A 276,990-nucleotide genomic window follows, 5' to 3' on the forward strand; every position below is an offset into this window, starting at 1 on the left:
GCCTTTGCCCTTAGGGATCCCCTTTGTATTTCACTATGTGAAATTTTCCAGACTTTTCTCATTACATAAGAACATAAGAATGGCCGTACTGGGTCAGACCAAAGGTCCATCCAGCCTAGTATCCTGTCTACTGACAGTGGCCAATGCCAGGTGTCCCAGAGGGAGTGAATCTAACAGGCAATGATCAAGTGATCTCTCTCCTGCCATCCATCTCCACCCTCTGACAAACAGAGGATAGGGACACCATTCCTTACCCATCCTGGCTACATGAATGGGTTGGTGGAATGAATCCTTTCTTTTCTTCTTTCCCCCTCCAGGGTAGCTCTGGGTAGATATTTCAAGTCCCACCAGCTCAGGCTGCAGCTGGCTTCCCCATGCTCCCTACCATGGGAGCCAGGAAGTCTCCATCCCGTGGCATTGCTCCGTTGCGTGCTGGCAGGCACATGAAGCAGATTCTTCCGTCACCGTTAACGCTGACGATGAGATTTATTATCTCCGTTGCTCTCAGGCAAATTAGCCCAGGGAATTAATTTATGGTGTTTTGAAATGTTGTTTTATCAAGTGATTGCTTGCTTACACTCACTCCCTTTTACCTTTGGTCACCGGGATTGCGTGTTTAAATGTGTGCATTAAAGGGCGCAATTAAACCGGGCACAAGTGAATGCAGTCACACTCTGGCTTGTTTATTGCATGTGATCCTTGTACAGCAGGGAACTCCCCCCACCCAGCTCACTCCCTCTTCCGACGCCATATCTGAGGAGGGAGATAAATTCACAGTTAATAAAGATAAGGCTGGAAAACTCCCTTAATGGAGCCTACAAGTTGCAGTTAAGTTTCCAACATCAGTATGCAGCAGCATCCTGTGCTTACGTGAACCAGGAGAAACCATTGTCGGTCTGACCTAACCTGATGGGACCGTGCGGTGCACAGGATTAAAGCCTTCTGGATTCTGTGCAGTAACAGGCAACTGATGGAGCCCTTAAGCTTCCCACATACCTTATTGCATTTTCAACCTGCATGATTCGCCAGCATTTCTGCTGCACATGGTGCCTACCAGTGCGAGAGGAGAGGGGGAATTATAGGCATCATGGATGCATCACACTTCTCACCCCCATATTATTATAACCACACAAATGATGGTGTTGACGACGGTGGTGTGGTATTATTGCTGTTTTGATGATTATTAATAAATGATTTGTAGAGCCCAGTTTGCTAGTCTTAAATAAATGTATAGCAATATAAAGGAGTGTGTGTGCGTATGTGTGCATAAAATACAATGATCACCTAGATTCACTCAATATTGAAATGCAGCCACTTCTATGATGGAATGTGGCAGTAACTGTTACAGTTTAAGCAACTCTTCAGGAGAGTTGTAGGGCACTGTACGCAGTGGAGCAACATGAGCGCTTAGGAGGGGAGAGTGTAGTTCCTTGAATTGGGCTAGGGCATCATAAGAACGGCCATACTGTGTCAGACCAAAGGTCCATTTAGCCCAGTGTCCTGTCTTCCAACAGTGACCAATGCCAAGTGCCACAGAGGGAATGAACGGGACAGGTAATCAAGTGATCTATTCCCTGTCGCCCATTCCCAGCTTCTGGCAAACAGAGGTTAGGGGCACCAACCCTGCCCATCCTGGCTAATAGCCATTGCTGGACCTAGCTTCTGTGAAATTATCTAGTTCTTGTTTGAACCCTGTTATAGTCTTGGCCATCACAATATTATCTGACAAGGAGTTCCACAGGTTAACTGTGTTGTGTGAAAAAAATACTTTTTTGTTTGTTTTGTTTTAAACCTGCTGCCTATTAATTTAATTTGGTGATCCCGAGTTCTTGTGTAATGAGAAGGAGTAAATAACACTTCCTTATTTACTTTCTCCACACCAGTCATGATTTTATAGACCTCTATCATATCCCCCCTTAGTTGTCTCTTTTCCAAGCTGAAAAGTCCCAGTCTTATTAATCTCTCCTCATATGGCAGCCGTTCCATATCCCTCATAATTTTTGTTGCTCTTTTCTGAACCTTTTCCAATTCTAATATATATTTTTTTGAGATGGAGCGACCACATCTTCATGCAGCATTCAAGATGTGGGCATACGATGGATGTGTATAGAGGCAATCTGATATTTTCTGTCTTATTATCTATCCCCTTAATGATTCCCAACATTCTGTTTGCTTTTTTTACTGCTGCTGTTTTCAGAGAACTATCCACAGTGACTCCAAGATTTCTTTCTTGAATGATAACTAATTTAGACCCCATCATTTTATATGTATAGTTGGAATTATGCTTTCCAATGTGCATTACTTTGCATTTATCAACATTGAATTTCATCTGCCATTTTGCTGCCCAGTCTCCCAGTTTTGTGAGATCTTTTTATAGCTCTTCACAGTCTGCTTCAGAATTAACTATCTTGAGTAGTTTTGTATCATCTACAAATTTTGCCACCTCACTGTTTACCTCTTTTCCCAGATCATTTAGGAATATGTCTAATAGGACTGATCCCAGGACAGACCCCTGGGGATACAACTATTTACCTCTCTCCATTCTGAAACTGACAATTTATCTCTGCCCTTTGTTTCTTATCTTTTAACCAGTTACCAGTCCACGAGAAGACCTTCCCTCTTATCCCATGACAGCTTACTTTGCTTGAGAGCCTTTGGCGAAGGACCTTGTCAAAGGCTTTCTGAAAATCTAAGTATGTTATACATTAGAGTTAACATCCTTCTCTTGCAGATGTTTAATGTAAGTGTCCGATGTAGGATTTGACTCTCAACATTAAGAAAATGGAAACATGTTGAATATTGTCCCTCCCCCTTGCCATAGTTCATCCTCCACTGGCTGATCAAGACGTTGGGAGGACAATCTCACCATGGTGCTGGGGATACCATGCTGCAAAATGTACCACCTTTCTCACGTGCAAGAAGACAGATTTAGGTAACCAGCTACTTTGGGGCTTCCGATCAATTCACATATCCTTTGTATACAGGCCCTGAAGGGGCTCGTTTTCCCATTTTTCTTTCCATATGGCCCTTCTCCCCTTCCCCCATGAGGCCCCTTTCCTTCCGTTCCCACATGTAACTCTTTAGACATGGGGCATCAGAATCAGTATGTCCCTCGATTATGTCTTCATCATCATCTGTGGATGGATGGATACATTTAATATTTCTAACTGTCTTCCTTTTGAAGGGTTTTCTGTTCTACCTACTGCTGACAAAATTAAAGATTAAAAATTAAATCATGGGAGTAACCTCCTTCCACCAGGATAGATATATCAGAGAGAGTCACTGGTTTATTGGTACCAATTGGCCACATCACCTTCTTTTTTAGAGGTGGTTGAAGTGTTTTGTTCAAAACTTTTCATCATAAATGTTTAGACCAGCTCTATTATATTCATATCAATTATCTGTACCTATCTCTCTCTCTATGATTCAACCAGCACTGGAGCATTTTTTCATGGTATATGGCATTCAGACCAGGTTCACGGGCAATGGAATATCTCAGTCATTGGGCGGTTATCACACCCAGGTTACATCAGTGCAACTGAAAGCTCACACTGTAGCCATACCACACAGGTTTAACTTCATGCTCATAAAAACCACATCCACCAGGGACCTCATCAACACGAACACACTCAAGAGCGGCTAATGAGGATTTTAATTTAACTTTAAATGCCTCTGGTGCTGGGAAGGCCTTTACGGCACCAGGCAGGGAATTCTCCTAAGCTCTGGCGGCTTTCACCATAAATGTCACTGCACCATATTTATTATTTGTTTTAGCTGCATTTCTAATGACCGAAAAGCTCTTTTCTCAGATTACACTGATGCTGTGTGTTACTTACCAACGATTTGTTTTGTTTAGAGTACACTGCACCATGCAGGACTTGGCCAGGAATAATTTCCCTCATGGGATTAAAGGTGAAAGTGGGGAATTGACCGGAATCTTCAGAGACTCTAGGAGAGGGTGTGGCAGAGGCTGAGGAGTAAAGCATACTCTCTCACAGCTGATCCTTGGGAGGACCTTCCCCTGGGGCATTTGTTTGGTGCACCCGAGCCAGGCTTGTAAGATTAAGAAGGATGTGGCCTGCCAATGTTTTATAACTGCCCAAACGTACACAGGCGGCGATTACTTATTAATGCTGCTGTTCTATCGAGTGTCGCCTTTCACTCTAATTCCCCCACTCCTGAGTGAGTCATTATATGCTTCAGAGCTGACTTCAACCTTTCGCTTAGCTGGTGCTTGCCAGGCCCTGTCAATGGGAGATTTATAGTCCAGCAGTGGTATTTTCCAGCCTTCCTCCAAAGCTGGTCTCATTTATGACAGAGCCAGGGTGGACCTTTTGTAGTACCACAGCTACGGTTTTTACTCGGTGCTTGCTCTGCAGTCACTGATGCCCTGCCCCCCCTTATAATGTAATCCTGGTGCTGTCTTTTCGTTTGTTCTCCCCATTTCTCCATAGTCTGTTTGTACCATCTCCTCTGGTTTCCAGTTGCCCTGAAATTATCCAACTTCTTTTTCTTCACCTTTCCCCATCTTCAGTCACATCCTTGCCTACCCCCTTCTGTTCCCAAGTTTCTGTAACCCAGTTTATCCCATATGGAAAAATAATATATTTGTCATACATTGGGAGCTAGCAAAAAAATAAGCCCTACAAAGTCATCAGAGGGTTATAACTCAAAGCTCTAGTACCATATATATGAAATATGACTTCTTTGAAGCCGAGGGATAAAAACAAGATAACTTTAACAGCCTTTTCATCCAGATGTTTGGATGCTTATTTGAACCAAACCAAGCCTTCAGAGGTGAGCCCAGCAGCAATAATACGTGATGGGATGTGCAGTGAAGTCATATACTTTCATGTCTCAGGTGCATAATGAAGCAAGGGGTGGTGTGTGTGTGGGGGGCGTGGGGAATGGATCTCTGGGATAACAGTTCTTTGCCACATTTTTCCTGACTGGCATAGGTGTTGTAGCTTGAGCAACTGCTTATGAGTTGTTTTTACAGCTGGAACCTTCATTAGCCAATTGGATTCCTCTATTTATAATGTCCATCTGACATATGCATGCCGGCCTTTGTCATAGGCTTAGCCCTGTCTTCCCTTTGACTCAGGCTGCATATGTGAGCAAAATGGGGTGGCCATTCCTTCCCTGGCTTTTCCAAATGGAGCTTGCAGCACCTGCCTTCTTCAGGTGACAGGGCTAAATGAGGATATTTGTAAATGTAAAGAATATCCCCGATGCTGATCCCCTCAGACACTGGATAATAAGGGACATTGCTTGAAACCATTGCTTTCTTGTGTGATTGGTACCATTATTAAAAAGATTGTTCTGGTGAATGAGGAGTGGAGGAAGGAGGAGGGGCAGGGAGGTATAAAGAACATGGGGATTTCCATACAGTAATAGACAAATGGTCTGTCTAATCAAGTGTCCTCCTCCTAGCCGTGGCATGTGCTAAATGTTTCAGAGAAAGGTGTGGGTGGGGGTGGGGGAGAGAACCAGATGACACAGAACAATTGGCAAATTACGCAATATGATAGCATAAGGAAACCTTCCTGTCCCTAGCTGATTATTAATGTCCTGAAACATGATGATTGATAATTATCTTTGTTACCCTACAGTATAATTGCAAATGCAGTTACTCTATGTATATGTGTGTAATCCATTTTTTAATCTTGCTGAGCTATGTGTTTCATTAATATCCTGCAGTAGTGAATTCCATAGGTTAATATAACTGGATAGTGTATATATGCATTACTGATTTCTACTGGATGGAATCGAAACTGTTCATATGTATGTCATATGCCCTATATGGCCAGCAACTGGTGGTGAATCTCTGTCAGCTAGTACTTTTGGAGCATGAGGATTTGAATTCTATCTTCAGACTTTCCCTGAAGATGAAAATAGTCATGCAAGTACCCATGGAATGCAGTTAGTTTAGCTCAGGTAGTTGGGGGCAATGCCAGCTCTTTGTGCTGTAAGCACACATGCAATTGAGCAAGAAGAATTCATTCTCAGGGTCAGATTTTTAAAAGTCCCCAAGCACCCACAACTGGAGCTGGATGTTCAAATGTGCTCAACTCCCATTTAGGCACCTAAATAAACTGGCCATATTTTCAAGAGACATCAGGACCCAGGAGCTCCCACTGGGAATAATAGGGAATCCCTCACCCTTCCTTACTGAGAACAGTGTGTGCTGCTGGGTCTGGGGCCATTTTGAAAACCCAGTCCTAAGTGTGGTGCTGAGTCCTGAAAATTTGAGTGTTGGGGCCAGCTCCTCAGCTGACGTAAATCAGGATAGTTCCAGCCAAATCATTGGAACTATGCCAAACTAAGCATATGGCCCAAACCTTCTCATCTGGCTCAGGTTGGTCCTAATTGAGGCCTGGATTTTCAAAGGTAGTTAGGTGCCTAAAGAAGCAAATAGACTGCTAGTGAGATTTTCAAAAGTACCCGTCTGCATCTTTAGGTGTCTAACTACCTTTGCAAATCTGGCTCTGGGAGCCATTACTACCTGGGGGCTGTGCAGTGGCTGATGTGCAAAATGAACTGGAGGTCTCTGTTGGGTGGTCATATCACAAAACCCACTCTCACAATCTAGCAGTCTGAGTGGTGAGGCCAAGGATTTTGTGTCAGAAGAGTTGCCCTCTGAGCCTTAGAAGTTGTCATTCCAGGAAAGGTTTGAGGTAGGGCAGTGGAGTGTGGGGGAAAGCCTACACCTCTACAGCCAAGACACTCTGTCTGTTGGATGGGTGAAGAGAGGTCTTTATTCTCCAAGACTGTCAACCAGCAACTTTCCCCAGAATGTCAAAATGTGAAGAAATCCCCTCTTCCATCCCCCACCCCATGGAAATCCTCTTCATAACACAGATGTCTCCATACGTCAACCAGTTCAGAGACATCCAGTAGACTTGCAAGGGGTATCTCCCAATTCCTCGGCAATTAACACCTCAGGACCCAGCTAAAGCAGATGTTTTGCTCAGCGACTCATAAAACCTTGAATAAACTTTTACACGTTGACACTGAGAGCGAAGAGACAGCTATTCCTTATCCGCTTCTCTGCCACTCTGCAGCACACCCCAGCAATTATGGCCGAGCCTATCGTTATCAGGTGAGCAATAAGGAGGAACGTGAAGGGAGATAGGTGAGGGGATGGGCCCTGGCAGCACTGTGGCAACGAGCGAGTTATTGCAGGTTTGCTGGCGCCGTCAAGTCTGTATCGGCTTGTTTCAATGGCAGTGCTGGAGCAGAGGGAGGCAGGCACCAGGCTGCTACCGGGAAAGCGGCTGTGTGCTGAAGTCAGATGGCTCTCTCATCTGCACGCAGAGACGAGTAAACAACATACAATGTGCACATTGATTTCCAGCCCTCACTGTCGCCTGCCCTCATTTATGGTCAGGAGATGAACCTTCACCTTTTGTTTGTTTTTTCCCTTTTGCTGTCGCCGTGTGATTCCCGTCAAAAACCAAAACAAAGCAAGAGCCATTAAGTCAAGGGATTTTGCTGTCATCTCCTTAGTGTTTTTCTTCGTGCCCTCTCTAAGGCCTTCAATCTGTGGATCTCAGAGCGCTCTAGAAACATTGTCATGTGCAGGTTTACTCTGAAAAGTGAATATACAAAAGCAGCACCTTCCCGCTCACCAGATCCACTCCTAGTCAAAGACCTGCTGGCTCTAGGAAAAGAAATACACTTCTCTGGTTTTTAACTCCTTAGCCCTGCCCAACCAACATAGCTGAAAGAGTGAGCTGGATTCTCTTCCTCCTTCTGCACCGCCAGCAGAAAATGGTTATCTAAGTTCCAGTCAGGCATACCTGTGTAATGGAGGGCAGTAGGGGAGCAGAGGAGTCATGGAGGGCAGCAGCTGTCCTGCTGAACCTTTATTGTTGACGACGATAGGTGAGAAGGAAAGAACTGAGCTTGAGTTTCAGATCCTAGGCTGTTTTGGCACAGTTGGCTGTTAGGAAAAAAAAAAATCTCTTGATTTTGTGGCCTTACATTGGTAAAAATGGAACCTGACAAGGCCATGTTTTTTCAGTCACTTTTCACAATAGGGCTGCACTTTAGGCTTCTGAATCCCCTTTGAGGTAGATAGTGTTATCCCCTTTTCATGGAGAGAGAGAACACTGTTGTGTTGGGGAAGATGATCAGAGGCACACAGGGCCAATGGGAGCTGGGTGCCTAACTCCTAGTTGTATCTTTGAAAAGCCTCACCTTGATGCCCACTCCTCTCCTTTGAACCAGTACAGGACACTGCTCACCTCCTTAACCCTTACTATGGGTCTTGCCTTTTGTCTTATTCATCTTTGGGTGAAAGGGATCATGAAACGATAGATTTCATGATTCTAAGGAGAGGAAGGAATGAGAGCACCGCAGCAGAATAAGGCCAGTTGAATTAAAAAAGGCAGACTTTAACCAGGGTCAGCTCTAGGTTTTTTTCTGCCCCAAGCAAAAAACAAAAACAAAAAACAAACAAAAAAACTTTCCGATAGCACAACTGCTGAAGCAAAAAACCAAAAACAAACAAACAAAAAAAACGGGGGCGGAGTGCTGTCCCTGAAATTGTGCCACCCCAAGCACATGCTTGGTTTGCTGGTGCCCAGAGCCAGTCCTGACTTTAACACACTCAGAACTATTAGGTAAGGTCCTGTGGGATGAAAATCTAAGGGATAAAGTTGTTCAGGAAAGCTGGCAGTTTCTCAAGGAGACAATACTAGAGGAACAACTGCAAACTATCCCAATGTGAAGGAAAGATAAGAAGAAAAGTGAGAGGCCAATATGGCTCCATCAGGAGCTCTTTAATGACCCGACGATCAAAAAGGAATCCTGCAAAAAGTGGAAACACGGATGAATTGCTAAAAAGTGGTACAAGAGAACAGCACAAGCACAAAGAGACAACATCAGAAAGGACTGACGCACAAAATGAGATACACCTAGCAGGGATATATAAGGCAATAAGAAGAGGGTCTTTGAATACATTAGGATCAAGAGAAAGATGAAGGAAAGTGTAGGTCCTTTACTTAGTGGGGAAGGAGAGCTAAAAAGGAGATCAAGAAGGCTGATGTTTAATTCCTATTTTGCTTTGGTTTTCATCAAAAAGGCACAACATAACTAATATACACGACAAGGAATGCAAGTCAAAATAGGGAAAGAACAGGTTAAAGAAATTACTATAAGGGGAGGGGGGTGCACAACTGGTTGAAAGACCAAACTCAAAGAATCATTACCAGTGGTTTGCTATCAGACTGAGAGGTATATCTAGTGGGGCCCTCAGGTGTCAGTCCAGGGTTTGGTACTGTTCAATATTTTCATTAATGAGTTGGATAACGGAGTGGAGAGTATGCTTGTAAAATTTGCAGGTGACACCAAATTGGGAGGGGTTGCAAGCACTTTGGAGGACAGGATTAGAATTCAAAAACAGCCTTGAGAAATTAGAGAATTGGTCTGAAATCAACTAGTTTTCAATAAATTCAATAAAGGAAAGTGCAAAGTAAAGGAGAAATCAAGTGCACAACTTCAAAATGGGCAATAATCAGCTAGCTGGTAGTACTGCTGAAGAGGCTCTGGGGGTTAAAGTGGATCACAAATTGAATATGAGTCAACAATGTGCTGCAGTCATGAAAAAGTCTAAGATCAGACACAGGAGGCAATTGTCCTGTTCTATTCACAACTGGGGAGGCCTCAGTGGAGTACTTTGTCCTATTCTGGGTGCCACACTTTAGGAAAGATGTGGATAAATTGGAGAGAGTCCAGAAGAGATCGAGAAAAGGTTTAAAAAACTGACCTATGAGGAAGGGCTAAAAAACCTGAGCATGTTTAGTCCTGAGAAAAGAAGACTGCGGGGTGGCCTAATAGTCTTCAAATACGTTAAGGGCAGTTATAAAGAGGACGATGATCAATTGTTCTCCAGGGCCACTAAAGGTAGGACAAGAAGTAATGGGCTTAATCTTCAGCAAGGGAAATTTAAGACATTAGGAAAATCTTTCTAATTATAAGGGTAGTTAGGATTGGGAGCAGGCTTTCAAGGAGGCTGTGGAATCCCCCTCACTGGAAGTTTTTAAGAGCAGATTGGACAAACACCTGCCAGGGATGGGCAAGGTTTAAGTAGCTCTGGCTCAGCACAGGGGGCTGGACTTGATGACCTCTCAAGGTCCCTTCCAGCCCTACATTTCTGTGATTCTATGATTAAGTTTGAATAGTGTTGGCTCACGCAAGTGAAATTATGTTAGTCAAAGGGAGCTAAAGAAAGAAGCAGAAATCTCTTCAAGCCAATGAAGAACCACCTTCCACGCTAAGGAAGTGACAGGAACTAAGCCTTACGACTAAAACATATGAGCCTGACCCAAACCTCCGGACCCAAACCTCCCTGGGAAAGTTTGCATCTAGAGCTGAATTGTGGGGTGTGGATCCACCTCTGTTACCTAGAACATTTTTTCATTATCCTACTATTACCACTGTTCCTTTCAAACATGTAAATATGAAAGACTTAAGTTAAGAGTTAAGACTGGACTACCCCAAAATGAGAAGAAATGCTCATATAAGAGTTCATTGACCCTTCCTTTGTGTTAGTGAGTCTGACTTATTATAAGAAGCTTTTAACCCTGCTTTCCATTTCCTATGTAGATACTCTTTGTTTTCAGGCATTCTGAAGAGGGGTGACTGCAGAATTCTGACAATCTTCAGTCATTTGAAATAGTCCATTAGTTAATTGCTCAATGATGGTGACCTTTCTGGGGAAGTCCATGTGACAGCTGCATTAATGCCACCTTAATGCATTGTGATTAACTTTATATGCCATTTGCTCTTCATTATAACTCTGTTCGCCAAGGAGCAGCACCTTTGTAATTCACCTGGTTGTAAAGGGGATAGCTGACCCAGGAGTTGGAGACAGTTCTTATTGGGTTAGTGGAAATAGTTAGAGCCCCATGTTTTCCACAAATACAAAATAACACAAAATAAAACTAAAAACAACCTATAAAATGACATACAATTAAAAGTTGCTCTCCAGCAGCAGCTCCTGGGGCTCCTATCCTGTGGGGCTGGGACTCTCTGTCCCCTCTGAGCATTGAGACCTGTTGCCAGGGGCGGCTCTAGCAATTTGGCCGCCCCAAGCAGGGCGGCATGCTACAGGGGGCGCGCTGCCGGTCGCCGGTCCCGCGGCTCCGGGGGACCTCTTGCAGTCATGCCTGCGGGAGGCCCACGGGAGCCGCGGGACCAGCGGACCTCCTGCAGGCATGACTGCAGAGCGTCTGCTGGTCCTGCGGCTCCGGTGGAGCATCCGCAGCCATGCCTGCGGGAGGTCCGCTGGTCCCGCGGCTCCCATGGACCTCCCGCAGGCATGACTGCGGAAGGTCCGCCGGAGCCGCCTGCCGCCCTGCCGGCAAAAGGCCGCCCCAAGTGCGCGCTTGGCGCGCTGGGGTCTGGAGCCGGCCCTGCCTGTTGTACGTGGTGGCAGTGCCGCTCAGGTTTGGCTCGCCCACTCCCTCTATCAAGACCAGGAGTGGGGGTGGGCCACTGGGTCAAACCTGAATAATGCTATGACTGCATAAGCCAGGTTGCAACTACCAGAGCGGGGAGCTGGGCCCAGTTCCACGGGACAGGAGCCATCATTGTGGGGTGAGCGCAAGGTGGGGTCACTCTTCAACCCCCAACCAGAGCCTCTGCCCTCCCCCCACTCCGGGGCAGCACCAGACCTCCCACCAGGCCTCCCAAAAGAAAACAAAATAAAACGATTTTACCTAAAAATAAAAATAATTTCACTGCGCTCCAGTGAACACCCGAGTGACATAATCTGCAACAACGGTCAGCAGCACTTTCAGCCATGTCCCAGAAACCCTTTCAGTGTGCTGGAAAGGGGCAGTGTTGAAGGGGCCTTCATCCTAACAGGGGGTGGAAACCCCCCGGGCTTGACCTTGCACTGGCATGGAGTGTTATGCATAGAGGTGCAAGGTAAGAAGTGAGGAGACATGAAAGCACAAGACAGCCTGACCTTGCACTGGTGCGAACCTTGCTGCATGGTCATCAAAGCAGGAGGCGAGGGGGGTGCGTAGCTAAGCAACTAACCCCATTATGCACATCACACTTAACTGTATGTCTCCTCAGTCAAGCCTGTGCCCACCCTCTTTCTCATCCTGCATTTGAAAGCAAGGCAGTCGATGTGCACTTGGCATCCACTCAGTGCCGAGGAATACACCAAGGGTCTGATCCACTACTAATGGAAATCAGTGGAAACATTCCCACTAACTGCAGCGGGCTTTGGATCGGGCCCCTGGTTCTTGTGCATGAATCTAGCTTGCATTGAATCAGAACAACTTTGCACATTGTGGCTCTACGCCACACATCAGAGTTCCATTGTGCTAGGAGCTGTACACACACATAATAATAAAACCCAGTCCTTGTTGGCAGGGGAGCTGATACCTCTAACCCTCTTTGATTTCCCCTCTCTTGCTTAAGAAGCTGAATTTACCTTTGAGTAGCATCCAGAATATTTCTTCTTTTCTTGTCTCACTCACCCCCCGCTCCCTTTCTGGGCACCTCACTGAAGTTTATGGTCAGCTGATTTATCCATAGGCCAAAGATCAAAGCTGTGGAGCAAGACACCTCCAAAGGTCAGTGCCCTTCCCTCCTAGTCTAGTTAAAGACCCGAAGCAATGTTTTGGAGTCATGATTTAACCCACCAGTGAGCTCTGGGTGGGAGTTTTAAGCCTCATTTAGTCCCCAGCCCTTTGCTACTGATCTGAAGATAGCCAGAAGGGAGCTCTGGAGCCGACCTAGATACGGCTTGTTTGGGGAAGGTCTGGGCATGGCCCATAAACCTTTATGACAAAGCTTAGATGTTGTTAAGAGGTCTGTGGCTATCTTATCCTGGATCTTCAAGGATTCACCTTTTTTTTTTTTTTGCAAGGTGGGGGAGAGTGATAATTACAGGTAGCAGTATTGTTAGGAGCCTTGTAATCCTCAGCTTTATCTGGAGGATTTATGCTGGCTGTGGTCTTTGCCCTTTATCCCTGGAGGTTTTCCTTACAGGCAGTTGGACAAACACAGACGGGGATGATCCAAGTGATGGAATGATTGTTACTAGTCACTAGCATCTGACCAAGCCAGTCCTTTTTGCCACCTTCCTCATCACCTGTGTCAGCTGCAAGCACCTCACCCCTCCAAGTGACTAGAGAAAAAAGAAAGAAGTGAGGCATGAGCCAGAGCCCAGTGCAGTGAGGTCAATGGCAAGAATTCTATTTACTTCAGTGGCCTTTGGACTAGGCCTAGAGAGAGTGAATGGGAAGGAAGGCAGCTCACACTGGGCTTCCTTGAGGAAAGACAGTGTGATCAATTCTCCTCTCCTCCGACTCCCCCTCCCCCTCTTTGGGTCTCTCCCACCAGCATTGTTTCACCCCGCACCAGTCCAGTCTTGTTACAATCACATTCCATAAGCAACACTTATGGAGGGGTCCACCAGATCCAAAGCACTGATTGTTTATACCCTGAAAGTCAGATTTTTTAGTTAGCTGTTTTCTTCTCCAGGGCAAAGCCAGTTCCTGCTGCCATCCTAAAGCCCAGCCAGACGTTCCAATAGTGATTTTTTGGCTGCTTCAGTGACAAGGGCTATATTGTGATTGTTGGGTTTTCTTTCCATTTTTGCACAAGTCTTACATTGTCCGGGTCACTCAGGTGTTTGCATAATATGCAGTTTGCATTAATATTCATATATGTCCTATACTATTTCCTGGTAAGCCGCTGTGAAGTCTTGCTGCACATTAGCCACCCAGCAGCGACTGCATTTCAGTGCTGGTTGATGTGCAGTGGAATGACTGTGGCTTTACACGGGTGTAACCAAGAGCAAGGCTAGGCTCAGGGACCCTTGGTGTGATGCTGCTTCCTTCAATAGCAAAACTCCAGCTGATGGCATCAGCTCTGTTGAATGGGAAGGTGCCACTATTACATGGTCACTTTTCAGAGAACCACTCAAAACCTGGTCCTTCCTTCTGGCAAAATTCCCACTGACTTCACTGGGAATCTGTTCCATTTCTTCTATTGGTCCCTTCACTTTTCCCTTCACTCAGACATCTCTCCACCTGCTCAGAATTAGAAATAGCAGTTCTGATACTAGGATAGTTTGTATCTTTTAGATGTAGTAATGGCCTAATCCTGCAGTCTATTGAAGCCACTGTATCCTTATCTGAGTTTCAACAGGTATGGAGAGAGGAGTGGTGCTATAGGGGAATGTTCTAACACCTGGGGGTACATTTTCAAAAGAGCACCGCTGTTAGACTCCTAAATATAGGCTATATTTCTAAAGCACTCTGCCCCTTGTCGCTCTCTTTCTGACACTTCTGGTCAGATATTGCAAATATTCAGTACCCAACGGGATCTGAGCTCTTTTGAAAATCTGGCCCCGATTGTATGTGCTGAGCTCTTGATTGTCAGGCTCTAAGCTCCTTTGAAAATCTGGCCCTAGAGTCTAGCCTTTTGCTGCTGGTGACCTGGTTTCAAATCTTGCCTATGGTCACAACAAGTGAGAATGAGTTTTCTTGTACTGCCCTGCGGATGTTTATCCACATCGCACAAAAGAACTGCATGGCTCAGGGGGTTGGTAATGGGTTATGAAGCCTTTCATTCCAAGTGGTTTTGGGATTGGGCACAGTGCAGCATGGGTCTCCTGTTCTGCTGCCTTTGCCTCAGGCTCCTAACTCTCAGTCATTCGATTTTATAAGAACAGTAATACTTCTTATATCACTGGACAGCACATGCAAGGCAAAACGTAAACGTCTGACATTCATTGCGCAGAGAGTTCCTTTGACGAGGTGTGGAGCTTAACCTGACATGCTCAGGCTGTCCTAGTCCTGGGACAGGATGGAACCAAATTCTTTGTTTAACATCAGAGACAGGGTGAACCAGGCCTTGAATCTGGGAATGCTTGACTACAAAATACGGTCAAAGCCAACTAGCAACTCCTAATGATGGAGAGCATCAGGTTCTGAATGATGAGCCAGATTCTCAGCCAGTGTAAAGGGGCAGTAACTTCAGAGGAGCTTCACCAGTTTATCCCAGCTGAAGATCTGGTCAGGAATTTAGGGGAGATACTCCTGGATTCACCCTTCTGGAAAAGTCCTATACAACTTAATGGGGATAAAACCAATGAGACTCAATGGAAATGTAATGGGTAACTATAGACATTACTCTAAAAACCTATAGATATTCATAGAGAATTATTTCCTTTCTATTGGTTTTTATGAATCCTCCAATGAAATTTTATAGCAGGTATATAAATCTCTATAAGAGTCTATAGAATAGTTCATAAAAGGGTTATCATTTTCTATTACACCCTATAGGACTTTTCCGTTAGGGCAGGCTCAGTAGCGCTAATTTGAATGGGCTAGCGGGGCTGTGGTCAAGAGAGAATACAGGAGTTTTCCCCATTATTTTCCCTGTCTTTAGGTTACAACTGGTAATGCTGAGTCATTAATCAAGTCTTTGAAGGTGTCCTTCTGTGTACTGTACAGCTATCCTCCTGAAAGCTCAGTGTGAATTGGAGCCATCCGCTATATGTCCTGTCAGCTGTTGGTAAAGCATAGGTAAATGTCCAATCATTGTCTTCAAGTCACTGTACAGTGTATAATTTGTATTACAGCTGTAATTAGAAACCCCAGCTAAGATCAAGAACCCATTGTGCTAGGTGCGGTACACACACATAGCAAGAGACAGTCTCTGAAATGAAGAATTTACATTCTGAATAGATGAAGGAATTATTATGCCCATTTTGCAGATGGGGAGACTGAGGCACTGGCAGGTTAAGTGACTTGCCCAAGGTCACGCAGGGACTCGGTGGCAGAACTGTGAACTTAACCAACATCTCCAGGCCAGGGCCTTAACAACAAGGCCAGATTTCTCCTCTCACCAGCCTTCCTGTCTAGAGAAGTTACTGTTACTTCAGATGTCTTTTAGAGGCTCGGTGTGGGATCTGTCTCTCATTTGAGTCTTTCCTATAACATACTGCAGTGATTAGTGCTACTTTATAAGATGTCCAGTCCTGGAGCCATAAAACTGCACCTGTCTTGCCGGAAGGGCGTGACAGCTACATAGGAACTCACCAGAGTAGATTAAGAGGTAATGTGTAAACTGGGTGTAACAGACTCTAGGGGAACGTCAGCTGGTGTAATTTACGTGTTGTGGGGGCCAGAAGAGGATGAAAATGAAAGTAAGATAGGAGCTAATTTAACTTATGCTCTCTTGTCAGTTACCTTTCTTGCTATACCCTTTCTTGTGGCCATTCTGCATGGAAATTACACTATCTCAGACTCTGTAAGACTTAGCTACTTACTGACATGTGAGGTACACATCACTTTATTAAGGAATTCTTCCCGGAGGCATGAAATCTTCTGCAGGAGAGGTGGAATTTTAAGGACCCTGGACTGCAAACAATGCCCATTTGAATAATGGTAAGATAGAAATCATGTTAGAGTGAGCAAACCATCTGCTTGGGAGGTTCTTTATATGCTGTCTAAAGCTGGAAGATTTCCCAGCAGATTGTGACAGGCATAGTGACATTGAGTTGCATGCTCCTTTATAGTAATCATATACCAAAAATAAACCATGCCCAAGTCATTCAGTGTCTTGTTGATGATTTGGAAAAAGCCAGGATGACAACAGCTAGTGGTCAGGATTGTCAGAATCAAGCCTCATTATCACAGCTTGCAGTACTTGACCCAGAGACCTGGCCAGAAGGGGACATTCAATAGGGTGCCAAAGTCTGTTTGAATTAAGGCCTTGCATCAAGGATTTGCGCTTCCTAGAAAGACACTATTCTTGCTCTTAGAGATTATTGTTGTGGTTTCTTGTGGTAGTGACGACAATTTCCAAAACTGTAGGTAGACACGGTCTCTGCCCTGAAGGCCTTAGAGTGTAATAAAGGATTACACTGGAAAAGAGATCATAGCAGATCATCCTGATGGCTGAGAGTACAGTGTGGATGGTGAATGAAAACTCGTCCTATGAGCAGCAGCAAGAATGACTCTTGCTGTCCTCTGCAGACCAGAACTTTTATTGCCAGCTCCTCTCTTCTCCCACTTGTGAAATGGAAGCCTGGATGCCCTTTCATTCACAAGGATGCAGGTTAGCAGTGAAGCTAATTCTTTCTTCGGCTAGAACCCACTTCATCAGATGAAGTGGGTTCTAGCCCATGAAAGGTTATGCCCAAATAAATTTGTTAGTCTCTAAGGTGCCACAAGGACTCCTCGTTGTTTTTGCTAATACAGACTAACACGGCAACCACTCTGAAGCCTGCTTCTTTCTGTGTATGTGGAAAAAAGACTGTGAGATTTTGGCCATAATTTCAAGTTTTCAGCTCCCACACTTGGGATCAGATTTGCAAAAGTGCTGAGGTACCATTTAGACATCTGAAAGAGGGACAGTTTTTCAAAAGGGCACCCAGAAGCTCCCACTGGGACATTGATGGCTAGAGCTCAGCACACAAGGTGCTGAAAAATTGGGTTATTTTTTTTTCCTCGTGCCAAAATAGGAGCTGAACTCTTGATAATTCTGATGCTCTATGTCCAGCCTGAGTAAAAGTAAACAGTAGAAATGATAGAAAACGAGATTTAAATGAAGTGGGAAGTAAAATCCTAGCAGATGAGCCCTTGGATAACATTTTGAAAAGTGCTTAAGTGACTGAGGAGGCTAAGTCCCATTTTCAGTTGTGAATTAGACACTTAGGGCCAGATTTTCAAAAGTATTGACATGCCTAAAGATGCAGTGAGGCACTTAGTAGGATCTGTCCAGGTGCCTAACTCCCTTTAAAATCAATGGGAATTAGGCATCCAGGTGGTTTTGAAAATCCCACTAGGCACTGCTCTGCATCTTTTGGTGTCTAATACCTTTGAAAATCTGGCCCTAAGTGCTTAAGAAATTTTTGAAAATGGGAATTGGGCTCCTAAGTCACTTAAGCACCTTTGAAAATTGTAGCTCTGGCCTAGTGCTTTATATTGTAAACTCAATTGTGAATTATTTTCCAATGCTCCTATGTAAAAACATACACACATGGGCACATACACAGAGAAAGGAAACTATACAGATGTGAGCACATACACCCACACCCAGAGAAAGAAAACTAGACCTGTGCACACACCCACACACAGAGAAAGAAAAGTCTGCATGTGCACGCACACAGAGACAAAGAAAGCTATACACAGCATTTTTAGCCTTAATCAGGGGCTTGAAATTACAAGCACTAATTAGAAAAGACTTTGGGAGTCATGAACATTTGGGGAAAGAGGGGGCATAATTCTTACTGATTTCTATCCAAAGCAGGATTTCATTTAAGCCAAAAGAAGTTAGAAAAAAACTCAATTAAAAAAAAATTGGTGTGGCTATAAAATTTGTATAAAACCTACATAAAAAAGCATCCAAGCAAGTTACGGTCTTTGTCCTAAAAGCTATATGTAGAGGAGCGAAATCGTTTATCGGTACAGAGCATATATAAAATTCACGTTATTTTTAGCTAAACCCACAAATACATTCCTTTTTGTTTGTTTAGGGTTTTTTTAACATCAGAAAATATAAACGATCAACACGGCATGGGAAGCAATAAATTTGGACTAGTCATTAGTAACTGCGGTAACAAGAGGTACAGTATTCCCGTGGGAGCAGATATTTTTGTGTATGTGTCAAAGGTCTAAAAATAGGTCTCTAGAGTCAGTGACAGTATAAAAAAACATAATAAAAGGAGAAAAAATTTTGTTTGGTTTATTGTTTTGTTTTGATGTAAGTCTTAGAATCTGGAGTGAAAAAATGTCCCATGCACTGTACAAATTATAGGTCTGATCCAACTTAGTGAGATTCAAGGAAAGACTGGATAGTTATAAGAATAATGAGAATATAGTCAGATTATCTTATATTTTCTTACTGCAGGATTTCTTGCACCTTGAGCTGAAGCATCTGCTTCTAGCCACTTCTGAGCCAGGATACTGGGCTGGATGGATGAAGGTCTGATCTGTTAAGGTAATTTCCATGTTGCCTTGAAGTCTGAGTGGCAGGATTTCTATTGAATTTAGCAACAGATGTATCAAACCTAATTTGCATAAATTTCCCTTCCCATCCATGTAAATCAGAAGTAAGTGCATTGGAAAGAATGTGAGGACGCTGGGGTGGAACTGATGGGAATGAGAGGAGGATCAGACCCAGTGCTTCCAAGCTTCCCTGCACTGCAAAACTTATAGCAATGCTTTATCAATGTCCCATCTATGTTACACTGCCAGTTTGTCCCCCGAGAGTTAAAGGAGGGCTCAGTCTTATGGTGGAATAATGATGATAATTTAGGACTTTTCATCTGAAGATCTCAACGCACTTTACAAAAGTGTGTATAGTGTTATTTTTATCCTCACTTTAGGGATGAGGAAACTGAGGCACAGGTAAGCTAAGAATGTCTAGCAGCTGTGAAGATGAGGCTGAACATCACAGAGTGGCTGAGCTGGGACTGGAACCCAATTAGGTATCTAACCACTGGGCCCCATGAAATAAAGCACTCTGAAATAAAAGTCTCTTCTGTCTTTATGACTGGCTCCTGGTTTAGCTAGACTGGGTTGTCAAATACAGGCATTTCAAAGGAGGCTTCTAATAGGGCTGCTCAGATAACAAGAAGTCTGTCAAACAGAAAACTTTTGAGGGGTGGCAATTTGTTTTGCTCCATTGTGGAATGAAAATGAGACCTTCCAAAACATGTTGTGAACAAACATGAGCGAGCCCACCCCGACCAGCCAATAGCCCAGTGGTTTGGGCACTCATCTGGGATGCCCTAACCACCAGGCTATAGAGTCATCCTCTCTCTCTCTGTCCCTCCTGGTGGAGCAGCTCCACTTTGTTTCAGTAATTAAATATTCATTGAGAAAGAGGCCATGTCTACACTTCAAATGCTATAGCGGCACAACTGAGGAGCTTCAGTGTAGACACTCTCTACAGTCATGGGAGGGTTCTCCTGTAGCTGTAGTTAATCCACCTCCCCGAGAAACGATAGCGAAGTGGATGGAAAAATTCTTCCATCAGCCTAGCACTCTCTACACTGGGGGATAGTTGGCTTAACTATATTGCTCAGGGGTGTGGATATTTCATGCTCCTGAGTCATGTAGCCAGGTCAGCCTAACTTTTCAGTGCAGCCCAGCCCAGAGAGACTGACTCTATAACCTGCTGGGAAGGGCACTCACTTGAGGTGCAGGAGACCCCAATTCAAGTCCCTGCTCTGAATTAGGCAGAGTCAGAACTTGAACCTTGCAGCTGAGGAAGTGGGCTTTTTACCCACGAAAGCTTATGCCCAAATAAATCTGTTAGTCTTTAAGGTGCCACCGGACTCCTTGTTGTTAACTTGAACCTTGGTTTCCCACACTAACCTCTCAGGTGGCTCCCGCTCTGATTTTGACCAGAAATTCCACCTCGGACTTTTGCAGCCTTCCTGGTGAAAGTTTCATTGGAACCGATACGTTTCCCCCAAAAGGTTTGGTTCCAATGAGAAAACATTTTGTCCAACAGTTTCCTGTCTAGCTCCTCAACGGTGGCTGTGGTGGAGAATTGGGACAATGGCCTGATCCCCACCTCCTCCCTAAGAGGTCTTCCTGATACCGTGGGTAGACACTGGGGCTTTCTCTATGCCTTTCTTCCTAGCATTTTCCCTTAGTTCCAAACTCCAACTTCTTGTCGAAGCAGCACTCCATTCTGGGCAAGTGCTTCCTTCACTTACATGCTTCCAAAACCCACCTTTGATGATCATACTTCTCTGAGGTGAATTCTTTCTTCCTCTCTTCCATGGAGAGGCAGATGGAGAGAAACTGTGTTTACTTCTGTTGCCCAGTTAAGACTGTTTGCTTCTCAATGAAAGCTATATTGCCTCAGTCTCATTATTGCAGTGACAAGGGTTGACTGAAATCTCCCACCCTTGGTAGGGTGACCAGACAGCAAGTGTGAAAAATCAGGACAGGGGATGGGGGGTAATAGGAGTCTATATAAGAAAAAGATGCAAAAATTGGGACTGTCCCTATAAAATCAGGACATCTGGTCGCCCTAACCCTTGGAGACAGGGGCCTGAGGGAGCCATTCAGCACTGGTTTCAGTACTGTCCATCGAAATTTTAAAGCATTGGAGCAGCCTACACACCACAAGGAGGAGCCATTTCCCTCCTCATCTAGCAAGTTCCTGCCACATGTGCTAAGGGCTGAAGTCCCCAATGGTGTAAACTGGCAGAGCTCCATTGACTGTAATCACTAGTGTGCCATCCATTTGCACCAGCAGAGAATTTCTGATCACCTCAGACATAGCAGTTAGCTGGCAGATCAGGGAAAGGAAGAAACTAAGTGACTTCATCAAGGGCAGGTCCTGGTTGGGGATGTTTTGATTTAGCTTGGAGTTCTGGGAGGAGTTAATTCCTGTTCACACTTTGCTGTGGTGGCTTCTCCCAGCTGATGCTTGCAATTAATGTGCTTTAAGAGGAGCGAGATTGCATTAGGCCAGGTTTCTGCTAGGAGATGGAAAGAGAGCATTTGGGGAGGAAGAGGAGGACCAGCAAAGTAACTTGCAATGGTACAAATCGCACCCCTAGCTTGTGTGAATAATGTAAAGAGCTGAGGCTCCTTAGCCGAACAGTATCGAATGGAGTCTGCCCTTCCTCCAGTGCTAGCGTGTCTGAATAATGCACATGGTGACTCCCCTCAGTCAAACACACTCATCATAGAATCACAGAATATCAGGGCTGGAAGGGACCTCAGGAGGTATCTAGTCCAACCCCCTGCTCAAAGCAGGACCAAACCCAACTAAATCATCCCAGCCAGGGCTTTGTCAAGCCTGACCTTAAAAACCTCTAAGGAAGGAGATTCTACCACCTCCCTAGGTAACCCATTCCAGTGCTTCACCACCCTCCTAGTGAAAAAGTTTTTCCTAATGTCCAACCTAAACCTCCCACTCTGCAACTTGAGACCATTACTCCTTGTTCTGTCGTCTTCTACCACTGAGAACAGTCTAGATCCATCCTCTTTGGAACCCCCTTTCAGGTAGTTGAAAGCAGCTATCAAATCCCCCCTCATTCTTCTCTTCTGCAGGCTAAACAATCTCAGTTCCCTCAGCCTCTCCTCGTAAGTCATGTGCTCCAGCCCCCAATCATCCTGCAAACAGATTCCTTCCCTTCTCTTCCCTTTCTTTTTGTGCCAAATTAAGCTGTGCACGTGAATAAGGTGAGCAGCCTGAGTGCAATTAAAAAAAAAATCAGACCCCAATAAACTGTCCAGTAACTAAGAGAATGGGAAGAGGCTGAATTTGAGGAGCTAGGGAAAAGGCTTGGAGATTTGTCACGTGGTGGATGTTTGTGGGTACACACGTACACTATATTGTTTTTAAAACAATTCCAGCTGTCCCTCCTTCCTTTCATTCCAGTTTATCTCTTTCCCATCGCTGGACCATATTTGGACAAATATTAACCAGATCAAAGCTAATGGATAGTTATAATGGCTCCAGTTCAGCAAAGCACTTAAAGAGGATGCTTAATTTTAACTTTAATGGGACATGCTTTGACTTCTGCGAGATGTAAGCGTGTGCTTTGATGAATCAGGACCTATAAGGGGAAAGATGAGTGTAGGCCTCCAGGGAAACAGGCAAAAATAAAGCTCAGTAATATCCTTAGGAATGATGACCAACCACTTTGTTCCTTCAAAGTGTTGCTGTTGGACTAAACAGGATTTCTTGTCTTCCGTGGTTGCAGATGCACCTATCTATCAAGCAGTGATTTAGTATTCAGCGTCAGGGCAAGAAGCCGACTTTGTGGGAACTCCAGAGCACCAGACAAAGCACATGTGGAATGGCAGGGGAAGAGGAAGGAAGCCGCACAGGGACCACAGGCTGCCATGACAGGAAGCACAGTGATAGAGTAGTGGGCTGGAGGTTGTAATGTAGTTTGGTATTTTAGCTCTGTGCTGTGGAATGTTGCAATGGCACCCTGCAAGCTGGTGTTTCCAGTTGGAAGGCATGCAATGCATTGCATGCCTCACTGATAGGCTACACGGGTGGATGGCCTCAGGCTGAGAAAGAGAGAGCTCTAATTCAGTCTTGGTGGTGGATGGATTTTGCGTGGGAAGAACTTGGGTTGCTTAGCAAGCATCTAGGTGTCTGTCTGATGGGTCTTGCCCACATACTCAGGGTGTAACTGGTTGCCATATTTGGGGTTGAGAAGCAATTCCCCCCCAGGTCAGATCAGCAGAGACCCTGGGGGGGGGGGTTCACCTTCTGGCCTTAAAGTCTATGAGTCCATAAGTGTAAAAGGGTTGCCAAGTCTCAGATTGCACAAATCCTCCTGTGAAGCCTCCCCAGGATTTGACTTGGCCAGTTAACACGTTAAAATACAACTTGCCCTGTCTACGCCACACAGTTAAAATGTGCTAGTTAAAAGCAGAGTGGGCCAGAAAATGACCATTATGGTTTGTGACAACTTTCAAGGTATCAAAAGCCTTATGTAAGAACCATTATCATCATCACATGCAATTTCTATACAGCAAACCAGATTCTGCTCCCAGAAACCCTGGTGTAAATCTGGAGTACTTCCACTGCCGTCAGTTGTCCAGATATATACCCTTGTAAGTGAGACAAATTTGGCCCAATGTGATGAACAAAACGGGGAGAGGGGTTCATTTCCTTTCACCCTATTGACGCTGTTGTAAAGTCTCCAGAAATGGCACCTTCTGGCTCTGAATTAGGCAGCCTCGGTGACATGTCTCAGGCTGTCCAGACTGGTTTGCTTGTCCAGCGGAGGAGGAGAGCCGTACGCATTTAAAACTTCCTGGCTCCCTGGAGGAAAATGCCAAACTTGTCAGAGAAAACAAACAGGGGCTTGCCCAGCCTGTGTGTGTTCCGATTAACAAACCTAGGAGGTTATAAAACCCGGGACCCCTTTCTCTGAGAAACAGCATACATTAGGGAGCTGTTGACAGTTTCTATGTCTGACCCCTTGCACAAGACTGGAGACCTATCAGCAGCTCTGAGGAAGGCAGCCAGGGCCTTTTTGTTCCAGGAGGTCTCAGGGAAGTATTTCACACTCAGTAAATGCCAGATGCATCGTCATTTTAATCTGTAATGTGGGAGGCCAGAGGGAGAGAAAAGGAGGAGCCCATGATGCAGCTGAGTGTTTTATTAAAAAATCTAGCTCCTTTGGTGGGAGCATTGTAGTTTGGAAGCAGGCTACCTTAGGCTGTGATTTTTGTTAACTCTTGCAAGCTAAGCAGGGTCAGTCCTGGTAATCACTGCTTGGATGAGAGACCTCCATGGAAAATGCTGGTGCTACAGGAAACAATGGTCCTAAGGTCAATTAACTCTTTTCTGTGAGTTAGTAGAGAAACAATTGTCCAGTTGTCCCGTTGTAGGTTCTGCTACCTTTTCAAAGAGCTGCAAAGCCATGGTCCTGATCATTAGTGATCAGATATGGCACATTTTACAAGAGAAATGGTATTAACCCCAGTATCCTGGCCAAATTTCAGTGTGGGAAATTATATTCTTACTCCTTGTCTGCTCCTGATTGTTTGTTTCCTTTGGATTCAGTGTTCTCTAGGTCAGGTTGTAAATGCCAGTGTTGCTTTTTAAAAAAAATCATTCTGTTTCTCTGGTTGAAAACTTTTGAAATGCCAAGTTTTGTTAAAAATCTCATTGCACTTTTCATTTTCATTGGGGAGGAAATAGCTGAGGTTTGTTTTTTTGTGTGTTTTTTGCAAAAATGTTTGTTAAAAAAAGTACCATTTTTTGACCTGTTCTAATTGCCATGCAATTGGCTTAGTAGCTAAGCTTTGCTTTGTCAGTCAGAAAAGTAGCTATGACAGAGAAACAAATCAGGCGATTCCAACCAACGGGCTTTAATTTCCCTTCCGTTGCAGCCCGCACTGCATGCATAACTACAACTGAATCCAGATGGTGCTACTACTGGGTCTCTTAAAGACAGGGGCCTGTACATCTTCATCTTCTAAATCAATCAACTGTGCTTTTTATAAATATCAATTAAAATAACAAATATGTATTTCAGTGAACAATGTAAAATGGAGTCAGATGTCACCAGTACATGGTCCAACACGCCCTACATAGATAGAGCTCTGTAGTGGGCTAATCCAAAACTCCAAATCAGAACTCTACCAAACACGGGGGAAATTCAGATCTAAACTTTGTGGAACAGTCTCAGTTCCAGTTACAACCTTTCCGAAAGTCTCTCTCCTTCTTATGCTCTAGATCATTTGGACCAGATGGTTCTTTTGTCCCTGGTGCAGGATCTTTGGAGCAGGTGGCTTTTACTCTCGTTGATATGGTGCATATCATTTAGACCAGGTGTGGGGCCCTGGCAGACTTCCCAGCATACAAATTGATATACAGCAGAGGACATTTTAATTTGCTGGATGAGATCTCTGTGTCTCCCAAACACAAGGCTTGTTGTGAATCACAATGGGTCGCTCTTTTCGAGTGCCCAGCAAAATGCTGCCGGCAGTGTCTCAGAGTAACACTAATCCCATGTCTGATTGGTCACAGTTCCTTGTGTTACAGTCCAGCCCTGCAGCAGAGAAGGCTCAGTACTGTGGGAATGAAGGACCTCGTGCTGTAGGAACACAGTCAAGGCATTAGGAGGAGGAAAAGCTATCCTGTTCCCATCACATCCTGAAGGCCATGTGTCTGAATAACACCCATGCAGTTAAATACATTTGGTGGTGGAGGGGGGAGAGGAAAGGGAGGAAGGAATGGGATGTGATGGTCCTGAGGGATTCATTATTTGGCTTCATGGGTTCACGGTGTCCTAAATTTTCATTCAGGGTTATAAAAATTGAAAGAGTCAGCAGCATGCTGTGCTGGATACCACATTTGTCATCTTTCTCTCCGTGACTCAGGAGGGCACTAGGGGATTTTTTAGATACACTGTGGATTATAGAGGGCTTCTCAACTGTTTTTCTCAGCATCGTAAAGCAGAACATGGGGAGGACAGGGCAGGCAGAAGAATCCCTCTAAGGAAACCTCAGTGATGGTGCCGTATATTGTGATTCAACAGGATCATCCATGATGCTTCTAGTGGGATGAATCACTGGATCATAGAAGTTGGAGGAGGAAAAATGGGTCCTTAGCCACACCTTAGCCAACCTTGTCCATACCTTCAAGCCATATCAGGATTGTTCCTTGCAGTGTGTTGCTGAGTGCTTTATCCCCTCTGCTTTACAATGACTCAAGCGATGAAGCTTGTGTCTTTCAGTCCCATGAGGAGAGGAGGAAGTTCTCTCTCGCTGTTGCCAAGAGAACAGTGAGTATTCTAGTGGATGCTCTTGTGGAACTGGGGGTCATAATACTGAAGAGGAGTTAGTGGTAATAACTGATAGACAGTTTGGGGGTTTGCTAAAGTATGCGGAGTCCAGCACCACCAACTACAAATGAACTTGTTCTTCCAAGCCCATTGGTAAACACCACACAAAGGATCCAGAAATAAGCCAGAGGAAGAGAGAGAACCCCCGTACTTCTAAGAATCATATAAATGTAGGGCTGAGAGGGAACTCGAAAGGTCATTTAGTCCATTCCCCCGCTGCTGAGGCAGGACCTTGTATACCTAGCCCATCCCTGGCAGGCATTTGTTTAACCTGTTGTTAAAAAGCACCAGTTACGGGGATTCTACAGAACTGAAGAGAGCTGGAGGATTATTGTTATGGACAATTCTGTATCGGAAGAACAAACATTGCGGGAGAGACCATGTACTCAACATCTGATCCCAGGGCATTTCCATTCAAATTTCTTACTGAGGTAATAAGGCCACACTGAATGTATTTAAAAAATGTACAGAAGGACTGGGAAGATTGACAATTTGTGGTGTCTGCTGTTGAAAAAAACAGGTTGCCATTTGCAGTAGAAGAAATAACAGTTGGACAGACAGTACTCCTGGAGCTCAGTTGGGCATTGTAGGTATAGAAGAATGTAGCGTTAAGGAAAGGAATTAAGGATGTTTCTCAGAAGGACAATCTAAGCCTGTGACTTTTGAGGAAACAGAAGCAAGAGGAAGAGAAGCACATGCAAAGCTGATTAAGGAGCTTAAAAGCGGGATGCCTCTGAGAGTGAAAAGGTACCAAAAGGTGATGAAATCCAAATAATATTCTAATTTAAAAATTAATGCCACAAAAGAAAGGCATGTGTACCTGACTGTCCAACTCCCAAACTCAAAGCATGGCCAGTCCGGCAGCAACCTGGGTGAGCTTTACTGGTGAAAGATGGGTGAGCATTGTGGGTAGAAGGTGAGACCCTCATTCAGCAAAGCATGCAGTCATGTGCTTAACTTTAAGCACACGCTTAAGCACATCCCTATTCAGCAAGGCACTAGAGCACACGCTTAAAGTTAAGCATTTGTAAAGTTCTCTGCTGAATGGGGGCCTAACAAAGTAGTTTGCTGAATAGTGCTTAAATGTGGCAGCTGAGAGAGCTGTTTGGCTAGCAGAAATATAGGTATTCTGCAATGAATTTGCAGTGCATTTCCCAATGGAACTGGGACTATGGAAATGTTAGTAATAAAGTATCCAAGTGCCATCAAGTCTGTCTTCAGTCTTCGCCGTCTGTAAAGTTAGCGGATGTACTGCGTGATGATAACATTTTATATCCTTTAGCTGTGGTACTTTCTGCTCGCTGATGGCTTGTGAATAAGTGTTGCATCAGGAAGGAATAAAGGCAGGAAATCAATGAGATCTCGGGTTCCCTTTCCAGAAGTGCTGAGTGATTCCCAGACTGATTGGATTGACTGGTTGAATAAGGTGTTAACCTTGATCTTAATGCCTAAGTCCCCTTAGCCATTTGGGATGTCAGCCTGGCAACAAACCGTTTGCTCTAGCATGGGGGACTAGTCCAGTGCTTGCTTTCAACAAGGCAACAACATCTAAGAACAAAATGGGGGAGGCGTTGGTTTCCAAAAGAGATTTTGTTTTGAAGAGGAAGGGAAGAAGTGAATTAAAATTAAGGATCCACCACCTCCCACAGCCACTCCTAGTGGTCTAACCTTGGTTACTTCCTGAATTTTTATGAAATTCTCCCCATGTCCTCACGTGGACCAGGAGAGAATTGGGCATTGAAGTTTTAGTACATTTGTCAGTAGCATCTTCTGCAGCAGGGTGGAGTATGTGGCAGAACTCACATCCACCATCGTGGTGTTGTGGAAGACCCGGCTTTTCAGAGTTTCTCTGGGACTATCATTTCATATCGTGGCAAGGTTTATTTTAACTCTTTTAGCCCATTTGCAGCTGGGTGAAACATATATATATATATATATATTCAGGCAGTCTCATCACTTGCGATGCTGCTGACAGTAGCCATCCAGGCTTGCAACTATCAGTTTATGGGAGGTGGGAAAGAGAGGTGGCTCAGTAGATTAGTTGTTCACAACCAGAGACCTGGGTACAGTCCTGCCCTAGGTTATGGGCGAAATGAATTTGGTTTTCTCATCCTTATCCCTAAAGGATCTTTGTGCAGCAGAGATGGGAGAGATCAGGTATGATTTTGGTAAACCTCACCCACCAGATTTGATTTGATGTCAGTTCTCGGTCTCACAATATTCAGTTCCTCAACATTCCAGCTTGTTGGGAGGTTTTGAGTAAATGGTTCTGTGTTTTGGCATTTTCTAGTGCACATATAAAGCTGTCACACGATCCAGCATGACTGCCAATCTCTGCTGATGAAGGGCCCAATCCTGTAAAATCGCCGAGTGAAGTCATGGGAGTGCCACACAAAAGAGTGTTTGCACAATTAGGCCTTGAACGCCCATTAGTTGACTATCAGGGGAGATGGCAGGTCAGGACTGAGATTCATTGGTTGAACTGTTCAGGATAGCCAAGAGGGGAGTAGTTGGCCATGATGAAAATCAGAACTGGACAGTTTGGGATTCCAGGATTAGAGCATCAGGAACAGTGCAGGTCAGAGCTGAAGTGAACTGGAAGAAATGTACACAGAGCCTGCATAGAAACCGTAATCTCCTTTTTCCTTTCATGATCACACCTTTCATTAATTCATCCCTTGAATAAGAACAAAACTCCTAGAGGAATGTGAAACTGGACATAAGAACGGCCAGTGGCCAGTGCCTGATGCTTCACAGGGAATGAACTAGAGTGACCAGATGTCCCAATTTTATAGGGACAGTCCTGATTTTTGGGTCTTTTTCTTATATAGGCTCCTATTATCCCCCACCCTCTGTCCTGATTTTTCACATTTGCTGTCTGGTCACTCTAGAATGTGACAGGTTATCATCAAGTGATCCATCCCCTGTCGCCCATTCCCAGCTGCTGGCAAATAGACAACTGAAAAGACGACTGACAAGATCATTCCTTATTTAATGCAATTTCCATTCCTGCTTAGCTGGCAAACTAGGCACCACAGAGTTGCATCATCCTGTATGAAAACAGGGGGTCCCTTCTTCCCAGCCAATACAAATCCCTGCAGCAGGCATTTTATCAAGATAGCCCTGCAGGTGGCACAGCAAGCCCTGGTTTTTTTTTTTCCAAGTAATATTAGCTCACTCTCTCTCCTCTCTATAATTTCACCAGGCAAAAGCCAGTGTGATGAGAGCTCTTTCATATCAATATAGGCTAGTGCAATACCCTGGCTATCAAAACACAGTAGCTAGTCTCAGGCTGTCTCCAGTGTCTTACTTCAGCAGCAGTAGGTATTCAGACTGGTCCTGAGAAGAAAGGTTTCTTTTTTTTTGCTCAGAGGCTTGTCTGTGAGTGAGTGTGTGATATTCTGGACTCTTTTGTCACATTTCTAAGGGCTGCAGGTAAGGGTTTGATGGAGGCTGTCTCCAAGCTTCCTGGTTAGATTTCCAAAGTCTTCCCCTCCAGGAACATTCCTCATTCTGTTCACACATCCTATAGCTCTTTGTTGTTGCCAGACAACTCCTGTCATTTCAACGTTGTTTTACAGCCTGTTAGAGCTAAATGGACTTGATCTGGGGGCTTGAGGGTTGGGGAAAGAGCCTAGTGGTTTGACTACAGGAATGGCCATTAGGAATGCGAGGCTTGCATTTTAATTCTGACTCTGACACTGATTCTCTCTGTGGCCTTGGGCAAATTACTTAACCTTTTAATATCTGACTCAGTTTCTGCATCTGTAAAATAGAGATTACAATCATCATTGGACTAATCACTCACATAATTCACTGGCTTGTTCCAACTATCAATTAGATAATGTTTGTAAAGTGCTGTATAATAGCTGAGTACCTTCATTATTAGTATGGTACTGTTGTTATTGTTGTTGTTACAATTTTGAGGTCTTGTGTGAAATTAAATCAGGAATTAAGCTGTTTTTCTAATCAGATATAAAATTACTTATGGTCCTTGTGGTTAAACTGGGTTTACAGCTCCTGTGCACCACTAGAAAGTTGTAAAACATTCAGAGAATACCAGTTAATCCAGCCCACTATTTGTGTTAAACTGAACTCATGATCCAGTCCAATCTTGTACATTGATTTGTTATTTGTCAAGAGATCATAGAATCATAGTATCTCAGGGTTGGAAGGGACCTCAGGAGGTCATCTAGTCCTACCCCCTGCTCAAAGCAGGACCAATCCCCAACTAAATCATTCCTGCTAGGGTTTTGTCAAGCCTGACCTTAAAAACCTCCACTGCAACTTGAGACCTTACTCCTTGTTCTGTCATCTTCTACCACTGAGAACAGTCTAGATCCATCCTCTTTGGATGACTAGTTACAATGACTACTGTAGTTACAATTTTTCATTCAAAACTTATCTTTTAAAATGAAAAGTATATATTTGTCAAAATGGAAATTTCCATGGGAAATATTTGTTTTGGACATTTTTTTCAGGTTTCATTAAAAAAAATCCCCTCAAATTTGATTGGACGCTGAATCGCTTGCTTGCTCTCTCTTTTGGTAACTGGAAACAACAAAACAAAATAAAAAGGCCCCAAATCAGTAAAATTTCAGTGAAAATGAAACCGTTTTTATTTTCATCGTCATTTTTACAGGAATAAAAAATATTTCCTGACCAGCTCTAGTTTGGACAAACAATATTCAGATTTGTGGATTGTTTGCAAGCTGTTTGCTTTGAATATTCACAATTTGTTTTTGTGATTGGACATTTACATCACATCTTGTTTCTGCTTTCTGAATGGATGAAAGGAAGGTTTGAAACAGAAGAATAATGAATGTAGAATAACAAAGTTTTGTGAAGAATACTGAGTCTTCACAAATCTATCAGGAATTGTGATAATTTTCATGAACACCTGGGACAATCTGAATGCTTCTGAATAATGATAATGGGCCCAATTCACCACTGTTTTACTCCAGTTAAACTGTTGCAAAACTGGTGTAATGCTGTGGCAATTAAGTGTATCCTTGATTCTTCACTGCCTTGCACCTTGTGTAAATGCAGAGTTGAACTGATTTAACTAAAGGGGTGATTATAAACCAACTTAGTTAAACTGGTGCAAAAGGCAGTGTGAACACTCTTATTTTAGTTTACACCAGGTTTATCTCCATCTATCTTATGCCAATTAGGAACAGGTTTTAAGTTAAATTAACATAAACTACTCTCAAACTGAGATAAAAGTGTCCACATAGGGGTAAATTAAATCAGTTTTAATTAAGACTGTACACATTTGTGTGTAGACATCCCCTCTGTCCATGTGGAAAGTGGGGACAAAATGCTGCTCAATCAGAATTCGCCATTCTTTTAGGCTCTGATTGAGGAAGGCACATAAGCACATTCTGCCCTTGAAAGGTGTGATTAAGTCTCATGCTTAAGTCCTTTTCTGAATCGGGGCCTTATTCTAGAAAGAGCAGCATTTGACATCCATATTGGATCTATTCTGTACAGGTGTAAACAGAAGCAGAGGAGAATCCAGCACCCTGTTACTCCATGGAACATGAAGACCCCAACGCAGTGCTTTTGGTTGCAAAAGCGTCTGGGAATCTTTCTTTTACTTTTTACACCCATATTTAGCTCAAGAAAACCTGGTTAGAATAAAGTGCATTTTCTCCCCTCCCCCTCCCTATGGATTTTGGACAGGAGCAGAGATGGGGCAAAGCTTTGCAGGCCAAGCTACTGTTGCTCTAGCAACTAGTTTTCAAGAGCTAAAAGGTTGCTGTTGGTTTTGTGATGCCGTAGCTGCTAATTTTAAGAGCTCTGGCCCCCCTTTTCATGCCTCTGGAATGCTTTCGTTTGCTAGTTGATTTTTTCTCTCTCATTTTCTGCCTTCCCTTTTCATTTTCTCTTTCCTTTCTTCTTTGCTTTTTATGTTCGTTGTTTGCTTTGCTGGCTGTGTTAGTGGTTGCTGGTTGTTTCAGGCTCATTTGCGACCTGTCAGTCATGATGCAGTGAAAGGAGAGATGCCTTCCCCTTTGGTTCTGAGGAGGCAGTGTAGCCAGACTGGGGAAAGCAGAGAAAGTGAGGATGAAGAAGGAGATCTCCCTTTCCCCCCCAACAGCTGCTGACAAGAGGTGATAAGAGGTGGTGACAGAAGAGCAAATGGCCAGGGCGTCTCAGAGGAGCTGGATTGGTTTGGGTTCTTCAATGAATATGTTGCATCCAAGGAATGTTCCTGGCTGGGCTTAGTACGTCAGTGTCTGGGAGAGAGTCTGTTTCTCTCTGTTCTTTCTTCCTTTCTGATGTTTGCTCTGCAAGCTTCCAAACAGAGCAGGAGGAGAGCTGGAGCAAGCGTTACTGTGCTCTACGGCGCTACTATAAGACAGGACCCATTGGTCAGCAGGCTCCTTGTGAGTTTCCCTTTGGAGCCCTGATGCTTCATGCTGTAGCATCCTGAGAGGAGGGAGCAGCTATCCTCATAATGCATGTACCCGCTGCCCATTCTATTCATTTCCAGTCATATGGTGCATGGACATAACACAGTTAAGAGACGTTGCAACAGCTGAGTTTGAGCCCTGCCACCATACCCACACCTGAAGCTCCCAAGACTGCTGGGTGTGTTAAAATGTAGGTGCTGGCTCTGAAAAAAAATAAAGCTGCAACAGTTCCCTTTCCTCTGTGAACTCTGAGGTTCCTGTAAAGAGAGACAGTAACCCCCCAGGCGCAGAGCTACAGGGAGTGAATGTCTCCCAATAGGGAGGACTATCCTGGAGAGGGGGAATAATCCCTATCCTGAAACGCTTGCTCAGGGGGTAACTGACTCCCACCCAGGAACAGTTCTTTACAAACAGTGGCTCTGATTCTCTTCTCAGAGGGGTGTAAATCAGGAGCAGCGCCAGTGAAATCAATGGAATTAAGCTGCTGTAAAACGGGTGCAAGTGAGAGCGGAATCTAGCCCAACTTCTCTTAGACGGGGCATCTGCTGTTCTTCCCCCTTCTCCCTCTGTGGTTACAAGGTTTGTCGAATGAGGAGCCCTGGTGTCTCCCAAAGTGGAGAGCTGCTCTCAGAACTTGGTAGCAGGCAGCCTCCTCCCATGCTGGTTAAGAATCTACAGTGCTCAAGGGACAGGGGATCCAAAGGGAAACAGTCCCAGTATGAGCTTAGGAAAAGGCAATCCCCCCACTCTTCTCTCTGGCCATTAAAAGGTGTTCTCAGAGGATGATGCATTCTGCCCCTGCTGAACCTGGGAGAACATTCATAGAAACTCAGTGGTTGTCTCCTTTCCTTCCATAACTCAGCAAGAAGCTAAGGTGTATGGGAATGGGGAGAGTTTCCTGTTGGGTGTCATCAGGAGTCTTGGAAGGGCAGCTCTTCCAGTAGCAATTAGCTTGGAGTTATAGCAGGGCATATGCAGAGTTGTGCTCCCCTCCACCCGTCAATCACAAAGAAATCACTGTCCTCAGGAAAACAAATAAGGAAGTACTGACAGGACCTGAAAGAGGGAGCATGTGACTGGGACTCTGACCTGGCTTTCGCTCAGCCCAGGGATGCCTTGGTGTCATAGCACCCTTAGCAGGAGCTGAATCCTACCCAAGAAAAGTGTGAGCACTCTCCTCTTAGTCAATAGTAGTGCACAGGGGTGTGTGTGTGTGTACAGGAGCAATTCAAGGCAGCAGTGTCCTTCCATCACACTCACATGCCCATGCACAGGTCCTCCTCCCCCCTGAAATTGAATAATAAGGCACATGGAAGGCAAACTGGAATGAAAGGCGAAGAGTCACAAAATCAAAAGTGGCCCTCCTGAGCTTGACAGAGAGGAAATATTTGAGCAGGGTCCCAGGCTTGATTGGGAAAATCAGAGAACAGCCTTGTTTCCTTTCCCCAAGCCCTCTCTGGGCTCCCCCGGAGAGAAGTCTGCATGTAACACTATTGCAAGGACTAGGCCTGTGATTAAGTTCTGTTTTTCAAAGGTGATCCTAGCATGATTCAAACCAGGTGGCCCCTTGGTGCGTTGAGGGAGCCAGATGTGATTTGCAACTGGATTGCCATTTCCTAGCGCCCATCTGCAAACATTTGAGTGTCCACCCAGTCTGGGGATTGCAGCCATGACCCTTTCTCTTCCTTATCTCCCCCGTCTCCTGTCTACTTCCTCCGGTGACATTTGAGAGGGGAGAAGTCCCTTTAGACTTGTTTGTCACTGTTACAGCCATCCCCCGCCTTGGTTCCACACTCCCATTATCCACCAGATGTTAAGGGTTAGGAGCTGAAAGCGCTGGCTTTTACCTCTCCCCTTCCTTAATTTGGGGTTTTTTTTCTCCATGTCCCGGCGTGTGTGCGCTGACCCCAAAGTGCTCCCGAGTCAACCGGCTGTGTCTGAATCCACTTAAAGGTGAAGGGATAAAGCAATTTTTTTCAAGATGTGGCATAAACTGTTTAGATTTTGCTGTCTCCGAAGGCCTGTAATGAGAGGGTGGCCCCGTCCTGGAACAAGCCCTGTCTTGCCCTGATCTATAAAATTTGGAATAGGTTAATCTGTTTGCCATAGTGCTGGCCTGTCAGTCCTTTCTGCTGAATTAAGGCTCTAATGCATGGACAGTGTCAATAATTGCCTTGTAAGCCTTACTTAAAAAAAGAGTCACAATCAATTGCCCCAACATTAGGGCATCGTAATGCATCAGTCCCACATTAGAAAGTTGTAATCCATCAAGCTGACATCAGAAGGGATGATGGATCGTTGAGGCCAAGTTCAGGCCTGGTGTAATGTTGTAGGCGCCAGTGGGGGTTACATCAATTTACACCAGGTTGAGATTTGGCCCCAAAGGTCTCCTCCACACCCTCCCTCCCTCCCCCCGTCCTTTGACGTTTGTAATTGAATTCAATGATCCTTAAAGGGATAGGCTAGTGGTGCTGGTTTGGGTAGGCACAGAACAGACCAGGGACTGTAGTGTCCCCGACCTGTACAGCTCTGCTGTGCACCTTGTTCCTGATCGACACCCTCTCCTGTTCCAAGTCCTGGACTCCCTACGGCTCCTCAGTGCTGACTGATAAGCCACTCATCCCTATTCGAATCCTGCCCCCTCAACCTGACCCAAAAACACCGCTGACATTTGAATCCTGTCTGCTATGCCCACAACTCTGTAAATGCCCCTGAATCCTTGACCTGTGCTTCCCGCCTCCCTCTTCCCATCGCTTCAGCTATTCCAATCCTGGCCTCTCCATACCCACGGTCTGCAAATGCGCCCGAGTCCTGACATTCAGCCCATCCCCACACCCCAGTCTGGGCACTACACTTCACTGCTCTGCCAACATACCACAAGCCTGACTGGTAGCTTCCCTTGCTATTCCAGTCCATGGTCCCTCTACTGCTCTGTCAATGCATCTCAGTCCTTATCTGCAAGCCCCATATTATTCCTGTCTTGGGCCTTCCTTGAGCAAGACATCCAGTCTTGGTGATATTGAGTGGAACAGTAAATGGGGGACTAGGCGGCGATCACCAAACCCATTTTCACTCGTGACTGGAGTCGGGGTTCGAACTCAGGTCTGTACAGGCGAGAGGCTCATGAGGCATGTATTCGCGGGTCTATTTTTTAAAAACACATTCAGACATATCAGTTACATGAGCGCTCTGGAAAGTGCTGTTCCAACACAGACACCAGATGGCTAAAACCCCTTCGCTTTTATGCTGATAGCTGCAGTCATTTCCAAACACAGTTGTTGTGCTAATTAATGTTTTAGTCTTACAAGTTTTGAAACTTAAAAACAGCCTTCAGTCCATGTTCTGTAAAAAGCAGCAAATGGGCCGCAGTGAGTTACATGGAATAAATTCCATCACAGGGATTTGGTGGCTCAAGCTACACTCTGGCAATGTAGAAGGCAGGCAGTTAGGGTGCACAGCGTGCTGGATTTGGAAATCAGGAGTGCCGGTCCTGGCTCTGGGGTCAGTTCATCTCTTTGCTGAGGTTTCCACATCAAATAGAAATCCTGGGCCTGGTTTGCCATTGCTCTGCCCCTTCGTGGAGTTAGAATGGTAGCGTTTTACTCCCATTATGCACTGGGATAAACGGTGACACAAGGTGCAGGGAGAACCAACCCCAGTGATATTTACCCTTCCTTTCAAAGTGCTTTGGGGTCTCTATGGAAAGCACAAATTCTCATTATTAAAGTGAGACTTTCAGCCCCACCTTTGTCACAACTGTACATTTTATTAAAAAATCATTTTCTTTCTCCTTCATCCTTCCTTAGTTGGCATATTATGTGGGGTCTGGGACTAGAAGCTGGCTTGGGTATGAGATGACTACTGCGAACTGATGGAAAAGAGGAGAGAGATTTTTCTCTTTGTGTAGGAAGCCAGGATCGAGGGTGAAAAGGAGCAGGTAGGGGGGTGTCCATCAAGAGCTGGTTTATGTCATCCACCCCAGAGAGGCTGGTGTGAATCAGAGTCTTTGGCTATGTCTTCACTGCAGAGTTAACCCAGAGTGATCTAGGGTGACCAGATGTCCCGATTTTATAGGGATAGTCCTGATATTTGGGGCTTTGTCTTGTATAGGTGCCTATTACCCTCCACCCCCGTCCCGATTTTTCATACTTACTATCTGGTCACCCTAGGGTGATCAGCACTTGGGTTTGAGCAACCAGGTTTGCCTAGCCTGGGTCTGAGTGTCCCTGCTGCAAAACCCACCCCCCATTACTGTGTCCTCTCTGGTTCTGTGCTTGACAGTGTCTTTCTGGGGGCAGATCCCCTGCTTCTTTGTTCTGAGACACTCTAGGATTCTTTCCCTGCCAATTGTGGGAGAACTTATCTGTCCTTCTGGGGGAACTATGGAAAGGCCTTTGGAGAACTGTCAGGAGCACTTGAATGGTTCATCCTGCATCCTCACTGCAAAGTGGGCAAGTTCCAGCCCACGTTAAAATGGAATCTGGGCTCTAACCCACCCTCCCGGCTGGCTCAGCTGGCAAACCTGTAAAGCTCCTCCAACTTCCTATCAGAGATTTATCTGGGTGGATGGTCATTGTGGTGATGAGGTTAAGGCTAAAACGTGGGTCAGAATTTTTGCTAACTGTGCTGTATAGATGCACCCATGTTAATTCTGCCCCAACCTGAAATGGCAGACAGAGGCACATCCCTGGAAGGACTGTGTTGCTAATGTTGAGAGATAGCAGCACTTCCCTACCATGGTGATAGTAGCAGCTGTATTATTTGTCATTCGTTAAGTGCTGACAATGTGTTAGGTGCTTTACAATATACAAAATGAAGCCGATCAGAAGTGGAAAAGATGGATCACCCTGGGACATGCAGAGACAGGATTAGTTGGAGTTATAATTTTGTAACTGTGCACTTCAGTTTGCTTCTTGTGGGCACGGGGAAGAAAGAATTATGTAGGGGGAATGTGAAGGAAAGGTGAATTATGTAAAGTAGGGGGAACATGAAGGAAAGATGGTGGCTTGGTGAACAGGCATGGGGCAGAATTCTGTGTGTTGAGATAGGACGGAGAAGGCCCAGTGGTTGGATTGGGAAAATGAGACGAATATCTATCTATCTATCTATCTATCTATCTATCTATCTATCTATCTATCTATCTATCTATCTATCTATCTATCTATCCAAATTTTAGATGTACACCAGTATAAATAAAATGTATAACAAATCTAGGAATAAAATTCTAGTGTTCCTCATGCCTCCTCCAGCTCTCCGTATAGGACATAACCTTTGGCAGGTCCATAAGTGGGGCTGATAGGGAACATTGGAAGAGCCAGCTCTGACAGCTGCTGCTGCTCCACCAAAGTGAGAGAGAACTAGCCGATAAAACCAGCCAGCACTTGAAGCAAGTCCTTTTCTGTTACAATCGCAAGGCAAAGGCAAAATACGGTGTCTGGTTACTGCCGTGCATTATGCTTGTCCTTGCCTCTCTCTGTCTCTTGCAGTCTAGGCTTTTAATGTTTGTTGTGGTGCATTATAATCCCATTTTAAAATTTGCAGCGTTCCGCTGGAGGCCCGGGTTTAATGTTGTTTTCATCCGTTGTGCCAGGATTCCCTCTCTCCTGAGCAGATGGAGATGTAAGGGTAGTGAGGACCAGGGGACAAGAGCACTGTAATTAGGACGAACAGAACCCACAAACTAAATGGAAAGTGCATGGTCAGGTAGCATTAGGTCAGGATTGCTGGGATGGTGAGCACTGGTGTTTCCCCAGTCACTCCTGCAGACAAAGTCTGAAAAGAGCCTGGATTTACCAACAAGGTCCCCAGGTCTCAGCCACCACCTATATGCATAACACAGGCCACAGTATCTCACCAGTAATTCCTGCATCAAACCCAGTAACTGTGACCACAATAACTTTGGAGCATAATTTCAGAAAGGCAGTGAGCAACCTTCACTGTCCCACATGGCAATTCTCCGTTTATGAATTTCCCAGCCTTTCCATTGCATGTACTTTCTTATGTGATCACAACTGTTAGACCCATGCTCACCATTTCTCTTTTTGTGCCATTGCTGTCGTTTCATTTGCTGTGTTGATGAGGTTTCGTAAACATGCTCTTGGTGCTTATTTGGTAACATGAGGTTTTTGAAAGGAAGCAAAGTGAATAATGGCTTTCACCAAGCGAGGTGTCTAGTCGTGAGTTTAAGTGTGATTTCTGGGTTGAGATTTTCACAGCTGCCTAAAAGAATGAAAAATACCCATCCAAATGCCCCAGACCGATTGAAAATTCTGTCCTTGGTGTACACTGAAAGGTGGTCGGGATTAGCCGAACAACCAAGAACAGAGAATTTCCTGCTTCTCAATCATTTTCTTTAGTCTCATTATTTCCCCCTTTCCACCCACTTTGGTCAATTAAGTTCTATCACCAGGGAATTTGCCCCCACTTGTTCCCCCACTGCGGATGAAAAATCTGACACCAGCCCTTTGTATGGCTGGGTGATGATAATGTGTGTGTGGGGCGGGGGGGGGGGGGAGGGCGGGAACTGGGCCTGAATGGAATCAACTCCCACAGAAAATTTCTCAACACCCACTCGTCCTCCCTTCTGGCTGCATCTGTTAGGCTCAGGGAGTCAGTCCAGGCAGAAAGACTCTGGAGCAGGTTGCAAGAATAACAAGACTCACCCTGCTAATATCCCTGCAAGAAGCCCAAACCCTTCAAACTCACAAGAGTTGAGAAGAGAAGTTCTCAACCTGTTCCCTGAAGAGACTATGAAGCTCTCCAGACTCTGTAAAACAATCTTACAAGAGCCAACACTGTGATCTCCAGGGAAAAACAGAATCCTGGAAGATGAGAATCTCCTTAAAGTCCTGCTGAAATATAATACAAAAGCCCAGGATACCTACTCACACCAACCAACCAACCAACCAACCAACCAACCAACCAAATCTTTAAACAGCCTGAAATTCCTACAAAAACCAGTATTCTCTGGGGGTTAAGGTTTAGGTTTGTTCCCTGAACCATCTGCTTCTTCTTGTGCGTCTTTTACTTCTGATGGGAAAGATCACTTTCCTCTCTTGCCTGTATCTGCATGATACAGCTGTTTGGGAGATGGCTGCTGTCTGATTTACTGCTGAGTTTGGGGAAAGATTTGTTTCGGAAGGTCTCCCCGTTCAGTTGTAATTTAGTGGCATTTCTTGAATTCCCTGGAAAGTCGACTTCTGTACATTTCTCCCCTCTTCCCTTGAAAATAAATATGTGTCATCTTCAGACTAGATTCAAACCAACATATGGGCAAAAGTGAAAAGAGTGATTGGAAATTGGAAACGGCTATTTGCCATATATCAAGCAGGTATTTAGGATATATTGTCTTTCCTTATGGGATGTGAAGGGAGCTTCAGGCCGAGCTCACGTATGGAGCTCTCTCACAGGAAGGAATGGATTATTGGAGGGAAAAGCATTAGAAAAGGCCTCAGATGCTGCACAGATACATTTTGTCCTTTGGTGACTATATGATCTCAGTAAATTACATTTTCTTTCTTTCTTTCTTTCTTTCTTTCTTTCTTTCTTTCTTTCTTTCTTTCTTTCCCCCCTCCCCTTGGTTAGCAATACAAAATTTTTTGGTTTGTCTGAAAAATCATACACAGGGTCCAATTCTCATTTCCACCAAGGCCACTTTATGCTTCTTTGGCAGCGCACAGGGGTCTTAAAGTGAATCTAATTTACATATCTAATCACTTTAAGGCCCCTGTATACTGTCACATAGTACAAAGTGACCTTAGTGGACATTGGAATCAGGTCCTAATGACCAATAATTTCTCATTTAAAATATGAAGTTGTATTTTTTTATTTTAAAGATGTCTTTATTTCATAGCCAGGATTTCCTCTCTCTGCCACCATCCTCCCGCCTCCCTTCTTTTTCCATTTGTTTTTTGCTGCAAGAAAAGGTGGACTTTCAAATGCTGCCCTCAGTTATATCTGTGCAGCCTTCATTCACTTTGAAGGAAGGGGTTGGACCGGTGTAACCGAGGGCAGAATTCAGGCAGATAGGTATAGAACAGATCACAATCCTTCTATGTCTTTCACAGGAAAATGATGTTGGTTACCTGAAAACAAGGTCACTATTATGCTACCCCTGTTCACAGTGCCCGAAGGCTGGCAGTGTGCTTAAAGATGACCTGCAAAGGATTTCTAAAAAAAAATTTGAGTGATGCCCATTTTACTTCTTTATGGTGAATAAAAAAGGCCCCAAAGGTTGCTTTTTTCTTTTTTGCCTTTTGTTTTTTGTAAATTGTAAATGTTTTATGCTGCTTGTTTTTATGAAAGTAGAAATATTACAGATAGCAGGTATATCAAATTTGTCTTCCTTGGTTTTGCTCAAGACCTCACAGAGGTCTCAGGGACGTTCATTATGTGCTTTGACACCTTAACTGAAGGGACAATGGCATATTTAACACAGGTTATTTTTGTCTGAAATGTTCGTTAGGCATTGGAGTTACATGAGTGTTAATAAAAACAAGCAAAAATCGAAGAGCTTTAAATATCCTGACTACAAATGCCTGCCCAGCTCATCTGCTCGTCTTTCAGTCTTGTGATGTCACCATCATAGAGTATAGGGTCTCCCAGACTAGATAGTGCCAAAATTTCTAAGGTGAAAACCAAGCCAGATCTCTCAAAGAAGATTTTATTTCTTTTACTGGACACCTTTAAGCTGTGCGTTTTTATACTACTCTAGTCTATGTGAGTTCTGTATATAATGTGCTTCTCATCATACTGCCTGAGCATTTTCCATGAGTGCATTAAGTGACGTGGCACAAGTAAATCTAGCACAATTTAGGCTTGGCTACTCGTAAAGGGACTAGCCCCGGAAGCTGACCAACACTGAAGGTTCTCCCCACTCCTGAAAGTGCAGAAGCTAAAGAGGCCCGCAGGGTAAATCAGAGCCTTAAACTCTCTTACAGTACATGCCACTTCACAACATAGGCATATACTGGCCACTGCATGTATCTCTTTACGTTGGGGCCTCCTCAACCATGCTGTGTGTGAGCAGGGAGAGTCTCAGAACCCGGGCTTCAGTACAAGCCCAAACATCTACATTGCAATTATACGGCCCCGCAGCCTGAGCCCTAGGAACCTGAGTCAGCTGACTTGGGCCAGCCGTGGGCGTTTAATTGCAGTGTAGACGGACCCTGTGTGTATACGTCCACTCATGGGCTTTCGCTAGATTTGTTTTTCTTTTAACACACTGATCGAGAGGCTAAGGGGGGTTGGGAGGGGAAGACTTGCCTGCCAAATGTTCTTCCATGAGCACGTGGGGTGTGGTCATGCTGATGCAATCTGTAAGCCTTCCAACTTTCGAGACCCTCTGGAATGCGGAGGGAGCCCTTGTTTTAAAGTCACCATTGAACTGATCAGTTCCGTATGCTAAGGGGAATAGCAGCGCCTGATGCTGTTACTAATCCGTAAATCTGCTGCAGCTTTTAAACATAATATTTTCCTTTGTGGGCTTCCCCCCCATCCCCCAATGGGATGTGATTTTTATCCTAGTGGAAATAAAAGTAGATATAAACTCCTAAATTCCCCCTTGTATCCTTATCCTGGTCCCATGGCTGCTGGGAAAACAGAGCGCGTACTGTGTTTTTGAAATGCTTAGTGCCTCAGGATTTATGAGAATGTCAAAGATATTGGCTTTTTGTTTTCCCTTTAAAACATGCCACTCTCCCAAACACTTGGCTATTGACATCTATGTACTGTACACAGGGACGCTCTCCCTTGAAGGTTTTCTCATTCCCCCTTCTTTATCAGCTAAACCATAAAGGGGAGATTCTCCAAGAGCAGAGGAGCCAGCAAACGGCTGTGCACCGTTCCAAGTCTCACTTAGCTGCCAAGGCTTAGGCCTTGGGCTGGTCTTCTGCACCGAGGGAAAACTCACCCAAGATAACTGACATGAGAGCATCAGAGAGAATGGAAGATGGAAGGAGAAATTAAACACATAGGGAACTCAGTGTATGGCACAGATCTCTACTCTGGGCCAAGGCAGTTTTCCAAAGCAGGGGGAGGAGGGGGCAGGATATAGGCGCATCTAGGCACGGCATGTAGGGCCTCGCACAAAGTCTACGTGGCGCATGCCTGTGTTGGAGGGAGGATATGAGCTGCATCCGTTTCTCTCCCCTACTCAGCAGCATCTGGTGATTTCTGCTGTCTTGGAGGTTGGTTCCTGATTTGATCTTGAGGGTTCCATCCAATCAGATCCTTCGTTGTTTCCTAGTACAAAGTTGAGTAGAAGAGCTGTGCTTGCAGCCTCAGGATCGGGCCCCTACAGCCGTGATGTCATAATCCCATTTGAGATATTGCAACCATTTGCAATTGCAGCCCGTTGGGATGTTACAAATAGAGGATTTGCAATTATAGACAAAAGAGGTAAATAGTCTTAAAATTCCTAGTTTATCCAAGTTACAGCAATAAAAAGGTAAGAAAAGATCATTAAAATGCAAAAGGATGAGTGATCCCAGATCATGTGAGAATAAATTCCCTGGCATGCCCCAGATTAAGTTAATCAGTAACAAGGATTTGTAGAAGACACAAAGCATCCAGATTTGTGTGGCTACATTTTAATAGAGAGATGAAATCAATGATGTGAACAGTGTCCTGATCTGGGGGCCCCTTTAGAAAGGGAGAGCTTTGAAAATACTGTGGTGTGAGTTGTTAGGGAAAGCATTGATCTAGAGCTCTGTGGGAATGTTATTAATATCCTGGGATTATCTGGCCCTGTAGATAGGGTAAAATATGGCAATTGGAGGTGCAATAGCTGTTGTTTTAGGTTACTATAGGACATTGTTATTAGAGGGAGCTCTATCAGTAGGTTGCTTATGATGTGCAAGGAGAAGTCCTGATGTGGCGGCTTTTTGGTAAAGAGAGAATGTTATGAAATATTGTGTCCTAGCTGAGTTTTCTTTTTCCTCCAGAAATCTCATTGCATCTCTAGACAGCCTGCTGCTTGTAGACTTAGCTCATGCTCTCGAGGGCAGTAAATGCTAAACAGACCAACTGGTGATGCAGCCCTCTTCTCCCTGGAGTCCCTCCAGAGGAAATTTTCTATGAATGACTTTAGCAGAACTGCTTGAAGAGCCATGAAATACACAGCAATGAGATCACAAGGACTCTGTTTAATAGGATTTCTTTTTTTGGATCCCACGAGTAATGTCATGTCAATAATTCACCATTGCAGCTCCCCTTCCATTTCCTAGCAGCACTGAAGAACCCCAGACAATTTACCAGCGCAAGCCTCTGAAAACATGTCTGCACTTCCAGGGTCTGATCCAGAGTCCATTGACTTTGAAGCTTTGGATCAGGCTCTAGCTCATAGCATCTTGTGGATGAAGCTGTTCCTTTCCACACCTCTCAGTTAAAGAACAACAACAAGAAAAATTATAATAGAAGGGATGGATTGTGGAAGGGCACACTCAAGACAGTTTGTTATTATAATACATTAATTTTTATGTATTTATAAATATGCCCATTCCCACATCCTGGTTGTGTGTGCAGAATTTAAATAATAAACAGAGAAAATGGAACCAACGTCCAAAGTAAAGAAACTTCCAAAACCTACTCAATCTTCCTTCTAGAAACAAACAACCCGGGAGGAAAGGTGAGTTTGACAGCATGATCTGAAAGTCAGTAGGATGGAGCTCTGTTGGACTAACAAGGGAAGTGAATTCCAGAATCCAAACACTGAAAAAAACTTGTCTAGAGGATTGTTGTTTGAGCATCTCAGCTGACCTCAGATAGAAGAACTATCTGAGTTACTCATGACCTAAACCCCGAAGACCTGATCCCAAACCCATTGAAGTCAATTGGAGTCTTTCCATTGACTTCAGTGGGCATTGGATTAGACCTGCAGGTAGAAGACATGAGCTTTGAAACGTGAGCTTTGTAAATGTCTGCCCCTCAGGTAGTGCAAACCTGTTTAGATGTGATAGGTACCTCACCTCCAAATTTGAACCAAGCCATGTTGGAGATTTGGAAATGCTAGGCTAACTGTTCCTGTTACACAGTTCTCCTTATTCCACTTCTGAATAGGAAGCTGCAAGACACGGTGAGAAAGGTGGTTCTCGTGGTCTTTCCAGACTGACTAGAAGCAAAACTCATAAGAAAACTTGTTCCTCATCAGCCTTCCAGTTGACTGGCAGAGCTGGGGAGTGGGAATGAAGTCTGGATGAGCATCTGCACTTTTGGGTAGTTATCCAAACTGACTGTTTTGAGTTTCACCCATCACCACTTGCCACTCCCATGAATGGAATGATCATTAAGCATTTCACTGCCCTAAGCAACCACCCATGACAGCGGTTCTCAGACACAAGCATCTTGTGGCTCACTTCTTAGGACAAAGTCATATCATGGTATTCTCCCTTCTCAGCCTCCCAGTCCCCACTCCACCCCCATCTGTGCTGCAACTGGAGTGCTTGGTTCCATGGGAAAAGGGGACAGGATTAAGGAGACAAGATGAAACTGAAATTGTTTCAATGTGAGGGGTGGAATTACTGCATCACATCCATCTGATTTTGCATTTGTGCTGTTAAATATCTTTCCTGGAGTGACAGGAGCTATACATTTATTAACATCAAATTCCTTGCTTCCTCCAATGGTCTGATTTCAGTCTTTGCTGACTGGTTCCTCCTTCCTGTGTATTTCCTACCCTTCTGATTTTAGTGTCTCAACCAACCTTGGCTGAATTAGCACCAAAGCAATAACTGATAAAGAAAGATGTGAAGCAGTCAGGCAGGCTGCAGAGAGGGGCTTGGGTTTTCTGATTAAAAAATAAACATCTGGGAATGTTCAGAGAATCCAGGGTCAAGAAGCAAACCTTTCTGCTTGATAGATGCACCAATGGGAAAGAACCAGCTCCAGAGAGTATATAGTACCTTCATTTTGGGGTCCTTGAAACAACCACTGAGGGCCTGATACAGTTACATGTGGCTGCATTGTTCCATACTGTTTGAAGACCATATAATTTCCTTTATACCCCCTTGTTTGCAATAGCCACTGCATGCTCGATGCCCATGTTTTTAATTACATGAGAGTAAGTGTTTACAGTGCAAGAAGTTGCCTCCATAGGTATTAGATGGAGCAGGGGGAGAAGATGCAGAGAGAAACTTACTAATAAAATTAGTGGGAAGAGTGTGAGCAAATGTCTCATGTCTATGGGATTTCTTGGAAGCAACATACAACTGGTTGCCATGATGCACTCAAAGTTGCTGAGCAGTTTTTCAGTCTTTTGGGGAATGTCCAGACACTGTTTCCAGTTCTAAGACATTTGCTTGCTTCTAGTCCTGATGTTAAACTGTTCTGGGGACATTCTTTCACACTCAGGAGACACGTTCAGACTCTGGGATGGCTCACAGGTACTGGGTCAAATTCTTTGCTAGTGTCACTCCATTGACTTCAGTCCATAGATAATCTAGTCCTTTCTTCCCTGCTCAGGATTCTGGTTCTGACTGTACTTTGTTCAGACATATTCCCAAGACCCCATGTGCATGGGATGGTCTCGCAGGTAAATGCCTGGCATTCCGCTACCAACTCTGGGATGCATTTGTGAAAATCCCCTCACGAGCAGGACAGAGGTCCTGATTCCAAGATCTTTCAGGGGAATTCCTCTGTGTTCTAGACACAATTCTCAGTTGCAAGATTTCTCAGGAACACCCCTCGCAACAGGTACTAATAATTTATTCTAATACTGGGATGCCTCAGACACATCAGGATCATACCAAACAGCCCTAAATATACAAGAAAACACCAGGTTTTCTAGCGTATTACTCTTTTGTCTTACAGATACTTCCAACAATATTTTTCTCTCAAATAAAAAACAGTTGCCCTTTGGGTAAAATACCTTGTGACATGGATTGTCCTCTAGCCAGAGAACTATGTTCTCTTGCTGTTGATATGTTCATAATCCCCCCTTGCCTCCCTTACTGATATCTTTATCATATTCCTGCTGAAACATGTTTAAAAAAAAAAAAAGCAGTGAAAGCTCTAACACCTCATGTTCCTCTCCGATTTCCAAAGCACTGAGGCCTTTAGAATATGTTTCCAATATCCTCTCATCTCTCTCTGTTAGTGTTTTACTCAACTCCATGCTGTAGAGGTCCTGACCTCTGCAATCTCCAGGGGAAGGGGGCTGGGGGTGGGGTCAGGCCCTGTCAGAAAGCTGCAGGCCGCAGCCTCTGTAATAGGCCCTGTTTCCTCAGCTCCTCTAATACATTTAACCTAGTAGAGGCCATTGCCAGCCAGAGATTAGATTACCGATGTTGGCATGTTTGGCCTAACAAATGGCAAATGGATAGCGTGCCAGGCAACGGCTAATCACTGTTGACACAGATCTATAGTGAGGCCCTTTAGAAGAGGGGATAGTTCATTTCTGCTTTGGAGTTTTGCCTTGACGACTGAAAGGAGAGTTGAGAAGTCGAGAAAGCCACTGGTATACCTGTCTCTTTCCATCTGAGGACTCTCCAACCTGCGTGTCATTTTTTAAAGGTCTCAGCGGCCCTCTCTGAGGACAATCTAAATGTCCCTGCCTCCTTCGGGCAATGGGAGACAAGATTTTGAACCTTTCTCATAGCAAACCTGTTCCATTAGAAAACAACAACCCTCACCCAGTCAAAAATCAGTAACTTGGGACCTGTTGGTGGAAAAGGAAGTGAGAGAGTAAAGACTGCAGGTCTTCTGCAAAATGTGTCTCTAAATGCCTTATCCTGGGCATGGCTTTAAATGCATTTTTATGTCTATTTCTTCTTTTATAAGAATTAAAAAGCAGGAGATAATAGCTCAGCCTCTCCAGGTCTCTTTGCCTGAGATATGCAAACCTGCCTACAGGTCAAATTCCAATTCTCAGCCTTTGGTTCCACTACCAGGGGTCTCAGACCCTGGGCTCTATCCTGCTTCTGCATGCTGCTGAGCACTCTCCCCCTACAGAGGTCAATGAAAGGAGAGGTAATTCAGTACCATCCAGTCTAGTCCCAGCTTTGTGCTATTTTGATTTGGGGAAAATGTGCTGATACCTTGGCTTGGGCTGTCACTGCAACAGTGGAGATTCCCAAAATATTAATTCTGTCTTCATTTATTTTGGCATCTATTTTGATCTTACAATAATGGTAATATTCACAATCCCTTTACAAATGTTACTTAACTAATGATGGTTCACAGCACAAACGTTTCATCCATTTTAGTCATTCATTCCTGTGGGGATTCCATTTAATTCAATGCTATGGCACCAGGGATGAATTTTGGCCCTGTGTGACTGGCCCAATGACACACAATGAGTCAGTGTGGAACCCAGAAATCATGGTTCCCAGCCTTTTTGTACTAAATGCTTGGCCGCATTCCCTATAACTCAAACAGGATCTCCGCATCTTTGAGACAGAAGGGCAGGATGGGCCTAATGCACCATAATAAAGAAACTCCCATAGAAATGAAATATATTCTTTTTCTTGGGGGGAGCCTTATTTGCGAACCACAGTTATCTGCCGCCTTCTTCTTTGTCATCCCTGTAAGTCTCTAAGTTATAATGACAATTCATTCCTCCTTCTAAAGGGGGCTGGACATGTCTCTTTATCAGTGCCTTTCTGAACATCAGACAGGGAGACCCTCTCCACTCTTATGAGTTGCTGAGAGCACCAATAAAAGGGCTTTACTTACCACTGTAATCAGCACTTATCTTGAATGCAGGCTTGAAAGGAAGAGTGGTTTACTGGTTACAGTACAGGAGTGAGGTGATCTGGGTTAAATCCCAAAGTCTGCCACTGACTTGAGTGGCCTCAGCCAAGTCACTTCACTTGACTGTATGCTCAATTTCTCTATCTGTAAAATGGGGGTGATAAAACTCCCCTGTCTTACAGGTAATTATATAGATATTTGGAAATATTAGAAGGCTCAATTAAAGTTAGTCAAGCAATCTGAGTTGGGTGAGGAGATGTTAGTGAGAGTTGAAGGTTTGTGTGATAGTGAGGAATGGTTTGAATCCCTTAGTTATTAATTTCCAGAATGTTTAAAAATGTTTAAAGGTTTTGGAAACTGTATAGATTTTCTTGCAAAGAAATGTAATTGCTTGGAGTAGGGGAGGTGTCTGCTGTACTCTGCTGAAACATACTTTCCATCTGAAATCTTTCATTTGTTTTTTTGTTTGTGAATTTCCCTGCCTTTTAATGGGTGCCTAATGTTTGAATAGGTTTGGCACATAGAGTCTGCAGGAGGTGGGCTCTGATCCAACATCTCCTCATCACATCTTAAAGTTTTACACTGCTGCCTGTCACTGTAGTATCTGAACACCTTCCACGTGAAACCAGTCAAAATAGTGACATCCCTAGCACTAGCAGGGATCCCTGCAGGCTTTGGTAAGTCCACAGGAGGTTGCATGTGTCTGTGTGAGAGGGAGAGTTATGACTGGATGGGGCATGGGGGTAGTTTATGGTAGAGAGGAATGGAGGAGGAGATTAAGCAGTCTTGCTCTCCTTCCATGGCTCCCCTGTTCATTTGCAGTCCCCCTTCCATACATCCCGGTCCCCGCCATCTCCCTGCATGCTATTGCCCTAGTCCTCTGTTCACCCCAGTCCATGCCTCCAGGTGCCCTGTCACTGTTTCCCTTATCATGCCTCCCAGTATACTGCACATATTCCAGGTTCCTCCTGCTATGCCTTCCCATCCCTGTCCCTGAGCATTCACTTCTCTGCAGTCCCCTAGCTGGATGGAACATATGTGTCCATCTCATGTATGAGTTCCAGGATGGAGTTAAGATGGCATTGATTCTGGTGTCCCACCTGCACTGGTTGAGTGTAGGGCAGCAACGCTCACTGAGGGCATGTCTACACCGCCTCATAGTTCGGATTAAGGGGGTGTGAACAGAAGAGTACAACAAAGCATTGTGCTGTACCCCCCATGTGGATGCTGCAGTTGTGAACTCAAAGGTCCCACATTCACACTAATGTAGTCCTCTTCAATGTAGCCTACCTCTCATCTTTAATTTCTGGTTAATATTGTAGAGAAGGTTGCAGCAAGGCAACTCTTAGAGTACCTAGCTGTTTCAGATCTACTTGACTCCTTTTGGACCAGGATATTGCACAGACGACACTCGTTGCTTTAGTAGGAGTTCTCTGCATGGCGGTGGATGGTGTTCAGGTGCTCATATTGATAGTGTTAGATCTATCAACTGCCTTAGATACTACCAACTTTCCTGTGGATTGTGGGCAGGAGTGGATGGTGCTTCTCTTGAGTGACTCTGTTGTTTCCTCAATGCACAATCCCAGAGGGGAGTCTCGGACAATTGCTCATCCTGGAAGTTGGGTCCATTTTGTCACCCCTCCTGTTCAGTGTGAATACCTGGCCATTGAGAGGGTTAGTACAGCATTTGCGGTGTCCCAGTGATACTCAGTTCTCTATTTCTAGCTCATCTGGTGCTATCAAACACCTTTCTTAGTGGCTGAAATCAGGGCATGGGTGAAGGCTATCTGTCTGAGGTTACTCTGGCTAGTACTGAAATGATGATAGTACTGGTATATTGGGGGATGTAACAGGAAATAAGGAATATCATTGACTTTAATTGAGAGTGAGTATCCACCATGTGGTTCTAGAGTTCACAGTTTGTGGGTATTTTGTATCCCCAGCTGTTCTTAAGTTGACCTAAATGGACCGAGACGTGAGTACCTGAGAGAGATCTCATGAGAGATTCCTATGATATGCTGCCACAGCTGTGATCAGTGTGTCACTGATGTTAGATCCCCCTTGATAAAATGAAGGGAGCTCCTGGCAGGGTTCTCTCCATAAGGGCTGTAGGGCTCTAGAATATGCTCACACCCCTGGTCCAAAATAGCCTGGATTTGCCAACTTTCAGGGCAGACAGCAGAGTCTTTGAGGCGTCTTAAGGCAGACTGAAGTTACTGGCTGTTGTATCGAGATTCTCGAGACCTGCTGCTTTGGAGAAAGGGTCTGGTGATTAAAATTTGTAATTGGTTTTGAACCTTAAAATAATGGGTAGGGCGGTCACAGCTGGAGCATGGGTGCTTTTGACTGGTCTAACTGAAAAGAAAAGAAAAATAAATAAAATAAATAAAAAATATTGTAGCAATGACTGGGATGGAATTTTCTGATTTTGAGTTTTGGCAGGAGACTGCATTCAGTTGCAGAGCTTACTACTCTGCCCCATGTGTTTGTCACCTCAGGACGAGATTACGACAGTGCACTCTACATGGGACTACACCATAAATCCATCTGGAAACTGGAGATAGGGCAGAATCATAGAATCATAGAATCTCAGGGTTGGAAGGGACCTCGGGAGGTCATCTAGTCCAACCCCCTGCTCAAAGCAGGACCAAACCCAACTAAATCATCCCAGCCAGGGCTTTGTCAAGCCTGACCTTAAAAACCTCTAAGGAAGGAGATTCCACTACCTCCCTAGGTAACCCATTCCAGTTCTTCACCACCCTACTAGTGAAAAAGTTTTTCCTAATATCCAGCCTAAACCTCCCCCTCTGCAACTTGAGACCATTACTCCTTGTTCTGTCATCTTCTACCACTGAGAACAGTCTAGATCCATCCTCTTTGGAACCCCCTTTCAGGTAGTTGAAAGCAGCTATCAAATCCCCCCTCATTCTTCTCTTCTGCAGACTAAACAATCCCAGTTCCCTCAGCCTCTCCTCATAAGTCATGTGCTCCAGCCCCCTAATCATTTTTGTTGCCCTCCGCTGGACTCTCTCCAATTTATCCACATCCTTCTTGTAGTGTGGGGCCCAAAACTGGACACAGTACTCCAAATGAGGCCTCACCAGTGCTGAGTAGAGGGGAATGATCACATCCCTCGATCTGCTGGAAATGCCCCTACTTATACAACCCAAAATGCCATTAGCCTTCTTGGCAACAAGGACACGCTGTTGACTCATATTCAGCTTTTCGTCCACCGTAACCCCTAGGTCCTCTTCTGCAGAACTGCTGCCAGCCATTCGGTCCCTAGTCTGTAGCAGTGCATGGGATTCTTCCGTCCTAAGTGCAGGACTCTGCACTTGTCCTTGTTGAACCTCATCATATTTCTTTTGGCCCAATCCTCTAATTTGTCTAGGTCCCTCTGTATCCTAGTCCTACCCTCCAGCGTATCAACCACTCCTTCCAGTTTAGTGTCATCTGCAAACTTGCTAAGGGTGCAATCCACACCATCCTCCAGATCGTTAATAAAGATATTGAATAAAACCGGCCCCAGCACCGACCCTTGGGGCACTCCACTTGATACCGGCTGCCAACTAGACATGGAACCATTGATCACTACCCGTTGAGCCCGACCATCTAGCCAGTTTTCTATCCACCTTACCGTCCATTCATCCAGCCCATACTTCTTTAACTTGCTGGCAAGAATACTGTGGGAGACTGTATCAAAAGCTTTGCTAAAGTCAAGAAATAGTACATCCACTGCTTTCCCCTCATCCACAGAGCCGGTTATCTCGTCATAGAAGGCAATTAGGTTAGTCAGGCATGACTTGCCCTTGGTGAATCCATGCTGACTGTTCCTGATCACTTTCCCCTCCTTTAAGTGGTTCAGGATTGATTCCTTGAGGACCTGTTCCATGATTTTTCCAGGGACTGAGGTGAGACTGACTGGCCTGTAGTTCCCTGGATCTTCCTTCTTCCCTTTTTTAAAGATGGGCACTACATTAGCTTTTTTCCAGTCATCCGGGACCTCCCCCGATCGCCATGATTTTTCAAAGATAATGGCCAATGGCTCTGCAATCTCATCGGCCAACTCCTTTAGCACCCTCGGATGCAGCGCATCCGGCCCCATGGACTTGTGCTCGTCCAGCTTTCCTAAATAGTCCCGAACTACTTCTTTCTCCACAGAGAGCTGGTCACCTCCTCCCCATACCGTGCTGCAGAGTGCAGCTGTCTGGGAGCTGACCTTGTCTGTGAAGACAGAGGCAAAAAAAGCATTGAGTACACTAGCTTTCTCCACATCCTCTGTCACTAGGTTCCCTCCCTCATTCAGCAAGGGGCCCACACTTTCCTTGACTTTCTTCCTGTTGCTAACATACCTAAAGAAACCCTTCTTGTTACTCCTAACATCTCCGGCTAGCTGCAACTCCAAGTGTGATTTGGCCTTCCTGATTTCACACCTGCATGCCTGAACAATACTTTTATACTCCTCCCTGGTTATTTGTCCAATCTTCCACTTCTTGTAAGCTGTTCTTTTGTGTTTAAGATGAGCAAGGATTTCACTGTTAAGCCAAGCTGGTCGCCTGCCATATTTACTTTTCTTCCTACACATCGGGATGGTTTGTTCCTGCAACCTCAATAAGGTTTCTTTGAAATACAGCCAGCTTTCCTCGACTCCTTTCCCCGTCATGTTATTCTCCCAGGGGACCTTGCCCATCAGTTCCCTGAGGGAGTCGAAGTCTGCTTTTCTGAAGTCCAGGGTCTCTGTTCTACTGCTTTCCCTTTTTCCTTGTGTCAGGATCCTGAACTCGACCATCTCATGGTCACTGCCTCCCAGGTTCCCATCCACTACTGCTTCCTCTACTATTTCTTCCCTGTTTGTGAGCAGCACGTCAAGAAGAGCTTTTCCCCTAGTTGGTTCCTCCAGCACTTGCACCAGGAAATTGTCCCCCACCCTTTCCAGAAACTTCCTAGATTGTCTGTGCACTGCTGTATTGCTCTCCCAGCAGATATCGGGGTGATTAAAGTCACCCATGAGAACCAGGGCCTGTGATCTAGCAACTTCTGTTAGTTGCTGGAAGAAAGCCTCGTCCACCTCATCCCCCTGGTCCGGTGGTCTGTAGCAGACTCCCACCACGACATTACCCTTGTTGTTCATACTTCTAAATTTAATCCAGAGACACTCAGGTTTTTCTGCAGTTTCATATACTGGAGCTCTGAGCAGTCATACTGCTCTCTTACGTACAACGCAACTCCCCCACCTTTTCTGCCCTGCCTGTCCTTCCTGAACAGTTTATATCCATCCATGACAGTACTCCAATCATGTGAGTTATCCCACCAAGTCTCTGTTATTCCAATTACATCATAATTCCCTGACTGTGCCAGGACTTCTAGTTCTCCCTGCTTGTTCCCCAGGCTTCTTGCATTTGTGTATAGGCACTTAAGATAACTCGCTGATTGTCCCGCTTTCTCGGTCTGAGACAGGAGTCCTCCCCTCTTGCAGTCTCCTGCTTGTGCTTCCTCCCGGAATCCCACTTCCCCACTTACCTCGGGGCTTTGGTCTCCTTCCCCCGGTGAACCTAGTTTAAAGCCCTCCTCACTAGGTTAGCCAGCCTGCTTGCAAAGATGCTCTTCCCTCTCTTCGTGAGAATCAGTGCTTAATTTGTAATGAAAGAGGTGCCAGGGCTCAAGCAGTTTTTTAACTTTCGTAACTGATGGGGCAAGCCCAGAGGTGCCGGGGCTAGGAACTGCCAGGCCCAGAGGTGCCGGGGTTAGGAACTGCCAAGCCTAAACGTGTCGGGACTCAGCCCTGGCAAACCCTGGCACAAATTAAGCTTTGGGCAAAATGTGGTAGCTCACTCACCAAGTGGAGTTTCACACTGAGAACATGAGGCCACTGAATCAAGGATCGAAACTGGCTGCTTATTGGCTTCCGAGGAATTTAAGGTGTTGGTTTTGCCCTACAAAGCCCTAAGTGGCTTGGAGACTGCCTACTTGAAAGACCACCTCTCCCCCATGACACATGCCACTGCTGTGGGCAGAAGTGACACTCTGACTGCAGCCAAGTGGTTTAAAGGTGATGGGGTAGCTGGTTGGAGGTCTCCGTGAAGAGCCCTCAACTTTGGGCTTGCTCTCCTGCTTGGTCTGATCTAACTTAAATCTGTTGACCTTCAAGAGACATCACAGAGTCTATATGTCTTCCCAGAGTTTCAGGGCCGTCCAGAGGATTCAGGGGACCTGGGGTCTTCTGACCCTCTCATGGAAACCGCTGGGTCCTTCCACCACTTACAGCCTATACCAAGGATGAGTCTCCATTTTCAAGAGAAACCTGAAATCGAATCTTCCTACAGCTTGGTGATTTATTTTTTTTGCCAAAACCTTTTACAGCCGAAAAATGCCAACTCTGGTTGACCAAAACATTTCACGAATTCATGTCAAATTAACTTGATGGGTTTGGTTTGAAAAAATCAAAAAATGTTGAAACATTTCATTTCAATATTTTTTAAATGAAACATTTTGATTTTTCAATTCGAGACAAGTTTATTTTAGCTCAATTTTTTTTAAAGGTGAAAAACCTCTCAAACATGAAACAATGTTCTGTTTTCATTCAACCAGAAATTATTATTATTATTTATTATTATTTACTATTTTGGTTGGCCAAAATTTTTTTTAAAAATTCCTTTTGGGTCAATTCAAAACAAAATTTTATTTCTAATTTTTGGTTTGGCGAAGAAATTGAAAAATCAGTTATTCACGCAGCATTTCTGACTACATTCCCATCCTCATACTCTGTGCCCCAGGGGTGGCCAGACTGGGGTTTGCAAGCCACATGCAGCTCTTTTAGAGTTAAAAGTGCGGCTCGTGGAGACCCCTATGTCCTACCAGCAGGGAAGGGGGAGCGTCTGCCCTGTGGCAGGGTGGTAGGGCTAGGGGCTTCTGTCCAGTGGGGAGGGGGTCTAGGGGCTTCAGCCTGCAGAAGGCGCCTTTCAGGGCTCGGGGCTTCAGCAAGAGCGGGGCTGAAGCTCCTAGCCCTACCACCCTGCTGCAGGGCAGAAGCTCCGATGCACCCAGCTCTGAGATTTCTGAAGATTATCATAGGTGGCTCGGAGGGTTAGTAAGTTTTGCCACCCCTGTTATACGCTATACTTAATACATAATAACCAAACTCTGCTCTTAGTTGCACAGATGTCAATCTAGTGCCATCCCATTGACATCAATGGAGGTGCTCCAGATTTACAGCTGTGGCTCTGAGGGGAGAATCCCAGCTCGCCACCACTAAAATACAACAATGGAAGGTTACCTTATGCAAGCACTTAACTGTGTATATGCTTGTTCAGATTTAGTTTCTTTTGTTTGCATGTATCTGGGCTGTATACGCTACTCAGTTTGCATATTACATGCTTCTATATGATATGTGTATGGTACATGGGTTCCATGTTCCTTGTTTAATTTAAAATGCAAACAGCCCAAATAAACAAAAGGAAGGAAAATTGAAATTAAAATTTTGCCTGGGGATATGTTTAGCTGCTTCTGTTCTCTTCACAAATTAAGAGGAAAACAAGATGGAAGTGTTGGGGGTGGGGAGATGTGTGTGTGTGTGTGTGGTTGGGAAGAGAGAGATTGTTCACCTTGGCACATAGCTAATAAAAGTCTCACCAACCTCCATCTCAGATGCTGAAAGCTGCTTCTTGGTCGTGCGTGCAAAGCCTCCGAGATGGGAGGCAGAGGAGGACCTGGGGGGGAGTAGGAAGGGAGGAGAGTGTTGAATGGGGGTTGGGGGCTGGGTGGGGGGACAATGGAAAAAAAAAGTTATAGGGCAAAGCGAGAAAAGATGGGCCTAGTTTAATTAGGAGAGAGCGAGAGAGAGCTCAACCAACATACACCCCCCAACCACCCCCCGGAAAGAAAAAAAAACTTCATCACACCGATTTTTTCACGGTCTGGCAGTCAAGTGATAAAATTATCAGATGAGGGTCCCATTCTCCTCTCCCGCAGTCACTTTCGCCAAGTGCACCACGTCTGAAATAATGAAGCAGATTTGATTAAATTTTTGCTGGCTGAAGCAGCCACGCTAATTTGAAGATGGGCTTATTAGTTTAATGACCGATCCGAATAATCAGAATTCATTAGCATTAGTGCCACTATTGTCAGCTCAACATTAGCCCAGGGCTCCAGTACACAAAGATGCATAGTTATATCTTATATAGAGAGGCACTGTATTTGTACACACTAGAGAGAAAGAGAAGCAGAGAGGTATAGAAGAAACATTATACATATCATTTATATTTTATATCCTTATTGTGATCACTTTTTAAATATTTCTCCTCCATTAGAGATCCATTACAAGAAAAACAGTTAATGAGGTTATGAGAGAGAAACAGAAAAAGAGCGTCACAGTCTGAGTCTGGCTTTTATAATCTAGCCTTGCTAAACTAATTGGCAAAAGTTTGAGGCCAATGTTGCAAATAGAGGCAGTGTCGTTCCTCCTCTTATGAAGTCTTTGCCATTGACTTTTATGGGTGTTACTGTCTCCTGAGATGGGAGAATAGTGGTCAGGCCTAGGAGTGGAGGAAGCATGTTGTTGGCGGGGAAAAGAAGTTTGAAGGTTGCTGATTTGCCCTCACAAGCTACAGTTGGGAAAGGGGTGTCCATCAGTCAAAGAAAGACTCTCAGAAAGACTTCGGGCTTCATCTCATCTCACTTCTCAGGAGTCAGTGGAGCCAGTGTAAACTTGGTGTAAATGAGAAGAGATTCAGGCCCTTAAGCTGTGATTGAAGGTGCTGGATGGTGGTGGCAGCTCAGCTGTCAGCTCAAACTACTACTCAATTTAATGCAATACAGCTATATTAAGGCAATGTTAAGATTGCACAAGAGGCCAGAAATACAAAATTGAAGGTTCCAAGTACAACATTACCTCAGCTGGGTTGGACATTGTGTCTGTTTTATGAGAAACATTTCATCACATAAACAATAATCTATTAAGTGCCACATTTAACAGGAAAAACCGGAACAGACAATGGTATATAAAGAAATTGAAATGAACAGCAGAATTAGTGCTGGAATTGGTACTTTAATGTTGGCATTTCATTATGTTCTGTGGTTGTTTTTTTTTTTTTAAATTGTACACCTTTAACATTAGATTATCATAGTTTTTGCATTTAATATCCTTGGGGGTTTTTTGGGGGGGGGATTTTTAAATACATGTTAAATAATATACAAGCTTTGGGCATAATCCAGTCTCTTGGCTAGATAGCGTGAGATACATTCCATTGATTTTCCTAGTGTTTTTCCGTACATCACTTGTTCTAAAACTTGTGAGAGAACTGGATCTACTATTCTGTATTTTCTTTCTTGCGAAGCTTACCCAGGTTTCTACTTCTTTAAAACACCAGCCACTGAGAACTTGGCATTATAGTTGTGGATAGGTAACAGAGTCTATCTTTTGCATTCTACTGACAGTTGGAGAGGGAAGACTCACACAAGATCCAAAAACTGATCTGAGTAAAAGAGGAGCTCTCAGGAATTTGGGTCTTCATCCATTTAAGTGCTAATGAAACTTGTGCATTCCAAAGATCTAATGTTTCTTACTCAGTTTCTGCATAAGAGCTTCCAAGAAGTAATATCTCTAAGGACTAAGTGGATCTTCAAGGGGAAAGCTGTAAGCCCTGAACAAACTAAATTGGCTTAATTGCTGCTAGCAGGGCTGGCTTTAGGAAGTGCGGGGCCCGATTTGAATACCCAGCGGCGGTCCGGGTCTTCAGCAGCACTTCGGCAGCAGGTCCTTCACTTGCTCCAGGTCTTCCATGGCCCTGAAGGACCCACCGCCGAAGACCTGGAGCAAGTAAAGGACCCACTGCCGAAATGCCGCCGAAGACCCAGACCGCCGCCGGGTGAGTAAAAATTAAAAAGTTGGGCGCTCTTCTTTAGGGCGTGGGCCTGATTTTGGGGGAATTGGCCTAAAGCCAGCCCTGGCTGCTAGCTCTGTACTTAAAATATTATACAGTAGGGTCTGGGTCTGGTGAAACTGACTTGTTAAATGCTTGATGATAACACAGTCTTTTAAATGTAATGACAGGAACAGGCTGTCTTGCAATGGGGTGGAATAAACAGAACATTCAGTGAATGGACAGTGCATGTGTCTTAAGTTGCATCCAACAAACTCTTCACTGTGTTCCCAAGGCTGCTAGCTAGAAAACTATTCTAGGTACTAGTCATAATAAGCCAAATTCCTTCCTCATATGTAACTTCATTTGAATCAATGTACTGGGGAATCAAAGCTCCCACTTTGATTTCACTAATAAAGTCTTAATTTTTGTTTAAAGACACCAACACAGTGCTAAGGAGCTAGAGGTCCACACGGCCATTCTGAGCAGCTTCCAGACTGCCTTTTCTGTCTGATTTCAGCATGTGTCTCAGACAAACAAGTTTGCCCTTGTATTTGATGACATGCACTGCTAGCCAGTTGGAACGTAGCAGGCACCTATCTAGATGGACTCCATTTTAGCCCTTATGGATATACTCTGAGAAGTAACTATTAACCCACTTGCTGCTGGATCATAACTATTTTACTGTGGTGTAAAAAAAATCTAACAAGTGACATGTAAATGAGCAGGCCAAACATCCCATTTTGCTTCAGGTTTCCTGCATCTCAGTTCTACTGCCACAAGGGACTTTTGAAATGAAATAGGATTTGGAACATCTGCCTTTAAGATACAGTGGTAGAGATGAAGTTGTGTTGTTTCAGTGCTCATTAGACTTTCTGAAACCTTTCCGCTTCATTTGAAGATTGTTTGCTTTCATAGTGTAATCACAGCGTTCACTGGGATGGGGGAACTGGATGGATTATTCTATGGGTAATAGAATAAGCCACCTTTTTCCACCAGGGGACAGATTTTCAAAAGATCTCAGCTTCCACTTAGCTATTGAAAAAAGCATTCAGATTTTCAGTTATGCTCTTCATCTTGGGTGCTGACCTCTGGAATATCTGGCTCTTTGCTAGGGGCTTTGGCCCAGATCTATGAAAAGACTTAGGTGTTGTGATGCTGAGCATCATGGAGCTTAATTTTTAGGCACCTAAGAAAATCACAGGAACAACACAAAGACTGAGTGAGGCACCTAAGCCCCTCTACAATGAATGGGGAGAGAGAGAGGCACCTGGGGCTTGGTCTATGCTTAGAAGTTAGGTCAGCATAGCTATGGTGACCTAAATCCTAGTGTAGACGTTGCTAGGTCAATAGAATAATTCTTCTTGGAGAGGTGATGGAAAAACCCTTCTGTCATTGTAGGAAATGTCTACACTCTGGCACGACAGCGGCACAGCTGTAATCTACAGAGCCAGCACACTGGGTGCGGGGAGGATGCCCTAAGCTAGCCAATGAGAGATGTTGACCAGAGTGGTCTGCCCCTCGGTGGAGATAGGTGCCTAAATCCAAGTTCCAAGGAGGAACCTAGCTCCGCTTGCAATCCACGAAGCAGGGGAAGATAGGCAGCTGCATATCTAAGTCGCCTGCAGGGCCCAAAACAAAACAGCTATTTGGGGGGTGCGGGAAGCAGGAGAAAAATACCCTTATAACCTTTAGCCTAGTATACTCATCCAGGAGGTGTGAGATCCCGGTTCAGGTCTCCCCTCCTCATCAGGGAGTGGGAGAAGGGATTTGAACAGGGATCTGCCACCGCTCAGGTGAATGCCCTCGCCAGCAGGTTATGGGCTATTCTGAGTCGGAACTCCCTGCGTCTCAGCGACTGAAATTATTCTGCTTGAATTCAACAATTCAATATTAATACGTCCAGCTGAAAGAGTTAGAACAAATCTATAGCTCAGTGGTTGGGGCACTCTCCTGAAAGATGGCCAATCTCTGTTCCAATCCTTTTGCTCTCAGGAGGAGGGGAACCACTCAGCTAAAGCTTATAAGGGAGGTCCTTCTCCTCCTCCTGTCCCCCATCCTCCCTGGCTTTTTTGTGTGACCTCACCTGAGGGGCCCAAGTGGCCTCTGAAGCACCCCTACTGGATCAGGCCCCTGAACGCTACTTAGGTGACTGAACACCTATCTTTCCCAGGTTCTGATTTGCTCTGGGGTTCAGGTGGGAGGTAGGTGTCCAGACACTTATTGTGAGTCAGCAGTGCATGTCTCATGCAGGAGATGGGCATCCTACTATCTAAGTGAGGCTGAAGCACATAGGCCCAGAAAGAAATGCTTAGGTACTGAATGAGTTTAGGCACCCACAGAGTTAGGCAGCAGCTGAGCGGGAGTTTTGTAGATCACAATGGAGCCAAAAATGGGACTTAGGTGCCTAAAATTGGGATTTAGGCACCTAAATATCTTTGTGGATTTCACTCTTTTTCATGGGGTGGCTGGCCCTTTAGTAGGAGTCAGGGCCAGTCTATCCATCAGGGACTTTGTTAAGGATAATGAGCCCATCTTTTGCCAGCTGTAAGTAATGAAGTGCCTAGGTGGCTGATTGGCAGCTGACTGACTAATGAGCACCTGGGCTTGATAAAAGGCTACTAGGGCTGAGTTAGAAGAAGGTCTCCTAGAGAGAAGAGCCCCCAGGGATTCAAGGAGGGTGATTGCCCCCACCACTACCTGTTAACCTCTCCAGGCTGATGGGCGTGAGTAAAAAGGGGCTAGTTGGGGAAAAGATGATTGAGGGCTGCAGCTGCCCTGAAGCAGATGTCAGCTCCAGGGGGAAAGCTCTGAAGAGTGTGTGTTTGTTTTGCATGATAACCCAGCTCCAGAGGGTTGGGAACTCCTGAACATGGTGGAAAAAATGCTTGTTGGCATTAGCCTCAGGGTCAGAAAACTGGTTGGACTGGAGGGGCTTTTTGTACCCTGTAAAAAGAGTTGCAAGATGAAACCCCACAAAGGGGTGTCTTGTACTTAGAACCTGAGTCTGAGTAAATGATTGCAACTCCCAAGAGGGAGCTGAGGCCGGTGTACCTGTGGGGCCATGAGGTTGGGTGTGAGGGCCTTACTAGGCTTAAATAAGTATTGTGTTCTCTGAAAATCTGGCCCTGACTGTGGGTTTTGAGCACTTGAAAATCTGACTCTGGGCTCCTCTGATAATCTGACCCCAGGCTGCAAGTCTGAATCTAGCCCAGACTGGTAGCTGTATTGTTAGGTGTGTGCTTATGGTGAGACTCAACATTGGGAGTCAGGAGGTCTGGCTCTATTTCTGGCTCTGTTTTAGCCAAAGCCGTACCACAGTTTAAGGCACTTAAATACCTCCCCTACACCTTCCCCATCTGTAAAATGAGGAGAAGGAGGATGTTAGTGGAATCAGTGTCTACCCTGAAGTATCATAGTAGCTGCTGTCTGCATGTTATAGCTACATACAACTTCCCCCCAGACAGGTGGGACTAGAGTTTAGATCTTCTACTCCACCTCCATGACAGGGTCCTAGCAGCTGAGTTAAAGACTCTCCCAACTATTAGCCATATTGGGCCTCTGACATGTAAATGAGCAATTCTGATTCCAACCACTAGAGGGCACTGAAACATACAAATACCAGGCTGTTCCTTACAACCACATTCACAACCTGTCAGGTGTGCTATTGTGATGGCTGCTTGGTGGCTTATGGGAAATGAACAGAGGTTCTGACTCCAGTTCCTGGTGTGCAGGTGTTCACACCATGAAATAAAATACTACACCAACTGGCATCCTTGTCTGGCAGGCGGGAATACTGAATTATTGCTGCAGCCTTACAACTGGTGCCTCCAACTTGGGTTAAAGCATTATTGGTGAGGGACGGCATGGGGGAAGCTAGCACTCATTTATCTTGTGGATGTTACTGGGAAAGTGAAGGCCGTAAGCCAACACTTTACTATCCTCCAATTATATCTGAATCCATCCCTCTAGTTGTGGCTGTGGGCTCTGGAACAATGGACAATGCTGTGTGCCACATAATATGGGCACCTGGAAACATCTGAGAGGGCCTTTTGAGACTGGGGACAGGGGGAGAGTGCAAACCCAGGATGAGGTAACTTCATCTTCCATGGTAAGACAGGTACTTGTAACATGGTGCTTGAGTCACAGTCAGCAATGTAATGAACCCTCATTATGAAATGACAGCTCTGGGCTGAATGAATTCATTAGTCAAATACACATGTGTGCATGGACCAATTAACTAGTGCTAGGATGTTGGGTCTCTTGGAGAGAGTTAGGCCCAAATTACTAAAAGTGGCACCTAATTTGGTGTGCCTTAATTTTTGGGTGACCCAGTGAGCCTGGCTTTCAGAAGGGCTGCACCCCAAAAGCTCCACTGACTACACGTGGAATTACAGCTGTTCAGCACCTCTGAAAATCTAGCCCTGGGTGTCTCGTGTTGCCGCCCCATGACTGGAACAATTAAACTCAATGGTTGCCTTTGATCATTTTGGTCTCTGTGGCCATCTTCTCCTTTCCCGTTCCACACAAGAACCACAATGTGAGAAAACTGACTGTTAGGCCAATATCTGGTCTATGCTGGATGCTTCCAATAAAGGTGCAAGAATTCTCCATAGTGGACAACTTTTGCAATAAAGTGCCTGTGTAAATTTCCTCTCATCCCAAATCCTTAAACCAAGTGTATAGCACAGTAGAATAACAGGCCCTAGGATTCCTGTTTTCATATTTGCCACAGAACTTAGTATTAGTATAAGTATTAGTATTAGGAATGACCTTTTATGTGTTAAAATTTGACAGCATCCTCGAAATTCTCCGATTGTTCTTTTAATGAATTGTGGCCCTTTTGGCTTGCAGTAAGCAATGCTAAGTTTGATTCTGACTTTGCTGCCTGGGTATATATTTGTGCAGCTCTATAAAAAATGGGCCTTCTGCAGAGTTCAGCTTCCTGATGCTTGGAGAGCTGCAAGTCTAGATCTCAGGCCTGACCATGAAGAATCAATGGTCTCAAATAGCACTCCTCTGTGGCATTGGGAATCCTCTAATTTTCTGAACGTGCCCTATCGTCACCTGGCACTCTGCCAGGTCCTCAGTTACACTTTGTCGGCTCAGATGGTGTGAAAGCGACAGAGTGTCTGAGTTACAGTCAGTGTGGGGGTAATCTGAAGACATGGGTAGCGCAGGGAATCGTGGGTTATGAGAGAGAGAATAGCATATCATAATGAGGTAATATATAAAGATACATTGGCCAGGTCTACACAAGAAACTCTTGCTCATATAACAATGTTGGTTAGAAGTGTGAGGGTTTTTTTTAACACTGGCAAAAGGACTACTCTAAGCACAGTTTTGCTGGTATAGCTTATTTTGTTTGGGGAATTGGTATAAGCTATTCTGGCAAAAGCATGGGTGTTGCCAGAACAAGCTGCATCTCCACTAGGAGGGCTGGCTGCTGTAGCTATACTGGCAAACTCTCTCTAGTGTAGTGAAACTCTGCTGCAGAACTGAATGCTGAAGTTGGAGGACTGAGCAAGTGCTTTAGGATTTGACCCACTGTAGAGTTCTCTTTCAAAGACAAGCTGTCGCTCTTAGTGGAATTTTCATTATAATTGCGATTACAACTTGCACTCTGTACTGCAATGAAACCATAAGGGGCATTGCTTTAGTAGACTCTGAGTTCATGATCAGCCCGGGTCACAATCCATACAGAGTCTGTCTCTCTCACTCTTTGAATCGCTGCTGGCATGACCTAATGCTGGCGCTTGTTTGAGGGCTTGAGCCTGTGCCCATTGGCAAAACTCTTATTGATTTCACTGGAGTAGGATTGGGCCCAAATTTTCCTTGTCACCACTTATATTGCTCTGCTATTCCACTGGAGAAAGGTGTTGCAATGTCCTGAGCACCCATGTTCCTATCTGGCGAGAGCTCTGGACTTGTGTACGGCTAATAAACTGGATGTTCAGGAGGGGTATTGCTGATCCAGTGCAAAGGGTGCCACCTGCATGCTCAAGGAACGCTGGCATCTGGCCTACCTCTCTGCAACCTCAGGTTCTCAACCTGGTTCTAGTGCCATGTTGTAAGCACAGCTGGTGTGAGACTGCGATGGCCAAAAGGCAGAATGGGGCTCAGCTCATTTATCTTTAAAAAGTCACAAAATACAAGAGAGATTCCAGAAGACTGGCACTATATTTGTCTTTTTCCAATCTATAAAAAGGGGAATAAGGACAACCTGGGGAATTACAGACCAGTCAGCTTAACTTCTGTACCCGGAAAGATAATAGAGCAAATAATTAAGCAATCAGTTTGCAAACATCTAGAAGATAAGGTGATAAGTAACAGTCAGCATGGATTTGTCGAGAACAAACCATGTCAAACCAACCTGATAGCTTCCTTTGACAGGGTCACAAACCTTATGGATAGGGGGGAAGCGGTAGACATGATATACCTTGACTTTAGTAAAGCTTTTGATACTGTCTTGCATGACCTTCTCATAAAGAAACTAGGGAAATGCATCCTAAATGTAGCTACTATAAGGTGGGTGCAAAACTGGTTGGAAAACCATTCCCAGAGAGTAGTTATCAGTGGTTCACAATCATGCTGGAAGGGCATAATGAGTGGGGTCCCGCAGGGATCAGTTCTGGGTCTGGTTCTGTTCAATATTTTCATCAATGATTTAGATGATGGTATACAGCAGGGGTGGGCAAACTTTTTGGCCCAAGGGCCACATCGGGGAATAGAAATTGTATGACGGGCCATGAATGCTCACCCCAACCCCAATTTTGTATGGGACAGGGTGTGGGCTCTGGGGTGGGGCTGGGGATGAGGAGTTTGGGGTGTAGGAGGGTGCTCTGGGCTGGGACCGAGGGGTTTGGAGGGTGGGAGAAGGATCAGGGCTGGGGCAGGGGGTTGGGATGTGGGGAGAGGCTCAGGTGGTGCAGGCTCCAAGCAGCGCTTATCTCAAGTGGCTCCCGGAAGCAGTGGCATGTCCCTTCTCTGCCTCCTGTGCGAAGGCGCGGCAGCTCTGCACACTGCTCCATCTGCAGGCACCGCCCCTGCAGCTCCCATTGGAGCGCATAGGAGCCGGAGCAGGACCATGCCATGGTTTCTAGGAGCCGCATGGTGCGGCCCCCGACCCAGCACCCTGGCCGGAGTGGGGCCAAGTCGTGTGGTGCGGCTCATGGGCCGGCTTAAAACGGCTCATGGGCTGGATCCGGCCTGCGGGTATAGTTTGACCACCCCTGGTATACAGAGAACACTTATAAAGTTTACGGATGATGCCAAACTGGCAGGGTTTGCAAGTGCCTTGGAGGATAGGCTTAAAATTCAAAATGATCTGGAGATATGGTCTGAAGTAAATAGGATGAAATTCAATAGGGACAAATGCAAAGTACTCCATTTAAGAAGGAACAATCAGTTGCACACATACAAAATGAGAAATGACTGCCTAGGAGGGAGTACTGCAGAAAGGGATCTCCAGATCGTAGTGGATCAGAAGCAAAATGAGTCAACAGCATAACACTATTGAAGGGGGGAAAAAAAGAGCAAGCATCATTCAGGTATGTATTAGCAGAAGTATTGTAAGCAAGACACAAGAAGTAATTCTTCCACTCTACTCCGTGCTGATTAGGCCTCAACTGGAGTATTGTGTCCAGTTCTGGGCACCACATTTCAGGAAAAATGTGGGCAAATTGGAGAAAGTCCAGAGAAGAGCAACAAAAATGATTCAAGGTCTAGAAAACATGACCTATGAGGGAAGATTGGAAAAAAAATGGGTTTGTTTAGTCTGGAGAAGAGAAGACTCAGAGGGGACATGATCACAGGTTTCAAGTACATAAAAGGTTGTTGCAAAAAGGAGGGAGAAAAATAGTTCTCCTTAACCTCTGAGGATAGGACAAGAAGCAATGGGCTTAAATTGCAGCAAGGGAGGTTTGGGCTGGACATTAGGAAAAACTTCCTAACTGTCAGGGTGGTTAAGCACTGGAATAAATTGCCTAGGGAGGCTGTAGAATCTTCATCATGGGAGATTTTTAAGAACAGGTTAGACAAACACCTGTCAGGGATGGTCTAGATAATACTTACTCCTGCCTTGAGTGCAGGGGACTGGACTAGATGACCTTTCAAGGTCCCTTCCAGTTCTATTATTCTATGACCTTCAAGTGCCCAAGTCAGTCCACTCCCATCTTGCCTCGAGTGGCTGAAGGGAGATGCTGGGTGGCATATCCAGAGATGTCTGAAGAGACATATGCCATTATGATAAGCACAGTATTGAAAACTGGATGGCGAGATGGATCTGCATGGAGGGACAGATGGGTATCTGAAAACTGGAAGAGTCTAGAGATGTTGCAGTGGAGCATCCAGAAACTTAGGTGCTTGTGAAGAGGCCAGAACATCGAAGGTAGAAGTGAGTCATAACAGGATAGCTTCTAAAATGTGTGAACCCTGGACACTTGAAACCAGCTCTTCCAGAAATGTGTAAGGAGCATCATGAATGTGTACACAGGGTTTAGCAGCTGTTCTTGCTCCAAAAGAGGAAAAGCAAAGTTAAGTAGAATGTCTGAACATCAGTTCTGTTGACTTCATAAACCGCTGGGAGTGAGTCACCTGGAGATGACCAGAATTCCCTTTCCTTTTGCCAGCTCTAGTCTGGGCAAATCAGGAGTGTGTCAGCATGATGGTTAAAGGGTGAGTAGGTCTGCAACATCTAAAAGCTGGCATAGGAGAAACGTGCTGTAAGTTCCAAGGTAGCTGGCACACATCTGGGGCCAACAGGGTTTGTGTAAGCCAGCGAATAACAAAAGGGACAGTAAATTAGATACCACATGCTGGTAACTTAAAGATGAGGTTTTCACACATGATCCCTTGGGGGGCGAATGACTCCTTAGGTAGCTGATGCTGAGGCTGCAGGGACCATCAGATAAGAAAGAGTAAAAATAACCACAAATGGCCACCTACTCCATTCTCTTTCTATGTCCTCCAACACACATGGACTAAAATATTTCATTCCCAGGTGGTTGTGTGGGCTTGTACTTGGATGGCTGGGTGGAGCAGAGCTAGTGTCTGCCTACCCAAGCTGGTACACTTCTAGCTTCAGGGTAGACATAACCAGAAGTTCAGGATGGATGCTTAATACAACCCTAACTTTTATTATAATAATTGTTCAGATTAGTGTAGCCCTGAAGGCCCCATTGCACTAGGGGCTGCACATATATTAAACAAATAGAGCATATACCCCTATTTCAATACACAACATGGGGATGAGACAAATAGGAGAGGAAGGGGAAAATATTGAAGTAACAGTGGAACATGTGGGTGTTGCATAGTAAACAGTAGTCACTGGTTAAATCCAACCTAGGCATGGTCAGAATTCCCTAGAAGTGGCAACAGCTCAGCACCTGTGCTGTTTGTCCCAGGCGTTTCCTTAAACAACTGCTACAGCCAGTGTTTCTTGCCACTTGTGTTGTCAAATTGACATGCAGGGAATTGGCTGGGGAGCTCGGCGTGAGAGGGAAGAAATGCCAAACTTCTACACTTTCTATGGTTGAGTGTCATTCACTTTGTGTGGATCAAGGTTTTTCATATTATCCTGGCATTTGGGAGACCCAGGTTCAAGTCTTGCCACTAAATGAGGCAGAATAGGGGCTTGAACCTGGGTCTCCCACATCCCAGGGGAATACCCTAATGAAAGGTTGTGGTGGTTTCAATTAGGTGCCTCGTAAACAGTGTCTACATCATTGCCATTTATTGGTACCTTTATTGATGGCATCAGCAGAGGCAAAGAACTGAATTGACAATGCAGATTTAATTCCTTCCTTCCTTTCCCCAACAGGTGGCCTCTCTGGCTCAAGGTTGAGGGATGTTGATGTGGGGATCTTGCACGAGTGATGTTGTATTTCACTTGTTCTGTGGCACTAAATAGAATTTTTCAGATCCCAGGATTAATAGTCTGGCCCCTCAAGAGCTTTAGAGGCGGAGCTGCAAAGAAAGTTCATGGGATAAGTACTGAGAATCAGAGAAGAGTCCTTGTGAACTTTTCCTTGCCTATCACCTTTTGATTTAGTAGGAATGATTCACTGCTGCCAGTTGTGTGTGTGTGTTGTAGTGTACTACCACCGATGGATGGCTCGCTTAACAGAAGGAATATATGTCCACTAACTACTGTATGACACAACTGGCCAGTTTTCCTTGCACTTAAAACATAGGGTCCAATTAAAATACTTGGGTCCAAAATATACATAGCCTGGTTCTGATCTGATGTTGGTGTTCCACGTCAGACCCACAAGCTTGAAAATGCGTTTACTCTAGCCTCCACCTAGTGGCATATGTTTCATGCCAAAGGGTTTGCAATACACTGCATGGGAGATGGAACGGACACTCATTTGTCAGGGGCATGACTCTATCCCTGACTCCCCCCCTCATTAGTTGTAAAGCTACAGAGCACAAATGTTAATCTTCTAATGACTTGCTCACAGCATAGCTCAGCCCTCCACACCTCAAGGCGCTAGGGGGAATTGTAAAACAAGCTGCTCTTTACAGGTTGCTAGGGAGTGGCAGCAGTAAAGAGCTCTTTGGAATGGGATTTAAACTCTGCACCTAAGCAATGCTCTGAATGTAATGTCTCTGATTTATTAGTGTGGGTTTCTAACCCCTTCAGGGATGGCACATCAGGGTTTGTTTTTCTTTCCAAAGTGTGGGGGGGGGAACCCCATCATTCCCTCTCCTGTTTGCTTACTGGTAGCCAAAACAAAACTAATCACTGTGGGAGATTAGATGACGTGGCTCTTACCAGGAGCTGGCATTGCAAAGTGCAGAGTCTGGAGGCAGATTGAACTGCAGCAACATTGTTCTCTCCCTGACTTTCCCTAATCCAGGGTGCTCTCTGACTCCCTGGGGAGTTCTGTTCCTTATAACCAGTGATCAAATTGGGGTGAGTTTGTGGCTCTCAACTTACAGTGCATTGCCCAATACCAGATGGCCTTCTAATGGCTGACAGACCTGTCTGCTTGAAAGCATGGTTATGAACATCAGCTGAAATCATTGCTAGTTTCTACCAGTGGAGGATCTGGTGCCCCATGGGAAGGAAGGCTAAAGGAGAGAGTGAGGAAAAAGATGAACGCAGTGACTGAAATGCAAACAGAGCTGTGAGAACCACTGCAATTGGAGTTTGCATTGGCAGCAAAACTGTTTTTCATATGGATGTCAGATGTTCCCCAGAAGCAAAGCCATCTTTAGAGTGTCCATCTAGACAGGAAACTTTGAGTTGGTACAGCACCCAGCACTATTGGACAGAATAAATAACTTCATATCAAAGGTACCTTTATAAACAGCTTATACATTACTAATGGATGTTTTAACAAAGAATCACTTTTTACACTATTAAAGTCCAACAGGTTTAATAGGTTGCTTATAACTATCTAGGTCTGCTTTTGCGGAACTGCTCATTACCGTCTACAGCACACTACTCATCTGTTTACATGCTCACAGCTAGAGCTGGTTGAAATTTTTTTGACTGACTCTTCTTGGCTGAAAAATGTCAGCTTTGATGGGAAAGTTTGACACACAGGCCCACCCCAGACAGGGGCGGCTCTAGAAAATAGGCTGCCCCAGGCAGCGCGGTGTGCTGCGCCGCCCTTCCTCGGTCCCGCGGCGGGTCCCCTCTTCCCGCGGCTCCGGTTGAGCTCCCGCGGGACGAACGGACCTGCCGCAGGCATGACTGCGGGAGCTCCACCGGAACCGCGGGAACAGCGGACCTCCCGCGGGCACGGCTGCGGACGGTTCGCGGGTCCGGCGGCTCCGCTTGAGCTGCCGCAGTCATGCCTGCGGGAGGTCCAGCCGAGCTGCGGGACGAGCGCCCCCTCCGCAGTCATGCCTGCGGCAGGTCCGGTCGTCCGCGGCTCCGGTGGACCTCCCGCAGGCATGCCTGCGGCAGGTCCACCGGCCCAGCCTGCCGCCCCCTAGATTTGGCCGCCCTAGGCAACAGCTTGGTTTGCTGGTACCTAGAGCCGCCCCTGACCCCAGAGTAGCGAATAGTCTGGTGATTAGAGCAGTCACCTGGGTTGTAGGAGACCTCTGTTCAAGGCCCTGTCCCAGCTAAGAGGCTATAGTCTGTCTCTTGCTGTCTGGCCCAATGAATATTTAATTATGCAAAATAGAACAGCACCAACAGGAGAGACTGACTCTCTAGCCTGGCTGTGAGGGCACTTGTCTGTAACTTAGGAGATCCAGGTTCAAGTCAAGCCACAAAATTAGCCAGAACAGGGGCTCAAACCAACTTGCCACAATTCAGGGGAATACCCCAATCCCTGGCTATGCTGGGGTGAGTCCTTTGCTCTCATTTTTTTTTTAAATATATCAATTTACTTTGAAAGGTCTCACTTTCATTCTGCATTGGAACAAAACCAAACTTCAACACACATTTTTTTTGCAAAACAGAATTGTCTTCTAGCCAAGTGTATTCCTAACATCTAATAATCACTTCTGAACCCTTTATAAAACGTACACTTCATGTAAAAAGTGACTAATACTTTACGCAACACCTACAGGAAAATTCAGGCACTGAACCTGGTCTGAAAACTTGTAACAAACTGCTTTGCAGTAGTCTCTTGTTTAGAATTTTCCACCCTCCAGTTGGAGCGTGGAAGCAATACCACATGACCAAGCACACAGTACAAATACCACATAGAGAATAGCTGAAGTAAACACCACACAGGCTGAAAATGATTCATCCTCACTATTCAGTGAATCCATTGGCTGGAATCAGGCTCAGGGCAGAGTCTCTAACTGCTGCCTGTGTGTCAGTGGCTTTCAGTGATGCAAAATGCAGCGCTCTCCCTCCCCAGCAGCCCCGTTGTCCTTTCTGTGCAGCGAAGAGACTCCTGACAGTTACTGTGACTCTAGCACAAATTTTCCTTTCTTGGAAGTTCAGTTCACAGAAGCGCAGGAAAGATTGTGATGCTTATTGGCACATATTGGGCTGGCACTTTCCTGCAAGACTTCACGTTCTTGCTTTGGGACAAGCTAGCAATGTAAAGAGGCCTGGGAATATTTCCTAGTTAAAGTTAACCATGTATCTGAGACTCCCACCCCCGTGCAGACTATTAGGGTGAATCCTATGGCCCATGTTAACTTAGTGCAACTTTAAGCATATCATAGTGGTACCTTCTGGTGTAAAAATAATCCCCCTACCACCACAGTCTTTTCCCATTCTTGGTGAAATTTAGGGATAATACAGTTGCATATTTTATTCTAACTAGTACTTTATGGATCTCTTGTTGTGATGTTTTTCCTTCCCTAGACATCTCAATCTCTTTGTGGATCCAACCCTTAGTCTCTCTGTCTCCATTCCTCATCTGTAAAATGGGAGTAACAGAAGGGGGTTGGACTAGATGACCTCCTGAGGTCCCTTCCAACCCTGATATTCTATGCCCTACCTCACAGGAGTTCACATACTACATTAATAGGGCCTATATCAATACCTTGGATAGAGAGAGCTACCAGTCTGCAGTTGGGGGCATGTGTGTCTGAGAAGTGATGTGACATGTACCCCACCTTTGCACCTGGCTACCTGGGGTGAGTTTGGTCCTAAATAGCTGAATTACCACATTTGATCCACATGAACTGGTCAAACTCTAAGATCTTAATGGAAAAATCTATGAGGTCATCTTGTCCAGCCAACGTCAACTCTGGATTATAAGGATCAGAAGGCACAAAGATCTTAAATACATGGCTGTGTTTTGCCACCCGGATAAGCAATTCCTTCTGCTCTTGGGGCAGGAGGATTTATACGGAGCAGTCTCTAGGCAGCAAAATAAGAAAAGCATAGCAGGGATGAGCAAAGAAGTTCATATAAAACAAGGTGCAAACCTTTACCTAAGAATTAAACTGGCCCAAAAGTGCTTTCTGAGGTTGAACGACTCAGATTATTTTTTGTTGTTTTTCATCATAGGACTGAGCCCTTCTTAATCCTGGATAGGACTGAAATGAGAGTTCTAAAGCTCCCTGAGCTGTAGATATCCTAGCATCTCTAGCCCAGCTGTGCAGGCCACTGTGCAGTGAGTTCAGATAAGAATCTGGACTTTAGCCCTGATTTAGCAAAGCAATGAAGTATGTGCTTTAGTACCATTTTGAGATTTAAGCGTATGCTTAATATTAAGCATGTACCTAGTTGTTCTGCTGATCTGGAGTCTAAATCACTGAATCTTTACCCATTGCTAGAAGATAAATCCTTTCTAATGAACATTTGTATACCACACACCAGCTTTTTGGTGATTGTAGCATTTTGCCGCCTACAAGACTTTCCATTGACTTCAATGGGCTTGGATCAGGGCCTAAGAATGCAATGCAAAAACCAAAATTTACTTTGCATGTAAATTACATACAAATAAATGAAGCAACATCATAAATCAACCACAGTGGTTTTTCTTATAATATGATACCCCCCCCCCCCCCCAAAAAAAAAGTAGGCAGCTTTCCTTCTAATACTCTTGAGCCCTTGTTCTATAAGCCTTCTGTTTTCTCTGGCAAGTTCTCCTCTAGCTTTGCCCTCAGTACAAACACTGTTAATCTGTAGATGAAATTCTGATTCCGTTCCTGTTGAAATGTATCACTTAGTGCATGGTTTACTGGTGGGAAAGTCCCATTAACTATTGCTGAAATATGCCTTAAATGCTTGACTTTTTGTATTGTGGTCTAATAAACTCCACTCTCCCTCAAATAAACATATATGGGCTGATTCTCATGCACACTCAGGACTCTTTACGCCACAAGGTAAAGGGGATTTGAAGCGCACATAACTTGCATTCACTTTAAGTCCCCTTTGCCTTGCCACGATGTTGTAAAGGGGCGTTAGTGTGAACGAGAACAAGGGCTGCTTGGATAGCTTGCTGCCTGTTCTGTTTTCGGTATCATGCATTCTGACAAGAACTTAGTGTGAAAATACAAACCATGGCCAGACAAACCCTGGTGCCCATAAGAGAGGGATTTCTTTGCATGCCTTCAGGTGATGCCTTTCTCATGTGATGTAGTGAGCTTCATTTTCCTTCCCTTCCTTGGTCTGTCATGGATTCTCTTATTTTAAGTGGCTGAACCCATGGGATGGCAGTCTTGCCATAACACTATCTATCAAGAGCTTTGCCTAAAGAGAAATTCTGCAAAGGCTCTCACCATCTTCCTGACTGGAGACTCTGGCTGTGTCCATCACCTCCTTGGTTTCTGTTTTTTTTTCATCAGACATCTCATTGCCTCTCCTCTCTTGTTTCTCACTTTCTGAGGTAGGACACTAGATCCAAACTGGTCCCCACTGAATTCTGAGGATGTGGGTATAGAGTCCTACCTAGTTAAGGCCCATCCTCTGCAGTGAGCCCAAACTGGACCCCTGAACTGGGACACCTCCTTCGCATAAGACTAGAGAATGAACCATGAATCTTGCATCCAGGTTTGGCTATCTCCTATTATTTTATTTTTGTTGGATCACACTTCTTATATTAAGGGTAGACTTATTAACCCTTTTAAGCCATTTATAACAGATGCTATAAGAATATTGCAGACATGGTACTATGTATAATAATGAGACAGCTATAAGCACATTAATAGAAAATGTTATAGGTGTTTATAAACAACCAGTTTGACTCCATAAAAGTCAATGACAAGTGACTAACCATCTATTAGTCACTGATTACTCTTGGTAGTCCATCAATCCGATGATGACAAATCTGAGCAAATCATCGATTGTTGGTCTCATGGTGTGCCCTCTGATGGCTGTACAGATGGTGCATGGGAAGTTCGCGGTCAGTGGATTGTGCGCTGCTGGTGCTCTGTGACGTCGTTCGCGTGCCTCTTGTAGACTCTGGCAGCGGTCTGCCTCAAAGGCGATGCAGATATTTCTGACTGTTGCATGCCACTGTGTTCTGTCTCTGGCGGCGTCCCCAAGGTCCCTGGGTTTGATACTGCTATACTGCAGATTGGCTTTGATGGTGTCCTTGTAACATTTCCGTGGACACCTATATGCTGGATGCCCTGGGAGAGCTCACCATGGAGAAGCTGGCGGGGGATTCTGTTGGCCTCCATGCGGCTGACATGACCGGTCCAACGTAGCTGTGACTTCATGATCATCATTTCGATGCTTGTCATCTGGGCTCTCTTGAGGACCTCGAGACTGGGCACTTTGTCTTGCCAGCGGATCTTCATGATGTTGCGGAGGCAACGCATGTGGAATGCTTCGAGCTGCTTGATGTGATGCCTATATAGTGTCCATGTTTCGCACCCGTACAAAAGAGATGAAAGAACAGCAGCTCTGTACACAAGCAGTTTTGTTGACATCCGGATGTTATGGTGGTTTAAAACTTTGACACGCAGATATTCGTGCGTTGATCTCATTATCCAGTGATCCATCACTGGATATGACACTACCCAGGTATTAGTCACCGATTGATACTATATAAATCTACTTTAAGATTGTGTGACCTTACATTTTAGGTTTCTGCCTCCAAGTCCCACTCCTTATAATAGGACTACATTGGGTAACAACTCTCCTGCTTAGATGTGGCTGACTGACATATCTTCAGGGCTGGTAGTGAAAGGTGAACTGCAAAAGTCCTTGTCAGGTGTCCCTGATGATCTTGGCCTGTAATATCCAGATTGGGGGAGCCCCCAGTGTAAGAAAAGTAATTCCATTTTTGCAGAGGATTTAGAGATTTCAAAACTTGGGTTCATTCCGATTAAGTATGAAAACCAATTTTTTTTTCCCCAAAATTCTCTCCGAAAGGGAATGGAGAGCCATCTCCCGGGCAGTGTGTCTGGGCTGCTGTACGTCCTGGGATCCCTGACTCCCGGGCAGTCTTTGTGGCTGGCTGCCAAGGACCCGTCTGGGCAGCTCTCCATCAGGTCCCCACCTGGTTTCTATCAGAACTTTGTTGAAGTCTAACTGTCTCCGTGGAATGTTTTGATTTTGATGAATCAGCAAATTCTGATGGCCGGGGTTGGGGTGAGAGGAATATTTTATTGGAACTCTTACAACCCGTATGTTAAGTGTGGTACAAACACATGGGAAGATGGTCTGAATTAAGCATCCCAACACATCTGTGAAGGAGGCAATTATGGTTTCCAGAAATCTGTGATAGGTGCATTAGAAATACCTACACAGATACAGAACCCACTCCCATTTCCCAGATGGGTAAAACATGCATAGAGAGGTCAAATGACTTGCCAAAATGCAACTATAAAATTAAGGCATAAAAGCGATGAGAGAGAGATAGTGAGGAAAATGCCAGGAGGGAGAGGCAGCAGTAGCCATCCATCCAGTATAAGTAACTGCTGTGGTAGATGCCTTGAAAAATGATGTGCCGTCATACACAGTCCAGAGTGACATTATGGAGAGGCCTAGAGTTTCCCCCTTCTTTCTAATAAAAGCAGCAAGGTTTTTACCCTGGAAGGCAGAAAAAAGAGTGCAACACAACAGAGAAGAAATGCAAGGCCCATGGCCTTGAGGCTCAGGGAGGACGGCCGACATGTCTCTTGATCCTTGTGTTCCTCTGGCTCCGGGACTCTGAGCACAGACAGCCCATCTGATTTAATAAAGGCAGGAAGCAAACGGTGACAGAGCTGTGAGATACTGCAGATGGGGGGGGGGGGGTTTGAGGAAGGGTCAAACTCATTAGTCATATGATGTGATGTAGTGGGGGAGGAATAAAAATAGTGATAACGTTTGAAAAATTGTTAAAGCAGCTGACCCAGCCACTCTGCTGCAGTGCATTTTTTGTGGCGGGGAGGGGGGATAACTACCACCTCCCAGCCTCTTTCTCACTTGTGTTTCCTTTTCCCCCCAGTCCATTTCATTACTACACAATATAGGGGGACATGGCTGTATTTAATATCTTTACAATAGTGGAGCTTGAACTATGGTGTGCGGAATTGCTTCTGCCTCAGTGATGAAACAGCATCTGCCTGTTAAGCAGTGATCCTTTCAGCTAAGAGTAGCAGAAACTAGGGGTAAATATTTTCCAGGACACCTACAGGACATAGGCTCCTAAAGCACCTACGTGACTTGGAAAACTTTGCCTCAAGCCTCTCTGAGTTTCTAGAGGATGTTTTTGACCATTCCAGCTAATTGAAAAACTCTTACTCAGAGGCAGAAATCAGAAGCACAATCCCATGCATGTACACAGACCGTTACCTGGGTTACCCCTCAGATACACTGGTGAAAGATGCCAGCTCCATATGGCGGAGTCATGGCTTTATCCTTGGAACAAGTGAAACGCAGGTACCTACTGTGCAAGGTTCCCTTACCCAACATTGGCCTGAGTTCCAACACCAGGGTCAGACTGGTCTTTGCGATTTCTTTTATTCATTATTGCAGTAACAATAATGACCAGATCAGGGCCCCATTATGAAGGTGCTTTACATTCACATTAAGACAGTGGTTCTCAACCAGGGGTCTGGGGCCCCCTGGGGGGCTGTGAGCAGGCCCAGCATTAGACTTGCTGGAGCCCAGGGTAGAAAGCTGAAGCCCTACTGAATGGGGCTGAAGCCCAGGGCCCTGAGAACCACCACCTGGGGCTGAAGCCTGAGCAATGTACTTGGGGGGCAGGAGGGACCTGTGGCATGGGGCCCCTGGCAACTGGCCATCTTGCTACCCCCTAATGCTGGCCCTGGTTTTTATATGCAGAAAACTAGTTGTTGTGGCACAGGTGGCCCATGGAGTTTATATAGCGTGGGGGACGGGGAGGGGCTCAGAAAGAAAAAGGTTGAGAACCTGTCTTATGAGACAGTCTCTGACCTCCATAATACAGACTAGACGAGGCAAAGGTTATGATCCCCATTTCTTGGACCATTGAGGCACAGAAAGAGAGGAGGTGGAATGCTCAAAAGAAATCGGGCTTTAACTTCTAGAGACACCAAACTCATTGGGGAGGTTACCTACAGTGGAATGTTCAGAAGTCACACACAGGACGGTTGTTGCAGAGATAAGGGTTGAAAACAGCACACCTTGAGTCCCAGTCCTTGTGCCTTACCTGAGAAATCGTCCTTCACTTGTGACCAACTAATGAACATTGAGACAGTGCTTTATGTGATGCTATTTCTTCCCCCTGCAATTAAGAATCATGATTCACACTAAACTTTAATGTGTTCACTAAATATACATTTAAAATATTAGTTCTACTGTTAATTCAGTGATGAGGCTGATGAATAGCAAGACCTCCTCTGGAATACCGGGTACAATTCTGGTCACCCATGTTCAAGACAGATTAATTCAGACTGGAACGAGTGCAGAGAAGGGCTATTACAATGATCAAGGGAATGGAGAATCTATCTTATGAGAGGCGACTAAAAGAGCTTGGCTTGTTTAGCCTAGCAAAACAAAGCATGAGCTGAGGAATATGATTTGCTTTCTATAAATACATGGGGGATAAACAGCAGTGAGGCAAAGCTTTAGAACAAATGGTATAACTAGGCCATGGATTAACTTAGGCTGGAAGGTTTCTAGCCATCAGAGAAGGGAGATTCTGGAGCAGCCTTCCAACTGGAGTAGTGGGTGGCAAAGAACCTACCTAGTTTGATACGTTTTATGAATGGGACTATATGATGGTTGCCTGCAACAGCAGAGGAGGGACTTGATGACCCAGGAGGTCCCTTTGTCCTGTTCTCCTAATTCTGAGCGGTGAGTTAGGTTGCTAAGAGTAGTGACAGCAACCTATCTACTTACTCAATGCATTGCCTTGTCTGATCTAAAGTCAATAACTTTCATATGAAACTGTTAACAAGGGTTGGATGAACTAGATGGAAAAATGAGAACTGACTTGAACCCAAACTTTTAAGTGAGGTTTGAATTTTTTTTTCTTGCTGTGGAAGGAAGTTCTAAAATAGAGGCTGCCCTCAATGTTTCTGGGTCAGCCAAACACAAGACGTAGTAATTTTTAGATGTGGTAGTAAAAAAACTTATGGAAACTGTAACTGTGCCTCAGTGGGTCACAACTTACGATGCCAAATTCAGGACAAACTGCTAAGAAACAGGGCAAACACAACCCCAAACTGGTGGTTATTCTTTCATAAGCTATAACAAACCAGCAACCAAAGTCAACTCCTGTTTCACCGCACTGGCTAACAAGAAGTCGTAAAAGCAGTTTCCTTAGGCATTCCAGTTCTTTATATCACCACCAAAACACTGGATTCAGAGATGAGTGGTTCTTTACAACCAGGCTCATCAAATGAAGGGTTCTTCTGATCCCAAAGGACCAGCCACACACCCAGGTCAATATATAACCGATCTTACCCAAAAATCATGCTGATGCCCATCCTTTAGTATCTAAAATATAAAGGTTTATTCATAGAAAGAAAGGTGAGAATTAAAATTGGTTAAAGGAATCAAATACATACAGTAACTGCCGAGTTCTTGGTTCAGGCTTGTAGCAGTGATGGAAAACCACTGTCTTAAGTCTCTGGTTGCTTCCAAACCATTGGAAGGACCTCAGTCCATTGGTTAGAATGCTCCCATTAGTATAGTCCAAAGGCTGGAGCAGGACAGAGGCAAAATGGAGAGGTTCACATGTTCATGCCCAATTTCACTCAGTCATTGCAGGAAGCCATTACCTATATTCCAGACAGCACGTTTATAGGACAGTCCATTCAGTGTAGCTAGGCATCTCCCATGGTCCATTGTGAGTTGTGTCCTTTTGGATGGGCCACTCAATTTGAATAGTCCATCCAAGATGTGCTGGCTAATTACTTCAAGGGCGTTACCCCAGGAGCAAACATTTGAAATCCAGGTATAGAGTCAATATTCATCACTTCAAATACAAAAGTGATACGTGTGCACAGATAGCATAATCATAACCAGCAAATCATAACCTTCTCATAGACACCACACTTGACCACCTTTGTACAAGATTTGTTGCCAATATGTAACAATGGTTGCAACAATGATCTATATGGTCATATTTTAATCAGATAATGTCACCGAAACTTTCACAAGTACTCTCCTGTTTTGTTACCACACCCTTCCCCGAAAAAACACTCTTGGTTTGAAATTTCAACAGCTCTACAGGTGGTCAAAAAGGATAAAATTCACAAAGATTCATAATTTTTTTTTAAGATTTCATTATCTTTTAGAAAAAAATCAAATTGATTGCTTAATTATTTGCTCCATTATTTTCCCAGGCACTGAAGTTAACCTGACTGGTCTGTTATTTCCTGGGCTGTCCTTATTTCCCTTTTTATAGATTGGCACTATATTTGCCCTTTTCCAGTCCTTTGGAATCTCTCCTGTCTTGTATGACTTTTTGAAGATAATCACTAATGGCTCAGATATTGTCTCTGTCAGTTCTTTGTGTATTCTAGGATGTATTTCATAGAATATCAGGGTTAGAAGGGACCTCAGGAGGTCATCTAGTCCAACCCCCTGCTCAAAGCAGGACCAATCCCCAGAAAGATTTTTGCCCCAGATTCCTAAATGATCCCCTTCCAAGGATTGAACTCATGACTCTGGGTGTAGCAGGCCAATGCTCAAACCACTGAGCTGTCCCTCCCTCCTGTTGGGCCCTGGTGACTTGAAGACATCTAATTTTTTCTAAGTAATTTTTAACTTGTTCTTTCCCTATTTTAGCCTCTGATCCTACCGCATTTTCGCTGCAGCCACTATGTTAGACATCCAATTACTACTAACCTTTTTGGTGAAAACTGAAACTAAAAAGTCATTTAGCACTTCTGCCATTTCCACATTTTCTGTTGTTGTTCCTCCCACCTCACCGAGTAACAAGCCTATCCTTTCCGTGATCTTGTTCTTGCTTCTAATGTATTTATAGAGCATTTCCTTGTTATCCTTTGTTTCTAGCTAGTTTAATCTTGTCTTGTTCCTTGGCCTTTCTAATTTTGTCCCTACATACTTGTGTTATTTATGTTCATCCTCTGTAATTGGACCTAGCTTCCACTTTTTGTAGGGACTCTCCTTTTTTTTTTTTTTTTAAGTTTCAGATGATTGAAGATCTCCTGCTGGTTAAGCCAGGGCGGTCTCTTGCCATACTTCCTATCTTTCCTATGCAGTAGGATAGTTTGCTCTTGTGCCCTTAATAATGTCTCTGAAACACTACCAACTCTCTTGAACTGTTTTTCCGCTTAGACTTGCTTCCAAGTCCAATGGGATCTTACCTAGCAAACTCAGGGAGTTGGTCAAGACTGCCTTCTTGAAATCCATTATCTTATTGGGCTCTTTTCCCTCCTACCATTTCTTAGAATCATGAACTCTACCATTTCATGATCACTTTCACTTAAGCTGCCTTCTGCTTTCCAATTCTCAACCAGTTCTTCACTATTTGTCAAAATCAAATCTAGAAGAGCCTCTCCCGTCTTAGCTTTTTCCACCTTCTGAAATAAAAAATACATTCCAAGAACTTGTTGGATAATCTGTGCCCTGTTGTGTTATTTTTCCAACAGATGTCTCGGTAGTTGAAGTCCCCTATCACCAAGTCCTGTGCTTTGAATGGTGCTTTTTTAATAAATAAATAAATAAAATAAGTCTCATCTACTTCTTCCTGATTAGGTGGTCCGTAGTAGACCCCTACCATGACAACACCCTTGTTTTTTCCCCTCTCTTATCCCTACCCAGAGACTTTCAACAAGTCTGTTTATTTCCATCTCAACCTCAGTCCAACTGTATACACTTTTATATATAAGGCAACACCTCCTCCCTTTTTCCCCTGCCTGTCCTTCCTGAGCAAGCTGTATCTTTCTAGACCAGTATTCCAATCATGATGTGTATTATCCCACCATCTCTCTGTGGTGCCAACTAGTGTCATAGTTGCGTTTAATTAGCATCTCAAGTTCTTCCTGCTTATTTCCCATACTTCACACATTACTATACAGATATATAAGATACTGGATTTGATTCCCACCCCAGCCCATGTTCTCTATTGTCTCTCCCTTATCCCTGCTATAATGGCCCATGCTCCCACAAGATCCTGACCCTTCTCCCAGGTCTCCGTGTTTTTCACTTACCTGTGGGCTTTTGTCACTGACCCCATTGAACTTAGTTTAAAGCCCTCCTCACTAGGTTAGCCAGTCTGCATTCAAATATGCTCTTCCCCTTCCTCAATAGGTGGACCCCATCTCTGCTGAGCAGGCCTTCCCGGAACAGTATCCCATGCTCAAAGAAGCTGAAGCCCTCCTGTAATCACCATTCTTGCAGCAAGGGGGCTTCAAGTTCCTTGACCATGGAATGCTGTTCCAAGAAGGACTACTAAGCAGAGATGCATTTAGGTTCTATGATGTATATCAGTCTGTAACCTACTGCATCTACTCTATTTTTCTCCTTCTGGGAAGGACTTGAGCATATTCATTCTTCTAACTCTGCATTTATATTTTGTTAAGGCACATGGTGTCTACTCGGCACAGATACATATTAATTAAATTTATGTTTTTCTTGTATTAAATCTCTCACCATGATTGTATTTAGGTGGGGTTTCTCTCTCTCTCTCTCTCTCTCTCTCTCCAGTGTTCTGTTTGCTCTCTCTTTGCAAAGACACACAAACATGTTTCTCAGAAGGTCAACCTAACCTATAGGAAATTCCTTCTGCCTCTGAGCTGGCTCGTTCATCACCAGTCATAATCGTTCTGGAATGTGAACTCGTAGTCTGTTATCTGGCTACTGCTAGTGATGATGCCTGGAGATGACAGCTTGATTTTTAAAAGCTAGGTTGACCCTGAGGGGTGAGGAAAACTTGTTTTGACAGAGCAAACATGACACAGAAGCAGTGCATGTGCCAATATATGTAGAAACAAGGTGTTATTTTTGCAAGGTGGATTTTTTTTTTCCACTGGGGAAAACATTGCAGAGTGTGGAAAACATAATATTATCACACCTTCCTCTTGTCTGAAAAATGCAACTGTGCTCATCAAGGCAGAAAGGCCATAAGTCTCTGGTTTAACTGAGAAAATGGATGCCACAGGTTCATCCGGAAAAATACTTGGGCATCATCAAGGTTATTTGCTAACATGAGTTTAGTGGAATCTTTATAACCTGATTTTCCCTGGCTTATCTGTGGGAACAGCAACAGATAGTGGGTAGGTTGGTGTAATGTAAATCAGGAGACCTTTCTTCCACCATGTGACATTCAGCCATTCCTTTCACCTCTGTTCATCCTCTGATCTTATTTAGAGAAGTGTTTTGAGGCAAAGACCTCGCATTTATACAGTGCCTTGCACAATGGAGCCTCGATCATGGCAGCAGGGTCTTGGCAGTATTGTAATGGTAGCAGTGATTCATGATCTCCTCTCCTGACCCCATGAGATATTGTTCCAACATTCCTCAAAGATGTGGTGATAAAACTGACGACACCATTGAACATATCCAAATATTGTGGTACTAACATGATACAATGGAAATGTTACTACTTAATCATTATGCTCTGTGTGTTTCATAACATCCTGCATTCTTCGTCTGTGACAGTGATATGGCGGGCAGGGGGAATCTCACCTTCTTACAGTCTGCAAAGCAACTGGCACCCTTTTGCTATTGTAAATCAGTCATTGCCAGTATAGTACCATTGTACAGTAAGTGGGCAGGTGATGTACTCTTCTTGCCAGGGCAGGTTTTTGATCCTCTGGGTATCCTCAGTGAATCGTGAAGATAAAAACCAAACAACTTGGGCAGGATGGTCTAGTGAATAGGGTACTAGAGTGGGAGTCAGGAGACCCAGATGCTCTTCCTGGCTCTGCTATATAATATTAGGGAAAATCACTTTCTCTGTCCTTGATAAGGCCCATATTTTTAAAGGTATTTAAATGCTGCTGCGTTCAACATTGCAAAACCTGTCTCCCTTTCAAAAGGATTTGGATACGTAGGAGCCAAAATTCCATTTACTGTCAGCGCGATTTAATCTCTAAGTACCTAATCCCTTTTGAAAATGAGATTTAGGCTCCTAAATCAGTTAGCAGTGCCTGACTACCTTTAAAAATCTGGGCCTAAGCTCTTTAGGGTAGGGATGGTCTCTTACTATGTTTTTACAATGGGTCTCCAATCTTGGCTGGAGCCTTTCAGTGGGTATAATAAAGAATAACAGCATGAGCTATTTTAAACCTCACTTGGTCTACATTTAGATTGAGGTTCTGTACTAGTAATGTATGAACCTGGAAGGTTCAGCTAGTCACCCAAATGATGGAAGGGGACATTTTGAAGGAGGCCCCTCACACTACAGTGCTTTGCTGAAATACCCATGGTCCTTCAAATTTCTGTGGCTGTCTTCAGGCACTGTCTCTTTTTTTTATTTTTTATTTTTTTTGTTCCGTTTTTGTACAGTGCCTAGGACAATGGGGTCCTGGTCTGTGACTGCACCTCCAAATAATTTGTTTTTGTTGGCAAAGTAGAACCCTCTGGTAGTTGCAGGGTTTGACAGCAAGCTATGGCTGTGATATGTTAAGGTGGTCTACATTTTAATACTAATAACTTTCTCAATGTGGAGGCTGAAATGCTCGTGTTAACTATGACCTCACATGTGTGCCAAAGCTGACCTGCTGAAAGGATAGTTCTCTGGTTGATGGGAAAGTATGTTCATGGAGGAGATACGCTTCTGTGTAAGTCAGCAATGTCCTCCTTCCTTGCTATGCTGCTTGGGGTGGCAAAGATGGGATTTTGGGAATTTTAGTGCTGGCTATAGCAAGACAGTTTCTCGCTTGCTTTCTTGCCCTCATCAGGAAGCTTAGATGCCCACTACCCCAAAAGTCTTTGTTTTGCCAGAGAACAGTCTACAAGTCACTGAACTGGAAGGAGTGGTGTTTAAACAGAGAATGGTGCTATTGCTAACAGTGGAGGAGAGTGAGTCCTTCCTTAGAGATTTTTAAGGCCTGGCTTGAAAAAGCCCTGGCTGGGATGATTTAGTTGGTGTTGGTCCTGCTTTGAGCAGGGGATTGGACTAGATGACCTCCTGAGGTCTCTTCCAACCGTGATAGTCTATGATTCGAATGGCAGTAGTTCAGTGAAAATGGAGATGATCTCCAAGGCATGAGTGGCAGTACATATGTTTATAATCCCGATGCTCTGGTATAATTTGTAAAATATACAAGGCCCCAGTCATTGATCAATGAGCAAAGCCTTGCACAAGAAAGGAAGCAAAGAACAACAGACATGATGAAGACTGTTCTAGGAGAGATCATAATCTTGCCGGATCCATGTCTAGACATGTTCAAGAGACTTTCCGGGTTGAGCATGATCCCTCGTAAATGCCATTTATTTCCTACTACAAATACAAAGCCACTGGGTGTTACAGGGTGGCATTGTTCTAAAGCCAATGCTCAGAGCTTAACTCTGCTTCCATTGAAATCAAGGGGAGCTTTACTACTGAACTCAGCAAAAGAGACCAGCCTTGAGTGCCTTTAAATACCATTGGGTGGGATTTCATTTAGGACTCTTTCTGGTGACTTTCTGCCTGGACCCCTCAAAGTCCCCCAGTGGGCATGGGGCTCAGTGGACTAGGGGATATGTAATGGCATATGGATACAGTCTTTCTATGGCCCAGTTAAAACTTGCATTTAGTTCAAATGCAGCCCATGTTGGTAACAAATGAACGTTACTGAACACTGCAACTGGCAGAGGTTGTTCTGTGACCTGAGCTGATATTCCCAGTCCAGTCCCTACCAGGCTAAAATTCACAGCCCAAAAGCTGTCAGTGGCAACCTGGATGTTCTCAGTGGAGATGGAAACATGTAGAGAATGAGCTCCCCTCTGGCTCACTGAGCTGGTTCCTGCCCACCATTTAACGGCTGACGTTCATATCCCAGGATCTCTCTTCAGAACAAATGCAGCTGTGGTACAGCCTCCCCCACATTAACCCCTGGGTCATACAGCCACTCTCCACTTCAGAATTAGGCCTAACTGGAAGCAGGGCTTGGGGCGGCATCCCGCGGGAGGGCGGCTCCGGTGGACCTCCCGCAGACATGCCTGCGGAGGGTCCGCTGGTCCCGCGGCTTCGGTGGAGCATCCGCAGGCACGTCTGCAGGAGGTCCACCGGAGCCGCGGGACCGGTGACCATCAGAACACCCTCCGCGGCGCGGCGCCCTGCTTGGGGCGGCGCAAATCCTAGAGCCACCCCTGACTGGAAGACTTGGATTTCCAGGGGAGGGGTTAATACAGCACCTTGTATGAGCACTAAAAACCCTTCCAGGGACTAACCATGGTCACCTTGGTAGTTTTTAGCATTTGTCAACAGTTTTGACACTTGCACTGGTTTCTGATGTAGCACAGTCTCTCCCCAGTAAGTAGTCAGAAATAACTGTGCGTCTGTGGCTTTTGGACTGTATCTGCAGCAGATCAGTTGAGTATGACAAATATTACAGAAAGCCCTAATGTCCTCTGCAAAGAGGTGCCTTCACTGTCTATGCAGCTAGAGGGAAAGCCGTAGAAATAATCTGAATCAAGATACTTGTTTGGAAGGGAATATGTATAACCCTGTGATTACCTTAGTTGTACCCTGCACCAGATGGATGATGGAGATAATAGTGTAGTACCATTACCACCACTTTGGCATTACTCCCCTGAAGGCAATGCACCAAATCAACTGCTGGTTGAACTCCATTGACTTTAGTGAAGTTACACAAGCAGAAACTTGACCTTCTGGCATGAAGGATGAGGGGCAGCACCCACTGGCAAGAGTGGACAAATAAAATGCCTCTTAGGCCCACACAAATGATGTTCTGAAATCAGCTGGCAGGAAGTGAGCTATTATCAGCCCCACTGAGAGCCAGTTCATAGCTGTAAAATGGTAGAGTTGCCAAGTGACATCCTTTCATCTGTTGCCCTCAGTCTTTTGTCCAGACTTTTTGGCCAGAATTCCTTTGGCCTTGTTGGTGTTGCATTTGTGTATTTGATCATCTAGTCTGAGACAGCCAGTGATGTATCCTCAGTGACCCAGCAAGGAAAGGCAGAGGTCAAACTTGTGACATCTCTTGATCTATGTATGTTTGTGTAACCCACTAGGGTTCATTTCCATCAAAGACAGAAACAGCACTTGGTTGTTTCACTGCTTCTGTGATATTCAATAGGGATTGGACTAAGAAGCCTTTCCAGGAAGGCAGCTTTCTATGGTGCTCTAAATCTCTTCCTCTGTAAGGGCCAAATATGTCTACAAACCTGTGCATCTGCTAAATGACGGTGGACAATCACAATGGCAACCCCTGGAAAGCAATTCATGCCTGCCAGAGAATAAATCTCCAATGGCAGGATCTCCACAACTCACAACAGCAGTGAGGAGGAAGGAAAATAAATGAGTGTGTTTTGGGGGCATGCCAGAAAGATCACGTACAACGTAGACCTACATAATCACAAACTTGTGTAGCAGAGGATTAGTAGGATGTGCAGTTACTACTCCTCATACTTAGCAATAGCTGGGTGAAGCCATGTTGCAAAGGTACCCCAGACCTTGCTTCCAATTTGGGAGTAAAGATTCCGTCTACCAGCCTCCTCCCATGGCCCTATACGTGAACACTGAATGCTAACAAGATATTCAGCATGTCCTCATTTGCAATAACACAAATAGCCATATGCTACTATTGTACCAAGCCAATGCTGCCAGTTAAGCTGGAGAACTTGATACAATCCCACAATTCACTTCTAGTCATAGTCATTCCTTCACCTGGCCCTTTAAGGGAGAAGAAGATGGAGATTTTCTTTGACAAGCTAACACTCACAGGTTGTTGAAAATGTGGGTTATTTATTTTTCCCCTTTCCAGGTTTCAGCTGTCTGCACTCCTGATTTAGTCATACTCCTGCAGATGAGGTAATGGTCTCTGAAGTCAGCCCAGAAAATGTCCCCTGTACCAGAGGCTGGAGAAATCTCCTTTGCATACAGTAAATCACCATCCAGAGCGGGCTGAAGACAGCTAGGTGAGATTATTATTTGCATTGCAAAGTACCTAGCAGCTCCTACCAAGATCTGGGCCCTCGTTGTGCTAGCCACGGGACAAACATAAGCGGAGACATTCCTTGCTCCAGAGAGATTTCAATCTAACCAGACCAGGGAGGACAGGGATAGGGAAACGGGAGTGAAGTAACTCAGTCAAGGTCACCCAGCATGTCAGTGGTGGAGCTGAGGCTGGAAGCCAGGTTGTCTGACTCTGAGGCTAGAACAACACTGTCCCTCCGAGCTTTACAAAGTCCCATTTGGAAAGAACAACCAGCCTTTTTTTCCCTCTGGAGGAGACATTAATTCAGCTGTAACGTACAGGTGCGCACATGGACTATGGGTTTGATTGTACTACCTTAGTCTCAATTGCTAATGTGAAATTCCACTGGACAGTCTGGTGCAGTTTTGACCCCATTACTGATCATTGTTCAAGAGAGCAGGAGATGCCCATTTCAGGCACAGGGGGGCTGCAAATTAATCCTAGGAGGCGTTGAACAGGGCTATTTTATTAGCGCTTCCCTGGCTCTAAATGTGACTAGCTCATCTTTTATGAGCACTCAAAGTCACTCCAAAATGGCAGCTGTGAACAATAAACGCTCCTTTGGAGAAGAGCGATTTTTTTTTTTTTTTTTTGGTCTTCCCTGAGCCTGTGCGGCTCAGAAACCAGACTGAGACAGTCTGTGTAATTCAGCCATAGATGCTCTTCTGCAACTGGAATTAAGAATCCAGACAATGCGTTCAAGATTGATGGTTTCCACAGGAGTTTATGCTGCTGTTGCTTTCTGTGCTTCACCTGACTTCTTCTTATATCGTATTACGGGCTTTGTCAGAAGAGAAAATAAAGCCATTGTCTCCTGGAAAGCTCTGCAGATACAGCCAGCCCTGGATTAGAAGACATGCATGTTTAACTATTCCAGTGTGTTTGGCTGAAGGCACTTGGGGTTTGGTTGGGGGAGGGGAAGGGGGAGAGGGGGAGTTGTGGGCAAAGGGAAAGTTGCTGTTGGAATATGCTCACCGAAAGCAAGCCACCGTTCCCTCAGAGGGGAAGGGATGGGACGATCATGCAGAGTGCTAGGGTATTCCTCTACAAAGGTCCAGAACCACAGCGCCTACCTTGCAGACAGGGTTATGCCCAGACTGCATTGTATGTAGTCTCAGAGTTCAGTTTTAGGTTTTCTTCATTCTAGCATCTGCATTCAAACTCCATTTCAGATGAGCACCACAATCTATGCAGGGTGAATTTGTGCTGTGTACTGACAACCAACGTACAGTCCATGCAGCATCATGGGCTAACGTGATACATAGGTCTCTTGCTGGTCCTCTGCACAGAGAATAATTGCACTCTTGTGGTCCTGCTCCACACATGAAGTGCACCCAAAGTCCCAGTTAAATTCTGCTCCTCTAATGGCAAATTCTATTGCAAGTGCCCAGAGAAATCCAGTTCAGCATGTTTTTCTCCCACGAGACCTATCCAGAATGAATTCAGTGCAGTTGTATCTTCCTTCTAAATGTCTTTATAGTATTGACTGGACTCTGTTCTTTCCCCAGGAGAAATGAGGCACCACAGATAAAACAATTTTTCTGTGTGCTAATGAGGCACCAGTAAAGGACCCATCTAAGTCTGTAGCTTTATCCAGCTTCTATACAAGGCAATGTGGTCCAATGGGCGGAGCACAGGATGGGGAGTCCAAAACCTAGCTCTGTCATTGATCTGTTATGTGACCTTGGGCAAGCTGCATCCTCAAGTTCCTCTTTCACTCTTTGTCTATTTAGATTGTAAGCCATTGAGGGCATGGGCTTTCTCTTATTAGGCATACAGCGCCTTGCACAACAGTGGCCCTGAAACCAGATGCTGCCTCTAGGCAGTAGTTTAACTACATAGATCTATAGTCCCTATCTGCCTGCTGAACAGTGTCATTCTACAGGAATTCAATAATGTTTAGCTCTGGAAGAGTCAGAGGAAAGCTGCTCCCTACAGCACGTTCCCCTCACAGGTAAAAGCCATCTAAGTTCGTGTCTGTGCATTTCCCCTCAGTACTGACACACTTCTGAAGAGCTGGGTCAGGTACTAGCAGGGAATTACCTATGCAGCCTCAAAGAGCAGTGAAGAGATGCTGGGTGTCTATGTGAATGGACCAGTTGCTGGATCAGTGCTGAAATCCTGTGGCTCTCAGGACATCAGGGGCTTTGGAGTACCACAGTTTGTGCTGAGTTTATACGGGTAGAAGACCCTGGAGACAACCCATGAAATCTTCCCTTTGAGGCCCATGAAGGTCTGGTAGTTGAGGGCCAGATTTACCAAGAAGCAGCAAAGAATCCTGTGGCACCTTATAGACTAACAGATGTTTTGCAGCATGAGCTTTGTGACTGGATGCATTTCGCTTGCAATGCAAGTCTGCTTGCATCCCACCAAAAAACACTGCTGCAGCTATCAAAACTAAAAACTCTTGTTAGTCTATAAGCTGCTGCTAGCTGCTGCTTCTAGACACAGACCTACCCTTCTAACCTGATACCAGATTTACCAAGTGACTCTGGCACCTAAATCCCCATTGTAGGTAGCCTTGCAATCGACCAAACCCCCACTTGGCAACCGCCTAAACCTGTAGCTGCCTAAACTTTTTCTGAAAGTTCCCTACGTACCTCAGTTTCTGCCTCTGGGCATGGCCCCTGTGCCCTCAGTCTAAGGATACAAGTGCCCATCTCCCACCTAAGCAATCCTCAGACTGGGGTGTGGTGGCACAGGCTCCCAGTCTGATCAGGAAGGGGTTAAAGAGCTCCTCTGAGCACATCCAGCCCCAATTTGGTGCACCTGTAATGCCTGTTCCTCCTTATGAGGGAGGATCCAAGCCCACTGCAGGGTGGCACTCAGAGAGAGGCCAGAGCTACCGCTCCCTAGGCCCACAGAGTAGGGGCTGCTCACCCAGTAAGCTGCTCAAGAACCTCTGCTTCCTGGACCCTCTGGAGATATAGAGAGACCATCTTTGCTTTACATTAGAGCCCCCGGCACTCAGCCCTCACTCTATGGGCATGCCCTAGAGAAAGGTTCCTCTGCTTGCTTGTGGGACCTGATCCGGAAAGCATGCTCAGAGCGCCCTATCTCCATGCAAAATGGCAGGAGGCACCTGAAACACTGTTTCCTTTATGCAACTTTTCCCATGGCTTGACCTTCAGTGTATATATACACTTACAAATGCATTGCTCTAAGCAGAATTGAGGGAGATGGGAAGCATTAAACTACTACAAGAAAGGCTGCCCTTGCAGTATTTATGATCAGAGTGAAAGCAGAATGTATCAACAAGCTTAGGGTGGGAATCTCGCTTCTCATGAGGGTTCCTGCTCTTCATATACAAGAGGCTGGGATAGCTTGACTAGAACCTGACTATGGTCAAAATCCTTGAGTGATTATCTGAACTGAACATCTGATTCCTCTGAGGCTTGGACATCAGTGGAGAAATGCAGTCAAACAGAGAGAAATCAGATGTTCTTTTCACATCTGAACTTCAAATAGATCCTCCTTTTTTCTTAATTAAATCTTGCGTATGTGTCTGTGTGGGTTGCTTTTGTGTGTGTGCCTCTGTATCTATTAGCCATGGCTGAACTATTTACTGTGACTGAAACTCATGGCAAATACAGTCCACATTTTTGTTCACAAACCCATCCTGTTTTCTCTTAATGGGTCCATTGTTGAGGAAATAAGCAGTTTGTGACTGAATTTTGGCCAATGGGTTGCTCTAGCATCCGCCTGCCTTGGTAATCATGCAAATAGCTGGAAAGCCGATGTAAATCGTGGAGTGAAAAACTTGTTGGGAGTGTAACTTACACAGACAGACCCCCATACATGATACTTACTCACTTGCATCATTATAACCCTCCTGAAGCCAATGGAGTTAAATCACAATAAAATGGGTGTGAGATCAGAATCTGTCCCATAGGTTCAAATGATTTTAGATTCCTTAACTCCTGGGTGTATTGTGCAAACATCTCACACACAGGACACATGGTGCAGAGTCGGGGAAGGAGGTGGAGAGAGAAAACAGACAAGACTGACAGACCGATGGGGAGAGTCCAAAGACAGCCAGACAACAATTATAAATAGCATCCTTTTTGAGGTTTGTTTGATGTGTTGCCCAAGGCCAGGTGGAAAATCTTTCCGTTGCTGCCTCTTCTACTAATCGCTTTCCCCTCATTTTTCAATAAAGATTCCAAGTTTGGTCACTTCTTTGGCACATTTGTTTCCCATTAGGATACTTTGAGCTGTTTCAGTGTGTTATGCTAGATAATTGCTTTAATAACAAACTGAGGAAAAGCTTTTGAACATTTTAGGAAGTAATTTTTTCCCTCTATGAAAATCTAACAAACAATCACAGAGGCCTGGGGAATAGCAGGAGAACGGAATAATCGACTCTGGTTACTGATGGTCCATTGCAGTTGCATATAAGCCATATGCCAGAACTGTTCTTTAATTATAATACTACTCACATTTATATGGCACTTGTCATTTTCAAAGCCCTTTACAAATAGTGGCTAATTGGGCCTCGCAACCTCCTTGAGCGCTAGGGCTATGAGTATTATTGTTTCCATTTTACTGTTGGGAAGACTGAGGCAGAGTGTCGTTTTTTTTTTTCCCAAGGACCTAGGGGGAGTCAGTGGCAAAGCCAGGATTTGAATCAAACATTTCCTGGCTTCACTAGGCCTCACCCTTTTCCAGAGGTGCCGACCTTCTGAGTTCCCGGGGGGTTCTCAACCCTCACTCCTCCTCTTCCTGTTCCCACCCTCCCAGCACCTCCTGCACACGGCTGAACAGCTGATCATGGCAGGTGGGAGGTTCTGGGAGGGAGGGGGAAGAACTGATCCGTGGGGTTGCCTGTGGGTGCTCAGCACCCACTATTTTTTTTCTGTGGGTGCTCCAGCCCTGGAGCACCCATGGAGTCGGCGCCTATGCCCTTTTCTCTGTTGTGGGTGGGAGTGTCAGAAGCACTGGGTGTTGGCATAGCACTGCTCCCACTGAAGTCAGTGGGAGTTTTACCGGAATAAGGAGGGAGAAAGCTGTCAGGTCCATGCTGAGCGCTTTTGAAATACCTCCCTTATGTTGATGTACTATAAAGGTGCATTTAAGAAGGCAATGTGGCTGAGAGGAATTGGGCAATAAATAACGTCCTGAAGAAAGGGTTCAGGCTGACTTAAGGCATTTAGCTAAGAGACTGCCCTCCACTCCAAATCGAGCTTCTTAAGTGGAGCATTTGGACTGCAGCTCCTGCTCTTGCAGAAATAGCCCCAGGAGAATTCAGTGTAAGAAATGAATTTGGGGTTGTAATTGTCCCACCCCTTTGCCTTCTGGTAGGACTGCACTCAGCCCTAGCCGTAGGGCAGCAGAAGTTGTGCAACGGTACTGGGAAGAGAAATCAGCTTCATTGAGGCCCATCCCACTGCTCGGCTTTTGCTGTAGTACACAAGGCAGGTGCCTCTTTTTGCTGTGGCCAAAACCTAGCTGTTAGGTTTTCTTGTGGCCCACCCAGGAGTTGGCTTTCTCCGCAGGCCACGAGCAGTTTGACTTGTGCTGATCCTATGTTGCTGAGGCTCAAGCTGGCACTGATTTCTTCTCCCTCCCCCAGCGCAGCCACGGCAAAATAAGACGCTGGTTTGGGCTGCGTTAACAGTGCTTCAGTGTAGGCTGTAACACCATCCCAAGCTAACTCTGTTTGTTTGTTGTCTGGTGGGGGCTGAAGGGGCAGGAAAAGGAAGGAATTGAGCAGTGAACAGCTGTTGGGACAATGCAGTGCCATATCCTAGGAAGGTGATATGGCAAATCTGTGGTTAAAGGGATGCTGCAAGCTTTCAGCTGCTTTTCTTTCCTATGCTGTAAGTTCCTAATGACACAATCTCTGTCCAAGCGGCTGAGAATCCTTTGACAGCCCCAGCGAGTTAATGAACTAAGAGGGATGTGGGTTATCTATTCCCAGAGATTGGGGAGCATGAATTAAATGGTCTTTCGAAAGATGGGAAATAATCATTCTTCTGCTTCAAAGGCGCGTCGGATTGAATGATGTCGCCAGCACAAATCAGCAATCACAATCACTGATGAAGACCCATTAAACAGATTGGGCTGAATAATGCACAGGAAAGAATGTCGGGAACGTCTTTAAATTTGACTCTCGACCTTGCAATGTGTCTCTTTCTTTTTTCTTTTCTTTTCTTTCAACATGGAGCTTTCCTATCTAAGCACTTTAAAGATGGAGTTGCTGGGAGGTCATTCCTATACCATTCCTGGTGCAAACGTAGGTCAGGGAATGCTGGAGTAGCTAGGAGTTCCCTCCCTTTGGGTGTTCTTCCCACACCTCCCTCAATGGAGACTTGGGGTGGGAGAGACTGGGCTTGGAGTATCTGGCAGCTGCCCCACAGCAGGCACTCATACTAATCCATCCAGTGCCTCCTGCTGGGAAAGGCTGAGAATGGAGAAGCTGGGAGCTCCCCCCAAGGCAAGTACTCCTGCACTATTCCTTCCCCTAAGTGCAGGGGAGAGGCTCAGGTGATTCCTACCAAAAGAAAGACACATTCTTCTCCAACTTAGCTATTGCCAAAGTGACATAATGAAGTCAACCATTACTGCATGATCATTAGGGATGCTAAGCTCTGTTTGTATGTGGGGGACTCATTAGAACCACTTGGCTGTACAGTCAATTCAGTTGGAAGTTATGAAGTGTAACTATCTTTAATGTTACTGGAAGGAGGTAAATCTCATTAGTCTGGCTTTTATGCCGTGAGAGCTGTTACTTCAGCTGAGTTGCAGCAGGGGGAATTAACCCATTGTATAGCCCTCTCTTTCTGTCAGGAGGGCAGAGAGGAAAACTCCTATGGAGTAGCTGACCAGTTATTGCCAAAAGGGGCATTGGTGGGGAGGGAATTTGCTGCCAAGATTGGTCCATGTTTAGAAACGTAGGAATTACCAGAGTGGATCAGACCCATGGACCATCTAGTTGACTATCTAGGCTCCAGGACCAGCTCCAGGGTTTATGCCGCCCCAAGCGGCGGCGGCGGGGGCGGGGGGGAAGCCACAATCGCAATCAGCAGCAGCTCCACCACGCCGCTTTCTTCTTCGGCGGCAATTCGGCGGCAGGTCCTTCCCTCCGAGAGGGACCGAGGGACCTGCTGCCGAATTGCCGCCGAAGAGCCTGACGTGCCGCCCCAAGCACCTGCTTGCTGAGCTGGTGCCTGGAGCCGGCCCTGCTTGGCTCCTGCTAGGCTGATGCAGTATAATCTGCCCTCTGTGTTCAATCTCATCCAAATAGTTAGTTTGGTTTAAATCCTGAAGCACAATGTCTAAGATCCTTTCCAAGAGGCATGCCAGCACTGACTAGTCTCACAGAACAGATATGTGAAGGTGATGTGGCGAATGCCTTCCACAAGAACAATAGCCGAAAGCTAGACTTGGCCTCAGAGCCGTAGAATCTATAGGCCTAGAATTCTGCAGCTGGGGAGGGGGCTGTTAAGGATACACCAGCAAGAGGGTGAACAGAAGGAATAGCAGTCAGGGATAGATAAGACATAAGCATGCTAGCCCATGCCTGCAGCCCCAGCACCTGGAGTTGGAGGATGAGATCTTAGCTTTCATTTTTTTTAAATGAAGTTTTTCTAGCCTACGGATGCCAAGAAAAGCTTGGAAATGTGACTGGAGCGTAACCAACCCCTGCCTGAAATGATAGTGCTAAGTGGTGTGAACTGCTCCTTTCATTTTAACTGAAACCTGCTGCCTCCTCAAATTGGGGCAGGGTCATGGCTCAGGGGAAGGACATGGTGTGGAGGGGGAGCTGTGGGTTGTGCCCAGAGCCAACTTGCCTTAATCAAACCCCGTGAGGGGATCCAGACATCTGTCTGGTTGGATGGCATGTGCGTATAGGGAGAATACTGGCACTTTGACTATCTATGGCCTCTACAGGAGGGTCAATAGTGTAAAAGCCTGTAGGTGAGTAGTTCATCCAGTTGCAAGCTGGAGTTCAGTTCAGGCTAGTTACCCTTTGGTTTTTGCAGCTCATGAACGTACGTCTGACTGTAGCTTTGTGTCCATGGGAAGTTGCAGGCAGAGAATTTCTGGCCTGTTAGCTTAGATTTGTCTAAGAAACGAAATCCATAAAAGCCCCTCGTAGCTGCGTACAATCCTGTTGACGTTCTCACCTGGTGTCATCTCAGGAAGAGAAGCTGCAGAAAGAAAGGGCAGGAGTGTTGCACCCCTAGTGTCTGGGGCCAAAGAGGATTGGGAGAGCACACAAAGTGTTAGGGTGAATCTAATCCAGTGAGGGTTGATAGGCCCCAATCTGGCCTGTATTTTTAACTGCTCCAGAGTTAAATGGCATATGAGCTAAATCAGAGCTGCATGCTCCTTCAGTGGGGGGTAGATATGCCTTGACAGCCCCGGTGTTCTCTACCCAGACTCAGGTCTATTCTAGTTGAATAGGAGGGGATGGAACAAGTGGATTTTCTAGAGGGCTACCAGATTGGCTGTAGGTTTCTACAGTGCCAGCTATTGGCTTGAGTGGTAACACTGGCACATGGCTGAGCAGAGAGGGAGGAGGGCTGTGGAAAGGGGCGACTCAGCAGCTCCCCCCTCTGTAGCATGCATGGGATACAAGAACACTGTTTGGACCCAGGGCTGATGGGGAGTGGGGAGGGAGAAGGAAGGACAATTGTATTGGAGTACTGAGCTCAGTGGGGGCCCCCATAATGTGTGTAAATAAAGTGAAATGGGAGGAAGTGGGGCCACAGTGGACCCCACATTTCTACCCTCCATGGGTGTTGACATTCGGAAGCAGGGTTCTTCCTGATTTTCCCCTTGAAGGCCTGTAGATTTGTAAAGGCCAGTTAGGATGACAACAGACAAGTTGGAAGGGATAAGAAGCAACTGGGGTGCCTTGCAAGGACATCCATGTGTTGCCAGCCACCAGAAAGGACTGACTGAGGTCTTGGGGGAGTACAGCACCGTTGGATTAGGTTGATCCCTGGGTGTATCTGGTGGCAGAGGGCAGCCTTGGCTGGGGTTAATATGTACTTGTGAATAAAACGAGGATTAATAAATCTCAGCGCAGACTAGAGGGAGGAGGATCCCTGAGTAACAGGGGTGGGTAACTGACTTGGCACAAAGTTCCCTTCTGCTGACTCAATTGACTTAGCGGGACCAGGCACGATTGCCCTAATAAATTAAAGTATGAAAATTCTCATTTGTCATTTCACCACTTCCCTGTGCTGCTGTCCTGACATCTGGGAAAAACATTAGTGTTAGGACAGGGAGGGGAGGTGTGGGCAGACGGGAGGAGGGCGAAGGCTTGGGGAAAGGAGAGGAATGTGCAGGATTAAGGCATGGAGCTGCCCAATAGGATGGATGCAGCACAAGCTGCCTCTGGATGGGATACAGTTGCCTTAGGGTTTCTGGGGTTAAGCATGATTTTGCATTGAAAGGGGAGTCCATATGGGAATCAGTACTGACCAGTTTAGAGCCACTGGGCTCCCACAAAATATATGGTGATAAAGATATGGGGTGACTCCCCCACACTAGATCCCTAGTCTTTCCTCTTAATATTATAGTCTATTGATTATGTTCCTTGTCACCTGAGGTAACTTTAGAAAGCTGATAAGTATGTTATCAGATCATACACCTATGTAGATGAAGCTTGGGTGGATTAATGTGCACTCCACCCCTTTTGAGAACCTCTGTTTTCTCTCCTCCTTTGGGACAGCACCAGGACTGGTGGCCTTCCCAGAAACCACCCACCAGAATCTGAGCCCCAGCAAAATGAAGGTTTTCAGCTTTTAATAAGAGCAAAGGTCCGTGTCAGGAAAAGAGGTGGGGAGGTTGTGTTGGGGAGGGCGAGAGTTCAGAAGAATTATGGAGATTAGGATTAAACATTGTGACAACTGAATTATTATTTAGGTGCCACCAGAATAAATAAGGGCCCTACCCCTATTCTGCGGAGCAGTGTGTACAAATATAATAAGGACTTGGAGACAGTCCCTGTCCCCATGGCGAATAAGGAAAATACCTCTAAAAAGTAAGGTGAAAACAGCTGTGGCATAGTGCCATTGACCGGGTGGGTCTATTTTTCACTGCTTAACCCTAAAGAGGTGTGTCACGTTTTTGTCAGTTCATAAGGGAGCCATCCTTTCTTCCTCCTTGACTACCCCAGGTGAGGAAAGAGTTAGCCGGCGAGGGAGGCAGCATGTTTCAGTGAATTGGATAAAAGCCTGGGAGTTGGGGGACACCTGATTTCTGACTCTGCCACTGACTCACTCTGTGACCATGGACAAGTCACCTCTTGGTGCCTCGGCTTCCTCATCTGTAAAACACGACGCTCACCCGTATCTGTAAAGCACTCTGAGGTCCATGGATGAGAAGTCTCTGGAAGTGCTAAGTACTGAGACCCTGTGCCACCAAAGGGTTAATGAACCCAGCACTCTGAAGCTCAGAAAGAGGGGAACAGAGCGTTCCCGGCACCTAGAAGCCAGGGCTGGGCCAACAGCTCCTCATGGCTGATGGGTTATAGCGACACCAGCCTCATAGTGCTTCTAACAGACATGATGGGGAGAAGAAGGGACAGGGCATTTTTCTTTCTGACTCTTGGAACAATCACCAACATAAAGAAACGTAGCTATTCTTAGCTGCGTCTCGGGGCGATGCATAAGCTTTCCTGCTGAATTATGGAATATGATAGCTTTTATTAAATCCATTACAATTATAGCCTCTCTGCTAAGCAGGTTCTGGAATATGGAATAAGTAGGGTGCATAATTCCATATAAATATTTAAGATTTCGGTGCCTGATATGGTTTATAGGCTCTTAAGGGGAAGAGCTGTAGTTAGGACAGTTTCATTTCAACTCTTTCAAACTTTCTAATTCATTTCCCCCCCCTCCCCAGTGTGGCTTCGTCAGCAGCTTCTTACATGCACTGTTGGAAAACTTTTTGCTTTTATAAGTAATAATACTAGGGTTTGGGGGAGGAAACCACAGGAAAAAAACAACAGCCCCTACTTCAGTTCTGCCTGAGCATCTGCTTTCATTGGGGACAGATCCTCCCACCCTCACAGCCTGAATGCATAAGCCTGTGATCTCCTCTAGCAGCCGGAGTTTGTGCTGGGCCTGCTTAGCACTTGGATGGAGGTCAGACTTGCAGGCAGTTGATACGCAGGGAGATGGGATCAGATGTTCCCCTGTGGCGATACTTCTTACTGCCAGTTAAGAAAGGCCTTCCGAGTTCCGAAGGACCCGGCCACTCTGAGGTGGTGGGGAGGGATGGGAGCCCTCATCTGTTCTGGGATAAGTGCTGCCGGACGAATAACTGTTATGACCCAATGCAGCAGCATCCTGTGCCAGCCAATGCTAGGTGAAGAGACCTCACAAAGGTTAGAGGTTTGGATCGCAGGAGCCTGGCTGCTTATCAGGAGCTCAGTTCTGAGGTGTCTGAAGTTCACCCATCCGTCTGTGGCCATTGGACCAAGTCTGCTCCTCCCTATGGAGTTGAGCTTTCTCAGGAGCTCTCTCAAGCCCTAGACTGTTTTTTCTCTCTCTCGTTCAAATCTGTGCTGCCTGGTTTTTAAATCCTGAGGTACTTACCCATCCACCCCCAGTGCATTAGTGTTCTGTCCATCCCCCATTTCTCTTCCTCTCTCAGATCTAGTGACTCAGTGTTTCCCTCTCCCTGCTCCTGACCCGGTCCATCCCAGCTCACGCACAGGCCTCTGCACCGCTTCCCTCGCCCTCCCGCCTTCCCCTGCCAGCTGCTTGAGGCGCTCTCTTTGGCTTCTCACCCAACTCCTTTGGAGGTTTTCTTCTGAGTCTGACACCAGCCCCGCCCACCTTGGCAGCTGGGAGAAGACTTTCCAGGGATGGGGTGTAAAGTGGAGGGGGTGGGAAAGCTGGAGTCTGGCTAAAGGGCAGAGCATTCCTCACCCTGGTTTCTCATACCGCTGCCACTGCCAAAAGCTTCTCTGCAACTCCTGTTGCTTGGAATGACTCCTCTGTATAGCTAGCCTTTGCTTGCTCACCCACTTAAACCTTTTTCTTTCCTGCCCTGTGTCCCTCAAACAATAGCCGATGGAGCGAGAAATTGCCTGTTACCTATAAAAGCATTTGGGGTATATAGCTGCAGGAGAGATTTGGTTAAAGAGTTTGAGCTGATCAAAACTCAGGGTGTGTGTGTGTGTGTGTGTGTGTGTGTTGGGCCAGGGGGGACTGTGAAAATGGGTTGGGGGTGTGTGTGAGAGAGAGAGTAGGGGGAAATTCTCATTAACATTTCAAATGTTGACAATTTGAAAATGATACATTTGGAAAATTTGCATCCACCTATGAAAGTGATGCTTGCATTTTGTGATAGGCTATCGCCGCTCAAGGCAATGGTTCAGGAGAAATGGCTGGCTAGAAAAGCTTAGTGTGACTGCAGTCGCAGCCTGCTCAGCGGTGGGCACTACAGGGGCCAGTCTAAGCATGCTGGCTTTGGGGTTGTGCACACGATTACAGCCCAGACCTCTCACACCTGACAGCTGGGGAGCTCGAGCCATTGCAGGCACAGCAGATGCTGTAGAATAGTGAGTGCTGGCTGGGAGGGAGTCACTGCAGTTTGGCTGCAGTTTTTATTTTGTTTAAAATGTCCAGGGAATTTAGCACTGTGTTTCTTACAAAGGTTTAAATAGGGTAAAAATCAATGCCAAAATAACCTCCACTTTCTGGGTAGATATTGGGGGATGGGACCAAAAAAAAAAAAAGCAACAAAAGGGAAAAGTAAGAGTGTCAAAAGTGAAAGTTTAATGCTGTGGCTTATTTCATGAGGTGTGCACTAACAGCATGTGCACATGTATCTTCCACCACCCTGCCTTACTTTAACAGACAGCCTCACATTTACACTTCATTAACATAAACACATCTATCTTATGTCATGTATTGGATTGTCAAAACGAGTCAGTATTGTCATCTACTGAGTGGTCCAAAATTTGGGTGAAAATCTTTGAAAGCCGAGCAATAGCTCTTGGCCAAGCTGGGAGTCTTTCAGTAAAAACTGATCACGAAAGGTCTTAACAAGCTCCCAGCGACTCCATTCCCAGCCCCTCTCACTTGCTCTGAAGAAGCACCTCACTCCAGTCCCAAGCCTGGTTTACACTTGAAACTTAGACCAGCCTAAGTACGCCGTCCTGGGGTGTGAAAAATTGACATCCCTTAAAGACATAGTTATATTGGGGGTTAGGTCAGTTAGACACTGCAAGGTGGATGGAAGAATTCTTCCACTGACATAGCTCAGGAGTGGCCAAACTGAGCCTGAGAAGGAGCCAGAATTTACCAATTTACTCACTGGCAGTCCCGCCGATCAGCACCTCTCCCTCCCTCCCCGCACCTCCCAAGCAGCTGTTGGGGGGTGGGGGAAGACGACGAGGGCACCGCAGGCTGAGGGGAGAGGGTGGGAAGGGGTGGAGTGGGGGCCGGCCCATTGGAAAATTGGCACCTGTCGCTCCAGCCCCGGAGTCGGTGCCTATACAAGGAGCCGCATATTAACCTCTGAAGAGCCGCATGTGGCTCTGGAGCCCCAGGTTGGCCACCCCTGACCTAGCTACTACTCTCAAGGGGGTGGATTTCCTTCAGCAACAGGAAAAACCCTTCCGGGGCTGGTAGCAAGTATCTATGCTGCAGCTATAGTTCCTGTGGTGTAGACAGACCCCCGCCCAAACACATCAGGCAGCATATGCTGGCTGGCTAAGGGGCAGCTCCCAGCTAGTTCAGTCCTGCCCTTTCTTTGCAACTAGCTCTTCGGACTAGTGTAGACGCACCGTCGGTGCGAGAGGTCCCAGCCACTTCACTCCCGGCTTCGCCTGGTAGTGTTTGTTTCAAGAGAAGCACCAGTAATAATAATTAGTACCTAGTGCTCTTTTTCTAGCATAGAGGCCACTCTGCCTCCCTAGATTAATACCACTTGAGCTCTAAAGGTAGCTGCTACCCTCGTAGGATACACCACGAGGTTTCTTTGCAAAGCAGGAGGGGTGGACGTTTCTCCGTGTGACAGCAGTGAGAAAAGACGTTTCTGTATTCTCTTTCCTCCTCCCCACACCTGCCTCCTTCCCTCTCCCTTCCTCCTACGCACCCGTCAAGATGATGCTGTAGGTGTTGGCTGCAGATACTCTGCGGATGTGTATTAATGATGATTGATAGCTCTTAAAAGTGCAGTTTCAGCACCTAGCTGTCACCACACCTCAGACTTCTGAGGCGGAGGACACGTTCCAAGGTGTTTAAAGAGCTTCCCAAGCTGTGCTTTTCCAGGCCCTAACCTCTTGCCAGCAGCAGCTCCCAGCTGCACACTGCTGGCTGCGACCTGGCCAGTATTCGCCTCTGACGTGTAAATGAGCAGCGCAGTAGTTAGCTAGCGAAATGTGTAATTTTTTCCCATTGTGCAGAAGGCTCGGAGCTGACAAGACCGGAGCCTGCGTTCCAAAGTCTAAAGCAGTTGGCAGGTTTCTCAGTACCAGTTTTTCATGCCCCCAAGTGGGTCAGAGAGCAGAAAGGATGGTGGAGAGCAGGGGAGGGAGAGGAATATGTGGGTGGGAGGGGAAGGGGGGGCAGAAGTTAGGGGGGAGAGAAGGGCCATTTGCAAGCCACCAGTTTTGAATTTAACTCACATGGGCCTTGTGGTGGTGCTGAAGGGCCTGTTGTACTCATTTGATTGACTCTAGGCTTAATGCTGCTTGCCACTTACCAGCACTTGTCTTTGCTCATTAGCAGGGGGTTTGTGGGCAAATATTTAGATATTCAGAAGAGGAAAATGTTAATCTTTGCCGTGTTCACTGAATATTTAAATGAGATAGCAAGCATCACTGCTCTGGGTTTGACCTAGACTTTCAGAGCAGGGAGACAAATCAGTCCTGGGTTTATGGCCTCGCCCGCGCTCCAGATGGGAGATCTTTGGGTACGCAAGGGGCTTTGTATATCACTGGGTGAAATTATGCCCACTGCAGAGGGTCAGCACAAAGCCTAGGCCTTGCTAGCATCCCACATAAGGCCTGTTTTTGAGGACATAAGGGTGCATAAGCCTCATCCAGGCCTTCTACGTAAGGGTGAATTTCACCCCATTGTGGAGCAGGCTGTATCAAGGTGGTACATGTACAGGCCCTCTGCCTTGTAGCCCAGCATTAGAGGGCCTTATAATGAAAGTAGTGGGAGAAGAAGCTGGCAGTAATATTGATGCTCCAAGCCCTCGATACTTGGGTTTAGATAATGTGATGTGGGCTCTCTTTAAATGTAATGGAAAGAAAATAGGCATCTTGCAAATTAGAAGGTCAGTTCTCACTATTGGAGAAATGGATTAGCCCCACTGCATATTTTTTGATGAATGTAGTAGCATTTGTACTGAGACAGGATAGTGTCATCATGATATCTCTGAGGCTGGCAAAGCTGGTGTTTTCCCAACCAGCTCTTTGATAAGATTTGGGAATACAAAGGTGTCCCAGCCAATTGAGAGGCAGGATTTAGAACTGGAGCTGGCTGAAAAGTGACAAGATACTTCCCACAAATGTTACCTTTTGATAGTCTAGATGCTACTTAGTCCTGCCATGAGTGCAGGGGAGTGGACTAGATGACCTCTCGAGGTCCCTTCCAGTCCTATGATTCTATGATTACTTGGAACTTTTGGAGGGAATTTGCTTTATCTGTCTTAGTTGGAGCTGAGCAAATAATTGATTTTGAAAAACAGGGGGGGAAATTGAGTTGGACCAAAACCAAATGTTTTTGTGAATCAGGTGTGGAGAGGGGGTGGGGGTGGGAATCACTTTGGGTCAAATGAAACATTTCATTTTGACAAAATCAAAACGTTTTCATTTTGGCTTCAACCATTTCAAAACATTTTTGATTTTTTTTTTCAATTTAAAGGAAATTTGGAATTCTAAAGTAATTTCAAAATCAAAACTCAAAAAGCTTCATTTTCAAAAAAATCACCGTAAGACGTGGTTTTTTAAAAAAATCATTTTCTAAATGAACAATTCAGCAAAATTTACATGAATTCACGAAAAGTTTTGGTGTCACTCTGTTGGGGAGCTCCCAGCTATTCCAGCAAACTATCAGCTCTGAGAGACTGTGGCTGTCATAATGTGGAGCAACCTCAAAGCCAGTGTTCTTACGCTATTCCCTGTAGCCCGCACTGCTGAGAGAGTGGCGTGGAGAATCATTGACGGAGGCACATTGGCATGAGGCAGCTTGCATGGCCACTGGTGGTGCTATGTCTATTCTTTGGAATGAAATTCACCTTTGTGTAAAAGAGAAGGCCAGTCCAAAGACCTGTGCTCCACTTAAGTCTCACTTATGTACAATCTGGTCACTCAGTCCTTGTTCCTTCTGGATTTCCAGTGCCAGGTTTTGTGCAATGGCTAAGCTTTTCCATGTGCATGGTGGTTTGTTTGGTTTTTTTTTTTCCTTCCTGAAATGCCCTTTCTGCATCTGTTCCCACTGTCAGACTTTTGTTGTTGTTGTTTCTGACTAACCCTGGCATAGTGTTCAGAAAACTCTGGCTTGTAGCTCTCCGCAGATATAGGGCACTTGCTGCTCTAGGGAGAACTGCAGTAATGGGCGATAGCATCAAAGAGAGTCTCCTGCAGTCAGATTTGTCAGCTGAACTCATGTGCATCACACCCAACAGAGTGCAATTCCTGATGCCACCTCTTCCACTGATACTTCTGTCACGGTTCCTCCTCCTTCATTACCTTTGCCTGGAGGGTAGCCCGACGTGTGAATGGGAGAGGGATTAAATTTAAAAAAACCTTCAAGCCTAGGACATAACAAATCTCCACCCACTAGGGAAGATTCCTTCTTGAGGGGTGCAGCCCATCTCTGTGCTTTCTAGTAGCTGTTACACAGCCACTTCCCATTCCAGACTTTCTGGTCTTGAAATGAGGTCAAGTCAAAAGTATTTATATAATAAAATCTGAGGTTGATGCCAAGGCTGAACCATGGCTTGGCTGTGCCAGCAGGTGGAGCTGGGCCAGATCAATTTCCCACCTACTTCTCCTGGTTTTTCTCTAGCACTCCTGTCTCAGGGTGATGCTGGGCTGGTTGATCAGAATGCAGACTGCCTTGGGTCACAGTTGAATTCATTCATGCAATATGCTGGAGAGATTTCCAGCTATTGGTCACGAGTTCCATTCCAGTTCCAATTGTTAGAGGTGAAAGGTCATTATCTGATGGCTGTTTGGCGGGCCGTATGAAACAAATTCTGGTCTCAATTCATTTCTGAGGAGTGAAGGAGTCTACCTCCCCAAAACTGCCATCACCCTTGGGAAGACTTGGCATGGACACTTGATGGCTAGCATCGGCAGAAGGTCCAAAAACTGACTTGGCTTGGAGACTCATTGACAGAGGCATGATGGCATGAGGCAGCTTGCACTGCGACGGGTGGTGCTGCGCCTCTTTTTTGGAGTAAAATTCACCCGTATGTAAGAGAAGGCCAGCCCAAAGACCTGTGCTCCACTTAAGTCTCTCATGTGACCTCAAACTATGGATTAAGTGGTGCCTAAATACTAAGTTGGCCACCTGCATTGGGGTAAATATCACCATAGATGAATGGAAGGCTTCATTCTCCAGGGTGGTCAATCTCCCCTCTTTCACCATATTACACTCATCTGAGAAAGCAACACAGAAGTCAGTCTGCCTGGTTTCTTCTGAAAGAAATTAATTTAATTATCTAGTATGAGTCTTTGTGATCTTTAAAGAGAGACTGTCAAGTAACTTCATCCTCCCTCCGACTGTTACAATGTGCTTGCGCGTATCCTTTGGGCACGGTAATATGCCAAGCCACAGGAAAAGACTACTGAGTGGCGCCAACTGACTCTACCCCAAAACTGCGTGGCCACAGCTGAGGTGATGGCAGCAGCAATGCTGTCGTGCAAGGGTAAATTTAAAAAAAAACTTGCAGCCATATTCACTGGTGGCTGATTTTTGAAATAAGGGTGGGAAGGAGGGAAAGAAGGGGAGGAATCAGTGTTGGCCCAATGTGAATGGTCAAAATTCCAGTTGGCCCAAAAAATTTGGATGAAAGAGTTTTCTATTGAAAAATGCACTTTTGTAGAAGTTGGATGCTTTTCAGGAATGTGTAATTTAAACTACATTTTTCAATGGGGGAAAAGTCAAACCATTTCAATAGTGTCAAAACATTCCATTTTGGCAGTGTTGAAATGTTACCTTGTTAGTGTTCTTTTGATTTGTTTCATTTGACTTGTATGTAAATTAAAATATTATCAAATATAATGTATTATAAATGCATATTTTAACATATATGAATGGCCAGACCAATGGTCCATCTAGCCCAGTATCCTGGCTTCCAACAGTGGCTGGTTCCAGATGCTTCAGAAGGAATGACAGAACAGGGCAGTTTATCAACTGTTGTCCAGTCCCAGCTTCTGGCAGTCCGAGGCTTAGGGACATCAGAGTATGAGGTTGCATCCCCGACCATCTTGGCTAACAGCCATTGATGGACCAATCCTCCATTAACTTATCTAGTTCTTTTTGAACCCCGTTGTCTTTCTCTGTACTTTTTCCCATGTCTAATATATCATCTTTGAGATGGGGTGATCAGAACTAGTCATAGTTTTCCAGGTTTGGGCGTACCATGGATTTAAATAGTGGCATTATCATATTTTCTGTCTGTCCCTTTCCTAATGGTTCCTAACATTGTTAGCTTTGTTTTGACTGCTGCTGTACATTGAGCAGATGTTTTCAGAGAACTACCCACAATGACTCCAAGATCTTTCTTGTGTGGTAACAGCTAATTTAAACACCATTATTTCGCATGTACAGTTGGGATTGTTTTCCAATGTACGTTACTTTGCACATAGTATATAATATAAAAATAAAAAAGAAATTAATCAAATTGACAGTATCTAAACAAAATGTTTCAACACTATCCAACTGAAATTTTTCAGAATTTTTGTTTTGGTGGGAAATTTGCCTTTTGTTCCAATTCAGAACTATCTCCCCCCACCCTCCCAAATTGGAATTTCCCACTGAACAAAAATTCCAGCTCTGTACCAACTCTAACCAAAATATGGATCGAAAGAGCTTCAGCAATGGAGACACCAACGTGTCATTTGGTGACAAGATAGGAGGACTGATTTATTATTGTGTATTTGTATCATAGTAGCTCCTGGAGGCCCTGAAGGAGATCCCATTGTGCTAGGTATTGTATGTACACACAGCAAGAGGCAGGCTTTGCCGTCTTACAGTCTAAATAGACAAGACAGAAAGAAAATTCTAGATCTCCGTTTTATAGAGGAGGAGCTGAGACACAGGGAGATTAGGTGATGTGTCATATGGTAGGGCCAAGAATTGAAGTCATATGCCCAGAACTCTAGTCCAGTGCCTTAACTACAAGATAATACTTTGTTGGCAGGACTAATTCAGTGTTTGCCCATAACTCTAACCCAACCCAACGTCTTTGCCACTAATTAATGCACCTTACTCCACAAGTAGATCAACTGGAACTACTTACTTGCCAAGTAAGGTTACTTAGGATGACAGATATCAAGGTCACTCAAGGAGTCAGTTGAGTCAATGGTGTTAGTGTGTTTGCTTTCTTGTGATTTGTCATGAGCCATTTTCAAAGTTAAGCCGTGACACTGCTGGATCTTCAAAGAGCAAATATTGTTAAAGCCAAAAGAAAAATCACAGAGCTGTCCAGCTAAGCCTTACACTGCGAGTTTCCCCACTGTCTGTGCTGCTAGCACTTATTAGTGTCCTGTTGATACTAGTGGAACAAAATATAAGGCAAAATCAGAGTCCAATTCAATTCCTCCTACTGGAAGTTTGGAGGCTCAGTAAAATGGAACCCACAATGGCTTTAGGTATGTGTGATGGGGTATGCTCCCCACACTGGCCTGGCAAGAGCTGAATTGGGCCCACCTGGCCCAATCAGCTAATCAGGCTACAAAGTGGAGCTCTAGGCTGGAGGCAGCTAATTAAAGAGAAGCTCACCTGCTAGGGACAGGCAGGGTTTCTACAAAAGCCAGGAGGCTGGAACAGAAACGGGGTCTGGAAAAGGCTGCAATCCCTCCCTGGGAAGAGGGGGGAGTGTCTGGAGACTGCAGAGATGAGTTGCCCAAAGTTACTCCCTGAGAGGAGGGAGGGAGTGAGGAGACTGGCAAATGCAGAGGAATGGAAGTGGCTCAGGGAGAGGCAGCAAGGTGCAGTAACGGTCCCTGAGCCGGAGCCTGGAGTTGAGGGTGAGTCCATGTGCCCCTGCCAGCCACTGCAGGAGTGGTACTGTGAGGCAGTGAAGCAGAAGACTGCCTAAGACTGCTGGACCGCAGGAATCCTGATACACTCCCCCACGGAAGGGGAAACCACAATAGTGACCTGGCCGGAGGGCTGAGTCACAAAGAGAACAGCTGCGGCTCCTGAGAGTGAGAGGGGCTGCAGAGCAGAAACTGATGGCGTGTAACTGCTGGATGGGGTGTCAGCCTGACCAAGCTATTGCCAGAACTCCTAGCAGGCGGTGCCATACAACAGTGAGTAGAGCAAGCCCCCCACCCAGTATGCAAAACCAATATCTGACCTCTTTAGCCTCTCTCTTCTCAAAACAGACATAGTATATCCAGGCACAGCAGATGAGTTCTGCCTACGTGTACCTAGAATTCTGGTCAGAAACCAAGGGGATAGTGATCCATGGACACTGCTACATTTTATGCGTCTACAGTAGGTATTGTGACATGATATGGAAAGAAGTGGGGTCTAGTAGTTAGAGCAATGGAATGGGTGTCAAGAAATGAAGGTTTTGTTCCTCACTCCGCCACTGCCTCCCTTTGTGACCTTTCACTTCTCTCTGCCCATCAGTTCCACCCATCCCCTCTGAGAAAAGTAGATAATGATGCTTTCAGGTGTATTGAGAGTCTTATTTGATTGAATCATAGAATATTAGGGTTGGAAGGGATCTCAGGAGGTCATCTAGTTCAATCCCCTGCTCAAAGCAGGACCTACGCCAACTAAATCATCCTAGCCAGGGCTTTGTCAAGCTGGGCCTTAGAAGTTTTTGAGGATGGAGATGCCACAACCTCCCTAGGAAAGCCATTCCAGTGCTTCACCACCCTTCTAGTGAAGTAGTGTTTCCTAATATCCAACCTAGACTTCCCCCACTGCAACTCGAGACCATTGCTTCTTGTCCAGTCATATGCCACCACTGAGAACAGCCAAATTCCATCCTTTTTGGAACCCCGCCTTTAGATAGTTGAAGGCTGCTATCAAATCTCCCTTCTCTTCTCTTCTGCAGACTAAATAACCCCCGTTCCCTCAGCCTCTTCTCGTAAGTCATGTTCCCCAGCCCCCTAATCATTTTTGTTGCTCTCTGCTGGACACTCTCCAATTTGTCCACATCCCTTTTGTAGTAGGGAGACCAAAACTGGATGCAATACTCCAGGTGTGGCCTCACCAGTGCCGAATAGAGGGGAATAATCACTTTCCTCAATCTGCTGGCAATGCTCCCACTAATACAGCCCTATATACCGTTAGCTTTCTTGGCAACAAGGGCACACTTCTGACGCATATCCAGCTTCTCGTCCACTGTAATCCCCAAGTCCTTTTCTGCAGAACTGCTACTTAGCCAGTTGGTCTGCAGCCTGTAGCAGTGCATGAAGTTCCTTGCATGTCAGGCAGCTGTAGAAATTCCAAGCGATGTGTTGCATGAATTTTAATTTCTCATGGTGAAAATGAATTATATGTAGAAAAGTTGGTATTTTTCTTTAAATGAAGATTGTTCACTCAGTAATTGAGCAATCAATCAAATTATTTACAGATGATATTTCACTTCTTTGCCTTTTAAAAGACTTTCCATTCAAGGGATCTGGCCCACACCCAATGCAAAGATAGTATGAGGCTTTGAAATGTTGGGGATTTTAATATGAGCATTGCATTGTACATTTACTGCCTGAATTTTAATAAGCTAAACAGCAGAGTCCAGGTTTGCCATCTGGGTAGATCCTCAGCTGGAATTGCTGTATCTGATCAGATCCAAGGTCCGTCAAATCCAGTATCTGTCTGGGTGCTGAGCAATGGTTCAGAGGAAGGTAAAAGGACCCTGCAATAGGTGGATGTGGAGTAATCTGCTCCCCACACAAGTCTCAGCTTGATCTCTCATTGTTAGAATATGGCTTAAGGTCTGATGCAAGATGTTGGATATCCCCTTCCCCAAATTCTTGCTGTCAAGAATAATTCTGGATATTCTTTCTCCATATAGATGTCTGATCCCTTTAGAATCTTAAATTCTTGGCCTCAATTCCTTACTGTGGCAGTGAATTCCACAGTCTAATCATGAGTTGTGTAAACAAAGCATTTCCTTTTCTAGGTATTGAATTTCCTAGTTCACTTCACTGGAGTGTCACTGATTTAACATCACCTCAGGATCTGGCCCTTGGACTTCTCTCCTCTAGAAAAGCAAATTAGCATTTGCAAAATCACAGAATCACAGATTAGGGTTGGAAGGGACCTCAGGAGGTATCTAGTCCAACCCCCTGCGCAAAGCAGGGCACATCCCCAGACAGATTTTTACCCCTGTTCCCTAAATAACCCCCTCAAGGATTGAACTCACAATCCTTGGTTTATCTCGGGTGACCAGATGTCCCGTTTTTATAGGGACAGTCCCGTTTTGGGGGACTTTTTCTTATATAGGTGCCAATTACCCCCCACCCCCTGTCCCGTTTTTTCACAGTTGCTATCTGGTCACCCTAGGTTTAGCAGGCCAATGCTCAAACCACTGAGTTATCCCTCCCACCCCTGATAGCCAGTGATTGGAAGAATGGCCGTGACTTTGTTGGTTCTGACTATGTAAGTGAATTTTGCTGCTCTTTGAGTAGGTTGCTTATGAAGTTTTTTGCTAAATGTTCTTTAGTCTTGTACAAAATGATGGTCGACTAGTGAGGGTGAGCCACATTTTGGGCCTAGTCATCTCTCCTTGATCCACGCACGGAGGACCCCCTCTATTTGTGTTTCTCCTTTCTGTGTGAAATGGAGCACTGTTACCTTTGTGGTTTTCTTGCTCTCTGCACTGAAATGCTATGCAGGCAGCTAACATAGTTAATGATAAACATTTTGGAAGGGATATTAACTCTCATGCTTCGGGCCTTAAGCCAGTCTATAACTATTAGAGATCAGACTGAGATGTAATGTGTGGGGCGGGGCACATCATCCCATCTGCGGGGTTCTTCCACTTTCATCTGAAGCTTCTAGTATCGGCCACTGTCAGAGACAGACGTGATGCCAATCTAGTTCCGTGTTTTATTCCAGTCTGTCAACTCTTGTGTTCCTATGTTCCTAAATTCTTCAAGTGTATCAGAAGCCTGTGAGGGAATCGGTAGATCTACTGGACCACTAGGGGAAAGGGGAGCAGTTAAGGAGGATAGATTGCAGAGAAGCTAAATATTTTTTTAATGGGTCCTTGCTACAGGAGGTGGCTGGGGAGATGCATACCTCAGACCTGCTCTTTCCAGGCAGTGAAGATGAGACACTGGGACACTTGTGTAAAAAGAAGAGACGATGGAACAAATTTCTAAATTAAGAGCAACTAATCACCAGGCCTAGGTGGTGTACACTAGATGTGGGCAAACTATCGCCCACGGTCCACATCCGGCCTGTGGGACCGTCCTGCCCAGCCCCTGAACTCCCAGCCAGGGAGCCTAGTCCCCGGCCCCTCCCTCGCAGCCGTGCCGTCGTATGGGCCATGCTCTGGCCCACCCCTCCAGCTGGCTCTGGCTGGGTGTTGCAGCTGCGAGTTCCTGCTGCCGGTAAGGGGGTGGGGAGCGGGGGGATTGGGTAAGGGAGCAGGGGGCCCTGGGGGGAAGTCAGGGAGGAGGGAGCGGTTGGATGGGGTGGAGGTTCTGGGGGGCGGTCAGGGGATGGGGAACAGGGAGCATTGGGAGTGGGAGTCCCAGGGGGCCTGTCGGGGGGCAGGGATGTGGATAGGGGTTGGGAGAGCAGTCTGGGGACAGGGAGAAGGGGGTGGGATCCCGGGGGCAGTTGGGGTGGGGAGTCCTGGGAGGAGGTGGTCAGGGGATGAGGAGCAGAGGGTGGTTGGATAGGGGATGGAAGGGGGCAGGGGTGTGGATAGGGGTTGGGGCAGTCAGGGGACAGGGAGCAGGGGGGTTGGATAAGGGGTGGGATCCGGGGCTGTCAGGGGAAGGGGTGTGGATAGGTGTTGGGGCAGTCAGGGGACAGGGAGAAGGGGGTTGGATGAGGGGTTCCGGGAGGGGTGGTCAGGGGACAAGGAGCAGGGGTTGGATGGGTCAGAGGTTATGAGGGGGGCAGTCAGGGGGCGGGAAGTGGGAGGGGGCGGATAGGGCACAGCCTTCCCAACCCAGCCTTCCATACAGTTGCACAACCCCGATGTGGCCCTCGGGCCAAAAAGCTTGCCCAAGAGTTTGGCAGGAAACAAAGAATGAAAAGTCAGGTTCTCATTTAAGTTTAGGTCCCTTTCCATTTTTGGCAGCTTCTGGATGAAAACTGGAGTGTGTGTGTGTGTGGGGGGGGGGTTGTTTTTATCAGTGAGAAATTGAAATTTTAACTGTTTTTGATTTTTTTTTTCATTTTTGTTGGACTCTTCTGTGGAAAAATCCCTCATTTTTTCTGACCAGCTCTACAATAAGTGTTGTAAGTGAACCTGAATTTGTAGGTCACTGAGCCTTATTTCAGTACCTGGTAACTAAAAGTGGCTCTGTGGTCCGAAAGCGAGTGAGATTTAGAGGTAGTAACTATTGACAAATTTCCAATAAGATGCAGCACAGTTCTCTCATCTGTCAGGGAGATAGGATGGTGGATTTTAGGTCAGCTGTCCCTGACCTGTAACCTAGTTGTCTCTATCTGTTAGTTCTACTATTAAATGGCTGTATCAATTAATGTTTGTTTCCTTTTGTCTGTGTTTATCTGCTTCTGATTTATTTAAAAGGAAAAATGTAACCAGAACTACAGACTCCTGTGGTTATTGACCTGGTGTGTGACTTGTAACCCTGACCCATGTCCTGGGAGTAGGCCCAGGAAATAATCTCTCCTGTATATGTCCATATCACACAGGTATCCTAGGTGGCTTCCTATGGTGCTGGAGAGGTGAACAGGCTCTCTCTACCCTTGGTTTTCTTTCCATGTACCCCAAGCATATTTAATCTAGAACTTACTGAGGCAATGAACACAGGATCCTAGCATGTCATTTCTACCAGGTGCTTAGCAGAGTCCAGTGCACTCTGCGGTGTCAGATCATTAACAGGACACAAGCAGGGGGCCTGATTCTCCACTAGGGACACTTATGCAACCCCATGGACTTCAGTGGAGTTTCTCCTGACTTACAGCAGAATCAGTGAGAAAAAAATCGCGTCCTTTGATTTAGCAGCTCAATGTAAATACATGCTCTATAGAACAGGTTCCTCTTTCAGTTTCCACCTAAGGCCTGAGCTCAGGGTGTGGCATTTCTCCATCTACAACTGATACCATCACTAATACCTAAAGCAGTGTGGGGTGATGCAACTCGCTCTGATGTTCAAGCATTAACAGATGTTATCAGGTGAAAGAGAGATCTTTGAACTCAGGTCCTGACAAGCTGTTCTGTTTACCTTTTGAAATGCATTTATTTGTGTGCCTGCACACTGCACCCTGTTAATGAGTAAGCATCATTTAAATTCATCTTTCAGGAATACTCACAAATGAGCCCTCAAATGCTACCTAACCCCCGTTAACATTGACCTCTGTGCCTGTGAACCGTCAGATAAAGCTCTCTGATGAGTGGATGATCTTGGAAGCAGGACTCCACGTATGTGATGGTCTGACAGAGATGTCTTATTCTTGGGACTGACCGGAAATACTTGTAACTTTGTGTCAGGAAGTTTATTGGCTATTTTTTCCTTCCTCTGAGTTTTTGTTTTGTTTCTGTTTAATCGCACTGAACCTGTTAACAGGATTCCAACCCCAAACCAGCCTCCGAAGGAGAGTGACTGTGCTGGTTTCCAGAGTGCAGCTGTCGGGCAGACTGAGGCCTTGTCTCACCTAAGAACTGATGCGCCACCAACATTTTGTGGTTTCCCTCTGTCTGCCGCCATTGTCTGTCTCATAAAACCCATTAAACTGTTGTAAAGGCCAGGACAGATTTGGCTCATCTGGCAGACTCTCAGGCCACTAACCAGCTCTGTCTTTCTTTATCCACACTTCCACTTTCAGGGGGGAGGGATAGCTCAGTGGTTTGAGCATTGGCCTGCTAAACCCAGGGTTGGTGAGTTCAATCCTTGAGGGGGCCACTTAGGGATCTGGGGCAAAAAACAGTACTTGGTCCTTGTAGCAGGGGTGGACCTCTGCTCCTGCCCTGAAGGGGTTAAAAACAGCCCTGGGAGAAGGGACTGTTGCATGAGAAAGCAGCCTTTAGGCTGGGCTGATTGAGGAAGTGGCTGCAGCTGGGGCCATGACCCAAACTGAGCCACAGGGCTGGGAGGCCAGAAGCCCAGACAGTCTCTCTCTCGCTCTAAAGGGAGATGGGCCTGGCGGCAGGGAGCTAGACAAGAGGTACCTGAGTGGAGCAGGGCTGGGGAAAGGCTGAGGAGCTGGGGAGCTCTGGCCTGGAAAGCCCCAGGCTGCGGCCTAGCTATAGGCCAAAAGGTACTGGGGGTTGCAGAGGGCAACCCAGGGGTAGGCCAAGGCAGCAGGTTCAAACCCCCTTTGCTGATGATGAGTGGCGGATACTGCAGTCTGCCCCAGTGAACGGGGGCTAGATGGAGACTGGGCAGTAGCCAACACTGAGGCAAAGTGGGGATAGTGGAGTGGGGGTTCCCCTGGGAGGGGGAGACCCAGTTAAAGGGGCACCGGGGTCCTGGGAGGGACACAGGGGCAAGTAGCTGGAAGGTGGATCACTGGCCTGCAGAGGGCACTCTGGAGCTGGAACCGAGGACGACCAGCAGGAGGCACTGCAGGGGTGAGCCCAACCTGTTACAGTCCTGCTAGTGAAGGCAGGGGGCTGGACTTGATGACCTTTCAAGGTCACTTCCAGCTCTAGGAGATTGGTATATCTCCTATTATTATTATTTCTTTTTGCCCAAGAAGTCACTAAACCTCCATATAATTTCATTTTCTTCCTCATCCATTTGTCCATCCGTCTTGTCTCAGCCCCTCACAAACCCTAATTAATTTATCCTCACAACCCTCTGTAAGCAGGGAAATGTTTTTGTTCTGCTGCTTTTCCCTCTTGTGTCCCCCGCCATTTCTTCTTCACTCTTTCCATTGTCTTCCTCCCCTGCTTTCCCTCACCAATCTATTGTCCCATGATGCAAGCACTAGTTGCTCCTATTAAAGCTAATGGCTTTTACCTGCTAATGGGAGAGCAGATCCCACTTATGCTTTGCTATTAGCATGCCCTGAACTCTATTTCTTGTGATGTTTGTTGGTCTCTCAAAGCTCCCTTGGCAAGCACCCGAACATCTTGAAACTCTCTCCTGGATTGCATGCTGGAGTTGAGTCACAAGTCTCCTTTCTGTAGGAACATAGGCACTTTTCTCTCTAAGTTCTGCCTTCCAGGACCATAAATCTTCCAGAATCTTTGTAAACATCCAGGTTACCCTGGTTACCTTTCATTATGGGCTACATGGTGGCTAAGTGACAGCTCTAGATGGAGGGAAGAGGGAGGGGGTCTGCATACTAGGAGCTACCGGAAGTTCAAAGCCCAATGGGGGAGTATACAGTGTGGTGGCTATTGCTATTCTCTTTGAATGGGTGTAGCATGCAACCCTCACCCATCCATGTTAACTTCAGTCCACCAGTCTGTGTAGAAAGGGAATGTACAGCGTGGCCATGGTGTACTAGACATCCCTTATCTTCGTACCCAAGGGGTGCATGGATTCAGACTGTGACCACCTCCCTGTACAGGAGCACAAAGAAGGTCTCTTCCTATAATCCTGATCTCAAAATGCTTCCCAAACGCTGAGCCTCGCCACCCTTGTGAAGAAGGTAAATATAGCTCCATTTTACAGACGAGCCAGCTGAAGCAGAGACAGCATTGTCCAATGGGTAGGTCACTAGAGTGGGACTCGGAAGGTCTGGGCTCTATGTCTGACTCTGGCAGAGCTGCTGGGTGACCTGGGACGAGTCACTTCCCCTTCCATCCTTTGTCTGATCGTATCTATTTAATTTTTTTTTTTTTTAAGATCGTCAAGGCATGAGTTGTTTCTTAGTATGGGTACACACAATGCCTAACGCAAGGGGCCCTGACCTTGTTTGGGTCCTCTGGGCACTACTATAATACAAATTAGTAATAAGAAGAGAGGTCACATCACTTATCCAAGTTAAAAAAATGTGAACCAGGAATAAAAGCAGAAGTCTTGACTTTCAGTCCTCTGCTCTTACCCCAGCCCTCTCTCTTCCTCCTTTCCATCCTTGATTGCTTTTGGCAACTGACATGAATAGAACTAATCCAACTACCTGGAATTCCTCTTTCCTGCAATTTACAAAGGTTGCCAAGCTTCTGTTGAGCCTTGAAATGCCTTCTCAAAGCAGAAGTTCTGCCCAGAAGACCGCCTCCCTGAAGTTTATTTAGAGTCTACTTTACTCATCACCGTCTCCACGCAGGCATATGGAGGCAGGTCTGTGATAGTGCAGGTAGTTGAGCACAGTGCACTGCCAACAGCCCTGACTAGGTGTTTCATGATCCTGAAAACTCCAGGGAAAAGGAAGCTCCAGCTTCAAGGCTGCATTTGTAGGCAAAGCACTGCAACATATTTTTGTGTGTTAGAGGAAAGGAGGGGTTAGGATTATCCATGATGGCTCCGATATTAGTGGTGATTCCTCAGAAATATTTGCCTGAAAATGTCTTTCTGTATCGATTTTTTTGCTTCATCTTTTACATGATTGTTTTTTTTTATTTGTTTTTGGCGGGCGTTTTCTCTTATTTACATACATTATAACCTCTCTGCTGAGTAAACAAGTGATGCCTGCCTAAGCGAACAAGCCTGGGGTTAATGGAGACAGGGAATGGAGAGGGGGGAGAGAGGTGGCAATAGGAAAAGGGTAAACAGACAAGCGCTAATTAAGGCCTTCCTCACAAGCTAGGAGATGTGCTAGGCTGACAGTCAGTCAAGCAGATAAGGGGAGATGAGTTAAAATCTAGCCCCGGGTTTCCCAGGCCCGGGGGCCCTGGCAGACAAGAGCACAGTGAACGAACAGGAAGCCACTGAAAGGTCATTTGCATGAAAGGATGTTAGGGATCTTTGCTTTTGTTGTCACCCTGATGGCTTTAACCCTTTCCTGGCCCTGTGGAGCGCACAGAGGGGAGGAGCGGGTCCATGAACATAGCTGGAAGGCTTGTTCCAGCTACCTGAATCGGCCTGATCCTGTGAAGTGACATTCACCTCATGGCGAGACTGAGGTTTTGCTCACCCTGCTGAAGTTATGGGTGCTGAGATTGTTGGCAGCTGGCCAGGATCAAAGTCTGAAGTGGAGGAGTCATTCAAATGGGAGGATCAGGACAATATCACTGGGTGTGAGACATGTAACAGACCTTACAGTTAAGAGAAGGTCAAGTGAGCCACACTGGGTGAAGTGACTCAAAAATTCTAGGCTTGGCTGTCGATTCCCACCCCCCGGCTTTTCAAGAACTCCTGAGGCAAACGTTCCAGAATTTCCTCTTTAAGTCCCTTCTACTTCCGCTTGTAACTGCCTGTCCTCAAGAAGACTGCATAGGTGGCTCCTTTCCACACCTCCAGCTGGAAATGAAAACCTAGCACGCTTGGAGGAAAGGACAAAATGTGTGCACAGTCTCCTCTCCCTGAACTGCTTAGGAAACAGGCTTTTGCTCAGATTTCCCAGGGAATTCCTCTGTTACCATTGTTATTATTACATGATCTCGACCTGCTTAGGCATTTAGGCAGAGTGTAATTCTTGGTGACATTACAAGAGAAATGAACATGGAGGTGCATGCACCCCATTGTGTGACCATCAGACAGCCAAAGCAACCATTTCTCCCACCTCCCCCCTTCTTCTAATTAGGCAGGAAGTCAGTGCCACTCTCTTCTGCTTTCCATTTGAAATAAATAAATAAAGGACATAGCTGTTTGCAGTGTTAGCTAGTGAGGTAAGCAGGCAGCTGGGATGGTGAACTCCTGGATTCTAGTCCCACACCTGCCACTCAGTTATTGTTCACCCTTGTTCATATCACTGCAGTCTTAAGTGAATGTGATTTCTGCATCTGTCAAAGAAAGGTAGTAATGCTTGACCTGTCGCGAGGGGGGAGGGAGTGATTTGGCTTAACTCATGTCTGTAGAACACTTTCAGATCCTATATAAGCCTAAAGTAGTAGAATTAGTAGAGGTGTGCTAATGAGCAGATGGTAAGATAAAGACCCGGGGATTAAGCTTTGGGTTTGAAGCCAACCATGACTTGATTTGGTCTTGGGTTCAGTGATGTTGAAATCTGGTGAACTCTTGAGAGATTTCAGCCCTGTTTGTAGTGCCTAGGAGCCAGGGCTGCTGGAACTGGGGGCGGGGCACAAGGGGTCATGGCCCCATCACTATGCCCTCCCACTTCTTACCTGCCTTAAGGAGTAGCAACTGGTGGCTGGGGACGGAGAGGAGCAAGTAAGGGGCGGGGCCTCAGGGGAAGCAGTGGAGTGGAGGGGCAGGACCATGGTTTGTGTGCCGGTGGCTTCCAGTTGGCTTGCAAGGAGCCCCAGTTATAGACCAGGCCCCCCATGGGGCCAAGTGTTGTAGGAACATAGAACAAAAAAGTCCTTGCCTCAAAGAGCTTACAATGTAAATATAAGATAAGAAATAACAGGTGGATACTGGTAGGGGTGTGTGTGAGTGTGTATCAAAGAAACGGACAGTATTGGTCAGCATGATAGGCAGTGGGCTCAGCACATCAGCAGCATCATTAAGTGTTTTCCACGTGGTAGTGAATCCCGCAAGTTCGGCTATTTTGAAGATTTCCATCCAAACCATTTCCAGGAAACGGGGCTCCTTCTGGTCTTTTATCTGAGCTGGACCATTTCTGTCTGAAGTCCTCCCACTCATGGAACCGGGCTGGTGCTTAGTGACTTGGCAAGCTGTTACTTTTGCCTGGGAGGTTACTGTTTTGTGCTCCAGAATCTGTGCTCTCCAAATTGATCCCTGCCCCCACCTTGTCAAAGTTCAGGAGGAAGGGGTTGTATTTCAGGCTCCAGTTCAGACCCATCTCTAGTGAGTGTCTTTTAGATATTTAAAAAACTTTAACATGGCCAAAGATGAAGAAAATAATAAAAAGGATGCTTGGAAAACAAACAAATCTCTCATAATTTCATGTGGCGTCCATCCATCACTTTCCTAGTGACACCTATAAACGCTGTCCATTGGCTCTTGTGTTGCGTATCTATCAATGGACTGGTTGTATCTCTAAGATATCTGTCACCTTGATAGCTAAACACCAAAGACAGTTCTGTAAAAATCTCCCAAACCTTTCTCCTTTCTCCATCTCCCACTGGCTTAAGATAGAACCCCAACTGAGGAAATATTTTAAAGGCGGCTTTAGGGAATCAATGGAAAGATTAACATGTATGAGTAAAAGTTGTAGTAAAATGTTATGGATGTGTCATCTACTGGAGCAACAGCTGTGTGAATAACTGATTTCAGTTTGCTGAACCAACAACAACAAAATTATTCTCTTTTCAACCTTTTTACCCTCTTAATTTTTTTTAAATAAAATTGAAGTCAATTTCAAAATGAAAAGTTGTTTCAAAGCAAAATGAAATGCTTCAATTTTTTTTCTGAAAATTTTGAAATTTTCAAACCAGACAGTTTGCCATGAATTTTAAATGTTTCAGCTGACCCTAATCTGCATTTGGGGGTGAAAGGAAAGTTTTCATCTGACAAATTTTCTCCAGCATTACTTGGAGAACATGACTGAGGCCTGGTCTACACTAGGCGTTTAAATCGGTTTTAGGAGCGTAAAACCGATTTAACGCCACAACCGTCCACACTAGGAGGCACCTTATATCGATTTTAATGGCTCTTTAAATCGGTTTCTGTACTCCTGCCCGACGAGAGGAGTAGCGCTAATATCGGTATTAACATATCGGAATAGGGTTAGTGTGGCCGCAATCGACGGTATTGGCCTCCGGGAGCTATCCCACAGTGCACCACTGACCGCTCTGGACAGCATTCTCAACTCGGATGCACTGGCCAGGTAGACAGGAAAAGCCCTGCGAACTTTTGAAATTCATTTCCTGCTTCGACAGCGTGGAGAGCTCATCATCACAGGTGACCACGCACAGCTCATCAGCACAGTTAACAATGCTGTCTCCTGAGAATCGAAAAAGAGCCCCAGCATGGACCGCTCGGGAGGTAATGGATCTGATCGCTATATGGGGAGATGATTCAGTGCTAACAGAACTGCGTTCCAAAAGACGAAATGAAAAAGTATTTGAAAGAATTTCTAAGGCGATGATGGATAAAGGCCACAGCAGGGACTCCGTGCAGTGCAGAGTGAAAGTTAAGGAGCTCAGACAAGCCTACCAGAAAACCAAAGAAGCAAACGGAAGGTCTGGGGCAGGTCGAAAAACATGCCGCTTCTATGCTGAGCTGCACGCAATTTTAGGGGGCTGCGCCACAAGTACCCCACCCCTGACCGTGGATTCCGAGGTGGGGGTTGTAATCTCTGCCATGTCTGAGGATTATGCAGACGGGGAAGATGAAGAGGAAGAAGAAGAGGAAGACCTCGCAGAGAGCACACAGCACTCCGTGAACCCCAGCAGCCAGGAGCTTTTATCACCCTGACGGAATTACCCTGCTCCCAGCCCTCACAAGCAACTATTCCAGAGAATGACGCCCTGGAAGGGAGCTCTGGTGAGTGTACCTTTGCAAATAGCAAACAGTGTTTTTTAAGCAAGCCTTTTTTAATGATTGATTTGCCCAGAGGACTTGGGATGCATTCGCAGACAGTATAGTTACTTAGAAAAGTTTGTTAACATGTCCGGGGATTGAGAGGAAATCCTCCAGGGACATCTCGATGAAGCGCTCCTGTAGGTACTCCAGAAGCCTTTGCAGAAGGTTTCTGGGCAAGGCATCCTTGTTCCGCCCACCATGGTAGGACACTTTACCATGCCATGCATGTAGCAAGTAATCAGGTATCATTGCGTGGCAAAGCATCGCAGCGTATGGTCCCGGGACTGCTGGCATTCAAGAAGCATCCGCTCTTTATCTTGTTCTGTTATCCTCAGCAAAGTGATATCGTTCAGGATAACCTGGTTAAAAATCAGGAATTTAAGTAAGGGGGGTGGCCATTTTTCTACTGGTTTCGTGGAATGCAGCAGCTTAAAAGACACTTTCCTGCACGTAGCGGCGGGGAGGAGGAGTGAAATGCCGATGATCTTTTCTGTTTGGTCACCGGTGGGTGGGGAGGAAGGTTGTTGATTAGCAGGAGCTAGCGTGGTATTAGCCATGCGTTGGGGGGGAGGGGTAAATCACTGAGACAGTGGCTTACCATGGCCGCATGCAAGCTGAATTCTGATGCCTGGACCTGATGTGTCTGTGAGATCTGTAAACCCAGAGCTGCAAGCGGTCACTATTAAGATGAAAAATGCGACCTTGTAGGGAAATCACATGTGCTAGGTGAATAGTGATGTTCACTGTGAAACAGTATAACCATTGTTCTGTAAAATGTATCTTTCTAAATATTTATCTCCCTCATGCAGCTGCAAATTTTTCAACCATCCCTCCTCCATCCCAAAGGCTAGCACAGATAAGGCGGAGGAAAAGAAGACGAGATGAGATGTTCTCGGATATTATGGAAGTTACACGCAATGAAAGAGCTCATCTGAATGAATGGAAGGACGTGGTTTCAAATTACAGGAAAGAGGCCAGTGAACGTGAGGACAGGAGGGACAACCGAGATGAGAGGTGGCGACAGGAAGACCGGCAGGAAAATCAGCGGTGGCGGCAGGAAGATCAGCGGTGGCGGGATGCAACTCTGGGGCTGCTGCGTGATCAAACTGACATGCTCCGGCGTCTTGTGGAGCTTCAGGAACGGCAGCAGGATCACAGAGTGCCGCTGCAGCCCCTGTATAACCACCCTCCCCCCTCACCATGTTCCTTAGCCTCCTCACCCAGACGTGTAAGAACGCGTGGGGGGAGGCTCCGTGCACCCGCCCACTCCACCCCCGTGGACAGCCCAACCAGAAGGATGCCGTTACTCTGAATTTTTTTTTAATGGCCTTCTCCATCCCTCCTTTCCTCCTCCCAAAGCACACCCTTACTTCTCTCCTCTTTTATAATGAATCAATAAAGAATTCATGCTTTTAAATATAAGTGACTTTATTTGCATAAGTAAGCTGTACTCGAAGGGGGAGGGGGAGTTGCTTACAGGGACTGAGTCAATCAAGGGGGTTGGGTGTTCATCAACAAACACAGCAGTCACACTGTACCCTGGCCATTGATGAAGCTCGTTTTCAAAGCTTCTCTGATGCGCACCGCTTCCTGGTGTGCTCTTCTAATCTCCCTGGTGTCTGGCTGCGCGTAATCAGCGGCCAGGTGATTTGCCTCAGCCTCCCACCCCGCCATAAAGGTCTCCCCCTTACTCTCACAGAGATTATGGAGAATACAGCAAGCAGCAATAACATAGGGGACATTGGTTTGGCTGAGGTCTGAGCGAGTCAGTAATGTGCGCCAGCGAGCCTTTAAACGGCCAAATGCACATTCCACCACCATTCTGCACTTGCTCAGCCTGTAATTGAACAGATCCTGACCACTGTCCAGGCTGCCTGTGTATGGCTTCATGAGCCATGGCATCAAGGGGTAGGCTGGGTCCCCCAGGATAACGACAGGCATTTCAACATCCCCAACTGTTATTTTCTGGTCTGGGAAGTAAGTCCCTTGCTGCAGCCGTTTAAACTTCTGAATATGCGAGCGTCATGAACCCTCCCTGGCCATCCCACGTGGATGTTTGTGAAACGTCCCTTGTGATCCACCAGTGCTTGCAGCACCATTGAAAAGTACCCCTTCCGGTTTACGTACTGGGTGCCCTGGTGCTGCGGTGCCAAGATAGGGATATGGGTTCCATCTATCGCCCCCCCACAGTTAGGGAATCCCATTGCAGCAAAGCCATCCACTATGGCCTGCACGTTTCCCAGAGTCACAACCTTTTGTAGCAGCAGCTTAGTGATTGCTTTGGCTACTTGCATCACAGCAGCTCCCACAGTAGATTTTCCAACTCCAAATTGATTCCCGACTGACCGGTAGCTGTCTGGCGTTGCAAGCTTCCACAGGGCTATCGCCACTCGCTTCTCTACTGTGAGGGCTGCTCTCATCTTGGTATTATGGCGTTTCAGGGCAGGGGCAAGAAAGTCACAAAGTTCCATGAAAGTGCCCTTACGCATGCGAAAGTTTCGCAGCCACTGGGAATCGTCCCACACCTGCAACACAATGCGGTCCCACCAGTCAGTGCTTGTTTCCCGGGCCCAAAATCGGCGTTCAATGGATAGAATCTGCCCCATTACCATCAGGATCTCCAAAGCGCAGGGGCCCGCGGTTTGAGAGAATTCTGTGTCCACGTCCTCATCACTGTCATCGCCGGCTGCCGTATCCGCCTCTTACTCGCCTCGGTTCGAAGGTCCTGGTTCAGCATATACTGCACGAGAGTGCGCGAGGTGTTTAAAACATCCACGATTGCGGTATGGAGCTGAGCAGGGTCCATGCTTGCTGTGCTATGGCGTCTGCACGGTTCACCAAGCAAAGCAAAAAAGGCGCGAAACGGTTGTCTGCCGCTGTCAGGGAGGGAGGGAGGGGTGAGGCTGTACCCAGAACCACCCGCGACAATGATTTTTGCCCCATCAGGCACTGGGATCTCAACCCGGAAATCCCAAGGGGCGGGGGAGGCTGCGGGAACTATGGGATAGCTACGGGATAGCTACCCACAGTGCAACGCTCCAGAAATCGACGCTAGCCTCGGACCATGGACGCACACCACCGATTTAATGTGTTTAGTGTGGCCGCGCGCACTCGATTTTATAAAATCTGTTTTACAAAACCGGTTTATGCAAATTCGGAATAGTCCCGTAGTGTAGACGTACCCTGAGAATAGACTTCTCCTGAACAAGTACTGAGATCATATGTGCCTGTAGCAGGATATACAGTGATCTTTTTGCTTGTAGGTTCTTCCCTTTAAAATTCTACAGACGGCCAGGTCTTGTCATCAGGTAACTTGTTTATGCTCTGCTCTTTGTAACAGTCTCTCTTAAGGGCCTTGAAATGATGTGTAACAGGGTAAATATCTAGGCAAACACTAATTTCTTTATTTTGGCCCAACGTTCCTTAGCAGGGACAAGCACCACCACTGTTTGTTTGGAATATTTCTTCTTTTACTTTAAATTCCATGTAATGTCAGTTCAAACATCCCTCTAAAAGAAGGGATTTTTTTAAGTCTGATTAACCTTTGACCGTATTGGCCTTGACAGCTGAGCAGGTGGAGAGGAAATATTGATTATGAAAGGAAAGGGCTAGCGTTCGGAAAGAAGCTTTGGGTTCATGTGCTAAGGGAGATCAGTGGACTAGCATGGTAAGAAAGGTCATTTAATTCACATGCTAAAAATGGTCATTGGATTTGTGTATTGACAGGTCGCTGGCATAACCTTCAAAGGAGGGTCTTTGAGGAGAGAAAGTGTATTGTGCACTTCTGTGATATTTTTATGTGAATTTACTACTGTTGGGAGGGAGGTACCAGATTAACAGCCATAAAGTCCTGCATTTATCCCCTTTCCCTAGTGCAAGAGTATAGTCTGAAATTGTAAGCTTTCTCCATGCCGCCCAGTGAGGTTGGCTGAAACCCACTGTAAAGGGGACATTCTTATAAGGGAAAGGGGAGTTCATCCTCTAGTCCCATTCTCCAGCTTTGGCCTCTTTCCAGCTGTTGCCAACATTGTACATGACCAGAGCATGGGTTTTTATGATGGACACTTGTCCCTTAGGAACCAAATGGAAGCCTCCATTCAGTTTGACACAAATAATATCAAAGGCACCTTTTGGTTACTGCCAACCCATGATTGACTTACCTAGAATTAAAAGAAGACAATTGCATTCCACAGCATCCTCTCTCCAAAGGAGCTCTCTAGCATTTGTGATTGAGCTTAAGAAGCTAACACTGGCCCAAATGAAGACCTGTTTAGTTCCTATATTTAAAATTTAGAAGAAAATTGAGTATTACTAGTGAAAGGTTGGTTAGAGCAGGTGAGAAGGAGCCAGACAGAGTACCTGGCCTCCATGCTTAGCTCCATCATTCACTTGCTGGGTGACTCTGGGCTTCATATCCCTGTGCTTTTGTAAAATAGGGATTAAATATTATTCTTAGGGAGGCTGGGAAGACATACAGATAAAGGGTCTGGTCCATCAAGCCTTAAAGTCAATGGAAGAACTTGCATTAATTGCAGTGGTGGCTGATTCAGGTCAGTAGGGCCTGATTCCCATCTCATTTACACCAGTTTTATACCTATATAATTCTGACTTCGGCAGAGCTATTTCTGACTTACACACAGGAACACGGGTATTGCCAGATGGGATCAGCCCAATGGTCTGTTTAGTCCAGAATCTTGTCTCCAGCAGTGGCCAGTACTAGATACTTCATCCAGAGATGCAAGAAACCCTGAAGTGGATGATTTAGGGACCGATTTTCAGTCTCAGCACCCATGTGTGCCCAGCATGCAGAACGCTTCTGAAAATCTGGTCCTAATGGTGGTGCTGAGCCCTTTTGAAAATTCTGGCCTTATGGAATAATCTGTCCAGAGAAACTTCTTCTGATCCCCTCAGAGGTTGGGTTTACATTATCCCTTCCAAACTTGTGGTTACTTATCTTTGTAATAATCCTATTACCTGCCACTGTGGAAATAGGTATAAATGAGTGGAGGACCCAGGCCCGAAATCTTATTGTTGCGTTAGAAACTCCAGTGTCCAATAGGAATTAGAAGGAATTTTCAAAAGCTTTGAAAGTCAGTGGGACCTGAATGCTTATGTCACTTAAACCCTTTTGAAAGTCCCACCCATATACATAAAAATCCCCAGAATTAGTACTGTCTTCACATTTTCAAAATGCTCTTCAAACACTTTCTAATAGCGTAGCAACAACCATGGTATGTGATAACTCCCATTTTTTTGCAGCAGTGCAGAGGAAATCCGTGTGCGTGAGAGAGAGAGAGGGGGGGGGGAAAGAGAGACAGATCCCCTGGGACTTGAGATGCAATGCTACCCTACCATAAAGAACAATCTATCCAGTTAGGGTTAGAGACACAGGGATCATTAAGGAGGGATCTCTTGTTTCAATCAGGGTTTTATGCAACGGTCAGATGCATGCATGGAATCATGTGAAACAGCTGGCCACAATGACAAAAGAAGATGCAGATATCCTGGGTGTTTTTTCTCCTCCCTCTGCAGTTCATCTTTAGTATCAACTGTCTCTAAAAACTTGTGATTCTAGGTTGGGGAGGAGAGGCGGTGGGATGGTTGCTCATTTAACAGGGCACGACTGTCTTAAAAATAGAGATTTCAGATTGTAGTTTAGAGGTCTTTTTAAGACTACAAAATGGGGAGCCCCTGACAGCCTAAGCTGTGCAGACACAGCATGATGCATACCCGACAGTGTGCCATGGGGTCAGAGAGGTCTACCCGCTGCAGGGAGCAGTTTGTGATTTTGCAAAGCCCGAGCAGGCAATTTTTTTTTCCCCTTTCCACCCGGGAAGGATGCAGCATCACAGACCTTGTCACCCGGAGCTTGGAGGACAGCAACCATATGCCTTCCGACCTCCCCTTGCTTTTCTAGGAAAGACTCAGCCTTCTGGGCATTTCCTATCAGAATCGTTAAGAGATGGATGCTCAGATGTGGCCCGGGCTGGCGTTCCTATGGTGCTGTGCATTGATGGAGGGCTGCGCAGCGAGAGGTTGCGAAGGGGGATGGGGGGTTGAGGAGCCTGGGCTGCCGAGGAGCAATGGAGGAGAGGCGAGATTGGCATCTTCATGTGCATGAGGCTGGCCAGCGTCAGGATGGCTTGATGAGCCTGCAGGGCGCTATCTCGCACCGCTGTTCTGATTGCAGTGATGGGGTTGCCTGGTGGCTCGGACACCAGCTTTCATTATCGTTCTCTCCAATGTTTGCGGTGGCGGGGGAGGGAGGGTGGGCGAGGGGGAGGTAAAGAAGCCCTGGAGATGCACAAACAAATCAGAGCGAGGGGAGAGAGAGAAGCGGCTTTGGCTCCAGGCTACCAATTTTGTGCCACGACACTTGCTCATTCCCCACTTACTTTCTGTGCTCTTCTGCTATTTTAGCTTCCTGTGATAAGGGTGATAGATGGATAAATGAATGGTGACTGTCAGGACGAGGAGGCAGAGAGAATAATCTGTAACCTGCCGATTTGAAGAATCATTCTGAAATGTTGAAACGCGTGCTTGCACAAGCGCACACTTGTGACACACACCATGCACACTCAAGCACATTCACAGAGATAATCACACTTACCAACACACGTCCACATCACACTCAAACCATGCTGTCCCCTCACTCCCGCCCCCCGCCTCTCACTCTCTCCTCTTGCTGGAGCATGATTGGCATGACCCAGTGAGGTAAGGAAATTCTGAGTGATGGGTACCATAGCACCTTACCTCCTAATGGAAATGTGATGCTGCTTTGCAGAGATGACCCCAGACACTGCAGCAACACAACTGTGCAGGGGATTGGATCATTGCCACCAGATTTCTTTATTGAGGGAGATCTCGGAGCAGTACCCTGACCCCAGAAGAAGGACGCTTGCCTGGCTGCACAACTTGGTTCCAAGGACGGCAGGAGCTGCAGAGGAGAGATCGAGCAGATCATTCTCTGCCCTTCCTCCCACAAAGCTGCATCGCAGGATCCTGCCACGGGTTTGGGTCCCGCCTAAACCCAAGGTACTGTTGAGCTGTGCAAGGGCAGAGGGAGTGACTTGGTGTACGTTGATTATATTTGGCTGGAAGCCCTTTGCAGCAGGCACCTACTTTTATTTTGATGTATGCAAAGTACCGAGGCACTGCTGCAGTCTAAGTGACTCCACCCCCGAGGGGCTGGAAGCCCTGAGTGAAGCTAAATGCCTAAGCCAGATAGAGAGCTGGCCTGTGCTCCTGACCAGGAAATAAGTGGGCATCAGAATGTTCCTTACCTCCTGCTCATGCTCTTTGTATTGATGGTAGGCGTGGGGTGGAAGAGGATCCATTGCTAGCCCACTCGTCATCCTCCACTGCAGTTGGATGTGCAGGGATGGGGAATGGATGAAGGCCTGTTTCTGCCTAGTTCTCAGTGCGAAGGCCAACACAGCTGATGTAGACTGTGCCAGGGAACTAGCGTGCACAAATTACCTCCCCCATGGAACAAGGGGGAAAGAGTACTGAATTGCCATGAGTGGCTGTCTGGTACCATACATACAAACAACTGACTGTCTCTCACTGGTGTTCCTAGAAAACAGGTGTGCATATCACCACGGCCCCTATTCAGCAAGGTATTTAAGCACGGGCCTACATTTAAGAAGATGAGGAGCCTCACTGAAGTCAATGAGCCTCCTCAGGAGATTTAAGACGGGACCATCCTGAAGTACCTTGCTGTACAGGAGCCAAAATCCTCATCATCACCACCATTGGCCTACTCCTTTGAGGTCTCAGCAGAGCAGCTTGCTGCTGTATGGTCATAAGAACATAGGAGCTGTCGTACGGGGTCAGACCAATAGTCTATCTAGCCCAGTATCCTATTTTTTGACAGTGGCTGGGCCAGATACTTCAACGGGTCCCTGTAGAACTAACTCTCCATTTACTCTAAAGATAGTCCATCCCAGTCATACCTGAAGCACGTTTACAGTCTTTCAGTGTGGCCAACCCTAAAGATTAAAAATCATTAGTCAGGCCCCTAAAATCATGAGATTGGCTTAAATATCATGAGCTTTTCAAACAATGTTTGGGTTTTATTTGCCTTCTGGTTTCTGAGCTTTTAGAGTTCACCTTTTCTCTGTAACCATAAGGGCTAGAAACTTCCTTTTCTTTAAATAAGAAAGATGAGGTTCCCACATATTCATGTGATTCCAGGAGCTGGGGCTTTAAGCAAAACGCCACCTAATGCAAGATTTGTAATAAGATTGTGAGAGTTGGCAACACTGCCAGGAAGCTGGCTGTCCTGTTGCTGCCCAAGATGTATTTCTTCTAAGGGATAATTAACCAAGGATCTGTGACTCCAGGGATGTCAATCAGTTGTCTTTCACCACCACCAAAACATTCATTGTGAAAGGCATGATTTAGAAGGTTTGCCGTGAGATATTTTAACAGCTGACTCAGTACATTAGCCTTTTAAAATAAATAAAAACTCATCCAATCTGATCAAGTGAGTGAAGAGCAACAGTGGGACCCAATCAAAGGAAAAAAACTAAGTTCTGACTAAGTTCAGAGTTATTCAAACCTTTGTGCGGTGTCATAAATTCAATGTAGGCCCAAGACAAGCGTATGCCCAAGACATGTTCCAGACATACCCAACTAGTCTGTGTTATTTTATGACTCACATCCCTTTCTTTTCTTATCTGGTTCTGCCAGAGTCTCTTCCCTCACCGCTTGGAAGCTAGTTCTGCTGGGAGGGTTTGAAAGTGGTTTTTCAACTAACGCATCTTCTTGGTTATTCCTTCTCTCGGTCTTACACACAGAATTTCCCCCACCTTCCTGTTAGGGAGATGTTAGACTGCCATGGCTGGCAGGAGCTACAAACCAGATTAGATGTTAAATCAATCTGGACCTCCCAGTGGGAGAGACAGACAGGTTCAAGATGAATAATGATTTGTCTGAAGCAGTAAAATGGATTATTTTATCAAAAAAAAGGGGGCGGGGATCATCTTCTTTTTCCTGTATATTTTTGTGTTAGACTGGGGGAGGGGGATCAGGAAGTCAGCCAGGGAGGGCATGCTATTTAAAAAGAAATCCTTCCTTCCCTTGTTGCTAAACACAAGAAGGATTATCAGTCCCCCTTCACTTTGCACTTTGCTCTCACAGTTTAAATCACCCCTTGTCTTATGTGTGCATCATGAACTTGAGATTTCTGTAGACCACAACTCCTCATATTTCCTAATGACACTATTAAGGAATATTGGCTTATCCTTCTTTCTTCCATTTCTTTTTTGTTTGCAAAGGCAAATCCCACCAGTAATTTTTCTGAGTAAGAATTGAATAAAGATCCTCAAGATCTGGCCCACGATTTGTTACTGAAGCCAGTGGACTTTCTCAGAGTACTTTTCCGTCTGTCCCTCAGTCTGAAACTTGACATCGACTGCCAGAGCTAAAAATAGCATTTAGTTTAACAAGGTCCCTGTTGAAATCCAACAGATGGAGATCTCATTTCGGATTCACCTGCTGCTAATCCTGGCGAGTGTGTTAATCTAAGCAGGAATGAGTACTGCGGTGCCAGAGAGAGGGAAGATCCCCTGTCAGACTATCCATGCCTCTGAATGAAGCTGCATCTGCTGGTGTATATCTTAGCCGAGTGGCTGGTGGAATAAAAGTAGCATTCTTTCCCCCTGCTTCTCTACTTAACAGTTCCCATGTGAAGACAAGCAAACTGGGACTAGGGGGAACGAATGTTGAGTCCTCAGAAGAAGCCTCCATCCTGGCAATAAAGGATGTTCTTGTGGTTAAGGCACAGCGCTGCCAACTCTCTCCATTTTACCTTGAGTCTCATGATATGTGGTGCTTTTTATTTCTTAAAGCCCCAGCTTCTGGAGTCATGAATGTGATTTATGTGAGAATCTCAGTTTTGGTTTCTTTAAAGTAAGTTTCTAGCTCTACTATTTGCAGTAACAAGCTGAAAACATGACCTGGTTGCAGCGTTCAATCCAAAATATATTGTTTTAATCTCATGATTTTTGGGGGGCCCAGCTCACTACTTTTGAACATCTGGAGTCAGCAATACTAAAAAGGCAGAGGATCTGGCTAAAGTCCTGGCTCTGCTTCAAACTGCCTGTATGAGTTTGGGCCAGTCACTTAACCCGTGCCTCAGTTTCCCCATCTGTAAAATGAGGATCCTAGTACTGCCTGCTTCATGTATTGCATGCTGAGTAATAACATGAGGACTCCATCCCGATTTAAACTAGCTCTTTATTAAACCAACTATTGACTGACAGCTGCTCCAACTGCAGCTTAGCATTCATTGCCATGTGCACCCTGACTGACTTGCTGGTGTCACCTCCAAACTCTTCCCTCCTGCAGCCTATGTCTTTCCTTCCAAGTTCCATGCAGGTTGCTACAGGGGTGCGGTGAGGATAAAAACATTGCTTATGAGATGCTCAGGTAGGAGCCATATAAGTACGGAGTTAGAAATCAGGGCTCGAGGCCTTGTAAGAAGGTGAAAGCATAAGGAACCTGTCTTCTACAAGACGTCAGACCCAAATGCAGTCTTTGTGCTCCCCTGGGTTGCTAGCCAAAGGGTCAGGGAGGCATTTTGACCCTGGGACATGATTGTGCTCACTACTGCTACTCTCCTAACTGGCGTACTGGCTAGTGCATTCCCCCTAGGGTTATGGACTTCATGCAGCTCCTAATATGAGCCTATTCTTTAATGACACAATCTGGCCCCCAGAGAGCAACTTCCTTATAGAAATGCACTACGGTGTGCTACAAATCAGGGTCCAAAACACCGTGGGTGGAGATAGTGTTGTTACAGGGTGCCGTAGAAGAATGCAGGCTGATGACAGAAGGGTCCCCTTTATCTCTTGGCCCTTGACTCACACGCAGCCCATGGGTTAGGGAGACCAAAGAAACCCATACAGAACAAAGGGCAGGTGTCTGTACAGTGTCTGGCCCAATAGGGCCCCATTCTTGGTCAGTCCTTAGGCATTGCTTTAATCACAATACATAATTCTGATGTCACCAAACTGTGGCCTAAGAAAACCGAGAGTAGGTGAAAAACTATGGATCTGATTCTTCCCCTCTGTGTCCCTCCCTCCCTGTGCTTGTTTCTCCCCCCCCCCTTCCCTCCCTCACCCTGCCCTTTTCTGGACATATCCTTGAATCCTGGCCATTCCCCCAGCTTCTGGGGTTCCCATTATGCATGCTTGATATTTAACAGCTTTGGCGTCTTCCATCGCTGGGAGTGAAAAGAAGAAAAACAGCTCGGAAACGTAATGGAGCAAAATCTGCATACAGAGCCCTGGTTCCACGTCCCTTTATGCTGTTTACTTGGATCTTAAAAGCTACGAGCTGTGGCATCTACTCAGACTTCATCAGCCCATCCTGCCCTTGATGCCGGCCTCAGACACTGCCAGCTGCAAGCTTCCTTCTTCAGCCACCTCATTAGACCAGGAGGATATTCTGTTTCTTGTGGTCGTCTTATTTTCTCTCCCCCCACCCCTCCCATTTCTCCCCATAGCTAGGTTTACTGCCAAATCGTCACTAATTTGCATGTGGAAGCAGCAGGAGATAATGCTGCCTCTGTGTGACAAATATATATCGTGGTTTGGTTTTTTTTCCCAGTTGGAAAATCCTGATTATGGCTTAAAGATGGATTTATCCCACCTGGGACTAGCCCTATCTTTGATTGGCACCATAAGCGATGCCATGCCATTGATCATCATTAGTATGATTTGTTTATTTGCCTTGTATTAGGACCTAGGAGCCCAGTAATAGATGAGTACCCGGGTCATTGTGTTAGGCACTGTACAAACACATAACAGAGAGGGTCACGGCCCCCAGGAGCTTGCTGTCTGCCTGCCTGTCTGTGCATCTGTGTGTAGATTTTTATGTGTATTTGTATGTAGAAAAGAAGGATTGTCTTATGAATCGCTGGGACAATGCAGCACATGACTAGAGCTGTACAAATAACTGATCTTCAGTTCCGTAACTGAAGCAAAAAAATTGGGGGGAAAAATAGTTTGGGATCAAACAATGTTTCATTTTCAAGGTGTAGGGCTTTTTTTGTTTTTTGTTTCTGATTTTTTTTTAAAGTTCATTAAAATTGAGAGAAATTTCAAAACCAAAGCTCTTTCTGAAGTGACGAGTTGAAATGTTGGAACAGTTTAACATTTTCCATCTTTCTTTCTTTCTTTTGACCAAAAAAATTCACTGAAATTGACCCAAATTTACAAATTGAACTGAATCCACATTTTTCAGTCAAAAATGTATTCACACACACAATGTCACCCAGCTTCGCATATGACCAATCCTACAGGAGGGATACCATAAATGTTCTTTTATTTGTGTCCCTGTGGCTATAACTTCTTGCGGCATGCATGACAAACCTTGAACTACACATCTCATGATCCCCAGGGGACAGGAATGAAGTACTGGTGCAAGGCACAGGAAATTGGAGTGGTAGATGCTACAGAGAATGTGTGCTGCTATTGTGTAAGGAAGCCACTATAAATGTCAATCACTGAATAGACATGATTAGGCAGATGAGAGGTATGCTCTGGAATTCGGGCCGAGTGAATATGTAGTAGTGAAAGACCTATTCTCCCTATTTAACCTGTTTGCTTGCTTGCTTACTATTCTCTAGGGGATGTTTCCAGGCAGATTGCAATGTTATGGTGTTCAGAACTTGAATTTGGCTTATTCTGTGGCATGCTATTCAAACCGTGTTGCCTGGTTGTGACTGGTCACACATCCATTTTTTCATGTTCTCTGGTGTGTGTGTGTGTGTGTGTGTGTGTGTGTGTGTGTCTTCCTACCGTATTTTCCACTGCATGCATCCGATGAGGTGGGTTTTAGCCCACAAAAGCTTATGCCCAAATACATTTTAGTCTCTAAGGTGCCACAAGTACTCCTGGTTCTTTTTACAAGTTACATGGTATAGCTTCTGTTCCCCAGCTGTGTGAGTGTAACTCTTATCAGATTTCTGGTGCATATTTAAAATTTTGCTTGGCACAGATATTTGGTATCTTCATTGTTTGTTGTTTGAAATTCACCTATAGCCTAGGCCAAAGACCAGCGCAGAGTCTGTTCCGCAGGGAAGTCCTACTTAGACCCTGTTTTGGAGGCTGAAGATGTATATAGGCCTTGGGGTTGGTCTGAGGGTGGTGGTTAGAGGGGGTCTGAATTTCACCATCCACAAGTATTTATGCTTCTATATTCAATTGCACTAATGCTCTTGGACATTGAGTATGTTTGTGCCCCCTTTTGTACTTAAAGTGAATTCATTAACACATGAGCAAATAGCTACTGCAAAAGGTTTTCTGCATTAGCCTAGCTGTCTTGGATGTGATGTGGGTGCATACGGTGATGAATGGGGTGGAGGAGGTAACTCAGGCACTCTTGCTTAATGCAAGAGCAAGGCGACTCAATAAAAATGAAGGCAATAAGGAAGTACTTTTTGATACAGGGCATTATTTAGCCAGTGGAAAACTTTGCTATACATTATTATTGAGGCCAACTGCTTAGTAGGATTGGAATTCTGTATGGATAATGAGAACATCCACAGTTACGCTAAACAGGATAAACATGTGTAAGGGATATGCATCTTCATGCTTCAAGGCATGATGCACGGTGGAGGCTAGGAAGAAACTTCCCCTGTGGATAGGTTTATCCATAATTGTCCATTACAGTGTTTCTTGTATCATCCTCTAAAATACTGGCCACTGTCAGAGACAGGCTGGACCTGGAGTCTCCTCCAATATGACAATTCCTATATTCTTGTCTGTGCTTCTTCTATTCGAGTTTCGCATCACTTCCAATCCTGTGGCAGAGAAATGGTTTATTGCCTCCAATGTAATATTCTCTTATTACAGACTTTTCAGAGAATGTCACAAATGTTTTCCTGTGATTTTTCTTTTCTCTCTGGAACTGTCCCAGACCCCAATAGCCAGAAACAGGGGATTTATTGCCTGAAAGCAAACCATTTCACTCTCCAAAACTGCTGCCCTTGGGCCTCACTGTCTGTAACTGAGTGCTCCAGCCTCATCTCCTTGGATTCAGTCCTGCAGTCTGTGCCCTGCAGCCGTTGCTCCAAGTTGGAATTGTCTGCATCACCTGGGGGCTCATCTCCCTTGAAATGCTCCGTGAAACTGTTATCCTAGAACAAGTCTGTCTAGGATGGAAGGCCGGCCTCTGAAGCTAACCCTTTCCCCTCTCAGAAAGACCCTGTCTGGATAGCAGACCATTACATGACTGAGGACTAATCTCCTTGAATTACAGAGATCAGAACCTCCTGTTTGAAGACCTCACTGAGTAAGGCACAAGAACTATCAGCAGTTGCCTGTCCAAGCTCTTCTCCCCAGATCGAATTTTTTTTTCCTATTGACACTGGGGTAACCCCATCAACTGAAGGGGAATTACTACCAATGTACAGTGGTGTGAGATGAGAATCAGGCCCAGTGAGTTAACCCTCTTCACCCTCTTCTGCCTTTCTATTTGGCTGATGTTCCTATATTTATAACAATATATACTCGCTGATCAGCATATTCTTCAAGGGGTGTTATCTCACTGCTCCCTACAGCAGTAGGTACACAGCAGGGAGTTGCATCAAGGAAATGCATTAAGATGAATCAGCAAGAGAGAAGGGTACCTCTGGGCCAGCTCCCTGCTTCTCAATTATTTACATCTCATAATTTCCAGCAAATCACTGGCTGTTTATTGGCGCTCATCTATAATTGAAGCGTTTCCTAGATCACTGGCCAGCTCTGCTCAAGAGGTAGCTGGCCATGCATTTGAAAGCTTTAAGAAAACCCCACAGGGGAAGGCAGGGTCTCAGGAGTGGCTGGCCATCCACTGAGGATACTACCTTTTAATTTTTGGCTTTTGTGGGCACCCAGGATTGGTAGATTTCCAGCATGCGGTTTACCATCTGTAATTGACCACGCAGCGTCATACAGGGACGGTAGGTTACATTGGCAAGATGACCTCAATCCAGAAATGCTTCAAAGATTTCACATTTTAAAAATGACACATATCTAGTACATTGCTTAAACTGACCAGAAGACAATGATGTTCATATAGTCCTTGAAGAATACATCAGTAAAGCAGCCATTCTTAACAGAAAGTGGCTTTTTTAAAAATTTTTTTATCAGGTTTGGAGCTAGAATTTCCTATAATATTTTTTAGTATCTGTCTTCCTGTCTCTCTAATATTGCACTAAAATATCTAGGCTCCTTATACATAATTCAGGATAACTTCAATTTCTCTGAACAAGAAGTCAGTTCTCTACCCTTATGTCATTTTAAGGTCTTGGTGGATGCCTTCCAGGAAAAAGCTGTTGGGCTCCCCTGGGGGAAGGCTTGACATGGCTCTCTCCAATATTGCTCTAGATGTGTCCACATGCGGGTCCATTTTGACCTTTCTGATCCATCTAGAAGATAACTCTAGAGAGTCAGAGGACAATATGATCTTCTGTGGCATTAGCAGGGTGGATAATTGTATAAAGCTGCTTTTGTTAGTAACCGGTTCAAAGGCAAAGGGAGACAAGATGCACCTTCTAAGCAAAATCCCTGATTCTTTCTTGCAATTTCTACTCCTACCCAGGACTCGTTGCTTCCATTCAAGCTCCTACGGAGTAACACCTTCCTTTGAAAACAGGACCACTCTGAGTAAGATACTACCCAACGTGAACAGGGATGGCAGAAATGGACTCCCTATTCCCAGCACACAGCAATGTTTAACCATGTTATGCTCAGAAGCCAGTGAATGACCAGTTGAGTCAGTCAGCATATTCTGTCTCAACTTCTGGCTCCTAAAACACAAACAGTCAAGAATTTGGGCCCTGGCTAACAGAAACAGGAGAGAATTGCATGGGAAATGATTTTCCTCGTTCAGGGAGAATTTTGAGTTCTAAAAATTCCCCAGATCAGCATTTTCCTGGGAGGGGGAAAACATTTTGTTGAAAAATTCCTGACCAGCTCCAGCCATAGCTTCCTTTCACTGCTCCCCAATACTGATCTATTGGAGTCAAGTTTGCATAATCATTGTCCTAGCCCCTTCGGACAGGGGTGAGTTATCAACCAGGAAGATGAAGGGGTGATGGTGGAAAGCAAATTAGGCATGAATTAGCAATACAATATGGAAGAAGGAGAAGAAAAGTAATTTGGGGCTGCATAAATAGAGGCATCACATCTTATATTTCCTTCCTTTATGGCTTTGGGGGAATTATATCTGCAATACTGCATTCAGTTTTGGGCATGATGTTACCAAAAATTTGAAATTCAGAAAAGAGCAACACGATGACTAGGGAGCAGCACTGATTTATGAGGAAAGAGTAAACATTAAATAAATACAGTTTGGATAAGACATGGAGTGTAGTGATGGGTAGTGGGAACATACGGTGGCAGTATTTGAAGGGTGTAAACACAGAGAGAGGGAATGGTAGGAGCAATGGGCTGGGATTAAGAAACGGAAAATTCAATTTGAGTATCATGGAAAAACCTCCCAACAGTCAATTTACTGTGAAATAGTCTCCCAAGGGAAGTAACAGAAGCCTCATCAGCTGTGACTTTTACAATTAGACTGCATAAAGTACCAGACAATGTATTATGCACAGGAACAGGGTCACACAGCTTGGGACCCATCATCTAATGAGTCTTCATCTCTAGCCCTTATGATTTGGTGAAACATTGTGGAGCTTTCAAAGCAGTGTAAAGATCAGAGTGTAGGGAATGACACCCCATGCAGTGTTGTTCGTATAGGGTTTGATCTTGTGCACATGGAAGTCAGTGGAAAGACACACCCCTTCCCCACCGCTGACACCACCATTGCCTTCAATGAGTCTTGGATCAGGCCTAGAGTCACCAATCCTTTTCCTTTATCGCAAGTCAATCTTGTTGCTGGTTGGATACTTAGACCTATATACAGCCACTCAACCAATGAGGCTTGGGGGTTTGTCTATATGGAGATACTCAGGGAAGATAAGATAAATTCAATAAAGATGTGATGTTAAAGCACGTTCATTTCCTGAGTGGATGCCCTCATTCAGAAGTAAAGTGACCTTAGTTCTCTGTAGCTTAATTCTCCTTTTAGGTGTTATAACTGTAGAATGTTGATCATACTTGGTGTGCAAACATCCCACACTAAGCAGGATATTTTGTCACAGTTCAGGGCACCTGCATTTCCCGCCCTCCGTGGTCCAGCAAGAGCATCCCCGCTAGGTCCAGGCTCTTCGGCTGTCATATTGCCATTCCTGAGCAGTGGTGCTGCCTATGCCAGGGTTGGGGGAGCATTTAACACCACTGTGGGTAGGGGACTGACAACTGACACCTCCTTGATTATTGAAGTGATCTGCAAAAGGAAAGAAAATAAATAAATAAGAACCAAAAATGCACCCTCCCAAGGTAGTTTTTATGTAGCTAGAAAAGCAAGGTGGTTTTCTGCTCTAAATATTTAACATGATGTTTATGATATTTCCTCTGGGGGAGAGATGCTTGAAAGCTAATGTTTATGAAGCAGGTCTGGAGGGATGGAAAGGAGAGGGAGGGCACGCTAACCCAAAACGGGGGGGGAAGAACCTCGGGAGATGTCCTGATTTATGGCTTTACTTGTAAGAGAAAAATCTCTCCGTTTTGTTAAAAAGGCTGTGACTGATGGAAAGCAACTTCACCTCGGCTCCTTTTGAAACCAGAAACCTGCTCCTTGAATGTAGTGTGCCAGACGGGTTCTGGCTCCGAGCCAGCAGGAGCCTTTTACTGGCTGCTGCCTGCATCCTTTTGAACCCCACAGAAGTGGTATATGTATAGGCTTTGTGAGGTCTGGAAGGATGGTTTTGTAGTTAAGGTACTGGTCTGGGATGCTGAAGGGAGAGGTGGGTTCAATTCCTGGCTCTGCCAATGGCTTCTATAGCGATTGTGGGTGTTTAATTTCTGGAAACTAAGGCACAGAATCTGTAAAATGGGCATAATAATGCTTTCCTACTGGGAGATCATGAGAATGAGTCATTGGTGCCTAGGTACTATGGTAATGAGGTCTCTGGGTATGGCTACACTGCACACTAAGGCTATTCTACACAGCCCCGTGTCTCAGTCTGGCTCCATTGGCTCAGGTTACAGTGTATACATTTTGGGCTTGGGTTGGAGCCTGGGCTCTGAGACCCTCTCCCGTCGCTGGGTTTCAGAGCCTGTGCTCAGCCCAAGACCGAATGTCTACACGGCAATTTTTAGCCCTGCAGCCCAAGTCCTGCAAGACCAAGTCAGCCATGGCCATGCTGTGGGTCTTTTATTTGCAGTGCAGACGTACCTAAAGCCCAGGCCCTGACTCAGGTTTGAGCCCAAGTCTCCCTTCCAGCTATGCGCAAATCAGTCTGACTTGGGTCAGCGAGTGCTCAGAACCCAGGTCCTAAAACCCCGCTGAGACTTGGGTCCAAGCCCTGTCACTTTGCAATGTGGACACAGCACAAGGCCTGTGCAGTGCAGTATGGACGTGGTAGCACGGCTGTGAGATCCAGATTTACAATGCAGAGTGGACTCTCAAGCGTGGGCTTGGAAACACTAGGTCCACAGACCTGGGTTTACAATGTAGACATAGCCAATATGTACTGCGAGAGAGACTCCTAATCCTCTCTAATCAAGGGGCCGTGTCCAGCGAGAGCATTGAGCGTGTTTGTAGCTTGGAGGAAAGTCCCTAGAAGGGAGAGAGAAATCTCCCTCTATGTTGGGGAGAGAGTGAAAAGGGGATGAGAAAAATCACCCAACTCCCAGGAAAGAGCAAGGGGCCAGACATCAGTAGTCTTAATTGTTTCTCCCTTAGATAGGTGTCTCCAGCAGTTGTATATTTTTATTCAGGCAAGTTCTTGCCACTCTATTTACTGACTGTGCCTGCGAACGTTTTTTGTAAATAAGCAGGCTGCAGTCAGAGGAAGCGGTTTGTTAGTGCAGAGTATTTTATCATTCAGCAGCATCATCCACTGGGTTCCCAATAAATATCTGTCTGGATCTTTGATCCTCCTCAGTGAATTAGTGACTGGGTGATAGAGGGGTTAGAATATGGGGAGCTTGCTGCAGCTGAAGACAAGCTTGAAGGCCGTGGCCAAACACTTCAAACCTGGGTAAATCCACATTTGGGCACCTAAAGCTGGGAGTTTTGAAAGAGCCAAAGGGAGTTTGGCCCCTAACTCCAATACCTAACTCCCATTCCTAAACAACTGCCCTGGCTTTCAATGGTGCAGCGGGGTCATTGCTGCTGGGTGCTCAGCACCTCTGAGAATCAGGCCACGTTTTTAGGTGTCTGGAGATGGATTTAAGGGTTTGAAAGGGTTTGAAAAGTTGGGCCAGCACCTGGTGCCCTGGCTTTTAGAATTTTTTGTAGTAGGACCAGAGAGCAGTTTAGGGCCCTGGTTGCTCCCTGCACTGGACCATGTTTGGCTGTAGTCAGTTCATATGAGTGGGTATGTGTCCATCTCCACATTGGTGAGCATGCCATTCTCTACTCTTTCCCCTTTACCTTCATGCCCTTGGCCTCCACAAGGGTGTAACCACCACTCGGATGCTTTTTCCCAGGATCCTCTTGTTTTGCACAGAGCAATCCTGTATCCAGCAAGTCTCTTTTGCAGACTATGAATGGGTCCCTAAATAATTTTGGGGGCAAATGAATCATTGCACCATGACAATGCGTCACCATGTAATGATATTTCAGTGCTGCGAGGTAACATCTGGATGGAGCGCTCTCACATCTCCTTGTGATGGGCCAACAAGTGTGCATTTGTCCAGGGCCCCATTCTTGGCTGGTCCTTTGGCACGACTGTAATAAATATGATAAAAATAACCCACATTTGTATAGTATCCCACTCCTAGTAGCTGGACCATTAGAGGACACCAGCTTGCTTCTGTTACCAGCAAATAATGTTACTTCTTTCAAAAGAGAAGTCTGTTCTGTGATCCTGAGGGTCATTTGTTCAAACCCTGCTGATAACTCATTACCATTTAAAATTATAACCAGTGATGATACCCGAAGACAGATTTGAACTCTGGTGGACTTCAGATAGTTGGGGTGAACTTTATCTAGGGAACAGGTGTAACATGTGGGTACAGTGTGTGTCATGTCCCCCTCTAGTGTCCTACCCACATAAAAAGAGACGTTTACTACTGTTACTAACTGATGGAGCTGCTCCTCCAGCTCAAGTGGGACAGGCTCATGCTTTCAGTGCCAAAGGTCCCAACTTGAAACCCTGTTGATGTCCCACAGAGGAGGTCATTGCACATATGGGGCAACCTTTTCACCTTTGAACTCCCTAAAAAGTTGAGAATTTCTTTAAACTTCAGACGCTGGGAATCATGAAGCATAAAACACACACATACCTGAGTGTCTGGATCAGAGGGTAGAGGGGAAGGCATTTTTGCAATGTTTTTTTAAGCACTCCCCCTGCCCCCAACTGACAAACCCCCTGAGACCTGCCCATAGGGAGAAACCCAGCAATAACTATTTACACCACCAACCTGGAGTGATTTGTGGATGCACGGAAGAATTATTTATGGTTTGGTGCAGGAAAAACTTTCAGCTCCTTATTTGCCCTCGTAAGTTATGAGTAGCCCTGAAGGGTCAAAGGTGAGATTTTGGTTTTAATGCCCGCTTCCCTTAAAAAAAAATAATGAAGCAATCTATGTGAAAAGAAGAAGGGCAGCGGCGCGGGGCGGGGAGGGGAGGATAGTCTGAGAAGGCTGCTACTCCTTCCTGCTTTGATGTTTCAGATCTGGAAGGGATCATAAATTTGCTGGTGTGAGATAGAGTGATAATAAATGTTGCTTTTAACTGCCGGATTTTTAGCTCACACAGCATCCATTATCACTGGCAACTGCAAAAGGGAATGTATTTTTTTTTGGCTCTTTAGAAAGATAAATATTCACACCATTATCTGCTGACATCCCAAAAGCTCAAATGCTGCCTCCCTTTGTGATCATCCCCCATTCCCAGTCTAAACAATCCTGTATTATTCCGAGGAGCCTGCAGCCACCAACTCACCATTGCGATGTTCTCCATTTCAGCTATTTATTTGATGGCCCTTGATGATTATTATTATGTCATTGGGTTTGAGGTGTGGTGGACAGATGAATGGTAAAGGGGGATACTTTGAAGCAGAAAACACCCCATGTGGGATGGAATTAAGGCGTGACATTTTCAGAGGAGCCTAAGGGATTTAGGCATGGAATTACCATTCGGTTTTAATGGGATTTGGCACCTAATTCCCATAGTAAATCCTCTAGGGTGGGAATTTCAAAGGAGTCTATTTGTTTCTTTCAGAACAAATGGATACTAACAATTGTGCCCATGCACAAAGGCTCCTGTGTGCTCAATCAATATGTTCAGATGCCACTCTCAGGGCAAGGCACTACTTCAAAATTTCTGAAACACTGACAGATGCTCAATGCCGGTACAGATTGGTGAATCCACCGACAATGCAGCTGGCTGGGTCACATCATCATATTTTAAATCCACGGTGTTGTTGATAAATGTCTTTAACTACTCAGATGCCTGTTAATGTCTGTCTGCCCAATGCCAGCAATGTCATATGCCAACAATTTCCGTGAGGATTTATTGACCAGAGATGTTTGGAATGTGTTTTGCCGAATCAGTTATCATCCTCATAAATCTTTCTATCCATTTTTACATTGCAGAGTGGGCATTTCAACTATTGCTTTTATTTTATCTGGATCAGCAATTAAGCCAACTTTACTCAATTTATGTCCATTATAGATTACCTCTGTTGGAAGCAATTTATTTTATTTTTAGTTCAGGTATAGGGCTATTTCTCTTGGCCTCTCAAAACTTTCCTAAGATTTTTTTTAATATATTTATTTTTAGGTCCCTAGCCCAAATAAGAAAAACCTCCTATTACAAATATCATTTTGTAATCCCTCAAAGCTTTATTCAACTGCTTTTTAAAAATACACTGGGAAGAGAACTAATACCAAAGAGTATTTGCATGAAAGTATAACATCCAAGAAGTGTATTAAAAGACACTAGGTTGCCTTGTCTACTTCTGCTTACCAAATATTCTTCCAAATATTCCTATTTTTGAGAATTTAGTTTCCATTTCAGGTTTTGTTGAAGGTTCCCTTTTATGGCTTTATTTATACCATGTAAATCAGTACAGATCTGTACTTTATCTGGCTTTTCAATTACAGCCATAGAATTAACCCAGTTTCCATAGGTTCACAGAGTTTAAGGCCAAAAGGAGCTATTAAATCATCTCGTCTGACCCTCTGTGTCTCACAGGCTCACTTCTCATTTCACTCAGTTACTTCTGTATTGAGCTCAATGACTCGTGTTTGGCTGACATGTCTTCCAGAAAGGCATCCAGTCTTGATTTGAAAACATCAAGAGATCCACCACTTCCCTTGGTATTTGTTCCATGGTCAATCACCTTTGCTGGTTTTATTTTAATGCCTATTTTCTCATTTGAATGTATCTAGCATTAACTTCCAGCCAAACCCAGTCTCTAGGTTGTTCTACTTTTTTAATTATACTCAGCCTTTCCAAATGACCAAGTCCTTTTTTTTTTCCTTTTTCTGTCTGGGCAGACTGGATTTCTCTTACTGGATGTAATATGTGAGTTACTGATTTGTTTCACTTTAATATTCTTCTGTTGGACCTCAAAGAGATCTGAGAATTCTTCCAGCATGCTGCCTGTGGTCCGCCAGTGTATTCAAGAGTTAAAGGAATAACTCAAAGGTGGAGGATTGAAGTTGGGCCACAGTTTGTGACTCAGTCGGAGATCTTTGAGCTGGCAATGTTTATGTACCTTGACTGTGAAATTGCATGATTTCTACAGCCCCTGGAATTGTCCTAAGGGAAGGGATGGCTCTAATTTCCTCATTTTGGGGGGGAAAGTTCAGCCCTTCAAATAGACCCTTCTTACCAGGGCAATCTAGACGCTTTTGTCTCCATGCATTATTAACTGTCCACTTGGACCAGCCCATCCACATATTTTCCATGGTGAGAAATATTTGATAATGGCGTGTAGACTGTCAGACAAAGGAAAGACTCATTCTTTGAATGTCCTTCCAACAAAGAGAATCATAGAATCATAGAATTCAAGATCAGAAGGGACCATTATGATCATCTAGTCTGACCTCCTGCAAGATGCAGGCCACATAAGCCGATCCACCCACTCCTGAAATAATTCTCTCCCTTGACTCTGCTGTTGAATGCTCCAAATCATGATTTAAAGACTTCTAGTAGCAGATAATCCACCAGCAAGCGACCCCTGCCCCAAGCTTCGGAGGAAGGCGAAAAACCTCCAGGGCCACTGCCAATCTACCCTGGAGGAAAATTCCTTCCCGACCCCAAATATGGCGATCAGCTGAACCCCGAGCATGCGGGCAAGACTCTCCAGCCAGACCCTCTGGAAAAAGGCTAACAATATCCTATCATTGACCCTTTGTACTAATGATCCTTTGTACTAAGAGGGCAACAACCTAAATTGGATTCCAGTTACCATCTGTAATGGACTCTGGGTACAGTCCCTTTGCGAGAGAAAAAAACATCTCTTACCTGGATTGGATCCCATACATGCTCCTTGGAATAGGATAGCTATTTATATGGAAATGACTCTGGAACACAGCTGCTTTCTACCTAATGATCCTAAAGGTATTCATACCCTCTAACTCCTTCATCTCACAAGTAATTTTTTACTCTTCATGTTGGGACACCTTTTTGTTTCATGCATACTTTTCTGATTTTAGGGGGTTTCTGCCCACTCAACATTAGGGGTGAGGGTTCTCTGGAGACTATAGACTTTATGAAAGGTGGACAACACATTACCTACAAAATATATTGCACTGATGCTATTCAATATCTAGCTATAAATTGGTTTTATGCTGCCACCCATTGTTGTAGGATCTGAGCACCTTGCTCATAAAATCAATAGTAACAACAAAGTCCCTAGTGGACTTCATGGAGTCTCTGGCACTCCTCCATTTTCAGAAGGGATTCTTGGGGATAAAAGAGGGTGTTTGTATTATGCACGTCACTTATGGTGGAACAGCTTTTTCAGAGAATGGTTTTGCAACGTTTCTTTAAAGGTGGTCAGACTCTTACATCCTGTGTGTAACGTTCACCCCCAGTGGTCAATTTCTAGTGTTAGCTATCATGTTGCCAGCTCCATCCCACAGCTGAAGCTATTAAGTCTGTGTCAGCACTTACTGAAGCCAATGGGAGTCACTTGGGCTCCCAGGACCGTAGCAACAAAGAATGTGGCCCCCTCCGAACATATGTCCGGGGCCCCTTAAAATGCAGAAACATTTTTTTTGCCACTTTTAGGGGCCCCCTTCCTTGCGGGGCCCCCTCCGGTCGGAGGGTACGGAGGGCGCTCGCTACACCTCTGTGGGCTCCTAATATTAGGTATTGGCAGAATGCATATTTTGCATGAAGGAAAGCTCCAAGCCAAGGTATATCTGTATGTGTTATAAGTGAACTTATAAAGTCTGCATGAATGTCCCTTATCAAGAATTCCCAGAGCCTGCTCATTAAGAGGATCAATGTGTTAGCCAATTGTTGAGGCAAACCTCATAGGAAAACCTCACGGTAGGTTTCTGTTGCCCCTTGTTCTCTGGGTCAAGTGGAACAGATAGATGCAGTGGGAAGATAATGTACCAACCGGAACAAATGTTGTGTAGTTACAATCTCCAGACCAGCACAGTAATGAGCTGTACATTATGCCACAAGTCCAGTTATCAGGCCGCCCACGGAGAGCAACCAGCTTAAATATTGTGAGCTGGCAACGGTGAATGGGCTGATGATGGCTGGATGCAACTGAATGGTCTTGACCAAGCAGTAGGATGCAAAGAGCTGGGAATGGATATCCTGATGTAATGGGCTGGCGGAAAGCTGCATATTGAAGTGCATGGAATTCATAGCAGCTGCGTGTTGGAATGCAATCTGCCATGAGCAAATTGCAAATCTAAATGCAGTGTGGTCATTAGCAATCGCATGTTGGAATTGCTGTGGGCTACCCAAAATTGAATGCAGTTGGCTAAGCAGAAGTTGGATGTTGGAATATAGTGGGCTAGCATTGGCTTGCCATTAGAATGCAATGACTTATCTCATGTGCTGTATGCACTATTCCTAGCCTTAATCTGTGACTAATACTTTGCTTTTGTGAACAATAAATTCATCACATTTTTTTAAAGGGGAAAAAAAAATCCCTAAATCAAAAGTAGTCGTAAGTGATTGGCTAGCTGGGTAGCAGGGATGTACTTTATACATGTACGGAGAATTCACCCTAGGGTCTATAGTCTAATCCTCACTGAGATGCTATTTGATCACAGCAACGAGAGAAAAAGACAGTTAGCTGGTCAGGATTGCACCCGGCTAATGGACAGGGTTTTTCCCCCCCCCTTCCCTACCATCCTGGTCGATTCAAATTGATCCTAGTTCTGCTGAGCAAGAGCAGTCCTTCAAAGTTTATTCTGGTGTCAATTTTTATAGTTTCCCTCACCAATCAATACAGCGCATAATCATTAAGGCAAACTTTGTGAAAGCTAATCCTTCAATATGAGTTTTATGAATGGCTCCGAGCCCTGGCTCTAACCATTTGGATGTAAGTGGAACCTTTAATCAGGTGAGTGACAGGAGACAGGCAATAGGACTTGCTGAGATTGGCGTCCATGTCTCTATGAAATGATGCAGAGCTAGCAGGAGCAGAAGGAAGGGGGGTGGGCAGAGGAATATACAGCCTCTAAAACCAAAGTTTCCCTTCTTTTATTATTTATAAAATGTTTCCATTATTTTCTCATAATACTTTGCACTTCTATATAGCATCTTTCAGCTGAAGCCCTCAAAGCACTTTGCAGACACTCATTAATTAAGCCTCAAAACACCCCTGTCGGATGAGCAGGTTAATAATAATTACTACTACTTGCACTGCCTTCTGTTCAGGACTCTCCAAACACCTCAGGGTTGTAATTGGCTATGCCTATTGAAAGAAAGGGGGGAAATGAAACCCAGAGGGAGTAAGTGAAATGCCAAAATATCACAGGGCGAATCAGCTGCAGAGTCAAGAAGGGAACCCAGGAGTGCTAACTCTCAGGGCCAGATTCCCAAAGAAACGTAGGCATGGCAATACTTCGCATCGCCATGCTTAACTTCTAGGCCCCTAGAAAATTACTGGGATTCACAAAACCTGAATGTGGTGCCTTAGGGTCCTTATACAATGAGTAGTGGGAGAGAGGTGCCTCAAAATGTGATTCACAAAAGCCAGCATGCTAGGGGGCTCCTTGCCAATGGGTGTGTTAAGCCCCATCTCTGTCTCTGAGATAGGCGCCGAAGTCCAGGCTTCAGGGAGGTGCCTCTCTCTCTGCCTGGGATTCTTGTCTGCAAAACCTCTCTTGGTATTAAGTGCCTATGCTGTTTTAAGGGAGGAGGGGGAACCCGATCATCTGGGCACTCACTTGGAGGTGGGGAGGTTTAGGTTGGATATTAGGAAAAACTTTTTCACTAGGAAGGTGGTGAAGCACTGGAATGGGTGACCTAGAGAGGTGGTGGAATCTCCTTCCTTAGAGGTTTTTAAGGCCTGGCTTGACAAAGCCCTGGCTGGGATGATTTAGTTGGGGATTGGTCCTGCTTTGAGCAGGGGGTTGGACTAGATGACCTCCTGAGGTCCCTTCCAACCCTGATATTCTATGATTCTATGGTAAGTCATGAGGGGGAGAAGGGATTGGATCAGGGCTCTGCCACCTCTCAGGCGAGTGCTGTAACCATTGGACGAAGTGAGAGTCTGATGTGGGGCTCCTTCACTCTCTCTCTCCTATTGAAACTGCTTCACTGTGGGTAAGTTAAAGTCAGTGGAGCAGGGGGACAGGATTCTGGGTTTTCCACCTCCCAGGTATGGGGGAAACCTGAATGGAACATCTCCCATTACTCAGGTGAGGCTCCAACCTCTGGACTAACAGTTCTGTGGGAGGTTCTCCTTCCTTCCTTCCTTCCTTCCTCTCTCCATGAATTTTTTGTGTTTACTCACCAAGAGGGGCCTGATCTTACTGGAACAGGTCCCACAGGCAAGTGAGGTGGGAGAAATGCCTGTGTCACCCCAGTTTGTGCTGTACTCTGGCGTGAGCTGCATCGCGCATGCTCTGAGGCAGAAATGTAGGTGCCTAGGGAACATCTGCTGCAAAAATGTAGGTCCCAAGTGAGTTTTGGCACCTACAGAGTTTGGCAGCAGCTGAGTGGGAGTTTTGTGAATCCCGGTGGGGTGTGATTCTGGGAGTTAGGTGCCTAAGTCCTTTTGTGTCTCTAACCTGTAGTGTCTTGTTTTGACCACTAGACACAGTGTCTTCCTTCTTTTCAGTATATACCTATCTTTTTAAGGTGTGTGTGTGTGTGGGGAATCATTCTACCTGCTTACAGTTGAAGGTGGAAAAGTAAGTTTAACTATCCAAAATAGGGGAAATATGGGAGAGAGAAGGGGGTTCTCATGTTTCTTGATCTATGGGAGATCAACTCATGAGAGCCAAAAGTCACCTGCTTTTTAGAACGGAGGGAAAGCCGATAAGTGAGCACCTTGGCAAAGAGTTCTTCAGCACTTGGAGATATTTTTGGCTGGCAGGAGAACCCAGCAGAGGAAGCTGAGGTGTGAAGAAAAAGGCCAGAAGGCTGCCCTGGAGGAATTTTTCCTGAAAATATTGTGCTGGGAAGATTTAGAGGCAGAGCTGAATAGTAATAGAAATGCTTCCATGGCAGCGGAACATTCAGTGAATGGAAACATTCCCTTGCTGTGTTTGCAGCCCAGATCCTGACCCACTTAGGCAAATGCATGAGAACAGGAAAGTGAAACTGATGAAAAGCAAAAGTGAAAGTGACTCATCCATCTTTACTCTCCAAGAAACATGAAATAACACAAGTAAACCAGTAACATGAATGGTGAAAAGTAAATTCTTGCCACTGACTCATCTAGAGGGCTTGTGGTAAACTCTGCAAGGGATTTTTTAGAAATGAAATATAAGGGCCCAGATCTCCTGCTGATGTAAACTTTTACACCTCTCTCATCAGTCGATTTGCACCAGCTGGCCCATAGATAGATATTTATTTCAATTACTAAAAGGGACTTAAGTTAAAAATCTTGGCCAGATCCCCAGCTGCTGCAAAGCAACTGACTGAAGAGCTGTAAAAGCTGACAATGTCCCTTTCTAATAATTGAAAGTAATATCTACGGGCCAGATCCCTAGGTGGTGTAAAGAGCATAGCTCTATTTAATGGAGCCCTGCTGACTTACACCAGTTTAAGATCTGGTCCTAGATCTAGAAATAAATATAATTGATCCTGATATGGGAAAGCCCACAACAGGCAGGAAGTCAGCGCGAGCAAACACAACTTACCTGTATTCTCTACTGCTCTATGGCAGGATGTTGGTAAATGTCACTTTTTTCCACACCTGAATTCGTCCTTTCTTTGGCACCCCATAGCTTTCACAGCACCCAGATGTGACATCCATAGGGGTAGAAAGCAGCAGGAGCAAATTGATGCTTAAGGGGAAAGAGAAACCACCTTAATGCCGATGTCTTTAGAAATACAGGAAGAGGGAAGGAAAATGCAGGAACTAGAAGGCTGTGGATGCACAGCTGATTCAGAGATGTTCCTGAAATAGATCATTACAAGCTAAACTCTAGGACTTGGGGTGGCGGGGGGAGACTGAGATCTGGATCCAGTTCTATACATCAGGATGAATAAACCAGTCAGATTTTAGGTTGTTTTACAGCCAGATCTGGAGCTGAACTCTGTGTTTCGGACCCATCACTAGACAGAATGTTGCTGGAGTTTCCTATGAAGCATCAGCAAACCTATAACCCTGTGTGTCTCAAGGGAGCTGAGCACAGGGACTTGGGGGTGGCTACTAACTTGGAAATGATTAGTTGCTGAGAAGTATTTCAAAAGCCTTTGGTCTGACAAGAGCTGACCTTTAATCTGCTAAATGGGAACTTTACCCTATGGAGGCAAAGGCAGGGCTGGGGGAGAGGCTGTGGGGGAAGGGAAACCGCCTGACTTGGGAAAGATCAACAGGAGCTAAGGGCTGGGTCAGGGTAGAGTGGAGAGTATGTGATCCTTGCCCACCTCCCTGGCCCTCGGGGAAATCTCAGTGGATGAACTTGTGAACTGAGAGTGTTAGCATCTATTTCCTTCTCATTACATGCGCTTCTTCCCTCTGCGTGCACTGGTTTACTTACAAACAGGCCTAGAGCCTAGTTCCAGGGGGATTCTTGTTCTCGGGGCTCAGGTAGTGGTGAGCGGAGAGTCTAACTTAGTAGCGGTCAGTTGAATTCCCAACGGTGCTGCTGAGTGTATCTACTACCTATGGGAAGCCAGGTAGGAAGTTGCTTAACTTCTCAGAGCAGTCGTTGGCTTTGTCATGGGAACTCTGTCTGCCGGGATCCCAGCTGGCCCTGAAATGGCTCTGCTGGAAGGAAGCTCACACCTGACCCTACTGAGGTGGGTGCCAGGCTGCTGGAGCTCCAGATGCTGTTGGGGAGGACGCAGAGCTGAAGAAGGGGACAACAGTGAGTTCAGGTGGTGATGCTCAACCCATGTGTCTAGAGCCATGGGTGGATCCTTCAGAGTCCATGGGCATGATTGGCGTTCCGCTGGCTGTGACGGCTCTCATAGAAGTGCCAGATGAATGGGCAGGAGCTGGCGGTCTCCTGTCCTATCTCTCTAGGCAGCCGGGAAGTGGGAGATGGAGAAAGAGAAGAGAGAAACCTAGGAGAGACAGAAGACAATTAAGGGGATTTGAGCCCTGTGATCAAAAAGGGCCATGTACAATTCTGGTGTAAGCCGGTGAAATGCCATTGGCTTTAATGGCATTATGCTTGCTTGCCCCTGGGCTGTATTTACCCCGTTGTCCCTGCCTCCAAGGGATAACTATCTAATATCCCCATCCTGCTAACTCCTACACGTGGGCTGAACTTGACACGCTGTGAGTTGTACCGTTGAGCGCAGAACCGCCAGCTAGTGGGACAGCTCTGGGCGTGTAAAGTTAAGCCTGGGTGCAAGTGTTTGCAGGATCGGAGCCTAAGAGTTTGATTCTACAAACCCTAGTTAGCGGGTGCAGTGCTTCCACCCCGAGTAGGCGCCGTGAAGTCTCTGGGCCTCCCCATCAGAGTAAGCATGACGCATGCTTGCAGGGCTGGCCCCTAAGTTAAGATGTGACATTGTGATTTCTTAGCTGGTCTGGACTGAACACTGCTGTGAGGGAAGCTCACGCTGCCAGATTCCTGTCTAGGGCCAGAATGGCTGAGCTGAGAAAGCTCTTGCCCCTCAGGTTGCCATGGCACCAGCTTCCTTTGTGCCCCAGCAATGCCTCTACTCCTGGATCTTGGTACCCAGGGAGAGAGGTCAGGAGAGGATTGGGAGACGGACCAATGATAAACAGGATAGCACTGACATCCCTTCAGCTGTGACTGCCTCTGTTCTGGGTGGGCCCCGTGTATTGAAGCCACCACGTCAGAGCTAAACACCTTTTTTTAACCAAAGCGGTTCACAAGCTCATTTTCCCCACCCTGCACGACTGCATTGCAGAATCCTGCTCCTTTCCCAACACTATCCAGGTCCCAAGGACATTCTTAGCCTCTCCTCAGCCTTAGCAGAAGTGATGATTTGATGATATTCCAGGTCCATTTGGCACCATTCACCCCACTCCCTCCTAAGAATGCTGCAGGGGCATCCCTTGGCCTTCCTCTTCCTTCCCTTTGCTACTTTCCTCCTTCTGAACAACTTCACACTGCTGGGCTTGTTTTTATTCTGCGTGGTTTATTTCCTGATGGCCCCATCCACAACTTGACTGTGTTTATTTAAAAACACCACTCCAGTTCCTCTCCTTGACTGCTCCCCCTTCCCCCGCCTGCCACGGTGGTAAATATTTTAGTACTTGTTGAGATCAATTGAGCCTCATCAATAGGAAATAGAGTGTAAATCTTTGAGATGTCACATTCACCCCAGAAATCAATTTTCACACATTAGGGCTATTAGCTTATTGAGAGGCGCTTGATAGATGGCTGCGGGCGATGGTGTAGCCACACCTGACAGCCTACCTTTTGGTAGCTCCTGCATCAATCCCGGACAAGCTGGGAGTGAGGAAGAACCAAGGGAGGGTGGATCATGGGTGGGAGGAGAGGGGTAGGACAGGAGACATGGGGATGGTACAGCCAGGCCGATCAATAATATCTACAAAGCACTAACTCATCCTAGCTGGGACTGAAGGCAGCAAGAGGCTCCAAGCCAACATTGTTAGACAGCTAATTTTTTTTCTATCCTTGAGAAACTAACTTAATTTGGGGGTGGAGGGGACGTAGATTCCGAATGGTTAATAAAACTAATGCAGCAATTTAAAAGAGAGCCTAGGAATGAGCACATGTCTGGCTATACCCTGAGGATTATTGGGAGCAGACAACCGCTACACCAACTCCCCCGTGTGCACACTGCACCTCTCTGGATCAACAAGATGCCAATTTTTTCCCCACCCGATCAGATAAAGTTGGAGTTTGGCTCTGTCTCCCCCTAATACTCTACTTTCCCCAAATTCGGATGACCACAGCCAGTGCTGTTAGTGCGGAGTCAATGCATGGATGTGGGCTGGCTGGCTGGTAGCTGAAGCATCCAGTGTGGTTGAGTGGTTAAGGACGGGGGACTTGAATTCTATTCCTGTACTGGTGGTTCTAGCTCTGAGCTGCTATCACAACTGGCAAGCTACCTGCTGCCTTAGTCTCCTTATCTGTAGGATGAGGGTAACCCACATTTGCAAATTACTGCTACCTTCCTGCCTAATTGTAACAGATGTCCAGGGACTTGGGGGTTGGTTTCCCCAGTGGAGGAGAAATCAGTGATGCAGAGTCTGAATATATGCTAAGTGTCACTTGTCGTAGTTACACATATGCACAGTCCTGGAATAGAAGTGGTCAAATAGCATGCAGGGCAATCCATCCTTCCAGGAATCTCAGCCCAAGAGCAGTGCTTGGTTCCCAGGGAGAAACTCTGCCTCAAGAATTAACTCCAACCAGAGCCCAAGGCAGAGAGCAAATTCTCCTGCTGCTCTCACACCTCCCTCCATCTTAAACTCTGCATAACAAAACTAACATCAACTGACATCCAGTCTTCCCAAGACTGGACGTTTGCTTACACGCTAAGAAAAAGAACTGAGAATAATAGTATTTTTTAGACCATCAGATAATAATGCAATATAAAGACACAGTGGAAGTATTGCAATGAACTGACTACTGTCTATATGTACCAGAGCCCTCCAGCTCCACTAGACAAAAGTTACGAGGTGGCGTGGTAGACCTTATGCTGCTAAAACTTAAGAGATTCTCCTTCACGTTAAGCAGTATGGGCCTCTGCTTTGGGAACAGCAGCATCTAGTCTCTCCCTGTTGTCACCGTGAAGATCTGAGAGCAGCTTGGTACCAGCCATGATATCCCTGCTGGCTACTGAGGTACTATATGTCACTATTACAACCGGTCAAGAAAAGGGACACTTTTGGGTTTTTTGGAAAAAATAAATGTCATGAAAACATTGTCCCTTTTTTGACCAACATTTGACATTTTTTTTTGTTGGAAATTGGGACCCTGTTTTCTTTTTGAAACTTGAATTTTGAAATTTTTCAATCAGCTCTCATCATTGTGAACAGGACAGGAAAGTGTGTGCAGCGTGCTGCAGTAACATGATGTGTCCTTTTTCCGGTTTGAGGAGGAGATCACTCTTCTCATGACATTCTGCAGTTAAAGAACTAGAGATTGTTCTTTAGTTAGGGACTCAGGGGTAACTGCAGTGGATATTTGTATTCTAAGAACCTGCATCATTTAATGTGCACAGGCTGAGAAGTGTCAGGAAAATTAGGACGATCCTGCTGAACATGAAATAGCTACGTGCAGTTTTGCTGAGATGGTTTTGATGTTGAATCATGTTCATATCAAATTATGAAGCTAGCTCACATGATCTGAGATGATGTAAGAGATGTTACCTTTCCCAGCAACTAAGACAGAGCCTCATCCATATTTATAGCGGGTGAAATTAATTTACCCCTGTGCAGAGTGTCTGCACAAGGTCTATGCACCACTTATGGCCCACTGAAGGCCTATTTTGAAAGCTGACGTGGGACTTAAGTAGTGCATAGGCATAGGTGCTGGAACTAGGGGTGCTGCTGCACCCCCTGGCTTGAAGTGGTTTCCATGATATACAATGGTTAGAGTTTGGTTCAATGGCTCTCAGCACCCCTACTATACAAATTGTTCCAGCACCCCTGTGCACAGATCTTGTGCTGGCACATGGATGAATATCACTGAGTCGCTAGTTCTCTTGGCTGCTTTGAAATAGGAACCACCTTTATTATCAGGAAGAAAATATACATTTATGAAAATTCCTTCTTTAATGAACTGCTATAGTGAACTGAATTTTCCCAAATTATTTTTTTCTTGCATATGAAATAGTATCCTTTAAATTTGCTTGAGAGGGATCTGCTTCTTCCATCCATACCAAGTTCATCAAGGGCTTGTTCATCCTTTTCCATGTGAAATTCTGTTTTACTAACATGCATCCTCCTTCCAAGAAATAGTTCTTTCCATAAGCCTTTATAATGCCAATAACTAATTAAACTTTGCATTCTGATGGCACCTTCTGTGCAAGAAGCTCAAAGCCCTTCATGAACCATGAAGATGAATTTTTTCTCTGTGCAGAGGGGGACACCCCAAGGCTTATGCTTCACTTAAATCTCTGGTATAGGGACTTGGCCTTTGGTCTGGTCTGCTGCATAGGTGTGAACTGCGCCTACTAATGAAACTGGCCTCCCAGCATCCCTATGGCCTGGAGTAAGGCAGTAGTATTAGCCCTATTTTACAGATGAGGAAGTGGAGGCCCAGAGTGATGAAGTGACTTGCCCAAGATCATCCAGCAGGTGAGTGGCAAAGCTGGGAATTATCAGTCATGCTGATGACTATTCCTCAGCTTTCACCACATCACTTTCAAAGAAACTTCCCTTGCTTCTGGAGAAACACTTGCTCCCAAAATATTTCCTTTAGGGATCCGGAAGGAAGCAAGTGAGCTTCATACTCTAATCTGGCTAATTTGGCACTGACATTTGGATACTGCTGTAATGCAGAAAACTTTCCTGCTTCAGCTACCCCAAAGACTTGATCCTGCTCTCGTCAATGTCAATGGGAATTTTCCCAGTGATGATATGGCAGCAGGGTAACCGCCTAAAGATTCCAATTCACTTAGCATGGCAGAGGCAGCAGAGAGACCCAGCACACCCAGAAAACAATGGCAAGACCCAATCAAGAGCCTGGTTAGCACCACGCAGCTTTGCAGGTGCCTTTGGCCCTGCCACCTTGGGTTCACCAGGTGAAATTGTTGAGAGGTTGGTTATCTATCACTCCCCTTTCCCCACCCCAGTTTGTACATGTCTCCCTATTTTATGCCTTCAGCAGGGGGACTGGAAATCATGCCTGCCTAATAGACTTTCTTCTGGCGATACTTTGGGTCCTGTTGTAAGCAGGAAGTTCTGGGCATTTCACTAGAAAGCCTGTTCCTGGGGTGGTTGTGCAGACCCAACAGGCTCAGGTAGCTGGGTAAAAAACATCCCAAGTTGTCAGTGCTTGGGCCAGCTGAACGGAACCCTTTGAGGTTGCTCCAGCCACAGTTTTGTCACAGCTCCTTCTTGCCCAGCCTCTCGCCCACAGTTTGTGTTGTGCTCAGTCCTGTTGATTAACTTGCCCCTGATATATGGAGTTACAGATGAGTCTAGTGGTCAGGGCTGGGTTACTTCTCTGACAGTCCTGGGCTGTCACCCGTAGCTAATTACTTTGATCCTTTGCACTTTGTAAAAAGCCTTACAATGCAAACTACGTCCCCCCTGGTTTTAACCTTGCAAACCTAGTTAGCCCTTGTAAAAGGCTGGGGAAAGCGTGTGCGCGCACACACACACACACGCACACACACACCCCCCCTGTTCCTTTAATAGTTTCCTCCCAGCACTCCTACAAAAAAACAAATAAAACCTCTTTTACAAGATAGCAGGGCTGCATGTACGATCAGCTTCATCAACAACAAGTTCTTTCTTCAGTTCATTTGTTTTTAATGTATTTTTTCCTCCAGATTTCCCTCCTTTCAACTACCTCCCTCTCTTTTCCCCTTCCCTCTGGAGGCTTCCCTGATTGCCTGTCTCCCCTTCCTGGCTGCCAACAGCTTAATGAATAAAACAAATGACTTCTCCTTTCTGGAACCACAGGTCATGGGCAATTGTGTGTGTGTGTCCACCACGTTTGGATGTGAAACTCCGTTTTCATGAGTAAGGAATGTTTCTTCTTGAGACATGGGAGATAGGTAATGGTACCCTTAGGAGAAAAAGGTACCATAGAAAACTTCAGGAGAGACTAGATGTAGCGATGCAGTTTCAGAAGGTTTGGTTTGAATAAGAAACCTCTTTACTCTGGAAGCTGGCCTGGAAATTACATGTGAATGATCTTTCTCATGAGAGATCCAGCACTTTCTGTGCTCAGCCAGACATGAAATAGTATGAGAAGCAATGATAAATCAAGGCTGGTCTCTTGGAATTTAAGCCCGGGGGATGCAGCACACCAGTGAATCAATAAGAGACTATGGGTCTACCCATCAGAGCTGGGTGGGGAAGATCTAGGAAGCCAACAGAAGCAAGCAGTCGGGGATGAGGAGAGACAGGCTATTCAGGGGATAGGAAAAGAATAGAGTATGAGGGGGAAAGTGTTTCATGGAACAGTGGGATGGGACTGGTATTTTGGGGGCAGCTGAATGTTCTGGTGAAGGCAGATTTGTTAGTTACTTCTCCAGTGGGAGAATAATCCATTTTATGGTATTCCTGCTACTGATCTCTGGTGGTGCATGAAATGATGGGGGAAAAAAGGAAAACAAAGCTGGCTGACTGCTGTTGAATTTGAAAAAAAAATCATGGGGTTTAGTTTGGCACAAAAGCGTGGGCATGTACTGATTTTATGCAAACCAGTTCCCCGGTCCCAACTAAGCTGCACAATACATTGTGTTACCCGAACTAGGGAAGGAAGAACAAGTTCAGAAGAAAATAAAAAATGTCACCCCAAAACACACACCTAGGACCTTCTCCCATTGCTTGACTTAGCCGAAACTAAATTCGTTCAAGGCTCTGAAATATTTGCTTACCTCCGGTCTGCTCCCTATTATTTTCTATTTCTAAATACCTTTATGCACCAGACTTCTTCTTTGAACTAGAACTAGTGGGGGAGTACTAGTGGGACAAAGACTGTTCTTACTCTGTACTTCAAAGAAATTACCATATTTGTACATTGGCAAAATTAGAAGGAAATCTGTATGCTCAGATAACCCTGAAGCTGTTTTTTTCACAATCTTCTCAAATTTTCCCTAAGAGAGGAGATTAGAAATAGTGCAACATCTGATCAGATCAATAATATCAAAAGATGGATTCTTTTGCAGCATGGGCCTAACAGCCATCCGTGTCAGAGAGGTGTTATCCTGCTCTTCCACTAGAAGGTGTTAACAATCATGGCCAACAATGGACCACTCCAGTTTATTTTGCTGGTGATCACAGTCCAACTCTCAAGTCACTGTGGGAGAAGTTTTCAAACCAGACCTATTAGTTCAGTGAGCATGAGGGGCTGATACTCGGGCAGAGAGGCTGTTGAATTTGTCCCCTGAAGACACAGAATGGGTACTAGGTAGGTGGACATTCTGGTCCAAATTAACTTAAAAACTCTCCTAGGCAGAAGAATTTGACTTTCTGAGCAGCCTGGATTTGCCAAGCTGTTGATATTGTGAAACAGCCCTCTGGCTGGGACCTGGTGGGTCCTCTAGCAGGAGAGAAATGAAATGAAGTCTCTTTGCTTTTCCCACAGCCAAGTCAAAGGACAGTGTGCTGAAATCAATCCGACTTGGAATGATTTTTCCACTATTGACTTGAATCCCATAGGCTTTATGGCACAGATTCAGAAAGGTATTTAGGCCCTTAATTCCCACTTAAATCAATAGGAGTTAGGCACCTTTTAAAATCAGAGCCTATGCATCACAGGCCACATATGTACCAAAGAGACCAGTGGGGATGAGGTGTTGGGAGAAGATACCGAGGAGGCACACTATGGATATTTGAGAAGAGGAAGCCTTAATACTCTGAACAGCTACTCACAGAGAAGGCCAAGGACTTTACGGTATACTCCTTTGGCTGAAGGTGAACTCTGGCCAGGCCCATCAAGCTTTGTGTGAGGCTCAGTGACTTAGGTTCTCTGCCCTGACAAGAGCAAAGGATGGTTCTGGCCTCTGACTGGAGTGAGAATAATGGTTTTACCATGACAGAGGTGGATCCTTCTTCCTTCAGTCATCACAGAACTGCAGCCTGTGCCATCATGAGTTCCTGAGCCAGCCCACAGGGTTGTCCTACTCATGGGCATTGGAGTCACCCACTCAGCCTGAGCAACTCCAGTGCCAAGTGGGATAATTGGGGAGGACGGAGATTCTGAAGTGCAGTATGGTAGCTTCTACGGTCCCATAAGGTGAGCACCCTTTCACCACGTATAAAAGCATCACTTAGTCCTGAGGTCCTTGGGCTCCCAGAAAGTGCAGAATCAACCGCAACACCTGTTGCATGGGCTGCTGCTTTCCTGTATTCCCCATGGCCAGCACACTCTGCTTGGCAGCCTGGCCTAGAGCTGCTTACCCTTTGGAGTGGTAGTGCCAGCAAAAATAGCCTTGTGCCAAGGAATTTTCCTTGCAGCCACTCTGGCTTTTCACCCACGCAGTGCCAGACACAATCTAGCCATAAGGTCACCTGTGGCTCTAGAGAGACAAAGTGGGTGAGTTAATATCTTTATTGGACTAACTTCTGTTGGTGTGAGAGACAAATTTTTGAGCTTACTGAGCTCTTCTTCAGGTCTGTGTAAGCTTGAAAACTCATCTCTCTCACCAACAGAGTTTGGTCCAATACAAGATGTTACTTCACCCACCTTGTGTCTCTCTAATATCCTGGGACCAACATGGCTACCCCAAAGCTACATACGGAGTTTGGCTCTAGGTAATCAGATCCATCTGTTGACATAACTAGGATTTTCACACGTTTACACCATGACTGGATTTTGGCCATTGTTTGTAAAAATGCTGTGGGCTGCTAACAGGAGTCAGCTATCTCAAAACAATAAAGAATAAAGGGAAAGTCTCTCTGGGACCCGCTTCCTCTTCTCTCACGTACTCCTACCCAACCTAGACTGTGAGCTTTCTAGGGCAGTGGCCATCTTCTGTGTTTCTTGCCTGGCAAGTGCATAGCACAATGGGGTTCTGATCCTTGGCTGGGAGTCCTAGGGGCCAGCATAATTAAAATAATAAATAAGGATGAGCTCCAAAGATGGGGAGGTGGTATAACCTAGTGGATAGGGCACTGGACTTGGACTCAGAAGACCTGGGCTCTATTTCCAGCTCTGCTACTGGCCTGCTACCTGAACTTTGGGCAAGTGACTTCCCTCCCCGTGCCTCAGTTTCCCCATCTATAAAATAGATATTGACTTTGGTTGTAAGCTAGGTAATATTATTGTTGTTAACCAACCCTGATGAGAATGCCTTTAAGGCTGATCTCCTTCCCTTCCTTTAAGCTTTTGGAGATTAAGTGCCTCCCATGCCACGTGACACTTGAATTTCCAAGTGCTTCCTATTTTTGTCTGGGTCAACTTACCACATGTGGCAAGTCTGCTTGGAAGAGTTTCAAGGCTCAGTCTCCGTAGGACACTGATCATGCCAAGACGCTGATGGAGTCCAACCCCAGCAGCCGGCTCACTGACAACCTCTTTCTCCTAAGCCTCCTGCTCGCACTGAAGTACTGGGGCTGCTCTTCAAAATGCTCAAGGAACAAAGCATGCAAGGCAGTAAAATGAGGCAATTAAACCTATAAAACCAGGCTTTACAAGGGAATTTATAGTGTCAGAGGCTTTTTATAGCTTTTTTTAGATTAGTTTAAATAAAAAAAATGGAGAGAGAGGACCTAAAACTTGAGCAGACTTAAAAGTTCAGAGAGGGGCTGTTAGGAAGCACAGAGGCACATTTTTTTCATTTCACTGTCTTTGTGAACAGCATTTTTAAAAAAAATACACCAAACAATCAGCGGGTATATCCCCAGTCCCCACTCTCCTCCCCTGCGCCTTTGCACACAGATGAGAAGAAATTGGATTTTGTTTTCTCTCTCATGCTAGTGCTTCCTTGGTGGTAGGGCCTGCCAAGTACTCTGCAACAGTACAGGCTTCTGCTCCAGAGGGGAAATGGCGCCAGTGGCTGATTAAGGCAGGAGGGGTCAGATCAGACAATCTGGGCCCCATGTCTCAAAGGGAGAGCCCAACCTCCCACCACTCTCCGCCCAAAAGAAAAAAGCCAGCTCCAGGTCTTCTTGCATTTGGATGATCCAACCAACCAGACAGGAGGGAGAAAATTAGCCTCAGTCCAGCCCCAGACCGGAGGGGACTCAGTACATTTCAGTCCTTTAAAATCTTTTTTCCTTTTTCATGGGATCATGGGAATGCCTTTGTCACCTTCATCAGAACTCACTCTGCCTATAAAAGGGCATCTCTCTTCCACCCCCTTGTGGCCATCTCAAGTACAGCTTTAGACATACAATGCTCGTCCGAATTTCTCTGTCATGTCGATGGGATGTTAATGGAAAGCCTGCAGCACAGAAGTTGTGAGAAAGAGGAGGAGAGGGCTCTAAAAAGGAACATGGTTGGTATAACTCAGAGGTTTGGTAATGCGGTGCAGAGCCTTTCATCTCTAGCTCATTGGTTCGACTCCAACCCATGTCAGTAGTGACTGAAAGCCATTACTATCAGAGGGCTGCTCAGAGGCCTATGGCAAATATATTGGTGGGTGTCACTCTGTTTCCTACTCATTACTGGTCTTAGTCAGGGGAATGCAATGCTGCAACTGTGAGTGAAAGATCCCTTTTGCACACAGGTTAGGGTACAGTCATAACCACTGTTACAAAGCTTTCCTAATTTTTTTTATTACCACTTCCTAATAAGGTACCTGCAAAATAAATAAATAAATAAATAAAATCTTGTTCTGATATTTTATTTAGTGAGGGTTTCTTTGTCCTGGTCTTTATTTATGGGGAAAGAATGGAAATGTTTAGAGTTTCTAAAAATGACTTCTTTTTTAAAAAAATCTGTATTTCGTTTCTTTAGAAATGGTTTCTCAGCCATGCCTTCTGTAATGGTGTAGACAGTGGTGTGGCTTCATTGATGCTATGGCTTTGTCTCAGCTACAGACTTCATCTCATGATGATCAATGCGCATGGGGAAAAGCTTTCTGACAAATCTGTTTAATCACCACCTTATCTGCCTTCAAAACCCTCCTTAAAACTCAGCTCTCCCATGATGCCTACAAGACAGTGCTAGCTGACAATGGCTAGGGAGGTAGTGAGCCATGACTGTGCCATATATGTCACGTGTCTATTACTTCATTCTCCACCTCTCACTCTGATCCCCCTCCTTTTGTTGGTTCTGTCCACCTCTTGTAGCCGTGATTGTAAATGTTTTGGGGCAGGGATAGTCTTTGGAATCAGTGTATGTACAGTGCTTTGAACAGTGGGTCTTAGGTCCCAGATAGGCGCTACCATAGTGCAAATGAATAAATAATAATACCCTAAACTTTCAGCTAGGGTGACCAGACAGCAAGTGTGAAATATCAGGACAGGAGATGGCGAGTTGAGAGTTGCCTATATAAGACAAAACCCCAAATATTAGGACTGTCCGTATAAAATTAGGACATCTGGTCACCTGACTTTCAACACTAGTTCAAGCAATTGAACCATTCTCTGCAACTGGGTAACTTCCTAGTACAAAAATTCTGACATAAACCTGTGCTGTGTTCTAGATCAGAACTTGATAAAGGATCCTACCTGTCAAAAATGGGAAACGTTGACAAACTGTGACCTACCCTTCAGGTCAGATCTAGACTCTTTTCTATGGGTGTTCTAGCCATTCACGTTCCAAACTGTACCATAGTGAGAATAAGAGGTAATCAGCCGCCATTGGGTTCATTATACTGGATGAAAATTATCCATAGTGTCATCTGGACAATCTCAGTAAACTAATTCACTTTGCTCTGAATATCTGTATACAAAGGCTGGTAGAAATAGTCAAACTATTCATTATCAATAATATTCATTATGAATTCAGTCCCATTTTGGCTATCTATTTGTTTGTGCGCTGATCTTGATTTCCAAAAAATGGATGTGTTATGCATGAGTATTAGTCGAATAGATTGGACAGATAACTTTCACATGATTCTCCAAATGTCATCTTCAACTATCGACTTCCTATTGTGTGGTTGGTCATCTAAATCACACGGTACTGTTTCTGCTTCCTGATTGGGTGACTGAAGTGTTTGTAACTGAAGAGTAGAATAGTGGAGAGACCGCTTTCCTGTAGGTGCTTTCAGACTGTTTGTGATAAAATAGTGAAATATTGGGGGTTGGGTGACCAGACAGCAAGTGTGAAAAACTGGGACATGGGGTGGGGGGTAATAGACGCCTATATAAGACAAAGCCCCAAATATCGGGACTGTCCCTATAAAATCGGGGTATCTGGTCACCCTAATTGGGGGATTCATAGTATCTTTACAGATACTCAGAGATTGCCTAATGGAGATAGTGGAAAAACAAAGAGGAAAAACGTCTTGTGGAAAACTCCATTGAAAATGTTCATTTTTCATTGAAATGTCAATATTGTTGACATTTTCCAGATAGCTGTGTCTCTAACAATGGGCTTGCAATAGTGAGCAGCTACTTACACGATCAGTCTCAATGGGATTACTCAAGTGAGTAATTGCTTACAAATGACAGTAAAGGGTTAACAGTCTGCCCCCCCCCCCGTTATGTCAAGAGGACATGGCAGTTTTATTTGTGAAAATATTAGTGAATCGGTTTTATTTTGCTATTCAGCCAGCACTAGTGACTAATCTAGGTTGTTTATACTGATAAACTATTTCAGACTATAGCTGATAGAGGGATCATTCTGGCATGGGTACTCTCCAGGCTTTTTTATATGTTAATATTTTAAAATTCTCAACGCTTTTGGGTGGGGGGGAGGAACCTTGTTAAATGTCGAGGGAATTCCTTGCCATTCACAAATGAGAGGTGATTTTGGTCTACAAAACATCCTGGTTTATTTCAGTTTGGTGTGTCCAAAGCCTGAATTGTTCTAATGTGATAATTTCTCCCAAATGGCAGAGCCTTCCAAAATGTACTCAGCTTCATAATAGAGACAGATGAAAGCTCCATAAAAAAGAGCCAGGAGTCTAGTAGCTCTTAGGGTACGTCTCCACTGCAATAAAACACCTGTGGCTGGCCTGGGTCAGCTGACATGCGCTCGCCGGGTTCAGGCTGCGAGGGCTATAAAATTGTAATGTAGACATCCAGCCTTGGCTCTGGGACCCTGAGTGTAGACATACCCTAAGAGAACATGTGCACTCATTTGCTTTGCTATAACAGGTTTCTACAAAGAGCCTATGTTTTAATTTGGAAATCATGATGAATGCTCTTGGTCTCAGCCCAACCTTCAGTGCAAAGCAAAAGGTGTCTGGGCCTGAGCTCAAAATGAGTAGGCAGAAGAACTGAATTGCTTCTTGGAAGGAGTTACTGACATATGGGGGCAGAGGTCTATTGGGTGGAGCCCAGGGAAGAAATCCATGGTAGAAAGGAAATAGTGGATGAGTTTGTTCTGTCATTCTAGGTGATGTGGTTTCTTCATTTTAAAATCAGCGAGGACAGGCCTAATATTGAAGGTGTAGATAATATACATAATATTTAGATAATATACACGCCTTTTAGAGAAGACTTAAAACCAAGGCCGTGATCGTTTGTGGTCATTTAAATGTTGCTGCACTTTTTGCCGAGGAAAGGGGATTAACTGTAGTATGTTGGCTAAATTCCAATTTAGCTAATTTAGTTCTTCTTACTTAAATTGCCCCAGGAGGTCCAATAAGATAACTTATTCTTCCCTTTCCTTCTTTAAAGGCTTAAGTAACCCTTTCCATGGACAGATCTCAAAGTGCTGCAATGGATTGTCACAACTTTGACTAAATGAACCTGGCGATTGAATCCCCTTTTCACCCCAACTGTCCATCCAGACTGTGGTTGAGATCTGGCAGTGGAAACCTAGTACTGAGTGAATATAGAGACTGAACTGTGCTGAATCCCTATCTAGAACTTGTCCATGATAGCTTCTGAATGAAAAGAAAGAGCCAGGGAATTGTGCCCCGTTGTGAGGCAAGCAGAGAAATCCCATTCTTTTCATGCAATGGAATAAAGAGAGTATCCAGCAATGGATGTTGGTGCCCTCTTGGAATGGATTCCATCTAGTGTCCTGATTCTAGTACTCTCTGTGGACCTAATTCTGCTCCTCTGGAAGTCTTTGGCAGTCCTCTCTTACACTTTAAGTGCAGTTGGATCAGGGCTTCTATCACCCAGGATAAGACTATAAGGAGCAATTAGCTCTCAGAAGGTGGGCTGTTCAGATTCCTGACGTTTCCAGCATACCTGAGATGTCATCTCTCGTTGAGCTGTGAGATGCAAGAACAATCCCAGGGAGGTGAATCTGGAACAACACGACCCCGCTTTCAGCTACCAGACATAGACACACATGGGATGGGCCGACCTGAGGGAGGAGAGGAAGATGAAGAGTTTAGAAGCAGCGGATCAGTGGCAGGAAGTGTAAATTGAGTTCATGTAACCCAAATATGCATGCAGCTGAAACTAGGTTTCTGCTTAGGGTGACCAGATGTCCCGTTTTTAAAGGGACAGTCCCATTTTTTGGTACTTTTTCTTATAAAGGTGCCTATTGCCCCCCACCCCAGTCCCGTTTTTTCACAGTTACCAGCTGGTAACCCTATTTCTGCTCGACCATCAGAAATGTGACGAGAGGCGAAAGGACCCCCTGGAAGCACTTTGTATGCCTGGATTGCTATCCTGGATTCTCTGCCACGCAGACCAAAGGGATATTTCCCTTTCTTGATTGCCTCTATTTATTTTTCTTCTTCTTTTCAGGCCATTTTACTTGGGCATGTGCTCAGCAAGTGAAATCTGATGAGAAATAAAACTTCAAACCTTGCTCCTCATCCTGCCAACCTCTTGTAGAGAGGAAATAGCTTAATTTAATAAGTCTGGATTTGGAAACCTCTTTGCTTTACTCTTCTGTGTGGAAACAGTGACACTAAAAGAGAGGCTTCGGGGTTTGTTGTTTTGTTTTCAGTGTCTTTTATTTATTTGGTTTATTTCAAGTGAAGCTCTAACAGAAGTAAAATGAATCCACAAAAAGTCAGTTTCAGGCTTTTTTCCTCCTTCTTTTTCAGGAGGGGGTGGAGGGACAAAGGGAACTATATCATGCAGGGCTTTCCCAAATCAAGTCAAGTGAATCTCACATGTGAGCTCCTCTCAAATGGAAAGCAGGTACGCTTGTTTTTCCGACCCCCGAGAGAGCGCTGGGCTATGCTTGTGATGGGTGGAACTTTCCCCCGCAGCCACGTTAGAGGAGGCAATGTTTTGGGTCAATGGTTAGGAGGGCAAATGAATGTGACAAAGAAGCTGAGTTCTTTTCCCACCCTCAGTGCACTGGGAATGGAGGAACTGGCAGATTCATTTGAAATGATCGTGAGTCTTTGGGTCATTGGTGAAATGAATTATGTTGTCTCGGTTATTATTTATATTGCAATACCATCTAGAGGCTCAGATCCGGGCCCCACTGCGCTAGACACTGTACGAACAGTGAGTGAAAGACAGTCCTTACTCTAAAGAACCTACACTTTGGACAAGACAAAGGGCTCTAAGGGCAACAGAGATCAAATGACTTGCTCAGAGTCATAGAGCAAGTCAGTGCCAGAGCCACATGTAGACCCCAGACCAGCATCACAGCCCTTTCTGCTAAACAACACTGCCTCTTGTTCGTAGCATAGCTGCAGTGGAGTATTGCAAGGATGATAGATTTCCCAGGGCAGATGCAGGAACTGGAATTGCAGAGTGGGTCAGGAGTATTATCTCCCCCACCCAAATAAAGCACCCGATGAAAATTGCAACTGTCTAAGAAATACTAAGACAAACATAAGCCATGATCGTGAAAAGGAGGAGAAATGGTGGAAATCCATACAGCATGGACAACAGTCAAAATATGGTGGGTGGGTAGCGGGAACCCTTATAAGCTGGAAGATAGACACATAGGGACAAATTCAGACCTGATGCAAGCAAATATAGTTCCATTGGGTCAAGGGACTTTTAACAGTGCTTAACCCTGCCACTTGTTTTCCAGTTATGAAAGACATGGGCATTTTCTGATTTCTTCATCCATATGACTCCTCTTCCTATCAAGAAGAGGCAAGATAAGGTCAATTGCAAGCAAAAACATAATGTACCACATTCTGATCACGTTTACACCGGTGCAACTCTGAAGTAACTGACTTCATTCAGGTCATTCCAGATTTACACTGAGGTCAGAATCAAGCTCAATAGTTTGTTGGGGTTTTTTTAGACTCTGAAAAATGTTCTTTATTGCAGTCCTGTGACCCACTGCTCTAAAATCGATATAAAAAGCTATTAAAATGTGGTTTTGTTTCTGTGTCTAATAAAGTGCATTACAATGCACGTCTCGTTATACACTATATCAAAAAATATACATGTGGGATTTTCAAAAGTGCTCAATATTGGTCTAACAGTTCCCCATGGGAGCTTAGTCATTGACTTCAATGGGATCAGAGTTAGGCCAATGCTGAATACTTTAAAAAATTACGCCCTGTATGTATATTTCGCCTAGAAGAGGGTCAAACTAAGAACCTGGATCCGTGACCTCAAGCTGTTACATGAGATATGGTGGCAGGGTGTAAGGGAACGAAAGAGATAAGGTAGGTGTTTACTTCACTTTTGGGAGGTCACCATATTGTTTGTCCAGTTCAAGGACAGTTTTGGCCTCTTTGCTGATTCTTGCAACCAGGGTATTCATTATGGTGCTGGCTTTTGTGATGTGGACACCTGTCCTGTGGGGAATAAAACTCAGAACTACCAGCTCATTTCTATGGCTCACAGAACAACCACAAGGTGGTTACTCAGATGATCCTAAACCCAGAGAGGGACAGAAACACAGCTTCATTTTTGTTCTCTGCTAATGATACATTCTGGTGAATGTTAGATTTGATCTGGCAACCTTTAGAGGTGAAAGGTTCCATCTCCTATCGCCAGTCTTCTGCATTACTCAGTCCTCTGATACATCAGCATGTTTAAATAACATTTAATGGGCCAAAATGTACAAAGCAATCAATGGCTATCAACCACCATGGTCATTAATGGTAGGAATATATTACCCCAACTCCACAGGCATTGGGCCAGATCCTCAGCTCGTGTAAACCAATGCCACCAATTTACATTAGTAGAGAACCTGGCCCATTATCCCTCTTACGGAAGAGAAAACTTGCAGCCTGCACATATCATATATATAATAGCCTCAGTCTGTGCTATGGACCCCAACGGGACATGAAGTCTAGCATCATAAAGTTGCAACACTGGGTGGAATGCAGCTTGCTGAACTTTGTGGCTCTAACCTGAATTCATAACTCTTGGGGTTCACCCCTCTCCAAAAAAGATGAATTCACTAAGGAAACAGAGCTCCTAATTCAGCTGCCATGCTTCCCCTGGTGCTTCATGGCTCCTGACACTCCTAGAACCCTTTGCTGGGAATCCAGATTACATGGGCTGGCTGCAAGGCTAAGAGCTCCCTGCAGTCCCACAGGGGAGATCAATCTTAGGTTTCACAACTGACTAAAGACATGTACCTGGCTGAGCCGAATGCCCGGCGGTCTGTCTCCAGTGCTCTGTGGCAGCTGCAGCTGTTACCACTCTCTGGCTGCAGACTCGTGGTGGCCAGGAGAGTGCGTGGTCGGCCTAGAGTCTGGCGGTCTGTCTCTGCCTCTCTCTCTCATTCTGTCAGATTTATATATTATATCAAATATCTTTAAAGAGCACAATTTGAATGCTAGGTCTTATAATTCCATCTCGGGAGTTCTGATGACTCAAGCTTGGTTCTTGTGGTTTATGATGTCACCAGAACCCGTCGATGGAATTGTAGCCCCATAATTCACAGTTACCCTGTTATTTATTCTGCACAATATATGGCTGCAGTTTAATCACCAGGGTAAATTGCTGAAGCATCTTTGTGGAAACTATAATGTTACTGTAGCAGTATCTAACGCAGCACTGATTCAGCTGTGATGGCTAATGCAGACAATACAATCCATAATCCTGTTAGCACTACTGCATCTACTAAGTAGGACAAACCTCAAAAACTTCAACTGTGATGGGCCAAATCCAGACCTAGCGTAAGTAGATGCAAATCCTTTGATTTCAGTGGACTTGTTCCCACTTAAACCGGATTTTAACTTAAGCCCTAGAAATTAGGAGGTGGATCCAAACTTTCCAAACCTATGCAAAAATATGATGATAAATTTTGTGCAAACAAGTTTTCTGGTATCAGAGGGGTAGCCGTGTTAGTCTGGATCTGTAAAAGAAGCAAAGAGTCCTGTGGCACCTTATAGACTAACAGACATATTGGAGCATGAGCTTTCGTGGGTGAATACCCACTTGCATCCGACAAAGTGGGTATTCACCCACGAAAGCTCATGCTCCAATACGTCTGTTAGTCTATAAGGTGCCACAGGACTCTTTGCACGTTTTCTGGTGAGATTCTTGCTACTTCTGGTTAAAATACTATGAGACGAACCTTTCCCTATGGTATTTTTGTCTCTTCCAGTTCCAGTCCCTGAAATCAGTACTGAAGATTCTCAAACTGAATATTTCAGAACCTCAAATGTTTAAGGCTTGAATTTGTTTTTAAAAATGGGCAAAAATTTCAGGAGATTTCTTATTTTAGCTGAACTGCCTCCACTCTACCTATCTGATACTGCATAATCTCTCCATGCCTGGGGTGTGTTGTAAAATGTGGCATCTGAATGGTGCCATGTCACTGTGTTGCAATGGTTCATTTAAGTAAAAACAAAACAAAAAATGGTGGCAAAATATTTTTTGCTAATCCTTGTTTTTATGTAATCTCCCAGGCTGAGATTTCCACAGCTGCCTAAGGTTTTTGGACACCCTGTTCCATCCAAATCTAGGGCTGATTGAAAATCTCCTGTCAAAACTGGTTTTTGACAGCCAGTTGGGATATTGACTAAACATTTTTTTTTGCATGCAAATTGTCTTCTTCCCACAGAAAATTTCAAGTTTATGTTAAAAACACCAGAATTCAAGGGTTTTTTTTATGAAAAGTGAAAATTTTCAATGGAAAAAAATTTCCACGGGAAAAAGAAATTCTGATCAGCTCTATCCAAATCCTTTAATGCAGCTTTGAAAATCTCAGCCCATTTTTTCTCTCTCTCCCCTCTCAACATTTGCAGAACATTATCACTGTGCTATGCATCACAGTTCACCACGTCCAGCGGCTTATTAGTCTGCTGCTTATGGGGAATGTCATTTTACAATGTAACTTCTTTTTTTAAAGTAGTGGTTTATTATTTTCTACAAGGAATCATTGTTTTAACCTGAGCAACCAACATGTGTTTCATGAGATATCACCTTTTAAACACTTAGCAGTTGAGTTTCAGTCATCAGACTTTGCCGTCCCTGGATTCATACAGTTATACTGTTCTAGTAACTCGATACAGTGCAACAGAGGGAAAAAAGCCTTTAAATTTATGGTGGGGCTCCGCTCTAATCATGTTGTTGCTTAGACTTTGTCTTAGCTATCAATCATTTTTAATGACAGTTTCAGAGGAAAGAGCTGAAAAGCAAATCTTACCCGACTTTCTCATCACTGGTGGCATGTCATAACTTAAATCAAACCTTTTTATGGCACAGCATTGCATTATGGAAGTTATGCAAACTAAGGGCTAAACCCTGCCCTGTCCTTAATGAGTGCAGGGACCCCTCCCAGCACAGGAGCAGGGCGAAATATCCGCTAGAATGAAATCCTGGCTCCCCTCGAGTCAGCGACAAAACTCCCATTGACTTCAACGGAGGCAGGATTTCACTCCTTTCTTCCAAAGTGCTGCTTGTGTCTGTGTCCCAGAGGGAGAATGGTCAGCTGGCACAGGGAATTGCAATGGCCCTGTATTATACAGGAGGTCAGACTAGATAATCACAGTGGCTCCTTCTGGCTTTATAATCTACAACTCATAGGCGCTGACTTTGTCTGCTCCAGGCCCGCCCCCACTCCACCCCTTCCTCCAAGCCCCCAGCCCTGCCCCTGCTCCGCCCCCTCCCTGCCTCTTCCTGTCCCCTCCCCCAAGCGCACCCCGTCCCTACTCCTCCCGCTCCCTCCCAGCACCTCCTGCATGCTGCTGAACAGCTGTTCCGTAGTGTGGGAGGAGTTGATCAACAGGGCCGCCGGCGGGCGGGAAGCACTGGGGGAAGGGGGAAGCTTGGCTGCTGATGGATGCTAAGCATCCGCTGAGCACGCACGGAGTTGGTGCCTATGTTATGAATCTATGAGGTTCTGAGGCCCACGCATCCTCTGTGTACATATGGCCAGCAGCAGGCATTTGGACGGGAAGTGCGGTGCTAGTCGTGCATCTTTCTAATGGCCCCATCCTGCTCCAACTGAAGTCAAAGACTCACGGAAGTCTCACTGAACTGGAGGTTTAGTGGATAGGGCACTGGAGTGGGTGTCACAGAACTAGAGCATCCAGAGTCTGGTCCACTGATCTCCATGGAGGTAAAGTACTGCTCCAAATAAATAGGAGTATCATAATCCGGCCCACTGACTTTGTAGCCCATGTTTACACAGTATTGCTTCGTGTCCCCCTCTAGTGCCTGGACCATATAGATGTTTATGAGCCTGCTATGGCCTTTGAGCCATCAGAAGTGGCTGTTTTAGCTCAGACAGTAGAGGCTCATGGTTATCACAGGCCCTGAGTTCATTCCCCAGTGCCAGTGGACCCATCCGGGAGCATCCAGTTACAATGTCAGTGAGACTTCTCCCAGAGTAAGGGGTCCAGCCCTAAATTAATACAGCATCTTTATGGATCCAGTCCTGTCCTTTCTTTTTCCAATCCCAAGGTCTGTGTCTATAAACTGAACCTGGACTTTGAGGTTCAAACTACCCTAGATTTGAGAGGGTTGAGTAAAGGGCACTATTTAAACCAATATTCATAAATGTCATTTGTTACTTGAGAACTGGAGTGAGGATTTGATTGGATTTTGAAAGATGTGATTCATAGTTACACCAAGGGCTTGTCTACACTTGGAAAAGTTAATCTGGAATAAGGTGAATAGAGGGTGAATCTAATTGTTATTGATCCACTCCATACCTGGATGCTCTTATTCTGAAATCAGAGTACCTTGTTCCAAATTAGCCTAATCTACACAAGAAGCCAATTGGGAGTCATTAATCAGGAATAGCTATTCCAGACTAACTCCATGTGTAGATGAGCTCCAAGGGCATGTCTACAGGCAGCGGCAAAACATACTAGAGTGGTTTGATTTCTAAAGCGCACCAATATGTTGCACGTTAACTGGCCTGTGTAGACCCCGCTGGCACAGACTAAAAGTTCCCTAATGCACTTTAATTCAGTACTGTTTGGAACAGCACAATGTTCAAGTGCACTACGGAACTTTTTGTTTTTGCCAGCAGGGGCTACGTGGGCCAGTTACAGTTTACGGCACAACATGTTGATGTGCTTTAGAAGTCACACCGCTTTACACTACTAGAGCGCTGGAAAGGGCTCTTATTGAAAAGGAGAATCAGACCCTGGTTGGGCAGATTTTTACCCAGTGTTGGTTTCCTGGTGGGAATGAGAGAGAAAGGAACCTTCTGAATAAGTTTCCACCTTTTGGATAATGCAATGCAAGATGTTTGTTTATTGCAAGAAGTTTTAGTGGGGCCGACAGCCTCAGGGTATACACCACTCCACTTCAGGCTTTAGATGCTCCGAGATGCATTAGGAACATTTGCCTTGATCTTTTATTACTCTGGTAAATCATTTATTCTGGTCGCCTACTTATGCATTCCCCCTCATCCGCCTTATCAGATATAATGATCATGGTGTATAGCCCTCTCACCCATGTTCTGCAGATTTGCATACATAGCTCACTGATTATAAACTAACTAATGAACTATAACAGCTCAGCTCCTTTGAAGAACTCCCAGTCTTGTAATGGTAACTTGCCACCACCTTTTTCAGTAACAGACCAGGTTCAGGTCTGGATTTGGATTTGAATTCCGTTGGCATTCAGGGGGGCTTGAATCTGGCATATTGTATTGGATCTGTCTTTACTATGTTACTGAATCTTATTGATTCTAACTGGATCATACAGAATGTACACGGGTGAATGACTGAAAGCTCCTCTCCTCTTCTCTTCCATAGTATGTATTTTTAGTCGTTAGCAACGTGTTTCACGACTTCTTCTACAAAGGGCTATCAAGGTCCCCCCGGTTACTCAAACGTTTGGCTCCATGGCATTTGTACTGCTTTTAATTGGTATGTTCCGGTGCAGGAATTTGGAATGCCGGTGTGTACCATGCCTCTGGGTGTGCCCAGGATTGATGGCAGGTGTGCCGTGTGTGTGTGTGTGTGTGTGTGTGTGTGTGAGGGCTGAATGGCAGGCTGTGCATGTTAAAAACTGTGCAAGCTAGGAATACCATATTTAACATGCATTTGGGCTCAGCACTTTTATACTGTGCCACCTTCTGTTTGGGCCCCGCTCTGATCACCTTTTCCAATCAGATCAAATCGTGTCTCCCCCAGTGACAATGGGGATTGCAGTGAGGAGGACAGAGATTCAGATTGTTCTAGTTCTACCTCTGAAATCCTTTCAGGGATGCTCGCTCTGTCTCTTCTCACCCCGTCGCTTCCACTGGGGCTGAGTCATTGCATTCAGCGTGCGTGCACTGACGCCTCGGAGAGACTCGGCCCGTTCCCTCGTCTCACTTCCACTCCCTTCCAGGGTGGATGCGCGCCCTGGAGGGATGTGGTTTGTCTCAAGACATAAGACGTCCTCCCTCGACGACTATGTTACTTCCACAAGCTACAAAGGGCTGGCAAGAGGGAGAGAGATGCTCCTGTGGTGCCGCTTCCCACTGAGATACGTGTTAACAAGCCCACGCAGCTGGAACGAGAAACGGGCACCTTTTAATCTCTTCTCAAAAAGACCCAAGCCACTGGAAATGAACAAAGACCCGCACGCACACACACACGCACACACACACACACAAACAAGCTGTAGAGAGGACTCAGCAAGGAGGGGAAGAGGGGAAATTATCCAATTAGTTGGGGGGAGGAGAGAGAGAGAGCCAACAGGATGCACCTGTCAATCAGGGCAGACAGCTGCAGCTCCCCCTATTCTCCTGGCTATCGCAGTACTGACAGCAAAAAAGGTAAACAATACAAAAGAAAGCACGAGGCAGTGGCTTTGCTTCCAAGCAGGGTGAGCTGGGACATGATGGGACTCAGGTCTCAGCAAGTTCAGCGTGCTAAGCAGGGGATCAGACTAGATGATCATAATGGTCCCTTGTGCCTAGTCTCACAGATTTTAAGGCAGATGTTACCTTCCCATCACTTTGGGGAACTGGCCTTCTGATCTATCCATCTGTCCTATCTCTCCATCTCTCCCCAACCCTTCAGGTTCTAATATTGGTGCCCATCACAACTTTATCTGACCTCTGCCCTAGGACTTGGGCTCCCACCCAGGGCTGACACTGCAGAAGGATGCTGCTGTGTTATGAGGCCTGCCCTACGGATGAGGTACTAACCTGTGAGATCCCTTCCACCTGATTGGTGGGTTTGCCCCTAGGAGACATGACTGACTCCATGGTGCTTTTGGGAAGGCGGAAGGGATAACATCAGTGTCCTGGCTACGGTCTCTCAGTAAAACAGCTTCTAATCAACCCTGACTTGACAGTTGCATTGATCTGGTTGCACTGGTTTGAAAGCCTGGTACAATCTGGGTGTGAACAATGCCAAATTCTGTTCTATAGAGACTCCTACCCCTCTGGTATCTTGCACAATTTTGTAAGGTTTGTGGCTGAATGAGGAAAGGGAATTTTTCTTTCTCCTCCTTTCAGATCCCTGTTAGAAGAAGCCCCATGCTCCCTGCTGATATACTTTTCAACCTCAAGCAAAGAAAGGTCTTGAGAGCTCAAGTCAACTGTGAGATGGGACCAATGCACACGGCATGCCATGGGGCTTCCTTGATGTTTGCCTGTCAGAGTGCAAGATCCACTCATTCATGTGCGTGATAACTGTGATTAACGGCATGCACAGGGCATGTGAGCATTTGAGAGTGTACCTGTGGTTCGGGGGGGCCATGTGAGAGTGCATGTGACAATGTGCGTATGTGCGCAATGTGCATCTGGCTCTTTAGAGCTGTTTGAGGTTGAGCGTAAAGGGAGTTGGACTCTGGTCTCTATTACACCAGTGTCAATGCAGAATAGAGCTTAATGGAATTGCTTCAGATTTGCATGGTTGTAGCTCAGAAGCAGAATTTGCTCCCTTATTCTGTGTGTTTGTGCACATTTGTGTGCAAGTGCTTAGAAACGGTCGCGTGTGCTGGGTCTTCAAATGTGCGTGTCTGCTTGGAAATGCATGAACGGGTATTCTTGTCTACATGTGTGTTCATGTATGTGCCCTAGCAGGTGCATGTGTTTTGAGGTGCGTGTGGGCCTATTACGGGGGTGGGTGGGTGAGATTCTGTAGCCTGCCATGTGCTGGTCAGACGAGACGATCACAATGGTCCCTTCTGGCTTTAAAAGTCTGAGTGACATTCATCTGTGTTCAAAATGGTTTTCCCCCCACCTTTTGTGTGTGCATCCATGCCAGTTTAACTGGGTGGGAGTTCCTGCTGTGTGCATATGTGCATGTATCATCGGTCCCTGTCTGCGTGCCTGATTGGTGGGTTTTGGTGGGTTCCATATATATGTGTTTTGGGGACTGATACGAGCATATGATTCTATGATTCATAAGGGTTGGTGTGTCGTTGTGCCCACGTGGGCATTCATGTGGGTGTACACAAGCTTGTGTGTCTGGGTCAGCATTTTTGTTTGGGAAATACAGTAGAGGAGAGTCATACAACTATAGAGCTGGAAGGGACCTAGAGAAATCATCAAGTCCAGCACTCTGCCCTGAGGCAGGCCCAGGTAAAACTAGACCATCCTTGACAGTTGTTTGTCCAACCTGTTCTTAAAAACCTCCACTGGTGGGGATTCCACACCCACCTTGGAATCTTATTACAGAGCTTAACTACCCTTCCAGTTAGAATGACTTTCCCAATATCTAACCTAAATCCCCATTGCTTCTTGTCCTACCTTCGGTGACCATGGAGAACAATCGATCACTGTCCTCTTTATAGCAGCCCTTAACATATTTGAAAACTCTTATCAGCTCACCGCTCAGTCTTCTTTTCTCAAGACTAAACATGCCCAGTTTTTTTAACCTTTCCTCATAGGTCAGGTTTTCTAAACCTTTGATCGTCTTTTGTTGCTCTCCTCTGGAGTGTCTCCAATTTGCATCCGACGAAGTGGGTATTCACCCACGAAAGCTCATGCTCCAAAACGTCTGTTAGTCTATAAGGTGCCACAGGACTCTGCTGCTTTTACAGATCCAGACTAACACGGCCATCCCTCTGATACTTGACTCCAATTTGTCCACATCTTTCCTAAAGTGTGGTGTCCAGAATGAGACACAATACGCCAGCTGAGGCCTCACCAGTGCTGAGTAGAGCGGAACAATTACCTCCCATGTCTTATATACCACACTCCTGTTAACACTCCCCATAATATTAGCTTTCTTCGTAGCTGCATCACGCTGTTGATTCATATTCAATTTGTGATCCACTATAACTCCCAGATCCTTTTCAGCAATGCAACCACCTAGCCAGTTATTCTCCATTTTGTAGTTGTGCATCTGATTTTCCCCTCCCAGCTTGGTGTCATCTGCAAATTGTATAAGCTCACTCTCCACTCTATTATCTGAGTCACTGGACTGACCCCTTTGTGATCCCACTAGTTATGTCCTCCCATTGATAACTACTCTTTTGAGTACAGTCTTTCAACCAGCTGTGCACCCACCTTGTAGTAATTTCATCTAGACCACATTTCCCTAGTTTGTTTATGAGGATATCATGTGGGACTATGTCCAAAGCCTTATTAAAATCAATATATGTCACATCTGCTGCTCCCCACACATCCAGTAGGCCAGTAACCCTGTTAAAGAAGGAAATTAGGTTGGTTAGGCATGAATTGTTCTTGACAAATCTATGCTGGATATTCCTTATAACCCTATTATCCTCCAGACACTTACAAACTGGTTGTTGAGAAGTTTGTTCCAGTATCTTTCCAAGTATCGAAGTCAGGCTGACTAGTTTATTATTCCCTGGGTCCTCTTTTTCCCCCTTTTAAAAGATAGGTACTAGGTTTGTGTTTCTCCATTCTTCTGGGTCCTCACATGTCCTCTAGGAGTTCTCAAAGATAATTAGGGGTTCTGAGATTGCTTCAGTTAGTTTCTTAAGTACCCTTGGATGAATATCATCAGGGCCTGCCAACTTGAAAACATCCAACTTATTTGAATATTCTTTAACCTGATCTTTCCCTATTTTGGCTTGCATCTCTTCCCTCTTGTTGTTAATATTGTGTTGAATATTTGGTCACCATTCACCTTATTAGTGAAGAGTGAAGCAAAATAAGCATTAAGCATCTCCGCTTTCTTGATGTCCTCAGTTATTAGCTCTCCTTCTCCACTAAGTAGAGGACCTACTCTTTCCTTTCTTTCTCTTGCTCCTAATGTATTTAAAGAACCTCTTCTTCTTCTTACCTTTTATGTCCCTTGCTAGAAGAAGGATGGCATGGTGGCTAGAGGCACCAGCCTATGTTACAGGATACTTGGGTTCAATTTCCTGCTCCCTCAAAAACTTCCTGATGTTGGCGTGACAGAGATGGCAATTTCCTGGAGACTTGGGAAACCTTATGGAATTAAGTTTAAGTATCTTTAGGTTCCATTATATTAGATGAATCGTTTGTGTATTATTGTGGGCTGGGATTGTAAGTAGCCTCTCGAGGGAGGAGATGTGAGACATGGTGGTTGAAAGGACCATAGTGAAAATGCCAGAGAAGAATGGACTTTTGGGACAATACATGTGAAGTGGCTTGCCTGGGGAGTGGAGAATACAAATTCCTCACCTCCGGTTACGCAAAACCCCAGCCTTTTGATGCTTTGCCCTGAAGAGAGGGTTTTTTGTCTGCTGATCACCAGTTACATGAGGCCAAGAGCAAAGGCCCAAGTTGGATAAGGGAAAGACTAACTATTCCTGGTGATTCTGGTTCTGAATCTGAGACAGTTATAAACTTGTAATCATGGAGAAAACCCAATTGCGGGATTTGAAGGACTTACACCTACCAGAGCCTGAGGATGGAATTGGGGTAATCTCTGGCAAACTTTTAGCATGCCTGGAGGTTCTTTTATTATTTTAAATACGTTTTCTCTTTAATGCTTTCACCTTAAGAATAAATGTGCTTGCTGGCTGTGTGGTAACCTGTGACTGCTGGCAGTTATAGCTGTTCATAGCCTTCAGAGAGCTGGCCTCCTTAGATTACCTGGTTTGCTGGGAATATCATGGTGTAGGCAGGGAGCTGAGCAGCTTGGAAAGGAGGGAGAGAGACCCGAGTCTGTACCTGAGAGAGCTGACTGCTGAGGAGCTGGGAGCCTAGAGTGAGTGCCCTTGAGGGACCATCCACAGGGAATGCAGGTCCAGTTGCCCTGAACTGTGATGACTGGGGCAAGTCATTTAGCCTCCCTGTGCCTCAGTTCCCCTTCTGTAAAATGGGGATAATGGCACTTCCCTATTTCAGAAAAGTGTTGTGAAGGTAAATGCATCAAAGATTGTGAGGTGCTCTGATACTACTGTAATGGGTACCATAGCCGGTCATGCATTTTGAGTGCAGGGGCAAAGCCCTTCTTTTACTGTTGGCAGCTGGGAGGGAGGGGAAACAACACAGTTCCAGCCTTACATATTGTCCTTGAGCATCTGCCCTGGTGTAGGGCAGCATAGCTCGTTTCAGGCCAGGAGAGATGCTCTGCTGGCCCATGTCACTGCTGCTCTGAAAAAGAGCAGTCTGTGTCCCTGACTAGCATGGGATGCCAACCACAGCATGTTTGAGAGCTGGCTGGAGGCCCGGTCTCTCTCAGCCAGCAGTCCACATGCTCTTGAGGCCGCTAGTTGTCAGTCAGTTTGGTGTAGGCAGGCTTCGCTCTTTGCCAATGTTTGAGCAGTCGGTAGAGAATTCTGCACTGCTGCTGTGTGAGTGAGCGAAAGGGTTAAAGCTCTCGATGCCATCCACCCCACCAATTACATCCATGCTACACAGGGGAGACGGTGGCCATAAAGGGGTCTGCAAATACATGTCTTTGTTTCAGCAAGTGTGTGTCGGTATGGTTGTGGGGTGCATGCCTGAGTTTATAATAAGTATGAACCGGTGCTTTCTTGCGAGTTGTGGGTGTGTTTAGGAATGCACACGTATATGTTGACTGTGTGTGCAGGGGTATGTGGGTGATCGTGCTGGAGCAGATGTGTTTGTGTTTATGGTATGGATACGTGGGTTTCTGTGTGTGTGTTGTTCACACATATCTGATAGCAGCAAATAATGTCACCTCCCAACCTGGAAGGTACCACGACATTCTCCCATCCCTCCCAGGATTAAAAACAACAACAAACAGTGGAGATACAGGAGGAGCTGCTCCTATTCTCCTTTAAAGAGCAGTTAGCAAATTGGCAGCCCCCAGTGCATGCTGGATCCAAGTTCACTTTTGCACTGGGGTGCAGAGAAGAGAGAAGCAACGATTTGTTTGCCACTGCCCTCGAGCCAGGAAACCTAAGCTTGGCGGAGTTCCAAGGCCACAGCACATTCGTATCTAAAGAGAGTGTCAGGCAATCGCTCACACGCACAGACAGACCCACACCCCATCCTACCATTCCCTCTTTGTGTATTTTTGAAGTACCACAGCGGTTAAGATGCAGAGACAATCTCGAGTTTTCAGGCCATGGCTGTCAGGATGCTGTGCTATATTCATCACCCCTCACTCCGTGGTGATAAAAATTTACACAGCCAACGAAACGAAGATTAATTTCATGTGAAAAGCTGACAGAATGGCCCATGTCATTGCTTTATTTATGCCAGCACTCAGTAACTCCGTGCAAGTTCCATTGAGGTGGCAGACACCCCGTCCCCTTGAGCCATCTCTTCTCCTCTCTAATGATGCCACCGTTTTGACAAAACCGAGCAGCACAGCCGGTATGTGCGAAGTTGGAATTAATTTTCTTCTGAAAGGTCAAGTATGTTAATGAGCTTTTGGCTGCCTGTGTTTGCTTTCTTGTCTGTATTTTTTTTTAATAGGGAAGAAAAAAAGAGGAGCGAAAAAAAGGGGGGAAAGGCAGAAAGAAAGAAACTGCAGGCAGTATAAGTGCCTGTTTTATTTTTCTCATCTGCTCTTCTCATTCCTGGGCTCGGGCTCTGGCAGGAAAAGGCAGTAAGGGGGCTAATGGTATCGGTGGACTTCTGCGAAGGCTGCTTGGAGGGTTGAGAGCGGCTGGGGAGGACACACGTGGTGGAGGTGGTGTAACCGGGCACCAGGGTTACAGTGCACTTGAGGAATTGGCGCCGGCAACATCTGCCTGCAGCCGGCCTGGCTTTCTCTTGTCACTGTTGCGAAGCAGCTGAGCCTCCCGTCGCAGGGTTGTGTGTATGTTGCGGGGGTAGAGAGTGAAGGAAAGGGTAAGATTGTTGGAAAGGAAGAGGGCTGGCCAGCAAGAATGTAATGAGAGAAATGTCATGGGGGGGCCAGGCATACAGACAGGCTGGCATGTGTTGTGGTCAATGTGGGGGGCATAGGCAGATGAAAGAGCAGTTGTCCCCACCTCTTATTATTTGCCATGGACTGTTAGACCTGTGTGGGCTGCCCCCCTTTATCCTCCAAATCCCTCCCGTGATTCCTAAGAGTTGATTCTGCCACGTTCACACATTGGGTAGCACCTTGGAAGTCTTGTTGGTTTCAGTGGGACTTCTTGGGGGATCAGACGGTGATCAGCTGGGCTCTACGGGTATGTCTACCCAGCAAAGAGAAACCCGCAGCTGGTGCCAGCTGACTCGGGGTCACAGGGCTTGGGCTGCAGGGCGGTAGACATGGGACCCTCACCCTGCAGGGTCCTAGAGTCCAGGCTCCAGCCCAAGCCCGGAAGGCTACACAGCAGTGAACCAGCCCTGCAGTCTGAACCCTGCGAGCCTGAGTCGGCTGGGGCGGGCCAGCCATGGGTTTTTCTTTGCTGCGTTGACATACCCTAAATAGCCCACTCAAAGAGGGAGCGTGTTCTAGCAAATTGCAGCAAGCAAATGGGAATCATGAAGCCTCCGGTCTAATCCTGGCTGCTCCACTGACTTTTTGTGCAACCTTGGACTAGATACTTAGGCTCATATTTCCAACACCACGGTTCAGCCACACAGGCATTGGGAATTCACGAGTGCTCACGGACACTGTTTTTGCAAGAAGACCTGCTTTGTTGCCCATGCCCCGCGTTGCACAGGCTGTTTCCCTGGTTCATCCATTCCTGAGGCTCCGGTTGTGATCTGGTCACGTCTCATAAGCTCTGCTGGGTTAGGCCTGACCAGCACTTGACTGAAACCTTGGGTGCTGCCCAAAGTGGAATTGTTGACCTTGGAGGTCATATACGTCAATGTGCTTGCGTAAGTGTAAGGATGAATGATGCAGAATGTAGAAACACAAGGGTCATGCAGGGAATATTTAGGAGTGTCCTTAACTCAGAATGATCCTTGCTTTAAATTTGAAACAACTGATTCTTACGTACAAGTCCTCATCTATGTATGAACCATCAGTCCCCAACACACACACACACATTTGCCCTCTGAGTCAGTACTGCCCAGGTCCTATTGACTTTCAATTGATTTACAGTGACACTTGTGTTCCTAAGTCACTTCGATCTTTTGAAAATCCTGTCCACAAGCCATTGTGCTGTGCTCGATCTCTCTCTCAATCTAATCTAAGATCTCAGCAATTGGATATCTAAGTCTCTCTCTCTTCTGTAGAGTTACTGTGCCCTGTTTAACAGCTACTATGTTCCACTCTAGAGGTGGTTGCATTTAAATGGTGAGTGGGAGTGATTTGGGATAAGCCTCACTCCACAGCAATGGAATTATCTAACACATTTCGGGGACAAATGGTGTTTAGTCGTAGAAATGTAGGGCTGGAAGAGACTTTGAGAGGTCATCTAGTCCAGGCTCCTGCTCTGTGTCATGATCAAGTAAACCTAGACCATCCCTGACAGGTGTTTGTCTAACCTGTTCTTCAAAACCTCCAGTGATGGGGATTCCACAGTCTCCCTTGGAAGCCTGCTCCAGAGCTTAAAAAACTTTTATTGATCAATTCAAGCAAAGGGAAAAAAAAGCTATACAAAGTGTCCAGTATTCAGAACTGTTCCCGCTATTCAGGAGAACTGGAGCAGGGGACAGTTAGTGATCTCTGTGCTGACACTGACTCTGCAAAATCACAAGTGCCAGATGTTCAAGACAGCTCAGGGCTGGATTGTTGAGGGCTCAGCGCCCCACAGCTGGGGCCAGGTTTTCAAAGGAATTCAGCTCCCAGCAGCTCACATCATGCCTCTCGTGGCCAGATTTTCAAAGGGACTCAGCTTCCAACATGCTGAGCAATTCTGAAAATCCCACCTCTTATTTCGGGGCCTAAATGGGAGCCGAGCACTTTTGCAAATGTGACCCATACAGTACAGCAAGGCAATGGCTCTTCTTCCTTGTATACTCATGGTACCATTCCTCTCTGTTTTAGGGGTCATTATCAACCTGCCTTAGCATAATGTCCCATGTGCTGCAGCTGATGGTTTGTTCCACATTCAGTCTCTTTCTTTCGTTCCGTTTTCTCTCCCCCCATGGGAGAGCAGTGGCGCCTGGAACAGAAAGGTCAGCACAGAGGTTTCCTAAGCCTCTCTAGGTCTTAAGGCTTCCTGCTTTGCTAAGAAGAGCTGCCAACATTTTCTCCACCGCAGAACCCAACATCTCTCTCTCCCAAGGCCTTAGTCTTCTCCTTGGTGGAAATCTGACCATGGCATGAAGCTGCAGAGGGGCTGTTTAGGGGCTTTAGTTAATAAAGCAATTCACTCCTTTGCCGATTAGTGTTTTAAAATTGAAGGTCTAGAAAATTAATCCTCTGAAAGGCAAAGACCCAAAGTAAGGTGGTGGTGGTGGTAAATGATAACGTCATTGCAGAAACAGTGCAGAGGGAGGAGCAGCTAGACAGCAGGAGGAATAGCAGGATCCAAGGGAAAAGGAACTGGATCAAGGGAAGCAACCTGAGAGTGGCAGCTGGATAGGGGAAGATGGCGTGAGAGCAGGATATGGAGAAAGATCTGAACCAGGGCCTGGATTTAGAGAAACAAAGCAAGAGCCAGACAGAGGGAGATGGCTCAGGGGTGAAAGTCAGAAAGGGACAGATGTGATGGGCTTAACTCCTTCTATTCATAGTCTCCCCTTAGAGACTTGCCATGAGACTCGCCTCTTACACAAGATTGGTAGGAACATTGGGCCAGATCCTCTGCTCTATTTCCCTAGGATAGATGGAGACTGCACTAAATCGCTTTCTGGGATGTATCTTACAGCACCATACATATTGCTTCGGGATTTGGCCCACTGTTTGCCAGTTATTTGTAGGGCTGCCAGTTTTGGTTGCATGTATTCCTGGAGGTTTCATCACATGATATACTCTTTAATTAAAGATTAATCTTTAATTCCTGGAGACTCCAGGGCAATCCTGGAGGATTGGCAACTCTAGTTATTTGCTCTGGGCCAGGAAGGGAAGCTGAGCACATACCTCTTCTATTGTTGTAGCACCTTGCATGGAACGTGGAGGGAGGAGGAGAGGTTGCAGGAAGGAAGAGTTTGGAGGCAGCACCAGGAAGTCAGTCTGTGTGCACATGGCTGGAATGCTATCTGCAGTTGCCGTACCTCTATAAATAGTTTGCTTGATAAAGAAGACGTTTAGTTTTAGAAATATGAAGTCCTCTCCTATTATTACCCAGCTTGCAGTACATGAAACAATTGTAGGTTCCATATCAACACTGTTTTTATGTAGATGTGAGTTTATTTAAAGAAACCCCCAAATCCTCATATTCAAAGTCCAAAGGTCCTTTTTATTTGTTTTTACATGGTGGTTAGATATGCCCTTGACAGCACTCCTTCAGTGGTGCCACTAGTTGAACAGAGGGCCAAACACTGAAAAGGAAAAGGAAATGAAAAAAGCATTGAGTGTTTCTCCTGGAGCCAGGAGGGTGAGAATTCTTTGTGTGGCTGATGTGCCGTGCTGTGTGGGGCCTGGGGGAGCACTGCTATCCCATGTTACCTGATCTGCCAGACTTCAAGGGCATCAGTTTCAGGGGATATGGCGCTCTAGGTAGGTGGCAAAGTGCATGAAAAGTGGGGCAAAGAGGAGAGGAGAGGGAGGGTGTGGAAGTGAACAAGGGGGAGCCCTAAATCTCTCTCAGGTTGAAAATCTGATATGATGGTCTCCCCACTTCTGCTCACTTGCTAGGAGTGCAAAAGTCACAGGGGAGGGGAGGGTTGGGTGGGGCTTCAGCTAGATCGAATGAAATGTTTTGCTAGATGCAGCAACAGAGCGCTTCCCAGCTATCAGCTGGTGCTTTCACTCACACGCATCTGTGATTGATGGGCAGAGAGTATAAACACCTCATTAGTGCTGTAATTCACTGGTTAGAGCTCAGAAGCTGCTGTGGGAGAGAGGGGGAAAGGGTTCAGAAACTTTAATAAAGAAAAAAAAATGAAGCCGGAGAAGAACGGATCTAAAGGCCACACAAATCATTGTGGGGAGTTATCCGACGCACTTTGAAAACTTTAATTGCTGATAATGGCCAACCTGTTGGGTGGTATTTTATTAACACTAATAGATTTTTACGGGATATTTCTCACGTTGCTCTCCCAGAGCCTGAGGATTACATTAAATATTAAAAGTTAATGCTCTTGGTTGCTGTTTCAAGGATGCCCTGCTGAAAACGAGCTTTCCCGCAAGTTAGGAGCCGGGAGAAAACATGAGCCACTCTTGCCGTTTACGTCCTCTGCAGTAATAATGAGGGGAATGCTTGGAGCTTAAGTGGCACCTTCCAACTGAGGATCTGAAGGCCATGTCCAAATGTTCATGAATGAAGCATCACAGGTGTGATCCCTGGTTTACCGATGGATAGGGGAAGCACAAAGGTGCCCAAATCCCAATGAAAATCAAAGGACCTAACTCCCTGAGGCTCCTTGGAGGTTAAGTCACCCAAGCCAATTGCCGAGGCAGGAGCAGAACCTACCCGTTCTGTTTCATAGCCAGGCCCCCATGCCCAATGTGAATGTACTGGCACGCAGCAGTTGCATTTTGATAAAGATGTTGCATTTGCTCTTGCTGGTGACACATAAATGGCCAGGTATCTGGGGCAGAGGGAAAGGGGCCCAGCAGTGGCGGAAGAGGCCGTATGAAACGTGGGCACCGAGGCGAAGTTTTCAGATGTGCCATGTGCACCAGAGCACCTTCGGAAGGAAACTATCAGGCTATCCGGGCAGCTAAGGGAAAGGCATCCAGGCAGCAGCCAAAGAAGGGAAAGAAAACACTGGGAGCCCTGTGGGTAGGGTAGCTGGAGATAGAGTTTGGGTTCCTATGGGTAGAGCTCCCCACCCTAGGGTTAGGGCTCCCATGGGTAGGGTACTTGGCGCTAGGGTTAGGGCTCCCATGGGTAGGGTACTTGGCGCTAGGGTTTGGGTTCCTATGGGTAGGGTACTTGGCGCTAGGGTTTGGGTTCCCATGGGTAGGGTACTTGGTGCTAGCGTTAGGGTTCCTATGGGTAGGGTACTTGGTGCTAGGGTTAGGGCTCCCATGGGTAGGGTACTTGGCGCTAGGGTTTGGGTTCCTATGGGTAGGGTACTTGGCGCTAGGGTTAGGGCTCCCATGGGTAGGGTACTTGGCGCTAGGGTTAGGGTTCCCATGGGTAGGGTACTTGGCGCTAGGGTTAGGGTTCCCATGGGTAGGGTACTTGGCGCTAGGGTTAGGGTTCCCATGGGTAGGGCTGCCTGTCCTAGGTTTGGGTTCCCTGGGGTAGTGTATTTGCAGCTGGGGTTAGGATTCCTGTTGGTAGGGGGTTTTGGAGCCAAACAGGCTGGAAGGTGGCTAAACTGAAGCAAGCAAGGCTAAATGGGTTGCCCACACCCACCGGGTGAGATAGTGGAAAAGCCAGGAATAGAACCCAGGAGTCCTTATTCGTTAACCTCATCAAAAATGGAACCTATAAATCATCTTTGGTGCCTGCTGCTGCAGTTGTGGCAATGATGTGTTGGGATTTTGTGGTTCCCAATGAGTCTGATGCTGGATAGAATCAAGGGATTTTGATTCGATGCGATTCGATGCGATTCAGTTCAACAAGGCTTTACTTAATATGTACAAAAGGAGAGCACCTGGTACAAAAAATCAGGCAGAGTCCCTCCAGCAAGGAGCCCCTCCCCGTGCTATTCTATAGCACATGGCACTTACAAACAAGTTACAGAACATGAACCTCTAACCAATCAGATTTAACCTTTCCATAAATGGGTTTGTTTATCACATGGTCATAATTCTCCATTCCACATGCTGAGCTCCCCCCGCCCCCGGCCTTCTCTAGAATGTTCCTAGGCTGGTGAGCCACAGCATTCTTCCCTATGCATAAGCACCCTGCAAACCACATTTTCTCCAAAATGAACATAAGCATCCCCTTCAGATGGAAGTAGTACTGTAGACAGGGCTCAGGCCTTTAAACCAAGACCCCTGCCTCAGCCCACCTGTCAATACTACATCTTCCACCAGTTATGCCACTGGTGCTGAATGATGGGTCCGAGTGGTTTTGCAGCCAGGTTCTCGTGCCATGATGACCTGAAATGAGCAGCAGCACCAATCCCCTCTTGACTAGAGTCAGCACAGAGCGTTCAGCAATCATCCAGCCTTCCAGGCTCATCAGGCTGAAGGAGCAGCTTCTTCATGCCTGTTGGACAGGCTGCAGGCTGGATCTTAAATAGAGCTTGTCAAACTGTTAGCAACAAACAGCCCATTTTCCTGTTCATGAATGGGGTCTAAACAGTTTGATTTGTGATTGTTCTAGGAATGCTTTGGGCCTGGTCTGCCATTTCTTGGCACCTCTTGTCACCATTGATACCTGTGCACCGAGATTGCAGAGCACTTCTCACTCTACTTGGGCAACATTTTCCACCCACTTTTGCATTGGTTTGCTCCAGCTGCTTTGCACGGCTCTAGCTTAACCCGGCCAGTTAAGTTAGGCCTGGTCTACACTGGGGGTGGGGGGTTCGATCTAAGATACGCAACTTCAGCTACAGTCGAAGTACCTTATTTCGAATTACTTACCCGTCCTCACGGCGCGGGATCGACGTCCATGGCTCCCCCGTCGACTCCGCCACCGCCGTTTGCGGTGGTGGAGTTCCGGAGTCGACGGGAGCGTGTTTGGAGTTCGATATATCGCGTCTAGATGAGACGCGATATATCAAACTCCGAGAAATCGATTGCTACCCGCCGATATGGCGGGTAGTGAAGACGTACCCTAAGGTTCCCAACTGCTTTGGAGTGGTGCAAAGCAGCCAGAGAATAGCAGTGAATCTGTCCCCTGGAATCTGGATCTGAGAGCCCAGGGCCATTGTGAGCAATGTGACTCTGTGGAGCAGCTGTCATCGCGTAAGAAAGCAGGGGCTGCCTGCAAAGACCAAAAGTTGTCCTCTGTTGTGGAAGGTGGATCTCGGGACTGCAGATGGACAGAATGGAGTGCTGCAGGCTGCAGCTGCTAGCAGGCTCCGATTGCTGGTCAGATATAATGGAAGCATTAAAGACGAGCTCTCCGTGCCTTAATGAAACGTACAGCACAGTGACACTGGGGTGGAGACAGGCAAAACTGGGCATGGTTTTGATTCTGAAGAGCTTGTTGCTCGGGTCGGGGAGAGGTGGGAGGTTTGGAATGGGATCCCATGTTAGCCAGGGTTCCAGGGAGTATTTAGATAAATGGTTCTGAGCCCAGTTCTATCCAGGAGAAACTCCATCGCTTCACCCCCATGAACAAGGCTACATTAAGGCACAGGTACTCCAGGCCTTTTCCTAGGGCCCCAGCTCCTGGAGTCATGAGAATTTCAGCTTTCACTTTAAAAAATGTAAGTTTCTAACCTTCACAGTTACAAAGAAAAACTTGAAAATGGGACTTGAGTGGAATTAATGCAGTGACATCTGCTCCCAAGTGGTAGAGAGGGACCCTACGGCCAATCCTGGTGAGAGACAGAAGATGGCCCCAGTGTGGGTCCCTGCCTCTCTGGAAGGGCAGGAGAAGAGGAGTCTCACTGGCACTCAAGACTGTGGCATGAAGCCACGGAGCAGTGTGAGCCACAGGGCCAGAGCCCTGGGGGCAGGCACGTCTAGGGCCCTGGATTGCCTTAATCTGCCCCAGACCATGAGGCTTAGTGATGACCTGAGCTGTGGGTCTTCTCTCTGCTCTGAAGGAAGAAAGGCTCTGAGTCTGAGACGGTGCTTAAAGAATGAGGGGGAGCGAGTGAGAGGCGGTTTTGCAGACTCTTCCTTTCCAAAGGGTAGATCTATCGGCTCCGAAGTTCTGGGACTTGCCTTGGTGCTAGACTGCAGTTTAGCAATAAAACAGCCTTATTTACTTAACAGGAATCGACTGCTGTATTCACCCCCAGCCCTCAGCTTCTCCCAACCCTCCCTCCCATGCAATAACTACAGCTTTTCCTGATTGACCCCAGAGGCTTTTGAAAAACCTTTTTACTTAAACATATATTGACCTCAGCCTTGCTGCCCGGTGAATTATGTCACAGCTGGCAATCTAGAAATCATAAATTAGCCCTCAAACCTGTGGAACTGTCTGCTAATGACACAGATTCGAGCCTTTGTCGATGGGAGCTGTACCAGGTGCCTCCAAAGCTCTGCCGACCTAGAGAGGTGCCCTTTTTATTCCTTCTCTACAAATCACTCGCTGGGACCTGTAATTTTTTTATTCTCTTCCCCCAGTCCCTTTTCTTCCTTAGCACTGTGCACAAAATGTTATGACCTGGTTTAGCCCACCCTCCAAAGGGAAAGGAAAGAGAGACGTGGTCGTCTTGGGGACTGTTACTTTTACAGGGGGCTTCTTTCTTGCTTTTCTTTCTTGCTATGTTCTATTCTTTCTAGTGTTACTTCTTTATTTGTTGTTTCTTTTTTTTTTTCCCCCTCCTGACTTGATTCTTGTGATCACTATGCTGGACAAATGAGAAATGTAATGACATCAGAAGCCTTCCTCCCTCACTTTTGTAATGACAGCATAATTCCTATGGAGTTCTGTTTGCATTTGTCATTTCTTTCATTGAACGAAGACCTGGGATATATTTGTTCATTGGCACTCTTGTTGATAAGGGATGGGAAAGATGTGGTGAAAGGTTAAGTAGCACCATAAGCTAAATCAGCCATAATGTCCCTGCCTTGCTTTCTAAATCACTGGCACTCTGTACTTAGGAGAAGTCTTGCTGTGCTTGCCCTAAGTACAGGCAATGCAAGTGCTTGTCTGAGGCTCCTCCTAAGGGGTGCATAAAAACTCAGATCTCTTGAGCTAGCTGGATCTTCACCTTCCATCGTATAGACAGGAGTGAGAGTCCACTTGCTGTCCAATCTCCCATGCTGGCAGCAGGGCCGGAATAGGAGATACTCATTCTCTTTCAATGGGACCAGGTGGGGATGCACCTTTTTACCCTTTCCTGACCCACAGGACTGGAAAGGGAGGGCGCTGGCTGTCCAATCCGTCTGGCAGCATGGAACACCCTTCTTGCTGGCAGGCCCTGTCCTTGCATTCGAGCCTGCAAATGTTGGCTCTGGGACCACGGCACCTTTCATGATCAGGGAAGTCTGGAAAGCAGGGGTGGCTCAGGGCTGCAGGTGGCACTTACCCGAAGAGGCTCCCGGAAGCAGCGGCATGTCCCTTCTCCAGCTCCTATCCTGAGGCACGGCCAGGTGGCTCTGCACGCTGCCCCATCCGCAGGCACTGCCCTATCTGCAGTCACCACCCCTTCAGCTCCCACTGGCTGCGGTTGACGCCCAATGGGAGCTGCGGTTGACGCCCAATGGGAGCTGCGGGGGTGGCATTTGGGGTGGGGGCAGTGTGCAGAGTGGAGCCCCCGGCTGCTCCCATGCGTAGGAGCCAGAGCGGGGCCATGCCGCTGCTTCTGGGAGCTTCATGGAGCATCTCCCGACCCTGCTCTGTGGCTGGAGTGCTGGAGTGGGGCTAGCCCCAGACCCCACACCCCAGTGGGAGCTCGAGGGCCGGATTACAACAACTGGTGGGCCAGATCCAGCCTGCAGGCCGTAGTTTGCCCACCCCTGACCTATGGAGTACCTTGAATCATTATCAGCTGGCTTAGGCCCTGCATTTTTTTAAACAGCATTACAAAAAAAAGTAGTAAAATAAATGTTGGCAATTAAAAATAATCAAGCATCTTTTTGGTTGGATATAAACATTCCCCTGCAATGCAAAAGATTGCAAGGCCTCTGAGACCTGGAAAAATGAAACTGACTAGAAACAAGTAGGAAACTGACTAATCAGTTTTCATTATCAGACAGGCAATAGAGGCAAAGGACTTGAAAAGCATGTAAAAAAAAGTTATTAGTTTTTAAAATTCTTTCTCTTTTAATAATCTAAATGGCAGACGCGGGTAATGACATTTGTGTTTTTAATACTCGATTTTTAAGCAGATAGCGTCCCTTTAAAGAAAATATGAGGTCATAAATACTGTGAGATTAGATGTCCCAAAGACCGGATATAGCGATGGTTCTGGGTTTATGGCATTCCTCAAGGCATTACAGTATAAGACATTCTGTGACTGGTTTTTATGAAGATCAAAGGGCTCAAAGCCCTTCAGAATAAGATTTCCAAATCATCCAGAGGGTGACACCAAATTGTCCAGAGGGAAGGGGGATCTTTAAAGTGTCAAGATAAGGACCTTTCTAATGCTCTGTCCTGTGCAACAGTTATTTCTGCCCAGGCCAGAGGAGCATGTGGTTTAATCAAAGTTCCTCTGCTGGGATTAGGTGGAGAGATGGACACGTTGAGTTGGGAGAGGTAAAGGGCTGGCTGGACTCTTCACCCAAAATGGGAACAGAACTTGACTCAAGTTTTTTGAAAGCTTTGGACAAGTTTAAAAAATTAGCTCTCTAGGGCTAGATTGTGAGTCAGACTCGGTGCCCATGCAGACAGGTAACAATCTCAGTCAGACCCCTATGGGCACTATCCCGACATTGTCTCTGAGCAAATAGGAATTGGTGGGAGTGCTCGTTAAGGTCATGTGGGTGGGAAAAGGATGAAGAAAGGCCAAGTTATGGCTCTGGAACTCTGTTTTCTACTCAGAGCAGCTGAGCAACATGGGAGCAGGAGGAGGTAGTAATTTGCTGCTAGTATAGGCCTGGAATAAATGACTACCAGCTAGGAGCCAGGCGGTAACAGGGGGAGGATTGTGCCTCAGAGGGGTATTGCTGGGGCAGTACAACTCCCACACCACCCATTACACAGGCTGTATTTAAATTCCATCTAGCCCATGCACGGTTAGTTTGTTTTGACCCTCAGTTTCCTGCCTTCAGCCAGCACTAGGAGCAGGAATATAAAAATGTCCTGGACAAACACATCCGCAGTCTCTCTGGTGCGGCCGAAAGCAAGAAGCCCCAAAAATCTCCCCAGAAAGTTTGTTCCCGTACAGTGGTCAGAGCAATTTGTAGACTCAGAGAGGTTTAAATGGTTCAAATATGGGCCGGGTAAGCACCAATCTGTTACATTGTCCTGGCACAGGTGTCAACTACTGATATGTTTTCTGTCCATAAAGAGCAACCGTTTATTTTCAGTCTGAATGACTTTTTTTTAAGGAAAAACAGCAAGCCAAGAATGAACAAAATGCTCCATGACCGAGAGCTCTGCATGTGTGTCTCCTCTATAACCGGGTACATCTGAACTGAGGATAAAAGACCATTGCTGCCAGCAGCCTTCAGGAAATTTCAAGATGAAAACAAAACAGTAAGAGTCACACACTCTGTGCCATGTCCAATCACAGTGCTCCTTCCCAATATTATAATATGGTACATTGGTTGTCCTAAAGATTACACAGTGACCCTAATATTTTCTAGGCATGGTCTTATTTAATACTAATATTAATAATACCCAGCTGTTATATAGCACTCCTCATTAGTAGACCTCAAAGCTCTTAACAACTGATACCAATGATCAGTATCCCCATTTTAAAGGTGGGGGAAACTGAGGCACAGAGAGGGGAAGTAACTTGCTCAGCATCACCCTGAAGGCCAGTAGCAGATCTAGGAATAGAACACAGGATTTCAGAGGAAAAAAAAGGAGGGATAGAAATGATTCCCCCTTGTCAGAATAAAACACTTAGAGTTTCCTTTCAAAATGACATTTTATTTTGAATATTTATAATGTTTATATTATTTTACATTTTATAGAGTGTGTGTGTGTGTGTATATATATATATATATATAAATAAATGCAATGTAGAATTTTTTAAAAAATTCAAATTTGAAATGTTTTGATCAATTGAAACAAAAGTTTCTTTCAAGGAGAATGTCCAGATATTCAGATTTCATGCCAAATCGGAACAAAAAAGAAATTTTGAAATCTTCCGCAAACCAGAATTTCCCATCTCCTCCCAGCCCAGTCATGTTATTGTATGTGCAACACAACCTGGTTAACAAATGTCTTGCACCCTGTTTTAGTGACCCGGACAAAGCATTTAAGCAGCAGATTCCAAGTTCTCCTTTTAGTAGGCCCTCCTTCTTGTTTACTCTTCACCAGCCAGGTCTCCTCCTTCCATCCCTCTTAAAGCAACAGTATCCCAAGCATCAGAACAGAGAGATCTATGTTGTCACTGTTACACTTGCCAGGGTACTGAATAAGGTACTGGGCTAAATGGACGAGAGGTCGAGCTCAAGCGTGGAAATTACTATGTTCCTATGCTCCTGTGTCCCTTTAACTGTTGGCTTTAAAATCAAAGTAGAGAGAGACACACACACACACAAATTATTACATTGTCATTCAATCTGGATTCAGTCCAGTGCGAACCCTGAAAATCTGGAACTGATCCAGTGGAAAGGCAGGAACAAGGCTGAGACTCCTAGTAAACACCACGTGATTTCTGGTATTTGCAGGGCATCTGTTTTCTCTGCCCTTGCAGTACCTTTGTCTGGCTCTATGGAGGATCCTGGGTGACTGGTCATTTTATTATGGCCTGGCACATCTGAGATCAAGCCACTCAGCTTGTCAACATGCTCCCAGCAGAAAAACTTCAGTTGAAACCCTTGCTCTGGGCTTTGAAATCTGAACGGTGTCCAACTCTGACAGAAGGGTGTGATGAGAGCCTCTCTCTGTGATGTTGCCGTCTGAACAATGGTACGTTTGTGCGGTCTGAAAAGACAACAGGCAGCGAGCAGGACAAGTGTCTATCACAGACTGAACTGGAGCAGGGTGGGTATTAACAGAAAAGAAACCTCAGGTCTCAGCTTTTCTCTAGGTGCAGCAGTCTAACACCTACATTTAATAACCACAAAAAATGACACATGCACACTCCAACGTCCCCTTCTAAAGAGGAGTTGTATTTTGCAAACTCCCTTTTGCTGGAACATCTGGTCAGACTTGGCTCCTTCGAAAGCTGCACCTTATTAAATGTACCAGGAAACTCAAGAGGAAAACTCTCCAGAGGGGGGAAGAGAGGAGGATTTTGAAGAGATGTACTTTCCCTTAATACATTAATTGCTTAAGAAGCAGCCACGGCTTGAAACAACAACTGAGATTCTGTTGTTCATAGTTTCTATGTCTCTATTTCTCAAGGGCCAGATTTTGCAACCCTGAGCGGTGCTGAACAGTGCTGACATTGTGCCATCTCGTTAAAATCAAAGGAACAATGGTGTAAGAGTTGCAGCATGTGGCCCTTAATTTTTATAGCCTTGGGGCAAACAGATTCCACATTATGATTTATTCTTTGTAGCTCCTAGAGAATCCCAGCTGAGATCAAGGGCCCACTATAGGCACTGAATGGACGGACACATGGCAAGAGACAGTCCCTTTCTGTGAAGAGCTTGCAATTTCAATAGATAGGGTAGACAAAGAGGAGGAGAAAGGGAGTATTATTATCCCCTTTTACAGATGGGGAACTGAGGCACGAAGACAGAATGATTTGCCCACAGTACAGCAGGGAGCTTGTGGCCAGGAACTGAACATAGATCTTCTGCTTTAAGCACAAGAGTCCTCTTCCTTGTGCAGGTCTGTAGTTCCATTGTGAGAAATCCAACTGCTGGACCGCATGTGAGCTGGAAAGAGATCCTCCTAAGGATCAGCCCTAGTTGTAAAAGAAATATTTTGTGCTGTCTGTGCAACTTGCTGCCACAAGATGTAACGCTGAGTGTGAGAACACAGTAGGGTTCAAAGAGAAGTGTAGTCTTTTAGGCCAATGATTTCATGGACTCTGGAGGACTCAGTGTTTGGGAGCCCAGCTTAGTGCAAATGGATGCCCAGCTTAGCGAACCATCCGCTTAGCAAAAATGTAAGTCTACGGCCCCAGTTCTCCATTGCCATGTCACTTGCGCAGCCATTTACTGATGTGCAAAATCAGGAGCGTTTCAGGCTCTGAGAGGTGGGAGTTTCCAAAGCACTCTGTGTTGGCCTAACTCTGCTCTCAGTAAAATCAATGGTAAAATGGCCATTGACTTCAGCGGGAGCAGAGTCTAATCCTTTTTAGAACCCTACCCGTCTCTTGCCCTTATATGCTCACATTTGTTTCTTTATAAGGGTTATAAACCCTCAGGATTCAGGGTGTGATGAGGAATAGGAAGAAACTTGCTTTATGTTGTGATTATTCCATAATTGTCCACGAGGGATTGCTTCACAAGGAAGTGAAGCATCTGGAGAGAGAGAATATTGAACTAGATCCCCTGCTGCTCTGATTTCGTTAGGGTGACCAGATCTCCCGATTTTATAGGGACAGTCCCTATATTTGGGGCTGTGTCTTATATAGGCGCCTATTACCCCTCCCCCCCCCCGCCGCCACACACACACACACCCTCTGTCACGATTTTTCACACTTCCTGTCTGGTCACCCTAGATTTGGTTTGGCAATTGGGTGTAGCAGGGAACTGACTAGAAGATGGAAACAGGGAAAAATGCCCTCTTCCCAAAGATGGAATGTGTCCAAGTGGCTAGATCACAAGACTATGCACCAGGACACCTGGGTTCTCTTCCTCATTCCATTCTTTGACCTTCGGCACCACTTCACTTTACTAAGCCCCAATTCCCCTGCCAGTAGCATGGTGATATTAATACGATCTATCCTGACTGGGCTGAATTAGTTAATATCTGTACAGCGCTTTGGTGCAGTAAAGAGCTATATAAGTGCTATTTACTATTAGAAGGTTGTATAAAAGAGCCAGTGATGCAAGTCTTGGCAATCTTACCACTGCCATACATCTTTCCAGGAGGCTATCCACACCCATGTCCCATGGGTTAGAAGTATTCTACCGTAAATCTCCATTTACTCGGTGAGATGGCTTTTTATTTCGCATACAAGCTACAGAAATCGTAGCATCTTCCTTTCCCTTCGTCCGGACCCAGAGCAGATGTTGGGAAAGGATCCAAATTGGTATATTGCTCCTATAAGAGATCACTTGCATAAATCACCCTTCTTTCTACTGCTGTATTATTAAGCCCCTTCGTTTTCAGTTTAAACCAATTTTTACTGAAAATTTCCCCAGTTTTACAAAAAGTAGTATTCAGTTTTTTGTGTCTGATGTTCAACCTACTTTTGTATCCTTCCTATATAAAATATATAAAATAACTTGCTTTATTAGGAAAATACAATACATTGAAAGAGCCATATGTATTGCAATAATACATTAGTCTGTGTTGTGTGCAAAGCTGCCTGTTGAAGTAAGGCTAAACATTAGTCTAGAAGTTACACATCATAAACAAAGAGGCCTGCGTGCAGGTTCTGAAGTGCGTGCGCATCTGAACATACTGATAAATCTCACACCCACCATGTAGACATGTCAAGCAGTTAGCAGAGAACAGTTTAAAGATTTGATGCACTAAAATGGGAAACAAACCAAACAATTGTACCAGAATATGTTTCAGAACTCAAGGAAGTATTTGAAAGTTTTAAAAAACAAAAACAGGAGAAAAGGATTCATATGATTGTATGTACTGCAAATGGTGTGGCCCAGTATTAAATGTAAATATGAGGTCATAGTTCCAAGTCGACAACAGTAAACTGTTTATTCAAATGCAAAGTTTTATTTGGGGGTTAGAGATGTGCTGTTAAACGCAGAGGTGGCGGCGTGTGTTGAGTTCTCTTGTAGTTCTGCAGCAACCCACACTGATGAACGGAATTCAAAGCATTAACCCACGGAAGACTTTTTTCCACCATCTTTCAGTCCACCAAAATAAACCCCAATATTTACCCAGAAAAATTATTAATAGTTTTTGCACTGATTTTTCACCTGTTTTTGTTGTTGTGGTAAGAAACACGGATACATTCCTGGGAAAAATTAAATAAAATAAAAATTAAAAGCAAAGGGCCCTATGTATTTTATATATAGTGTGCAGCTCTGGTTGCTGTATTATAGGAGAAAGATGCAGAGCACAGGGCAAAGCAGAGAGCAAACAGAATGAGGCAGGGTCTTCTGGGATTTCAAGTTATTCAAAAAAGGCTGAAAGAATTACACGTGCAAAGCAAAATGGGGGGCGGAGAGAAAACTACTTTAAGGTGTAACACTATTTGAAGGGGCTAGAGAAGTGAGAGGTTATACGGTTCTTTGAGTTAGTGTCACGTGCAAGGATAAGAGATCCCTGATTTAGGCAAGGGAGGAGACAGCATGCAAGGAATTTAGGCAAGATTGCATCAGACAGCCTGTCATTCATACGTGTAACAAGTTACCAAAGGTAGCAATTGTGTCAATAGGTTTTCAGAGGCTCTTTATAGGGATCTGGAAAAAAGAAAAGAGACAAATAATGTGGGCGATGGAAGGAGGAAGGGAGAGTTCAGTGGTTACCGAAAGAGATTGAGTGTGATGGAAATTCTGGCCTCTCTCCAGTGCAAGATTTCCTATCAGATGGGTTATATTGCAACGGGTGCCGAGGCTTTCTGTGAGATGTACTTCGTGGATCAAAGATGCTACCCAAAAATAAATGGCAAACGTAAGACGGCAGAGTGGGCTTTACGGGTTGTCCCCAAGACCTGCTGATGCCACACAGCTGTTCTGATAGCCCTGAGAGCCCTGCTCTTGTGCCTATCTGCTGCTCCCATGTGCAATTGGGCAGAAAGCAGATGGATTTGCCTTGTTGAGGATTGGCACACTGTCCTCTGGTGTGGGGCAGCCCCCCGATGGTGTACCACTGACATAGCTGGCTTCTATGCCACCCCACTTCTGCAGCCTCTGGGGTAGAGGGCATACCAAGGGCATTCCTGAGGGTTGGAGCTATGCTATGCTCTAATGTGGCTTGGCTAGCGGATGGCTTTGGGTCATGGGGAGCATTCCTGAGAGGAAGATATGTGACCGGAGCATGTTGCTAGACATCTTACGAGAAAGGGCTTTCTTACAAGATTTCTACTGCCTGCTGTTTCTAACGATGCTAGAGATATGACGAGAATGCCCTTGCGCCTTAACAATATTAAGTGATTTATTTGAAACCTCCAATCTGTTTTACACAGTGCTCAAGCTTTGGGTGAAAGGTTCAAGGTGCTTTGCCTAAGGGATGGGCAAATCCAATCATAACCCTATGGCTTTGGGTCTGCATCAGATCCACGGTCCAAAAGAGCCTGTTTTCCAGAAGTGGTTTAGATACGGCCCAAGATTAAAGTGACCGTATGTCCTGGTTTTTCTGTCATGGTTCCAGTTTTTTATTTGATGTCCCTGAATCCTGGGAACTTCTTTCAGGAGACCTGAATTGTTCTGATTTCTCGTTACATCTGTCAAAACATTTATCATCTTGTAATGGCAAACTGCTTGTTGCTACAGCAAACAGAACTTGCTTGGTGTTTTCCAGGGACAAACAGGGCAGTAGCACAGGCGTTCAGTGGGATGAGGCGTGTTTGGAGTCAGGAGAACAATCAAATGAGTGCCGACCCCAACAGAATCTGTACATTTGCTCAGAGTCCATATTAATGACAAGTGCTCAGTGTTTCGGGATGAACTCATTCAGAACAGCTGATATACTGAGGAAAATATCATCCTGTCTGAGAAATGCACACGGGGTGTTGGGCTATCAAATGCTGGCAGTAGCAACTCTAGCACGCTGCGGTTAAAATAAAGTGTGGTTTGGGTGGCTCTTTAGTGACCCTAAAAGCATCCCAGTTTTTGGCCTAAAAGCATCCCAGTTTTTGGTTTGAGAATACAGTGACTGTACCCGAGATGGCAGAAATCTCGTGCGATCAGAAGTCCTCATGGGATTTCCACATTCAGAACAGCAGAAATCTCATGCTGTCGGGTTATTTTGTGGGATTTTAGTAGATGAAGCTGTCAGACGTCTTGGACAGCAGCTGGCATCACAAGAGTCCTGCCATCTGGGGCCAAAATCCATGAGAACGCGTTGTGCAAGATTTCAACATACCTCAGACTCAAACCTTAGTCCTGGATTAGCATCAAACCCCAAACTCTAACCTAGACCTAATCCAGACCCAGATCTGAACCTTGCCTCCTAAATTTGTCAGGATCTTAACCACTAGGCCAAGTGGGGAATCTCTTTCCAGGCAGTATCTGCAGGGCTGTCTGCTCTGGCAGACCATCATTCTAGTGCTCTTTATTGTATACCCCTGTTGAGTGGTGCCACTGTAGCAGGGTGATCTGACCTGTCACTTCTCCAGGAGCTGCTGTAATGCCCCATGTATTTCGCTTTTGCCTTTCCAGTGGGCAGCTCGCTAACAGCCGCTCTCAGCGGGAAGGTGACGAGTTAAGCGCTTCCCATTTTGACTGCTCCCTCAAAGGGTAAAAGTGGTTTAACCATCTGCCCGCTGCCTGGCAAATGCACGCGCCGCCGGGGAAGGCGACTCACCAGCTTGGTAAGAGAGCGCCCTGGCAGGGAGGGGCAGCGACGGAGCTGTCGCAGTGCTGAATGGGAGTGAAGTAAAAGAGAAACCAAAGACTACAACCGGGGATGGTCTCGTAGCTGAGGCTGGGCATCTGGAGTGCTGCATTCTAGCCTTGGCGCTGCCACAGATTCCTTCTATGACCTGGGACAAATCACTCCGCCTTTGTTTGCCTCAGTTTCCCTCTCTGAAAAATGGGGGAAATACCAGTGTCTTACCTGACAGGGGGACCATGAGACTTCGTTCCTTAATGGGTGAAATCCATCCCCATGCTAAGGGCCAGCCCAATTCCTGGGAAGCACTGACGCCCTCAAAATAGGGCTTATTTGGCACATAGGGCTTGTGCGGTCTCTCCTCATGAGGTGGCCTTGACTCTCTTTGACTCCAGTGCTTGGCTCCCCTTGGATGGAAGGTGCTATAGTGCAGTGTATTATTACATGAGCCAGTAAAACAATGTAAACAACCTGGGCCTGATTCTCAGTTACTCAGTTTCTCTGCTAGGAGTGGGAAGTCAGTGGGGTGGGGAGGAGAGAAAGATGGTTTTAAGACACCTTTTATCACCTTATTTTGGCGGGGTGGAGGTTTGCCCAGCCCCTGGTGCAAAATCCCTACCTACCCAGCGCCTGGTGTAAGGTAGAGCAGCCTCAGGGCTGCTCTAACTTATACTCTGCTTACCATGCCCCCACCCATGGGCCCCGGGAAGCAGAAAAGAGGTGGAGAGAAGTATACCCCAATCTGCCTCCTATGCCGGGGCATAGAGAAAATTAGCATATTGTCCTTACACTAGCTTCTGCCAGCTAATAGGGTTCTCTGTGCAGGGGGCATTTGGAGGGGGAGCATTTTCAGCCTCTTTACACTGTCAGAGCAGCATCAAACAGCCTTAGTGTAACTGAGAATCAGGCCCCCTGCGATTTCCCTCCCACGCTCCCCAGGCCTGCGGTGTGTCGCGCAAACCACGGATCCTTCTCCAATGTAGCCAAAGCAGTGTTAAGCCCCCAAAAAGTGCATTGTGGGATTCTCTTGTCTTCCCCCCCCCACCCCCAGCCCTCCTCCGCCCTCTCTCTGGAGCTGTGTGTTTGAAATGATATCTATTTCTCTTTGTGACAGCGCACCCTGACTGCTGCCTTGACGTTCTCCCGAGCTGACATCCCGACCGGTATGACACTGATGCCGTTGGGCAGAAATCAGAGCCGGTTTGCTACATGCCTATGTGCAGCCACGGCGCCTGTAGCGCCGACGAGAGCCCCCAGTGCCCTGTTGGGGAAATGGAGCGAGCACGTGGGCCCGGGATGAACTCCGGGAGAGAGCAGGCAGCAGCCAGCATGATCTCGCTACCCATTTTCGGTTTTAAATGTTCCTATCGGTGTCTTTTTTCCTCCCCTTGCCCGTCTGAGGGTTTATTTCCCGTTTCTCCCCCTTGTCGCGGCGTCCTTGGGGAGCTGTGCTTTTGTGAGCTGGAAAAGGAGCGTGCGGGCATGTGATCAGCCCTTATTAGTGTCGGGAGAGAACCAATTGTTCCTGGCTTCTGGGACCATTACCTGTCATTTGCCTTTATTAAGTCCGTGATGAGAGAGTTTAAAATTAAAGGCTTCGTAAATTGGATTCCGGCTCGAAAGGGAGGCAAGGACTTGGAGGTTAGCGCCGAGCCGGTGAAGGGGGCTTTGGAAACGGCACCAGATTTGGGTGTTTATCTTAGCATAGGAGGATCCTTTGCCAAAGGGTAGGGGCTGGAATGGCCTTGGGGTGGAGAGACCTCTCTGGCTGTGTTAACGCTGCAGTAGATTCGCTGCAGAGTGTTTGCAAGGCTAGAAGAATACCGTGCCATCGCAAGCCAGGTGATGCACTGCTTGGAGAGGAAGAGCGATCTTGCGGTTGAGGGCGGCTGAAGATCTGTGTTTCAGATCCTGTCTGTGCTGCAGAGGGCTTGAGTGACGTCAGGAAATCAGCTAGCTCGCTGTGGTTCATTTCCCTAGCTACAGAAAGGGGATGTTGCTTTATTTTCTCTCACCCATGGTTTCCCTTGTCAGTTTAGATTGCAAGCGTCTGGGGGCGGGCACTGCCTCTTTTCATGTTTGTACAGCTCCGAACACAATGAGATCCCTCTCTGCTAGGCCCGCTAAGCATGACTGCAAGATAAGTAATTCTAATAATCCCATGCCATAAAACAAGCAGGTCAAATCAGGTGAGCCGGCTGGCCGATGAGCAGGGCTTCTCTTCAAGGGTCTGCAGCATTAATTCACTGATTCTGAGGTTTGTCCCTGAATTAACTTTATAAACACGCTTTAGGATGAACTGTCTCAAGTGCGGGTAGCTCATTTGGGAAATATCTGGGGCCAGTCGAGACAAAGGGCTGCAGTCACGCTCGTTTCCTCAGCCAGATAAAAAGCTCACGTTGACATTACTCTGATTGGAAGCATCATGGTCTAGTGGTTAGAGCACAGGACTGGGGGGCAGGACTCCTGGGTTTCATGCCCAGATCTGCCAGTGATTTGCTGTGACATTGGGCAAGTCTCGGGGGGGGGGCGAATTTCAAAGCCCCCTTTTGTAATTGGTGCAAATTGTGCCCTTGCTTTTTTATAACCCAGATTCAATGCTGGCACCAAGCTTGGTATTTAGATGGCTAAATACTTAACTGGAGGTGAAAGCAAAGTGCAGAGCTCCCAAATGGCAAGATTTGCCCCTGCAATTAATTGTGGTTACAAAAATGAGGGGGCAGCTTCTACAGGCAAAATTTGCAATGCCCATACGGAGACCGCTGTATAAAAATCAGGCCCTGGACTGCTCTGTGCCTCAGTTTCCCCATTGAAATTCTTCGCTTTTCCTCTGCTCTGCCTTGTGCCTCTCACCCAACTCAACCTGGGATGGGTTCAGCAGTGAGCTACCCTTTTCCCTAGGGGAACCCAGGACTAGCAGTAACGCAATGGGAAAGGCAAAGCAGGCTGAGCGTTCCCCTCAGGCCACTCCTTTCTCTAGTGGGCGGTGGTAGCAATCGATGGGGTAGGAGAATGCGCCCCCTTCCCTGCAAGAATCAGGCTCCTGCCTTGCTATGAATTTCCAAGGCTGATTGTTGCTTTTTCAGTGGGGTGTCTTGGATTTTTCCATGGGAAAATCCATAGGAAAGGGATGGGAGGAAATGAGGAATTCTCATGGGAGAACCCACAGGAAGGAGTCAAGGTTGGTGGGAAACCTCATGGAATTCCCTCCAAGTTGGGTGCAGGCAGGGTGGGGAAGCAGAGGGGACTGACCCCAAATACACAGCTCCCCTACGACTCCACACTGGCTGTGGGTTATCCTGTAGTGACATCAGCAGCACCCTGCCGTAAATAGCCCATTCAAGGGGGTTCGGTGGCAGAGATGAGAGATTGCAGGAGAGTTAATGCACCCTCTGGCTTCGTTACCAGATGGATCCCTCACTGTTTGCTAGGAGAGCACACACCTCTGCTGTCCAGCCTTGACTTGCTTGCACGGCACCCTGGGCCCACAGGACACGCTCTGCAGGTCCAGGGGTGGGAATTGGGAGGCTACTGAACCCCGTCACTCTTTATCAGTGGGGTGGGGAGATCAATGCCTGGAGGAAGGGTCCCCTCTACATGTGGATCCTGGTTGAGTGCCTCCTGGAAGGGTCTGAGGGTCCTCAGCTGTCACTGACTTCACTGAGAGTTCTGGGTGCTCAGTACTTCTCGGGAGCCCCTTTGCGGGATCAAGTCATTAGCAAAAGGGAAATGCTGCTGCTGCTCTCACTGCGCAGAGGTCTGTGCTTTAGGAGGTGGGGGGCGTGAGCTTTTCTCCCTGACGCGGTGTTCTGAGGTTAGCTGGCAGCCGGGGTGCCTGCATTATGCGGGTGCAGATCATTCATGTCTGCTTGTGTTAATACCTAACAAACCAGGAATTAATGAATATGCTTTAATTCCTGTCTTGCCATGTCCGGGAGCTTAACTATAAGGAGATTTGTCACAGATACGTTGGAATTGCCAAACGACAACAAACCAGTGGTCCGTCTAGTTTCCGACCTGTGGACGTTTCAAAGGAAGTAATGGAAAATCCCTTATAGCGTACAAAGTTGTATGTTATTACTGCTTCTGTTACCGTAGCGATTGGGAAACCCGAACTGAGATAGGGGTCCCCCTGTGCTAGGTGCTGTACGAACACAGAGTGAGAGGCAGTCCCTGCCCCAAAGAACTTCCAATCTAAACAGACAACAGGTGGGAAACTGAGGCACAGAGAGATGAAACAACTTGTCCAAAGTCACACACTGAGTCTGCAGCAGCACATTGAAGCCAAAGCCCTGGGGAAGATCGTGTCTTAACCCCAAGACTACCCTTCCTCTCTGCCACTCAGCATATGTTTTCCTACCCTCAGCTAGGGACTGTTAAGCATGGGGAACAATACCTCTGACACTACTCTATCCTAGCCTTGTGATGTAGGCCATCTATCAGCCACTTAGAGCAACGCCCCTCTGCCATGTACATTGGCCAAACCAGACAGTCTCTGCACAAAAGAATAAATGGACACAAATCAGACGTCAAGAATCATAACATTCAAAAACCAGTCGGAGAACACTTCAGCCTCCCTGAACACTCAATTACAGACCTAAAAGTGGCAATTCTTCAACAACAAAACTTCAGAAACAGACTCCAACAAGAAACTGCAGAACTGGAATTAATTTGCAAACTGGACACCATTGAATTAGGCTTGAATAAGGACTGGGAGTGGTTGCCTCATTACACAAACTAAAAACTATTTCCCCATGCTAATTTTCCCCCTACTGTTACTCACACCTTCTTGTCGGCTGCTTGAAATGGGCCATCCTGATTATCACTACAAACGTTTTTTTCCTCCTGCTGATAATAGCCCACCTTAATTGATTAGTCTCGTTATAGTTGGTATGGCAACACCCATTTTTTCATGTTCTCTGTGTGTGTATATAGCTTCCAACTGTATTTTCCACTCCATGCATCTGATGAAGTGGGCTTTAGCCCATGAAAGTTTATGCCCAAATAAATTTATTAGTCTCTAAGGTGCCACAAGTACTCCTCGTTCTTTTTCCTTAGAGGTGACTCACATCATTCTCACATTTGCGACCATGGGAGCTGACCTCAGGTCTTTCAGAAAATAAGCCTGGGAGACTTCATCAGAAGTAAAAACCTTCCCAGCAGGTACTGGAGGAGCAAATACACTAAGGAACAATTTTAAAATTCCTCTTTGTTGGCATGGTGGCCACCCACCAGTCGCAAAGCAGCAGCAACAGGGCTAGATCCTGTGTTGTGGGCAGCTGCTCTGTTCTGATCTGCCGGCTAAAAGGGGTCTCAAGCCTGGGATCTGGCACAGGAAGATCACCGGGGAGTGTCATCTCACAGCAGCCTTCCTCCACCAACCACCCTCCCTGCTGCTGTTCAAGGAGATGTGGCCAGGGGAAGGGGTGCATGTTCACAGCTTCCTTGTGCCTTGCTGTCTACCAGTCCCCTGGAGTCTTTGGTAACTGGTATAACTTAAACTGCTTTGACTTCTGCGGGGGCACTGGCCCAGCACACAGCCAGGCCGGGATCAGAGGAGCACAAAGATGATCCTTAGAACCCCTGATGCTCCACCCCTCCACTGTGCATTCCTCAGCCTGTCTTGTGATATCTGGACACCCCATAAAAACCCCTTTGAGGTGTTCAGCAAATCCTGAGTCACATGGCTTCTTGGCATATTTATATCTGTTCCAGGCTGGGATGAGACAATAACCATGCTTTCATGCCTGGAATTTCACAACACATTGGAATCCCCAAACAAATAGCGCTATTAATTATAAGACATTGCTTTGATGAATGACGCCCCAGAGACAACATCTCGTTTTCCCCAAGGGAGACAACTGGGGTGGTGGGGTTGTCTTGAGTGTTGTGTGATGCAGGGGAAGTCCTGGGTGTTGCATGATCAAGAGGGTGTTGTTCCTCTTTTCTAGTGTGCTGGACAGTTAATGTCAAGTCAAAGCCGCATCTGGGTTACGTCATCTGGCGATGGGGCTGTCTCGTCGCAGGTCAGTTTGTCTTACCAGAAACAAATTCAGCTCTTGATTTCCAAGGCTCTTTGACTATGTTATACTCATGTTATAGGTCATATGCTGTAAAGCCTTCAATGGCGAGGGATCTGCCTACCTTAGAGACCCCCTCTCCTCATGCCATACTGCCCCAGCTGCAGGCAGCGGAGGCACTTGAGCTGGGGGGAACCCCCTCATTATAAGAGAGAGGTGGGCTGCCAACAGGACATTCACAGGGAAGGCTTTGGGTCTCTAGAATCTCAGTTCAAAATAGGCCGAACATGATCATCTGCTGAAAAAGCCATTGACTTGTCTTCCCCCCAAACCCTGTCGTGTTCCTGGGATGGCTAAAATGGCTCTTTTCCAGCCTTGATTTCATTGGCTGATTTGTAGATAGCATGTCTTGCTGCTGGGTGATCACCGGTTGTGACTGTAAGTCTAAATACTAGAGCTTTTTGTACAGGTGTCATTTATTGCTATGCCAAGCTAATTAATTTAATCAGTTTGGGAAGATCTCCCCTTTTGTGGAGGGGCTTTTGGATTATGGTAGACTCATAACGCTTCCCTAGAAAACAGCTTTCGTTTGTGACATTGTATGTGTCTAAGTGGAGAGGACCATGGATGGATGCCTGTAGTATGCAAGGAAGGTACATAGTTGGGAGGACAAAGGGGTCAGGAGCGCAGGAGGAGAGGCTAGACGCAGACAGAAGACAACATGCTTTCAGGATCAGTCACTAGGGAGGGGGAGAGGACAGGGCTGGGGATCAAGGAGGAGAGGTAGAATGTGGAAGGTCACGCTGGATTTTGTCAATTTCGCGTGTATGTGTGCATGCATGCGCGCATGGTGGGGGTTCTATGTGTTTGTACAAGATGTCTCCATGCATGTGACATGAACAGCGTGTCTGTGACTTGTCAGAATGTGACGTGTATGTGTCTCCATGTGTGCACAGCATGCTGGCAAGCATAAGACATGTGGACAGCATGTGGTTGACATGTGCATGTGGCAGGTGTGATTCTGGATGTACAGTATTTCTACACACATGCAGCATTGGTGAAGTATATTTGCACATGTTGCAGGACTGCTTTCGCAGGCTTGCCGTGGGCTTGTTCAGACAGCATCGCTGACTTTTGCTAATGCCTCCCAAACCCGAGGGAGCACTTCCCGCTGAAACATACAAAGCAGAACATGAACTGAAAAATGCATTTTCCAAACTGACTAGGAAGCAGAGAAAAACCCAAGGCTGACCCCACTCCCCCACCTCGTTGTCTTTGCTGAGCGTGTTCATTCCTTATGTCAGCACAGACCATTGAGACATCTGGATGGGTTCATGTGAGTCCGTGGGTTTCAGATCACTTTGCGTGGAAAAGCCTACCGTGCGCTGCTCATCTCAGTGACAGGCAGCTCCTGCCTGCACATGGCAAAATGGGGGGATGTTCTGGTTCTGATCCAATAAGCAACATTCTTGCACTGAGTTCGATTGACTTAGCCCTCCAGATCAGACGGCTTTTTGCTTTTGGTGCAAAAGAAAACAATATAGGTCCCTGAGGGTCAGTTATTCACTAGCACAAGGCAAGACTTACCCTCATCTACACTAATTTTATGTATGTTTCATTCCAGTGGGTCAGATCCTCGGGTAGTGTAAAATGACACAGCTGCATCGAAGCCAATTTACACCAGATGATATGTCCCAAAGTCTTCCCCTGAGTTACTCCTATTTTACACCAGTGCACAGGAGAAGACAGTCAGCCCCTAAATCCCTATTTTAGCAAAGAACTTCAGCACATATTTAGCTGAATTTGGGCCTCAGGGCTTGCCCATACTTAAAACACTGCAATGCAGCTTTATTGCTTCAGTGAAGCCACCACCTGTGCCAGTGGGAAGGGTTCTCCATCCACATGGGTACTCCACCTCCCTGAGAGATGGCAGCTAGGTGGACATGAGAATTCTCCCATAGATAATGATGATCAAGCAAAGGTTATACATAGACCTGGGCAAAAAATTCATCACAAACGCTTTATTCAGTGCATTTCGCTTTCACTTTTTGTGGGAATTCCCTGTGAGCTGATCGCTATGTCTTAGTTTATTTATAATTATTCCTCGGGTGTTGCCAGCGATTAGTTGTTGCTCTGTAGAAAGTCAGTAGCTTTATCCAGAAATGAATTACAGGAATCCTCACCCCCTGTATGGATCAGCACTGTGCCCAAATCTCTCAGAAAGGTGAACAAAGGAAAAACTTAAAGGATTTTCCGGAGGGATTCATTTAGGGAGTTCATGCTCATATTCAGATTGCATGATCCTGGCTGCATTATAGGATATGTGCAGTACATTCTTCATACCATGAGAGTCTCTCATTTTATGCTGTACAGTGCCTGTCACAATGTGGCCCCGGTTCTAGGTTGGGGCCTCTAGAGACTACATTAATGCAAATAAATAAATAAGTAAATACAGCTCTAGTCCCTGTGTAGTCTGTAGTTCTATGGCTGCAGAATTTGCTACAGAATCTAAGCTTTTAAAAAAGTATCTATATCTATCTATCTATCGTCTGTGTAAACCAGTACAATGTTATCATCTTAGTCTGCTTACACGATAACACTGAGAGGTGGGAATTGCCCTGTTCATCATAATGGGGATGTTAACTCTGAAACCTAAAGATGGCCGTTTAGATTTAGGCATTAATTTTCACTTCTGATCGTTTTAGCAGAAATGCCCAACTAACGTGCTTATCCCAAACTTCAAACCACCTCTCTCCAGTTTGTGCCAGGAAGTCATGCATTGCCAATGTAAAAACCTGCCTCAGATTGAAAAGTGAAAATGTGGGAGTGGCTTACAATAAGTGGAATTTAATGTCACTTGAAGTAACACAGAGGCTACTGCTCTGAGTATATTATTAACTTCCCTAGTTAATTCATTGTGAACTTCCACATTTTAATGTAAATGAAGCCACACCAAATTTCCAATCTGCCTCACCCGAGTGCCACACAATCCAGGAAATCTTGCCGCAGAATTTAAATCCTATTTGCTGTGAAGTACAAAAGGCTATGCACTAGCTGTACACCAGAGGAATCCATTGTAGGTGTCCGAGAGGAATATGATACAGTGCCTGGTGAGAGAATAAATCAATTAAAAGAACAATCTTCCAGGGCACCACAGGGAGAAAAAAATGTCATGGAAAGTTAAGCTGTTCAAAAAAATAATGGAGCTGTCAGATTAATACATTTGCTATGCACGTTTCTAAGAACAATGGAGCCCTCCTGAAGGAAGAGCTGGTAAAGGAGGCGTTTGTTTTTGTTTAATGGAGTATGGTGGTTTCTATGAGATTTGTATTTGTGAATTTCCACTGTACCTAAAAAAAAAAAAATTGCTGTCTCAAAAAGCTTATGAAAAATATCTAGCTAGCTAGCTATAGAAATAAATGCAAATATTTTGCAAATAGGCTTTGAAGTTGTGAATCTTAAGTGAATCTTAAGTTGCTGGGATGTAAATATATGTGTCTGAGTAATACCAGCGGATTCCATTAAAACTTCTTGAAAACTTAGATTAGCCCTTCCATTGACCTGTCTAATTAATGAAAATAACTTGGATACTAAAGTATGGACTTAGCCATTGAGTTCACCAACAAACTCAGATCTGGGCTGCGGCTCGATCTGGGCTGCATTCCTGCCAACAGCCGGCGTCTTTGTTTGACGAGCGGAGACCCTCCTCTTTCTCCCCACTCTCGTCATTTTCCCTTATGGCTTGGCAAAGAGAAAAGAAAAAGCTAAAAAGGAGGATTGCTGCTTTGATTTCTTTGCAGCAACATGCAGACCGAAGCAGCTCAGGGGAATCCTGCCACGCAGAGGTTAATGTGACCCACATATAATTGTGTGAAAAGATGCCACTCTGCGCCTTTGTCAAAGAGGCTTCTTGTTCCAGCCTTAGTTATCCAGTCCCCTAACCCCTTCAGCAAAGCACAGTTTTCTTGCATTAAATCACCACTGCCCTCTTGCCAGCTGCTTAGTGTTTGCACATTATACGGAGGAGCTGTATGATATATATTAATATATTTTGAAAAAGTGACAGATTGTCTCGCAACATATGTGGGATCGCCTTGAAATGAACTACACGCATGTGATGGCCAAACTAACAAACCTCCTGTGTGAGGGTGGTTTGTATTTTTCCTCCCTTCCATTAGAAATTGGAGACACTGGGACGCTCGGGCTGCTCATGTCACTTCTCTCTGAAATATTCATGACGAGTCGGCGGCCTTGTTTCTTTGATACCTGCCATTTGTTTATGTGCCGCTGACGATAACTGTGGCTAAGTACATATGTCAGTGACATGGCTGATAAGGAAATAGAGGGCAAGGGCAGGGAGCTGGGGTGAAGGCGGAGATTATGGAATAAGATGAGTTTATAAACTCTGAGGGCATTTTAGGAGACTGCCATGCCTTCTCACTCACCCACTTGGTTTTTGTGAATAAAGTCTCTATTTGCAGATTCCCTTCCTGACTTGGAAATATGCTTGTTTGCTGCTGCTTTTCTTAAGGATAATCACTGGCTCGCGATCTAATTAACTAATAATGAATTAATCAGTAACCTTTGCATTTAGAAAAGAAGGAGCTGTGAACATAGGACGATCCACAAGGTTCCTCTTGGGTCAGGAACAGATGAGGAACCATCTGTTACCAGTCCTTGAAAGAGATTTAGACAAGTCAATTAGATGATGAGTGGGTTGCAGGTGGGCTAGGTTGGGGGTGGAATGAGGTGGTGATGATGATGAAGACAGAGCAGGAGGAAGATGTACCCTAGAGCAGGTGGGCAGGAAAGGGGGATGATGTACTACACATTCAAAGCACACTGGAAAGTTAAGCATGCAAGTGTCAGTGATCTCAGGTGATTTCATTACTTGGAGAGACTCTAACTTGTGTAGTTCTAGGCACATTGTCACCCTAGGGTGGAGCACCCTTACCTAGTAGCAGTTCAGAGATGGGTAGGGAAATCACAAAATATATGGGGGGAAATGTATCCCTAGTCTAAGCCCACTGAAGTTCATTGCAAACCTATTGTCACAGGGAAGCATGTAGCACACGAAATTAAATAGATAAGCACAGGAATAGATAGAGAGATGCCAGTAGAGTAACACCAGGGGCCAGTTTGGTCCCTCTTGACTGTGAATCTCTCCATTGGCTTCCATGAGGTTTGGACCAGGTCCTATTTTAGTGGCATACAGAGAACACTTCCTATGTGTGATAGAGAGTGGTTTTGAAGGTTAAATGGTGATAATAGATTCCCCTCCCCCTTGTTTGGGATCCAGAGCAAGGAGTTTTGAGGGTTTAGTGTGTTGACGGAACCACCCGTCCCACCCTGTGTGGAAGGGAGGAAGGACTGAAGGTTTGGGGTATGGAAAACAACATCCCCTGTGGATTCTCCATCACTTGAAATCTTTTTAAGGGAGTTAAAGTTTAGTGTGGCCTTCCCTTCAGAGCGTGGTTTTTAGATAAAATTGCATCTTTCTGTCTGTCGTTCTGTCTGTGGTTCTGTCTTTCTGTCCTTCTTTCTATGGCTATTAGCCAGGATGGGCAGGGATGGTGTCCCTAGCCTCTGTTTGCCAGAAGCTGGGAATGAGCGACAGGGAAATGATCACTTGATGATTACCTGTTCATTCCCTCTGGGGGACCTGGCATTGGCCACTGTCGGAAGACAGGATACTGGGCTAGATGGACCTTTGGTCTGACCCAGTATGACCATTCTTATGTTCTTACGTAGCTTTGGTAGTTTTCCTTTGTGAAATCACACCTGAATCCCATGTGAGTAGCTGCATATGTTTCTCTGAAGATGGGCATTTCTCCCTGTAAGAAAAATGGGGAAAGAAAGAGGACAGGCTTAATATTGGAAAGGAGTAAGAGCCTCTGCATGTGTTTCTTGAACTGCAGCCGTTCTGGAGAGATGGGAGCTAAGGTGGCTAGGAGAAGGGAGCTGAGTCCAGAGAGGAAGTTGTTTGAGATGAATATCAAACCTTGGGATTGTGAGTGGGAGTTTATTTTAAGGGAAGAACAGGATGTTGCCAAGAGGGAGGGAGACTGGCCAGCATGATTTACTGGAAGAGGTCACTTGCAGGAAGTCAGTGGAGATATGGGACATTATAAAACAGAGGCCAAGATCCCCGGGTGAAGGCAAAGGCTCATGTTCCTGGAGGTTCTGGTTCCTCAGAACAGGGCCAAATAAGGAGCTGGGTGGTCTAATTTTAAGGCCATCTTTGGTGGTCCCATGTGCTTGTACTCTGGTTTGTGTGTCACTTTCCTTTTGTAAGAACTCATCATTCTCTTGGTTCTGTTACATAGATTCACACCACAGGAAGACATACAAATTCTGCTGTGGGTCAAACAGATTTGTCAAGGCAGTAATTTGGTGATTACACGCAGAATGGTGCACCTGAATGCTATTGACAGTGTAATTCTCCAGTGGTCCCGTTTCCCTTCTCCCATGATGGGAGATACTCCTGGAGAGGTTAGAAACTAGAAGATGGACAATATAAGAGGAGTCAAGGTCATGGATAACCTTTCAGGCCATAAACTGGATTTGAAAGTCCACAGGAATGTAAAGTTTTAACTAGCAATCAGCATAAAACTTACACTTCTCATGGAGGGGTAACGTAATGGTCCATACAGCTTGAGGAAGACGCCACATCGCAGGTGCCTGTGTCCCTTGGATGCAGAAAGTGTATTGAACATTAGCCCCAGGAATTGCCTGTTTTGTTCACTTGTTCGTCTCCTGTTCACTTGTTTTACAGGCACTGCAGTCAGAGTGGGGCCCGATTGCGCTAGGCATTGTGCAGACACATGGTAAGGGGCAGCCCTACCACAAAGAACTTTACCGGGTGAATAGACCAGACAGAAGGTGGCAGAGAGGAAGGATTATCATGCTCATTTTGCAGGTGGGAAACCGAGGCACAGAGAGATGAACGGCCTGATGCAAAGCCCTTTCCAGTCAATGAAAAGACTCCCATTGACTTCAGTAGGCTTTGGATCAGGCCTTAAATGACTTGTCCAAAAACTCTGTGGCATGGCTGGGGATGAAGCCCATGTCTCCTTAATACTGGGCCAGTGCCTGAATCATTAGCCCACCCTTCCCCTCTTTTCACTTCACTTCTTGACTCCTTTTCCCATTTACACAGGGTTGGAGGTGCCCATGATTGTTGACCACTTCTTCCGGTCCATGGCACCTCCCTGTTCAATTACAGCTTATTCCAAACCAAACTGCACACTGGATTTTTTTAATGCATGCAGAATCTCTTCTTACTCCTTTGCTTAGGGAGTTGCTCTGGCTATCCCTTCCCATAACAGATGAGAATAGACTGACATAAGGAGAACATCTGAACTTTCAATATGAACTTTTAATTTAAAGTTCTCCACCCTGCAAGCCCCTCATCCCTATGTAATGCGGTATGTTCCCTCTTATGCTTTACAATTGGTATATGATTTATCACTTGCTATATCAGCAGTGTTCTGGGCAACATCCAGGGACAGGGCTTTCTCCCATCTGGTCCCAAGCTGGTGGGACACCTTTCCATACGCTCTTCACACCTGTGGTTCTCTTAGCACTTTCAAGGTCAGACTTCCTTTCCTTTCGTCCTTTTGGATTCATCACTGTGTGTGTTGCATTCAGCAGGGCGCTTTGATACACGGGACGGATGCTTTATAAATCAGTCAGATGAATGGATTAAAGCCTCAACAAGTGTGGAATGTGCTTGAGGGATATGTCTGAAATGGCAGAAGAAACCCTTACAATTGGGCCATCTCTGCCCTTGAGGAAGCAATCTCCAAATCCACAACACAAGGTGAATTGCCAGCGGCAGCGTTTGAAACCCTTCCGTTGTTCATGAGACAGCCCGTTCAACCATGCCCATGGGCCTCTGCCTCACTCTGGAAGGCCCACAACGTGGAGTGAGTGGGAAAATCAGGCTTTCTGCCCATTCAGTACTGGACTGTCTGATGCAAGTCCCATTTGTGACTGTGGGTTCATGATACGGGCAACTTTCCACTCGCAGGAAACCTGGCCGAGGCCACAAACTCATCATTTTAGATAGGTCATCGGACGACATTAATTTTTGGTCACTATGGACATGACACGGGGGAGACCAAGAGGTGAAGAGCTCTGTGTACTATTACCAGTCTCCTGAGATGACCAGTCCCCCCAACCCTCCTTTAAAAGAGCTCTTCTGATGGACTAGGCTGCCCCTGGATTCAATGATCTTTTGGGATTTCTTTTCTCGGTTGCCTGTGTTGATTTTATACCATTTGGCATGGTGACTCTCTTTTTATCTTATCGGCCCTTTTCTCCTCTTCTTTGCTCTCCATGCTGTTTGTTATTCCAGGGTAAACTTTCAGGCTGGCTGCATGTCCCCGAAGGCCAGTGCACCGTGTGTTACCTCCAGCGATTGTTCAAATATTTGTGCCTCACCAACCTCTGTCTCACTGGATGTGAGCAACACCACAAGGAGGTGCAGGTGAGGGTGGGCTCGAGAAGCAGAGGGTGTGAAGTTCGCACACAGCCATTGCTGCAATTGGCTTGACGGTCATAACAAGAGAGAGCTTCACTGAAGGGATTGTGGGGAATGGGGAGAAATGAGAATTCTCAATACTGAGCAGGGGAATGGGGGAGAGGTGTGTGAAGGTGTATGTGTACAGGTGTGATTATGTGTTGTCAAGCTTATGCATATGTATTTGTGTGATTATGCACCTATAAGATGTACGTCAGGGTCAACATATGTGCTTGTGTGATTATGTATGCATGCCTGTTTCTGTGTGCATGTGTGATCAACGTGGTTGGGTTTTTGTTTGTTTGTTTTTGCGGAGGAACAGCCCCATACAGCAAAATACCAGAAACTTCTAACCAGCCCCAAGGATGGTCCCCCAGTCCAAACATCATACTACACTGTAGCACCATCTTCAATTTAGTATGTATGTCTTGTGTACGTTTACGTGTGGGGGTACCCCTGTGTGGTTGTGTATGTACGTGGTGAGCATCAGCACGTCTGTATGATGGTGTATGTGCAGTCTATAGGACTGTGTGTGCAACGTAGACATTCCCTCCTGAATTCTCTACATCAGGATCCTGGAACATACCTAGCCCCTCCCATAGGCTATGCCATGCAGGAGCTAGGAGAACCCAAATCCTATGGCGTTTCAGAATGAGTAGGGTAAGGGCTCCCGGCTAGGCTTACCCCAGTGGTTTGTCATTGGAGGCTTCGACTTTCCTCCATGGTATAAGAGGACTAAGTTCGTTATGTCTCTCTTTCCTGCTGCTCCTGGAAACCCCTTGTGTTCTAGCAGTTGTTTCCTCCTTAGGTTTTGTACATGGATACATGCTAGATCAGTAGGCTTAGTTGCTTATCCCATTAAGGACACCTCCCCATAGTCTCACTTGTTGACTCCCTGCGGTGTGCACCTCTCTCACCTTTGCTTAGTTTGTTTGATCTGGAGTGACAGTTACTTTTTTTTTCCTGTTTGCTCACTGTAGCCTCTTCCCAGTTTGAAGTTTGCCGTCCCTTGGCTGCAGCACCAATGACCCTTCCACGAGCCGCCGGCCCTTGCACCCCACACTGGGCTTTTATCAGCCGGGCTGTTTCATTTGCATCTGATGCGTTTAGCCTGGAATGGATCCCATTGCTCTGGCAAGGCTGATTGATGGTCTTATTGACAATCGGGTTGACCCTTGTTCGAGGGGCTGACATGCTCTGTATTTCACAGGCAGGCGTTTGATGTGTATCAGAGAGGCGGTCAGGTCATCAGACCAGCCAATTAAAACAATAAAAGGTGGGGAGAAGCAGGATTTTAACTCTTTACAACCCATCACAAATATCATCGCTGGTCAGGGCCGGCTCCAGACCCCAGCGCGCCAAGCGCGCGCTTGGGGCGGCATTTTGCGGCTCCGGCGGACCTTCCACAGTCATGCCTGCGGGAGGTCCTCCGGAGCCGCGGGACCAGCGCACCCTCCACAGGCACGTCTGAAAGAGGTCCCCCGGAGCTGCGGGACCGGCGACGGGCAGCGGCATGCTGCCGTGCTTGGGGCGGCCAAATTCCTAGAGCAGCCCCTGTCGCTGGTCATTGCAATTCTTCTGCTAGACATGGGAGTGTGTGGTTGAAGGGGGATAAAAATGAAGTCCCATTTCTGTTGAGTATGTCTGGGATCCTTTAGAAAAATTAAAGATGTGGGGATCTGGAAGGAACCTCTTTTGGACCCCTACATCTTTTGGGATGTAGATGCTCAGGAATAATTTCTGAGAAATTTGCTGGCATCTCTATCTTCTGGATATTATAGTAGAAAGGAGGCTGTGGATATGTGTGTGTGTGTGTGTATATATACATGTATGTCACACTCAAAGACCTGTTTAGGGCACTGCAGTCTTGCTTCATCCTCACTAACTAAGACTGTTGTTATCTGTGAGGTCTGAGGACTCCATCTTTCAAACGCCCATGAAGGCCCATGTCAGTTGAGGGCCCTTGGCACCTTGCAGGAGGTACTCAGCACCTCATGGGCTTAGCAGCTAATTTAATAGCAGCCTCTAAATAATGATATTTGACGACTACTCACTGTTCAAGAGATGGCAGAGCCTTACGTGCAGAAGTCCAACAGGTGAATAGAACCATTGGAATTAGAGATCTGAAAAGGTCTATAGTCTATTAACTGATGGGGCATTTCTACACAGCACACTAAGCCTGGGTCTCTGTGAGCCTTGTCTGCAGACTTTTTGGGCTCCTGAGCCTGCCTTTGAGTGTCCACACTGCATTGGAAACCCTGGCTTCACAACCATACTGCTCTACACATGCCCAAGTCAGAACTTCAGCTTCTGTGGACCGCATGCTATCATATCCCCGGGTTTCTAGTGCCCTTGCCAGCTGCAGCTGCTCTGGGGCTTTTTTCTTAGTGGGTCATGGGAGAACTTGTCTGTCCATCCCATGGGAGTTGACCAGAAGTGTTTTGGGTGGTTTTAGCCTGCGAACACATGAAGACCATGCTAATGCAGGATTGTTCCTTAACATGTTTGCTCCAGTGCTGTCATACAAGATGCCACCATCTTTCTTGTTGTGTAAGCAATAGGGTCAGGTTCTAGAATGAGACTGTCAAACTTTTCACTTGCTTTGTCCTAAATCAGGCTTGAATACTAAGTCTCCAGAAGTCAAATTCAAAAGTGATTAGCCACTGGAACAGCTTCCCAGGGGCTGTGGTGGATTCTCCATCACTAGCAATTTTTAAATCAAAGTTGGATCTTTTACTAAAAGATATCTTCTGTTTCAAACAGGAAGCAATTCAGGAAAGTCCTATGGCCTGTTATACAGGAGGTCAGACTAGATTATCACAATGGTCCCTTCTGGCTTTATAATCTATGAATCTATGGCCTTGGGCAAGTCATTTACTCTACTCTGTGCCTCAGTTTCTCTTCTGTAAAATGGGGATAATAATTCCCTTCCTCTTAGGGGTGTTTTGAGGATCATGAAGGGCTAACATGTTGGGGGCCATTTAGGTAGATGAGACTAAGGGTAGAAAAATCTACCCCTAAAATGGTACAGTATTTTAACACGGGGCAAGTATATAATCTTAATAGATCTCCTTTCACTTGCTTATGTTCCCTCCAGCTTTTTCTTTAATATCATAATCTCACTAATGCAAAGACCCAGAATGCATTTTCTGGCTGGTGGGGAAACTGGTGGTGAAGTGTCATGAGATTTATTTAATTGTCCAGCTATTTAAAAGGGGGGAAAGGCGAGATGGTCTGTTGAGTGAAAGCTTTTATGCTTTGAAATGAGGTGTTGCTGAGATTGAGTGCTGATTAGAGTTAAAACAGCAATAATTTCCTCAAAAATGCATTGGAAATAATAATGGCCTTGTTTGAATGCCCAAGTAACTGTACCATTCTCATTGCCAAGAAACTCATCTGAACCACTGATGATGATAATAGCTATTTTTCCCCATTAAATACACTGCAGCTATAATATTCAGGGACAGAAACATCTTTATTAGACAGCATGGAAAATGAATGCATTGTTCACAGATCAGCCTCAAGAACAATGGACCAAAGAGACTTCAGGGGGTTTTAACAATGCTGTGTGTACCGTATATGAAAATGATTTCAACAGTTCCTTTGAAAATCCCAGAGTAAAGGTTGGGAAGCCTCAAATGACCTACCTTATTGCTTGGTCTACCTCAGTGGTAAGTTCACTATTTTATTCTTTAGTGAAAGTACCAGAATGACATACAAGGGCTAGCTCTGATCCAGGCTAGTGCGATAAAAATAGTAGCATGGGTGATGGGCCAGGCAATCTATCCCAAGTACAATCCCACTGGAGGCCCTAGATATGTTCTCAGAGCCCCTCGCCAGTGCTGCTCTGCATGCAGCCATGGATATGCGTCTATTTTTAGCACACTAGCTCGATCGGTGCTAGCATGGAAATTACACCATGTCTCCAGTGCAGACATTCCCTAGGGCAGTAGCTTCACTCCTAGGATAACAGAGCGATGGTACAAGCCTAAGTTCTCGAGATCAGACACATCCCACTCACGCTTTACTTCAACGTCTCAGATATTGACGAAACTCCCCAAAAATCCATGACAAAAAAAAATTAATTTCTTCAGAAATGTTCATGGGACATGGAACCAATCCCCTGACCAGGTGTAGTTCCATAAACTCGTTCATATCAAGCAGGGCAGCGCTGAGTTACTCTGTGCAAACTGGTCTCCAGTGGGAACCCAAGTGCTCACCTCAAGAACGTTGACAAGAACGTTTCCCTTGCCCTTCCCCATCCCTCACTTTTCTTGGCTTCATGTCAACCGATACATTTAAGCCCAAACAGCTGCACTTTATGGTACCATTCTTCCATAGGAGCGATAACGATGCTTATCCTGAGCCGAGCACGGGGACATTACACTTCTGGTTTCTCTGCACTGCCTTCTGCCTAGAAAATCTATGGCAAGAAGACTGGGAAGAGCCAGTCAGTCCCTTTGTCAACATGAGAGCAAGTGAGAGCAGCAACATTTGAACAGGACTAAACCTCTTCTTCCCTCCCCCCTGCCCCCATCTGCCCCCCAGCAGGCCTAAGTGCCACTTAACATCCACCCTCCACTTGTCTCGGCTGGACACCGATTGCTCTGTCAGGGGAAAGCCATCCATCTTGGTTGGGAAGTGATGTCACCCAGCAGGGGGGCACCTCTGTCCAGCCAAAGCTATGGGAAGACACTGACAGGCTTGATGTATTTATCACCCTCTGGGTGGATAAACACCCACAGCGGAGACAATTGGGGAAGGGGTGGGGGCGTGCTACCATCCCTTTGGAATGGAGGATGGGGATGAGGGCTGACTGGAGCAGCAGGCAGCTGGTGGCAATAAGGAGTGAGAGGAAGGAAGGGACAGAGGAAAGGGGGACTGTGACAGGGTATCCACCACACACCAGGCCTGGAGGGGTTAAGGTGGCCTGGTGGGCCAGTTAACCACCTGGGCTGCACTTGGAGGAGCCAGGGAGCAAGGACTAATTAGAGATGAGGCTCTGCTGGACAGGAACAGGAGAGGCCTGTATAAAGCCCAGAAGCTCAGGGCAGCTGGGGGCTGCAGAGAGAGGCTGCAGTCACTCTCAGGGCGAGCGAAGGCAAGGAAGGAAGTAGCCCAGGGATACAGCTGTAACGCTCAGGACTGTACTGCTTCTTGTAGGGTCCCTGGGCTGGAACCCAGTGTAGAGGGCAGGCCTGGGTTCCCCTTCCAGCCACCGGGGAAGTGGAACCGTTAAGGGGCAATGAATGGGAAGGCTGCCTAGGACAGTGGGAGACTTTGCTACCCCAGAAGGGGAGGACTATGGTGACCTGGCCAGATGGCCAAGCCACGAAGCGAGAGCAATTGTGTCCCGAGAGAGCGAGACGCAGAGAAAGTGACAGCGTGCCACTGCAGGAAGGGGCGTCCGCGTGGCAGAACTAAACCCCCGATGTGGCCAGAAGGAGGCGCTCCAGTGGTGAGTAGAGCACCCTGTGACAGAGACACAGTGGAGGAAGAGAATAATGTAAACGGCTATTCCCAGTGCCCAAGGGAGTTTAGAGCTTAACTCGTGTCTTCAAGTGCTTGGGAGTCAAGAATGCTGGGGACTAAGAAATAACAAAAGCAAATGCAAACAGCAGGTGAAGAGAGAGAGAACGGAGGGGAATGTCCTGCTGCAGCCAGAGCAAGCAGATATCACCCCTGCCATGTGATTGCAGTGGGGGTTGGGGGCTCTCGGCACCATGAAATGGCCTATTGTCGTGTTCAAGGAAGAAACAGCAGGGAAGCCCAGAAAGAGGGCAGAACACTACCGGTTACTAGTGAGCTCATCTCGGTCCTTCAGTAGGTGACTGGAAGGGATCCTAACTGCTCTGCATCCCAATGTATTCCTAAGCAAGGGGCCGCTTTTTGTCTCTCTTGTCCTATGTCCGTGAGTGTGTTTCACTGACTGTGGGACCCCACAGGACGATCACCCCATTTCACAAGTGTCCATAGGTGCTGAGGATGTAACCGCACCCTGGTTTCCATCATATACAGGGTTTTGTTCGATGGCTTTCAGTACGCGCCCCGACCCCTCCCACACACACTATACAAATTGTGCCAGCACGTATGCAAGTGTCTCTTCTGAAGCTGTCATTAAGGTCCCAGTTAAGGTCAGTTGTGTCTGTTAGACACAAGCCCACATTGGGGAAAATGGCCACTACCACGCAACGTGAGAGAGTGCAGTGTAGTCTGCTCTCTGCACTGCTCCTCTGGCTGGTGTGAAGGAGGGAAGGTCTACAGGTTCATAGATTTCATAGACATTCAGGCTGAGAGGGCCACTACAATCACCTAGTCTGGCCTCCTGAATAGCAGAGGCCACAACTTTTTCATCCAGTGATTCTTACATCAAGCTCAATAACTGTGGTTGAATGGCAGCAGATCTTTTAGGAAGATATCCAATCTTGACTGAAGTCTTTAAGTGATGGCCAGTCCACCACATCCCTCGGTGAGTTGTTCCAGTGGTTAAGTACCCTCACTATTAAAAAGATACACCTTATTTTCGCTTTGAGATTGGCTTCAACTTTCAGTCTTTGGATCTTATGCTTTTGTCTGCTAAACTGGAGAGCCATCTAAAATCAGAGCTCTTCTCCATATGCATGAACTTAGGCACCATGATGGTCTCCCCTTTCCCTCCTTTTCAATAAGCTGAATAGATTGACATCCTTAAATCTGCTATAGTACGGCATGTTTTCCAAAACTCAGATCAGTCTTTCACCTCTTCTGTAACCCTCTCCAGCATGGTTCTCTAGTAATGGTCTCAACAGTGCCATAAACAGAGAGAAAACTCAAGTTCAGTTTATCAGCAACGACCCATGAGTCCTTTTCAAACACCCCCATCCTGTAAATGCAGCTTACAGTCTTTGTTTCTAGATGCACCATCTTGTACTTGTAGGGTTGCTTTAGGGGTGGGGGTGGGGGGGCGGGAAATACTTCTGATTTACCAACGTTAGGAAACTTTGTTGTACTGAGCACACTCAGTGTGGTTTTACTAAGCCAGGATATGCACAGCTAAAGGCTGGTTATGTCCCCACTGTAGTCTGTAGCAAACTAGCTCTTGTTGGACCTTTGAAGATGAACACCATGGGCCAAAAGCTGCTCTCATTTGCATCATTGTAAATCTTGAGTAATTCCATTAAAGTCAAAGTGATGACCTGTTTTATAATTGTGATCTCCTTTTACATTCATATTATAGCTGACCTACAGAGCACTTATCTATATGAATATGCATGTCTTTATATATGTATGTATGAAATACAATTTTCTGTTATATTTGCACATAGTAAGTAAGCTGATGCAAAAGGCTGAATAACAATAGAATTATTATTATTATTATTTATTATTATATAGTGATATTCTGTCTGCAGGTGTTAATCAAACAAATTAGCCAAACCTTCCCTTTTTCTAGCTCCTCTTCCCTCAACCAAGAAGGGGTTTGCTATTGCAGTTCTGGAATCACCGCGGAATGCAGCCCAGTGCTTTCAGTGTAGTTTTCAGGAGGGAAGCCAAAATGTAACCAGCTAAGGGCTGTTGAGTGTATATTTGTTTGCCAAGGGGCATCACCTCCCTCCTTGATTATGTCTGAGGCACATTGCATGGCAGAATTGGGAAACTTGCCCCACCCTCCTCTTCAACCTGCTGTGTCGATAAATAAATCTTCATTCCCCAAAGCTATCAGCCCGGTACTTTTCACCAGCATTAAACTGAATAAGAAATTTAGGAGAAGAATATATTCCCAGCTAGCACCAGTTTCCCACACAGAGCTCTGAGACAAGGGCCCTATCCTGCTTCCTGAGGTGAATAATTCTCCGTCTGATTTCACTGTGTGCTAGGATGCAGTTCCTCATGTCCCCCTTCCCCCACCTCCCTCACACCATGGTGTCCTTGGCAGCTGCTGCTTTCTCTGTTTAATAGGTTGTCCATCCCTGCCCTTGTGTGACTGTGTGTGGAGTGAATGCAGGTCCTTTCCGTCCTTTTCCTGTTGTATTTCATAGCTCTCGATGGCAGCTCGGCTGAGGAACTACAGATTTCATATCCTCTCGGACTGGAGGAAAATGGCAAGTGAAAGATTTAGTATCCCACAGGGGTGGGATAGGAAGCTGGACTGGGGAGGAGATGGGGGAGGAAGAGGGAGACTGCTTAGAGCTACAGGAGTTTTACAAGATCTGTACAAATCAAGGCTTCTGGGAGTTGGAAAATGGTGAATTACACAAGCTGAATTCCAAGTGCAGCTCCGAGCGGGCTCCTTCCTCCTCAATTTCCCAGCTAATGCGGGATCTGAGCATCAGAGATGGCAGCTCCCATTTGACTTAGTGGTGGATTGCAACGATTCACATGACAAAGCACTTCCTGATGGAAAATAAAATTCCTCAATCAAATCAGCATCTTGGAAGCCACCGCCTTGCAGGGGCCATTTTGCTCATAAGCCAAGGCCATGCTCCCACTGGAAGCAATGGCCAACTTCTCCTCTTGGGCAGTGGAGAGCAAGACTGGACTCTTAGTCCTGATGGGCCAGAGCATGATTTGGTCTTTGTATGGGCACAAGGGAATAAAAGGGGCATAAGGAAGCCGCTTTGCTCCCTTGCATGTGGCTTTCTGCACTCAGGCAGAGTCACTACCTCCACCCACTCATGGCTGCCCATTGTCGTAGTTATGCCAACTCATTGGGAAGATTATACTACAACAAGACCTGTCACCGTTTATTTCCCTCCCTGGACCGGGGAGACTGTGAGGGTGACTATGACTCCCTGAGTCAACAGTCTCCCTGCCAGACTGCTCCAGGGTCAGCCCAACGTTGCACTGCCCCTTGCTATGGGATAGATCTCAACGTGATGCCCTAGCCCCATACGTGGCACCAGCCCTCGGGAGCCCAGTATCTGAGATCAGAAGAGGAGACCAGTTTCCTCTGACTCCTTGATGGTTTTTTTTTCCTAACAATCAAAAGACCATGGTCGTCATTAGAGCCAATGACAAGATGAAATGGGCAGGATGGTGGAGTTATGAGAATGATTTTGATTTTTTTTTCCAATTTACAAATTTCATCTCCCGGGTAAAATAATAATAATAATAAATGCTGTCACCTCTAGTTATTTGGGAACCCACAGACATGAAAAAGGAATGAGGAGAGATGGGGGGGACCCTGACATTTTGCAAAGGTGAAGATGGGGGGATTTCATGCAGTGAATGAAAACAATTTGGCGCAATTCAGAAAGAAAAACAAAGAGGCTGCAAGTCTTTTGTACAAATGGGCACATTTCAATCCTAAACCTTACAAATTTCTGCCTGGCCCTTAAGAATCTCTCCCCCTCCCCCATCCCCCACTGATGGGTATGATGTGGAGCTCTAGGGTTAGGGTTAGTTACCAGACTGTTCCCGCTGAAGCTGTTTTGGTTTTGCCATTTAGTCCTTTTTCATCTGACGTGCGACATCAGACGCTAGAGCAGAAGTTATTCAATCATAGGGACAGAGACACTCTTCTGGATTTTGAAATGTTCCATTGGTTAAATATAGGTGATCCCCATGTAATCACGATTGAACAGATACGCGGATAGTTCATGTTTGTCTCTACGCTGGCACAAAGCAAATATGGCAAAATACACCAGGAAAGGCTGTTCTCGGGAGCTTCCTGGTTCAGTTCTGTACACTCAGGAGAGAAGGATTCACCTTTTGGGGGTGTTTCTCTAATCAGGCATGACAGAGCACCCGCCACTCCTATTGACTTCAACCCTCTTACTGTTTCGTCACTGGACTCATTCCATCCTCTCCTGTGCTGTCCAGGGTTAGGAGGGCTCTTGTTCCTCTCCCCTTCCCAGGTTTAGGGGATCTCACAGCAGCCGTCTTTCAAGGGCTATATATTTCAAGAGCGCTTACTGTATCATGGCTGCTGCTGTTTCTGTGCTGCACAGGCCAGTCCTCTCTGCTTGCTGACAACAGTAACTTCTACAAGGAGGGGGGAGAAATTCAACTGGCATGTCAGGCCCCTCTGAGGGGAGGGCTCCTAACTGCTCCTGCAGAGCTTGAAGAAAGAGTTTTGATGGATTTACACAAGAAAATGGTTGCGAAGGGATTGATAAACACACAGGGAGATCTAACTAGTGTGTCCCATCACTCTGAATAGCCTATCATAGCGAAAGTGCTGCAGGGCAGTGTCGGGAACAATTTGTTGACGTGAGCTCATGTCTCCAGGAGAGACGCGTGCTGTTTCGGGGAAGGGACTGTCCAGAAAAGGTTGCCATGAAGGAGAATACAGCAGCGTTGGCATCGGGGGTGTCAGCCAGTCGACCACCACCGCTTTCCAAGGGCTGAGCTGGGAGGATCCCAGGAGGACTCCAGCAGTGATGTCCAAGTCAGCTTTGCCCCATTGGTGTGAGCATCTGCAAAGCAGAGCTACATTAACGCTAGTTGGAACTCCAGTCCTGGGAGTTTCCACGCAGCAGAGCTTGTAGTTTCCTAGCTCAGGCCAGAAAATTCGGAGCAGGGATTTAAACCTGGGCCTATAGATCATTCTCTCTCTATAGGAAACGTTCCACTTTATAGAACTAATTCAATATTCATTGGGCCCAAGAGTGTGTGAGACTGATGCTAGACTGAGAGTTGGGGCATTTGCCTGGGATGGGGAAGACCTAGGTGCAAGCTCTGGCCTGAATTAGGCAAAGCAGGGACTTAAACGTGGTCTCCCAGGTGAGTGCCAGGCTAGATATCTGGGGGAGTGGGGGAGGGGGCTCTCTCTCTCTCTCTCTCTCTCTTTCTAGTTTTGTCTAGAAATTCCATCCTGGACTAGATAAACCTTCCCGGCAAAAAAAATTCATTGAGAGCGACACATTTCTGTGAAACTTTTTGGTTTTGACAGAAAAAAGGTTGGTTGAAAATTTTTCAACCAGTCCAGTCACAACACTAGTTGGGGTGCTAATGGGGCGAGCTTCCATGCAGCGGTGCCCTGGTCTGTGCCAGCTGGGAGCAGCACGTGATGTAAGCGCAGCTGATCATAGCGCAACTGAACCTTTGTCAATGCCCCATTTTTGCCCCAACCTCAAGGTAATGTCTGTCACTAACTAACTGTGAAGGGATTCATGAAAGAAACAAACATCACAAAATTATGGATCGATGGGTGAAATAAATAAATATAGACCCAAATCTGAAGCACATACTCAGTCCTTTCTCAAGACAGACTCTGTATTAAGGTAAAAGAACGGATGGTTGTATTTGCGTGTGTCTTGCCTGGTGCATATGCAGAACTAATTAGATGATGCATAAGTGTCCTGTCCTGACTTGCATTGGGTTTCATGTAAAATGTGGTATGGATTATTTGGAAGACTGTCACGGTATTTATTCCAAACTATGGGTATGGAACCAGGAGGAGATCTTCCCTGGACAATACTCCTCTGGCTATAAAATGTGCCCTTTCATGATGGAACCCACTGTTGGGAGGAACGTATCGTTTTCTGAATTTGGTTCAGTTTCATTTTGTTTGAGGTGTTGCTGTGTCAAAGGATTGGCAAGGGTGAAAAGGTGCCAGTTCCAACTGCGTTAATTTCAATTTGCAATTAATTAGCACTGCCTAATAGCACACTAGGCAAGTGTGTCTTAGGGGTAGATGATTTGGCTTGGATCCAATGAGAACTGACATGACTCTTAGACTGACCTTTGAACAGAATCTGAAACCTCAACGGAAGCTTTTCTGAAGTTCAAAAATGTTTAATTTCAAAATAAGGTCAAGTGTGGCCGCAATTCTTGGTTTGTTGTGGAAATGAAAAAACACCATTAAAAAGGCTATTTTCCCAGTATTCCCAACATGATCCAAATGCAGCGGAAAGCCTGTCCTTGTGAAATCTCAAATTTGGCGTCCAAAGAAGTTCAGATAGGCTCTAGATAAACACACAAATTGTAGAATTGTTCCAAACACTGAAATTAGAGTTAAAGCATGAGACGCTTGAGTGGTGCATCGTCAAATCAGGTTTTTCTTGTTTTTTCAGGCTGCATAACAATCTCCACTCCCAAATTGGACAAAAGTGTCCAGGCTGGGATGAAGCTGGGGTAAATTTAAGCCAAACTGAAGCCAAATTTTGGATGAACATGGGCTAAATTTCAGCCAAATCTGGGCCAAACCTGATTCAGTTTTGAGGTGAGGCTGAGCAGGGTTTTGGAGGAACATTGGCCAGCATATGGTTTTGGTGAGAACCATGAAAAACTCATTGGTTGAGGATGGTATATCTGCAAACCAAATTCAGACTGGCCAAGGGATTCCCAGAATATCCTCAGGGCATTTTCTTCCTTGCCCATCACAAAGCTAAGGGGGATAGCGCCTCCTTGGTGTTGAGGGGAGAAGTTTCTCTAAAAATACAGCACAGTTCCTCTTTACTCACATGCTAAGCTTGATGCTTCCCAGTTGCTCCTGAAGCTGAGGCGCCTGGTATATTACAGTCTCAGAAAGAACTGGGATCGTATCCATGGCTTCTAAAATCTGCCTTTCATTTTGTTTTCTCAAAAGATTGTACAGAATATATTCAAATAATAAATGTGGAAAGGAAAAGTCTAGTTTCCAGACTGTTCTAGTACCCTGATCTTAGTATCTCTTCTCTGTGCCTTCCCCAGCCAGGTTGACCACACGTTATTCCTGAGAGCAGAATCTATATGAAAGATTATCGGGGTTGAGGGACGATCAACTAATATTTCCTGGTAAGTCTCACTATAAAAAACAAAACATATTTGGAAAAGGAGAGTCTGTGAGCACCTTCAGCTGAGTACTGATAGTCAGGGTGACTGGGTTTCCTCCCTGGCTCTGCCACTATTTCACTCTGTGTCCTTGGGCAAGTCAGTTAACAGCATTGTGCCTCAGTTTACCCATCTGTAGGGATACATGAATTCCATCGCGATTAACAAATGTTTGTGTTGTGCTTTGATGCTCTCAGATGGAAGATGTTATATAAGTATAAAAGAAAACAATAGACATCCAGGCCAAGATTTTCACAGCTACCTAAGAGAGTTGGACATCCATTTCCCATTCGTTTTCATGGGAAGTGGGTGTCAAGATCTTTGAAAATCTTAACCTAAAATACATATATATAAGGTGAAACAAACACAAGATGGGGAAGGATATCTGTGCACCAGAGAAGTATTCTTACCCTCCAGCAGTATCCACCAATAGGATGGCAGGGCTCTTTGTCACTAGATCTATTAGTCTTATAAGGCTGGAGTGACTCATTCCCCAGTGACAACATTTTCTGATGTCTTGGTAAAGATGTGTGTGTGTCTATTACATTTTAGATAACAAGACTAACAAATTGAGATTAGCCATGCAGGCCTGGCACGCATACACCAGGGCCTGAGCTGATTTATCTTGATGTTTGGTTGAATTCCATGCATTTTGGGTCCCTTCTGTAACCTTTTCACCTCGTTCTTTTTTAAGGTGGCTGACTGGCTGTTATAATTTATCATGAATGCATCTCACTTCAGTCCTGGCTCCTCTGACGGAAGGAACAGCCGGTCTCCGGGAGGTCAAAGACATTATTCTCCCTTCGTCTTTCTCAATTTCCAGCACAGATTTGTCACTTTGAAAAAGCATGAATTCTGGATTTGATGCACTTTAATTGATTTCACCCTCAACAAGTCCGACTGTCCATCAACCTTCCCTTTTTCTTTTCTTTCTCTCCTCCCCCCTCATTTCTTTCCTCCATCCTTCAATTTATGGTTAAGGTTTTCAGCCACTTGTGTGCAGAAGCTGCCCTGAAAACCGTGACTCTTCCATGCCTAATGTCGATAGCCATTTCACTCTTGTTTCTTTGACCTTCCTGTTGACCTTTAGGTGTTGAGAGAGAAAGAAAAGTCTTATGGGACACTTCCACAGTTCCACCCATGGAGTCCTGCTCCTACCCTCTTCAGTGAAAGCATCTCCTAGAGGTCAGTGAAGGTTGGCTGATGGGCTGTTTGAATGGTGTAGGTGTGAGCAGTATAATAAAAGTTGCCCAGAGATGGACATGTAGAGAAAAACAATAGTATCAACCCTTGATAAATGAACAAAAGCTACTTATCACAGTTTGCTGCAGAACCCTGGCTGGGACTGAACATAGTAAGTGCCCTTCCTTCTTCCTACAAAAAGGAGTGTAGTGATCTCCTGATGGGAATAAAGTTCTCCTTTCCATCTTGTTGATATGTCGATGTAGAAAATCCAGCTGCATGGGACATCCTTTGTCAGAATCTTCTGGATATTTTGTTTCAGCCCAGGAAACAGAAAGTGGGACCCACTGGACTGACACCTTTCAATACTGCTTTCCCGTGAAGAGCCCTGAAAGCCAGGGACTGAGATGGGCAGAATGTGAGGGAACCCACCTCTTTGGCCTAGGCTACTCCACACAATCTTGGAACAAGGAACTGCTGTCCATGGTCCTGTGAAAATGTAGGTGTGTTTTATAAAGCAAGTGCTCTACTTTGGGGGGGCTCTTGGAAGGCTGAGAGACCTGCCCTCATCAATGGGCACGTACACTGAAAGTCACTGCTGCATACGTTCATGAGGCACACCAATTCTCTGCTGTTCTGCACTCTAGATCCATAGAGTTCTCAGTACAGATTCGTATATGGGGCATCCATTAAAATCAGGGGACCAGATGCTAGGCTTCTTATGCAGGCATAACTTTCACTGAACTCACTGGGAAGTTTGTCTGAGTTAGGAGTCCAGGACTAAGACATTCCCTGCACATAAAAAATGGAGTTTGGTTTATCAATCTGGATTATTTTCTGAACATAATCTATATTTTTTGACAGGTGAAGAAGCAATCAGTGCACTGGACCATCACTATTGGGATGTGGATTAAATTCCTCCCTGGAAGACATACTTGAAATGAGTTCTTCTGGGCATCAGCCTTTTCTTGGTGCATTAGATCCCTGCTTGGAGCCCTAGTGTGAAATATGTGTGGGTGAGTCTCAATTGATTTCCTTGTGGTTGTACCCCTTCCTGCAGCCACCTTATGTGAAATAAACTCAGCTGAATATCAGCTTGTCTGCTGATCAAGGAAGATTTCCTTACCCCTTCCACTTCTGTTCTGTCACCATGGCCAGGAGCTGTGAAATGAAGGACTGGCCGAAACTAACAGCTCTGTTCTACCCTTACATTCATGCACCTCAGTAGCCGCATGTAGTCTTGGTGGAGCCATGTCTATAAAGTCTTAGATTAAAAGGTGTTTTGCAGGTGTGTGGAATCTCAGACACAGGCGTGTTTTCCATATATAGCATCCATAACCTTTCAGACGAGACCTCTCTCACCCCCAGAATTCATTGCCTTATGTGAAAGAGCTATGACTTCTCTAAGGAAAGAGCATAGACACAAATCCCCGGCCTCACTGGCCCAGTGTATGTTTATACAAAGTGAGAGAGCTCCAATAGGAGAGATTCACTCTCTAGCCTGGTAGTTAGGACTCTTTCTTAGGAGAATAAGGCAGAGCAGAGACTTGAACCTGGATCTGCAATATCCCATATGAGTGCCCTACCAGCTGAGCCAGTGGCTATTCTGGCATAAGGCGCGCGCGCGCGCTCTCTCTCTCTCTCTCTCTCTCTCTCGCTCTCTCTCTCTCTCTCTCTCTCTCTCTCTCTCACTTCTGTGTAAGCTCAAAAGCTTGTCTCTCTCACCAAGAGAAGTTGGTCCAATGAAAGATATTAGCTCACCCACCTTGTCTCTCTAATATCCTGGGACCGACGTGGCTACTACAACATTGGAAGATATCCTTAGAGTGCTGTCAGCCATCCCTCCCTGATTCCAGGCCAGGATTTAAAGAGGCACAGGCCACGTTAGTCAGCCTGGAATGTAAAGCACCAGAGAAAAACCAAGTGGTATCTCTGTATCTGGCAGCCTCAACACAAAATCTCCTTTGTGTTTTCCTATGAAATCGTCGTCCTGACAGAGAGTCGCACAGAGTGAACCTCCATCTAAACTGTTCTTTTCAATGAAATTAGAAGAGAAATAAAGTAGACACCCATCAGATCATGTGACCCCAGAGTTTCCTACACCCCTACCCACGTCACTCCAACAGAACTTACATTCCGGCTGTGATTGGTGGGTGTAGCAGACTGGAAAACTGAGTGAGAACTATATCTAAGAGCACACTCAGGTCCCCCCTTTGGGTTTCCTCTGGTGTGCAGTTGTGGCCAGCCAGGCAGCAATAAGTGGAGCATATTAGATGACAGTCAGATGCTCAGTCTGTACACAGTGCGAGGATTCATGAACATTTCATGCCCAAATCAGATCCATGTTGCCATCACACCTAGATGCACATGATATTGGCTGGCTGCAGAGCTGGGCTCTGAGATGACTGGGAGAGCCGACACGGTGGCAGGTTTTTCACACTCCGCTTGTGGCTACATCAAAAAGATTTTAACAGGTTTTTAATGCCGGGACAAAGGTAGGTCCCTTGTGGGACTGGGAGAAGGAATGGAGGTTACGGTTGGGTCCTGAAGCGGTGCTAATGTAGGTCTTTTTATTGCACTGGCTACGGCATCCTTAACTCTGATAGGCTGTCTGTGATTTATCCCGCCCCTTGTCTCTTTCCCCCTGCCCAATCCATGGCAAGATTCACAACTGTTTTTTTGCATCCCCCATTTTCTACTTCAGGATCCCATCGGGACCAAGCACTGTTAAGAGTCTTAAACTTCAGATATCAGGCTAGCTTTCCAAACAAAGGTTATTAAAAATATATGAATAAATAATACATTGAAAACATTTCTTCGGAGGCTCCATTATTTCCTGTTCCAATGGACTCTCTGGTGTAATCCTTCTGATTCTCTCTATCCCCTGGCTCCGACGTGCAGAGTAGCTCTGTTTTATAAAGCAGTGTTTGCAAAGATGCCAGGATGTGGTGTGATGTTCAAAATCACTCTGCCTGCTGTTGCTGTATCTGTGCAACCATCTAGGCCTGTCAGTCGGTCTCTGTTTTGGCTTTGTGCTGGTCAGGAGATTGGGGATCAGGCCTCCAGGGGTCGAGGCTCTGCCAATGACTTGCAGCGGGCCCTGGGCAAATCACTTAGCTTCATGTAAAATGCAGATATTAACACTTCTCTACCTCACAAAGTGTTCTGAGAGTTAATGAATCCATGTCTGCAAAGTGCTTTGAGATCCCTCAGGTGAAAATTGCTCTGTAATTCTACAGTATTATTACATATTAACATCTTGCCTACTGAAGGCCCAAAGTATCAATTCCCTAATCAAGCACATGTCTCATTTTGCCCCATGCACTGTGGATCTCATTTATTAACAATGAAAATATACAATTATATATAATCCCAGCAGGAGATAGGATTGTTGACTCTCTTTCTGCATTAATTTCGCTTCAGAAATAACCAATGTGATATAATCATACTTAAAATGTATCCATAGATTGTAATACCAGAAGGGACAATTAGATCATCTAATCTGACCTCCTGTATAGCACAAGCCATTAAATTTCACCCAGTTACTCCTGTATTGACCCCAGTAACTTGTGTTTGACTAAAGCAGACCATAATGAAGTAGTAATGATTAATTGGCAGGCACTGGATTGGTTTCAAATCTGATTGTTGTCCCAAATGTCACAGCCAGAATCCTTCCAGCATTTAACAAAGTCCTGCGAAAATCATCTGGAAGCTTTAGTAGCCCAGGCACAAAATCAACTTGCCCATCAAATACAACTGAACCAGTTGTATTTCTGGGGTCCACTTCCCTTGTTCCAGGGCTCCAATTGGGATTAGTTGTGTCCTACAGGGGAAAAAAATCCTTTCTAGCTACAACAAATACTTCAAGGGATCATTTCCAGTGCCCCTTTTCTCACTTCCTCCTCAGCCCTTAGAAAGCTGCCTTCTTCCCAGCTGTTCAGCACGCCATTAGCATACAGTGCCATCGGTAGAAAATTAATGATATTTTACTCATCTGAAAAAATAATTGCCGCAGGTGAATAGCTGAGTGGAATTTTCTACTTCAGGAAAGGAAGAAAAAAAGTGGAAGAACCCGATAAACTGCAATTATTCAAATTCTTGGGATACATATGAAATATATGGATAATTGAAATGTTGGCTAAATGATATTAATGTCTATATCTATTTTTGGATTCTGACGATAACAATGTTAATTATAATTAATGGGCCAAAGCTGGAGATCAGTGGTCAGGCCCCAATCCTGCAGCCGACTCTGTTCAAGCAGACTCCTGCTCCCAGGTGGGAACCCCCGGATGTCCAAGGGATTCCACAGTAATTCTGTCAGCCCACCAGCCCACACAGAGCCAGTCATAGGACTGGGACCTCCATTTATACTTGGTCCTTCCTCAGGCCAAATGCTCATTGGTTTAAATGGAGTAAAGGCTTCAGGCTTTGGACCAATGGGCTTTCCGTAGTGTGGAAATGTTCCAGGGTTGGGGTTAGGCCAGTCATAGAACAAGGGGTCGGATGGGAAGTTTGGATTTGGATCTAGTTTCGAGCTTCCCTATAGTTCTGACCCTTCATACTTAGCACAGAGCACTTCTCATCTCTAAGGCACTGGCCCAGTACGTTCAACCCATTGTCAAGACTTACGCACCTCGGTGAGGCCTGGACCTGAGCCAGCTCTCATTGACTAGCAGTAACTTGTGACCGGGGACATTCCTTCCCGCAAGGCTGCCCAAATCCAGCGGGTTCAAAAGTAATGTCAAGTCATCTCTGCTTCTTCTCCACCTGAGCCTTTATCTCACAGGGTGTCGCCGCAAGCATAGGTGCTGGAACTAGGGGGGATGCTGCACCCCTGGGCTTGAAGTGCTTTCCATCATACACAGGGTTTATAGTTTGATTCAATGGCTCTCAGCACCCCCACTATACACACTGTTACAGCCCCCCGACCCCAAGCACCCCCAGTCAGTCCCTCTCAGTGGAGCTGCCCTGGCTTGCATCAGCAGTAACTACGCCCTATCGGATGTGATGGAAACTGAAAGGGCTCAGCGCCTTGCACAAGGTGCTCAGCGCTTCAGAGGGCGGGATCTGTGAGACTGTCAGGGGAAAACAAAAGCTTGTCCCCAAAAACATGTCCCTTGTTGCTCTATCTCCAAAGTTCAGTTCTCTGCCAATCTTCCCCTCCCCCCGCCAACATCTTGTGAAAAGAAATGTACAGGCCAAGTGCCCCAAGCTGAGTGGAGAAGTGCAGCAGCCAGCAGGACTCTGACCTTCCTGTTGTAGGTAACAAATTGGATGGCATGTAAGCTACAGATGCCTGAGGAGAGAGGAAGAGCGGGGGCGGGGGGAAGCGAATGAATGGGGTTAGAGTTACAAAGCCAGCATCTGTTACTTAGGGTATCAGCCACACAGCCGTATCCATCCCGCTGCAGGAAACGGGGCTGGCTCAGGGGCAGATGGAGAAGAATGGTTTCGGGTCAGCAGAGGACAGAGGTAAGAACGTGTGTGTTTCTGAGTGTGACTCTCAAAGCAGATGTAAACAGATAAATATGAGAGAAAGTTGTGGGGAGAAAAATTGAAAGAGAAGACCATTTCCTATGTATTTGGCTTCTAATACTGTAAGTATTTGCTAAGGACCAGACTGAGATAACTCTTACTCCCACTGCATAGTAATTTGCACCATGAATAGTCCCCTTGAGTTCACTAGACACTTTTGAAAATCCAATTAGGCAATCATCTGCATCTTCAGGTATCTAAATCCCTTAAGAAATACCATAGGGCCAGATTTTTAATGTGTGAGTAAGAGGATCACACTATGGTCCACAATTATTAGTGCAAAGTTAAATGCGAGAATTTTGGCTGGAAGCTGTTGAGTAACTATTCGAAGCATAGTCCTAACAGCTTGACTGATAGTAATAAAGTACGAGTATATCATGGTACTCAAAGGTTACATCTCTCTGTTACTTGACAGTGCTTTTCGCTTTCAGAAGGGGTGGAGTAAGGAGAGCTTAGGGGGACCCAAGAAGTAAAAGTGAAGCCAAACCCCAAGAAATCCTACCTTTCTGAGTGCACAGATCAAGTTTCAGATCAAGGAAGACCTAATTAGGTTACGGTGACCTTCCAAAACTACCTTTCAAGGAGGCATTGTGGGTAGTGAGATGTTGATTACAGAACAAGCAAGGAATTTCAGGATAGGCTAAAATAGAACCTTGCACATCTTCCTGTCACCCACAAATGTCTCCCACCCCTGATTCCCAGAGGCTGTAGGGATCGATTTTTCAAAGGTGCAAATGGCAATCAGGATCCCTTAGTTCTTGCCCCATCAACTCGCCATTTCCTACTCCATGTCTTTATTTTGCCTCTGATAGGAGCTATAGACAAGGATCTTACAGTTGCTCCCATTGTAAATGTCTCTCTCTCTCTCTCTCTCTTTCCTTGTCCTTTGGACTACTCCCTGTTTTCTAGCCAGCCCACCTGATCCTTGAATATTTCATAAATCTCCTTGAAATATCCCTGGTTACAAATGGCCTGTGTCCGTGGTTGATATGCAGCAGTAATGCAAGGTTAATACCTAATTAGTTCATGGGGCCATTTAGCATTTCATGGATATTCAGTAACAAAAGCAACAATAAACAAGTTGAATTCCTAGGTCTTAATCTGGGGGTGGAGGGAAAGGGAATGACAAGAACCTGAAAATGCAGGAATTATTCAGTGCAACATGAAAGTTTAGTCCCTTTTCTCATGTCAGCTGCTGTAGCATCCTCAGAGCTTCAAGGGAAATATAACCTCCCTCCCTTCCTTTCTTTGGTGTTGTTTTTCCTCCCAGCCCTGACGTTTGTACAGGAAAATTCTCATTTCTGTGACACACTTTAAATAGCTCCTCTATATTGTTCCCCTCCTCCAGCCCCTACTCACCCCGACCCCATTTTCTGACATCCAGCCATACCTGATCAATTGTATCCTGAGCAGCTGGATGTGATCAGAGCTGGCCTTCCACCTCTTGGGATGGCTAGCATATGGGCCCGCGGGCCCCAGCCATTACGCGCGTGATCACTGAGCCTGCCTGCCTGTGGCGATGGCGTTTTCCCCTCTCTCAAGCAATCGCAGATAAACCCTCCTGATGAGTAACAGGAAAGCAAACAGGCCCTTTGGCTTTCTAGGCAGCGAGAAGGAAAAAGAAAAAAACCAAACCCAACAACAAAATCCTTGCTGTGTTTAGGCAGCACATGCAGTGCTTGGCGGATGCCTTCGGGAAGAGGGATGGCTTCTGTGCCTTCAGTCAGCGACTGGGCTATCGAAAAGCAGAAATGGTGCGTTTCAGAATGACTGGCCCCCAGACACTGGCATAGGGCTCTAGGGAAGGGGTTTGAAGGAAAATAACCCTAGATCCCACACAGACCAGCATTTGGATGGAGGTCTGAAGGAGGCTCGGTCACAGTTGCAGACCATCCAACACTGGGATGGAGGCTGGCTTCAGGCCCCGTGCCAGTCAGATGGCAGCAGCACAGGGGACTGAAGGAGAGCTGACTGGGAACGTTTTCCCATCCTGTAAGAATTTTTCAGAGCTGGAATTTTCCACCCCCAATCCCAAATCAAGACAAAAAGACAAAATCATGAAAGTTTCACACACCAAAAATCTGAAGGAAAAAAAAAATTGGATTGGCTCAATTGAACTGTTTAGCTTTGATTGAGACTTTTTTTTTAAACTGTAAATTAACTTAAATCTCTAAGTGAAAATTTGTTTTGACCCCAAAACCAGAACTTTTTCATTTTGGAGAGTGGGTCTGGCTGTAGGAAAGGAACACCCTGCTTTCCTCATGCGCTCCTGGTGGTCCTTTCGTGTGCACCCAGGAAGCAAGGCTTTGAACCTGTCCCAGTCATACTCCCTCTGAGGCTAGTTAACTCTGCCCACACCCTAGAGCAGGGGTGGGCAAACTTTTTGGCCCGAGGGCCACATCCGAGTGGGGAAATTGCATGCAGGGCCATGAATGTAGGGCTGGGGCAGGGGTTTGGGGTACGGGAGGGAGTGTGAGGTATAGGAGTGGGTGCAGTGTGCAGGAAGGGGCTCAGGGCAAGGGCTTGGGGTGGAGGAGGGGAGCGGGGTGTACGAGGGGGCTCGGGAAAGGGGGTTGGGGTGCGGAGTGCAGGAGGGGTTTGGAGTGTGGTCTCGGGCCTGGTGCTGCTTAACTTGAGCAGCTCCGGGGTTGGCAGTGGCGCTCAGTGGGGCTAAGGCAGGCTCCCTGCCTGTCCTGGCCCCACTCCGCTCCCGGAAGTGGCCTGCACCACATCCCGGCAGCCCCTGGGGGAGGGGCGGGGCAGAGGGCTCCGCGTGCTGCCCTCGCCTGCAGGTACCTCCCCCGAAGCTACCATTGGCCGCAGTTCCTATAGTTTGCCCACCCCTGCCCTACAGGGCCCACCCCCATACCCTAGTGTTCTCTAGAACTAGTTCCCAAATTATAGCTACATCCTGCAGCAGGGCACTAGGGATTGAAGTGCTCCCATCGCTGCCTCTGAGCCGTGCCAGTGCAGTGTACCAACCAGAATTTGGCCCATGGACATCTGCTCTATCTCAATGCATCTGCGGAGAGGACAAAGGAAAAACCTTTGATCCTGAGTCTGGAGCAAAGTTCATTCACTCACGAGTGACTCAACTATGACAGTGTGAAAGCTGAGGGCTCCAGCTATTGCCACAGACTTGGGAGTTGGGAACATTTGCCACCCAACAGAGGATCCTGCTATTCGCTGTGCTGCTCCTGACACTACAGTTCTATCCAATGCACTGAAGAACTGTCCGGTAAAGTAATGCCTCATTAAGAGCCAGGGAGACGGCAGCAGCACAAGGGAGTGAAGGAGAGCTGTGCTGAATTAGACTCCATCAGGATCGCACAGGGATAAGTCAGCACAGAAGTTGACCTCCCAGAGGGGGTCAGTGTCCTTCCAGCAGGTGGCAAGACTTCTCCCAAAGTCAACAGCTGATGAACTTTTCCAACTTCAGAGTCAACCGCAGAGCGGAGCTGTTGAAACCTTGCCTCTACAGATAACAGCCAAGGTTAGCATGTTGGCACATCTACAGTGCACTTAGGCATCGCCTCGAAACAGTGCCAGAGTCTGTAGTGTTACTGGGCCTCCTGTCCCTGACACCTAATCCTCTTCCAACTAAAGAGGAGTCACAGAACTAAAGGCAACATGAAATTGCAGCAGATGGTACCAGGTGTGCCATTTGAATCCCCGCCAATGCCATCTCTTCCCCAGAGCTTTCAGTGGGAATTGCTCTTGTGCAGTGGTGTAAAATCGAGGTCCCCAGGGTCATTAGTTGCAGAGAAGGAGAGAGAATCCATTAGAGAAACTGAAAGTCAAGGAGAGACAGCGAGAGCTTTAGTGCTGGCATATGCACCAACTGGGCCAAGTTTTGCTGCCAGTTACGTTGGAGTAAATCCCATTGAAACCAACGGAGTTAACTGTGGATTTACGCTGGCATGGCTAAGCTGAAGCTGGCTCTGAGCCGGTTGCGGTGGGGGATGAATGTCACCGGAATACTCATGCTCATTTGCTTGCTCACTCACTCTGTGACACGCACACAAATGTTGGTGACGCTCCAGAACCCAGTGAGCTCACACGGAAATGAACGACGTGAAACCCTAGCTTGCCCGTTGTGCACAGCTGTCCATCTGCTACAGCCAATTCACAGGCAGGACGTGCCACCTGCCAGTTGTTTTGCTCAGGGATGGTTCAGAGAGAGTGAATGTCCCTAAGACACATAGGAAACAACAGGCTGAATCCCGCTAGAAGGACTGGGCCTTTGGAATGCCCACTGACTCCACTGCCAGTGCTCAGCACCTCCCAGGATTTGGCCCTGTCATTTTTTTCTAGTTGCTCTTTTTTAGCCCTTGATTTTTTTAAAAAGAAAAATATTTTCTTTAAAAGTGAATCCACTGCTAGTGAAGGGTGAGGGACGGAGAGCTCCAAAGATGGAAGGCCTCTCTTTAGGGTACGTCTACACTACCCGGATCGGCGGGTAGTGATCGATCTATTGGGGATCGATTTATCACGTCTAGTGTAGATGCGATAAAATCGATCCCCGATCGCTCTGCCATTGACTCCGGAACTCCACCGCGCAAGAGAGGCAGAAGTGGAGTCAACAGGGGAGCGGCAGCGGTCGACTTGCCGCCGTTCTCACGGCCAGGTAAATCACCCTAAGATACGCCGACTTCAGCTACGCTATTCGCATAGCCGACTCCCCACCCCAGTGTAGACCAAGGCTTAGTAGCCTCAGAAGAGGTACAGCCCTGGGCAGCTGCCATTCAAGCTGTCTCTATACTCTCCTGCCAAAGGAGTCTCACCCATGCCAGTACTGTTAGGCCAATATAAAGGATCATCTCTGGCTCTGCACTTTGTCGTCTTCGTCTTCTTCATCTAACTCATTCTGCCTCTTGGTGCCCTAAGAAAAGGCCAATCCAAAACATGGTTCCCTAGTGCCACTCTCTAGGGCAGAAGAGGGTAGTGCAGAGGTCTAAAGAACCAGGTTTGTGATGCCAAGCCTTGGGGATAACAGGCTCCAGTCCAAGCAGTCAGTTCAGCCTTCCAGCCAGCTGAGGACAACAAAGTGAACATCATGCAGCTTACTGTCTGCAGACAAGTTTCCAGAGAGAACTTAAAGACTGAGGGCTGGATCCTGAGCTGCTATGTGACTTCATTGTAGCTATGCCAAATGACACCAGCTCAGGGTCTGGCCCTGAGTGTTTGTGTTCACACTGTGCTGTGGCTCATATTTCAAGAATACAAGGTTGGCCATCTGTTCTAGCCAAAGCAAACCCTTCCTCTTTCGAGTGCCGTGTATTGGCTGCCATTTCACTCCCCAGAAGTAGCTGCATTTCATTGGTGCTCTGTGCATATAACTTGCAAGGTGCTTTGAGATCCTTTGGAATGGCCCAACAGTAATTGGTGAAGAGGAACAGAAGAAAGCCTTGCCCTGCGGCATGTTCATTTGTCTTGGCCTATGGAATTCTGCATCACACTTCTCCCTCTTGCCAATACATATTGCAGAAGTATTGCTAGGGTCAGGGTGGGTAGTAATTTGCATTCTGCCTCCATTATAAGGTTCTTCATTATAACAACCTGTCCCAGCTCCATTAACCCTTAATTACAGCAACATCTCTCTGGAGTATGTGCTATTCTGCCCGTGTGGGCAACAAAACAAGTTGAAAAATGATGCCCTCAAATCTTTCCCTTTCTAGGGAATACAGACAGCTGTGCCCAGCTATGGGGCTAGACTTGGATTCAGTCTTTCCCTTGGTCCTTCTGTGCTCGTTTCCCGCAGCAGCTGGTTTCATCTGCCACAGCCCCAGCAACTCTTCTGCTCTCTGCTGAACCGCTCAGCGCAGTGTATTCAAAGGAACACTCTGGGCTAAGACATCCGTTGTAAAGAGTTTATTCATATTTATGACGACAAGACGCTCAATAGCTTCTGCTTTATTTCTGTAGCCTGGTGATACGGGGAGGGCCGCGTACAGACCGAATCATGCAACCCGCGGGAAATTCCAGAGCATAACATAAAGGAGACAGGGCTCTGATCCCTGGACAGAACGGCCGGGCCAGATCCCCCAAGGTGCCACATGGAATATGGTTGCCCTAAACCTGGCCACTCACCCCCTTGTCGGGGTAGGAGAGCCAGCTCTGGTAGTGTAGAGATGATGTGGCTACTTGCTTGCCCACGGGCTCTCCCACAGTCAGCACAGAGACTTTCCTGCACTTCAGCGGTTCCTGATTGCCGCCTTGGCCCCCTGGGGACACTGTAATCTAAAGCATCCTACAGGCTGCTCTAATTTATGCCAAAGGGCTGGTTTGCCACACAGCCGCCATGAACCGGGAGAAGGAGGGCGGGACCTGTGCTAGTGGATGTTGTGGGCATTGCCTGTGGGTGGGATTGGGCTCAGATCTGCGACCCAGTCAGCCTCAGAGGGAGGGGGGATTATGGCTTCAGAAGCGGGGTGCTTGGGTAGGATGGGGCTCACATCTGCTCCATTGTATACCCATGCCGACCTGTCTCTTTAGTCCCATGGGGTCCAAGTTCCCTCCAGGGCTAGGCAGTGCTTGCTGCAGGAGGTCGTGGCTGAAGGCAGCTGACTTTTGCTCAGGGAGACGGCTCCTGTGTGGACATTCCCTTCCATGCAAACACACGTTCAGATTCAATACAAACAAACTCAGAGGCTTCATCTACATGCTGCATGGAAAGCTGGCCAGAGGGCACGCCATGTGTCTTCGGCCTCAAAACGGGGATGGAAGGGAATATGAACAGACGGGAATGCTCCATCTGCCACCTACGGAACTGAAAACCGGGACCCATGAGGACCTGCATTTCTGATAGGCCCTCCATTAATGCTATCTGGGACAGTGGGGAAAAGAATATACAGTATTTCACATGAGCTGTGAGCACTACCAGCTTCCAGAGGGCACACACCCAGCACACTCAGTTGTAGAATACTGTTTCCTCAGGGTGATGTCCCCTCTGCCTGGGCCCTTGGCGGTCCCCTGCTGATTGGACAGGGGCATCCATCTCTGGTCTCTGCCGCCTTCTTCACCTCATCGTGGAGAGTTGTACACCAGTGGTTCTCAACCTTTTTTCATGGGCAGACCCGTTTGGAAATTTCAAATGGAGGTGCAGACCCCTTTGGAAATCTATTGCCTGTATATATATAGTTGAATTCTGTTCAGTCAGTTTGCAGTCTAAGGTTTTCATGGACCCCTTAGACATAGTGGTCCATGGACCACCACAGATTGAGAACACTTCTGAATATCCTGCATCCCTTCCCCATGGCATCTCGCAGCACCCACTGCACCAAGCACTTCCATCCACAGCCCCACTTCACCAGAGCTGTCCCAGACAAGAAGGGCATAGTGCTGCTTGGTCATTGGGCTCTAAATTCCGCTCTCCGGTTGGGAATAATTTGCCTTCCTCTTTCAGCCAGGCATATTGCAAAATGGTTTATTATATTTATATTGTAATCAGAAGTGCACCATCCTTTTGGACCCAACCATAAGTATGTGGATATTTGCAATATTCTATTTGACTATATTTACTATTTAACCTATTGCAATATTGATATGAATTCAGCTACTATGTTGATGGACATAGCGCAATAGAGAGATGCTATTGCAAAAGAAATTCAAGCAAGCACCAGAAAGCAAGCTAAATCTCTTTCTACTAATTAAATAGCTGATATTTTTTAAGAATAGCTCATACATGAGGAATATTTTGTCCTATTTTTTTGGAGAGCCTGAAAGACACTTCTGTTTGCCCTTATTCTCCACTCCCAGCAGCAACCTTGAGATGTCAGACATGGAAATGTGGCCACAGCTGTTTATGCACTTAGAGTATTTCCAAGGCCACGTCTTCCTATTCGCCTTCAGATTACGCAAGTAGATGCAGTAGTGACTCCAAAGACCCAAGGTCCGTGTGCCACGCACCGGCATTGCCAGGAGATTTTACATTCTCAACATTTGAAAATTATCATTTAAGTGGGGGGTGAGGGGGAGGCGAGTTTGTTTTTTTCCAACTTCAACTCTATTTTGAAAGCCGCTCGCTACAGCAATGTGTGCGTTAGCAGATAGACGTTACCCAGAGCACTCACAGTAAGAGGTAATGGGCCCTACTTAGGCTTAGGCAGGTACCTTGTATTCTGCCCTAAGTGAGGGGTAGAATAGTAGTGCTGCCCAAGGAGCAGAGCATGGACCAAATTGTCACTCGGCGTCACGGTTCAGTCCCCGCTGAAACTAAGCTGTGCCGGCCCGTTTTCTGGTGCAGCTTACGTAACCCACCACGTTGGCTCAGCTGTGCTGGCTCGTGTGCTGAGGAGGAGGAGCCAGACCTCGTTTCCCCCCTCCTACTCGCCCACGCCACCTCCACCTCTGTCGGATGGGACGGAGTGAACCAGCAGTGGCTGCTTTACTCCCATATTACCACGGGCGGCTCTAGGCATTTCGCCGCCCCAAGCATGGCAGGCAGGCTGCGTTCGGTGGCTTGCCTGCGGAGGGTCCACTGGTCCCACAGCTTCGGCGGACCTCCCGCAGCCATGCCTCCGGGAGGTCCAGAAGCCGTGGGACCAGCGGACCTCCAGCAGGCAAGCTGCCGAACGCAGCCTGCCTGCCGCCCCCGCGGAGACCGGCAGAGCGCCCCCTGCGGCATGCCGCCCCAAGCACATGCTTGGCGTGCTGGGGCCTGAAGCCGCCCCTGCATATTACAGCCTGTGATGCAGGTCGCCAGAGTAGGGGAATAAGAAGCTGCCTTCCTGATTCTCCTGCATGGGCATGTAGGCCAGCTCATGAATAATCCCTTCCAGTTCTCAGCACATGTAAAAAGGGCTTTAAAACCCATCTACTCCAATATACCAACTGAAGGTGGCCCAGTTTGTGCTCCTTTTTGATATTTGTCTAAAGGAAGCCTGAAAGGAGTTACACACCCCAAAATGTAGGATCCTCTTCTTGCTTGGGTTTTTTTTTTTTTTACATTCAATATTTTGGTCTTGTCTCCCCTGCTTTCCTGGAAGATTCTATGGATGATTGGTGACCGAGCAGGACTATGTCCTCAGAAGAACCAGGGAAGAGAGATCTGAAATGAGAAGGCATCCTAGTCAGCTTGTTTTTGTTAACCCACCTGTGCAACTCAAACTTTTGACTGCCCAGAAAAACGTCCTTGTTAGAGATTCAACAGTCCCACCTCTTCAGTCAAGGGCTGAGAAATATCCCACTCCAGGTCTAGGGTCCTCCATACAGGGCTCCCCCAAAAACAGGAAAGAAAAGCTTTGAGATCCCGGATAAGGTGTGTATAAACAAACAAACAACAAACACATACAGCCTTCTTCTCCTCACGCATTCATTACTGAGGAGGGTTGGGAATATCACAGAACATGTCATGCTATGGACGGAAGGGGGACGGTTTTAACTCCAAATCAATTCTCTTCCCTTTATCCCATCCAGGGTGTCATATTTTCTAGTATTCTTGAGAAGCAAGTATCTGAATCAGCCCCATGGCCCATTTGAAATGTCCTTTTGCATCATACATTGATGATGGAGCCTCCCGTGAGGTGTGATGGATGAGCTACAGACTAGGTGGCTCTTCTCTTGTGCTAACAGCTCTCAGGTGTTGAGATCATTGTAAGATTGGAGATTGGCCTTAAGATGGGCTCTGTAATGTTTTTTTGGTCTGCCTCTAAAACGAGTTCCAGTCTGCAGTTCTCTGTAAACGACGGCCTTCGGCATTCTGCTGTCAGACATGGAGCCCAGGACAGCACCATCCCAGCTGCACTCGCCCTATAAAAACTTCAAGCCTGTGATAGTGTAGCATGCAAGGACCTCAGTGTTTGCAACCAGATCTTGCCATTTAATTCCCATCATCTGCCATAGCCATTGTAGATGGAATTGGTCCAAGTGTTTTATGTGGTGTTGATAAGTAGTTCGCATATCACACACATAGAGGAGTGGGGTGATGACGATAGCCACTAAACATAAATTTTTGTCTGCGGTCTGACATCATGTTCAGTCCAGGGATGACCCTAAAGTTTTCCAAAAGCATCACTGGCTGCACCAATTTGCTTCGTAATGTAATTATTAGACATTCGGAATGAATCTTACATGACATTGCTTTCATCTGATGTGGTGTGAAAAGACCCCCAAAATGGCACATAGTTACCATTGTGATAGGCCGCTTCAAAAATTTGGATAAATAGAACACAGGGGACATTTTGTGGGGCCGGTGGGGCAAATCATAAAACACTCAGCACCGATCTATTGTAGACAATGGAAATTAGACCCACGCTGAACACTTTCAAAATTCCATCCTGGAAGATATAATGGGTATGTCGACACTGCAGTTAAACACCTTGGCTGGCCCGTGTCAGCTGATTTGGGCTTACAGAGATCAGGCTTTGGGGCTGTTTAATTGCGATGTAGATATTTGGGCTCGGGCTGGAGACTGGGCTCTGGGACCCTCCCTGCTGCAGATCCCACCCGGAAAGGAGAATTGTATCTGTCAATACATGTTCACAGCCTCCATTACAAACCCTTTGCAGCAGCTCTTTGATGAAGCAAGTAAGACACACTTGGGGGGCGGGGGCCTACATAAAATAATCATTAGAAAATCGTAAGTGAATCGACTCTTTAGGAAGCAGGCAGGCAGAGAGAGGGGAGGCGGGAAGGGACAAAAATACAATTGTTGGCCAATATGAAAAAAAAAAGTCATGAATAAACCACAGATTTAAAAGAGAGAAAGAAAGTGACAAGTCCATGGAGGACGGAGGCTTGGAACTGCTCAGCCTAATGCATGCCAGATTCCTTCTCTCTCTCTGTCTCGCTCTCTCTCTTCCCCCCCCCCCCGGCTCTCTTTATCCTTCACCAAATGCTGTCTGCTAAACTTCTGAAACACCCTTTGCCTTTTTGACCCTTCAACTTGTCTTGAACTTAGGAAAAACTGGGGTGGAGGGAGGAAGAATTGACTATGTACTGTATGTACGTGTGTGTGAGAGTGGGCTGAGGGGGTGGTTGTCACAGCAATCAAGGGGTGACTGAAATCAATCTGTGCGGTGGATGCTACACTGCAAACGATTTGTATCTTGTTAATATAATTAGTAGATACGTGTTGCTCCCTTTGCAGTCAGTGCCCCCAGGGGAGCTCTGGCAAAATCAAAAAAATAAAAAATTAAAGAGACAAACTACTTATTTAGGCCTTATTCCCCCGTCTTTTTTTTCTCCCCCTGTATGAAGACACTAAGCAGACAAGTCGTAGGCTGAAAATGAGGCCTTGTATTGCTGCTGCTTGCAGGAAGTTACGGGGTGGTGCGTTGGCGGGGGGTGGGGTGTTTAAGAAGCAGGCCTGATATCTGGTAATGCAAAATCCATTCACAGTTAATGAAATGATTCTAAGCCAAGTTCCTGAGTTATGGAGAGGCCTGGACTGAAGCAGAGCCCCAGCCATTGGCTGGCTTCCTTGAATGAAAATACACTCGACCAGGGCACTGGCCTGACGTTCAGTGCAGTATGTGGGCTTGAGAGAGAGAGGGCGAGAGCGAGAGGTGGCTTCCACTTGGGGATTTGGATTCACATAGCTGCCTTCCAGGGTCTTTCATGCTGTAGGGTGACCATACGTCTTGTTTTGGCTCACTGCCCTCACATGTGTATTGTAATGAGAAGCAGGAAAGGGCAGAAGAGAAATTAACTGATCTGCAGAAGGTTACTGGAAAATTGAGACATGGGCAAAATCTCAGGACTAATACTTTTTTTTAAAAATTTATTTCCTATCTTCTTATTATTTTATCTTATTATTTACAGACAACTTTAGCTGCCTCAAGTGAGATCAGTTCTCCTTTCCTCTAAGCACTGTACACACACTCACACCAAAGGGCTTACAGTTGAAATACTCAAGTCAGACAAGAGGAGGGAGAAAAGACTTGCAGAAGAAAGATAGCGTTTGGAAGGGCTGAAATTCCAACATTCATTGAATGCTCTCAGTTGCTAGCAGGTCTTATCTGAACAGGAGAAGACTCCGTGTAAACTGTGCTACTTCAAAGCAGTGGAAGATTCTACATGAAGTAATTTGAGTGTGTCAAATTACCACTTCTGCCCAACTTCTTGAATTCCAACTTTTGGTTCTTGCAGAAATCCTAGGGGAAAAACTAATTGGCTGTGGGTGAACGGGTTCATAGAAAATAAGACTGACCCAAACTTTTGCCATAAACATAAATCAAATTGAAAAAATCATTTGGCAGTTTGAAAAATATAGATAACTTTCCTCTCCATTAGGTTTTTTGTGTGGCCTCCATACTCCCCAAGTGCAGATGAGGTCTGAAGTGGACTTGCTGGCCTCATGATGTATGCAGCCCAGTGCTTCAGACTCAATAGGCTCTGATAGCTTCAAAACGATTCTTTGTTTCAAAATGTCTTTTAATTCTATTTTTTTTTTTTAAATCAGAAGCATGAAGAAATGGTCACATTCAAAATGAAACCTTTTGATTTGGTTGAAATAAAATGGTTTTTTTTGACCCAAAATGAAACCTTTTTTGACTTTTCAATTTGCCAACATTTTCGCAATCTTTTGGTTTTGGCCCAACTTGAAATCATTTTTTTTCTATTTTTTGAAATTGCCAGCAAGCCCTCAAAATCTGTTATTTATACAGCTGTTTTCCTGAGCATCGCACGAGTGGAGTTCCACCTGGCTGTTGTACAGGATATGGCGAGATCAGGTCCCGACACCCTCTTTCTTCCTGTGAGCCTCCATACAGGAGAGGAGTTTTATCCCTGGAATCTTTTCAATAGTTACTTCAGTGAGGCAGTGATTTTCAAAGCTTGTTAGGATCTTGAGATTCCCACTTGCCCAGTCCCTTTAATGGGAGGCGTCAGATCTGAGCACCTGAGCCAGAAGACTAGCCAGCTCTGCCTCCTGGCAGATTAATGAGCGCAGCTGGGTGATGGTAGGACTGCCTGATTGGGCAGCCCACTGGATTTGCTATAGGGAGCAAGCAGACCTGCTTTTAAGATCAGCAGCAGTAGGAGGTCATTGTCTACCCAATGTTTTAGTCCACAGCTGTGATTGTTCTTGCTCCTGTCCTGCATCAACTCCAGGCTTGCTCCTGCATTGTGGTTGTCCTGCTCCAGCCCTGTTCCTGCCTGGTTCCTGACTCTGGCTTCAGCCCTTGGCTCTGGTTTCTGGCCCGCTCAGCCTGGCTCTAACCAATGACCAGCACCCAGGCCTGACAGTAGGTAGGCCACCAAAGTCCCATGGTGGCTTGGAAAATGTTAGCCTAAATCGTTCCCTTTTTTAGGGGGGTAGGGAGGAAACAATTTCCTCTGTCTTGCTCATAACTAGAGCCAGCTGAAATTTTTTATGCTAAACTTTGTTTTGTTGGTAGATGGGGGGGAGGCTTCATTTAGGGGGAAAAAAACAAAACTTCATAATGAAAGAAGCGAACAATCAACAGTCTGTTTCTGAAAATTAAAAGCCAAAATACTTTGGCTTTCAGGTTGTTGTTGTTGTTGGAGTTTTTTGGGCGGGGGAGGTGAGTTTCCCCTTTTCTCTCTCTCCTTTTTTTCCTTTCCCTTACCACTGAAAAAGGAGGAAAAAATAAAGGGAGAGGAAATGGGGTCCCTAAACAGGTGCAGCTCTAGGATTTGCGCCGCCCCAAGCACGGCGGCACGCCGCGGGGGGCGCTCTGGCGGTCGCCGGTCCCACGGCGCTGGTGGACCTCTGCAGACGTGCCTGCGGATGCTCCACCGAAGCCGCGGGACCAGCGGACCCTCCGCAGGCACGTCTGCGGGAGGTCCACCGGAGCCGCCTGCCGCCCTCCCGAAGGATACCACCCCAAGCGTGCGCTTGGCGCGCTGGGGTCTGGAGCCGGCCCTGTCCCTAAATATACCCCCCCAATAACCCCTCCAACATTTGGGTGCGTTTTTGCAAAACAAGCCATTTTTCAACTAGTTCTGTTTGTGCTGATACTGGTGAAATCTAGATCAGGAACAGGACCATCCTATATGCATCCTTGGGGTCTTCTGCTCTGTGTCCTCCTCTGGAACCCTGCTTGTAAACCTATGACCCTCACTCTCCATTCCTGTGTTTTCATTTGTTGTCCCCTGGAATTAGTGGATCCCCATGTTGTTGGGGGTTTTTCCTGGTCCTTCCCGTCTGAAGCAGGGGGAGGCCTTTCTGGTTTACATCATGTATGTGGGGGCTAAATAGGCCTAGCTACATCCTCTTAGCAATAGACAGCACAAAGAAGTGTTTCGGTTTACAGCTGCAATAGAATTCCATGCAATTATATGGACTGTTTTGGGGTTGGAAGTCAGAGTATGTGAGTGTCCAATCCATTGACAATGTGCTGGGACCAAAGAGGAAGTTGAGTCCATTAAAAGGTATAGGAGAACGAGGAGTCGAGTTATAAATGACGGACCAAGCCAGCAAGGTGCTGAACATCCTCAGCTCCCATTGATGGCAGAAGATATTCAACATCTTGCAGGACTGAACCCCAGATCATGTGAGTGAGGGCCTCTTCTGCAGTTCTGTATTCCTGCCAAAACTTTCCCAGACATGCAACTAAGTTTTTATTAAGCATACGGATTGCCATGATCCTTTTGTTCCTCAGCAACTTATCCTCCAGCTCCTGTTCCCACCCAGAGCTGAGACCTGTTAGAAGGTAATGATGTGTTAAATGGAAGGTGAGGTACAGGAAAATCTCCTGAGGAAAAGGTTGATGAGGAGGCAGGAGAACCGACCACAAAAGTTGGGCCAACTTAGCATCTACACTTTTATTCTCCCCCGTAGCCTCGTTTTCCATGTGCAGAGCCTTTTACCTACCGAGGTCTCCAGTCTGGAGAATAGGTAGTTTTTAGAGCTGCATGAAATTCAGCAGGCTTGGTTTGCAGGGTTTCACGTGCATCTCTTTCACTGTTGGTGAAAGAGAAACCTGAAAGCTTACACAGAGCTCTTCTTCAGATTTCAGTCTTCAGGTTGAAAGCTCGTCTCTTGCACCAACTTCTGTTGGTGAAAATAAAAGATACTACCTCTCCCACCTTCCCTCTCTAATTCCTGGGGCCAACACGGCTGCAACAGCACTGGGAACAATTTGTGAGTGGTGTTTTACAAAACTCACTTTAAACCACTGATTTTGCCTGGCTTTGGGTCAAAAACATGAAAAGCTCAATTGTTTATGGTTTGACCCAAACCTTGAATTGGCTCAGGTCCTCTCAAAGTTGTCCCAGACCTCTGAAAACTCAGCCCAAGTTCACTTCAAACTCAGTCCAAGTTTCAAACGGCCTAGCCCCAGACAAGGTAAAACTCAGCTGTTGTTTTGGTTTGGTTTTTTTGTTCCATCATGAAACATTTGCAGCACTCTAGTGAATGGTTTCTCATTTTATATGTTTAATAAATGAGATCTGAATTGCAGCTATTTGTATAGGGCCTAATTTTTATTTACACTAAGGCCCTTTTACATCATTCTGCGTACGGGGGCCTGAGACTGGACATAAATTATTTAAATCAATTACGATACTGAGTATCGGGTGTAGGGAAAACTATTCCGAGAACCCTCTGTAAGACTCAGTGGCTCCATAATGTCAACGACTTTATTTTATATGGTAAATATAAGTTTCAGTTAGAGCTGATGAAAAATTGGGAAACAGTTGTGGAAACCATTGACATTTCAAAGGTTTGAAGTGGACCTATTTTCTGAGACTCTTTCTGTGATATTTTTAATAGATATTTTTGTCAAAATTGTTTAAGAAAGGATTATCCAAACCTTTTGTTTAACAAGAAATCACATTTTTCTTTTTTGGTAAACAAAATAATTCAATACCAACTTTGAAAACAATCATGATTAAAAACATCGATACAAATATTAAATGTGAAACATTTCACAAAAATCAGAATTTAGATAAAGTTGGAATGTTTTGGTGAAAAGTTTCAGGTTTTTGTAAGAAGACTTTGTTTTACACAACTTTGCATGCAAAAAATGTCAACCAGCTCTAGTTTTAATATGTACCCGTGAATAAAGGCTGTTGGTCTTTTTAACAGAAATAACTAAAATTAAAGTTATAAGAAGCAAGGACAACAGGCATGTAACACACTGGCCAACCAGCAGTAAGGGCCTTTTGGGCTGCTTCTGGATCGGGTTCTCTGAAGTGCTTACAACATCCTGGGAGTTGCTGAGTGTCCTTTACTTCCTTTGATTTCAATGGGAATGCATGGGATCTAAGTCTCTCTTACCGAGCAAAATCAATAGGAAAATCAGTCTGGGAATTATCTTCACCAGTACTTAGATACTTCAGTAACAGGAATTCTAGAAAGAGAGAAGGGAAGATGATGGAGGAAACCAGGGAGATAGGTGTTTTTCCGCACCTAACCAGAAGAAAGCACACTGATCTATATTCCACTAGCTATATAAGAGACCTACAGCCTACTGGAACACCAGTCAATACGCAGAGTGAGCAGGAGATTACACACTAAATCTGCAGCTGACCACAAACGGGCAGCTCTGTGGAATAGATCCCCTCCCTGGGCCATGGGTCTTTCAGGTCCTAAAAGCTATCTCTACTTGATATGTAATATACCTGGACACTAGGCAGGTGCCGAATCCTCATTTTGTTCTTTCTAAGCCCAGAGTCCAGGCAAATGTGGAAATCCTCATTTCAGGTTCTCCTCTTCTTAAGAGCTGCACCCAGAGTGCATTCTGCATGGATGTAGATATCTGTGTCATGTTGTTTTTCTCTTTATTGTCAAAAAATTAAGAGATTTCAGGGATCACCTACAGGCTGCTGTCACTCTTACAAAGAATCTCAGATAAAACTGGATGATGATGATTGATTGAGGCCAGTTCAGGTTCACAGCCAAAATTATGAAGTTTATCTGAAGTTTATTCCAGCTACCTGACACTCTTGTGTATCTAAATCTGGGCTGAAAATCAAGGAGAATATGCTTCCTTGGGAGATTTCTCTGGGATTCCCTACACCCATTTGTGCTAGACATTATGTGACGGTGAGCATCTTTTTGGTAAAAAGAACAGGAGTACTTGTGGCACCTTAGAGACTAACAAATGTATTTGATCATAAGCTTTAGTGGGCTACAGCCCACTTCATCAGATGCATAGAATGCATACAGACTAACACGGCTGCTACTCTGAAACCCATCTTTTTGGTACTTTCACTTCTGGTCCCGGTTACAGCCTGGAAGTACAGAAAAGGATGGAGATACAAAATGCATTTTTTAAACGTCAATGATTTCTGACTATATCCTTTACAGTAGAACCTCAGAGCTCCAAACACCTGGAATGGAGGTTGTTCATAGCGCTGAAATGTTTGTAACTCCGAACATAATGTTATGGTTCTTTCAAACGTTTACAACTGAACATTGACTTGATACAGCTTTGAAACTTTACTATGCAGACGAAAAATTCTTCTTTCCTTTTGTTTATTTTTTAAGTAGTTTATGTTTAACACAGCACTGCACAGTTTATGTTTAACACAGCACTGCACAGTATTTGTGTGTGCGTTTGGGGGCATGGGGGAGTTTGTGTGTACTCCCAGTTCCACATAAGGTGTGTGGTTGATTGGTCGGTTCATAACTCTGGTGTTAGTACCTCTGAGGTTCTGCTATAGTTAATTTCACAGTGTAGATGAAAGTTGAAGAGGAGAGGTGGTTACCAGACTGCTCATCTCCACAAAATATTTAGTCTGACCATTACCAAGCAGGGCCTCCCAGAGGATTCAGGGAGCCTGGGGTCTTCGGCAGTGGGGGGCCCCCGCTTCGGCTGTAATTCGGTGGCGGGGGTCCTTCCGCTCTGGGACCCGCCACCGAAGTGCCCCAAAGACCCCGCAGCGGGGTCCTGGCACTTCGGCGGTGGGTCCCGCTTTGGCGGTCATTCGGCAGCGAGGGGTCCTTCCGCCCTGGAGCGGAAGGATCCCCCGCCGCCGAAGACCTGGAGCGGAAGAAGCTCCAGGGGCCTGGGCCCCATGAGAGTTTTCCAGGGCCCCCGGAGCGAGTGAAGGACCCTGCTCCAGGGGCCCCGAAAAACTCTCATGGGGGCCCCTGTGGGGCCCGGGGCCTGGGGCAAATTGCCCCACTTGCTCCCCCCCCCCGGGCGGCCCTGTTACCAAGGCATCTATTTCTGTCTCTCTTGCTCTCATTTGGTCTCTTGTGTCTCTCTCTCAAGTATTTCATTGTAGAAAAGCCATTTTTTGTACACAGGGATATTTTTCTCTGATTCCAGTAAAGCCTAGAGAATCATTGACATTTAAATTCTTCCTATAGTGGAGTCAAACTTGTAAACCAAGCTGGTCTCTTGTAGATCATAAGTGTCTTTCAGCTGTCTGCAATGGAAATTAAACTCTACTTTGGGACCAAACGTGAGACCTCTAGGAGCTGAAGATAGTAGCACCTCACAGAAGGCACTCAGTACACGAGAGATCTGGATAGATGAACAAGGGGGATATTCAAGTGGCCTTTAACCTACACAGGGCCAGCTCCAGGCACCAGCGCAGGAAGCAGGTGCTTGGGGCAGCCAATGGAGAGGGGTGGCACATCCGGGCCTTTGTTGGCAATTTGGCGGCGGGTCCCTCAGTCCCTCTCAGAGGGAAGGATCGGCCGCCGAATTGCTGCCAAGGAATGAAGCAGCATGGGAGAGCTGCCGCCAATCATGGCTTTATCTTTTTTTTTTTTTTCCCCTTCGCCACTTGGGGCGGCGAAAAAGCTGGAGCCGGCCGTGAACCTACAGTAGAATGAAGGTGCATATTATGTATGTGTGCCCATTTGGTTGCTGTGCTTGTATTTCATCATTTGATCCATGTGGGCTATTGGTCTGCTGTGTTCATGACTGAGATCGGATACTTGGCGTTTGTTTCTTTGAGAGGGACAGTGCTAAGATTTGCACCCTAATTTTTGAGTTAAGGAGGAAAGGTGGGTAGATTGTGGGATGCAATAAGGGATCTCCCCATGTTACTTCGTTCAACTGCTTTGCTCCAGCTTTCAACTTTGTTTTGCTAAAAGTGGCCTGCCCTGCAAAACCCAGGTCTCAATTAAGACTATTATCCTGGGATGACATTTCCTCAGTCTGTCGTCGGTTATTTTTTAATTCTCTAATTCGTTCTAATATGCGCAGTGCCTGCATATCCAGTCAGCCATGAAGACTCTGCATTTCCAGGTTCCTTCCTCTCCATCCTCCCGAAGAAATTAAAGCAAGGAGGCTGTGGGACCACAAGTGCAGGAAATAGAATTAGGAGACATATTAATTGGGGCATCAAGTAGGATTTCGTTCCAGGCGGTTTCCTTCCGCGAGCCACTTTGATGCTTCCCCTTCGCAGCTCTGTTTCTCATTAAAAGTATCCCTTAATGGCAAATGCTGTTTATACATGTTGCAATTATGTCATGCTGTAACCCCTATGCTGGCAGGCTTTGCTGGCTAGCGAGGAGGGCAGGCGGAGGAGGTCAGTTCTGGGAAAGAGGGGGAAACATTGGTGTAGAGAAAGGGGGAGAAAACAGAGAAGGACCTGCGGCTTCTCTGTGCAATATGACAGTTGCTCTGTTATTCTAAACTTCCCTTGTGCATTCAGTTCAGCTGTACGTACCCTTGTTAGATCCCTGTGTTGGTTTTTATTCTTTCTGCAGCTCACTGGCTCTGCCAGCCAGTGCTTAAGTGGCTGGATCAAACCTGAAGAATCCTGCTTTTCGGAAACCAAGCACATATCCCCTTTCACTTTAACGATTTTTTTTTGAGAATTTTTTTCTTTTTTCCTCCTTCATGCTCCCTCCCATTTTTTTCATTTGTCTTCTCACAGCAACCAGGTCAACCCTTCGATGAATCACACGAGATCTTCTTCAAGGCCTGAGATTTACCCTGGTCTTTTCAGAAATGCTACCTTGAGCAATGCAGCCGTAAGTGTTTCTGCCAGCACTAATTCGAGGCTGTGAGAACAGCTTATTTGTGGGAGGGCGTTTGTTTTTCCATCAAGGCAGCCAAAAAAACCTCCAGCTTTCCCTCTCCCTCTGGAGGAGATGGGGAGTTCTCTGGATTCATTTTGTCCCTTAATCTCCAAGCTCCTACAACCAAGCTGAGGACAACCCTGTCAATGAACTTTTGTTCTTGGTGGTTTTGGTTGTTGTTGCTGTTCCCATTGTAAAATGGGTTTGCCCCACATACGGATCACAGAGGCAAACAATAACGATAATGATAAAAGAAAACAGCTAATGCATGTGGAACTCCAAGCCAAGCCACGTTAATACCTAAGCAAGTCCATAAGCCAATACAAATACCACAGCTGTGCTCTGGAAACTTTACTGGCCTCTCTAGCTACCAGGAGTCAACATTAAGCAACTGAAACTGACACCGAAAGCAGCAAGCGAAAACCTCAAAGTTATAAAAATCTGAGTGTAAAACAAATCAAACAGCAAACAAACCACCCCAGCCCCTGCCTAATATCTGATGTAAAATGACCAGAGTCTAAATAGTCAAACCAGCCTAGAAAACCAAAGGAGCTCGAGATGACAAGGACTGACCAGAGGAATAAGAGGAAGCAGACAAGTGTAGGAGTCACAGAGGAGAAGTCTCTCTCTCTCTGTGCCTAGAGCCAGAGCTGCTGTGAAATGACTCATTTCCACTTTGTTGTATGATATTTGCATGCAAATATCATCCATTCTCCATGAGCAGTCACGGGGGTATTCAATTCATGTGTTTTGATCCTCCCAGGCCTAAAATTGTGACGTTTCATGGATTTATCACTCCAGAGGGTCATTCATCATTTTCAGAACATAGAGCTCCATCCTACTGTCCCTTTGTAGTGAAATCAATGGGAGTGTTGCCATGGACTTCAAAGTGAGCATGGGAACGGGCCCAAAGATAGGATCTGACCATGCGGGCTCTTATGTACTGGAACTGTCCCACAGAAGTTGATGGTCAAGTCCTGAAACTTTTAGGTAGTTTTTACTCAGCTCTTACTCAGGCAAAAATCTCAGTTGAAACTGAGTCAAGACTTCAGGATTAGACCCACTGACTTGACTGGAATTATAGGCCCTGCTGAGCACCTAGCAAGAGTAGCCAGGCTTCAGAGAAGTAGAGCTGTGGGCCTGCTCCCTAACACCCTGGGAAAATCTAGGAGCCATTGTGCCTCTCTCCTGGAGCTACCAGCCAGCATGGTGCCCCCAGCACAGGGCTATGTGTGACTGGCACAATCTTGCCCATTATGTAGCTTCAGAACAATGACCGAACAATTCTCATCCACTGTTGAATAGCGTTTGGTCGCCTCTCTGGTGAGAAATGCTGTCCATGAGAATGCTTCATTCCTAGGCAGACCTATCACTACAGGTCTTCTCAGTCTATTCTGAAATAAAGCCGCCTTTGTCAAGATCAACATGCTGGACTCTTTAAGTGGTTTCTACTACTGACCTTGTGTCCATTGGGGCATGAGAGCCCACTGGTGATTGCTCCAGCAAGGCGAACACAAGATAGGAGTTGGTTTCAGTTCACTGGGTTCCATGGCCTATTCAGAACGTGTTACACTTGCCCCTCTGTGCCTCCTCCAGATATGAGTCTGCTCTCTTCGCATAAGCTGTACAGCCTCATGCTCTTAGCTCTACAGATCAGGGCTTCTCATCCCCAGTGATAACCAAATGCAAATTGTTACACAGATGGGTTAAACAGGTCCAGGAACATTCTACCCACCTCACCCCCGAGAATCTCAACTCTCGTGGAGATTTTGGGGTTCAAGCAGGCCTCAAATGCAATAGAATAACAAAGCTTTCCCAGGGGTCTGCTCTGTCAGACTCCCTATTGTCTGCACATCACTTCCTTCTCGCTCCCCATTAGATGGTGTTACACAGGGAACAGGCCTCCTTAATGGGGAAGCACCTTAGCATCCTTAGTTTATTTTTTATGGTTAGAGGCAGATTATTCTGTATCCACCTCTTTCCACACACCCCTGCCCCATTACCACCTTCTAAAGCATTACATCACTATGCCCCTCAGGCAGAGATGGGAAAGCTAAAGGGAGTTCCTGCTGAAGTTTGTCAGGGCTGTGCCATGTGTCCGTCAGCAGAATTTGGGAGTAATTGACACAGGCCTGTGAGCTAAGGACTGCGCTCACGATCCAAACCCAGATGCTGCTCATAGCAGAATGACACTTCCCCTAAACCTCTGGCATCAGCCACACCCACAATACCTTTCAACTTTGTTTAGTGTCTTCAGATAGGTGAAGTACTTCCTTAAAGGTAATGCTGCTATGGGCCCTATGTACGTGTGCTAGGCATCCTGCCGTTCTTGGCATGGCACATATACAGAGCAGACGTGCCAAACCCGCCCAAAAAACGCAGACATTGGGCTTGTTTTTGGCTTATTGGCTTGTGAGTTGCTTGTTGGTTAGTTTTTTTGGCTTGATGCTTCTTTCTTTTTGATTGGCTCCTGGCAAGCAGGGGCAAGAGGCAGGGAGAGAGTCGGGGGGCACAGCGGGCCCACCACAGTCCCAGACTGCACGCTGGGGGGATCTAGTCACCTAGAGTGTTGGGCTTCTTTGGGATTGGCTTGTTTTGAAATGGGGTTAGCTTGATTTTTGGCTTATTGCGAAAGTCGGGGTGCTTATTTACTGCATGAAAGATGGCAACTGTGATACAGAGATATGGTGTGAATACAAGTTTCAGAGTGGCAGCCGTGTTAGTGTGTATCAGCAAAAACAATGAGGAGTCCTTGTGGCACCTTAGAGACTAACAAATTTATTTGGGCACAAGCTTTTGTGGGCTAAAACCCACTTCATGAATGCAGGCAGCATGCCGCAGTTGAAGCTGGGTTGCTTAACACCTGCCTGTGCTATTAGCACTCTCCCTTTCGAGTGGGTAACTCCAGGCGGCTGCTACTCTACAGGGAGATTTAGGACACGCAGGGGGGAAATTAATGTTGAAAGTAGAACTGGGTAAAATTTTTCAGGAAAACTTTTTTTTTGGTGGTGGGAACCAGATTCAGGTTAGCTGAAACAATTTTCAAATTTGTGTCAAATTCACCTAATTAGATTTCAGAGGAGTGAGAAAGTTGGCTGAAATTAAAAAAATCATTTAGAATTTAAAGTTGTTTTTTTTTAATTTAAAAAGTTTTTGAGGCTGCCACCGTTTCCCCCCCTCCCCCCCCCCACACACAAAAATTGTTTCGGTTTGCATGAAAGAGCTTGGATTTTGTGCAACCCAAAATGTTTTGGTTCCCAAACTCTTTCAGTTTCCCCAAAACTTCAAAACATTTTGGGTCAACCCACAATGAGTTTCACTCCCGAACGAAAAGCTTGGTGACTTACACAGTTCTGAAACACCCCATGTTTTGCGAGGGTGTCACATCTCCCTGGAGGAATGCAATTCAATAAAGAGGTTGATAACAGTGTGGACATTTGGACAGACAGATGGTTATGGAATTCAGAAACCTTGTGGCCTGCAAGACACTGTTTAGCAATGAGCAAGAATGAGCTTCACAGATAAAGGTCTTGCTCACACACAAACTTGCATAGGTTAAATTGGTGCAAACACTTATGTTCTTTGTTCAGTACAGGATGGAAAAGGCCTCTGAACAGGTCTATTTTGGTACAGTTGCAAAGCTGCAACATAGAGGGAAGAAATACAGGCACAAGTAACTCCTCAACAGAGCTAGGACAACTGCTCTGTTGAGGAGAGAAAAACAGTGATGTGCTGCCGGTATTTTTACAAGGGCTCCTATCATTTCTCTCCGCCCCGTAAACCATATTCAATCCTAAGTAACTGGGGCGTGGGGGGGGTACATGTGCTCTTAGACAAAGGAGTGAGGCACCGGCACATCGGTTCCTATGTCCTTGCATTTAAACACAACCATTTTCTCATAACCATAAGCCTGGAGAGTGTGTGTGCCACTTAGCAAGCAAACTAAATCATTAAGGGCACTTTGCTGGAAATATTTATACTTTGTTCCTGAAAAAATACACAGAGTGCATTGATAGCATTGTGCAGAGTTCAACTTGTGCAATCAGAAAGGGTGTGTGTGTGTGTGTGTGTGTGTGTGTGTGTGTGTGTGTGTAGAGCTTGAAGAGGTATCCAATAATCTTCTTCCTTTGGAAAAGTTTTTGAAAACACCTGGCTCCTGGTGAATTCCTAAGTAAATTAAAAAAAATTGCACTCCAGACATTTTCTGATCCTCTGCATTAAGACACCTCTAACAGGAATGGTTAAGCATAAGACAAGGAGGGATGAATTCTAGTAGGGAGAGAGGAATCCCCTTAACCCTTGCTCTGGTTTGATGGTGGAGCCCATCACTGGGTCTGACTCTCATTTCTGAAACCAGATGCCAGAAATGATGCGGGTGTGTCCTCCTCCTTGTGCCTTCTACTAATTCCAGTCAGAGAGCGTGGTATGCTCCGGATTGGTTGTGCCATGTTAATGAAATCCCCACCATGGGCCACAATACTTTTCAAGAAACCATACAGAGAGCACACTGTTTTCCCCAGAGCTCTGCCCATTCGCTGAGCTTTCCTGTACAACAAATAAGGAACAAAGAAATTGGAAAAGTAAATTGGTATCAAATGAGCAAGGTCCTGATCTGACTGTTCCCAACCAGAGCCAGGCAATTTTCTGCCTTTTATAAGCATTGCCCATGTGCTGCTTTTCTCTCTTTGTGCTCCCTTCTCATATACTTATGTGCACACCCCCATTGTCAATAAACACTGATTTACAGTAGCCCTGTGGTATCGGAAACCTCCTCAAATGAAAGATATTTTTTTTCATATTTAGCTTGGGTGGTCAAACATAATGAGTAACTGGAGGTGCAACTGTGAAATCAACGCCCCCTTAATTACAGAGACATTTGGAAAGGAGTAGTGGCAGAGTCTGTCTGTCTTTCTCTTAGGTTATTGACAAGAAAAGTATCTTTTCCCCAAGGCTGAGTACAATAGTTGTAGTCATAACATTAGACCCTCTCCTTATTTTCCTACCTACAATTTTACCTTTAATTTAATTAGTTTGTTTTGAAAGGAATATAGGGCTGAGAGAGAGACTGTTGACTCTCCTGTCCCAGTACTAGTAATGCCAAATTGTACCAACTTGGTGAATTTTGTGTGATTACTGATGGGTATATGTCAAGAAAGACCTCCTTGATTGTGTCATTCCATCAGTTCCTTGGCAGAATGCTCACCTGGAACTCAAGTTTTTAGCCATCCCAAGATCCTAAACTAACTTCGTCATTAGATTATTTTTTTCTTTGAAGTGGCCCGTGCACCTGTTGGTTCAGTGAAGGCATCCAAGTGGACAGTCCTAGTCTGTGTCTTCTCTCATCCTAGTGTTAATCAGAAGTACCTCTGCTGAGCTCAGTGGAATCAGACAAGTGCAAAACTGGAGTGAGCAAAGAACCAGGCCCTTTGTTTCAGGACCAGAGACCAGCAAGCTTACTCCATTGCTTAATTTAGTGACAACAGATTCTGGGTGTCCTACTACCAGAATGAGTACTACAAAGTTGGGTTAAATAGATACAAAATGCTGGCTAGTGTAGCATTTTGCATCTTACAGTGCAGCAGTGCTAGTGAGGCAATGTAGCAGTGGGTATTGTATCCAAAGCTTGCACCCTATTAAGCACACTGGGCCAAGTTCATCCTGGTGAAACTCTAGTGAACTCAATAGAAAGGGGAGCTAATTCTGCAGAAGATGCAGAATGGGATTTTCTTTCTGAAGGAGGTCCAAGCTCAAATTAAAAGGCCTTCTCATGCAGAAGAATGGAGTTCTCAGTAAAGAAACTGTAGTATTAATAGATTCAATTTATTGAAAATAAGGAGAGGGTCTAATGTTATGACTACAACTATTGTACTCAGCCTTGGGGAAAAGATACTTTTAGCACCATGGAAAGGTTTGGAATGGCCTCTTTCAGATGGCTAAACTCTATAAAAACCCCAGACCAAGTTAAGGGACTTTCATAATTGTTGGGAATAATGAAAGTTCATTTTACATTTCTAACTTTTTTAAATGTGAGTGAACAGTTGGGTTTTTTTGATCTGTATATACACATGTAAAATTTCTTAAACTTTTTTTAACTGGTGGGACCCAACATTTTCCTAACAAACATGGAAGGGAGTCAATCCTCAGAAGACGTCTCATGAAAGATCTGCCCAATGGAGTTGTCAGGAGAGCACTTTTCCCCTCCATTCTCTGCAAATAGCTCATAACGTAGCCAATCCTTGACCACTACCGCAGGCCAAAAAATACAAGTTTGTGGATTTCCCAATATTTGTAACTTCGTCAATCAGGGCTTATCTCCCTGATAAATAAAAGGGGGACATGCACACACACATTCCCTATCTCAAAACAAACAGAGCACTCGCCTGATCTCACACAAGGTGAAGACATGGGAAGTGTGCTGTCAACAATTTAAACAATGCAATTAAAATATATATGAATATCTCTCACTTGCACTGGTTTAAACCAGTATACCTTCACTGAAGCTACTTCTGATTTACACCTGCTTTAAGTGAGAGGAGAATCAGACCTGCTGTCTGAAAAGAAAATTAATTGCTGTCTTCTTGCATTGTGCGTTAATCAAACCAGAGGCAGGATACAGCCTAAATGGATCAGCCGTCTATTTAATAGAGCTATGCCTGTTTATACTAGCTGCAGAACTGGTAGCACTGGACAGCTTTGGGCAAGGACAGAAGGTTTGATGTGGCTTCTCATTCAGACAAATGGGCTCCAGCACCCTCCCTCCCCCCCCCCTTTTTTCCCCCTCACTCCTATGCAAATAGCTGCATCTCCATCCCTTTAAGAAAATGTCAGGGCACTCTTGTCCCTTTGAGATGGGCTTTTTAATTGGTCTAATTTGATGATGTAACTTAGTGTCCTAGTGGCCATTGATTGATTTCAATTAACATTCCCAGGCTCCAGGCACTATAAATAACCCCTGTCTGGCCCGGCTGCTCCTCCACTGGCAGCTCAACCTTTCTCCTTTAGCTGCTGCTGAACTTGCTTCTTGGCTTGGCCTCAGGCTCAGTCTATAATTCTTTCCAAACTTCCCTGTATAAAATAATCATGTACATGAAGTAAAACAGGAGTCTCATATACACACTTAATAACTCTTGTGTACTGTACGAGTGGGAATTCCACTTTAGAACCCCCAGAGCTTTCAAATGGTTCTCATTTCCAGCAGGATTCCTCCTGTGAGATCTAAAACTTCATATTTTGTCCCAAGCTGCTACTTCTCCTTTCTACCTCTCTTATTCCCCTCTAGATTCCCGGGGACAGACAGCTTCTTCGTCGTCGTCTGTGGTTTCAGCTATAAGGCGTCTTGGAGCTGACAGCCCCGCTGTTTAGCTCTTGAGCCAAATGTCAGGGTTCTTTTCCACAATCCCACATTTTCCAAATTAAACATGCAACTACTTCGCAATTTAGAATGAAAGGCCGTGAGTCAAGATTTAAATTAAACTTATAAGATAAAGTTACAATAACTACATTCAATATTCTACATATCCGGCTGCCTAGATATTTGTCTTTCAGTGAAAGAAAAAGAGAGGATTACATGTTGCTGGACTCGTATATATGTGCGTGACAGATATAGCATCTGTACATAGCACATGCATAATGATGCTACCCTGACAGAAAATACATAGATATAGATTCATAGTTGGGGGGGTTGGTTGGTTATTTTTTGAGGCCAGAAGGGACCATTAGATCATAGGTAGATAGGGCTAGAACTGGTTGGCGGGTTTTGAATTTTAAAATTTTGTCAACATTTTGAAATTCAGTGAAAAACAGGCTTTTTGACAATATTTTCATAAATTCGCTCCCCCCACCCATTTTTCAACCAACTGCAGAGCTGGGTTTAATTTTTCAAATTTTGACAATTGTGAATTTTAAACATTTTTTTGATTTACGTACCAAAAAAATAAAAACATAAGCAGGAAAAATGTTCATGATTCCCACTCCCTTTTTATTTTCTCACACAGCTCAATATATGATTATGGAGATCTTCAAAGCCCCACGGTCCAGAGCCAATGTCCGTTTAAGTTAATGGGGAGACTCTCATTGACTTTTGATCAGGCTGCAAATGTAGGAGAGACAATTTCGCCTCCAGCAATCAAAAGAGTCACACTTCAAGATTCACCCTGATTTCCTTATGAAAGGTAAAAGATTGTCCTTTTAGAGACACAGTGTGAAAACAAGGGGAAAAGTGCGTCTGAGGCCAGATTGACACTAGGACCACTTTATCAGGGTAAGTATACCAGCTACTTGTGTGGACATAGAATATACCAGCAAAGCGGCACTTTTGCCAGCATAGTTTTGCACACACATGAAAAAAAAATCAAGCCAGACCAATAAAAGTGTAGTTTGACCAGCATAACTCAGTTTACATTACGGGTTTTTGCTGGCACAGCTCTGTCAGTCAGGGATCATGCCTCTTCATACCCCTGACCAATGTAGCTGTGCCAGCAGAAGTCAGTAGCATAGACCTGGCTTAACGCAAAGTAGTCAGCAAAGAAGGAAAAGTGATGAATTTTTTTACTTTGTTTTGTTGCCACAGGGCATAATTAGGTGTGGAGAGGTGAGCATGTCAGCTGGAAATGCAAGTGGTGTATGTTTGAGAAGTGAGTATAGAAAGTGGAACAGAAAGCATGGTCAAAGGACAGAGCCCAGCGTGGCATGTTCGTCCTCCAAACACATGGGTTCTACAAGTAGTTCTAGAAGCTCTACAAGTAGTTCTAGAAGTTCTACACGTGCTAGAAGTAGTGATACAGCAGTGAGAGGCTATAATAATGCAACCTATAGCTGCCAAACCATGCAGAAAGGCATGCACAGCTGTGATGTGTAGCATGGCCAGCTCACTGCATGGACAGCTCATAGGCACTTCTGCTGGCACTCCATGCTGACCTTCAAGTCTGCATGAAAGTCCATGGGAGATGGGCTTATTGTCTCCCTTTCTACGACTTGGTGGGGCGGCGCTGCTGTGCAGTTGACCGGTGTGTTAGACTGCTGTGCTTGTTATGACTTCTGTCCTCCATCACTGTGATGTGCTCCATGTTGCGTGCACAGACCCATGTCTTCTGTAAGAGTTGTCATGGAGCTGCTCATCGTCAGTGCTGACAAAAACATCCTTCCTGGCAATGCCTGGCTTTTCACATCCCACGGATGGACTCTGGCCTTGGAGGGCATCCTTCCATTGTGCCCGTTGTTCTTCTCACTGTGACCCATGTCAGAGTGCTAGGCCTCCATTTCTGATGGGTGCTTGGCCATTCCCGCTTCTTGGATATATATGCTGGTCTTTGGCTGTCACCAACATACACCACCCCCAATACTATTAGTTACCTCTTACTGCTCCCTGCTGGGTTTTCCCCCTTGAGCCATAGAACTAACTAGCTGGGTTTGCTTGGGCTGGAGGGACAGAGTAGTTGTTGGCTGCAACCATATACAAGGAGCTTATCCCAGCAATGCCATCAGTGTTTCCTTCACTTTACACTCCCCAATAGTGGCCTCATTCCTCTGTGAGCTGTGCATCTGCACAGACATCATCGTTTGAGGGAAAGGCCTGACTAATTATTGCCCTACATCTTGTGTAGTCAATTATACCAATACAAAGCAGCTGTAAAGGCAACCACTCTGATCTGCATTGGTGCAAATGACTAGCGGGTACAGGGTGAATCAGGCCTCTCATCTGCAGTTCAGTCAATATTTCCCTTCCTACGGTGACCAGACGTGCCGATTCAGGACTGTCCCGATTTTGAGGAGTTTGTCCCGCGTCCCGACCAGAGTATGGTCGGGACGCCATTTGTCCTGATATTTTGTTTCCTGGTCTTCGGCGGCAATTCGACGGAGAGTCCTTCAGTTGCGGACGGTCTTCAGCGGTATTTCGGCAGCAGGTGCTTCTGTCTTTGGCGGCAAGGTTTATTACCCACCGCTGAAATACCACCAAAGACTGTCCGCGACTGAAGGGCTCTCTGCTGAATTGCCGCCGAACTCACGGACGGGTGAGTGTAAAAAAGTGTATATATTTTTCCCTTAACATCTGGTCACCCTATCCCTTCCCTTTGCTGAACGTACTGAGGGTATCATCATCAAGACATCCAATTTCACTGTTGCAAGCCCTCCTGTCCCAACAACCTCTGCACGTGTACAAACAAGAGACACAGTGAACAGGATAGCCTGAGACCAAAGGGTGAAATAAATGGATCCTGGAATTAATAGTGCAAGAGGGGATATGGAAGATATGTGAGAACTTTAGAGCTGTGTTTTTCTTTTAATTATTTTTATTTTAATGCTACAGGATGTAATTTATTTAGTTTGAAAAAAAAAACATGTTTTTACTACATTCTGCGCCTTTCAGAGTTCTCAGGCTTTCAGAGCCAACGCTGACTTCTGTGTCAATGAGCACTTCGGGACTTGGGGCCCTGAATTAGTGGACTGTCAAATGCTGGTCCTGAGTCACTGGGAACCACCTTTTTCTTGCAAAATTAATTTGTTTTACTCCAAGATATTCAGCACAATCAGCTGCGAGTGGCAGGAAAAATTCTAATAATAGCACATTCTAGGAGCTCAGAGAAAGGCATTGGAAAGGGATGTTTTTCCCGAATTCACATTCTCATAGAATCATAGAATCTCAGGGTTGGAAGGGACCTCAGGAGGTCATCTAGTCCAACCCCCTGCTCAAAGCAGGATCAAACCCAACTAATAATTCTGCATCGTCACTGCCTCTCCTTCGAAGATACCTGGGGGGTTTGGTTCAATGTATTGTGCAAGCAGCTATACAGCATTACTAGTAAGTTACCAGTTTGAATCCAGCCTTTGTCAATGTCAAACAAAAGTCATTGGGCCATATCCTGAGAGGTGCTGAGCACCTTTCTTGTTAGGCCAAAGCCTGAGGCCCCTCTCAGACAAACTCCCATTAAATAGGAATTGGACTTCAGCTTTCGGTCTGTTGGAAAATGAGAATACTCAGCAGCCGTAGTCTTGTGCCTCAGTCACTTTGGGGCTCGGAGGCTGTATGAAGATGACTCTACTTGCTTTGATTCACAGGGGTTTTCACTCCTTGAGTTTTGATTTGAATGTTTTGGGTTTGAATGAGATCAAAGCTTAAAGTGAAACTCAGCCTGAGCCTCTGAGCTCTGCTGGGTTTCCACCAAGCTCCCTCCCTGCCACCTGATAAACTTGGCCCAGATTCCCTCGAAACTGCTAGGAATTCATCCCAGGTTTGCTAAGAAGTGCAGGAATCCCATCCACCTTGACCCAGCTGTGGGACTTGTAATGACGTTTTCCTGTCATTGAGGTTGCATTACAAAACTTTATGCATCTGGCAACTGTTGCATGGCCTCTCTGAAATGAGCTGGTGGGTCTTGTCAGGTCAATGCTTTGTGGACAGATGCCACAGATCACAAAACCATGCAGACAGTTGGTACTCCTCTTGAAACCCCAGCAAGATCAAGGTTTTAAACATGCCATGAAGGTGGAGAATGAATTTCTTCCTCACCACTGGAGTTTGTCCCATTTGGTACTCTGACAAGGGCTGGTACACAGTAAGAGATGTTTCAGTTGTCCCTGCCATTTGGATAGAGGTCTTGTTCTCCAAAGCTTCTGATCCCACTGCTTTCATCAACACTGAATTCTTCTTTTAAATAAAAGGAAAGTGATCAAACTGTTTTCCTCACCACTACATTTGGTAAAACATTTTCTCTGGAGCTGAGACCCTCTGTGCAGATTTTCACCTGCCTGGGAGTAAAATTCCAGAATGGAGTTAATTATTTATTATTATAATTATTGCTGTTATAATAGTGCCTACAGACCCAATAAAGGTTGGGCCCCATTGCACTAGGTGCTGTACAAACACACACTAAGAGACAGTCTTCTGCCCTAGCAGTCTAAATAGACCAGAAGTATTATTGTCCTCACTTTACAGATGGGAAAGTGAGACATGGAGGGATTAGTTGACTTATCCACACAAGGGAAATTGATGCCAAAGTAAGGCATTGGATGTAAAAGCTTGTCTACGTTACTGGCTGGATTGACGGGCAGTGATCGATACAGCAGGGGTCGATTTATCATATCTAGTCTAGACCCAATAAATCGACTGCCGAGCACTCTCCCATCGACTCTGGTACTCCACCAGGGCGAGAGGTGGAGTTGATGGGGGAGAGTCAGCCATGAACTTACCACAGTGAAGACACTGTGGTAAGTAGATCTAAGTATGTTGACTTCAGCTATGTTATTCAAGTAGCTGAACTTGCGTAACGTAGATCAATTTCTCTGCCTCCCCCCAGGCCTAAGTCTCATGAGTTTGTTTAGTGCCTTAACCACATACCCATCCTTCCTCTCTGAAATGCAAGCTCCATTGTTGTTTCTTAGCTCTTTATATGTGTTGTTGATGTTAATACATAGGCTCAGTATTTTCAACAGGTGTCACTGGTATAGTCCATCCCTAAAAACAGAGTTCCTAAAAGAAATATTAACTAATGTTCAGCTATACTAGTAAGGCCTAGCAGTTCCCATTATAAAACTGTTCTCACATTAGTTCAGTTCTAGGCCTCTAGACTGCTTTAAATGTCATGCGACAAAGATAATTCTGTGAGTTGAGCTACTGTCCACTAGCAGCTGAGACGAGAACTTTCCTGGCTCCTCTCCTGAATGGATGCACAACTTCCAAGTACAGCCCCGAAGTGCTGAAGGTGCCAGCTCCTTTCCCTTAGCTAGGAAATAGCTTCTGCTGCAGAGGACGATGGAGCTGAGTTGCTATTGCTAACCTTGGGCTTAAGAGACCTTGATGTCAAAGGAAAAGTACCTCTCTCAAGTGCCTTAAATGATTCAGCAGAGAGGGAGACCCTGGTCTCAGGGTCAGTCTCTGCCTTCACCCAGGGGCGTGACCTGTATGAAGCACTGAAAATCTTAATGAAATAATCCTTCATTAAGTTCCCTCTCCCACCCACACAGTTCCAGTTCCTCACTCCACAATGAGGATGGAGCAGAGGGCAAGAAAGAAAGCAACGTGGGAGTGAATAAGACAGGGGTTCAAGTAACAGTGTGCCAGAGAAATGTGGAGAGTGAGACGAGGTAGCCAATTCCTGGCTTCCTAAACACAACCCAAACCTTGCAATATTTTGGCACAAGCCAGCCCAGTGACGTCCTGACAGTGCAGTGTGTGGGATCAGAATCTGAACTCAGCACTGTCTTTTGTAGAGTTGTGGGGAGCCACTGCAGAATAGTCAAGTTAAGGCCCAAAGCGGGAACCTGAATCTGTTTCCCACACCAGGTGAGTGTCCGAACTACTGAGGTGGACACACTGTCTCTCTCATCCCGGTTTTGAGTGGAAGTTTCATCCTGGACCCAAGAAACCCATTTCAGTTTCTGACAAACAGGCATTTTCCAACAAAAAAATAGTTTCGCTGAAAAATTCCCAACTTGCTCGCATCCTTTGTTCCTGAAGCTGCTGGGGGTTGGCTTAGAGAGGGCTGCGTGGGTTCTAACATAAATAGCTTTCTTATTAGTGCTTGTACTTGGAACCCGGAAAGGTTTGCATGGGATACTGACACATTCTTACCTTTTGGCAGCTTTATGAAAAGCCCAGGGGAAGGATTCATTGTTGGGGGTGGGGCCAGAGTTTGCATCAGGGTGGGGGCTGGGAGTTCTTGGCAAAAGTCATAATAATAATAGAAAGCTTGACTAGTTAATTTTCACAGTCCCCTGTGACACAGATAGGTGTCATTAGCTATTCTCAGGGTACGCATGGGGGAGCACGGACAGATATGACTTTCCCAGTTCTACCCAATAAATCAGTGGCAAAACTAGGATTAGACCTCAAGAGGCTGATTCCTAGACCCATGCTCATGCTATAGTGTCCAATTTCCTCTGCCCCAGCTAAAAATGGGGCAACATTGTGAAACTGTATTAAAATTGTTTGCACAGTGATGGCCAGTTGGACAACTGGGTGCAGCCACACAGAGTCGTGGCACCAGAAAACCATTTGTTAGTTCCCTCACAAGCGGTGGCAAAACGCCAACCAGAAAACCTCCCCTCCTCTGACATATTGGCCCTCTTCCTGTTCGAGTCCAGCCCTCCTTCAGGCACTTACAGCACCAATGGATTGTCTCCTCGTGGCAGAGGGCAAATGGCTTTGCCAATTTTGTTGGGCCTTTTGGTAGGCCTCTGATGCCTTGGATCATGCAGTTCTGTTCTCTCATCTACAGGACCTGGAAGGTGTGAAGAGAACTGGTTTAAGCCGGCTCCATTTGTTCTTTTTTTAGACAGGCCACTGAGGATGGTAAGGGGCAGCTACAGCTCTCTTCTCTCCTGAGGATTTTTGCCCGCTGAGCCTTGTTGGAGTCTATCTTGACACCTCTTTTGCGGCCTGGCTCTGCAAGGTGCTGAGCACCCTCACTTCACATTGACTTTACTGGGAGTTGAAGGCACTTTACTTATAGCCCATTCCAACTCCTGCTGAAGTCAAGGAAAACGCCCATTCACTATAGTGGTCACTGGCCATGAGAAGAAACCATGCAACAGGCCTCCATCTCATTGGTATATAGATGCTGCATGGGGTTTCTTCAGCTGATAGGCATTCATGTCCCATTGATTGCTCTCAGTCCACCAGGTTTCTGTGATGCCTATTATATCAATATCCTCCTTTATCACAAGGCACTCTAGTTCACCCATCTTATTATTTAGACTTCTGGCATTTGTGTACAAGCACTTTAAAAACTTGTCCCTGTTTATTAGCCTGCCTTTTTCTGATGTGCCAGATTCTTTTTTATGTGACTGTTTATCATCTGATCTGGCCCTTACATTATACTCTTCAGTCCTCTGCTCCTGACTATAACCTGGAGATTCTCTATCATGAGACTCTCCCCTAAGAGAAGTCTGTGTCCGATCCACATGCTCCTCTGCAGCAGTCGGCTTTCCCCCATCTCCTAGTTTAAAAACTGCTCTACAACCTTTTTAATGTTTAGTGCCAGCAGTCTGGTTCCACTTTGGTTTAGGTGGAGCCCATCTCTCCTGTATAGGCTCCTCCCATCCCAGAAGTTTCCCCAGTTCCTAATGAACGTGAACCCCTCCTCTCTACACCATCGTCTCATCCACACATTGAGACTCTGAAGCTCTGCCTGCCTACCTGGCCCTGCGCGTGGAACTGGGAGCATTTCTGAGAATGCCACCATAGAGGTCCTGGATTTCAGTCTCTTCCCTAGCAGCCTAAATTTGGCTCTCCTACCCTTCCCTATGTCATTGGTACCTACATGTACCACGACCATCGGCTCCTCCCCAGCACTACACATAAGTCTGTCTAGATGCCTTGAGAGATCCGCAACCTTCGCACCAGGCAGGCAAGTCACCATACGGTTCTCCCGGTCATCACAGACCCAGCTATCTAAGTTTCTAATAATCGAATCACCCATTACTAACACCTGCCTTTTCCTAGAAACTGGAGTTCCCTCCCCTGGAGAGGCAACCTCAGTGTGAGAGGCAACCCCAGCACCATCTGGAAGGAGGGTCCCAACTACGGGAAGGTTTCCCTCTGCTCCCATTGACTGCTCTACTTCCCTGGGCCGTTCTTCCTCCTCAACAGCACAGGGGCTGTCTGAGCGGAGGTGGGACAATTCTACAGTGTCCCGGAAAGCCTCATCCACATAACTCTCTGCCTCTCTTAGCTCCTCCAGTTCTGCCACCCTGGCCTCCAAAGTCCGTACATGGTCTCTGAGGGCCAGGAGCTCCTTGCACCGACTGCACACATACGCCACCCACCCACAGGGCAGGTAATCATACATGCTACACTCAGTGCAATAAACTGGATAGCCCCCACTCTGCTGCTGGGCTTCTGCCTGCATTGTCTCCTAGTTATTGGAAGGGTGGTTTACAGGAAGGAGTTTTGAAATGTGGTTCGGTTTATAGGTTTTAGGGGGACTACAGGGAAGGGGTTACGGCTGGCGAGGGATTCCCACTACCTTCCCACTCCCCTTCTAAACTCCCTTGTGAAACTCCTTGTTAGCAGCCCCTGTTCGCAAAGCTGATTTAAAAAGGTCTGTTCATAGAGCAATGTAAGCGACAGCTCTTTAGGAGGCTCCTTCTATCACTTCTACCGTGTGCCTTCTTGTGGTAGAGGTGTTCTTAACCAAAAGGAGGGGTGTGAAAGGCAAGTGTCTGGCACCTTATAACCAGATTGCTCCGGGCAGAGGGGGCTTGTTCACCATGGTAAGCAGTCCACCTAGGAAAAGGGACTCCAATTTCAAACCAAGAATATGAGGCCCGGCCAGCCAGTTTGTAAAAGTTCTGCCCATCACACATACTCTATGGGTCTTTGTCTTCAGGCAGTATATGAGTACAATGCTAGGGCATCCCCTGTATGTAATGCATGAATGCTTTTCCTAATGACTGTGGAAAACAGGAAAAGGCTTTTGCATTTTGGGTGCATGCAGCTAAAGAAACAAGCCCTCAACCACTACGTTCGGCTTCCCTGAATGCGGGAACATGACTGGCAAATCTAGAGAAGTAGCCAAGATGCTGAAAAGGAGAGTGCATACTGTGTGTAGGTAAGAGACAAAATGGAAGGGGTCAAAATCCATGAACCTCGGGGAGAGTTACAAGCTACTGTATTATGGCTCAGTAGCCAGGAGGAATGGAGTAGGAATAATAGCAACAGAAATATTACAGGCTAAGTTAGTGGACATCCAAAGGAAGAGTGACCAGCTGATGCAGATGAGCATAGCACTGAGCAGAGAACAAATATTTGATGTTATGTGCTGACACATGCTGTGGGTTATTTGTATAGCTGAGGAGAAGGAGGAATTGCAGATAGCTCTGGAACAAGTGATTATATGGAATACCTCAAGCTGAGTACTTGATTATCAGAGCAGCTCTCAATGGACATGGGAGAACACAGTGAGGGCTCCGAAGATTGTCACAGACAACAAGACTTTGAATCCAGCAATGAAGTTGATGAGGATATCTTAGAGTTAGCCAGAGCCCATGGCCTGATTGTTGTCAATACATACTTTGTAAAAAGGGAAGAGCACTTAATTATATGCAAGAGCTGTGTCAACAGGTCCCAGATCAATTACTTCCTGACAAGAGGAAGAGATCTAAAAAACATGAGATTGTAAAGTGACCCTGGGAAAGCAGATTGTGGAGCAACATAGATTGTTTGTAATGGACTTCTGGGTGAAAAGGCTAGTGGAGGACAATAGATGAGTTGTGGAACAAACTTTTAAGTGGTGGAGGCTCACAGATAGGGAAATTAGTCTCAGATTTAAGGATGAAGTTCTACAGAGGTTGGACAATGATCAAACCGACCAAGATGATACCAATGAGGTTTGGGGGAAATATCCAAAGTTATTGCAAAAAGTGCATGCACTGTCTGTGGTCAAACAAAAGGAGGGAAACTTCATGGCAAGAAGACCTTGTGATGGTCCAACAATGTGCAGGAGGCAGTGAAGAAGACGACGACGAAGGAAAGGTTTAAGCAACGGCAGAAAGTAAGAACAGTTAGAAGGAATACAAGCTGGTAACGAGAATGGTGAAAAGAGCAGTTGCGGAAGAGAAAGGGGAGGACTACTCACAGATTAGTCAAGCTTAGGCAAAGAAGCACAGAGGACTTGAGAGCTGTGACGTGTGTCAAAGATGAAAACAGAAGAGTACTGGTCCAAGATGGTGAAACCATTAGGAGGTGGCAGCATTTTAAGAGAAACTGCTCAATGAAGAAAATGTGAAGAAACTGCTCAGGAAAATATGCACAAGCAACAACCTTCCAAGACCTATCACCATGGTGAAGACTCAGACAGTGTTAAAGATGGAGAAATGTAGGAAGGCGGTGGAACTGAATGGTGTACCAACTGAGACATTTAAAGGGGTGTGGTGATGAGGATGAACTTTTTCAATTTAACTCTTCATACTGGAAAAATGCCCAACAAATGGAGGAAGAGCGCATTGGTCCCTATCGTCAAGCATAAAGTAGATGTGTAAGAATGTAGTAATTACCAACCCATCAAGTTAATGAGTCACGCAGTGAAATGGCTGGAGAGAAATAGTGAGAAAAGACTTCGAGAGGAGCTAGAATATCAAGTAATTTGGGTTTGTGCTGGGAAGGTCAACAATGGATGCAGTGTTTGCAGTCCGAATATTGCAGGAAATGTATAGAGAGAAACTCAAGGAATTGCACTTAGTGTCTGTGGGTTTAGAAAAGTCTTATGACAAAGTTCCCAGGGAATTGTGATGATGGTCCCTGTGGTCACGCAGTCTGCCGTAGGCATATGTTCAGACTATCCTGGACATGTGCGAGGGTAGAACCACAGTAATGAGAAGGAGCTGCAACTGCAGTGAGTCATTCACTGTGAGAGTAGAGCTGCACCAAGGATCAGCCTTAAACCCATTCTTGTTTTTTTGACTGAAATGGACCCCTGGATGGAGGAGATTAGGGAAGAGGCTCCACGGAGCATGCTTTTGCTGATGGCATGATACTCTTCTGAGAAGAGCAATATGAAATGGAAAGCTATCTAAAACTATGGAAGGCTGCAGTGGAAGAAGATGGCTTGGCTTATGAATCAGCTGATAAAAGAATAATACATGTGATGCTTCATTGAAAGGGACAACGAGAAGCCAGTAAAACTAGATGGTACAGAGTTAAAATCTGGGAACAATTTAAATACCTCCGTTCAGTGTTGAGGCATGATGGGAATGTGGATGCAGATGTTAGAAGCCTTATGAAGAGCACTTGGTGTAAAGGGAGGAAGTTGATGCAAATTTTCTGCAGTAAGAATATGTCAAGTAAACTAAAAAGCAAAATGTATTAAAATCATGATTGGGCAAGCCAGGACATATGGGTCAGACTGCTGTCCAGGGAGGAAGAGAGAAGACCTACTACTTCACTCCACCAACATGAGAATGCTCAGGTAGATTCTGGGTAAGATGAGAGCTGATAGGCTATGCAATGCAATGCTACAACCCATGGTACAGGTAGCCCCCATCACAGAAAATATGAGGGAGTATTGACAGACATGGCTGGGCCACATGGGACGACAAGAAGGGAGATATGTTGGCCAGGAGTACAAGAGCTAGTAGTCATGGGACAAAGACCCCAAAGTAAACCTAGAAAGAGGTGGTTCTAGATGCTAAAGGACGAGCTGAAGAAGGTTGGTGTCAGCTTGGAGGATGCACTTGACACAAACTCTTGGAGGTAAATAATAAGAGACAGGACAAAGTGAAGAAGAAAAGTCATAGCGTAAGGTACTACTCAATGTCATTAAGGGAGGCAGGATTTGTCCTTAAGCTGCTACTTTTTTCTCTCTCTCTCTCTCTCAGGCCCAGAGGTTAACTTGGCAGCACTCAAGGTTCTTGGCAAATTTAGCACAACATTACCATCACATCCACCCACTCGCATGCCATAATCCCCAAATGTCAAAAAGTCATGGATATCATTATTATTATTTTAACCATTACTCCCATGAAAACTGTGAGACAAATGTAGCCTTAAGCAGTTTAAGGTTTTTATTTTTTTTTAAAAAGGGAATTTTGTTTTATGCGAACATCAAGTTTTTCATTAATGTGGGCAAGCTTTCACTCAAATGACCGCAGATGTGCAAAATGAGGCTGAACTTGAGAAGTGTGTGCGTGCTGGAATAAAATGACCCACTGCTAAAGCATATGGGAAAGACCACAACATGACCACAACATTTTGCCAAGCAAAAAACTGGACATTTCTCCAGGTCTTAAGGGAGGATGCCAAATTGCCAAATAAGATGCTAGGCTCACATAGTGATGTCCATTTTGTCCTGTTACTATTGCTGCTGCTCCTGTGGGTGTTTAAAGCCCTTTACTTTGCCTGAATGGTGTAAAGGAGCTATAGTGTAAATGAGAATCAATCCCTTTGCTTCTAGCTTGAGTTAATCCATGACGGGTTTCCCTGCTGCTAATGGTCACTGTTTCTTTTCCTCTTTGCTGGCAGGATAGGCGAGATGAATAAAAGGCCATCTAGAGGGAGTGGAACGTGTCTGTAAAGAACAAGCTTTGTGTCTGTTATGCAGCTCTCAGCCTGCTGCCAAAGTCCAGCTGTGGGACGCAGGCCTTTACAATGTGAGACAGAGCTCCCAAAATGAGGAACACCCACAAGGCTAACGGGCAGCTCCAGAGCAGAAGGGGGTGGCTGGAAATGAGCTGTGGGGGTAAATAGGATTCGTTGAATTAGAGTTAACTGATCTCAACAGACCGGGAAGGATGGTGTTGGGGTTAAGCATGGGCTAGGGTATCTAGAGACTTGTGGAGGGATCTGATCCCACAGACCTGGGGCTAAATCCTGGTCCCATGAACGTTGAGAATTGTAGAGAGACACGGTGAGGGAGGTCATATCTTTTATTGGACCAACCTGCTGTCGGTGGAAGGTGTAAGCTGTCGAGCTGCACGGTGCTCTTCTTCCAGTCTCAGTATGGGGATTTTGACATTCATGTGACCCTTAGACCCTTGCTGGATTGCACAGGAGCAGATTGTGCCTCAGCCTAGTGGAAGTGCATGTACAGCCAGGAGGGCACCAGGAGCTCACTCCTCTTATGTTTCCTTTACAAAGGCCAAGCACAGTAGTGCAGAGACTTCTGACATCCACGGGGTGCAAATTTCCCAAAGACCATTCCTAGAGGTGGGGAGGAGACTGAGCCATAGCCTTCCTCCCTCCAAATCTGCCTGCAAAGCTGCCTGGTCACCAGAGGAGGGTGTTACACTAGATAACCCCCACCCCGTGCACTGGGGAGCAGAGAGAAGGAATGGATCACCTCAGGTCCAATCCATCCCGGAGCTCTCGATGGGGCTGATGTGACTCCACCCTCTCCCATACAAGGCAGTGCATAAGAATGTGTCTACATAGCAAATAAATAAATAAAGACCCATGGCAGCGAGTCTCAGAGCCCACGTCATCTGACTTGGCCTCAAACTATGGGGCTAAAAATAGCAGTGTAGATGTTAAGTGCTAGGGCTGGAGAGGGGGCTCTGAGACCCACTCCTCTCGCAGGGTTTGAGTCTGGGTTCCAGCCCAAGCCCCAATGTCTATACTGCTATAGCCCTTCCAGTGTGAACCCCATGAGCCCAGGTCAGCTGACCTGAGCTCTCAGACTTGCAGCTGTGGGTGTGGTTTTTTTTTTGCAGTGTAGACATACTGTGAAGGGCCCTGAATCCCTCTCAGACATCTCCAGGCCAAATTCAATCCAGGCGTAAGTGAACTCAATTCCACTGGCCCCGCAGCAGGACTGAACGTGGCCTTTTTGCGTCTCTGTCTGTAAAAGGGAGACGTTCTTCAGTGGTTAGTGGGAGACTTCAGCCCAGATCCTCAGAGCTATTAGGCACCGGACTCCCATTAATCAGGCACCTCCATATCTTTGGGGATCGGGGCTTCATTCCTTAATATTCGTTGAAGCACCTTTGTGTGACCTTGGTCTAGACAGCCCCCCAGCAACCACCCAGGAGATAACACCAGCACTTTGTGGGATGCAAATGCAATGAGGGGCTTATTATGAGAGGTCCTTGCTGTTAATGCTTCCCGGGGAGGGGATTTACAGAACTGCTCAGACCGTAATCAGCTGGCAACAAATGTGCATTTCATTTGGTGACTATTTCAAGGTGAAACTTAAAACTTCCCCAAAACATGGGGGACCGGGCAGCTCTGAGATACGGAGCCGTTCATCTGGCCATTGCCTTTTCGACTCCAGCTCAAGCCAACGCTAGCGGCTGAAAGTTGTTACCATCTGATGGCTTGTGCATAAGGAGTTGAGGGTCTCATTCCATTTCCTGGTAGTCAGGTAGCCACATCCCAGGCACAACAAACGCACCATGAAAACTGGATGCTCGCTAGCCACAGCAGGATGGGTCTCAGGGCAGGAACTATCCATTCACCTTGTGATGGGGCATTGGGTTTGCTCTGACCAATTAGCCACAGGCTGCACCTGAAGGGGATCAAGGAGACAATGAGGCTTAATTGAGGATGAAGCTCGCCTAGACAGAAGCAGGTGAGGCTTCTATAAAGCTGGCAACAGCAAGGGACGGGGGCCTGCAGTCAGGCTCCCTGATACAAAGTAGGAGGGGGAGAGTTGGAACCTGTAATAGGCAGTGTAGGAAGCAGTAAGGGCGGGGAAAATAAAGACCTGAGCCGTTGGGTTGAGGGTCCCTGGATTGAAACTCAGTGTAGAGGGCAGGTCTGGGTTCCCCCACAACCCACTGTAGGAGGGGCTTGCTGGGGCAGCCTAGGTGGGGACTGCTGGGGACAATTTGGAAGGAGACTTTGATAATATCCCAGAAGGGGGGAGGGGGACTTCAGTGTGGCTGGTGAGGCTTAATCGAGGATGAAGCTCACCTGGACAGAAGCAGGTGGGGCTGGAGGCCTAAGCCCTGAAGAGGAAATCACTGCAGCTGTGGGGACATGAGAGAGTCCATGGAGTGAGTGAGTGAGTGGGACAACTGATTGAACACTTGCAGGAAGGGGCCTCAGACCATGTGGAGAGCTAATCCCCTGATGGGCTCTGAGGAGGCAACAGAGTGGTAAGAAAGTGCACCTTGTTACATGCCTCTGGATAGGGCCTTCATAGGTTAGGACCCTGGTAAGTATAATGTGTGAGGTGTTTGTAATGTAGAAAAGAGTTTGGGTCCAGGTTAGATCAGTTTGATGTGAAGCAGTTCTCCCACCCCTGCCAAAGAGGGACACCCCCCACCCTCTGTTGTGATGCCCCTCTTTTGTGTTCTTTGTCAGGGACATAAAAAGGAAGAGAGCATGTATAACTTTCTCTTTGCAAGCACAACACTAAATGTTGGAAGTTAAAATAAGCCATATGCAGCTTGCAGATTTTGTTCAACATTTGTTTCCTCTGAAGTTCTAAACTGCATCCGTAAAGCACTTTACAAGCTTTAATCAATGAGTCCTTGTAGCACTTCTCTAACCCAGGGGAGTATTATCCCCATTTTACAGATGGGAAACTGAGGCACAGAAGGGCTAACACCCAGATTATGAAAGATAGTTAGGTGGTGCTGTGCTCCTCATTGCAATGCCTAACTGATTTAGTAGCCTAAATCTCACTTTCAAAAGGGATTTAGGCACTTAGGAGCTAAAATCCCATTAACAGTCAATGGGAATTAAGTGCCTAAATTCACCTTTGAAACTGAGATTTAGGCTCCTAAATCTGGGCCTAAATGGTTTCCCCAAGGCTCCAGTAGGAGTCAGTGTCCCTGAATTAAAACTCAGGTGCTCCGGGTTCCTATCCTTCTGATGAGACCAGTGTTAGGCCAGATCACATTTTGGCATCAACTCTTTGTCTCTTCAGGACATCTGTCCAAATTTCTTCCTTGGTGAATCTGAGCAAGATTGGTCAAACTGGTAATATTTAGCACTAGAAATTCCACTTATTGCTGCAGGTTCTACCATTTGGCTATGAATTCTCTAGGTGGCAGGGTTTTGTGGTTAGAACTTAAGACTGGGAGGCAAGGGATCGAGGTTCTGTTTCTGGTTCTGCCTTGGACTTGCTGTGTGGCCTTGAACAGGTTCCTCACAGCTAGATTTTTGCCTGGCCTTTGCATAGTGGTGATGGTAGTAGGCAGATTCAGGGTCAGTCCCAAAATGGAGAGCACATTGCTCTGGGTGTGCTTCCTGGAGTTGACAATTCAGAGAGGCATGATGACTTCTGGAAGGCCCCCTGCAGCAGAGAATTGTAGAATGTCAGGGACCTCAGGAGGTCATCTAGTCCAACCTGCTGCTCAAAGACAGATTTTTGCCCCAGATCCCTAAATGGCCCCCTCAAGGATTGAACTCACAACTGTGGGTTTAGCAAGCCAGTTCTCAAACCACTGAGCTATCCCTCCCCCATGCCACCACACCCCACTGCAGAACTGTGCACATCTGGCCCTTAACCTCCTCCTTCCAAAACCCAAACAGTGATGGCTGTGCCCAGGGGCTCTGCCCCACTCAGAAACTAACATCCCAATAAAATAAACATCTCTTAATCCCAGTTTAACAGAGTTTCTCTTCCCTGTGAAGGGTGCATGCCAGGCAGCCTCTCCAGCACCCCGGACTGTACGGTCCACGTAGCCACGTTCTGGGAAGGGGTTCCAAGCAGCAGAAGCTGAACTTCGGTAGAGAGCCCCACCAGAGGAGAAGGTGTTCTGGGGATTTGGGTGAAACTGGTGAACAGCTGACAGGAGCAGGTTCTGCTTTGGCTGGTCCCCCTCACACAGCTGTCGCAATGGGATGGCTATGGAAGCTTTCAGAAGTGGCCCCACCAGGGCAGAATTTGCACAGGGACACGGAAGGGAGAGGAAAAGGAAATGTATCTATGATTAAAGATTCTGGGGTAATAGTAAGATACTGTTCTTGCCTTTGCCCTTGATAGCAAAGCTTTGCTAGTCCCCATTGAAGGCTAAACTGCTGCCTGGGAGAACATGCCCTTTGATCTCCCCCCAGTCATGGAGGGGGGTAAAGCCAGCACTTGCTTTGTTCCCCATTGGGATTTCTAACCCTGTCGCAAACAATGGAGACCCAAGTCCTCGTTCGCAGGGAGGCCAGACCCCTGTGTGGCACCAGAGACCTACACAAGGGCCAAAGCAGTGATGGAGCAGGACCCCTTTCAGCCCACAGGCCTTTCCACCGTTATGCAGAGCCAGGCACAATTGGCTCTTAGTAAGCAAATGATGTCAGCTTCCACTGGTGTTATTTTAAGCTGCTTGTATACATTACTTCTCTGTATGAATCTCTGGCCTGTTCTCCCCGCTCCTCTCAATCACACACACTGACTTTTTTTTTTTTTTTTTGGTTAAAGCCAACATCTGTAGGTTTGTTCTTAACAAAAATAAAGCCATCCATCTCCTCTGGGATGCGGTTATGTCATGTGAGCTCAGGAAAGCTGGCTCAGGCAAGGTTTACAGTAGCCGTCGCAGCCCGCAGTGGGAAAGGCAGTTATCTGTATGGGACGGTTTGCAGTTCTCAAGAATGCATCCTTCCCTCAGACTGAGGGGGTGGCTTTTGTTTATCCTTTGGCACACAATGAAATGATGGGAAAACATGCTTGGATGCACTGCTATAGTAAGGTGGGGCAGGGCAGCAGTTAAAAATGGAACAGCTCCTTTGATCCCTGGCCAATGCAGATGACTCCCAGGGTTTGGGGTTTAGAGTGGACGTCATGTTCTCTCTCTCCATCTCCGTGTACAGATCTAACAGTTCCCTCCTACCTAGCAAACAGAACAAAGCCTCAAAGACAATCGGCTTCCAGGAAAGAGTGGGTAGGCAACCGACATCAGAAAAGAGAAACCGTTTGAAAGGGCTGGGGGGGTGCGATCAATTATACCATCCACGGTGTTCGCTGCTGAGTGACCTTGTTCAAGCTGAAATTGGAATTGGTGGCTGGCAATCCCCAGGCAAACCAAGGCATTCCTCCCATCTGGCCAAGTGCAAGGATGAGCAAATCAATACTGCATGCCCCCTAGGATCTCAAAGCGCTTTAGAAAACATAGCCCACAGCTGAGCCGCTGTGTTGTTGCCTCAGGGGTAGAATGTGGTAGCCATTTTGTGCAACAGCTTCTAATTATTCTGACTTTTTTCTTATTAGTCTTTTTCTTCCCCCCCGGAAAACGAATAAAATGGAAACTCCACAAACTAGGGCATAGGCTGGGACCTACCACAATGTATGTGGTATTAGGACCCCAAGGAGAGACACTGACTCCCACTCTGATTTCCCACAGTTACCCTAGGTGGAAATCAAGACAAGTCTGGAGGGGAAAGGAGTGGGCGGTAAGTTTTACAGGCCTGCTCCTTCGCCCTGCTCCACCTCCGCTCTGGAGTGGGATGCTCACAGCGAGACTCTGGAGCAGC

General features: G+C 45.8%; 3 long non-coding RNA genes across 7 annotated transcripts; 1 reads left to right on the forward strand and 2 right to left on the reverse strand.

The window, feature by feature from the left end:
* The first annotated feature begins 49,025 nt into the window (after positions 1–49,025).
* LOC120386063 lies at positions 49,026–226,812 on the forward strand. Of its 4 annotated transcripts, none has more exons than XR_005589504.1 (7): positions 49,026–49,112; positions 86,991–87,144; positions 190,051–190,198; positions 224,417–224,500; positions 225,627–225,721; positions 226,041–226,217; positions 226,583–226,812. It is a non-coding gene; the product is annotated as an uncharacterized LOC120386063 (long non-coding RNA). The 4 variants fall into 4 exon arrangements; XR_005589503.1 differs by lacking the exon at positions 49,026–49,112 and adding an exon at positions 66,913–66,968; XR_005589502.1 differs by lacking the exons at positions 49,026–49,112; positions 86,991–87,144 and adding an exon at positions 167,177–167,400 and having other exon boundaries at positions 226,041–226,221.
* On the reverse strand, positions 136,162–167,069 carry LOC120386064. Of its 2 annotated transcripts, none has more exons than XR_005589505.1 (5): positions 166,858–167,069; positions 163,583–163,700; positions 149,232–149,760; positions 148,386–148,532; positions 136,162–137,364 (listed from the first exon to the last, which is right to left on the reverse strand). It is a non-coding gene; the product is annotated as an uncharacterized LOC120386064 (long non-coding RNA). The 2 variants fall into 2 exon arrangements; XR_005589506.1 differs by lacking the exon at positions 136,162–137,364 and adding an exon at positions 145,796–145,987.
* A 5,884-nt stretch (positions 226,813–232,696) lies between the features above and the next one.
* LOC120386068 lies at positions 232,697–235,210 on the reverse strand. The gene is made up of 3 exons (XR_005589510.1): positions 234,239–235,210; positions 233,100–233,246; positions 232,697–232,991 (listed from the first exon to the last, which is right to left on the reverse strand). It is a non-coding gene; the product is annotated as an uncharacterized LOC120386068 (long non-coding RNA).
* Positions 235,211–276,990: the final 41,780 nt, after the last annotated feature.

Source organism: Mauremys reevesii, linkage group 18, assembly GCF_016161935.1.
Source record: "Mauremys reevesii isolate NIE-2019 linkage group 18, ASM1616193v1, whole genome shotgun sequence".
NCBI classification, from domain to species: Eukaryota; Metazoa; Chordata; order Testudines; family Geoemydidae; genus Mauremys; species Mauremys reevesii.